Source organism: Mustela nivalis, assembly GCF_964662115.1.
Source record: "Mustela nivalis genome assembly, chromosome: 2".
Classification (NCBI taxonomy): domain Eukaryota; kingdom Metazoa; phylum Chordata; class Mammalia; order Carnivora; family Mustelidae; genus Mustela; species Mustela nivalis.
In genome coordinates, this window is record NC_139021.1 from 133,476,210 (window position 1) to 133,685,545 (window position 209,336).

A 209,336-nucleotide genomic window follows, 5' to 3' on the forward strand; every position below is an offset into this window, starting at 1 on the left:
AGGCAACAACCAAGCATCCTTCCGGACTTCTTCCCTGACACTCAAGCTGACACCCATATTCATCCAGGACTTGACTTAGAAGGTGCAGGGCTCCCTGCAGAACTCAGTATCTCCCTGTGGGGTATCGCCAGGTGCACAGCCGTGGAATGTGGGGGCTGACCTTGGGAGTTCAGCCAGACCTGGGGTGACATCGTGGCTCTGGGTGTATGACTGCATGCACCAAGGTTGGCCCCCTGGGGCATAGCTATCTCCCGGGTAAAATGAGGCTGGGTTTGTAACATCTGCCTCAAAGAGTTGCGGGCAGGATTAGACACGACAGAAAGAGTACACTGATGGGAACAGAAACATTCCTGCTTTCCTCCTCTCCCTCATCTGTTTGGCTCAAAAAGAAAATTTTTTAAAATTGTTCTTTAAAGTTAATTGTTTTTTTTGTTTTATTTTGTTGTTTTTTTTTTTTAAAGATTTTATTTATTTATTTGACAGACAGAGATCACAAGTAGGCAGAGAGGCAGGCAGAGAGAGAGGAGGAAGCAGGCTCCCTGCTGAGCAGAGAGCCCGATGTGGGGCTCGATCCCAGGACCCTGGGATCATAACCTGAGCCGAAGGCAGAGGCTTTAACCCACTGAGCCACCCAGGTGCCCCTATTTTGTTTTGTTTTAATTGTCTGTGTTTGTTCGCTCATTTGTTCTTGGTCTCTGAGGCCCCACAGAGGAGTGAGACAAGCCACTGGCCCCAGGACCCAGGAGGCAGGTGGCAGGGGTGGGGGAGGGATGGGGGAAGTTGGTTCTGCCCCTTCGTGGCTATATGGGTTCATGTGCTGTTTGTCTTTCCCCTGTTAGATTTGTTCTCAGGCCCTGGTTATTCACCAGAAAGCAGTAAATACACAGTCCCTGCCCCCAGGAGGCTAAACGTGAAGGAAAAACAGGGGCCAGAATGAGGCGGTGCCCACAGTGGAGGGAGAGGGTGGGACAGACCCGTCCAGGAGGAGCGGGAGGCAGTGGAGGCTTCCCGAATGGCCATCGGCACTGGGGCCTGTCCCCGGCAGTACCATCTGAGCCACCTGCCCTAGGAAATCCAGGTTACTGGGTCACGGTGATGACGGATGTCAGGAGCTAGGGCCCGGCCTGGCCTCTGTGGCCCCATTGCCTGAACAGATGTGATCACGGAATGCAAACACCTGTGTTTCCCTGCAGGCTGAAGAGACTCACTGGGAGGGTTCCCACGGGATGGACGGGGCATCTTCAGCGGGTACCCCACTGAGCCGGCACCAAGCAGGTACCCCACTGAACGTGGCTTGGGGTTTCACAAGATGTCAAATAAAATCAGTAAAACAGGCAAGCCCTTCTGGCCTTGACCGGCCCACAGGCCTCACACTGCCCCCACTCAGAGACGGGGGCCCTGTCCTGGCTCCTCACAGGTTTTTTTTTCTGCCCTGGCCGCCTGTACATCCTGTCCTCACTAAGGGACCCACTTCTATCTGCTCAGCCATCTGGCTACACATTGGCGTCACCTGGGACCCTTCTAAAATATACTGATGTCCTTGCCCCAGCTCAGAACAATGAAACCAGAATCTTTGTAGGTGGGGCCTAGGAACCTAGACTTTCCCCCAGATGATTCTGAAGTGCAGCCAGGAGTAAGCGCCTGGACCATTTCTACCCACATAGGGGGCCAAGCTGAAGGCCCATTCCTCCAGGAAGTCTTCCCGAACTTGCCCTGTGCAGGTGACTCTTCTTTTCTGACCACCTTTGAGCCACATGAGGAGCAGTCACTGGACACTGGTGGCAGCCTGCTTTGTGTCAGATGGTAGGAAGCAAGAGGAACCCCAGCTCCGCCCCCACTAGCTGTACATCCTTGGTTGACCTGAAACTCTCTGAGATCTAGCTTCCTCATCTGTAAAATGGGCATTAACAACAGTACCTCCCTGACAGGCTGATAGAAGACATTCCCAAGGATCGATTCCAACCTCCAGCCTTCCCCCAGCCCATGAGTCCTCTATTTCTAAAACTACAGGTTCCCACAAGCCCAGCATGCGACCCAGTTCCCAGAGATCTCTGTCCCTGTCTCCATCCACATTCTCATTCTGAATGTCAGGAGCGGCCAGCCCCTTGACGAGACATGGGCTTCCTCACATGGCCTTCCAGGACTCCTGAGCCTCCAAGTCGGCCCCTGGACGTGGCTGGAGAAACATGGAGCAGAAAACCACCCCCAGAAGGTAGGGATCCCTTTTCTGAGGATCTGTTCTAGCCAGACAGGCAGAGCCTGCCCTTGCTGTGAGCCGGGAAAGGCAGAGGGGAGTGAACTTGACATCACTCAGGGCTTTCACTGTTCAGAAATCACTTCCACAGGTTATAAAAGGGGATCTTTGTGAGGTGAGTTCTTCTCTCCATCCGCCAGATGACTTGCGGAAGGTCATGGTTAGCTAGTTCTAGGGCTAGAGTTGAGAGTGCCAAGAAATTGAGAACAGTCTAAATGTCCAAAAATTGGAAAATTATTAAATTCACTAAATACATCCATATCATGGAATGCTATGCAGCTATTAAAGTCATCTCTTCCAATGATTTTAATAATGTGGGGAAAGGTACATAGTAAGTTAAATGGAAAAAGCAGGAAATAGAGTTTGATCTCTGCTCTGTGGTGTAGACGTGTTTACTGGCACATGTACAAATACAGATTGCACGTAGATTTGCAAAGACACCAAAAATACTGAGTTGCTCCAGGTTCTCCCTTCAGATCAGGCCCCCCTCCCAGTCCCACCCTGTCTGGGGTCTCACATGTGAAGGTGCATAAGGGGAGCCTGCCGACCACGTCTCTCTAGCTGGGAGCACATCTGGGAATGTCAGTTTTGTGAAAAATGACACTGAGGGGGAGTGTAATCAGAACATCGCCAGAGGGTGGTGTTTATAAAGTTTTTATTTTCTGTTTTCTTAAAAATAACATTTGATTTCCTTTATGCATGTGTGGAGTGTACTTGTTTCCTTAGGCTGAGTAATAGGCAGATAAAGACAACACGAGGCGGGGTCCCCAAGGGGAAGGGGGGGCTGGGGGTGAGGGGCTTGGGGGCACAGGGGAAAGGGACAGGGTGGGGTGACTCACGGGACGCTTGAGTGCCCATCAATGCACATACACGGTCTAACACTTTGTTTTTCGATTTTTTAAAGACATCTACAATTACTGAAAGATACGATTTCAGCACTGAAATATACAGACGGAAATCCAAGCACTTGAACACAATTCTTAACTCTAAGCTCAGTTATTGCACATCACACAATTTAAGTAGGCTTCAGGCTGTAGAGCAGTTTGCTCTGCTTGTGACTTCCCCAGGATATCTCGAGTCTCCTTTTGTACCCCCGGTGTCTCTTCCCTTTGACCCCCGCCTGCCCACAGCCTCACGATGACGGCGCCGGGTGTCATCGTGACACGCCAGACTAAGCCATTCGTCCTCCCCAAGGGCTGAGGTGAGGCTTTGGTGAAATGGAGGGTTCCCATGGGGGTCCCAAGGGACCCCACGCACTCAGAGGTGAAGTTGGAAGCAGACAAGAGCTCATGAAAGGCGCAGGGGTGGCCATTAACGCCAGGTGGGCTGGCGTGGGGAAGGAAGCGTGACCACTGAGCACCTGCGGTCACAGCACCTAGGGGACAATAAGGGACCGTCATGATGTCCCACGGTGCCCTCATCAACTTCGCCTTCCTCTTCCTCCTTCCTGAGCTCCAATGCCCTGCCTCCTTCCCCATCACCCTGAACCTCTGAGTGGTCTCTCAAGGCACATTTGTTGTCTCCAACTCCAGCTTCCCTGTCCTAGACACACCCATCTCCCCCAGCCCCCGTGGGTGAGGAGGCCTCCGGCAGCCAAGGACAGCTCCGGGGCCCGGCAAGAAACCGCTCTTCAAGTTTGGCTGAGCTCTTTTCAACAGAGCCCTAATTCCACTGCCTGCCTAAACCAGGGGAGACAGGAGATCCACACAGAAGGACATGGAAGGAGATGGGTGGCAGGCAGCTTGGTCAAGGGCGTGAATCCGCGGAGCTGAGGAAGGCCCACCTTGCGACTTGCTCTCGAGAAAGCCTGCAGCTTGTCTGACAAGCAGTCACTCGGAGGCTGTCAGCCCCCTGGGAACAAGTTGCTTTGTCTAGCTCTGGGGGTGGGGGGCTCAGACTCAGAGAGTGGGGTGAAAAGCAGGGTGGGGGCTTCAGAGACAGGACAAGGCTGGACCCCTGAGTCCCACCAGGGTCTAGTTCAGCGCCTTTTGCTTTCTTTCTACACCATATTTACAAGGTCATAAGAAACGTGCACAACCAGAAGACCCAGAGACACAGAGAGAGCTTGTGCCCCCAGTAGGGGAGGGCAACAGTGAGAGAGGGGTGTCCCTTCCTCTAGCTCTCTCCCCACCCTGGAACGCCCCAGCCTCCTCAACAGCCGCTCCCAGCGACAGGTCCAGAAGCCTGGCTGGGGCAGAGGGAAGAGACAGACAGACTCCATTCCTAGTGAGAGCGGGAAGCGTCGCGGCTGCTCAGAGAGCAAAGGGCAGTTCCCTGAACTGAGCCGGGGCCAGAGGGAGGAGGTGGGAGGGCAGAGAAGGGTGGGGGGCCGGGAGACGGGATGTTGGGGGGTCTGGGACAGCGCGACACCCTACCCTGTGCTGTTGTGCTGCGGGATGAGAAGCGGCTCATGGGGCTAGCTGCGGTTTCAATATTTTCCCCAGAATAGGACTGGGAAGATGTTGACTCCGGGGTGCAGTCAAAGAGGCAGTCGGGGTGAGCTTCTTCCATAAGGTCCAGCAAACTCAGCAGATGCTTCCGAAGCCAGGAAGGGACGACGGCTGAGCCCTGTCTGGGGAGACTTGCCCTGGGGGCCCCCACACACGCATCCCTCCTCACACCCCAGGCTCTCACACACATTCAAACACATACAGCCGCTCAGACTCACATACAAACACACACGGCACTCATCACGCACAGAAGGACAGCAGAGGCCCAGATCCAGGTTAGAAATTCTTTGCCCAAAGTGTTAAGGAATTTGCTTCAACAGGGAGAATGAGACAGATTAGGAAAGAAAACAAAAAAGAAACTCAAATCAGGGAGCTTGGGTCTCATCCACCCTGGCTCCCGCCTGGTAAGGAGATTTGGGAGAACAGGATGTTTGGACCCAGTCCTGTCCTGTCCCCTCTGACCTCACAATTCCTGGGCCCCTCCACTAGAGCAGCCTCAGGGGACCCTCCACTGGGTCAGAGAGAAGGTCCCGGTGCTGGCAAGGGAGGGGACGGAAATGGGCGTGGTGCTGCCCCCTGGAGGAGAGATGGAGAAAGGTCATGGGAAGTGGAGCTTTTCCCCAGCTGCTGCTTCCCCACATCTTAAGGAAGGTCTAGATGGGAGAGGAGGTGGTTGCAAATACACTGCCCCCCACCCCACCCCGGCTGACACCCAGCCTCTTCACCTGCAGCCCGATCCTCAGGCTTCCAAAGTGGACCTGGGGGCAAGGGCAGTGTAGCAACCCCACAAGGCCCGGTGGAACCCACCTGCATAACCATCACCCATCCAAGGCCTCCAAGAGAATAGTCCAGACCAGGCCCCCACTGGAGGCCTACAGGAGGGGGCCAGGCTGTTCAAGGGTCTGGCACTCAGGGCTACCCAGTCTCCGCTCCTGAGAGCTCCTGCCAGATCGGCAAAGGCAGACCCTTCCTTCCTCCTCCCTCTGCTCCGGCCCCTCCCCCAGCCCCTCAGCTTCGGCCACCCTCGCTCACACAGCCTTGGGTTAGGAGAGCAGAGTTTAGGGCTGGGAGTCTAGTGCTGGGGAGTCCGGCGCAGGGAAAGGGCTCACTGCTGTGGGTGTCCCAGCCCACGTCATCAGAAGCCGGTGGGGGTGTCCCAGCCACACTGGCCTGGCCCCAGGAGGACCCAAGCCAGCAGGCAGCTCCCTGCCTTTCCAACCCTCTGCAACGGAGACACCCAAGGGTGGGAGAGGGCAGGCAGGTGCAGGAGGAAGCAGTGCTGGTTGAGCCAAGGATAGCAATCAAGACAAGAAGCCCTGGTCAGGGCAACCCAAGGGTGTCAGGACAGGCCCAGAGGGGGCTTGGGGGACATGGCAGGAGGCATTCATGTCATCAGTTTTGACCTTGTGGTGGATGGATATGTGTGAATATGTGTACTTTGAAACCAGCACTAAATGGAAAGCAAACAAGGAGGTCTCTGGAGCAATGCAGACCAAGGACACATTTGTCAGCGCATGCCACACTCACACACACTCACACACACTCACACGTCCCAGCCATACAGGTCTCACACGGGCCATGCACAGTCACACACCCAGTCGTCCCTGCTGGAGCCAGCGTCCTTCCAACTGTATCTTCCGGATCCATGCGTAAGCTGCCTGCTTCTGTCCAGGTCTCTGCTGGCCCGTCTCCCCCGGCCATCGGCACCCTGGCCTGCCATGGCTCCCCGAGGGCCATCTACCAGATGTAGCCTCCGTCGTCCGCCTCGCCCGCCTCGCCCTCCTCCTCCTCAGCCTCCTCGCCTGCTTCCTCTGTCTCCTTCTCCTCCTCGTCCTCCCAGCCGACGCCACTCCCAAAGTCCCCTGAGAAGCCCACGATGTCGTCTGCGAGGGGAACAAGCCGAGGGGCCGGTTAGGACCCCACTGGCCTCCTCAAATCGCTGCCAGCAGGATCCACCACAAGCCAGGCCTCCCCAGAAGCCCTCCCAGGGCAGGTCATGGGGTCCCGGGGGTGGTGCCCGTGCTGCCGCCTGGCCCTTACCGCAGTCGGGGCTGCCGTGTGTGCGAGTGCCCGTCAGCTCCAGGCCCAGCTGGTCCACACACCAGCAGTCGCCGCTGCTCTGCTCACACTGTGTCTTCCGGTAGTAGCCATCCTCGTCACAGCTTGGGATGAAGATTCCTGAACACGGCAGGACCCACAGGGTCAGAGCAGGCGCTGGGGTGTGAGTCCTTCAGAGATGTGGCCTCGGAGCCTGGGCCATGAGCAAGGGTCCAGACCCCATGGGAGGACAGGCAGCCCAGATGCCCAGGGCGGCATGGTAGCCTGAGCTGGAAAAACCTGCCTCCCTGACTGCACCGTGCTCAAAGCCCTGGCTCCTGCCACCACTCCTCGGGCCTGGCTGTCCTCGGTCAGCAATGCCCAGGCTTCTCCTCTCGGCCTCAGGGCCCACCTGCGCTCCCTCAGACCCAGGAACTATGACCCCTGTGTCCACCTGATAGACTTCTGAGCGTGCCGACCCAGACAGAGGCTCTGCCCCTTCGGGGAGGTGGGTGACACACATTGAAACAACTATTCCAGGCACTACTGAACGGGCACCCTGAGGCCCAGGGAGTGTGCCCAGGGAACACAGACCCGAGAGGACGGCTTCCAGGGTGGAAAAGCATTGCTTCCTGAGGAGCGCTGCCACCCATACCCAAAGGCCCCTGGGCTCTGGTCAACAAGGCTTTGTAGGGTGATTCCAGCATTGGGTCCCACGCACATGGTTTCATGAGCCCAGCAAGAGGCTGCTCTCTGCCTTGTCGCCCTCTGTCCCCTCAGCCACCATGATCCAGCCACATGGGCCCTTTCTTTCTGTTTGCCAAGAGCCTCCAGCTTTCTCCTGCCCTGAGTGGGCTCATCCTCATCTCTCAGGTCTCCCTTGGAACACCAGCTCCCCCAAGAGGCCTTTGCAGACACGCAGGCTACCTTCTACCCACGGTGCTCTCCCTCAGCACTATACCTACACAAGCCATCATGCGTAGTTCTGGCTTTTTGGTGTGTCAAACCATGTGTTGTGTTTCCCCAAGTAGCCTGTGTGCCTTCTGAGACCAGGGACCAAGTCTGTCTTGCCCTGACCTGGGCCGCATCTACTGTTCCCTCTGGGGTTGGCACCGGGTATTTGCTTGCAGATGTGAGCATCTGCTATGGAGGGGGCTCGCCTGAGTTTTGCACGTACCCCCCCCCACCCCGCCGCCCCTGTCGGAGTGAGTTGAATGAAGGGTTCCAGGAACCTTCTGTTTTCCCATCCTCCAGTCCCAGAATGGAGGGGCTACGTGGGAGACCCTGTCCCACCACGAGGATAAGAACAGGAGGGGAGTTCTCCTTCCTGTTTTCCTAGGACAGGGATTTCTCTGGGCTCGGCTCTCCTGTAAGGCCCAGGGGCTGGAGCCGCTGAGCCTATGGGGACCCTGGGGCACCCCTCCCCTGCCTCCTCCAAGCCCAGCCCAGCCCAGCCCAGCCCCCTCACCTGGCTTCTTCTTGGAAGCCTCTTGGATCTGGATGCGCTCCAGCTCCGCCAGGCAGGGAGGCTCTGTGTGGAGAGAAGCAGCCTCTGACGGGGGCCATCCCGTGGTGCTGGTAAGACTCACAGAGGGGCCCCCAAGGCTTGGCAACCTAGCAGTAGGCTTTGCAAGACACAAATACTCAGGCTTTGACTTGGGGAAGCCCCATCGTGGTAGTGGGGTGCATGGGTCCCTCCAAGTTCCCAAAAACTTACATAGGGGCTCTGCAAGATTCGAGGAGAGGAAAAAAAAATTAAAAAAGCTCCAACTGGGGGAGGCCATTCCATGGCTGTGGCAGGGGCTGAGGTGCCCTGAGAAGCCCAGGGCCCCTGAGAATGTTGGGAACTCTTGGGATAAGGATGCAGGATCCAGAAGAAGAGGCGGAGTGGATTCCCCAGGGGAGAGGCCCAAGGGGAAACATGAGACCAGAGAGAAGGTTAGACAGAAGCTCAAAACTAGGGGCGCCTGTGTGGCTCAGTCGGTTAAGCATCCAACTCTTGGTCTCAGCTCAGGGCTTGATCTCAGGGTCATGAGTTCAAGGCCCATGTTGGGCTCCATGCTGGGCACGTAGCCTACTTTAAAAAAAATAAGAAAAAAAAAAAAGCCGCCGCCCAGATGTAGTTGCAGCCAAATCTAATTGCCTGTCACCTTGAGAAGTCCCTAGCCCTTCCCAGCAAGAGGCCTGGCTGATGGTAAAATGAGGTCAGCCCCCAGTCTCCTGCCCAAGGAGGCTGCTGTACAGAATGGACAGAATGAGCTTCAGAGGCCTGGATGGTGAGAGTGCCAGAAGGCGGGGCAGGTGGGGTCCCTAAAACTGACCGAGACACCACATGCTGGCAGATGGATTTGTGACTGACCCATGCTCTGCGCCCAGATTTTCTCTGGTCACCCTCACAGCAGGATGAAGAAACCGAACTTGAAGAGTCAGTGCCTTGCCCAGGGTCCCAAACCGGCCTGATACGATGGAGCCGTAGTGGAAGGCTGGGCCTCGGCCGCAAACACCATAGTGCCTCCAACACACGCTGGTGGTGGGAACCAGGCAGGACGCTGGATACAGAGCACCAGGGTCTCCCCAACCTTTGGGCGGACCTGTCAGCTGCCCCCCAGGGACCTCACTTCCCCACTGATGACAGTGGCCACCTAGCTGAGGTGATTTCTGAGCACATGCCCAGCTCTGGTTCAGGATATAGAAAGCTAGCAAATGATGTCCTATCTCTAAAGTTGATGAGCACAGATTTGGGGTAAATAATGTGAGACATGCCCAGAAGAGGAATCATCGAGAAGCCAGTATAGCTTCAGCCGTAGAGCCCAGGAGCCCTCTCCAAGGCCCCAAGGGGCCCTAGAAATTTTACATTTGTAGTTTTTACTTTCCTAACATGCATATGCTTTAGGACCCACAAATCTGGATCACTGAGGTGCTTGCCAAGGAATGGATTTAAAGTGCTGGCTTCCCTGGGCTCCAACAGATGAGGTGCGGGAGCGGGCAGGAAGCAGGTGGGCTGGGGGCGGGGGTGAGGGGGTGCCAGGGAGGGGCGGGGCTAGTGAGGCGGGGTGCAGTGAGGGGTAGGGGACCAGCCAGGGGCTACACTCACTCTCCCTCCAGAAGCAGAAGCACCACTCAGCAGTGGAGACCCGGCCGTCCTTGTAGGTGTCGCAGGAATTGAAGAAGGGGCGGATGCAGACCTCGTACTTGTCCAGGTTGATGGCGGCCAGCTCTGTCTGGTCCAGGAAGAGGTCAGCACTGGTGTCCAGCTTGGAGAACATCCAGCCAATGGAGTCCTTGCAGCTGGCCCCCAGGCTCTTGTCCAGCCCTGGGGAGAAGGCCAGGTTCAGGCGTGCTCAAGGTAAACCACTCCATCCATCTGTCCACCCATCTCTCCACCTCTCCATCTGTTCAGGGTCAGGGTCAGGGCAGCTCAGAACATAGCCATGGGAGTGAGAAACTCAAGAACGGCTGAAGGGCGGTCCATCTGCTTCCACACAGGACTGCACTTAAGCTATTCAAAACCCTGTTTGGAAAGCCCTTCGGGGAAGATAATTTCTTGCCTTGTCTTGGCTACCCATTTTAGGCTTTAAGCATCTTCCACCCACTTCTAGAAGTTCTTCCAATAGCTAACCCAAACCCCTCCTGTCTAGTTGAAGCCTCCTTCTCCTTGTTCTGGGTTTAGGTCCTTTTCAAGGCTCAGAGTCCAGCAGGCGGGAACACCAGGCAGGCTGGCCCCGTGCACTCCTGTTTCCCCACTGCCCTCCCCTGTCCCAGGCAGAGCAAATAGCTTCTGTACCACCGGCCAGGTTGGCCCCACTGCCAGCCGAGCCATTTTGCTTGGCGTTCTCATGAAGGAGCTGGAACCAGTCCCGCAGCCGGTCCCCCAGGTCAGCCAGGTCTTGACCTGTGCAGGTCTCTACAGTTGGAAGAATGGGGAGAAAGGGGCACAGGTGAAGGTAGGTCGAAGCACAGCATGGCCTCAGCTTGGGATGCCGTCCCACAGGCCAGACGCCAGGCAGTGGTCAAGAGGCAAGGGGAGTGAGAAATCAAAGGTCCCCGCCCACTGTCTCCCCTCTTCCTGCCCCCTCAGTTCCTCGCCCTCAGACCACACATGGCGTGCCCCCTATACCTGAGACGCATCCCCTCCAGCCCCACGGGCCCTCAGGCTTGTCCCTGTTTTTGCCATCTCCCTTCTGGCTCTGTGAACCTCTCTCAGCACCCCAGAGCCCTGAAGGAGGTGCCCCAGGAGATGCTGGCAGGGAGGCCTCCCCCGACCCGGCTGGAGCCCAGGGCTCTGCGTTACCTGGCTTGCCGTCGGTGGTAGAGGGGGAGGCCTGCTCTGTGGGGCAGGGGCAGGGGCCCTCGCATCGCACAGTCAGCTGCTTGCTGCTCAGGCAGGCCTGCTGCTCCAGCTTGCACTGCATGAGAAGAAAGGTTGGGTTGTGTGATGGGGGGGGGGTGCTCACAAATGGGTCCTTGGAGCTGGGGTACTTCGAGCCCACCAGGCAGCCACATCTGACAGGAGCAACAGCAGCCACCAACAGCCTGGGGGGCTAGCCCTCCTGGTCTCCCTGGGGGGGGGGCCAAAGGTACATAGCACTGGGGGGCAGAGCAGGGATGGAAAGGGGTTCTCAGGGATTCAGGAGCTCCCACGAACCCTGGTCTGCCCTAGCTTAATGTCTCTGCACATGTGCTTTCCCAGGACACGAGTCTCCCCACGCCCTCACCCCAACCCACCCACTTCCCCTATTTAGCTGCCCATTGGCCCCCACCCCAGTCCTGGCCCTCTGGCCCAACCTCCTTCTTACCACAGTCCCTTGGCCCCCGGGGAACTGGCGGCCAGCCCCTCCCTCAGTGGTCTTTCCACAGTAAACTCTGATGGGCCTCACCCGGCTCTCTGGATAACAGCCGCCGGCTCTCTGCTCACATCTGCTCATTCCCCTGCCTTTACTGAAAACCCTCGGCCACAGCTGTTTGCTGAAGGCAGCCTGGGAGAGGGTCTCACCCACTCCCCGCCCTTTGAGTGTTTTTCCGGGTCCCGTATGGTTCATCCCCATGGGATGACAGTAAATGAGAAGGGGTCGTACTGTTTCATAGTATCTCCTTGGCTCCTAGCTGCTCGGCAGAGAACACGGAAACTCAGAGAGGCCCGGTGACTTGCCCAAGGCCACAGGGCTGGGATAGAAACCAGATCTATCTGGACGTAGGAGCCCTGCCTCCCGGCAGAACAGCTCCGTGACCCCCAGAGCACAGCTTCCTGCCCAGATCTCACTCCGCCCTGGGCTGTGTGACAGCACTCTTCTCCCCCTCCCTTTCCCTCCTGCCTCCCCAGTACAGCTTCTGCCCTCAGCCTCTGGCACAGTCTCTCTCCTCTTCCAGTGACCTCACCCCTTCCCCAAGCCTGTGACTCTGTGACTCATCAATCTGCATGTCACCCCGAAAGTGTCCCTAAGCCCTAGAACCCAACCCCAGTGGACAGTGTCCTCCAAAAACCAAGCAACTCCCAACTCCTGCTCGCTAGCAGAAGTCTTCACAATTAGCACCTGCATTTCTGTGGTCCTTTGGAGTTTATAAAATGCTTTCACAAATGTCTCATTTAACCTTCTTAAGAATCCTATTCGGTAGGGCTTCACTCCCCACAGCCACCATTCCCTCCCACATGGCTGTCTCCTGGAGGGTTATTTTCTCCTGCCCCCAAATGCCTGGTGCTGGCTGGTGTACACTGTCCCCTCGGGGTGGAAATCTCCCTGCGGAAAGCTCCATCCGTCACCCCCCACCCCTGACAACTAGGTGACATGGCTCCCCTTCCAGAGCCCTGGGTACTTTCTTGAGGATCTTACCTCACTTACTCTGACTCACAGTTCCCTACATACCTGCACCCACGTGAGACAGAAGCTGGGTCTGGCTCCTACTCTTATGGAGCCCAAGCCCGGGGCTCAGGTGTCCCTTCTGGCGGTCCACACCACATGCACTGACTGAGGACACCAGACCCTGTGTCAGCATTGGGGGCCCTGGCTGCATTGTCCTCTCTGCTCCCCGTGGCTTCGGGTGTCAAGCCAGCCCCCTGCCAGCCTTTCCTGCCCCCCACCTGGGGCCAGAGCTCCTCACCACTGAGCTGTAAGTGTGGCCATCGGAGCCGCAGACTGAGGCCAGCGGGGCCATGTGACAGGGCTTGCAGACGGTGTCTTTGTTTCCAGAGAGCTTCAGGGCAGGCTGCTTGATCCTACAGGACAGGGATGGGGAGGGCATGGAGTGGAGGCGAAAATGAGAGAGGGACACCCAAAGGGAAGAAGGTTCAACAGACTGGTTCCAAAAGGAAGCTGGCCCCAGTGATCACAGCACCTGCAGCCTCCTCCCTACCCCTGCCCACCCTCCCCATCAGCCCCAGCCAGACCCTCCTCTGGCCCCTAAGGGCGGACGGCCCAACTAGGCAGGGTGAGGACCGGTAGCTCGCCCTTTCCTTTGGTTACTGAGCCCAGCAGGGCCTTCAGGCAGCAACTCCAGGTCTGACTGCCAGATTTAAAAAGGAGTTACACCTCGCATAAAGGGTTACACCAAATCAGAGGTTGCAAACTGACAGCCATGGGCCACATCTGGCCCGGAGACTCATTTTGTTTGGCTGCCAAAGATGTTTGTCTTTGAGTCATTCACCAACATTTACAAAATGGAAGAGTTCGCATAGAAACATGGATTCCTGGAGAGAGGTGAGGGAAATGGGACCTTGGCCCAGAGATCTTGGATGCTGGCAGGTCTTGTCCTTGGGATGCAGCTAATACCTTTCCCTCCTCTGCAAGCCTCAGAAGCTAGAACCTTAAATATTTTATTAAGTTGTGCCATGTAGGAGCCGGAAACAATCTCAGACTATCTGGGCCAACCTATTTGTCTTACAGATATGGACACCGAGTCCCAGAGAGGAGAGATGCCTTTCCCTGAGTCCCACACTGCTTGGTGACGGATCTCCTAGCGTGTGGGGGTCTTAGAACATGTCTACAGATTCTTTGACACTCCTCCCTTCGAAAGATGGAGTGTAATTTCCTTCCCCAAGAGACTCACTCCTAACAAAGAGAAGTGGCAGAAGTAACAACGTATGATTTCTGAGACTAGATCGTAAGTGACACTGTGGCTTCCTCCTTGTTCTCTCTCTCCTTCGGCTGCCTCACCAAGGGGAGGTCAGCTCCCATGTTGTAAGGTCACTCAAGCGTGCCTATGGAGAGACATCTCTGTGACCAGGACCAACAGCTGCGTGAGTGAGCTTGGAAGTGTAACCTCGTGGCAAACCCTAGCCAGAATCATCCAACAGAACCACTTCTAGATTCCTGACCCTCGGAAACTGTGGGAGATAATACATTTTTTGCCTTAAGCACAAGGTTTGGGGGCAGGTTGTTTTGCAATAGATAGCTGCCACAGAGGAGACGATCAGGCAAGCCCTCACTGTTTAATCAACATCCCCAGAATCTCCCCCCAACTCCCCAGGCCCCTCACCTATGCTCCAGCTTCTTGCGGCTGATGCACATGGCCCGCTGGTAGCCCTGGGCGATGCACACCTTGTGACGGCTGCACTTCACCTTCTGGCAGGGGTCCTTGGTGGTGTCCAGGGCTGCCAGGACACAGGTTACCCAGAAATCAGTGCCAACAAGCCCAGGAACCCCCAGCCCCACCTGTGAGCTCCTCTCTGTAGTGGGCCTGAGGGCCAGAGCTCCTCAGCAACAAAGTCCCACTCCCATCAGGGTCTGGCTCCCACAAAGCCCCCAAGGCCATGGCTGGCATGTGCCCTTGGCAGATCTCAAGTGCTCACGGGTGTCAGTCCTATTGTCTCCCCTGGGAGGGACACATTACCTTCATCTCCTTGCTGATTGTCCTCCCAGCTCTTGATGTAGTCATCCTAAGGAAGGACAGAGGGGCAAGGAGGAAGGGAAGGGCTAAGATTCACATCCTAGAGCCAAGGCTCAACTCCAGGGCTAACATGCTAACCGCCATCACCCCAATGGCTGCTCAGATGACCCCTGGTCCCCTGGGCTTTGCCAGCTGCCTCCCCCAGAGCTCTATCCCCCTAAGCTCTTATCCAGAATCCCTCCCATATGTTCCTTACTCCTCCATCCCATGCTGGGTGCTGCAGAGAAGAAGTCAGGGAGAGGGCACAGAGGGAGAGGAGAGGAGGGTGGGGTGTGGGGTTGCACAGAGACCATACACAAAGGAACTCCCCCCACCCCCGCCCTGCCCCAGGAAGTACTCACCTCCACCTCCTGGGGATCAGGAAGCAGTGGCAACAGGCCATGGGAAATGGAGCAGGAGGAGAGAAGGAGAGATGGGGATTTTAGTGAGACGCCCTGCCTCAGCCCATGTGGTTCCAGCACTCTGCAGGCCTCATCATGTGACCAGAGGCACTGGGCAATTCTCTTTGATTGCTCAGGTTCTCTAAGCTTGATGGCCTGCCGCTGGAGGACAGGATTCCTGTACCTCCACTACAGGGATCTCAAGGCCTGAGCCCACTCAGGGCTGGCTTTAGGAGCACTGGAGGTGAGGCCCCATTTCTCCATTGCCCTGGCCTGACCATTAGGACCGATGTCTAAAGGACCCATATTGCCTGGGGAACAGTGATTGTCACACCTTTGCCTTAAGGGTCCCAGAAATGCCACCCTCTCCCTCTGCCAGGGTCCTTCCCTTGGCAGTCTCCTCCCCTGCCACCTGCCACCCTGTAAGTGGGGCGAGGGGCAGGGGCTCTCTTCCATTGCACAGGAACGGTTTTTCACTCGAGGTCTGACTTTCCTGTAGGGATCCAATGGTGCCCTGAGAGAAAGGGGGACCACTGTCCCTTCTAGTGTCGATGGTTTCCTCAGTTACCACGGCCCAGCTGCAAATCCTCACATTCAGAGGATCCTGAGAAAGCCCTCTGAGATCATCTGGCCCAGCCCCCTGTTGGTGCCCAGCGTCTCAGAACCCGCGTTTCCCGACGCCTAGTACAGACCTCTCTCCTGGCTCCAGCACACGGTCTCCAAGACCTGAGGTGTCTGGAGACAGCTCCTCGCTCTGCTCTGGCCACAGGGACCTCCCCAGGGCCCACCACCATACTGTGGCCGGAGGCGGAGCAGCTCACACCCAGCCTTGCTCCCTCTGGTTTCCCTACTAGCCTTCATGGGGCAGAGGCGGCTGTCAACAACCAGCATAGAGCTCCCAGGGCTCTCCAGGTGGAAGATCCATCAGGCGGGCCGGGAGACGGCTTCTTGGGACTGCAACCTGGCAACCTGGAGGCGCCAAGGACCCAGCTACCGGCCTCCCCTGCATGGGACTCTGGGAGCCGGGGGTCAAGGGCCACAAGGAGCCACATGCAGCCGTGCCCTTCATCCTGAGTCGCACCCATCCAACGAGCATGGGATGGGAGGCAGAGGCCACAGTGTGGGATGGGGGTGGCAAGGGGCCAGCACCTGTCTGGCTTGGAAAAGGGGGCCTACGGCTCCTGCAGCAGAGGGCTCCCACATGGGCACAGCCACGAGCATAAGGGAGGATGTCCACCAGAGCTCTGAAAGCCCAGGGCTCCCCTGGAAGTTGACAAGCATCAGAAGAACAGGCAGGGACAAGGGCCTTTGTCAACACGGCCTTCTGGCCAAAGGCCAAGAAAGGGCCAAGGCCAAGCAGGCCATGGGCATTGTACCGGGCAGATCATGCCGTGGCCAAGGCTGTACCTGCATGTGCTTTCGTGAGAGCCCTGGGTGCACACACGCCCGCCCACAGGCACACATCCTAGAGCATGCATACGTGCAGCGGTACAAGTCCCATCTGTGAGCACGTGTACGCAGGCCCACATGGTGAGGAACCGTGCACACTGGGTGTGCGTAGGAAACAAGGACACTTCAAGGCAGCTCGCCCAATGCCAGATGGGTTTTATCCAGAAATGAGGTTAACTAGGCCCACTTCTGTGAGCAGCCCCCAGTTTTCACACTTGGGCGCCAAGGCCCTCCCTCAGGCTCTGCCTTCTTGTCTCTTCCACACACAGAGAGAGGGCAAGACGCAGGGCTGGGGAGGCAGAGGAGGGCAGACAGAGCAGCAGACCTCTCCCCATGAAGGGCTCGAGGCACCAGCTCTGTTCTGTCTTGCTTTCATCTGTGTTTCTGTGCATCTCCTTGTCCACCTCCTTTCTCTCTCCCCTAACCCTACACTCTGCCCATGCCTGCCCCCAACCCCCAGCCCTGACATGTCCAAGCAGCTCACTCTCAGGGGAGTGGGAACAGCCAGCCAGAGAGGGAGATGAGGGAAAGAGAGGGCCCGGGGCCACACAGTGCCCACACTCCCCTTACCAACCGACCTTGACCTTCGGGCACTCAGCACCTATCTCTTGAAGCTTCTTGGAGCTTAAAGGTGTCCTCAGGTGCCCTCAGATCCAGAAAACACTCCCCTAAGAAAAGCTATTATAGCAGAAGACGAGACCAAGGACTCTGGGTGGAGGAGCAGGAAACGGTCAGGGAGAGGCCTTATGAGGAGCCCCTGCCTGTGGAAAAGGGAGAGCTCCCCGCTCCCCGCCCTGGGGAGAGCAGAGACCAGTGGGGTAAGAAGGGAACCGCCCTGAGGTGCCCCTCGGAGAAGGGTGACGAGGTTCTGCAGGCAGCGTGGGGGCAGAGCCCAGGGCCACATTTAGGGGCCCCTGGGGTGAGGTATGGGCAGGCACCATCTGTAAGTTGAAAAGGAGGAGTTCGTTGGCAAGTGTGAGTCATGCCCTCCAATGAGGTGGTGTCCACTTAGGCACCCAAGCAAGCTTATCAGCAGTTGTGACAAATGGTCCCATAAAGGCACAAGGGTCTTGTCAGGAACCAGGAGGCCTGGTTCTGTCCTGGCTCTGCTACCCAGCGATCACGTCCTCCCCTGAGAAAGAAGGATTCGGAAGAGCCCAGGTCCAGTGCTCTGGAGGGAGGGCCAGGCCAGATGGAAGGTCGGTCCTAGGCTGAGATCAGCATTTCTGGGCAAAGAGAGAGCACATCTGGTTTACCGGGTGGGGAGGGCTCTGCACCCAGAGATGGCTCTCAGCCTGGCTCCCTCCGCATCCTCGGGCTTGCGAGCCCTCCTCTGTGCCATATGGGTCTCAGCAATGGCTGCCCATTAGAACCACCCGCCCAGCATCTCAGCTGCCTGTTGCCCAGAGTCACCGGAGCCCAGGGGAACCGGGCAAGGGGCAGAGCTGGCAGGGCTCCCACGGGGACAGAGCCGCGCTCAGGGGCAGCGTCCAGCCAGCTCCACATCTTCCGTCTAAAATGCTCTCCTCATCCCCTCTGGCACCATCCCCTCTACCATAGGGCCTCGGGGAGGAAAAAGAGCAGCTACTCCCTCCCTCTCACACAAAGCAGATGCTCAGCGTGCGAGGCACAGGCTGACTCATTGGAACCCGGGCTCTGGGCCTTCTCCCCTGGAATGCTCATCACAGCACCGTCTCCAAGTTGACAAGAGCAAGGGGAAGGCTGTCCTTATCATCCCCACATCCTGTCCACCCCACCCGCCACTCCCCAACCTGCCCTCCCCCAACAAGCCACACCCCCCCACATCCCCCCGACCCCCGCCTTGTCAGCGCAGGCAGCAGTTGCTGTGGTGTCCCTGGAGGTCTCCCAGATTGGTCAGTTTTCCTCCTCTACACCAGTGGCAGCTGCAAGGACCCTTCCAGACACAGTCCTGACCACAGCTCTCCCTCCTTAAAACTCCTCGCTAAATATGCTCCGCTCTCGTTTTGAAAAAGATCTTAAAGGTTAGGAGGTAGAAAGGATTCATACCAAGATGTTACTTGTGATTTCCTCTGGGGAATAGGAATACAGAGAATTTTGACATCTTTCTGCCTTTTTCCAGGTCTCCAAACTTTCTACAGTGTGAACATGTTTTATTTTCTCTTTTTTTTTTTAAGATTTTATTTATTTGTCAGACAGAGAGCATAAGTAGGCAGAGAGGCGGTGGGTGCGGGGGGGGGGGGTTGTGGAGGGAAGCAAGCTCCCCGCTGAGCAGAGAGCCCTGATGCAGGGCTCAATCCCAAGACCCTGAGATCATCACCTGAGCCGAAGGCAGAGGCTTAACCCAACTGAGCCACCCAGGAGCCCCTATTTTCTATCCTCTTCATTTTAAAAATTTTAAAAAGATTTTAAGTAAGCTCTAGGCCTAACATGGGGTTTGAACTCACAACCCCAAGACTGAGAGTCACATGCTTTAGTGACCAAGCTGGCCAGGCTTCCCAGTGAAGAGGTTTTACTTTCTGAGGAAGGGGGAAAACTACAACAAATATTATATTTAAATACCATCCCTGGGGCATCTGGGTGGCTCTGTCTGTTAAGCATCTGCCTTCGGCTCAGGTCATGATCCCGGGGTCCTGGGATCCAGTCTGCATGGGGCTCCCTGCTCCGTGGGGAGCCTGCTTTGCCCTCTGTCTACTGCTCCCTCTGCTTGTGCTCCCTCTCTGTCAAATAAATACAATTTTGGGGGGGAAAAAATAAACCCTCACTGGTTCCCTGTCACCTGCAGAAGTAAGTCTGTCTTCTCTCAATCTGTTCCTGGCTATGCCAGCCCTATGACCTTGCAGCGGAGGCTTCAGCGTGGCCAGACCTCGGCACAGCCTTCTTCTCATGCAGGATACGTGTCTGTTCCCCGCTCCAGGGCTTCTGTTCATCATTCGAACCCCCCGCTCAGGCATCATCTCCCCTAGCTCAGCCCCAAGCCCAGCTTCCCTTCAGGCCGAGTGTCCCGGTGATACCATGCAATGCTGTTGCTTCTGCCCTATTTGAGATGGCCACTTCCTGGAGGGCAGACACCCTATAAAATTCATCCTTCTATGCCCAGCACCTAACCCATAGTAAAAACACTGCTAATAACAGCTAACATCTTTTCAGCAATTACCACGTGGCCCGCATTGTGCAGAGCACTTTATATTCATGGGCTTGGGTACTCTTTACAACAACTCTACGAGAAAATTACTGCTGTTATCCCCATTTCTCAGATGATAACACGAAGGCTTGGAGACGTGAGGCGACATACGCAGGATCACATGGCAGATGCACAGCAGAAGAGTACTGGTATCGCCAGAACTGTGGTTGCAGAATCTGGGTCCCTAACCTGCACTCTGTGTTGCTCCATAAACCCATAAACTTCAGCAGATTTGGAAAGTCCCAGGCTGGGGGCTGGACCCGAAGGTCCGATCCCAGCTCAGTGGTGGTTCTGCCCACTCCACAAGCTCTGCTGCAAACCCTGGGCAGGGAGTCCTGGAGCCCTCGGAGGGGCTGAGACACCTGGACACCGCCTTCTGCAGGCGCTTCCCAGAAACCCCTTCCTAAGCCCCTGGTTGGGCTGGTTTGGAGCTCACCCATCTCCTGCTTTGATCTCTGCAGCTCAGCACGGTCGCCATGGAGACGGGACCCACTGTGCCAAGCCGGGGGAGAGATGGTGGTAAGTGCGCAGGCCTAGCTGGGCTGAGGGGGCACATGCTGGGTGTTTCCAAGCGCTGTTTACTTCCTGTCATTTTAATTAGCACCCAAATCACCCGCTCACTTCACAGCTTGAATTAACCCCATCTCTCCCAGGCTCTCCATCTGCTGAGGAGGACAGACGCTGTGGTGACTGGCCAAAGAAGAGCTCCCCACAAGGCCCCAACTGCTTGGACTAAGAGCCCCTGGGCATATCTCCACCTGCCTCTCTGCATCACAGTGTGATGGGGAGACTGAGCCCCTGACATGGAATCAGGGCACAGGGTCCCCTTTTGGCTTTGCCTCTGACTGCCAGCGAGACGGTAGGCTCCAATAGTGCCCTCGCCGGACCCCACTTTCTCGTCTGTGAAACGGGCTGACTCCCTTGCCTTCCTCCCTGAGCTGTGGAGCGACCTAGGGCAATGCCTCAGAGGACTTGATGAGCTGTGAAGCTCTAGACTTTCAAAAGCCATGAAAGGGGACCACCGAAGCCTGGGTTCTTGGGCACACAGGGTGGGAGCCCAGGGGACGAGGTGGGCCAGAGCTGCTTTGGGAGCTCATGGTAACATCAAGGGCCTCCAAGATAGACTTCTGACGTTGTCACCAAATGAAACAGAAGCACACCAACAGGACCAGACGTTCGGCGTGAAACTTTAAATTAAGCACAACTTTTGTAACCCTGTTATGGCATTGCTTCATTTTTTACTAGATCAAGAACCTCTAAAAATGGAAGTGGGCCAGGCCTCTCTCAACCTCTGAAAGGTTGGCATTATTTTCACCTCATCTCAGGCGAGGGAGCCTCCGTTGGAGCCCAGGCCCCTGAAGAAGGCCCAGGAGTGGGGGCCCTTGTGACTGGGGCCTCTCCGTCCCTCCCTGCAAACAGCCAGAGGAGCACCGAGTGGGGTGCCAAGAAAGGAATGAGGAGAGGCCGAGCGGAGGTCATCTAGGCTCCTTCTCAGCGGAGGACTGACACCTCTGTCACACGCCCAGGCAGAAGGCATCTTGAGAAGGCAGTGGCTGCGGTGTGGAGGGTGTGAAAACAGGGGCAGTCGTTAAATATTTGTCCCCCTCCCAAAGGGAGTGGCAGAGGCTGTGTGTTAGGCCTGCACAAACAGAAGGAGACAGGCATCTGGAAGACTCTTGGGCTCCACCCCCACCCCTTGGAGGAATTTCCTTGGAGGGTGAAAATGTGCTTACCCCTCCCAGCATGCCACGGGCTCCACCTGGCCTCAGGTATGCAAGCAGCAATGCCCCCGCTCCTTGGGCTTGACCTCTCCACCACTGGGGCGTCTCAGCCATTCCCTCCCCCTCCACACACTCTCCTTGGGTTTCTGGTTCTAGGCAGCAGCCCCAGGAGGCCATAAAGGGCAGAGAACAGGGGAGGGATAAAAAGGAGAGGAGACCTAAAATTCTATTCTGAGTTGCCTTGGGACCTTGTTTTCCCTTCTGGAACATAAGTGGAGGCAGGATTTAAAGGCCAGAGATCTCTGTGGAAACACAGGCGTGGCATGGGGAAAGAACCCTGGGCTGAGAAGGAAGAAGGGTTCTTGGTGCCTGCACCTCTCCAGGTCTGCGTCTCAGTCTGGAAAACGTAGGGGCTTGGTGCTGCCGGGGCTCCACGGCTCTGCTCTGGTCCCAGCTCTTCCAAACTGAGAACTGTGAGGATGGAGGCGGGCGGGGAAGAGCCCGAATAAGTCCAGACTCTTCCATGTGCTCCAGACTGTGCAGAGGAACAAGAGATCAGGGGAAGACGGCATCTAGGCAGGGGTAAGACACCCGCCAGGCCTGGCTTGTCCTTTCAACTGAGTGAAGCCTTGACCTCTTTTCTGATGTCAGGGAAGGATGCTGGAGGGACAGGATGCCCTGCCTGGGGGAATCCATTCTCCACCTGTGGGAGTCCTGGGCTTACCTGTCCTCAGCCCTTATAGGTAGGTGACTGTACTGCTCTATAGGCATATTGAGAATGGGTGGGAGGCAGACGCAGGGGCAGAAGGACAGCAAGGGGACAACCTTCCTACAAAAGATGTCACTCACTCCCTTATCCTACAATGAATCACTGGAGAATCAGGGTGCCAGGGTTCTAGTTTGACTGTCTCCACCTCTGGAGTCCAGAAAGAGGAAAAGATCTCCCCAGATCCCAGGACGAGTTAGTTGAGATCCTTTCTGGCACATTCCATAATGCATATGTGTATACTGAGCCCTTGCAGTGTGCACACACAGCGCAAGCAACACTCGGAGGACGGGGTGGTACAGTGCACAGGTAGTTTAACCCCAGGTCCTGCCCTCAGGGGCTTAACCACGGGAGGGACGGGATAAGCACATGTTAAAAAACCAGTTGGAGCCCTCTTCAGATACGAGTGCAAGTGTAAGCGAGGCCACAAGGCAGCACCAACATGCACCAAATGACTCTCTGACCAGTAAATACTGTGGGAACCCCTGGAGGGGGCTCTACCTGCCAATGACTGTTGGCTGAGCCCTTAGGAGCTGAGAGGCTATCCTGTTTCCAGAACCACATCACCCTCCCGCCCGCAGCTGGGTCTGGGTCCGCCCACCAACTGGAGCTGCCCTGATGGATCCACACCCCGGGTGGGGGCGGGGGGGGGGGGGCTGCTATACCTGCAGGTACGCCCATGAAGGCTAGGAGAACTCTGTCCCAGTGCTTGCCCCAAGATGCTACTGGGCCCCAGTCCTCAGCGTCCCCTGTCTCTGGCTGATGCATGCCCTACCCTAGTTTGGTCACAGATACTTCCTTAGGAGCAAAGAGAAACCCTTTCCCTGCACCCAAAGACGGGGCTGCCAGCTGGTAGAAGGGTTGGGGGTGAAGGGCTGTTGTCTGCCTCTAGGGCCATCTTCCTGGAGTCAAGGAATGCCAAGGGCTTTGCAGAGGTTTCTGTGTCGGCAGCCCATGAAGCCCAGGGGAAAATCAAGGGCCAGAAACGTGAAGTGGCTCTCACAAGGTCACACTGCGAGGTCTGTCCTCTCACGAGGAGGACAAGCTGAGTGTTCTCCCAGGGCCCCTGGGGCATGGGGTAGGATAGAGCTCTGGCCGTCTTCCAGACAGCCTCTGACCTTCTGGAGAAGGAGAGGGGGTGGCGTTGACCGTCCACCCTCTTCAGCCTGCCTGGAAGGTGAGAGGACCATACGACAGCCTCTCCAGGTAAAGAGTGCTCTTCTCTCCCTCTCTTCCCAAGGCCTGGAGTCCTGCCAGGTGTTCAAGGGTCCCTCGCCAGGCTGACACGGCTCTGGGAGATGCCAGCCCCCCCCACCCCCAGCTGGGAGAGGATTCAAAATCAGAATGGAAGAGGAGGCCAAGCAAGGACTCACCCTCCCATCCCCAAACCCTAGTTATGGAATCCATTCTGACCCAGTTTGGGGTTCTTCTCATGCACCCACACTTGTTCACAAACATCTGTGCCACTTGTTCCCACACTTGCATTGGTTTAGGTGTGCGGAATGGGGAGAGGGAAGGGGGGGTGAGAAGGGAGCCCCTTTGTGGCTAAAACTTGTTACTGGCTTGCCTGGTGATCCTAAAAATCTGAGACTCATGAGTAGCCAGCGGGCATTACTTCCCCGGGCCAGCTCCCAGGGTCAAGGTGAAGCCCCTTGCACTGCGGAGGTGCTCCTATCTGCAAGGAAGGGGCTAACACACATCAACATCTTTCCTGTGGAGACTGAGGCGTGGTGTGGGCTAGCCCCAGAGATGACAGTCCCTCTGGGAGCTTTCTGGGGGGCTTGAGGCTGGGGAGTCCCACCTGAAATGGATACCCTCCAGCTCTGTGACAAAACGCCTCCATGCTGACGCACGGGTTTTGGTCTCCTTGCCCGCCGGAGACGTAGTGTGACGTACCTGGCATCATATGGCCAGCCAGTGGCAGAGCCCAAACCTGCACCCAGGCCTTCTAGCTCCCAGGCCAGAGCTCTCCCAGCACTGCCTCTCCTGGGTAGAGAGCTGCCTCTGGGGTGTCGCTAGGTCCAGGGAGGAGGGGAGGAGGAGGTGGCCGGCTGCTGAAGACCCTGAGGGCTTCGGCCCCCCTTTCTAGGAGGTGCCGCTCCAGTCCCGGGGCAACCTGGAGGCACATAGGGCACAAGCTGAGGCCGACTTTTGTTCTTCAAGATAGACTCCTCCTTCCCATGTGTCCCTAGGGGTTAGGCCTTGAGCTCCCTGAAAAGCGCAGTTTAACCAGAAGACCTGGGTTCAAATCCCAGCTCGGCCACTTTCTAGCTATTTGACCCTGCTGCACGTTACTTCACTTCTCTGAGCCTTTGCTTCTTCAACCGTAGAATGCATGGGTCATGAAATGACAAAGAGGGTGGCAGAGGGGCACGAGAGACGATGCAAGGGCCGGCAGCTGGAAGCCAGGGCTCACTACAATCGGTGGTCTGACAGACAGTAACTGTGTGCCTGCTGGGGGCCAGGCACCGTGCTAGACGCCCGTCAGTCTCATGAGAGCTTAAGGGACGTGGAGCACAAAGTAGGGAAGAACTAAGAAGAAAAAGAACATTCCTTCCGTGCTTCTTCGCCTGGCTCTCAGGTCCTGCCCAGAAGCATGCTGTGTAACGCGGGCCTGGCTCCTCTCACGGGTGCGTCTCTATCTCCAAGGCCCGGATGCTCCGTTCTGAAGACTACAGGGCAGTTCCACCTGGTTCTGCTGGGAGGAAAGCTGGAGATAACAGTGCTGGGAAGCAGGCCTCCCAAAGGCCCAGGCCTGCCCAGGGGAGGGCACAGCTAGATCACAACCTCCCCCTCTCCTCTGGCATGAAGCTCTCTTCCCTGGCAGGGAGGCACTGGGTATTAGAGGAAATCTACCCCGGCCCTGGAAGGGCGGATTACTCCGCTGGTAAACCCTGCCTCGCTATAATCCTAGTGCTCAGAGAAAGAACGGTAAACTCAACTCCCCCCTACCCAGCTCAGACCAGTTCCGTGTTGGAGCACCTGCCCATGCTTTCTTCCTCTTCTTCGTCCTCCTGACCTCTTCCACATCATGCCCTCAATCTCTCCCTGCCCCTCGATTCAGTCAGCACCATTTAATGAGACACGCCCCTCACCTACAATACTGACTCCTCCATCCTATGCCCTAAGAACATTCCACCCCTCTCACTTGCCTCTCTTCTGTTCAGGCAAACTGGGGACTTGCATCATTTTGTGGTTATGAACAACGTGCTGGTATGACCTGGTAATGCCTTAGACGTCCAAAAGAATATCCATCTTGCCTTTGAGGCTTCAGGAAGCATATTTTCCAGAAAGCTAGCCTGATGAGATGTATATGAAGCCCTACGCTACTGGGCCCAACTAGAGGGCCTTCGGGTTTTAGAGTAGGAAGGGGGCATCTATTGACAGAGGAGGGCTGAGAAATGTCTGGGGTATTGGCAGAGTCCCTATGGACAGCATGAATGCTGCACAACTCCAGGGGGCACCCTCACATTGTGGGCCCTCTAGGATTGTGCAATGCAGGGGCTCTGAGCCCGCAGCCTCCTGCCCTCCTGCAGAAGCTGCCAATGGGTCCCCAGAGCCAGAACCCCCTGCCCAGCCTTCCGTGGCCTCCTCCTCTCCCTGATCCTGTCTTCCCCCAGCCAACGCTACCTCAAATGGGGTTTTAGAGGACATTTTCCCTAAAAAAGCCTGAGGCCGCCCATCTTAATAACGTGCTCTAAAGCTTTCCATGAATCCTAGGGTGTCTGGCCCTGCAGAATTTATAATCCGGTGCTTTTCTTCTGATAAGCATGAGAGGAAGGAGGAAATGATTGGCACCAATACAGGGAGACAGGTGGGCCGCCCTGGGCCGAGGGTCAAGCAGTCAAGTCATTTAGCCTCACCTACAGAGTTGCCTATTGGAAGCAGGTGGAGGAAAGGAGATGGGGAGGCATCTTTATTTTTAAACCTTTACATTCTGATAAGCATTTCTTTTCCCCCTGACCTTCACCAGTCTCGCTTTGGAAGATCAAACAGCCAGCGAGTCAGAGGGAGGCCTGGACCAGTGACACATGGATTTGGGATGGACCAGCCTGCAGCTGCCCCCTCGCTGCTATGGCCAGGCTGCTTCCCAGGCAGCGGCAGGAGACTGCAGCTAATCTGTGCTGGGCCTGCAGGGGCCTCGGAAAAGGCCTTGCTGGGACTCCTGCCTCCCTTGGTTGGACCAGCTGTGCCTCCTCTGGGACGCAGGCCACTCTGCCCCAGCTGACCTGGCTGCATGCAATGCTCTATGATGACTTACAACCTACTGGTTAGACTTTGAAGAGAAACTGTCACTTGTCTCACGGTAACAAAAATATCCATTATCTCTGCCTTTTCACATCATTTGGCTGGATAGCGTATGAAGTATGTGTGTTTTAAACACATTTCTAAGGAACTTCTGGATGCCCACAATTTAAGAGAAGATGAGAGAGGTCACAGTGTGGCCAGTGTTGTGCCTGGTGGGTCTGATGAGGGACCTTGGCAAGTGAAAAGTGAGGCCTGGGGTCCTATTGGAGGCTTTCTGGGAGCTGGCAGGCATCTGAGAGCACTAGGTGGCCAGGACCAGCATTCTTCTCCCCTGGTGCATCCGCATCCGGGCCCATCCTCCACCTTACACCCGGCCCCCTTCTCTGGGTTCCAGCCACGCCCTCTGCCACCGGCACCCACACCACCCGCCCCTCCCCCGTTCAGCTCCTACTTCCCTCTTCTGGGAACGCAGTCTCCGGTTTCCCCTCTGATCTACAGGTGCTCGTAAACAAAGTGCTGCAGCAATGCCGGCTAGTCCGCAGCCGCCTCCCCAACCCCCACCAGGCTAAGTTCGGCCCAAGGTTAAACCACGGTGCGGGCAGGCGTCCCCGAAGGGACCCCAGACCCAGCTCCTCCGCTCTCGCCTCTGCTCTTCAAGACCATCGGGCTGCAGAGTCCTTCCTCCGCATGGGAGTCTCTCCCATCTCTGGGCCCGGCTTCCCCACAATAGGTTGGTCCTGGAAAACCAGCCTCCGTGAGCTCACGCCACTCTGCATGGGGACCCCAGACCTGGCTCTGGAGGCCACCCGGAGGTGGCCTCGGCTATTTTCACTGCCGTTGTCCGCCCCCAATCATGGACACGCCTTTTACCATGTCGCCTAATGAAGATTGCTAGGACACCTACCCCCAACCCCAATTCAAAGTCCCAGCCCAGGGTTCTGTCCCCTTCTGTCCTCCCTCCCCCAAAGCCCAAGGTGGGAATAGAGGGCACTCGCGCAAGACGATGCTACCTACCAGCCGCCGGCCGCACCCAGACCTGCCCCTCTGCAGTGCCCCGTATGTGGCGCCTGCAGCATCCACCCGGCTGGGGGCAGGCCTGGGGGCCTCTTTTTTTACCACCAAAAAAGGAGGGGAGCCGGTCGGGGGTCCAGCCGCAGCCAGGGCTCCCACCTCTCCCGCCATGTACCCCCCTTGCATCCCGCGCCCGTCTCCGCGCCCGACCTGCAGTGGAGACCGTGTCTGGTGCACGCGCCCCGGGAGCAACTCCTTGCCCGGGACTCGCCCGGGGCTGCTGTGGGGCTTGGGGTCCGGGGCCGGGGGCAGGTGATGGGGGAATGATGGGTCTCGGGGAGGGGGCGCCGAGCTGGGCCGGCGACGGCTGGCGGGAGGGTGGGTGCGCGTTGTTTACTCTCGGTGCGGTCAGCCGACTGGGCTGCGGAGCCGGTGGCTGCGACGTGCCGCCGCCGCTCCCGGCGCTTGGGGCTCCGCTCCGAGCCTTCCTCCCCAAACCCGCGCCCCCGGCCCTCGCGGCCCTGCAGACTCACGTCTCGAAAGCGGTTCCAGTGCTTGATCTTGCCGCTATACTGCGAGATGGACGACAGCCATTGCTCGTCCTCCATGAAATTGCCGGGGGTCTCGCCCTCCTTGAGCCCTTTGGCGTCGCCTTCGGCCAGGGCGGCCGCGGCGAGGAGCAGCAGCGGCAGCACCAGCCGCCCGCAGCCCGGGGTGCGCATCGTGGTCAGGGTCCGACCTGGGGGAAAGGGGGTCTTGACTTCTGCAGTATTTTAGTGTCCTTCTTCCCACCCCGCGGCTGGCGAAGCAAACGCCGTAGTCTTCCTCCGCCCTCCTCCTGCGGTCTGACTCCGGTGACAGACTGATAGTGGGTCGCGGCTGAAATGTGACCTGGTTAGGAGATGCACTTGTCTGAAAAAGCCCAGCGCTGGACGCGGAGAGGGAGAGAGAATCAGAGAGGCTGCGCCAGCAGGGGCCGTGTCTGTAACTGTAGCATCAGCATCACGTTTGACATCATCATACCTGGTTTAAAAAAAAAAAAAAAAAACGAAAACGGGGGGAAAGAAAAAAAAAAAAAAGAGGGGGTAGATTTCAAAGGGAAGCGCTAGATGAGAGCGCCAAACGCCAACCAACCGCAACAGAACCCAGCCCAGCCCAGCACTTAGGGAGTTGCAAACCAAGGAATCCAAATCCTGAGATGTCCCTGCTCTCTCTCCATGGGCGGAGGGCAAGAAAAAGGGCCCAGGGTCTCCCCAGGGAAGATGGGAGTGGGGAGGACACAAATCTCTTCAGTTACAAAGCCAGTAGGCGCAGGTGTCTAAAAGGGAATTTGGCCACAGATGCTCTTTCTGTCTCCCCTTGCTGGCCACCCGGAGGGGCCTGTGCCACAGCCCTGACAGCTGGCTTCCTGGGAGTTATGGTTCTGACAGTAATGGGTGGCTTCGTTAAGACAAAAGCCATTGAACAACTGGCTGCCTCCGAACTATTGCTCCCCAGCCCCACATGCTTTTTTCCAGGCAAGGCCAAAGCCCTGAATGGCTGGTAAGAGAGGCAGATGTCCTCCTCCCCAAGCAGCTGTTTCAGGGCTTCACCCCTTTTGTTAGTCCTTTCTAGGGCAACCCTAAAAGGCAAACGTCTGACCAGCTCATCTGCCTTGGGGCTGCAGGTTTGGAAAAGGCGCATTTGTTCTGCTTTTGACTTCAACTTGTTTGTAATAAGCCACTGGGAAAGGGGGTGGGAGGGGAGGCTGGTTTTGTCTGAGGTGTTGAGGTTTTTGTTAAAACTGTGACCCTTATCATTGCCTGTGAAAATCCTCATCGTTGACATCCCAGCTGGGAAGGCTGGAAGCTGGGCAGTCCCAGGATCAGAGCAGAAATGGGGTGAGGTTTACATTACAAATAAATGGAAGAGGAAACATGGAGAATCTGACAGGACAAAACATAATGAACTCTTGGGACCCAAGCCCTAGATTGTGTTTTTATAAAAAGACTTGGTTGCTGTAGTCTTAAAAATAAAAATAAATAAATAAATAAATAAAAATCAAAGGCAATGAAAAACATGATCTTAATCGCGAGGGAAAAACACAGGTTAGAAGGTTCATAGTCACTCTGAATCTGGCTTGCCTGGGAATTCTGACTGCATCAATGGCTTGGCCTGGGGTCCCCTTAGGAAAACAGAATACAATAGCTCCTTTTCCGTGTTTTCTTTTTCCTTTGCCGTTGGATTTAGAGGTGGTGCTGCAGGGCGGCTCTGGCTGTTGATGTCCTGGTCTCCCAGTAAGTAACAGCAGCCTTGCCAGGTTGTGTAGCAACACTATAATGGGAGAGCAGTTTCTTGTCAGATAGAGGGGGGTGGAAGCCCACTTACCTGCTGTGTTATTCGGCAGGTTCCCTAATCTATTTTCTATCTGTAACAACAATATCATCTATCTTAGAAGAATTCCGTGAAACTCATGCAAAACTATATACTAAGTAGGACAGTGGGCATTTGAAAAATGTTAGTTATTTTCTCATGTCAAGAAGAGAAGGCTCTGATGCCCCGTGGTTCTCAAGATGTCCTGAAATTTGCCATCTTTTCCCACCATCTCAATCCTAGTCTTAGCAGAGCTCACTGTGTATGTCCAAGGCACTGAGGAAGTAGATTCTAGACATAGCTCTCCCATTCCAGTGCTATCTTATAAAGTCCCTGTCTTCTAGAATTACCAAAGTTGCCCAATAGTTTGGACAGGCACTGACAAGATGCCCATCAATAAAACAATAGATGTTTCCAGACTTTTTAAAAAAAGATTTTATTTATTCATTTGACAGAGAGAGCTCACAAGTAGGCAGAGAGGCAGACAGAGAGATGGGGGGGGGGGGGAAGCAGGCTACCTGCTGAGCAGAGAGCCCAATGCAGGGCTTGATCCCAGGACCCTGGGATCATGACCTGAGCCGAAAGCAGAGGCTTTAACCCACTGAGCCACCCAGGCGCCCCGATGCTTCCAGACTTTTGAAGGTCAAAATGTTTCCCACACTCCCAGGCAGCTCCTCCACTGGGACTGGTCTTCTACAACACCTTCAAGGTGGGTCAGCTGATTTACGCCAGCAGCAAATCAACAAGAGTCCAGGACTGTTAGTTAAGTCCCAACAGCAAAGCCAATTTAGGGGAGAGATCCAATTTTCCAGAGGACAGGTAAAAGAGTTGTAGAAAATGGACAGTAACCACATATAAAGAAGAAAAGGTTTTCCTAACCTTTGAGAGAATTCCTAGGTTGACCTTTACAAGTGAATGGGCCCAAAAGCTGCTGGGTGTATTTGTTAAATGGTATATATGTTTTATGCATTTTTTTCTATTTGTATTTAGTACCTAGCAATACAAAATGGAGGGACCTTAGTTTCTAAATAAGAGACTTAAATTTAACATCTTTAAAACCACAAAATCTCGTTTCTGGATGACCTCACAAGCATTAAAAAAAAATGCACAGAGATGCTCAATCCAGAATTGTTTATAATAGCCAAACCTGGAAACCAACTCATTGTCTGTTAGTCAGAGACCAGCTAGTTAACGTAACATACATACACACAATGAACTATTGCAAAGATATTAAAACTCATGGAGATCTGCATCTGTTCACAACTAAGGTAACCCACTACATATTCCTGCATGAAAAATGCTTGTTATACAAGATCATGTGTAATACGATCCCAGTTGGAAGAAGTACAGTAGGGCACAGTAGTTGTCAAGCTTTCTCATCTCGGGGGTCCTTTACACTAAAATTATTGAGGACTCCTACCAACTTTTATTTCTATGAGACATATAGACATAGATATCATCTATTATACTTGAAAATAAAACTCAGCCTGCCCCTAAATTTTGCTGTGAACTAAAACTGTTCTTAAATCTTTAGAGTCTCTTAAATTTTAAAATAGCAATAAGGAAACCATTACATATTAACAAAATAATGTGTTTTATGGAACACAGCTATATTACCCCTCCCAAAAAATTAGCAAGCAAGGGGACATTGATTTACATTTAATGTCTGGTTCAAAAGAAGACAGGCAGATTAGCTTCTGCATTAAGACAAGGATATTAGGGGGTGCCTGGGTGGCTCAGTGGTTAAGCCGCTGCCTTCAGCTCAGGTCATGATCTCAGGGTCCTGGGATCGAGTCCCGCATCGGGCTCTCTGCTCAGCAGGGAGCCTGCTTCCTCCTCTCTCTCTCTCTCTGCCTGCCTCTCTGCCTACTTGTGATTTCTCTCTGTCAAATAAATAAATAAAATCTTTAAAAAGAAAAAAGAAAAAAAAAAAAAAGACAAGGATATTAGGGGCACCTGGGTGGCTTAGTCGTTAAGCGTCAGCCTTCTGCTCAGGTCATAATGCCAGGGTCCTGGGATCAAGTCCCACATTGGGCTTCCCACTCAGCCGGAAGTCTGCTTCTCCCTCTCTCACTCCCCTTACTTGTGTTCCCCTCTCGCTGTATCTCTATCAAATAAATAAATTAAATATTTTTTAAAAATAACTAGTATATTAGTTTGTTAGGACTGTCATAACAAAATACCACAAACTGGGGGTGGCTTCAACAACAGAAGTTTATTTTCTCCAAGTCCTGGAGATGAGAAGTCCAAGATTAAGGTGTTGCTAGGTTTGCTTTCTCCTGAGATCTTTCTTCCTGGCTTGCAGGTGGCTGCCTTCTTGCTGGGCCATATATGGTCATTCCCCTATTCACGCACATGTCTGAAGCCTTTTTTCTTTTGATTGTCAAACACTCCTTTATTGAAGTATTTTCCTTTCTAGTCCTTAACCAGACATTTCACCACACCACTGTTGATGTCACGAAGGCAGCATTCATCCACACTGCAGCCCACGGATCAGGGCAGAGGCAGAAGGAACTACCTCAGTCAGACCCATCCGGTCTGCCCTGGATGGTCAGTTTCACCAAAATCCTCAGACCCTTCCAATCACCAGGTGCCTTGGTGATGTCATCACCAACCTTCTTAGAAGAAAGACAGGGTGGGGCGGGGGAGGGGGAGAATCTCAGAGGCCAGGGGTCTGAAGTATCCCTAAAAGCCTCAGCCTCATTTTTACTTGATCACCTCTTTAAAGGCCCTATCTCCAAACACAGTCACATTCTGAGCTACTGGGGGCGGGGTGGGGAGGTTTAGGGCTTCAGCATATGAATTCTTAGGGATATAATTCAGCTTGTAACAGCAGATAAAACTGAAAATAGCTAGTAAGAGCATAACAGAAATACTGAGAGCAAACTGAGTTAATGTCTAAAAACATATTACTTATAAACCTGCCAACTTATAAAATTCTAGAAAACACAAAAACATACGAGCACATATTCCATTAACCATCACAGTGATGATGTCACCATGTCACATAGCCACTGGAAAACTCCACTGTATACTCACGAGAGAATAAGAGTGAAAAAAAACATAGATCTTAGTTTCGTGGTTTTTTTTTTAAGATTTTATTTATTTGAGAGAGAGAATGAGAGAGAGAGAGAGAATAAGAGAGGAGAGGTCAGAGGGAGAAGCAGACACTCTGCAGAGCAGGGAGCCCAATGGGGACTTAATCCCAGGACTCCAGGATCATGACTTGAGCCGAAGGCTGTTGCTTAACCAACTGAGCCACCCAGGCACCAAATCTCAGTATTAAAAAAAAAACAACAACAGTGTAGACCTCACACATAGCCCTAAAACGTTGCCAGGGATTCCCAGGAGTCCAGAGGCCACATTTGAAGAACTGGTGGTATAAACTGTTATGACCTCAGGCAAATCTCTTAACCTCCTTATGCCCCAGTCTATAAAATGAGGGTAATGATAATACTAACTTAAGTAGGCTGTTGTAAAGATTAATAAGTTAATACTCAGGGTGCCTGGGTGGCTCAGTCGGTTAAGTGGCTGACTTCAGCTCAGGTTATGACCTCAGGGTCCTGGGATCGAGCCCCGCATCCGGCTCCTTGCTCAGCGAAGGGTGGGGGGCGGTGGATCCGCTTGAGATTCTCTCTCTCTACCCTCCTTCCCCCCACTGCTTGCATGTGATCTCTCAAATAAATGAAATCTTAAAAAAAAATAAGTTAATACACAAATTACAAATGTGAGCACTCTGCAAATATTAGCTGTTATTTGTGAGACATTATGTAACAATTTGATATGATATGTGCTCAAAGCACAGGGAGTAGTAACCTCTGGATGATGAAATCTGTTTTTTCTTTTTTTAAAGAATTTATTTATTTATTTGACAGAGAGAAATTACAAGTAGGCAGAGGCAGGCAGAGAGAGAGAGGAGGAAGCAGGCTCCCCACTGAGCAGAGAGCCCAATGTATGACTTGATCCCAGGACCCTGAGATCATGACCTGAGCCGAAGACAAAGGCTTAAGCCACTGAGCTACCCAGGAGCCCCTGAAATCTGTTTTTAAACCACCATCTAAACTGAAGTATAAAATACACACTGAAAAGAGCACAAAGCCTAAAGGGTACGGCTGATGTCCTGCCACAAGGTGAGCGTATGTGATCTTCTGTTTAAAACAACACTTTAGGGCGCCTGAGTGGCTCAGTGGGTTAGGCCTCTGCCTTCAGCTCGGGTCATGATCTCAGGGTCCTAGAATCGAGTCCCGCATTGGGCTCTCTGCTCAGCGGAGAGCCTGCTTCCCCCTCTCTCTCTACCTGCCTTTCTGCCTACTTGTGATTTCTCTGTGTGTCAAATAAATAAATAAAATTTTTAAAAAATTAAATAAATAAAAGAACACTTTAGGCGCCTGGGTGGCTCAGTGGGTTAAGCCTCTGCCTTTGGCTCAGGTCATGGTCTCAGGGTCCTGGGATAGAGGCCTACATCTACGCTCTCTGCTCAGCAGGGAGCCTGCTTCCCAGCCACCCTCCCCCCGCCGCCCCCCCCTGCTTTTCTGCCTACATGTGATCTCTGTCAAATACATTTTTTAAATCTTAAAAAAAAAAAAAGGAACATTTTATTAACAACAAGAAAGCCATCAATAAAAACAGCCCCGACGGCAGCCCATCCTCTCGTCTGTGGTGTCCTGGAGTATCCAGGTTCCCTGGAGGCATCAAGGGAGCATCTGAGAGGTGTTCCTCCCTCAGCACCCTGGTGCTGTGGGGTTCCCTTCCACTCCAGGGAGAGTGCACGGCGCAGGAGTGAATCAGAGCAAGCTTTGGGTTTTTACGAAGCTGAATTCTCAGCAGTGTCCACTCTAGTAAATTCTGGAGCTCACTTAAACATAACCACCACAAAAAGTGACATGTTTCCACCATGGCGATGGAGTTTGTCCGGGACTAACTCCTTGTGTCCCCTCCCCAAAAATCAAGATTATTCTCCCGTGATGAAGTCTCTTCTGTAACAACACAGACCTTGTGTGATAACTGCAATGAGAGACCGTTTTCCCTCCTGCTCTTCAAGGATCTGATGGTGAAGTCAGTGTCTCAAAAAACTGCCTGAGAATGATGGGAGCTGTGATTTAATTTTATTCTAGTGCAGAATGAATTGCTACGTGATATTATTAAAGAAGATTTGTTTATAAACACAAGTAGCAAATCTTCCAACATGTACCCCACTACAAGTTGGCAGGAGGGGATCCCGAATCTTGGAAAATTACAACTTACAAGGTTCTAGGAAACAGAAAAATACCGAAGTACATGCTTTATTAACCATTAGAGTGAAGATGTCGCTAAGTCATGTAGCCTCTGGAAAAATCCACTGCAGAGTCGTGAGAGAAGGAGAGTGAAAAAGGTAAATTACTTGTGAAAAATTACTTAGTAATACAATAGGTCCTTAAATGCAGAATTTAGGATTTTGGGGATGCCTGGTTAGCTCAGTGGGTTAAGCCTCTGCCTTCGGTTCAGGTCATGATCTCAGGGTCCTGGGATCGAACCACACGTCGGGCTCCCTGCTTGCTGGAGAGCCCACTTCTCCTCTCCCTCTGCCTGCCTCTCTGCCTATTTGTGATCTCTCTATCAAATAAATAAATAAAATCTTAAAAAAAAAAGAATTTAGGATATACAAGGTTACATCTTCCAAAAATAAAACTTAAAAGATTTACTGGAAACACAGGTCATACATCTCTGACATTGAAAATAAGACATTTTTACTTCCTGGGGGCCAAGGCTGCCGGGCGGCAGGTGTCGGAAAGAAACCAATAGGAGAGAAGTGCTGGGATGAGATGAGGACACCAAGCTCCACTTTTCAGTATGATCCCTTGGAGCCCTCCTTCTCACGTGCCATCTAACCTCTGGCAGTAAACGAGGTACAACCTCAAAAATAAAAAACGAACGTTTCTAGAAGAAAGCATCTGGGGGAGAAACCACCTGCAGGCACTCCTATGTAAGCTCCAGATGAATGATACAGCGATGCTAGGGCGTCCATGAGGGCAGCATGGTGTCCCAACACGCCCCGACAAAGGGGGTCAAGCTAAAACTGTGCGATAATACTAGAGAAAAACACAGTAGCTTTGGTATATGTGCTGCCGAAGCGAGCACAAACACAGCGGCTTTGGAAATTCATTTATTCACCAATGATCTGTGCAGTCACACTGAGGAACAAATCCAAGGCGGCCTTAATGCACAGGGTTCAGAAGGAGACTTCTCAAACGGAGAGAATCAAAGTGAGAGTAAGGAATGAAGGGAAGACAAAGAGGGGACATGGAGGAAGAGGGATGTGAAAAGGAGGAGATGAGGGTGAGCCTGAGGCCGGAGCTCCCCAGAAGAGCGCTGCAAGCCCCCTCCACCCAACAGTCCCCAGCAAAGAAGAAGGAGCTTCTGCAGCTGCCTTTGTCCCAGGGAACCCCATATCCTCCTGCCCTATCCTCACTGTTTCTACTGCTGCTGCCTTGAAGGAAATATAAAAGAGCCATGATGCCATAATGCCATCTGGGGCGTGGGAAGCCTGGAGGGTAGGGGAAGGTAAGGAATGGGAACCTAACACACATAAAAGGGTGCCAAGTTCAGAAGAGGACAGACCAAAGTAAAAGATAAAAACTTCCAGTTATTTTGCTAAAGATAAAATTCTGAGCAGTAAAGGAACTAACAGCAGAATCGAAAAGAGATCCCTCTACACCCATGTTCACTACATCCACAACAGCCAAGGGGTCAAGGAACCCAAGAGCCCAGTCGTGGCTGAAGAGATAAACCAAATGCGGTGTGCATGTACAGAGGAATATCATTCGGCCTTTTTAAAAGGGAGGGAATTCTGACAAGTGCTACAATATGGATAAACCTTGAGGATGTTTTGCTAAAGTGCAGTAAGCCAGTCACAAAAAGACAAATACTGTATGATCCTACTTCCATGGGGTATCCAAAGTAATCAAATTCATAGAGAAAATAGAAGGGTGGTTGCCAGGGACCTGGGGGAGAAGGAAATGGAGAGTTGTTAAATGGGTATAGTTTCAGATCTGCAAGATAGGAAAGTTCTGGAGATGTTTCAGAACAATGAGAATAATGAGGGAGCACGAGGCTGGCTGAAAACAAAGCAAAAGCTGGCGCCTTGCACCCGCCTTGCACCCCCCTTCCATCCGCTCCCCCTCAGTCATGTGTGTAGCATCCCTCAGGCAGCCCTGACCTCCGTGAACAATAAGCAAATAATTAACTTGCAGAGCTCACAATCCTGCTAGACAGTAGTCTCCCTTGGCTTGCAATGTCCTAAATCTCACTAACAAAGACGATTGATAGCAGGATTGCGACATCCCACCAAAAAGTCTCCCAACTATCTTAATGTTAATGGCTGGTCTAAAGACAACATTGCAAGGGCAAGGCCTCAGATAGGTCCTCTTTAGCATATGAAAACTCCATTGAAACCTTCCTTCCCCTCCCCTTCCCCCAACCGCAGGGTACTTAACCTGCCATCCCTCAGAACCAGGGGCAGCAGCTCTTCCTGCCCACGGGTCCTGTCCCCATGCTTTAATAAACCACCATTTTGCAGCAAAGATGCCTCAAGAATTCTTTCTTGGTCATCAGCTCCGGACCTCAGCCCACCGAGTCTCACCTAGGTTCTAGAACTTCATCAAGAAGACACGTAACAGCGCAGAACTGGACAGTAACAAATGGTTAAAATGGTAAACCATATGTTGTGTGGTTTTTACCATATTAAAAAAGAACTTCTGGGTCGTGATTAAAAGTTAAGGTACAGGGGAACCTGGGTGGCCCAACTAGTTGAGCATCTGCCTTCGGCTCAGGTCGTGATCCTGGGATCCTGGGATTGAGCCCCCGCGTCAGACTCGCTGCTCAGCAGCGAGTCTGCTTCTCCCTCTCCCACTCCCCTTGCCTGTGTTCCCTTTCTCGCTGTCTCTCTTTCTGTCCAATAAATAAATAAAATCTTAAAAAAAAAAAAAAAAAAAGGTACAGGGACGCCAGGGTAGCTCAGTGGATTAAGTGTCCGACTTCTGATTGCACCTCAGGTCATGATCTCAGGGTCGTTGAGACTGGACTTCATGCTCAGTGCAGAGTCTACTTGGGTTTTCTCTCTCCCTATCCCTCTGTCCCTGCTCTGCTCGCTTTCTCTCTAAAAAAATAAATTCTTCAGGGCACCTGGGCGGCTCAGTGGGTTAATAAGCCCCTGGTCATGATCCCAGGGTCCTGGGATCGAGCCCCGCATCGGGCTCTCTGTTCCGTGGGGAGCCTGCTTCCCCTTTCTCTATCTCTCTGCGTACCTCTCTGCCTACTTGTGATCTCTCTTGGTCAAGTAAACAAATAAAATCTTTTTAAAAAATAAATAAATAAAATCTTAAAAAAAAAAAAAGTTTAGGTCTAAAGGGAAGTAAAAATCAAACCTTCTAAGAACTGCAGACATTTGATTTAGGTGGAGAGAATAACAAAACCAGTCATTAATTCCCTTTTTAAAGTAAATTACTACTATGAAAGACTTTAATGGCTGTAGCAAAATCCATAGGTGTTTAAGAAATAATGTGAATCTCAGCTCCAATGGGCTTGAGATGTACATTTCCAGAGGAGAGCTTCAGAAAGAAAGGCAGACCCTGTGAAAGATGAACAAACCACGGGTTACACTACCTTGTGCCCACAGCCACCTTAACTGACAGACAGTTTGAAGACTGGGGACAACCATGAGAGACCATGGTTTGTGCGGGGAGCCACCCACGAAAGTCACCATCCAAATTTCTCCCTCCCTCTTCAGTAATTCAAACAGAGGTATTTTCCCTCAGTACCCGGTGAGGATGTTCAACCTCTAGCACTTCCCAAGATCCACCTCAGGAGAAGTCAATTTGCCCACAGGAAGCGTAGTTTCCAAAGCTGTCTACCGTGAACCTCTGAGAGATGTGAATTGAATTGAGCTTCAGGGTTCCAAAGTAGAAGTTCTCAAAGAGCTGAAAAGAAAGAATACAAACCCACAATGAATATCCAAAGGAAACTACAGATGAAAATAGCAGCCATCAGATTCTCTCGTAAAAACACTACAACAATCCCAACAAACCTCTCGTGCTTTTTTTCAGTGTTTGTTCTGAAAAACGATCCTGGAGAGAAGGGACAGGAGTGGCAGAGGGAAGAGAAGAGAAGCTCTTCTCTCTGGTGCATTTTAAAACCTCCACTGATGAAAGACACTAAAGAAAGAGGGCTGAAAGGTCAATTCCAAAATTTCTCTACTAAGCACCCATGACCAAGAACTTGTAACAAACATCCTGGGGCTACATTCTGAGTCACAGCACCTAACAAAGCTGCTTGACAGACTTTCAGTTCCTGACTCTACAGCGTCAGTATTTTGTTACAGACAGGACAAAATCTGATTGCATTCCTCTACCTAGTCAACAACATGTAGTAGAAGCACCCATTAAAATAAATAGAAGATAAGGTTCCTAACCCACCAGTGATTCTGCCAACCCCGAGAGGAATCCAGAACATTCAGGCATACCAAACAGCCTTCTACTGGACGATATCACACATGCAAATGATAATATTTATAAAAAAAACTTTTACTCAACTCGGACTGAAGCCAGCATCCTAAAGTAAACGCTCTTTACTACAATTCTTTACTTTAAAAACTTTAAAGTGTGTCAGACGGAGGAATGAGCTGCACTCTGACAGGGACCTGCCCTCGTGATTAGCACATTTATAAGGCAGAATCCAAAATGACATCAGGGCGCATCTCAGATGGGTGCCTGGGTGACTCAGTTGGTCAGGCATCTGCCTTCAGTTCAGGTCATGATCCCAGGGTCCTGGGATCGAGTCCTGATTCGGACTCCTTGCTCAGAAGGAAGTCTGCTTTTCCCTCTCCCTCTGCCTGCCCCTCTCCCTGCTTGTGCTCTCTGTCAAATAAATAAATAAAATCTTTTAAAAAAAACCAAACTCATCTCAGAAAGTTAACTGCTTAGATAACGGTGTTGAAGTGTAAAGTCGAAGTGTTAGGATGCAAGAACTGCTGTTTCTTAAAATGTCAGTAAAATCCCAAGAAAGCCAGCCTTTCCATACACATACCCAAGAAAAGCTTGGGTGGAATTTAGGGTGGGCCCTTTGCACAAAAGCAAGTGACTGTCTCTACACTTATTTTTGCATAAGCTCCATAGCCATGGACTTCAGCCACTGTTGCCTTCCTTCTTCCTGCAATTAGCGGCCTAGCAAAATGCCTGGGGTTCATTAAGGCTAACTTTATAAAGCCCAGTAAATATTGATTCTTCCACATGACATCAACTTGACCCAAAAGATCTATTTAGAGGTTGTATGCTGCATGGTCTTGTCTTTCATAAAGGTGATCAGCTCTTGGCTGCATTGATTTACGCAATTAACTTCTCTTCCTGGCTTTGGCAGCCTGTTCAAACCATATCCACCCTTTTGTGTAAAGAAACACAGCCTGGAATGGTTATCTGCTAATCCCTTTGTTGAACCTTAATTCGAAGTGAAAGCCACGTCAACAAGACTGGCAGATTGATAGCTTTGCAAACTGAAGCCATGTAGGTTCAAAAAAGATATAACCAAAGGGGCAATAAAAGACAAGACAAAACAGAACAAAAAGGGAACTCATAATACTTTCAACAAGTTACTGTTTCAGGCTTAGCAGCCTAGGGGTCCTCTACCGTCCATCCCCCATTTCCAAAAACGGTGATAAGAGCAGCCTGGGGAAGAGTTCGACAGTCGGTCTACACTCACGGCCGGCCCACAGGAGCTGCATGACAGTGCGAACGTGAGCAGTGGCCAAGATCCAGGGGGATGAACGAGTCAAAGTCCCTGCCTTATAAACTGTAAGGCTCTGCTGAAAATAAAGTATTTTCTATGATGTTTTTGAAATCTCTCTGCTCTCCTTACCTCTGGACTTATTTTACCTTTCTGAGTTGCTGCCGTCTTTCGTACCTTTGGTAATGTCCCAAACAAACGGATTTCTTACCAGATGTCCCTAGAGCGGGGCTGATCGTCCTAGGGCCCCTCCTATCTCCATGCTCTTATTCCCTCTGTATGTTGATGAGGATTTCGTAACCATTTTTCACCATTCTCCTATTTAGGACTTGTTGTGTACCTTCAGTCTTAAAGCCTTTCTTTCAGTTCTATCAATTATTTCTAGTGACTCATTAAAATACGAGCTCTATATAGAGGAACAATCTTGGGTGTTATTCACAGCTGAATACTAACATACGCTGGAACCATACCTAGTAGACTGTGTACGGTCAATAAATACTTGCCAGAGAGAATGACAATGAAAACTAACGTTGTACATGTCTGCGTACCTTATCTGAAAAGTGAAAGCTATGACACAGGCTTGTTCAGATTGGATTTGAAGGTCTTACTTACAGGTTACCACCTAGAAACCCTTGAACAGACTCACCAAATTATATTCTCTCTAATCATATCTCAATTGTAACTAGTTGTCAAGAAAGAATTTGCTGTAATGGAAATTTCACATAGTCCTTTAAATTTCTGTTTCTTTTAAAAAAATTTTTTTTTTAGTTTGTCAGAGAGAGAGAGACAGCATAAGCAGAGGGAACAGCACGCAGAGGGAGAGGCAGGCTCCCCACTGAGCAAGAAGCCCATGTGGGACTCGATCCCAGGACCCTGGATCATGACCTGAGCAGAAGGCAGACGCTAGACCGACTGAGCCACTCAGGCACCCCTTCTATGTGTTTCTTATCTGTTAAAGCCTAGATTCCTTTTTTTTAAAAAAAAATTTTTTGAAGACTTTATTGACTTAATTTACAGAGAGAGAGACAAGCAGGGGGAGTGGGAAAGGGAGAAGCAGGCTCCCTGATGCGAGGCCTGATCCCAGGACCCTGAGATCATGACCTGAGCCGAAGGCAGAGGGCCAAGACACTGAGCCACCCAGGCACCCCCCTAGATCCCTTTCTTAGCTCAAATTCCTGATGTGGAATGTCACTGAGCACCCGATTCCATGCGTTTTTCACACAAAGGCACACGATGTAGTTCTGTTTCTCAAGGGCTTACCATCTAGTTAGGGAGGCAGGGTATGAATCAGAAGAGAGGAATGTGGATGACATGGGTGTGTTCACCTTGTGAAAAGTTACTGATCTACTCTGTGATCTGGGCACCTCTGGATTATGTTCTACTTCAATGAAAAGGTATACCTTAAAAAAAAAAAGAAAAGGTTTACCTAAAACAACATAGGGGCCAGAAGTTAAACGTGAGAGGGGAGGTCCAGACAACTAATACATAAAGCGAGGCAAGAAAACAATGAGCGCGGAAGGCACAGAGGACAGCCAGCGGGCTGGAGGAGACGGGAGCCGAGCTGGGCAGCATAAAGGCAGAAATGGGCACAGTGCGCCAGTCCATGTCGACCAGGTTAAGTGTTTAGAGGGTCCCTAAAGAGTCATAGTGAAAAAGATTCAGTAAGGCTAGAGACAGAAGAACAGTGAATCACAAGAAAGGACCCTGAGGGTCAGGTTCAGAAGGCAGACTCCATTCTAGATGGTAGGGAACCACCGAAGGATTCTGAGCAGGTTGGTGGGCTGATACAAAAACCGTCTTACGGAAACTGACCTGGGTGTGGTATACTGTGGTGCCTGAAGGAGGGACGAGGGAAAGTAAGGGAAACCAGCAGTCTAGTAAGGTACTGAATAACTTTTTGACTAAGATAGTAGTTGCATGCCTGAAAAGATTGAAGCGGTTGTGAACTACTCTGAATGAAACCCAGAAAAGACTCTGTGACTTTCTGGGTGCAGGGGAGCCAGGAAAAGGAGATGAGAAAATCATGGATGACAGGATACACAGGAGGGTACTGTAGACAGCAACAGAACATTTCTGAGAGCGAGCTACTTTATGGGAAAACACAAACAAAAATTTCAGGTCTGTTTACACACTCACGGACATTTCTTTGGATATATGTGTCCCGAGCCCCCCTCCAACCTAGGGTTTTCCTGTTTTGCTCTGAGTGTATGTATTCATGACACGAAATCTGTAGCACCGTTAAATGGAAAAATATCACCATAAAAAGCCTTACAACTGTTCATTTTTTAAATTGAACAGTTCTTTATATATTAGGAAATGAGCCCTTTGTCTACATTATGCATTGCAAATACAGCCCTTCACCCATTTGTCATTTGACTTTGTTTATGGTGGTTTTTACCAGGTCGATTTAAATTTTTGCAAGTTCAAATATATAGTAAAGGAGAGTTTTAACACAGCTAATGCCAGCACTACTAAATGTATATTAAAAGAGCAGAGTGGGGTGCCTGGGTGGCTCAGTGGGTTAAACCTCTGCCTTTGGCTCAGGTCATGATCTTGGGGTCCCGTGCCCCACATTGGGCTCTCTGCTCAGTGGGGAGGTTGCTTCCCCCTCTCTCCTCTCTCTCCGCCTGCCTCTCTGCCTACTTGTGATCTCTGTCAAATAAATAAATAAAATCTTAAAAAAAAAAAAAAAAAGAGCAGAGTGAGTCATACATACATAAGTACTGATAACGCTAATAAAATAAAGATTGTTACTGGCCACCAAATAAAGATTGTGACTAGGCAAGCCTGTGTGCCTGGCGTCCTGCTGTGGGCTCCATGTGACCTTCTGACTGCACCCTCAAAACCCCAAGCAGCAGATACTAATTCTTAATTCCCATTGTACAGCTGAACCTGAAGTTTAAAAGGCTTAGGTGACTTGCCCATGGGTACATAGCAAATAAAGGGTGTGAAACTGAGATTCATAAAGCTGGAAAAGGAAAACAAAGCAGAGATTTAAACCCGGGAAGCCTACCTGGAGTCTGGGCTCTTGAACCCCAGCACCCCCAACCCCTTTCCTCATCCCTGCTTAAGCCACAGGGAGGGCTCTCCCCCCAGCACCACCTTGAGACGGAGATGAACACATTCTTCCACTGCTTACTCCTACTTTCCCTGCCACCTCTTATCTGGGACCTGGTATAAGAATCAGATGGCTGGTAGAGTTTATTTGAATCCCTGATGAAAATGAACTCGAGGGGCTCTATTTAATTAGGTACCTGAAAGGAAGACAAAAAAAAAAAAAAAGCTTAAACTACAAAAGAAAAAAGAAACTTGGTTGTGTTCTCTAGCCTAAAGTAGTTCTCGAAGAGCAGAGCAGTCTATTGTTTGGGAAATAAAAGACCTAGCAGGAAAAATTTAAATTAAAAAAGAATCACGTCAAGGTATTTAAATCATGCGAGTTTTTTCTCCTCACTGTTGTTTTATAACAACTCCCTTGGGATTTTTGAAACCTAAACCATTTTCTTTCTGAAAACATCTCTCTCTCTCTCTCTCTCACACACACACACACACACACACACACACACACACACACACACACACAGAGTCCTGTTGTGCTTGAAGCCAGCATTTTTTAAAAAGCCTGCTGTAAAGGAACATAACAATGAATAGTTACACAAAACTACAAATATTTGATAAGGAAATAAAATTAGGATTTAAAACTTCAAATATTTGGGATACTACGTGCAAGCAATAAGTACCAATTTGGACAATTTAAAAGGAAAATTTTAGGGGCACCTGGGTGGCTCAGTCAGTTAGTGTCTGCCTTTGGGCAGGGTCCTGTGATCAAGCCTGGCATCAGGCTCCCTGCTTGCAGGAAACCTGTTTCTTCCTCTCCTCCCTGCTTGTGCTCTCTCTCTCTCTCAAATAAATTAATAAAATATTTTTTTTAAGTATAAATATGACGTTTGAAAACTGTTGTGCACACAGCTGCTGTCCTTTACTGAATACTCACAGTATCTTTAGAAATGGAATAAACTTTCCCTTTCACCAAGTAAAGAGAGAAATGTGGACCACCAAGATGAAGGTTTTGGTCTGTTAAAAATAAAATAAAAACAGGCCCCAAATGGAGTCCCCTGTGCTAAGCCCCACATCAGCAAACCAAGACTTAATATCTAACCTAATTGGAGTCTCAGCCTCTTCCCGGAATGTGACCTTTCACCAGTCAATCTAGAATTCCATGGTCAGCACCAGAGAGCTCATCTGCCTGACAGACCCCTGCCCTCCCCTAAAGGAAGGTGACCTTGCCTGAAATAAACCACTTTTGGCTGGAAACTTCCTTTTTCTGCCCTGTTCTTCCTATAAAAAGCCTTTCATTTGGTACAGCTCCTTCCAGCTCCCTTCTATCTGCTAAGATGGGATGCTGCTGGATTCACGAATCATTAAATAAAATCAATCAGATCTTCAAATTTACTCAGTTGAATTTTGGGTTGTTTTTTTTTTTTTTTAAGATTTTATTTATTTATTTGACAGACAGAGATCACAAGTAGGCAGAGAGGCAGGCAGAGAGAGAGAGAGGAGGAAGCAGGTTCCCTACTGAGCAGAGAGCCCGATGTGGGGCTCGATCCCAGGACCTTGGGATCAGGACCTGAGCCGAAAGCAGAGGCTTTAACCCACTGAGCCCCCCAGGCGCCCCTGAATTTTGGTTTTTTAACAGATCAAAACCAAGGCTTCCCTGACAGAGAAGTACGAGAGAAAATCCAACCATCCTGCTGTCCCTTGTTCACATGATCTGTGAAGCCTATCATTTCTTAGTTTGTTCATGGTTGTTTCCTAGGGAGAACACAGAGGGAATTATTGATTTCTAGTAATGTCGTGGTATACACTGAAAGTAAACAAATAGTGAGACTTAAAGGCTAACTGTGGTCATTTTTCCTTGCATTCATTTCAGACCTTCTACTTCTTCCTTCTAGGCCCTATGGCATGACCATCGAAGACCAGAAGTAACTCCATGTGTAATTAATCTCAGACATAGGTGGAAAGAGGGTGGAGAGGAGCCTTCTCCTATTTGTGACCTCAAGCCACGAAACCAAATGAATGGTCAGTCCTCAAGAGCATAATGACAAACCTGTTGGGGATCTCCGCCCATGTGGCTTCCCAAATGAGGTTTGTTCTCTTTCTTCTTAGACAAGGTAGTGGCTCCTCTCTCCAAAGATCTCTCCTTTACAAAAACCTAATTCTTATACTGGGAGGCCACAGCAAACTATCTGCTGCCCAACATGACTTCACCAGGAGGAAATTCATTTCAAACTCCAAAATAAAAATCCCAAGTATCGAAGTCCTGTGAAATATACAATGATTCCTGGTCTATCTGAGTTAAACTGACCCTCAGAACGTAAAGTAGTACAACTGAAAATAAGTACTGGTGTTCAGTTAATGCAAGTATTATGTACTTGTACATAATACTATAATGTATATACTATAATGTACTGGGTCCCAGTTCTCCAGAGGTAGGGATGCTTTCTATCGTTTTCATGTGTGGCACTCAGACTTTAGACTCAAGTAGAAGAAACAAAAGTATCAAGTGCATAATACTTTGAGATTTTCCCAGTGTTTTTCTTCTATTATCTGTTTTACAAGTTCTATTTCTTACAATTACCTCCCAGGCTACAGATGAAAGTAACAGTAAATAACACTATTTTGTACTTAATAACAATGCTTACCCACCTACCTCTCTACCAGGGATGAGGATGAATGGAAGGGAGTCTGACAGGCACTCAGAGCTCTGTAGGAAGGCATTCCCAGCATGAAGCCTTGCTGTGGTTAAATAACACCTTTCCTCTAAGGATCTAAAAGTATCTCACAAAGCTCATTAACCCTTCAAACAAACTGCTGTGACATAATAAAGAGCTGAGCTTTATTATTTAAAAGAAAAGAACCAGACAGGCTAAGACCACTAACATCCTGATACAAATTTAGGAGATCCCAGGATCAGGCCCAGAACACAGGCCGGTAGAAGACCATATCCACAAGGCACTGTGCTATGCGTGCCACAATTTGAGTAACACATCTGTGCCAGAGAATGTCAAGAGGGGCAGTTCCATTCTTGTGCCATGTGTATGCAATCACTCTGCAAAGAATCTGTTCATGGGGTTCTATGGCCAAGAATGAAAAATAAATAATGGGAAAAGCAACCCTCACAGACCTTGGGAGATCCTGAGAAGCAACAAAACAAATAATGTCATATTTCAGATGTGTTCTTCATGAAATTGGCCTCCACGCACAAGATGAAGACTTTGGGGCGTAGACAGAAAGTAATGGACATCAGACTAAAACTACAATAGGTTTGAACAATATCAGAGCTCCATATATATCACAGTACTAATCTCACTTAGAATTAGGATCACAAATCAGGTGTTTGTTTGTTTTTTTTTCCCCACAACTAAGTTCTGTTTCAAAGTTTTGTTAAAATTCCCCTAACCTAAAAAAATGATTATGAATTTCTGCCAAGGTGCCATGCAATTCAAATTCTCAAGACTTTCTGTACTTTGCATGTTTCCTCTGGCTACATGTGCCATCACTTCTGAAGAGAGTAAATGTGGGAGATATGAAGACAAGAAGGAAAATGGAGATCCAACACATCCAGGGGTCAAAAAAAAGGCCTCCCATCTGCTTTTAAGATATTAACAAAGACTGTACTCATATGGATTCTTTCTAAAGATCGCAAAAGAACACAATTGAGCCTATTCATACTAAGCCATGTCCCTCTACACAAAGACAAAACACACACAACTTCGTCTGAAAACCAGAGAAAGGAACTTCTTTTCTTTTGAGAGAGAGGTCTAGATGGTTCTTAGGGCAAACTAGACGTTAATGCTTTCCTGTCAATAACCACAGAGCCACTCCTTCCCCCAAGTTCTCTATCTTTAAACAAGGACAATGCTTTACAAGCCTGTGCTGTGCTGGAACAAGATAAATTGTAAGATGGAATTCTGAGCTCTGGGTATGATTGTCACTTATGGCCTATAACCATTAATTCCTCATGAGAGGAAGCAAAAAGCAAAGTTTCCTTTAAAGATAAAAAGGCAAAGGTTTTGTAGAACTCTGACAGCTTCGAGTCTCTGCGGTCATCATCTGGTCTCACAGGGCTGTAGTATTTTTAAAGACTGGCATAGGAACACTGCCTTCAGAATAAAGAAAGACTGGAACAGGAATACCTACTTCAGAATAAAAGCCAATGAAGCTGGCAGGTACTTCCTATCCTAGAATTGTCTCCAAATACAGCTCTAACTCTGCCCAAGATGCCACTTTTAATCTGAAACCTCAAGTTGCAGTGATCAAGTGGTGAGAGTACCGATAATAATAGCTAATAATAGCCAATAAAAAAAGGACAAAATGTACTTCCAGAAAGGTCTGGGGCACTGTGCCTCCAAGGAGCAAGGTAAAGGCCAGACTGGGGGAGGAGTAGCCCCTGACATCATCAGTTGACTGCATCAGGGAAGCAGCAGGAAGATGCTCCGTGCATCTCCATGAAAGGTGGACCAAAAGCTTGCCTGTCCCCGGAGCACAAGCCCCATCTCCAGTGACTGCCACAGCACACAAACACTCTGAGGCTCCTTACACAAAATGGGAACGCGAACCTGGAAGTCCTTCATTCATTCTGCTCTCCCAAAACCCCTGCCTGTCTTAGCTGCAGTGAACAGGAGGCATGCTAACAGCATGACCCAAGGAGGCGCCAGGCACAAGCCAGATGAACAGAGCCAGGGGAATAAAGGCTTCAAAACTTCCCTCAGATAATCACTCAGGGCTGCACTTTTGGATGCTTGGCCTGAGCCTCACTGCTGACGTAAGGATTATCAAGTATAGTTTAAGACTCTGCTGGTAAGGCCAAATGACCTATTAGAGAGTGAATTAAAACAGCTCCATACAAACAGGACGCCAGGCAGTTCTGCTGAGTACCTCAATACTCAAAATGCCAAGGGACTTCCCCTCCCTGCAGGGCTGCTTAATTTTAAAAAGCAGCAAGAAAAAAATGAGGGGCAGAGGCAGGAGGAAGGAAGAGGCCGTGCTGACAGGGCTGCTGAGCCTAGACCAAAGCTCGCAAACCACAGCACGCTCTGCCCCGCTCCCCGGCAGCAGGGAGAACTCGCTGCAGAGATGGGCGCCTGGTTCTGGCAGCAGCCTCGCCTCCAGGCATGGATATTACTGCTTCGGCAGGGCAAAACTGCCCCTGGTGGCTCTGGGCTAGCCGACACCTTTCAGTGCCCCCCAGTAGAGGCCTTTTCAGGACGAATGCAGAGACTGTTTCTGCAGAGAAATCCTTTCCCTCAGAAGGCCCCTTCATGCTCAAATAGGTCAGCACTCTTGTATTTTCAGTCTGGTCGTCTTCCCTCAGGTATCATTCAGAACTGTCCCTCACACACAGGCAACAGAAGGTGTTGGATCTCGTATTATGTATCCGACAGGAAGTGCAAGTCAGCAGAAAGAAACCCCAGAAACGGAGAACTGGGGACAGGAGCAGAGACAATTTCTTCTGGGCCTGGCGGTCTCTAGGCACACAGCTTGAGGGAGGCTGGGTATAAAGGGGCTGACTACAGTGCCAAGCAACAAATTCAGAGAGAGAACAAAGTAAGAGGGGAGAGAACAAGGCCATTAGGCTCGGCCCAGCTCCATTCCAACTTTTCCTACGTGAGAACAGCTTCCAGAAGTTAAAGAGCAAATCAGATGCCTGTTGGCAACATTTGACAGCAGCAAGAGTATCCACACATAGAGATAACAATCGTCCAAATAATGGCTAAGGTGGTGACAGCTCCCGGGAGGATGGGAGAGACAGGGATACCTGGATTCTGGATTCTCAACAAAGTCACCTGATTACAGACAAGAGATACTGTGTCCTCTGTTAGAACCCCAGGGAACCGGCCCCAGTAACACCACGGCAGCATTGCATATGAAGACACACACCTGGTTGTCTATAAGCCAGTCCACATGGCCTCCTTCCCCTCTGCAAAGGGCTACAGGTCAAATAAGCAAAAGGCCTTGGAAGTGGGATGCGATTATCATCCCCCGCCACACCTCGGGGATTACAAGAACAAGACGCCTACGATTTAAGAAAGTGGTTTCAATGTTTTAACCTACAACTGAAAGAGTAAACTTTGAATTGGTGTTCTGGTTGATTTATATCCTGTGTTTTCACTTTTAATTTGTAATAACAATGCTCGCATTTGAGCACAAACTATAAAATTGTTTCATCACTGGGATAGAGGAAAGAGAACATTATTTCTTAATTAGTCATCAGCTTAATAAGTTTCCTGGCATAAAGGACTTCACTCTTGTTTCTTTGATCTCACCACACCAATGTCCTCTAATAACACTTAGATATTGTTGGCACCAAGCCACCCAATCGAACCTGGTTCCACTTGGTCTGGTCTCTAGACAACAGGCTGCTTTAAAGAAGACAGTGCCCTGTTCCCGTCGCTGGGTACAGATTTATATTCGGCTCCTGGTTTGTCTACACTGTAGCCAAAAACACACAAATGGAATATACATACACAATGAGCTATTATTCAGTCTTAAAAAGAAACAAAATTCTGATACATGCTACAACACTGATGAATCTTGAAATAAGCCAGAAAAAAAGGATGAAATACTGTATGATTCCACTTATAGGAGATATCTACAGTAGTCAAATTCATTGAGCCAGAAATCAGATCAGTGGGTGCTAGGAGCTGAGGGGAGGAGAGAATGAGCAGTCACTACTTAATGGGTGCAGAGTTTCAATCTGGGATGATAAAAAGTTCTGCAGATGGCTGGCAATGGTTGGACAACGGTGTGAACTTCACTTTAATGCCACTGAATTATACACTTAAAATCGGTTAAAATGGGAAATCTTATATTTTATCACAATTAAAAAAAAAAACATAATGGACCCCAAATGAACCATAATCCGACTCACTTCATTTGTGAACTATACCCCAAATGATATAACTGGATCCCCAGAAATGACTACACAAGAGAGATGAGTATTTCCCACAACTGTAACAGGCATTCTGTTCCAAGTTCATGGAAATGTAATCAGACAGACCAAAGACAACGGAGTATTTATTCTCCCTTCCCCAAATATGCCAAGACTCTAGTTTAGTGTTTTATGTGCAGCAGACAGTCAAGGAAATATGTATTTCCTGTTGTCACCGTCTTTGCCAAACCATGGGCTCTATCTCGTTGCTCTGCAGGTTAGACCCTTCCAAAGCCGTCATCCCCTGCCTCAGCCAAGACAACACATACACGTATTCCAGAACCACCACAAAGATGAGTAACCAATAAACATAAATTCAAAAGAGAGTAAAGGGAGGGGAAAAAAAAACCCCAAAACAAAAACATCGTGTATGAACAGACAGCAACAGGCCAGAGAAGGAGCATCATTCTGGAATGGATATTGGCTCTGTCAAAAGATCAGCCGAGTGCTCGTTTTCCAGTTTCAATTTAACGATGGTTTCACTTCGCTAACATTCATGTCTTAGGTTGCCCTCATTAGTGTTTTAAGACTTCACTTTCCAGGCAAAGTGACACATAGAGCAAAAGTAGAGGAAAAGTTTTGGTAAAATACTCAAATAAATATGAATCTTCCTCCTGGCTCCCACCCCGACCCAAGAGCCTAAAATAAGACCCTATAAAACCAAACTGAAGCATTTTAAACTGTACTTTTATCTCTGATGCTTGAAAAAACTGCCCAATCACCTGACAGAAGTATTTTATTTCTTTTCTTATATGGTATATTTATTACTAACAAAATATGAAAAAGCCCCTAATGATTTCCTGAAATCTCCCACTATCATGAGTTTTGTTTTTCAACCATCAAGAATGGAGGAGGAGCCATATTTTATTACTAACAGCAAAATAATAGTGGCCGCATTTTGACAAAAGGTCTTGTCCCAGGTTTGTTCTTAAACTCCACGTTTTTCTGATCTTCACGCTAATTATAAAATTTGCACAATTTATTTACAAGAGCAGTGTTATTTCTCATTCAATAATTTTTTAAAAAGATTTTTATTGGGGCACCTGGGTGGCTCAGTGGGTTAGGCCTCTGCCTTCAGCTCGGGTCATGATCTCGGGGTTCTGGGATTGAGCCCCGCATCAGGCTCTGCTCGGCAGGGAGCCTGCTTCCTCCTCTCTCCCTCTTTGCCTGCCTCTCTGCCTATTTGTGATCTCTCTCTGTCAAATAAATAAATAAAATCTTTAAAAAAATAAAAAGATTTTTATTTATTTATTTGACAGAGATCACAAATAGGCAGAGAGGCAGGCAGAGAGGGGGAAGCGGGCTCCCTGCTGAGCAGAGAGCCCAATGTGGGGCTTGATCCCAGGACCCTGAGATCACAACCTGAGCCGAAGGCAGAGGCTTAACCCACTGAGCCACCCAGGTGCCCCTCATTCAATAATTTTTATTAATATATTCTGTAATAAGGCATAAATGATATGGCAAAAGAAATCACTGTTCATCTTTCAAGTTAATGAATGTGTACCACAGAGAAACATAAAATTAGTCTTGGCTATATTCTGAAATAAAAAGAGGTTAAGTGTAAATTCAAGTTCATTATGATCCATATCAGCTGAATCTTGCTATGTGGAGTATTGAAGTTGCAATCAAATTTAATTGAAAAATGAACTTCACTTATTAACAGAGGATTGTGAGTTATGAGCTATAGATATATTTAATGTGGGGCTCTCTTTTTCTTGAATTTAGTAAACTCATTTAAAGAAAGAAATAAAAAGGGGCACCTGGGTGGCTCAGTGGGTTAAAGCCTCTGCCTTCAGCTCAGGTCATGATCCCAGGGTCCTGGAATCGAGCCCCACATCGGGCTCTCTGCTAGGCAGGGAGCCTGCTTCCCTTCCTCTCTCTGCCTCTCTCTGCCTACTTGTGATCTCTCTCTCTGTCAAATAAATAAATAAAATCTTTAAAAAAAAAAAAAGAAAAGAAAGAAAAAGAAATAAACAGAGGCACTTGGGTGGCTCAGTTGATTAAGTGTCTGCCTTTGGCTCAGGTCATGGGTCCGGGAGTGCAGCCCTGCCTAGGGTTCCCTGCTCAGTGGGGAGTCTGCTTCTCCCTCTGCCCCTCCCCCCGACCCATGCCCTCTCTCAAATAAATAAATAAGATCTTTAAAAATGAAAATAAATAAAAATTTGCTAGAAAAGATTCAAGTAAATAACAATTCAATAAGATTGACTGTTGGGGCGCCTGGGTGGCTCAGGGGGTTAAGCCTCTGCCTTTGGCCCAGGTCATGATCTCAGGGTCCTGGGATCAAGTCCCACATCGGGCTCTCTGCTCAGCAGGGAGCCTGCTTCCTCCTCTCTCTCTGGCTGCCTCTCTGCCTGCTTGTGATCTCTGTCAAATAAATAAATAAAATCTCAATAAGATTGGCTGTTAACTAAATATGATATGCCTAGTATATCTTGAAAGTCTATTAAATATGAGCATCATAGCTAATCATAAAGTTCTGTTGGGGGATGCCTAGGTTGCTTAGTCGGTTGGGTGGCTGCTTTTGGCACAGGTCATGATCCTGGGGTCTTGGGATCAAGTCCCACTTTGGGCTCCTTGCTCAGTGGGGAGCCTGCTTCTCTCTCTGCCTCTGACTGCCACTCTGCCTATTTGTATTCTCTCCTTCTCTCTCTGACAAATGAATAAATAAAATCTTAAAAAAAAAATAAAGTTGTGTTGGGTGAAATAAAAGAAAACTAAACTAAACTCTAACCATTTAGGTGTCAGCAGACTTTTCCCATAAAGGGCGAGGTGTCCATGTGGTGTCTGTCACAACTTCTCAACCCTGGCACTGTAGCACCAAAGCAGGCAGATGTGCATAGCCAAATGAGGGTGGCCGTGTTCCAATAAAACTTTATGGACTGTGGCATTTGAATTTTACGTGATTTTTACATGTCCTAAAGTACAACTCTTCTTTTGATTATTTTTTTCCAACCATTAAAAACCTTCACAGTTTGTGGGGCCATATGCCAGGCAGGGGGCAGGCAGGACACAGCCGGCCCTCAGACTACAGCTTGCGGGCCCCTGCTCTAAGAGTTTACAATCTCAAGTACGGGGTTACAAACCAACCCCTTTGGCAAAGAGAAAATCTTTTTCTTCTCCTCCTCCAAAATCTGATTTCTGTAAAAGGCAGTTTTAGTCAGTCAATCCAGAAAAGCTAGCTGAGTGTCTGTTGGGTGCAAAAACATTGCTAAACACTGGAGAGCACAAGACAGGTCTCTGCATGATCAAGGTGAGGCGAGAAGGGAAGAGTGCCATTGCCTGGGATGGGCCTTACCAATACAGACAGAAGTACTATCTGTATTTGAAGATAAGTAGAATTTGCACATAACAAAACTGCAGTAAAAGAGAAACAGAGAGATATGGACAAAACCTTAAAAAGTAGCCCTACATGGCAGTGAATTTTTTAAAAATAAATAAATAAGTAGATTTAGTGGCAAGGAAAAAACCAGGAGAGCCAACAGCCACTGAAGCCAAGAGAAGAGAACATTTGAAGGAGAAAAGGGCTTACTACTCTCAGTGTGGTTACTGGGGAAAAAGTAAAAGTAGGTCAAGGCACTAAACAAACAGGGGCCACTGGTGACCTTTTACAGTACTGTTTCAGTTCAACAATAGAGGTGAGAGCTAGGTTGCAGGGAATTAAATAGGGAATAGTTTGAAAAGGATGACAGCAAGAAGAATGGCTTTTTAGAGAAATGAACTCTCATTTCTTCAAACAACAAACATTCTAATGAAAGATGCTGGCTAACTTCCTAGTAGCTTACTCTAATATGAAACTTTCTAATTAGAAAATTGTTCCTTACATTAAACTTTTATACCCTTTGAAATCAAATGGCCCAATTTTTACGGTAAGATCAACAATTAATAAAAGCTGCATCTATTTTAAACACTGAAACAAAACATAGCCAAGACTTCAATAAACTCTTCTGGAAGGATATCAAAAAATACTTGTATACACAACAAATGGCTAGTGTCCTATCCCCCTCCTAAGTGCACGTCTGTTTTTCCTTCTTCTAGAAAATTTTATTTTGACAGTTTCAGACTTACAGAGAAGTTATAAGAATAGTAAAAAGAATTCCTGGATAACTTTTATCCTTCTTTTTTGTTTAAAAGTAGGTTTACCATCTACTTTAAGAAACATTATTTAGCTGAATTATCTGTTTTGTTTTTTGTTCTTTGTAATGAATTGGAAAACAAATTTCAGCCATTCAGTTTATTTTTTCCTTAAGATTTTTATTTATTTAGGTGTGCCAGGGTGGCTCAGTTAAGCATCTGGTTTCAGCTCAGGTCATGATCCCAGGGTCCTGGGATCGAGCCCCACATAGGGCTCCCTGCTCAGTGGAGAGTGTCGACTGTCCTTCTCCCACTGCCCCAGCCCCAATCCTGTCCTCTCTTAGCCTCATGCACGCACACTCTAATAAATCTTTTTTTTTTTTTTTAAGATTTTTATTTATTTATTTGTGAGTGAGAGCAAGAGAGATCACAGCGGGAGAGGGAGCCTGATGTGGGGGCTTGATGCCAGGACCCTGAGATCATGACCTGAGGCAGATGCTAGCCGACTGAGCCATCCAGGTGCCCCAACTCAGTTTAAAAAGTGCTGGGGGCCAAGTAGTTTCATTAAGTTGTCTGTGATGCAGTCACGAGCTGTAGGGAAGAAAAATCTAATATAAGCTCACTTCCTAAAACGCCTGTGCTCCTTTATCAGTGAGCTGAGGTCTTTCCATCAGCTCTGCCCTGTTCTTTCTCCTCTCCTTCGGGGACTGACTAAACGCAGGTCAGTTAAGATATTCTCACTCTGTCCTTTAGGTCTCTTACTCTCTCAGCTCCAATTTTTGCCTTTTCCTCTGTCCATGCAACATTCTGGATGATTTCGTCTGACCCAACTTCCAGCCCACTCCGTCTCTTTAGCTATGTCTACTTTGCTGCTAAACCATCCACTGAGCTCCTCATTTCAGTTACTGCATTTTACAGTTCAAGCATTTCGATCTGGTTTTTAAAACTGCAATGTAACTGCAATGTCACAATGCTTTTTAACAGTTCCCAATTACTTGGTAACAATTTGAAGCTTGGCTTTTAATTTCTCTGAACACACTAAACATAGCTGTTTTCAGCCGGAGTCTCATGACTCCAGTATCTCGTGTCTTTGAGTCTGGGATGTTTGCTTATGGGGAGCGGTCTCCTTACAGGCCCAGCTGTCTCTGTGTACTGGCCATGTTGGGGAGAAAGTTCCTTGGAGGAATATTATTAGGCAGAGGGTGATGAAACTATCTCCTGGAAAGGATTTTTCTTTGCAACTGCTGGGTGCCTCGGGGCACTCCCAATCCAGAGCCTCCTTCATCCAACTTCAAGAACTCATTCTCTCTCTACTTTCTCCTTTGAGACTCTGTTTTTTCACCTGTAATTCTCCTTTGAGAATCTTTTTCTTCTCCACTTAGAATCTTAACGGTTAATTTTCATACTGCTTACGGATCCTCTTTTTCATATTTTCCACTTATATTTTCCATGTCTTCACCTTTGCCAGAGATCTTAACTTTATCTTCTAATCCTTAATTGAATATATGTACATTTGTGTATATATATATATATATGTATATATATATATATATATATATCCCATGCTCTACTGACTGAAACAGCCAGGTGCTCTTAATATCTTTTTTTTTTTTAACTACTATATAGCTCTCAATATATATATATATATATATATATAAAATGTAATTTCCATGGAGTCTCTTATTCTCCAATTGACCTTTTCCACAACATCTTAACTTAATAAATGAAAATCTTCAGAAAGTTGTATGTTCACTCCTCTAACACATTTCCTACTTCATATGATTATCAAGAATAATGTGACTGCTTTTGTTATGGAGAAAAGCTATTACAAAATACTAGTATATGGGGCACCTGGGTGGCTCAGTGGTTAAAGCCTCTGCCTTCGGCTGGGGTCATGATCCCAGGGTCCTGGGATCCAGCCCCCCATCAGGCTCTCTGCTCAGCAGGGAGCCTGCTTCCCTTTCTCTCTCTCTGCCTGCCTCTCTGTCTACTTGTGATCTGTCTGTCAAATAAATAAATAAATAAATAAATCTTTAAATGTTCAGTAGAATTCAGTGAAATAATCTGACCCTGGGATTTCTTTAAAAACAAAAAACAAAGGGCGCCTGGGTGGCTCAGTGGGTTAAGCCGCTGCCTTCGGCTCAGGTCATGATCTCGGGGTCCTGGGATCGAGGCCCGCATCGGGCTCTCTGCTCAGCAGGGAGCCTGCTTCCCTCTCTCTCTCTGCCTGCCTCTCTGTCTACTTTTGATCTCTCTCTGTCAAATAAATAAATAAAATCTTTAAAAAAAAAAACAAAAACCAAAATACTAGTATGTCTGAGGAAACTGAATTTGTTTAAGTGTCAATAGTGTCAATATGTCTTATTGCTTATAGCTTAGAGAGGAAGTGACATCTGTTTACTGATTTTACATCAAGATTAGAGTTTCACATCACAGGAAAAAAAATTTCAAGTCACAGAAATATCAGGCAGTAAAAACGACACCATAGCTATGGCTGTCAGGAGAGACAAGAATTTTATTCTACATTTGATTTGCTGTTGTTTATTCTGATATAACAGTGCAATGGAACACTTAGTGATAGACTTTCAAAGAAAGCCTTTCTGAAAGAGTTGAGTTTTTTGGGGGGTGGGGAAAGAATTCTAAAGAGCCATGTATCCAAGAAGTAATTTTCAATAACAATATATAATACAGCTGAAAATTGAATTGGATAATGGATAACAAAAGACACAATGTTTTCTTCCTTAGTGATAATATAGTTTCTGGGGTGACTGGGTGGATCAGATGGTTGAGTATCCAACTCTTGATTTCGGCTCAGGTCACTATCTCAAGGTGGTGAGACTGAGACATCCACAGGGAATCTGCGGGAGATTCTCTTTCTCCCTCTCCTCTGCTCTTCCCCCACTCTTGCGTGAGCATGCTGGAGCACTCTCTAAGATCAATAAAATTTTTTTTAAAGAAGAAATAATATAGTTTCTAAATGCCAGTCTCCCTTTATAGTAATTAATGTCTGGGGGTTTTTTTAGGTAGGCTCCACACCCAATATGGGGGTGGGGTTCGAACTCATGACCGCAAAATCAAGAGTCCCATGCTCTACTGACTGAAACAGCCAGGTGTTCTTAATATCTTTTTTTTTTTTTTTTTAAACTACTATATAGCTCTCAATCTCACTTATCTTCCCTAGAAAACAACAAAAATGAATTCAGCTGTTCAATACTCTTCTAATACTGTGAAACAAAAGTAATCATTCAAAACAAGCATCTTTACTGGTGTTTGAAGAATTTAATTGTGACTTTGTTACCTTAGGACAAACTGGAATTGGCCAGGGAGGGACATGGGAGGTATGTTCTCCTTTTTGACCTTGGTAGTAGTTACACTGTTCACTTCATGATTATTTGTTACACTGTGTGTGTGTGTGTGTGTGTGTGTGTGTGTGTGTGTGTGTATTTCATGTACTTTTCTATGTATATGTTTCATCAAAAAAGATAAAATAGTACATATTTTTAAATAGCTTCCTTAAGCAAATTAAATAAAGATCTCATTTAAATGCACTTATTCGACCTGTCCTTTTGTAAAGATGTTAAGGGGCAGAAATAGAACAAAAGCAAAAATGAGTGAAATTTTTGAGTTACTGTCATTTACATCTTTCAAGAAAAGTCTCAATGTGGCTAGATAGATTAAAACCTATTTCCAAAAAACAAAAAAAAACCTATTTACAGGGGCACCTGGGTGGCTCAGTGGGTTAAAGCCTTTGCCTTTGGCTCGAGTCATGATCCCAGGGTCCTGGGATCGAGTGCTCTCTACTCAGCGGGGAGCTGTTTCCCCCTCTGTCTCTGCCTGCCTCTCTGCCTATTTGTGATCTCTGTCAAATAAATAAAATCTTAAAAAAAATAAAACCTATTTCCAAGTAAAGTATTTTTTTTTTTTAAAAAAGATTTTATTTATTTATTTGAGGGAGAATGAGTGAGAGAGAGCATGAGAGAGGAGAAGGTCAGAGGAAGAAGCAGACTCCCCAAGGAGCTGGGAGCCCAATGCGGGACTCGATCTTGGAAGTCTGGGATCATGACCTGAGCCGAAGGCAGTTGCTCAACCAACTGAGCCACCCAGGCACCCCTCCAAGTAAATTATTAAAAATTAATACAGTTTAGGAAGCCTGGGTGGCTCAGTCAGTTAAGAATTGGACTCTTGGGGGGCACCTGGGTGGCTCAGTGGGTTAAGCCTCTGCCTTTGTTTCTGGTCGTGATCCCAGGGTCCTGGGATTGAGCACAACATCAGGCTCCTGCGCAGCGGGGAACCTGCTTCCTCCTCTTTCTCTGCCTGTCTCTCTGCCTACTTGTGATCTCTCTCTGTCAAATAAGTAAATAAAATCTTTAAAAATTTTTTTTATTTTTAAAAAGAACTGGACTCTTGGTTTCAGCTTAGGGCATGATTTTAGGGTGCTAGAATCAGCCTACACTGGGGATCCATACTTAGCAGGGAGTTGGCTTCTGCTGTCCCTCTCCCTCTGCCCCTCCATCCCAAATGAATAAATAAATCTTAAAAAAAAAAAACAAAAAACTTAATACGGTTCCCTCTTTCTCTAAATTTAAAGATTCCTGTATATAAAGTGGAAAAGGCACAAATCCATCTCCTTTTTACTTAGTTTATATTTTCCAGAATTTTTAAGTGTCTAAAGAAATGGCACTTTCTTTCTTTCTTTCTAAGACTGTATTTATTTATTTGACAGAGAGAGAGATCACAAGTAGGCAGAGAGACAGGCAGAGAGAAAGGGAGAAGCAGGCTCCCTACTGAGCAGAGAGCAGGCCTTGATCCCAGAACCCTGAGATCATGACCTGAGCCAAAGAAAGTGGCTTAACCCCCTGAGCCACCCAGGTGCTCAAGAAATTGCACTTTCATGGTGGCCTTTGATTCTGGACTGAGAGCACTTTCTTTCTATTCCTTCCCAAATACATCACCTGTGCCTTTGTTTGCATGACACCACCTCCTCTGGTGAGCACCAGCTCGGGCTCGGATATCTCCTCTTCACTCTGCAGTTAGATGCCATGCTTTCGAACAGGTAATACCGTACCCCTGTTCCATGTGCTGCAGCACAGTTCTGGCAAAGTGATTCTACGGCTTAAGGCCAGCTCAGAGGCCCCCCAAACAGACCGCCACTAAGACCACTTTTCTCTGCAAAGCTGGCAGTCACTGGCGGCCTGCTTGCAATGGGGCAGTTATCTCTGGCAGTATGTCTCTAGGTCAGCGTGGTTTCTCCAATCACAAGTTTATAACTGCCTCAGGGATGAACAAACAACATCTTTGTTTTTATCTCTTAGATCAGAAACAGAAACTCTCTGAGCAGTGACAACCCTCTGTGTTTGGCCTAGGTCTTCTTCCCTTGCACATTCTCCTTTCAGAGCTGTCAGGCTTCCCTCACAACCCACCGTAACTAAATAGGTTCCTTTTCTGTTTCAAAAAAACACAGTACAGTGGTTCTTTAGTTGTCAGTTCTTACAAAGTCCTTCTTAAGGTAAGAACATTTTTATTTTAGCTAGGAATAACCCAATGCTGGTCTATTACTGCGGTAACAACTCTCGAAAGGGCCATACAAAAGAAAAATGTGGCTTCTACCTCCCAAAGTCATTAAAGACTTTTTCTCTTTCTTATTAAGGCACCCAGAACACACAATATTACACCAAGCCAAAAGGACCAATTCTCTTCATGGAGTAGAATAGCAATTGGCCGTTACTTATTAAATTCTTACGGCAATGAGCAATGACTTGCTTTCTCGTTTTGTTTCTCTTTGAATAGTAGATGAAGTTGATTTTTTTCCAAGGCTGCTTCTCATCACCAGCATTCCTGATCCTTGACCTATGCAGCTGTTAATATGCTACACACATATGCTCGGGCCCCTGAACAGCCAGTGCAGTTAACCTTTCGGTTTTCTCCAAGTCAGTCCCTATCTTGTTAGTGAAATTGATGTTTTTTCCTTCTAAACATAATAATCTTATCTGGCATAAAACCATATATAATTCATTGGTATTTATGAATCTTTTTCTCCCCAAGGGTTTCTGGGCCTGTGGGTTCTCATGTTCTGAGAGAAGCATGTTCATTCATGGTAATGCCAAAAAGTGGGCTACTATAGCTACTTCACAAACACAATTATTACCTCTTGTGCATTTGGGCATAGGTAATTGTGGGAGGCCACGTTTTACCTTTATTCTCAAAGTGAATTCCCTTGACTGAATGAATATAGGTGAAAGATTACATTTTCTGCAGCTAATGACTAAAAAGTAAAATATTGGACACTGAATCAAAGGACACTTTATTCTAACTATCTGTGTTCAAAGGTACTTCTCCATGTTCTTAATTCACCCCCATCGTTCTGTACTATAATTGCCTATTAACCATCTGTATGCCTCAAAGACAGGAAGCCCCTAGAAGGCAGGGACTGCATCATAATGGCTGCTTTTATCTGCAGGGCACACGGTCTGGCAGATGGTACACCCTCGTAAGTATTTCTGTTGATGTGTTAGTACTGCATTCAATTCAAAGTCTAATTCTTAATTAGCCACAATTTTAGACTAATTGGCACACACCATTGCCCCAACATTTATGGAATGACTTCTAATCAGAGTTCATCACAGTTCAAACAGGTATGCCCAACTTCAAATACCTAATGATCTCTACCTAAACACTGAGCATTTTTATGGGAGGCAGCAGAAACAATGCTAACCCCGTGATTTGAATCTTTCTGTTAATTCAGACTTGGCTACTAACTACCTGTGACCTTTGGCAAGTTGCTTTAACCACACTGGTTTACAGTGTGGTTACAGCTCTTAAAACTCCTAGGAGGCATGAACCAGTAAGGGTACTACCAACATAGCAAGCCCTTGTTAACACTAGAGGGAGCTACATCCATGTCACCACTGGGGTGGTGAGGAAGACTTAAGAGGCAAAGCATCTTGAAACTGGAAGACTGGCTCTCCAGCCACGGCACATTCTCTCTGCCATCACCCCCCTCTTCCAGAGGGTGCAGCACCCCCAACTTGACTTTCATCCACACACCTCTGGAGCTGTAATCCTAATTCCAAAAGAATCAAGTTGGCTTGAGTCATTCCTACAGATTTCTTTCCCTGTTCAGTCTACTTTCTTTCTTAATCAAACTAACAACAACAACAAAAAAGCAAAGTGATTAATGCTATTATTGGAAAAGCCCCAGGAAATGAGATGGCGGAGGAAAAAGAATCATATCACACTGAAGCTGGGGACTGGGAAAATAAGTAAACTACAGCTGAATTAATTAGCAGCTTGCCACTCAAACCAAAGCTACCACAGTTACTCTGACAACAAGAATACCACTCAAAAAAGAGGAAAGGTATCAAGGAAAATAAGAAATTGACATAGCTCTGCAGGGTAGGAGCCTGAATGCCTGCCTAAGAGGGAATCTGGTCACTGCCATGTCAGGCTCTGCAGTAAGAACTTTGCAGCTGCTGAAATGATGTCATCAATTAAAGGTAATGGGGTCACACTAGGCATTTGGCAAGAAAAGTGCCCAGTACCCAGATAAGGCAACAGAGGATGAGGGGGGAAGGAAAAAGAAAAAGCATTTTTTTAAAGCTAAAGATTATTTTGAAGTTATATACACACACTCTCCTCCCAGCTCCCAAAAATGTATGGCCTTGAAAATGTATGACCTAATCATTACAGAACAAGTGAAATGAAGAATCCAAAACCTCTCCGTTGGGGGCGCCTGGGTGGCTCAGTGGGTTAAGCCTCTGCCTTTGGTTCGGGTCATGATCCCAGGGGCCTGGGATTGAGTCCCGCATGGGGCTCTCTGCTCAGCAGGGAGCCTACTTCTCCTCATCTCTCTCTCTGTCTGTCTCTCTGCCTATTTGTGATCTCTCTCTCTGTCAAATAAATAAATAAAATCTTAAAAAAAAAAAAACCTCTCCGTTGTATCAACTTCTGTTTCCATTTGCCCAGAGGCACAATGACATGCTAACCTGACAGAGACGCATAAATTGTGGTTGTTACAGAATGTGGTCTGTAGGAGAAAGATAAATGCCACCCTGAAGAACCCTTTTTATGGAAATTTCATAGGTTAATTTAACACTCAAGAAGCAAAGCCTCAACAGTCAGAGACCACCTACTTTTCAGAATATGGGCTATTCCTGAATAAAAACAGATTACAAAACAACTTTAGAGAGGGACTATAGGTGAAAAGTCTACTAGAACAAAATAAATAATTCTTTTTGACTTAAAAAAAATGCAGACCCAGTCCTACAGAGGTAAAATAAAAAGTAAAACTCCCTAGGTTAAAATCAACGTATTCCTATGAGTTCAAGTAGTCAGGGTTCTAAGAGACATCACAACCTCAGCAGATTCAAAAAGATTTCTTTTCCTTTAGGACATTAACACACACACACACACACACACACGTATGTGTGTGTGTGTGTGTGTGTGTGTGTGTGTGTTTTGCCAGACCTTTGAATCAATGATCCTCATGAGAAGAATGAGAAAAATATATTTTACTGTTAAAAGGAGAACAACTTGTTTTCTACTCTTATCTTAGGACACATGCCAAAGGCTTTCCAATTCACCCTGTTATGTACTGACCTTTAAAATGTTTCGCCCATCAAATGATTCTCTTTCCTTGAAGATGTATTTGCCATCAGCTGTATAGAGATTGTACCTGCCTTCAGCTGTAAATATTTCAAAGATAATGTTAGAAGAGATGCTTGGGTTATTCACATTTGTTTTCTTTTGGGTTTCTATAGGTACAACAAGCAAAATCCTCATGTACTACTGGGATTGTGGCATAATAGGAGGGGAAAACATCAGTCTGAGTCAAGAGGCCTGGCGTCCAGTCTCAGTGCGGTCATTAATTCAGTACACATTTATTCATTCAACACTGTCCAAGTACTCAAGGTATGTTACCTATGTAATTAACCATATTCTTTTTTTTAAAGTATAGTGGACATACAATGTTATATTAATTTCAGGTGTACAACATAGTGATTTGACAATTCTATACATTACTCACTGTAGCCACCATCTGCCACTCACCATCTGTCATGCAATGTTATTACAATATTACTGGCTGTATCCCCTATGCTGTACTTTACAGCTCTGTAACTTATTTATTTTATAACTGGAAATTTGTACCTCTTAATCCCCTTTACCTATTTTGCCAACCCCATCCCCACGTCCTCTCTGGCAACCACCAGTTTGTTCTCTATATTTACAAATGTGCTTCTGTTTGTTTGTTTTTTTAGATTCTACATGAAAGCAAAGGGGTGCCTGGGTGGCTCAGTCAGTTAAGCCTTTGGTTCAGGTCATAACCTCAGGGTCCTGGGATCAAGCCCCAGGTCAGGCTCTCTGCCCAGCAGGGAGTCTGCTTCTCCTTCTCCTTTCCCTCTATGCATTCTCTCTCTAATAATAAACAAATACACTTTAAAAAAAATGTATAGATTCTACATATACATACAACCATTTGGTATTTGTCTTTCTCTGTCTGATTTATTTCACTCTGCATAATATGCTCTTAGTCTATCCATGTTGTCACAGTGGCAAAGTTCATTCTTTTCTATGGCTGAGTTGTAGTCCGTTGTGTATGTATACACATGTACACACACACCCACACACATCTTCTTCACCCACTCATCAGAAATACAAGAAATAACAAGTGTCGGCAAGGACACAGAGAAAAAGGAACCCTCATGCCCTGTTGGTGGGAACACAAACTGGAGCAACAGTATGGAGGTTCCTTAAAGAAAAGTGAAATAGAAATACCACATAATCCTGTAATTCCACTTCTGTTTTAAAAGAAAATGGAAACACTAATTCCAAAAGATATATGTACCCCTATATTTATTGCAACAGTATTTACAATAGCCAAGATATGGAAGCAACCTAAGTGTCCATTGATAGATGAATGGATAAAGAAGATGTGGGGGGTGTGTTTGTGCCTGTAAAATGAGCCATATTATTAGGTAAATTATGTCTCCTCTATGGACTTCAGTTCACTTACGCAGTTCCAGGTTAAGACTAGGTGATCTCCAAAGGTTCCCTATGGTCTAAAAACCCAAGATTTTGTATAATCTACATGCATTTTTAAATATGTAAAAATATTTAAAAATTCACACATTTGTAGTAAAAAATGCTGGCAACATTAATTTGGGTTGCAACCAACATTAAGTGGGCTGGTTTAAGGACTTCCCCAAAATGAGAGAGCCCCTTTCAGTTGCAATCAAAGGTGTCTTTACAGACATTCTACACAGATATGCAGCAAATCTATGACCTTGTGTTAATTTAGCTTGCTAATCCCAAAAGACATCCGTAAAGTATAACAGGAAAAAGGATTTCAAAGGAGAGGGATGGCAGGTCAAAAAGAGTGAAACACCATATTCTATGTCCTTTTCAAGTAAAAATTCAACCAGAGAAGAACCCAAGGTATAGAAAATTCAAAGCATCGAGTGCCTGGGTGGCTCAGTGGGTTACGCTGCTGTCTTCGGCTCAGGTCATGATCTCAGGGTCCTGGGATCAAGTCCAGTATCGGGCTCTCTACTTGGTGGGGAGCCTGCTTCCCTCTCTCTCTCTCTCTTTGCCTGCCTCTCCATCTACTTGTGATCTCTCTCTGTCAAATAAATAAATAAATAAAATCTAAAAAAAAAAAAAAAAGAATTATTTAACCCTCAGAATAGTTTCCAAAACATCAACCCCTTTCCTGCCCACCAAAAGACCCTCAAAAATATCTGTACTTCCAATTCTGGAATATGCTCTTTTATTATATATAGATATGGAGACTACCAAGTCAAAATTGGTAAAATATGTCCAGGTCGGTAACTCCGTGAGCATAACATATGTTAACTAGTCCACCGGAATTACACTTTGGTAACTTCTAATGAAAAAGTACTCTCTTAATCAAAGATCCCAAAACCATGTATATTTCCCAAATTAAAAACCGGTCCCCTGTTAAGAGGAGATGTGAAACTTTAAAGATATATTTATTTAATTTAGAGAGACAGAGAGAACATGCACATGCATGTGCCCCTGGGGTGGTGGGGCAGAGGGAGAGGGAGAGAGAATTCTAAGTAGACTCCACACTGAGCACAGAGTCTGAAGTGGGGCTCAATCTCATGACCCTGAGATCAGGAGCTGAACAGAAACCAAGAGTTGGACACTCAACTGACTGCACCACCCACATGCTGGTGCCCCAAGAAGTGATGGGAAACTTTAAATTCATACTAAGCAAATATCAATTACAAAGCAGTAATGAGGAGTGACTGGGTGGCTTGGTCAGTTAAGTGTCCAACCCTTGATCTCGGCTCAGGTCTTGATCTTGTGGTCCTGAGTTCAAGCTCCGTGTTGGAGCCTACTTAAAAAAGAAAAAGAAAAAGAAATAAAAAACAGTAATGATATCTGAAGATTGAAATGGGTTTTGAGGGGTAGGGGCATAGAGGGAGAGAGAATCTCAGGTAGCCTCCATGCCCAGTGCAGGGCCCCATGGCAGGGCTCAATCTCACAACTCTTAGATCATGACCTGAGCCAAAATCAAGAGCTGGATGCTTAACCAACTGAGCCACCCAGGCGCCCCTGAATTATGTATTTTAAATGAGTGAATCATACAGTATGTGAATTATATCTCAATAAAGGTGTTATATTCAAACTATCTCTAGAAGGAAAGGATAACTAGACTGTGAACTAGAAGGTTTTCTTACATGGAGCTCTAGTGCTAACTGAATATAAATCTGGAACCACACAATTTAGTAGATACAGATTCCTTTATAATTCAACTCTTCTATGTCAAAATGTGGTTAATAATGGAGTATGGTAAGAGTTCTCAAGCAAGATTTAAGGACTAGGGCATTTTCAGAATGTATTGCTGATAGCATTAAATGTCTAATAAAATATTGTCTATACCTGCACTGTCCAAATTAGTAGCCTCTAGCACATGTGATTATTTAAATTTAAATAATTTAAATTAATTAAAATGAAAAGTTTACTTTCTCAGCCTTGTAGCAACCTCTAAGTGCTCAATAACTACATGTGGATAGTGGCTACCATACTGGACATCAGGTAGAGAATATTTCTATCATCACAGGGAGTTCTACTGGATGATACTGGATATGATATGTATTCTGAACCAAAGAATTTAGTGTATATTCTAGAGTTCTAGAACTATGTCTTTACATAGAGATGTTAAAAAGTACCTCATCTCAGAGGATCTGACTATGCTTCCAAACTTAAAACTGACCACCCAGAACAAAATAAATACTACAGACTCCTTTAAATGTTCCCAGTGGACAAGATACCTATAAATGTATATACAAGCATACATAAATATACATACATATATATATATATATATGCACATATAAATGTGAAATATTCCGGAAAATGTATTTTCTGAAATTCCAAATATTCTTCTGCAATACTACTACCCAAATGCAAAAAAAAAAAAAAAAAAAAATTTTAAAAAGTATTGCATCAGAACAAGTATAGAGTTTTGGATCTATTAAGTACCCAAACAACAGTCTATATGCTTTGACTGAGTCATTTGAACCAATTTTGATCTCAGTGCTCCTGAAGGTAAAATAGTGATTTATTTAGAAGAATCTTAAATAAAATATAATCTAACATCACAAAACATTAACACTATAACTAAAATGTGGACAACTACATATCTCTTAGTCCTACAATGGCAAGTGACTTCCAGCTGGGATCTTTGGTACATGTCTGAGAGAAATAAAAAGATGTACAGCTGACCCTTGAACAATGGGGATTAGGGGCACCAACCCCCATGCAGTTGAAGTTCGTGTATAACTTCTGACTCCCCTAAAACCAAACTACTGTTGGCCATAACCCTTATTGATGATACAACCAGCCAAATAATACATATTTTGTAAATTATATGTATCATATACTGCATCCTTACAATAATGTAAGCAAGAAAAAAGAAAATATTTTTTGCCTGACTTTATTTGTTTGAGAGAGTGACAGTGAGAGAGAGCACAAGAAGGGGGAGGTCAGACTCCCCACTGAGTAGGGAGCTCAATGTGGGGCTCAATCCTGGGACTCAGGAATCATGACCTGAGCCAAAGGCAGATGTTTAACTGACAGCCATCCAGGTGTCCCCCAAAAAAAGAAAATTGGAAGGAACAGAGGTGCCTGGGTGGCTCTGTGGGTTAAAGCCTCTGCCTTTGGCTCAGGTCCTGGGATCGAGCCCCGCATCCATCGGGCTCTCTGCACAGTAAGGGGTCTGCTTCCCTTCCTCTCTCTCTGTCTGCCTCTTGTGATCTGTGTCTGTCAAATAAATAAATCAATTCTTTAAAAAAAAAAATTGTAAGGAACAGAAAATACGTTTATAGTATTATGCTGTAGTTACTGAAAGAATTCCTGGTATAAGTGGACCGGCACAGTGCAAACTGTTGTTTCAGGGTCAACTGTACTTTGACAAGAGGGACACACAGGGGCGCCTGGGTGGCTCAGTGGGTTAAGCCGCTGCCTTCGGCTCAGGTCATGATCTCAGGGTCCTGGGATCGAGTCCTGCATCGGGCTCTCTGCTCAGCAGGGAGCCTGCTTCCCTCTCTCTCTCTCTGCCTGCCTCTCCATCTACTTGTGATTTCTCTCCGTCAAATAAATGAATAAAATCTTTAAAAAAAAAAAAAAAAAAAAAAAAAGAGGGACACACAACCTGTCCTAAAGTATAAATCTACAAAGAGTTTATGGGTTAAAGTCCTGATGGAGTCCTCTTCCAACCTAAACTTCCTAAAACCAATGTCAGGTCCTAAACAAAGGAAATAAAACCCGAACATGAGATTTTTGGTGCTGGTATATTTCAAGCAAGTTTTAGAAGAAGCTGCATGTAATTTGAATATGTGGCTCCTGATCAGATGATGCTGACTGTGCTGGAAAAGCTTTCACTTGGGGGTAGGGTGGGAAAGGCAATGGGAAAAAAAAGAAGAATCCTTTTTGAAATGTAGGTAACCATCCCAAATGAAGGGTTAAAGCAAGGCATTCTTACATAAGGCTCAGAGTCCATGAGAGGAAACATTATTACTCTTAACACCAGGTTTCTCAACCTTGGTGATATTGACATTTCTAGATACTTCTTTGTTAGGGTAGGCTGGCCTGTGCATTGTAGAGAGTTAATAAGCAGCCTCTTCCCACTAGATGCCAGGAGTAGCAACATACCCTCAAGCCCATAAGTGTGACAACCAAATGTCCTGGGGTGGGGGGAAGAGGGCACAGGGCAGAGTTGTCTGTAGTTGAGAACCACTGGACTAACCTAATCTTCTCTCCTTCTTTATCTTTTTTTTTTTTTTTTTAAGATTATTTATTTATTTATTTATTTATTTGACAAAGATCCCAAGTAGGCAGAGAGGCGGGCAGAGAGAGAGAGAGGAGGAAGCAGGCTCCTGGCTGAGCAGAGAGCCGGATGTGATGCTCAATCCCAGGACCCTGGGATCATGACCTGAGCTGAAGGCAGAGGCTTTAACCCACTGAGCCACCCAGGCGCCCTCCTTATTTCTTTTTTCCAAGAAGACACCAAGTATTGCAGGGGACACACTTATACTAAAATAATTTTTCACTGTTTACCTAAAATTTACCTGGGCCTCTTGTATTTCTTTTCGCTAAATCTGCCAACCCTATGTGCAACAAAAATCAAGGATCTGGAATGTCACAGTCCCACACAAGATACGTGTCCTGTCCACTTCCACTGTGCTCATCAAAACAAGTTAGAGATTCAAAGGAAGAAGAGTCTTGGGTAGCCAGTCTTGTTTGAACCCCAGGAATATCACAAGGCCTTGCTGATCATAAACTATGCTACAGTTCTATGCAGGACTTACCATTGGGGTCCTTCCTAAATAGAGTGTTCATCACCGTTGCGTGGAGTTTCACACTATTCCACTCTTTCACTATTAGTCCAGATGTCTGAAAGCGTTCCAGCACTCGATCGACTAATTCTTGCAGCCTGAAGAAATTGAAGGAAGAAGTATAAAAATCTCAGTACACTCTGAACCCCTGATTATTGATTCAATGTTTATGGAGTATCTATTCTGGGCCACTCACTGTAAAGACCCTGCACGAGGGGAGGGAGAGGAAAGGCCACCACCTCCCCGGGGTTCACAGCCTTGTGGAGCAGACGGTCATGGAAACCAGTCACTGAAATCCATCATGGGTAGTGGGAAGGGCGGGATCAACTATACATGACGAGGGCCAGGTTTTCACAGGAGGTTAAAACATGATCTTTAAGGAACACAGAAGCTTAGAACATCTCACGACAGGGCTCGAGAAGCCAGGCTCAACAGAGTTGCCTCAAAGGAAGTGCCTTATTGCTTCATCCAGTCAGAGAACCTAGAGCTACCATGTGGTCGATATGTTTCTGCCAGGCTCAAAGGAGGTCTGGTATGATTTTAAGACATTTGCTCCCTGGGAAGGAACCTGGGAAGATCCTTGGACACTACCCCAGTGTTTCACAGAGGCTGAAGTGGAGTACCGATGAAGAAAACAATAGGCCATTCCACAGGCTGCGTGATTCCTTCCCATGTGGACTCCATGTAGCTCTAAGCAGTAAGAGTTCTGCAGTGGCTGAGTTCTGGCTTGACGACAGTCTTTCACTCTAGAACTTCTCCCAGAAGCAGTTCTTGCACAGAAGTTTTCATCCTGTTCAGGTGTTTTGCTCAAGGGCCTGAAGAACTCCCTTTACCATTTCTTTAAGGCTGTTGTGGTGGTGATGAACTCTACCAGCTTTTGACTGTCTGGGATACTCTTCGATTTCTCCTTCAGTTCTGAAGAACAACTTTGCTGGCTGTGCCAACAAGAGGGGTCAGCAACCCCGCAGGGGTGAGTCGAGCAGATCATGGTCTGGGGCCTCAGGAAGGAGCCATCTTCTCTGTCCACCCACTCCCCTGATGGTAAAATGCAGCCTGTAGCTTCTCCATATCATGCCAAAATGTCTACCGTGAGACTGAAGCAGCTCATGCTGGATATGTGGACGGTCCCCATCAAATGACAGGGCAGTGTGCCTGGTGGCACTTTTGGGGGCAGCTTGCCCCTTTCCACCTTCCCCTCAACCTTCTCTGAGATTTGTGCCAATGCTCATTGACTTCCTGGTGCCGAGTCATCTTCCATGAGTCACGAGTGTGCTAATGAACAAAAGACTTCATGTTTTTAGATGTACTAGTAATACTCTTTGTGTGAAACATCACCTCTTTCCTGGACACAAGTAGCCCTGAGAAGTTTAGAGAGTTCATGAATCTTCCACTGCTTCTTGGGCCATGGCCCCTGTGTGATGGCCCACAGTGTAAGCACAGTGACCAGAGAGCAGCTGCTCCTTGAGCAGGGCTAGACAGGTTTGCTTTATGTGAGATGTGGGCCAAGCCTAGCCCTTGTGGCCCATTTGTGGGAGCTTGCCCTGGGCAGAACATTCTGGCTACAGCAACTCAGTTGCTTAATGTCTGTCTCCAAGTGGACAACAGCCTCTAATATCCCGACCCTCCAGTGATCCTTCCCCCATTTAGATGTGAGCAAAACAACTCCTTTTGCTTGCACTGCATGCACTGCAGCAAGAAGAAGTTATTGTCCTCCAGAAATTGACTTGGAAGCACAAATGATTATTTTCCCTTTCATGGTTTTCAGGCTCCAAAGTTCCAAATTAATCTTCTTAAAATTCTAATTTACCTTAATTGCTTTTTACGAAATACTGTCTACTAATCAAAGAACATGTACAAAATGAATAAACCATAATTAATAATAGTAACAATAAAGTAAATACCCATGTCCCCTCCACCAAACTTCAGAACCAGAACACAGGGCAGGGACTAGGGCTGAATGAAGTAAGTGAGGAAATGACCTCGGGCACAAAATTTAAGGGAGTGCCAAAAAATGCAGTAACCAAAATAAATCATGTTTTAATGCAATATTTTAAAAAGTCAAAATTAATGCCAAAAAAATCCCATGATGAACAAAATATCAAAATTTTGAATGAAGATGAGATCGGTGTTGCTGAGCTCTCCCTTTGCATCAGGCTCCAGTATGGCCTGGCAAGGGTAGAACTCGAGAACACACTCATCCCTCAAGATGCTCTGGGCTCTGGAGACCCCTGTGACTCTGCGTGGCTTATGACCTTGGCCCTCAACACACGTCTTCTCATCAGGCTTCTTCCACTCAGCTTGGCAACTGCTACCTCTGTGCCTTCTGTTCCCTGAGCCACAGGATCTACCCCCTCCCTCCACCTGTGCAGATCTTACCATCCTCAAACCGCAACTCTTCCATGAAGCCTTTCTAACCACCCTAACACCCTGCACTCCCCTGTATCTGTGAGCGGTGATTCTGTCCTTCTCTGGAATGCCGATCCCCTTAGCATTCTCAGGGACAGTCCCTTGCTGCTGCACATCTCTCTGTCCTGTTCCCTTACTAGACTGCATGCCCCTGAAAAACACGTTATATTTTCTTCTATCTTCCAGAACACCATTATACTTGGGTTTCAGTAACTGCTGGCTATGACTGCTTAATTGATGGATGTGACTAGTTAAAAAGTGACAAGTGAGGAGTGCATGGGTGATTTAGTCAGCTGGGCATCCGACTCGTGGTTTCAGCTCAGGTCATGATCTCATGGGTTGTGAGTTCGAGGCCTGAGTCATGCTACGTGCTCGGTGGGGGAGTCTGCCTGAGTTCTCGCCCTCTGCCATTCCTCCAACTCGCACACACACTCTCTCTCTCAAATAAATACTTTTTTTTAAAAAAAGTGGGAAGTGAATATAAAAAATAAACACGGTCTTGAAGGATTGCTGAAGATTCACAGATAAAACTAGTAAGGAAGGACACTTCGAGCAGAAGAAACAGCATGTACAAAGATGTCAAGGCATGCACGATCACATCTTCTTTGGAAAACTGCTGATTAGTGAATATAGCTGTAGCAGTGAGTGAGGGGAAAGGGACAACGGAGACGAGCTGGAAAGAAGTGGTGGTCAGACCATCAGAAGCCACAGAGATCTTAACAAGAGAATGATGTGGTCAGATGTCCATTTCTGAAAGCTGACGTTGTAGCAGAGTCAAAAACACTTTAGTATATATGCTGCCAAAGCGAGCACAAGTCAGAACACTTTAGAAGAACAGACCAGCGATACAGAGGTCAGCCAGAACAGTGTTGGCCATTATTTTCAACACTCGATATTTCATCCTCATCCTGACTTGTTATCCCTATTTTACCAATGAGGGAACTGAGGCATGGACCAAAGTCACATAAGTGATCCGTGGCACATCCAAAATCAGAACCCATGCTGTCTGGCTTCAGAGTACATGCTTTAAGGACGGTGCTATAAAGGGGGAGAGGAGGGACATCTAAACTGTGGCAGGGGCAATGAGAACTGAGACCAGATTACAGCTTCATGGGAGCCATGTGAGAGAGAAGCTGGTGCCCTCAGACATGGCGGCATTCAAACAGAGAGCCGCTGACGTGACTCACAAGAGTGCCTTTCATGACCAGGTGGGCCACTGACCAAGGTGGGCGGCTGTGGAGAAGCAATTGCTACTGTTAGGCTATGTCGTTCCAAGTATACTGTGTATGCTTTTGAATATGGGACATGGGAAATCAAGTAGGACAGGTCCAAGTGAAGGATGAAAATACAAGCCTGAAATACAAGAGAAAAATCTGGACAAAAGATAGATTTGGGTGAGCATCCTCTTTTTTTTTTTTTCCACAGAAAGCAGAAAAATAATTCATTCCAGTAGATGACAGAAATAAGAAAGTCATCCTGAAAATATACTTTGGTGTAATTCTGTTAGAACAGATATTGCCTCTGAACAAGCTTTCTGCTCTCCTACTGACTGCCCCACTGGATTCTGTCTTGTGACAGTTAAACACTTTGCTGAGTCCCTTGCTGTGACCATGCAGGAGTCATCTTCGAATTCACAGGTTCCCAGGAGAGAGCAATATATTTCCCAGAAGAACAGCACCTTCTAGCTCAGAAGAGTGCATGAACGCTGTATAGAGTCAGCACAGTTTAGGTTTAAGTAAGCACATAATTTGTCGAAATGTAAAAAAGGTGACAGGAAAAAATACTGCATTATAGAGTAAGATATTCAAATGTGGTGTGAGTATTTAAGGCAGCTGATGGCCAAAACAGGTGAGTCAAAGAAGGTGGTCTGGGTTTGGGGTTGACTTTGCATCTAGAGAAATTCTCTTTGTGACCTCAATGATGGAGCACTGGCGAGCAGGTCTTCCTCCGTAAGGCCAATGATACTTGAGGTACCAGATGGTTTCATTTTTCAACTGTGGTCCAAAGAGAGGGTTGAGTTGGGCCAGAATTGCAATCAGCCAAAAGAGAGAGCAGCAAACTGAACACGTTACCAGCATGGTGGTGATAACTCCCCGGTTGGGACCCTTAGGGATAAACCAGGGCACGCAGAAGCCGACGAAGCCCCAGAACACGCTCATCACGATAAGAGGCACAGTGAGGCCATTATACACCATGGTTGCCGCCGGAGCTACCAGCCCTTACCCAGCCGCCTCACTTTGGTCTCACCCCGCATCCTCTTGATTTCAGTTCAGGTCATGAGACTGAGCCCCGTGTCAGGCTATGCTCAGCACTGAGTCTGCTTGAGATTCTCTCTCTCCTTCTGCCCCTCCCTCCATACAATCTCTGCCCTCTGCCATCCAAATTAATAAAATCTTTTTTAAAAAAGAGATTTGGGAGTCAGGAGTGCAGTAGTTAAAAGCACGGGATAGGGGCATCTAGGTGGCTCAGTCATTAAGCATCTGCCTTCAGCTCAGGTCATGATCCCAGGATCCAGGGATTGAACCCCACATTGGGCTCCCTGCTCAACGGGCACAATGCCTGCTTCTCCCTTTCCCACTCCCCCTGCTTGTGTTCCTCTCTTGCTGTGTCTCTCTGTGTCAAATACATAAATAAAATCTTAAAAAAAAAAAAAAAAAAGCATGGGACAGATGCAGTCATGCTGGGAAGGATTCATAGTAAGCCATAGAGAGAGCTAAAGACAGAGCCTTAAGGGACACTCCTAAGGCAGGGGCAGAGAAGGAACAAGCAAAAATCATCAGTAAAGAGGAATAAGAAAAGACTTCAGAAGAGGACCTCAAAAAGGCTGAAAGGAGAATTACAGGAGGAAAAAAAAAATCAGCACAGTACAATACCACAGAAAAGTAAGGTAAGAAAAGGAACAAAACAAGGCCTATTTACTTCTCACAGTCATCCTGGAAACCTCCCCAGAAGCAGTCATGCCAGCACAACAAGATGGAAACCTTGGTACAGAGGACCAAGGCAGAAACCAGAGAGGGAGGGGAAGGGGAGAAGCACACATCAACTCTTTCCAGAAACTTGAAAGGAAGCCCAGAAACCAATGTCTTGATAATCAGAACGTACAGAACTGAGGACAGGTTGTTTGTGTTTGTTTTCCATGAGGAGAAAGAACTGAAAATGCTACTGACGACAAAAAATTATCCAATAGAGAAGGAAGACGAAACTTAGTAGAGGGAACTACAGAATAAGATCTCGAAGGAGACAGGAAGGGCTGATGTGCTCCAGGTGATGGGAATACAGAGGTGAACAAGCCCCTGCCCTCAGCAGCTTATGTGCTACTGGAAGGAGACAGACGGACAGCAGACACACACACACATACTACGTCAGGTGATGTTACATGCCATAAAGAAAATGGAGCAGGAAAGAGGGATAGAGAACACCACTGGGCATACATGTGTCATTTTATACAGGGTGGTTGGGGAAGGCCTCCCTGACACACTGATATGTGAGCAGAGACTCAAGCAGGGATCAGCACTGCACAGAAAAGGAACAGCAAAGGCAGACCTACGAGGCAGCAAGTGTGAGGTATGACTGAGGAAGAGTTAAAAGCCAGTGTATGGAGTGCAGCTGAGGGGAGAGGAGCTGAACACAGAGAGGTGGGGAGGTCACGTCCCATGGGGCTTACATAGGGCTTGTAGACCCCTGTAAAGACTGGTTTTCACAGAGTAAGGTGGAAGCTTTGGGAGTGTTTTCAGCAGAAGAATGACATGACCTGGCTGACATTTTAAAAAGAAACCTCTGGCTGCCATTCAGAGGACAGCAGTGGAGGCAAGGATGAAGGAGGAAGGCCTCCAGGAGGCCTTCACAACAACCAGTTGGCTGGGATGGCAGGGGGAGGTGGTGAGAAGTGGATGCTTTTCTGATATACTGGTGACATGAGTGAAAGGTGATTCTAGAAGAATTTTTGTCCTCAACATCTGAAAGACTGAATATCAAAGAGAACAACGCATCCAAGGATTCGTGAGACATCTGTAGAAAGGGAAGGGCAGAGATGAAATGGAAAGGCAGGCTGAACAAAGCCAGGCTGTGGGGGCTCCTGGGGCCAGAGCAGGTTGGAATCTTACTGGGTAGGCTGCAAGAAACCAAGGACGGCCAGTAAGAAGCAAGAGACACAGACAAAACCAAAGGTGTGGAAAGTCACTGAAGAGAGGTGTGCTTTCTGACATCGGGGTCTCAATTTTTTCTCTGATTACAAAATAATACATGTTCATTATAGGGGTACCTGGGTGGCTCAGTAGTTAAGCATCTGCCTTCAGTTCAGGTTATGATCCCAGGGTCTTGGGATCAAGCCCTGCATTGGGCTCCCTGCTCTGTGGGAAGCTTCCTTCTCCCTCTCCCACTCCCCCTGCTTGTGTTCCCTCTCTCACTGTGTCTCTCTGTCGAATAAAGAAAATCTTTAAAAAAAAAAAATGTTCATTATAGAAAAACTGGAAAATGAAGAGAAGCATAAAAAGGAGATCATAACCTGTCCAAGCACACAGAAACACTGAAGCTTTTGTTACATAATTTTTAATTCTTTTTCTACAGATATACATCAATTTTAAAAAGACAAAAACATTTTTCTAAACTTATTTCCCTTAATGTACCCCGAATATTTTTCTATATCATAGAGTATTTCTTTTCAATATCATCTTAGATACCTTTTAGAGGAGCAATGAGAAAGGCTAGCCAATAAAATATCAGTAAGGACGGAAAAAGGGATGACTCATGGAAACAGCTTTGTCCTTACTTTCCTATGGGGAAAATGAAATATATTCATGTAGCACATCATTCTGATTTTATAGTTAATGGATTTAATTAATTGTGCACATGGACCTCCAAGCAAAGATCTATATTATATTGGTGCTGAAGTTTCTGATTAACACCACGACAGAACCACAAAATTTTGAAACACTTCTAAGCATTACAACCTAAGTCTGAACATAAGCACTGCAAAATCCACCTCAATTACAAATTACAGCAGAGGGGCACCTGAAAGGCTCAGTCAGTCGAGCACCCAACTTTTGATTTTGGCTTAGGAAGTGAACTTGGCTTTGTGGGATCAAGCCCTGCAACAGGCTTAGGGCAGAGTCTACTTCTCCCTCCCCATCTGCTCCTCCCCACGACTCATGAGCGTGATCTCTCTCTCTCAGATAAATTTTAAAAATCTTAAAAAAAAAAACCACATAAATCACAGCAGAATGAAGCCTTTTTCTCTCTCCCCCATTAAAGAAAAGGAAGTGAGCAGGGAGTTCAACTATATTGAAACAGGAACAAGAAATATTAGATGAAGGAAATTAAATAAACTAAATAAAGAAACCAATTTCCAGCTCTTTCAGGAAAATTAAGACTTCTGTTCAATTCGCAGACTTATGACTTTGAAGAAACTAAGTCCTTTAGAAAGTTCTAGACTAACCTCAAATGAAATACAGACAGGATGAGCTGCTCAAAGTCAGGGCAAAGAGACCAGAATCTGAGACAGTTTTGTGTTAATGATTCTCCATGCATTCCTCAAAGGTTGGCTCTTATCTTATTCACTGCTTTATCTTGGCACCTCAATTAATACCTGACACATGATCAGTTCTCAATAAACAGTTATTGCATGCACGCATGATTCATAGATAACAAATATTGTGGGGTTCTATTAAAAGAACTTAAGGGTACTGGGGTACAGTCCCTAAATAGCAGGTTGATGTCACAGATACTACATTTAACAATATGTCCGTATATTTCGAACAGTACCATCCTTCAACTCTTACTTCATTGATCCTTTCCTGTTTGACTATTTATGAGTCACAAAACTCCTCTACGCCTTTGTTTCCTTACAAGTGATTTAAAAATAAGGTAGGGTTGCTATGAGAAAAATTATAAATTATTCTAAAGCAGCTTTATTATTTAGATAGTGCTTAGAGTTTAGAAACAGAAGCCAGTTATTCATGCCTTAAATCAAAGCTCTTAAAAGGTCTGTAAGTGTTCCAAAGCTCAAGCAACCCAGAGCCATCTTTCCAGATATGGATTTGTGCTGCAGAAAGATCACTGACTCCCTAGAAAGTGCAAATTTCAGGCTTTTGTTTAGGATTTTTTTTTCCATCTTAATTCAGTTCCATACTAGTAATATTTCCTGACTGCTTACCATATACAGGCATTGTGCTAGTCACTACGAAAATAAAGAACTAAGCAAACATAGTCCCTGTTACTATGGAGATTGCAATCTATTAAGGTAACTATAAAGGAAGACTTTGGGAATGATACAACGATACAAGGTGCTTCTGGTAATATAAACATGGAAGAGAGCATAGCTGGGTTGGGACCAGAACAGGCTATTAGGAGGATGGGCTTAGGACAAAAAACTAACCGCACCCAAGTCATTTTGTGTATATACAGAATGAGTGAATTAAGTACATAGCAAGCATTCATTAAACATCTATGAGCCTGAATTATAAAAGGCGCTGGATATAGAATGCTGAATAAGATCATACCATAAGATTCTTCTATGAAGAATCTTATAGTCTACTTAAGAAAAGGAAAAAGAGGGGTATCTGGGTGGCTCAGTGGGTTAAGCCTCTGTCTTCGGCTAAGGTCAAGATCTCAGGCTCCTGGGATTGAGCCCCACATCCAGCTCTCTGCTCAGCAGGGGGCCAAAAAAAAAAAAAAAGAAAGGAAAGACAGCAGGTGAACACAAAAAGATGAGAAGTAACAGAAGAGAAGTTTTAGTCACAAGAAACAATATTAACAAAGACACAAAGAATCATCAATAAGTGGTAAAGTTGGCCTGGGCTTGGGCCAAGTGCAAGGTAGTGGAAGATCAAATTGAAATATTAAGCTGGATATCACCTCACACCAGTCAGAATGGCTAAAATCAACAAGTCAGGAAATGACAGATGCTGGCGAGGATGCGGAAAAAGGGGAGCCCTCCTACACTGTTGGTGGGAATGCAAGCTGGTGCAACCACTCTGGAAAACAGCATGGAGGTTCCTCAAAATGTTGAAAATAGAACTGCCCTATGACCCAGCAATTGCACTACTGGGTATTTACCCTAAGGATACAAACGTGGTGATCCAAAGAAGCAAGTGCACCCAAATGTTTATAGCAGCAATGTCCACAATAGCCAAACTATGGAAAGAACCTAGATGTCCATCAACAGATGAATGGATCAAGAAGATGTGGTATATATACACAATGGAATACTATGCAGCCATCAAAAGAAATGAAATCTTGCCATTTGCGACAACATGGATGGAACTAGAGCGTATCATGCTTAGCGAAATAAGTCAAGCAGAGAAAGACAACTATCATATGATCTCCTTGATATGAAGAAGTGGTGATGCAACATGGGGGCTTAAGTGGGTAGAAGAAGAATCAATGAAACAAGATGGAATTGGGAGGGAAACAAACCATAAGTGACTCTTAATCTCACAAAACAAACTGAGGGTTGCTGGGGGGAAGGGGGTTGGGAGAGGGGGTGGGATTATGGACATTGGGGAGGGTATATGCTTTGGTGAGTGCTGTGAAGTGTGTAAACCTGGTGATTCACAGACCTGTACCCCTGGGGATAAAAATATATGTTTATAAACCATTAAAAAAATATATTAAGTTGGTCTTACTGGAAGATTATCTCATACTGGAAGACCTTGAATGCCGACTAGGGACTATGAATTAATTCATAAGATGATATGAAAAGATGGGAGATTTTTTTCTCACTCCTTTTTTAAGTTTTTATTTAAATTCCAGTCACTTTACAGTGTAATATTAGTGTAAATACAGTGATTCAATATTTCCATATGACACCTGGTGCTCATCACAAGTGCACTCATTAATCCCCTCACCCACTTTCCCCACACAAACAACTTTTTTATCCATTCATCATTAATCAGCGGATACCTGGCTGTTTCCAGAATTTGGCTGTTGTTGGTAATGCTGCTACAAACAACAGGGTGCATGTACCCCTTTGAATTAGTATTTTTGCATTCTTTAGGAAAAATACCTTTGTATTCTTTGGGGAAATAGTGCAATTACTAGATCGTAGGGTAGTTCTATTTTTACCTTTTTGAGGAACCTCCATACTGTTTTCCAGAGTGGCTGCACCAGTTTGCATTCCCACCAACAGTGCAAGAAGATTCCCCTTTCTCCACATGCTTGCCAACACCTGCCGTTTCTTGTGTTGTTGATTTTAGCCATTCTGACAAGTGTAAGGTGATATCTCACTGCAGTTTTGATTTGTATTTCTGGTGGGAGATTTTTAAGCAAGTAAGTCCTACAGCATACAGGCTACGGCTTAGAAGGACAAATGTAGCTGTACTTGATAAGATCTACACACAAAGACATAAAAGTAACTTCTAGGTTACATGTCATAAGATGAATGGACTGTTAACCCATATGGGTCCTATTTGTATAAAATCATATGCATAGCACACAATGACTCTCAGTAGCGTCTGTTCTGCTTACCATCTACTAGGGAGGAACACAGAGAGGGGCAGTGCAGGGGAAAGGGAGCCAGCTGACTTTCACTTAACCCACGGAAGCCTAAAATTTTAAAAAGAAAACAAAGCAAAAAGCAGCAGCTTCGGGGGGCACCTAGCGGGCTCACTCAGTACAGCGTGCAACTCTTGATCTCGGGAGTTGTGAGTTCGAGCCCTATATCGGGTGTTGAGATTATTTAAAAATAAAATCTTAAAAAAAAAAAAGGAAGCAGCAGCAGCTTGGGTATGAAAGGAAGATGGCAAACTCAAAGATGGTACAGAGATATGTCAGGCTGCACTGCTATGGAATTTATCTTTAAGTGCACACATACACGTACACTTCTCTCATCTTTTCAGCAAACTTCTCAAGAGTGGTCTGTCTCCAGTTGTCCTTAATCCCCTCTTAGCCTCAGCATGAGCAAAGGCTTCACAGTCAGAGCAAGGTCAACTGTAATGCTACCACTTCCCACACATGCTAATTACTACTGACACTGACCTGACCAAGTACACCAGAGCAAGAGTAACACTTGGCTATTATACCAATATTATTGAAACAAAAACAAAAAACAGATAAGCTTAAAAAAAAAAATCACTTGCTATCTGGAAAGAACCACTGATAAGAGTTTTATGTACTGACATTAAATGATTTATTTCTCTTTTGCTCTGTTTTCCCACATTTGAGAGAAAAGTAAATGTATATCTACAAATTGTTTTGTAAACTGTTTTCATCAGATAATACTCTACAGTGAATATTTCCCATTTTTCCAGCCATCATTCCCAGCTGATCCCCAGTATTCTCTATTCTATAGATCATAGTTTATTTCCCACTCCTCTCATTGTGATTTTTTTAAAGATTTTATTTATTTATTTGACAGACAGAGATCACAAGTAGGCAGAGAGGCAGGCAGAGAGAGAGAGGAGGAAGCAGCCTCCCTGCTGAGCAGAGAGCCTAATATGAGACTCGATCCCAGGACCCTGAGATCATGACCCGAGCCAAAGGCAGAGGCTGAACCCACTGAATCACCCAGGTGCCCCATCGTGACGTTTCTCTAGAATGTTTCCTGCATATACTGTTACATGCAATACTGGAATGGATATCTCCCACATAGAGAGATCTGTCCATAGATCTGATTAGATTCCACTACAAAAATTCCTATAGGGAAAATAAGCAAGTGCAAGAAGTATAAAATAAAAGTGCCAGTTTGCTTTCTGGAAATTTTGTCCTAATTTATAGCTTTATTAGCAAGGAACTCCTCATGTCACTAATCAAACATCTACTTAGTTTTCTCCTATTTTTAAAATTTGTGTGTTTTCTCTTAATAGTTTAGTGCTTAGGGAGATTTAAGGTCCTTCAGGCAAGGGTCATTTTACCCATTTGTGTATCTCTTATGGTGTTTACTTTGTCAGTATTAAATTATTTATTTTGGGGTATTTATTTTTGCCCAACCACTTATTAGCACTTTAACTGATGTCTTATCAATTGTAGAGCTTTTCAGTAGACTGTAATGTTATCCTCAACGGCAATTTTTGTCTTCAACTGCTCTCTGTTTTATGGTTTAGGATTTAATGTGAGCTTTCTGAACAATGTGTTTAAGAGTAATGGTTATTACAGGCAATCATGCTTTATTTCTGATTATAATGGCAATGATAAACCCAACAAATAACCATTCAATAGGATTGCTAGCTTCTGCCTTAAGATAGATATTTATTATTTTAGGCAATATGTTTCTATTTTCTGAAAGTTTTTAATGAAAAACAGTAGGCTGAATTTCATCAAAACCTCTTAGACATGTATTTAGATATCATTTTTAAATATGATCTATTGAGTTGGATGTTATTAGATTTCCTGGTCTGAATTCATCTTTGTATTCCTGAGATTAACAGCTCAGTCGCAATGGATCATATTCATAACTCCTACATTCCACCTTCAGAAAACTGCCCAATAAAGCAGTTTACTATTTTTTTTTTTTAAAGAATTTATTTATTTGAAGAGAGAGAGATCCCAAGTAGGCAGAGAGGCAGGCAGAGGGGGAGGGAGAAGCAGGCTCCGAGATCATGACCTGAGCCGAAGGCAGAGACTTAACCCACCACCCAGGTGCCCAAGTTCACTCTTTTTTAATCTACATATCAGTTCTTGTCACTACTATTCTAGTTCAGGTCTTATTTCTCACCTGGATTCCTATAATGACTTTTAAATACTTCCCCCTCCCATTCCTGCCTCTTCATTTCAATTATATATGTAGTCTCATAGTTGCATTAAATTTATATAGAACCATTTGAGGAAAACTACTATCTTTATGAAACTAAGTCTATCAATGAACTTGAACAATGTCTCAATTTATTTATAATTTATAATTTTGTGCAAAAAGGTCTTACACACACTTTGTTAGAGTTATTTCCTAAGTACCTTATGGGTTTTGGTGCTACTGTAATGGATGGTGTCTTTTTATTTTTTTTCATCATTGTCATCACTCTAACTTGGCTACTTACTTTCAACTCTAGCCTGGATTGCAGTATGACCTGATTTTTCCACTTGCATTCTATCCCCCTCTAATCCATTCTACCACACATTACCTTTTTAAAATGAAAGATCATGTGCTCACTTCGGCAGCACATATACTAAAATGAAAGATCATGTCACTAGATTGCTTAAAACCCTTCGATGCACCTAGGAAAACAATACAAATTCTTTACCAACTGTCTAGACTTTGTGTAATCAAGTCTCTGTCTACCTCTCTGGCCTCATCTCCCTTGTTTATCTCCCCTGGTCTTTAAGTGCTGAAACACACCATGCTCTTTCTCGAGGTCTTTGCACTTGCTCTTCCCTCTGCCCAAAATACTCTTACTACCATTCCTTTGTTTAAGTCTAAACTCCAATGTCAACTCCTTAGAGATGCCTCCCCTGGCCACTGCATCTGAAGTAGGTAATAGAAATCTGTAATTTCTCCCCAATAAAAAATTAATTACACAAATTTGGTTAAATCAACTTTGAGGTGGCTCTAATGTATTCATATAAGTTAAAAATTATACCATCTTCGTAAATTGTTTATTATTATATAACAGTCCTCTCTACTGCTAAGCCTAACGTGCTTGATATTAATTCTGCTATGCAAACTTCCTTTTGGTATTTACCTACTGTATCTTTTACCTTTCTCTACTGCAACTTCATGAATGGGTGTATCTCTGGTAAAGAGCATATAACTGAATTTTGTTTAATATATCTTTCTTAACCAGTGAGTTTATTCATTAACATGTATCATTAAAATATTATATATATATGTATACATATATCTGGACTTCTTATCATCTTATGTTTAAATATTCATCCCACTTTTTCCTATGCTTCTTGCTCCTTTTTATAAATTAATATTTGCTCCTTTGTTCTTTTAGGTTTACTTTTAAATTTTTACTGTATGCAGTTAGCTTAACAAAGTTAAGAAATATCTTAATACCATCCCCCCAAATAATTAAAAAAAAACTAGAATATGTTAACTCCAGAATTCTCCTCAATCTTGACTTGCAGTGCTCTTAGCTGACACTTATGTTAACTGACTAATGTTCTCTTTTTTAAATTTTTATTTATTTTTAGCTCTATCTTTTTAAAAAACTCTCCCCACTATAAAATAATTATTTTGTATAGACGATGTCTGCATTTTATGTATTTACAATTCTTTTCTACATCTCAAACTAACCTTCCTGCACCTCAAACACTCTGGATTCATTTTCCTTTTCTTGAAATATATCCTTTATACATTATTTAACTGTAGACATCTCACAGTGATAAATTCTCGGAGTTTTTGTTCATCTGTAACAGTCTTCATTTCACCTTTGTTCATTTTTTAAAAGATTTGAGAGAGAGAGAGCATGAACAGGCCGGGGAGAGGGGGAGAAAATCTCCAACAGATTCCACAATGAGAACAGAGCCGGATGCGGTGCTCAATCTCAGGACTGACCTGAGCCAAAACCAAGAGTTGGATGCTTAACTGACTGTACTACCCAGGTGCCCACATTTCACCTTTGTTCTTTTTTTTTTTTTTTTTAAGATTTTATTTATTTATTTGACAGACAGAGATCACAAGCAGGCAGAGAGGCAGACAGAGAGAGAGGAGGAAGCAGGCCCCCCGCTGAGACGAGAGCCGGATGCGGGGCTCGATCCCACAACCCTGGGATCATGACCCGAGCCGAAAGCAAAGGCTTTAACCCACTGAGCCACCCAGGTGCCCCTCACCTTTGTTCTTAACCCACTGAGCCACCCAGGCGCCCCTCTCACCTTTGTTCTTAAAGACTGTTTTTTTCTGAGTACACAATTCCAGGTTCACCAATATTTTCTGTAGAAAATGTTCTGCTATCTTTTGACTTCCACTATTGCTACTGAGAGTTCCTTATAACTGTAACCCCTTTGTGGGTGACTTCTTTTTAAGATCTGTCTTTGGTGCTCTGTATTTCCATTTCAGATTTATCTTGATATGGATCTCTTCTTGTTTAATCTTCATTCTTTTATCTAGTGCCACTATCAGTCCAAGCCCCTCTAATTCCTTCATGTGGCCCTCTCCGGTTACCCTACCTCTTCCTCGTTAAACCTCACCCATAGCTGTGATCTGCTAGACTTTTTCTTGCCTCAGGGCTTTTGCTCTGTATTTTCTTTTGCCTAGAACAACAAACAGGTGGGTTCCCACCTCTCCTTTGCTGGCAAACTCTCACTTCTTTGATCTCAATTCAATATTGATTCCTGAGAAAGGCTTTTCTTGACCCTGCTCTTCCCCCAGTCAACACTGCTATGATAGTTCTTGTAACAGAGCATCATTTTCCCTCTGCTTCATATTTATCACAGTTTGCAATTATAGTTGACCTTTGAACAATGCAAGGGTTAAAGGCACCGACCCCTGTGCAGTTGAAAATCCATGGCTAACTTTTGAGTCCCCTAAAACTTAACTATTGACAGACTACAGTTGATGGGAAGCCTTACTGAGAACATAAAGAGTTCATTAACACGTATTTTGTATGTTATATGTATTATATACTGTATTCCTACAATAAACTAAGCTAGAGAAAAGAAAATATTAAGAAAATCCTAAGGAAAATAGATTGTTAGTACTATACTGTATTTACTGAAAAAATGGGGGCGCCTGGGTGGTTCAGTGGGTTAAAGCCTCTGCCTTTGACTCAGGTCATGATCTCAGGGTCCTGGGATGGAGCCCTGCATCGGGCTCAGAGGGGAGCTTGCTTCCTCCTCTCTCTCCGCCCACTTCTCTGCCTACTTGTGATCTCTGTCTGTCAAATAAATAAATAAAATCTTTGGGCGCCTGGGTGGCTCAGTGGGTTAGGCCACTGCCTTCGGCTCAGGTCATGATCTCAGGGTCCTGGGATCGAGTCCCGCATCGGGCTCTCTGCTCCACAGGGAGCCTGCTTCCTCCTCTCTCTCTCTGCCTGCCTCTCTGCCTACTTGTGATCTCTCTCTGTCAAATAAAAAAATAAAAATCTTTAAAAATAAATAAATAAATAAATAAAATCTTTAAAGAAAAAAGAAAGAAAAACGTGCATATAAGTAGACTAGTGGAGTTCAAACCCATGTTGTTCAAGGGTTTACTATACATTTGTGTGTTATTTGTTAGCAAATGTTCCTCCATCAGTCTGCATACAACATAGGGATAATGACCACGCCTGGCTTTATTCACCATTCTGTATTCACAGCCTTACCACAGTGCCTGGCAAACAACAGGCACTCAATAAATTCATGCTGAATAAACAAATAACCAATGAAAATCCAGCTTCCTTTACATGGCATATAATAGTGCTTCTAGATCTGCACTTGCTACTTACTCCCTTTTCCTAAAATGCTACTCTCTTGGCCTGCCAACTCCTTGTTCAGCAGAGAAACTTCCTCTGTGAAGCCTTCCTTTACAGAACTTGCCCACACATGAGCAGAGTTTTGCTGCCTGTCTACGCGCCCCTAGAATCTCAACCACAGCCCTCACCCCAGTGTACTCTGAGATCTGCCCTCCTCAAGATGGAAGCCCTAGGAGTCTACTATGCCTCATAGGCAGGGCATCTGAAAAATGCCTGAGGGAAAAGAAGACTAGCAATGCACTGCAAGGGGGAATAGCTGGTGGAGGCAGGTCTTTGAGGAGGTAAGAAGGAATGAGAGCAGAACAAGAGATTATAGCCTCATCAGAGATAATGTATGCCATTCTTCAGAAAGAGAATGAAATTGAGTGGGGCATGGTGATGAGAGCAGGTAGACTGTGAGGGGAAAAAGGAAGGAAGCCACCGAGTTGCTTTTGTGTTCTCAGCAAAATGTGAGGAAGCCATTCTTCTTCGAGGGGCAAGGATGGAAGCTCATGTGACGGTACCAGACAGAACAGAAGAGCCACTTTCTTCAATACTTAAATCTTAGCAACAGCTGACTACTAAGTAATGAGTACAACATTGCCGCAAATTCCTCACCCAGTCATGCTTTACCAAACCCAAGAATGCATTACTAAGTGAACCTACAGTGCCCCAGCTCAAAGTCTCCAGAAGAAAAATCTGATCTAAGTGGTTCCATCCTTTTAAATGTCAGGCTTCACATTCAGTCAGTTTAAGGGAAGGAATCTCTGATTAAACTACATGAAATCATACAAAGAAAGTTGAATGTATCTTTAATACATGGCCTCTCTCCCATGCCTCCTGCACTGAGTAGTATCTCTTCATATAAACAAGCAAAAAGATTTAATGTTCCTTTCTGTACCAATTTGCACAGCCTCCCCAAACACCTTGCACAAAGGAGGCATTCAAATTGTTTTAAAACTGAATTAAATAAGAGGTGTTTAAGTCTCTTAGTAATTCCCACAAATTTGAGGATGGAAATTCACAAATCTTTTTTAAATAACATAAACATGTCTCTCCTTGTGAAAGAGGAATGTATAATAGGGGAAAAAAAGGCAGTAAGAGAGATGGGAATTACTAAAAAAATGTTCTTTGTGGATTACACCATTGGATTCAGTGGCTATGTCTTCAGACCTTTCAATTTACAAAGCCCTGACAACAGTAAGTGTGCAAAATTTGTAAGGGCTGGATCTACGGGAAAATAATGGGTGTATTTACCTTTGAAGTACCCACTGTTCCATTGATGTGGATACCAATTATGTCTGAGCACTGTCTTCAAAAGCCATCTAGCTTCTACAGCTCTTATTTTCTTCCAATCTCAAAACCCTGTATTCTTTACACTTGAAGACCTCCTATAGAATGAAGGGTCTAACCATTAAAGCAAAAGGTAAAGATATCCAATGGAAAAACTCAAAGTAATGATTTTATTATCTCTTTCCAGTGACCTCTCTTTTTCCTTCTAGGGCCACCAAGAATAGAGTAAATTAAAACTGTGGAGCCTATGACATCTGTATGTTAAAACAGACTTGAAGCTATAGATTAGGAAAAACTCACTGTATTATTTAATGAAATGCTACAATCCCATCTAAATTTTCCATATAGCACCATGTTAACTGTATGTCTATAGGCTAGCACAGATTTCAGTTCCACAACAGTAAGGTTTAAACTACTATGAACAAAAAGAGAGAGACAGTCAGTGGATTAGTGGATTTAGTGCCAGGAGCTGGGGAGAGGAGAATAGGGGGGTATGGAACAGTGGGGAATGACTATTTGAAAGGTATAGGATTTCCTTTTGGGGTGATTAAAATGCTCTGGAACTAAAAGTGGTGATGGCTGCACAATGTTATTGATGTCCTTAATGCCACGGAATCATATACTTTAAATAAAATGGCTGAAATGGTGATTTTTATGTTATGCAAATTTTACCACTTTCAAAAAAAAAAGTGGGTCACAACTTTCCATTTTACTCTAGAAGTAAGAATTGGAAAAGAGTCTATCCTACTTAACCTAGCATACACACACTGAAAACCTTTATTCTGGCCTAGGGATTGAGAGTATGGTTTTGATGTCTAGGCTTTCCTTGGCCAAACTACTTAAACTCTGTGAACCTCCCTATCTATAAAATGGGCACACTAATAGCATCTATCTTACACAGACGTTGCAAAGATAAAACAGAGATAATACACAGGGCGCCTGAGTGGCTCAGTGGGTTAAAGCCTCTGCCTTAGGCTGGGGTCGTGATTCCAGGGTCCTGGTTGGTATACAGCTCCGACATGGGGCTCATGGGGCTCAACAGGGAACCTGCTTTTCCCTCTTCCTCCGCCTGCCACTCTGCCTACTTGTGCTATCTTTCTCTCAAATAAATAAGTAAAATCTTTTAAAAAACAGAAACAAAAACAAAAACCCTTACCTAGATCAAAGATTGTTGCACTATCATTTGTGGACCTTTGGAGGTCCCCAAGACTATTTGAGGGGAGTCTATGAGGCTAAAACTATATTTATAATAATTGTAGGACATTATTTGCCTTTTTCATTGCAATGGCATTTACAGGGATGGTGCAAAAATGCTGGGTAAACTGTCAGCACCTCAGCATGAAGGAAGACAGCAGCACCAAACTGTACTAGCAGGAATACATTTTCATTATACGTCCAAAAAAAATCTAGTTTCATTTATCCTTGATGAAACAGTAAAAATGATCAATTTTATTAAAGCTCAGGCCTTGAGTACCTGGTTTTTTTTTTTTTTTAAGATTCTATTTATTTGTTTGAGAGAGAGTGAGAACATGAGCAGGGGAGGGGCAGAGGGAGAAGCAGGCTCCGCAGTGACCAAGGTGCCCAACAGGACCTGAGACGAAGGCAGACGCTTAACCGACTGAGCCACCCAGGGGCCTCAAATACATGCCTTTTTAATATCCCTGTGGGATAAACTGGCAGTACGTATAAAGCAGTTGGGCTATATACCGAAGTAGATGGCTGTCGGGAGGAAAAGCACTTGTGTGAGGCTGTCAGAGCTAGAGCTGAGCTAGTTTCTTTGTCCATGAACACCATTTGTATTTGAAAGAACAAATGACAGACAAATTATGGTTATTCAGACTTGGTTATTTGACAGACATTTTCTCAAAAAAGAACTTCAAGGAAAACAGTATTTTTGGCCAATAATAAAATTCAAGCTCTCAAGTGAAAATTAGAATTTTAGGAAATGTGTATCAGCTACCATGAGCTTGACGGCAGCTTCCTAATACTTAAAGACTGTGATGAAATTAGTAGCGTTATTAATTCATTTTTAATATTGCATAATGAAATGTCTCAACATTTGGAACAGCTGTATAACTCAGTGAACCAATGTTTTCTAAATGACCAATACAAGCATAGGTTAAAGATCCAGTCAAAATGCAAAAGACAGAGGGGCACCTGGGTGGCTCAGTGAGTTAAAGCCTCTGCCTTTGACTCAGGTCATGATCTCAGGGTCCTGGGATCGAGCCCCACATCGGGCCCTCTGGTCAGCAGGGAGCCTGATTCTCCCTCTCTCTCTCTGCCTGCCTCTCTGCCTACTTGCGATCTCTATGAAATAAATAAATAAAATATTTTTTTAAAAATCCAAGAGACCAATGGATTTTAATGCAAGAGTATGGTATGTTCACCATTGCAAATGACCTTTTCAAAACTATAACTTGTCAAGTTTTAGTGTAGTACTAAATATCCAGAATTATCCGAAAATACCATTAAAGTACTTTTCATGTTCCCAAATACATTTCTATGTGAGTCCAGATTTTCTCGGGCCCTCTGGTCAGCAGGGAGCCTGATTCTCCCTCTCTCTCTCTGCCTGACTCTCTGCCTACTTGCGATCTCTATGAAATAAATAAATAAAATATTTTTTTAAAAATCCAAGAGACCAATGGATTTTAATGCAAGAGTATGGTATGTTCACCATTGCAAATGACCTTTTCAAAACTATAACTTGTCAAGTTTTAGTGTAGTACTAAATATCCAGAATTATCCGAAAATACCATTAAAGTACTTTTCATGTTCCCAAATACATTTCTATATGAGTCCAGATTTTCTTATATACTTCAATCAAAACAACATACTGCAACAGACTGAAGAGAGAAGCAGATCTGAGAACACAGCGGTCTATTCTATTACGGAAACTTAAAAAAATGTAAAACAATGCCAACCTTCTCACTAAATATTTTTTGTTTGGGAAACAGAATTCTCATGAAAAATTTTATTTACATAAACAATAAATATCTTGTTTCTATTTTTAATGAACTATCAAATGTTAAATTTTGCAGTTTTAACTTCCAATAAGGTAAACATTGATAACTATAACCCATATAAAGAAAGGCTCTTTGGTACCTTCAGTAATTTTTAAGAAATTAAAGTGATTATATGCCCCAAAAGCTTGAGACCTACTACCTTATCATTCACTGTTTTTTGTTCATAAAACTGAAAAGTAATCTACCCCATATACAGCAGCCCTACAACACAGTGAAAATGTTTGGATAGTTATAGCTTATAACACAAAGTGAATGATCCATACCAGATATCAAACTCCAACCTGGCAGAAATGTTTTGGGATGTCCTAAAGGAACAACTTTGTGCCCCTAACTTTTTAAGGTAAGGTCATTAGTATGTTTATTTAGGCATATGTTAAGTATCTGAAAGACAAATCTGGTCCAAACACATACAACACCTGATTCTATTGTCTTTTCCTGCCTTCCTCCATTCACTTCCAATTGAATTGAGATAGGAGATAATTGAGATTATCAATTTGAATTGAGATAACTGAAACCTTACAAGGGATCCTCTACAAAAGCAAATCAATTTGGGGGCTCGCCTAGAGATTTCGATCTTCTCTAGAGGGTTTTTGGTTCAGTATGAGTTCTGTTCTATCCTGCCTTAATGAAGAGACGACAAAAACAAACTTCCAATTCAAGTTTGGTTCCTCTGCTCACTGAAGACCTTGACTAGACTAATAAATGGTGTTAACATTGGAAATGGCTCTAGATGCCTAGGCTAGCCTCAGAAATAACCTGGGTTGCAGACCGAGAATCCCTAGCATGATCTAAGTGTGATAGTAACACTAGTAAAAAACAGTAAACATTTGTTGACGTGTGTTTTGATGATGTCCACATGTGCTAAGCACTGTTCTAAGACTCATATAAATTACCTTAATCCTAATAATCCTACAGAGTTTGTATAGTTATCCCCATTTTGTCCTGGTATCCACTAGACCTGCATTGTGTCACTTTTACAACCACCATCCTAAAATGCCATCCTTCCTACCTCCTATAACCCGAAAAACATGAAGAAAGCACTGAGCTCCTAAAAACTAGATTGCTATAATCAATATATATCATCCAAGTAACTCAATAATTATCAGATTAATTATCTGATACTTTTTCCTGCAACAAATTCCTCTTTTAAAATATTAGCTACCTATTTTTTAAAAAAAAAAGAAAGAACTGACACATTCTACAATAATAAGATCTCAAAGAAAAGGAATCAAAACTTGTTGAACTTCTAGGAATGCTTTTAGGAACTTCTTGGTAGAAGCAAAGAAGCATTACAGAAACATACCTGTTGGAGCCATCTTTCATATGGACTTTGGCATAAAGAACGTCCACCATGCCAGGATCATCGTTCATGTATTCTATCCCTGCCATCTCTACTTCTAAGGGTTTGCCCCCAGAAATGTCACTGCAAAGGAAAAAACATTAGATTTTTCTGTTTAATCTGAAAAGGCCATTTTAAACATGGTTATTATACAGAGTCAAATATTACAAAAATGAAATTGTTAAGATTTCTTTACTAACAGTATTATCTAACCATCCTTCTAATTTCAAAATTAACACATTCTATGCACACCAACTAGAAACACAAGTATTTCCAAAGTCACACTACAGTTATGTCAATACCAGTTTATTATACTGAGAGGAAAAAATCCAAGGAATGGCAGCTCTGATTGACAAAGACATTGTTGCTCATCTCTTGGGTTTTATTTCATTATTTCTACAAGCTGCAAACACCATTTTACTCATCTAACAATGGTGGAAGCATAAAGTAGTACTAATCTTTAACAGCAATTTGGCAATATTTATAAAAAGCCTTCAAGAATAGAAACCCTTTTTTGTCCAAGCAATTCAATTTCTAGGAGCAAAACCGAAGGAAATAATTATGAATTTCAGCTACATATCCAACCATAGCTGATAAAGGAAAGCTCTTTACAGAATTCCAACTGACAAATACAGAAGAATTCCAAGTGATAGATGCAGAAGTAATGATGAAATTATATAATATCACCATTTTGCAACCCCTGACAAAATAATGGATGGGAGACAATGATTAGCAATGGCTTCTAGAACCTAACAGCAGAAGGTTGGAGAAAAGATAAAGAGATCCTTACGGAGGGCTAACCACACCTGAACCCACTGATCAGGCTTATCACACATACAAAAAAGAACCAGACAATACATACTTCCTGATATGATGTAATAGGTCATACTCATACTCATGAAAAATAATTTATGCATAGGGTTTGACTGAGGCATTGTTTGGAGCAGCCAAAGACTGGAAACAGATTAAACACTCATTAGGGTTTTAATAAAATGTGCACGACAATGTGCATGATGTATGTTACTATTTGTGCAAAAGACAGGGTAAGAAAAATCTATGTACACACACATATACATTTCCTTGTACATACATAAAATCTCTGGAAGGATACAAAGAAGCTGCTAAAATCTCTTAAAATCTCCTGCCTTTAGACAGGAGAGCAGGGTACTTGGTGGGAATAGCAGTGGAAAAGAAACTCTTCACCGCATATCCTTTGAATCTTTAAAATTTTGAACCATATAAATGTATTACCCATTAAAAAGTTAATATAAAAATACAGATGCAAAAGAAGTCAAACACAAGTTTATCTATTACACATATATGCAAAAGAAGTCAAACACAAAAATGTTTATACTGAATGATTTGTTATGTGACATTCAAGAACAAGCTAAATTAATCTATGGAAATAGAAATCAGAACAACAGTTATTTCTGGAAGAAGTGAATTTACTGGAAAAGGTCATGAAGGAACTTCACAGAGTGATGACAATGTACAACATTTTGATTTGGCTGAAATTACATAAGTCTATGCATTTGTTAAAATTCATCAACTACACTTAAGGTCTGTGCATTTTGCTGTAAGTCAATTACACCTTGAAAAAATACACACATGCATATAAAAAAGTGTGAGAGCATTAATAGTAATTATATTTAGGTAATAAGATTAAAAGTGGTATTTTTTTTTATCTGCAACTTTGACTTTTCCAAAACTAGTATGTATTACTTTATTTTAATTCAAGAATAACTGATATACAATATTATATTAGTTTTACATGTGCATGTATTACTTTTGTGTTAAGTAAAACCTCACCATCCTGCTTCTTCCCAGACCCCTTACACAGACTTGTACTTCAACCAGAAATGGCCTTGCAGTGCCAAGCTGAAACCCAGCTAAAAATCAATTCACCAGCACAGTCTTCTGCAAGCCCCCCAAGGCCAGGAAGTCGATCCATCTTTTCTACTAGATCCCCGGCACCTGGTACTCCATAAATCTCTGGTAAACACTGAGCAGATATTCTACTCTAAAAAGAGAGGCTTTTCTGGTCAATTTTGAGAAGAATGTGGACACATCCCTATAATGTCACTGAAAACCATGTGGCACTAATCAAAGGCAAAAGGATGTTGGGATCCACCAAAAGGCAATTCTCAAAAAAGCTATCAAAGAAAGTTCTCTTGATACTGAACTAAGGCCATAGGGAAACCCTCTGGAGCCAGGAATCTTCATGGTAAAGATTCTCTTAGGGGAACCTGAGTGGCTGAGTCGGTTAAGTGTCTGCCTTCAACGCAGGCCATGACCCCAGGGTCCTGGGATTGAGCCCCAAATTGGGCTCCCCGCTCAGTGGAGAGTCAGCTTCTCCCTCCCTCTCTGCCTCCCCACTACCCCGCTTGTGCTCTCTCCTCCTCAAATAAAATCTTAAAAAAAAAAAAAAAAAAAGGTTCCCTTAAAACTTGAAGACCATATTACTGCACAAGACCAGGATCTCTTTCAGTAAGAAACAAATTACTATTTTGGCCAGATATTCGAGAAAAATTATTGCCTTCATGCTCTAGTAAGTGGGGTATTCCAAAACACAAGTCAAGCTCTGAACTATTACCTAAGGCCTGTAGCTTCAATGAACAACACAATGTATCTCCATTCCAAGTAATAGCCAAAGAATTCAATATGAAAGATTGCCATTCAATCCTTTCAAAATGTAGTCAACCAAACTTACAGGAGAAAAACAGTTTAATACTAACTATACATTCCTCTGCTGATTTCAGCTCTAACCCTGCATGAAACCATTAGATCACCCAAAAGCACCAAACCATTGGTTTAGTTTCCCACTAAAATGTTTTTACTGGATTATGTCTAATGTTACACTCTCAAATTCTAGGGATCAATACAAGAGAGAACCATGTGACCAATGTTGTTGTATCTTCTGCAAAATTCCTGTTGAAGACACTGCTCATCATCATTTTGGGTTAATATTTACATGACAAGTTTTTCTCAGATTGAGAACAAGCAAAGGATTTTCTTCTAAAAAACTGTTATGCTCCTTTTCATCAGTTAAGAATGATGATAATCGATGTGTTTCCTTCTGGAATGTAGTTCAAGTATACCAGTGCTTAAAAACTATTGAATTCTATTGCTCAAGTACAATTATAAGCTTTCCTTGGTTTTCTGGTAAACATTTTCTCCCGTTCCGACTTTAACATTTGTTTTGTATGTATGTCCTCACTCACGAACCACCTCAAATCTTTAGAATGAGCTGGGGTACCAGGAACAACAAAAAATGAAACAATGAAACAGGACCTAAAGCCTGCCCTTTAGGATCAGAAACTCTTCTGACCTTCCCTAGGATTTACCAAGACAGAAATTCGGTGGTTTGCCTGATAAATGGCTCTTTGTCTTGGTGACAAAACTATCCCACCCTCAACACCAGGGAGCATACTTTTCAACTGAGTGACATCTGAGGCAATGATTAGGAAGCAACATTTGTCTGTGGGTGTTTTTCCTCTTCTCTCCTTGCTCTTGTCCCTTTTTACCTTATTATTTGGTGTTACCTAAGGCCTATGGGGAACACTTAGGTACAGGAAGAGTGATACTGGAATTTGAAAGTACTGCAGATTTGTCAGACTATACACTCTGAGCCACTATGCTGTTTGTGCTCTACATCTCACAAAGAAAAGTCACAAGGGAGACATTTAAAGCTTCGGCGTTTACTGAACACTGAATAATTCATCTGGAATCGATAAAGCTACATGAGCCGTTAGTTTAAGAAGTGAAATCAAAGTTATGTTTCTGGTCAGGTAACAACCCTTAAACTCAAAAAACCCCCAAAATTTAAAACAAATATTCAACTACCCATTTCTTTAAAATATCTATATATAGCAGCACAGTTTTAATTCTGAGTCGAGCCATATTTATTTAATATCTTTTTTAAAAATTTGTATTTATTTATTTGAGAGAGAGAGAGGGAAAGAGAGCACAAGCAGGAGAAGAGACAAAGGAAGACAGAAGCAGACTCCCCACTGAGCAGGGAGCCTGATGTGGGACTCAATTCCAGGACCTCAGAATCATTACCTGAGCTGAAGGCAGACAGTTAACCAACAGAGCCACCCGGGCACCCCTATTTAATGTCTCCACTTAAAAAGCCATCAAAGTACTACAGCATGTTATATATTAGTCTGTTCAATTGCAGTGTTTTCCTTTCTTATATTTTAAGTTGGCATCTTCACATCATAAAAAGGTTCAGATTAGAAATGCCGTTATTTACTGTCAGTGTAAGTATACCAAGTACAAAGGCTGAGATCAAACAGTAAGAATAAGAAAGGGAAAAAAGTTAAATGATAAATTTTACTCACCAAGGCTATTGTATAAGTGTGTGTGTGTGTGTGTGTGTGTACACATGTACTTTGTTTTAGCAAACATTTTTTCCTTTTAGGGAAACTAGGCACTTCTAGCCAATCTAAACAGCCAATCTGATTCTCACTCTCCTCAGAAATAAATTAATTTTGCACTATGTACTTTTTAAACAAGTATATGCGGCAGAGGAAAAGGTGGGAGAAGAGGGCTGGGGAGGCTTACTTTACTTGCTGGTTTTAAATCTTTCCAGCTTTTTGAAAAAACATCTTCAAAAAAATTTCTGCCTGCACTGCAGATTTTTGGCAATGTAACTTTGTCCTATTTCAAAAGCTTTGCTGAATTTGAAAAACTACAATTACTGTTTTCATCCTGTCATGTCAAAAATTCTTAGGAACTATTAAGGCTGCTCTTCATTTCCTATGCACACCAACCCTGACATGCTTAAAGTGCTCAGATTTGGCGTTTAGTCACAAAAGGCACCAAGAGACATAAAAGGGAGGAACTCAGCTAAATCCTCCCATAGCTCAGGATAAAGATTCAGTGATTAAAAACCTGTGACCTTATTTTTGTAGGTAAAAAACAAACACCTTCCTAAACAAATATCTACCTTTAAATTTCTTCTTAGCAAAATTATCCTAATGGCACCCAAGAAAATGCAGTTTCATTTCATTTTCATTTAACAAAAAAGTGACCTGGAAATAAGTTAAGGTATCAGGACTAATGCTTAAATCAGGTAACACTGCTCCACTTTGTGAGGTAAAGCATAAAGCTTTATCTTAGGCAGGGAAGTTGTAAATACTTAATTACAAATACCCAATTATTTTGAATTTTAGGTTAAGACAGGTTAGGAGAGAAATGGTTATGTCCATCAGTGAGCAAAGATCAAGACAAAGAAGTATTCTTTGCAGACTGCAAACCCAATCAGCTTATGATTTTGCTCAAGAAAAATATCTTGCCTTCAAAACAAAGAAAATATCTTGCCTTCAAAACAAAGGAAAAGGAGAACTGGCCCACATATAAGTCACTATACTACACAGTTTCATATAAATGAAAAAAAATTTAATGCTTTTACCTTGTCTTATCCAATGAACTAGACGACCCATTTCTACAAGGCCACATGAAAATAGTATGGGACCTGAATATTATAACTGAATTTAAAAAAACAACACCTCTTCAAGTGAGTCAGTTTTCAAATTTCTCTTATTCTTCATCAATCTTAAGAAAAAGGGCAAAGGGTAGGGAAGAGATGATTCTTTAAAATAAAACTGTTAGGTCAGATGTACATGTAAATTAAAATTTTATAATGAAAAGAATAACAAGTCTGCCCCCAGAATAGCAATGTTTTCCCTGAACCAAAACAGACTGCTTAGACAGTTTTTGGTATTCTTACACAACTACCTGTATTTTAAAAAGAAAATTAAAGTCTTGAAATACAATGAAGACCTTTGTAAGGAATCCTATTATATAATGTTTGAGTTACTGTGGTAATAGAATAATGGCCCTCCAGGGAGGCTCACATCTTCTTTTCTGGAATTTGTAAATATGCTGCCTTACATGGCAGACAGACTTTTGCAGATGTAATTAAGGTTAAGGAGTCTGAGATAGCATGATTATCCTGGATTACCTGGGTGGGCTCAATCAAATCACCAGTCCTTAAAAGCAGTGAACCTCCCCCGACTATGGCCAGAGACAGAGATGAGGTAACAGAAGGGTCAGAGAGAAGGAAAGCTGCTATTGCTGAAGATGGAAGAAGGGGGTCACTAGCCAAAGAATGTGGGTGTGGCCTCTAGAAGATGGGCTTTAAAAGCAAGGAAATGAACTCTTCCTTTGAGCCCCCAGAAAGGAACACAGCCCTGCTGATTCTTTGATTTTAGCCCACTGAAACCCGTATCAGACTACCCCACAGAACTATAAGATAATGAATTTTCACTGTTCTAAGCCACCAAGCTTGTGGTAATGTGTTCACCTGCTTAAGAAACTAGTACAGTACTCTATACTGTTCAGTAGGTAATGAAAAGAATTTCCTTTTGGAGAGAATGATGGGATGTCCTGTTAAGAACAAAATTTGCCTACTGAATTAGTATAATTTAAGGTAGAGTCTTTCCATAAAAATTTATAAATATATGCTTTAAACCCATGTTAACCCTTTCAGACAATGGTCCAATATTAAGTGTTACAAGTGGGTGAGTCAACAGACCTTGCTGCCATGTGACAACAAGTTCGCCCAAGTGCAAAAACAAGTCTGTGATACCAAAGAGAAGCCAGTACAAGAGGACCACCCTTCCCCATTCCTGCAGATCACTCACTCAATGAAGTCCTCTTTACACTGCTGTAGCATCTCACATGTCTGCTGGATCTCTTGCTCACTCAAAAGCACCAACATCCCAATGGTTAGGTGAAGCTTTTTGGGATTCTGGAAAATGGTGCTATCAACCCCATGATCCTGTGGTCAAAGACAGAAAAACAAAAACACTCAGTCCACATTAAAGAAAATGGCAGAAATAGAATTTAGAGCTCAGAGATAAGCCCAGATATCTATGACTTACTGATTTTCAACCAGATGCCAAGACAATTTAATGGAGAAAAAGTCTCCTCAACAAATGGTGCTGGAACAACTGAATGACCACTCGCAAAAGAATGAAGTTGGACCCACACCTCATACCATATACAAAAATTACATCAAAATGGATCGGTGACCTAAATATTAAAACTAAAATCATAAAACTCATAGAAGAAAGAGATTCCTTTTTTTTTTTAATATTTTATTTATTTATTTGACAGAGATCACAAGTAGGCAGAGAGGCAGGCAGAGAGAGAGGGGGAAGCAGGCTCCTTACGGAGCAAGAGAGCCTGATGCGGGGCTCAATCACAGGACCCTGGGAATCATGACCTGAGCCGAAGGCAGAGGCTTTAACCCACTGAGCCACCCAGGCGCCCCTAAAGAACCCAATTTTTAAAATAGAAAATGAACTTGAGGGATTTCTGGATGGCTCAGTCAGTTAAGTATCTGACTCTTGATTTCGGCTCAGGTCATAATCTCAGGGTCATGAGATCAAGTCCCACCTTGGGCTTCATCCTGAGCATGGAGCCTGCGTAAGAGTCTCTCTCTCCCTCTGCCCCTCTCTACACTCAGAAGAAAAAAGAAAAAGAAAATGAACTTGAATAGACATTTTTCCAACGAAAAAATACAAATGGCCAAGAAGCATATGAAGATGGTTCAACTTTATTATTCATTAGAAGAATGCAAATCAAAACCACAATAAGGTATCATTTCATATCCATTAGGCTGGCTATAATAAAAATAAAGGCAGAAAATAACAAATTCTGACAAGGATATGCTTAATGGGTACAGAATTTCCTTTTGGGGTGATGAAAATGTTTTAGAATAATACAGCACTGATAGTTGTACAACTTGGAATGCATAAATGCCACTGAATCATTCACTTTAAAATGGTTAATTTGGGGGCGCCTGGATGGCTCAGTGGATTAAAGCCTCTGCCTTCAGTTCAGGTCATGATCCCAGGGTCCTGGGATCAAGCCTCGAGTCAGGCCCTCTGCTCAGCAGGGAGCCTGCTTCCCCCACCTCTCTCTGCCTGCCTCTCTGCCTACTTGTGATCTCTGTCTGTCAAATAAATAAATAAAATCTTAAAAAAAAAAACAACTTAAAATGGTTAATTTTGTGTTATGGGAAATTCACCTCAATAAAAGAAATTTTTTAAGAAGGAACTGGTAGCGGGGCGCCTGGGTGGCTCAGTGGGTTAAAGCCTCTGCCTTCAGCTCAGGTCATGATCCCAGGGTCCTGGGATCGAGCCCTGCACTAGGCTCCCTGTTCTGTGGGGAGCCTGCTTTTCCTCTTCCTCTCCCTGTTGCTCTGCCTACTTGTACTCCTTCTTTCTCTGTCAAATAAGTACATCTTTTTAAAAAATATAAATATACTCATAAATCTCCCTTTTTAAAAAAACTGAAGTGAAATTCACTTAATACACAATTAACCATTCTAAAGTGTACAATTCAGTGATGTGTACTGTATTTACAATATTGTGCAACCATCAGCCCTTCTTAGTTCTCAAACTTTTTTTCATCCCATAAAAACACTTCATAATCATTAAATAATCACTCTTCATTCCCAATCACTCACCCCCTGGTAACCTCTAATTTGCTTTTCGCCTCTTTGGATTTGCCTATTCTGGATATAGTATATAAAAGGAATCATACAATATATGACTGCTGTGTCTGGCTTTTTTCACTTAGCATGTATTCAAAGTTCATCCAAATTTTACCATGTACTGGTACTTCATTCCTTTTTATGGCTGAATTATATTCCATTGTATGTATATAACATAACTTGTTTATTCATTCATCCCTTAATGGCCATTTGAACTGTTCCCATCTTATGGCTATTATGAATAATGCTGCTATAAACATTCATGTACAAGTTTCTGTGTTACCATGTTTTCAGTTCTTTTGGGTATAAACCTAAGAGTGGAACTGCTGGGTTATATAGTAATTCTAATGCTTAATCTTTTGAGGAACCACCAAACTGTATGCCACAACAGCGGAATCGTTTTACGTTCTTAGCAGCACTGTAGAAGGGTTCCTATTTCTCTCCACCTTTGCCAACATTTACCACTTTTCTTTTAAAATTTTATTATAGGCACCCTAACGGGTATGAAATAGTATTTCATTGTATTTTTATTTGCATTTCCCTGTTGACCTATGATGTTGAATATCTTCTCATGTCCTTGGTGGACACCCCCTCTGGAGAAACTGCTATACAATTTCTTTGCCCATTTCCTATTTTTTATTGTTGAGTTATATGAATTCTTTAAATATCCTGATACTAGTCCCATGTCAGATCATGAATCCATGTCAGATCATGAAGGTAAACAGGTCTCAGGTTTCTATATATTCACCCTGCAAATGAAGACAAGAAAAAGAGTCAAGAATCTTCTCCCCTCAACAAGAGCAAAGCAGGAATTCTATCTCTGAATTGTAAGTTCTGATCCCATAATCTGATTCTTGGGCTAATAAACCACCCCAAAGGCAGAGAAATAGGACTATCAAACACAGATAGCTTACATTCTGTTCTTGGCTTGCCTAAGACTGCCTAATTTTTGCCTCGGCAGCGGGAGTTAATAGATTATTCATTTTCTAAGTGTTAATGGAGCTCAAGCTATTTTTATATCTGATGAAGAGTTTTGTGATTCTACACATCAACCCAAATTGCCTCATTTAATGAAAGTGATTTTAAGAAACAATCAGCTTTTAAATGTGTCAAGGAAGGCTAAGCGTGATGTTTATCACCCCAGCTGCTCTAACCCATGGCAGAACCTGTCACTTTAGAAAGGCATGCAAAGTGTTAAAAAGTCCCCAAATGATTCCAATATGCACAACTCCATCCCAAACTACAGTTGAGAATTACTCCCCTAGTAATAAGAGCTAATATTTTTTTAACCCTTATTCTGTTCCAGACATCTCCTATGCACTTTACATGGAAAACAGCCTATGAAGAGAGATCTTATCCCCATTTTACAGATGAGGAAACTGAGGCACAGAGAAATAAAATCACTTTCCCCAAGTAACACTGCTAGTAAAGGGATGAAGCCAAAATTCAAACCCAAGCAGTCAGGCCACAGAGCCTACACTTTTGATCAATATATATCGTCTCACTTGTAACAGCCACCTAGAGGAGGATGGAACAAATGTGATCATCACCCAGAGGCAAGTCCTTACACATTTCAACAAAGCTCACACAATAAATGAATCTGATCACCAGAGAATAAAGCAAATCTCATAATTCTCTGAAAGTGATTTTTGCCTTTCCTCGATGTGACACCATAAAAGCATGATCTATAAAAGAAATAAAAGGATGAATTAAATTTTATCAAAATTTAAAACTTTCACTTCAAAAGACCCCATTAAGAAAATGAAAAGACAAGCCACAGAGAAAAATACCTGGGAGAAAAACATTTGCAAATCACCTATTTGGGGGCGCCTGGGTGGCTCAGTGGGTTAAAGCTTCTGCCTTCGGCTCGGGTCATGATCTCAAGGTCCTGGGATCGAGCCCCGCATTGGGCTCTCTGCTCAGCAGGAAGCCTGCTTCCCTTCTTCTCTCTCTGCCTGCCTCTCTGCCTACTTGAGATCTCTGTATGTCAAACGAATAAATAAAATCTTTTAAAAATAATAATAAATAAAATAGAATTAAAATTAAAGCAAAACAAAAACAACAAATCATTTATCTGATAAATATAAATATATAAAAATTCTTAAAATTCAACAATAAAAAGATATGTAATTCCATTTAAAAATGACCAAAGAGGGGCACCTGGGTGGCTCAGTGGGTTAAAGCCTCTGCTTTCGGCTCAGGTCATGATCTCAGGGTCCTGGGATCGAGCCCCGAGTCAGGCTCTTTCCTCCACGGGGAGCCTGTTTCCTCCTCTCTCTCTTTCTGCCTGCCTCTCTGCCTACTTGTGATCTCTGTCTGTCAAATAAACAAATAAAATCTTAAAAAAAAAAAAAATGACCAAAGAAACTGAATAGATATTTCACCAAAGAGTATATAATGACTAAGAAACATGTGAAAAGATGCTAATATCATTAGTCATCAAGAAAATGCACATCAGGGGCGCCTGGGTGGCTCAGTGGGTTAAGCTGCTGCCTTCGGCTCAGGTCATGATCTCAGGGTCCTGGGATCGAGTCCCGCGTCGGGCTCTCTGCTCAGTGGGGAGCCTGCTTCCCTCTCTCTCTCTCTTTCTCTCTCTGCCTGCCTGTCTATTTGTGATCTCTCTCTGTCAAATAAATAAATAAAATCTTTAAAAAAAAAAAAAAAGAAAAAAGAAAATGCACATCAAAACCAAAATGAGATATTGCTTCACGCCCCATCAGAATGACTATAATCAAAAAGACAGACAATAAGGACCTGGGGAAACTGAACTGCTCACACACTGGTGGGGTAAAAGGCCATGATATAAACAATGCATTCTAAACTGGTTCAGAAAGAAAGAAAAAAGAGGAAGAATGATAAAACAGTAAAATTCTAACAATAGGTAAATATGAGTAAAGGATGCTATCCTTAGTCTTACAACTTTTCCATGAGTTTAAAATTATTAGCATCCAGTTGCTGCTGTTACAAATTACCACAAATTTCATGGTTTAAAACAACACAAATTTACTGTCTTACTACCTAGCAAAATAAAGCTCTTTTCCTTCCTAACCTTATTCTTTGAGAGCCTACCCCTTCAGTCAACCTAAGGTCACTTGCCAAGAAAACACTGAATACTGGGAAACAAAACACAGAGAACACAAAGGAGAAGGAAAAAGAACAGATGGGATAACTTAAGGCCACACAAACTGAATTCTTTTGGAGAACCTTGAGTCATAAGCCTTCAGTCTTTATCTGTGCTGGAAGTTATATAACTTACATGTGATCCTACTGGACAGTCCTTTAATAAATGGAGAAACACCCTCAATTTTAGCAATGCCATCTATGAAGAAAACCTTTTCTCTTACTGAATTATCTAAAGTTACTGTGGAACCAAACAATCTTCAAGACAATGGCATAAATCTCTAGAGCCACTACTGTTCTTTGCTTAGAATATATCATATTCCCACCTACAAGCCTCTTGGCTGAAATAAAGAAAGACCAACAGCAATTTCTTTACTCCAGGGGTTTTAATTACACTGGGCCTGGCTCTAAGTTCACCATTACTCGGAGCTAGAACTATTACTCCATTAGGTTGGACAACCAGACTGGCGCCTGAAAATTCTGATGGTGGTGACTTTCCACCCAACAAGCAGCAGCAAAAGGTAAAGTAACAGAATTCCCTATAGGTCAGTTTTGTCTAGATGAAAAAAAAGAAAGTGTTTCTTTATGGCTAAGTCACATCTAAGGTGTTTCTGTATTTGTTAAATAAGGTCTCCTCCAAGGAGAAAATGATGAACCAGCTACCTCTCCAGAAAGCTTGTGAGAGGGCCTAAACTGTGTTCAGAGTTCCAAGTTGCATCCTAACTCAGCAGTCCTAGGTGCAAAACTTTACCCCTGTCATTCAAACGGCAGCTCTGTGATCTACTACTAGCAATCATCACGGTCTCACAGGCCCTTCATTGATTGTACTTTTAATCCACCATTTGGGCTCCACTAGGGCAGAACTGCTAGCTATCAGCATGAACAATTAACAAGGAATAGCGAAATCTAAAAATGTCAAGCTTGGGGGGAAAGCCAGGAGAGGGAAGTATGGATTAGCCCACCATGGCGCATTCATTCATTCTCTCTGCTTCCTTAAAGCCCCAGGTAGAACTCAATCATTCTCTCCACACAGATGGGACAGAACGCAGGTGCACCCGCCAGAGCTGTCAGCTAGCAGAAGGGTAGTTTCTGTGCCATTACATAAAAGTTATAAGAACACCTAGGAATCTAACCCAGACCTGTACCACTCAGAAGCACTCTAACTTGACAGTACATGCTGAGAGCCAGAGACAACAAAACAAACCAAAACTTCCTCAGATTATATTCACAGTTATCACCTTCTAGGAGCTCCAGGTATAACAAAGGTTTGTGATTTAGCTATAAAAAGCCTTTAAATCTGGAATACAGAGTCTAGGGTTTTAATTTCAACTCTGTTACAAACCAGCTGTGATTAGGCAAGCCATTTCGCTTCTCCGGACCTTGGTTTCCTCCTCTGTGACATAAGGGAGATGGTCTAGTTTACCTCTAAGTCGAAGGTCCTGTAAATTTTTTTACATGCTCCCACAAATCCCGTAATTTAGTATGAAACAGATGTTTGTGAGGGATCTACCAATTCACTTCCTGATCTTCCAAGCAAAGAAAGAGAGGAAATAAACTTGAGAGCCTTCCCTATGCTCATTATATTTTCTTTCCTTTTTTATGGCCAAATCCCATGAAATCACTTCTGGGGCAAGTGACATAAATCTCATTCACACAGGAAAGCTATTCAAACAAGGCAGACTGGTGAAAAGAGCATTTGGCTCTGCAACCAGACAGGCCTATGTTCAAATTCTAATTCTGCCACCTATCAGAAGGTGAACTGAAATGAGTTACTCAATTGTCCAGAAACTCCAATTTCATTATCTATAAAAAGGACAACATTTCCCTCTTGGAGTTGTTCTGAGGATTAAAAGAGACATATGTGACGCCTCTGGTATATACCAGTGTGGAATAAATACAGGCTTCCCCGGCTTCCTGCTTCTTATGTGACCATGTACCACTCTAAGCAAATACCATCCTTGCATGCCTTTGTAAAGCTCCATCAAGAGCTAAATTAGGCTCTGCTGAGTCATTTCTATTATTCCTTAAGAATGTTCACAAAAGCGGAGTTTGAATCTCTATATGTTATTAATAAAATACCTTAAGTTGAATAAGCTTCAGAAAACAGAGTTTGGATGCTTCTGGCTTACAAATTCTATACAGACATAATTATAGCAGAGTGCAAGTTCTTAAAACAAAGGACGAACATTTAAACATAAGATTTTACCGGGACTAGAAAAATAGAATGCACTGTCTAAATAGCCTTACCCATGAAAAAGGAGCAAAGAGTATCTCCCCTTCACAAAAGAATATATCCCTCTTATCTTTGATGAGAACAGGGAAGAGTTAAACCTACTTTTCTAAAAGCTTCAGTATTCCTCTGTAAGTAAGTTGTAAGGACTAATTAATAATCCATCTACCAACCGACACTTATTCCCAAAGATAGACACTGATCACTCAAACATCAGTAATGGGTTAACAGTACTGAAGCCACCTCCTCAAGCCAGACCCTTAGCTTCTTCTGGATACCCTGCTTTCCCTCATCTCCCTACTGTCACCTTTGTTGTTACTACAGAAACAGCTAACACGTATACAGTACTACCTATGTGCCATGTTCTGCACATAGCTTAAATATCTTAATTTATTAACTCACTTACTCTTCATTTCAACAGTAAAGATGAGTACTATTATTATCCCCATCTTAGAGAAGACCTCTGAAATATTTCTGCAGTACATCCCCTTCTGAATAATACACCACAGATTTCGCCTTTTTTTCCTTGAGATTTTATTTATTTATTTGAGAGAGAGAGAGCATAAGAGCAGGGGGAGGGAGAACAGATTCCCTGATAAGCAGGGAGCCTGATATAGGGCTCAATCCCAGGATGCTGGGATCGTGACCTGAGCTAAAGGCAGCCGGTTAACCCACTGAGTCACCCAGGTATTCCTAGTCTTTCTTTTCTTTTCTTTTCTTTTCTTTTTTAAGATTTTATTTATTTATTTGACAAACATCACAAGTAGGCAGATAGGCAGGCAGAGAGAGAGAGAGGAGGAAGCAGGCTCCCTCAGGGCAGAGAGCCCGATCTGGGGCTCGATCCAAGGACTCTAGGATCATGACCTGAGCCGAAAGTAGAGGCTTTAACCCACTGAGCTACCCAGGCGCCCCATCCTAGTCTTTATTTTCAACAGACTCTATCTATCTCTAACTGCTATCTGCCTCTGGTAACCGACTCCTTAACTCTCAATCCATTCTCCACGCTGCCTTCAGAATTATTTTTCCACAATGTGAGTTAACCACATGAGTCCCTAATTAAATTCTTTAGTAATTCTTGACTCTAAGATAGACTCAAAATTCTTAACCTATACAAGACCTTTTACCACCTGGATTCCACTCACCTTGCCTCTCTCTTCCCTATGCTACCCACTTTCTAGATTCTAGTCTTAACCTCCGCACTCTCCCCTGAACACAGCGGACTAGAACACTGCCATACCTTGCAAGCGCCATTTCCCCCATGTAGAATGCTCATCCCCAATTTGCAAACTTGCCACAAGCTTTTGTTCTTCCATTAAGACTCTGCTCAAGTGTCACCTCCCTTATATAAGCCTTTTCCAGCCACTGGAGAACCTCTTCTGTGAGTATCCACTGCAGTCCCCTCTAATGGCACCTATCTCACATTACCATAACTGTATCCATAAGAACACTATTCCCCGACACCCCCCCCCCACATGCGTAAGAGTAGAGCCCACTGTTAGTACATAATACAGACTGGCAAATGGCAGACATTTAATAAATAGTGAATGAATGAATAAAACATAAATATTTGTTAATAAGAGTTTCAATCCAAATGGTGCAATATAAGAATCTTGTAAACACTTCTTACTTTCCTAACCAACAGCAGGACTCAGGAATTTACAACTTTTCTTACAACCAAAGACAACTATTCCATCTCCATCCTAAATTAGTTCATAAGATAATTAGAAATCCCACAACTCCCTTTATATACGAAGAATCCTAAATTATACATGAAAGCTTTTACATGTAATTTTCTTCTTCAGTGAATACTACTAAATGGAAAAATAATCCCAGTCGAGGGAGAAAACCCAGATCCATTAGTCATTTTTGCCCAGTGTCAGCCTACAATGTGAGCAGAATTATGTAGTTTCTGGAGCTATAACCTATTCAGATTCTCCAGGCAGCCTGAGAAATCCCCTGTTGCCACAAGCCCGCAGAATGCTCCACCAAACACAGTTTTGAATTACTGTTTTTCATTACTGATGTGCTTTCTACTGGACCCTGCTGTGAGATAAAATGGAATTATAGCAGCATTTCCAGCTATAGAATGACTGAGAGATATACAGGGTTTTAATATACTTCTTGAACTCACAGGCACTAAGACATCTTTGAATCTTAATGTAAAAGAGGAAAGAGTAAAAAAGTAAGGCGCAGTTTATCTGCAAATCACACAGATGAAAAATACCTTGCCAATGTCTGTGGGCAGCTAAATCCTACATTAAATACTCAGGCTTAGAGAGCTGAAGCACAGGGATGATAGTGATAATGTCTGGAGTGAAATAACATTTCTTATAAACTGATCAACACAAAGGAAGGTGATTTCAGAAAATGCTCTTCTAAAAGGTAAATTCACAGTTTCCTTGGAGAGTCAAGGGTGAGGTCAAGGACAAGCATGCTACCAAATAGAGAGAGAAAAGAAGCCAACTATTTTAAAATAATAAAAGAAAAGTTCAAGGAAGGGTGAGAGAAAGGCCATGACCTGGAAGTAGAAAGGTCATCTGCTGTATCAAAAATCTGACCTTCAAGGGGGCACCCTGGGTGGCTCAGTGGGTTAAGCCGCTGCCTTCGGCTCAGGTCATGATCTCAGGGTCCTCGGATCAAGTCCCGCATCAGGCTCTCTGCTCAGCAGGGAGCCTGCTTCCCTCTCTCTCTCTCTGCCTGCCTCTCTGCCTACTCTGTCTGTCAAATAAATAAATAAAATCTTACCCAAAAAAAAAATCTGACCTTCACAACAATGCTTAAAAATGAAAATTCACTCCAAAGTGAAAGGAGAAAGAGATGAGTTGATAATCATGTTGGAGATCTCAACAGTCCCCCTCTCTGAAATTAACAGGATAGAAAATGAAAAAGGTTATAGAAGACATAAAGATCACTAACAACTAGATGATATACATAATGTTTATAGAACAATCAACCCCAAAACATCAGAATACACATCTTTCTCAAATGTACACATAACATTTACCAACCAGACTATATTCTAGAACAGAAAACAGACATAAATGCATTCAAAAGAATAGAATCAGATTATGTTATCTCATCAAGAGAATTAAATTAGAAATCAGTAACAAAAAGGTATCTGGAAAATCCGCAAATGTAGAAAAGTAAGCAACACACTTGTAAGTAACAGAAGGTCAAGTCATGCTTACAATTGTATGTTAATTTATAATTATCTCAAAGTAAAACTTTAACTAAAATACTAAGAAAACCCCACATTTACTTCAAACTAAATGAAAATGGAAGAACACATATCAAATTTGAGGAAATACAGCTAGAGTAATATGTAAAGGGAAATTAACATCTTTAAGTGCTTAAACTAGAAAAGAAAAAAGTCTTCTATTAATGATTTTTAAGTTTCTAAATTAAGAAATGAAAAAATAGCAAATTAAACCAAAAGCTATGCATAAGTTCAATAAAAAGGATAAAATTAGAAACTGATGAAATAGGAAATGGATAATCAACAGATGAATGGATAAAGATGTGGTATATATATATATATGTGTGTTTGTGTGTGTGCACGCGCACGCGCGCACACACACTAGAATACTATGCAGCCATCAAAAGAAATGAAATCCTATCATTTGCGATGACATGAATGGAACTAGAGGGTATTATGCTTAGCAAAATAAGTCAACCAGAGAAAGACAACTGTCATATGATCTCCCTGATATGAGGAAGTGGAGATGCAATGTGGGGCGGTTTGGGGGGTAGGAAAAGAATAAATGAAACAAGATGGGATCGGGAGGGAGACACACCAAAAGAGACTCCTAATCTCACAAAACAAACTGAGGGTTGCCGGGGGGAGGGGGGCAGGGAGAGGGTGGTGGGGTTACGCACATTGGAGAGGGTATGTGCTATGGTGAGTGCTGTGAAGTGTGTAAACCTGGCGATTCACAGACCTGTACCCCTGGGGCTAATAATACATTATATGTTAATAAAAATTTTTTAAAAAATCAAAAAACGAAAATGGATAAATGGGGCGCCTGGGTGGCTCAGTGGGTTAAGCCTCTGCCTGTGTCTAAGGTCATGATCTCAAGGTCCTGGGATCGAGCCCCTGGGATCAGGCTCTCTAGTCAATAGGGAGCCTGCTCCCCCCCCACCCACCTGCCTCTCTGCCTACATGTGATCTCTGTCGGTCAAATAAATAAATAAAATCTTAAAAAAAAAAAGAAGAAAGAAAATGGATAAACAACAGAGAAAAATCAGTAGAACCAAAAGATGTTTTGTTTTTTCAAGGACCAATACAGGTGACAGACCTCTAGCCAGATAAATCAGAAACAAAAGAGAAATGACATAAATTCCTAATAACAGCTTTAAAGAGGGACTATTACTACAGAGATTATAGACCTTAAAAGGATAATAAAACATTATGAGCATCTTTATTCCAATAAAATTAAAAAACAAGATGAAATTGACAAATCCCTCGAAAGACACAAACTGACAAAGCACACTCAAGAAGAAGTACAGAACATAATTAGTCCTAATCAGACGAAAGAAACTGAATTCATAATTTAAAACCATCTCAGAGGAGTGTCTGGGTGGCTCAGTCAGTTAAGTGACTGCCTTCGGCTCATGGCATGATCCTAGGGTCCTGGGATGGAGCCCGACATGGGGCTCTCTGCTCAGCTGGGAGCCTCCTTCTCCCTCTGCCTCTCCCCTCTGCTCATGCTCTCTCTCTCTCTCAAATAAATAAAATCTTTAAATAAATAAATAAAACCATCTCTCAGAAAACTCCAGATTTAAGTAGCATCATTGGGAAATTCTATTAAACATTTAAGGAGGAAATAATACCTGCATAAAACTATACAAACTCAGAAAATAAAGAAGGGAATGCTCCCTGCTCATTTTAGTCATCTGGCTTTGAATCACAGTTTACACTGACATCAAATCCAGATGAAGACATCACAAAAGAATAAATAGAACACTCTTCATGAACACAGATATAAAACTCCTTAACAAAGTTCTAGTAAATCAAATCTAGCAATACATAAAAGTGGTAATACATCAAAACCAGTTACAGTGGAGTACCTGGTGGACCATGTGACTCTTGATCTCAGGGTTTTAAGTCTGAGCTCCACACTGGGTGTAGAGATTATTTGAAAATAAAATATTAAAAAAAATAAAATAAAAGATCTGTTAAGGAGCAAGACTGATTTAACATTAAAAAGCCAATTAATGTAAGCATATTTATACTATGAAAAAATATAAATCTCAAAAAAAAAAGATCTCATCATATTGAAAAAGCAATTGACAAAGTTTAATATCCAAGCATGATTTTTTTTTTTTTAATTCTCAGCAAACTAGGAACAGAATGGAATTTCCTCAACCACATAAAAGACATCCATGAAAAACCACAGCTTACACTAAACTTAATAATAAAAGACTGACTACTTTCCCCCATGATCAAGAACAAGGAAAGAGGGCACCTGAGAGGCTCAGTGAATTAAGCCTCTGCCTTTGGCTCAGGTCATTATCTCAGGGTCCTGGGATTGACCCCTGAGCCCCCCGCAACGGGCTCTCTGCTCAGCAAGGAGCCTGTATCCCCCTCCTCTCCACCTGCCTACCTACTTGTGATCGCTCTCTGCCAAATAAATAAATAAAATCTAAAAAAAAAAAAAAAAGAACAAAGGAAAAACGTCCCCTCTCACCTTTTCTATTCAGCACAATACTAGAGGTCCTATCCAATGTAGTAAGTCAAGAAAAAGAAATACTAGGCACATAGAAGAAGTAAAACTATCTTTATTCATAGATGATATGATTAGATACATAGAAAATTCTAAGGAGGGGTGCCTGGGTGGCTCAGTAGATAAAGTGTCTGCCTTTGGCTAAGATCATGATCTCAGGATCCTGGGATCAAGCCCCACTTTGGGCTCTCTGCTCAGCAAGGAGCATGCTTCTCCCCCACTTCTCTCTCTCTCTCTCTCACTCTCTCTCTCTATCTCAAATATAAATAAATAAATAAATCTAAAAAAAGGAAAAAAGAAAATTCTAAGGATACAATAAGACAATTTGTTATGGGCTGAACTGTGTCCCCTTAAAATTCATAGAAAGTCCTGACTCCCAATAACTCAGAATGTGACTATAATTATACACAGGGCCTTGAAAGAACTTAAGTAATGTAAAGTGAGGTCATACAGTTGGGCCCTAATCCAGTATGATGACTGTCCTTATGAAAAGAGGAAGGGCACTTGATAAAAAGAGGAGGGGCACTTAGGTTGCTCAGTCATTAAGCATCTGCCTTTGGCTCAGGTCATGATCCCAGAGCCCTGGGATCGAGTTCCGAATCAGGCTCCCTTCTCCGCAGGGAATATGCTTCTCCCTCTGACCTGCCCCCACTCATGCTCTCTCTCTCAAATAAATAAATAAAATCTTTAAAAATAATAATAATAACATAAATAAAAGATACATTTATTAAAAAAAAAAAGAAACCATTTACAAAAGCATCACAAAACATGAAAAACTTAGGGGACACTTGGGTGGCTGAGTTAGTTAAGTGGCTGTCTTCAGCTCAGGTCATCATCCCAGTGTCCTGGGATGAGTCCCGCATCGTGCTCCTTGCTCAGCGAGGAGCCTGCTTCTCCCTCTGCCTCTGCCTGCCACTCTGTCCACCTGTGCTCTGCCTGTGCTCACTCTGAGAAATAAATAAAATCTTAAAAAAAGAAAAGAAAAACTTAGGACAATTTTAATACAATAGCATAAAATTAGAAAATGAAATTAAGGGGCACCTGGGTGGCTCCGTAGGCTAAGCCTCTGCCTTCAGCTCACATCATGATCTCAGGGTCCTGGGATTGAGCCCCACGCCCCACATCAGACTCTCTGCTCGGCGGGGAGCCTGCTTCCCCCTCTCCCTCTGCCTGCTGCTCTACCTACTTGTGCCTCTCTCTGCCTACTTGTGATCTCTCTGTCAAATATAATAAAATCTTAAAAAAAAAAAAAGAAAATGAAATTAAGAAGCAGTTTCTTATTTATAATAGCATCAAAAAACAAAAATTAGAAATAAAATTTAACAAGATATATGTGAAACTATCCAAAGAAAACCATAAAATATTACTAAGTGAAATTAACAATGACTTAAACAATAAATATATACCATGCTTATGGGCTAGAAGACTCAATACTGTTAAAATATTAATTGTCCCCAAATTGATCTATATATTCAACACAATTCCAACAGGCATTTTGTAGCATTAACAGATAATTCTAAAATTTATATGGAGGGGCACCTGAGTAGCACAGTCAGTTCAGAATCTAATTCTTTGTTTCAGCTCAGGTCATGATCTCAGGGTCTTAAGATCCAGCCCAGTGTTAGCCTCTGGGCTCAGTGTGGAGTCTGCTTAAGAATCTCTCTCCTAGGGGTGCCTGGGTGGCTCAGTGGATTAAAGCCTCTGCCTTTGGCTCAGGTCATGATCCCTGGGATCCTGGGTCCTGGGATCGAGCCCCGAATCGGGCTCTCTGCTCAGCAGGGTGACTGCTTCCCCTTCTCTCTGCCTACTTGTGATCTCTACCTGTCAAATAAATAGATAAAAATCTTTAAAAAAAAAAAAGAATCTCTCTCCTTCTCCCTCTGCCCCTCCCCCTACATGTGTAAACATGCTCTCTAATAAATAAATCTTTTAAAAGATAAATAAAATAAAATTTATATGGAAATTGAGGGTGCCTGGCTGAGTCAGTTGGTAGAGCATGAGACTACTGATCTCAGGCTTTTGAGTTTGAGCCCCATGTTGGGGGTGCAAATAACTAAAAAAATTTAAAAATAAATAAATGGATAAAAAACTTATATGGAAATCCAAAGATTATAACTAGAGAAAACAATCTTGAAAAAGAACAAAATTGGACAAGGTACATGATCTAATTAGAAGACTTGTTATAAAGCTATAGTAATGACGACTGTATAGTATTGGTGGAAACATACACGTGTAGATAAATACCCAGAATAGAAGCCAGCAACTGACTCAAAGACAGAAGGTCATTTGATTTTCAACAAAGGTATCAAGGCCACCCCACAGAAAAGGACAGTCTTTTCAACAAATGGTACTTGAACTAGACATCTACATGGGAAAAATGAACCTCAACCTTTACCTCTCACTACACACAATTTAACTTAAAATGAACTATTGACCTAAACATAAAAGCCAGAACATAAAACATAGTTTTACACTTTGTTGCTTAAAGAAGAAAACTCTGACATCATAGCAAAGACAAGGATGTTGTTGTTGTTGTTGTTGTTGTTGTTGTTGTTTTTAAGATTTTATTTATTTGAGAATGAGAGAGACAGTGACAGAACACACAGGGGGAAAGAGAGGGAAAAGCAGGCTCCCCACTGAGCAGAGAGCCTGACATGGGGCTCGAATGCAGGACCCCAGGATCATGACCTAAGCCGAAGGCTGAGGTTTAACCGACTGAGTTACTAGGTGCCCTGGCAGGGATTTTTTTTTTTTTTTTTTTAGATTTTATTTATTTATTTGTCAGAGGGAGAAAGAGAGAGAGCACAAGCAGGCAGAGAGGGAAAAGCAGGCTCCCGCTGAGCAAGAAGCCTGATACAGAATTTGACACCAGGATCCTGGGAAGGCAGACTTTTAACCAACTAGCCACACAGGTGTCCCCGAAAAGGCAGAGATTTTTCAGAGGCAACATAAAAAGTATAGACCATAAAAGAAATTGGACTCCATCAAATTAAAAATTTCTGCTCCTCAAAAAACACCAATAAAATGAAAATATAAACCACAGATCAAGAAAAAAATAGACGTAAAACATGTATCTGATAAAGGACAAGCACTTACCCTATATAAGCACTCTTATAATTCAATAGTAAGAAAACAAAAAACACTTGAAAATAGACCAAAGCATACACTCAAAGAGTTAAAATGGTAAATTTTATGTTATGTACACTTTACCACAATAAAATAAAAAGAGAGAAAAGCTAAAGCACCACCAACAACAAAAAAAAGGCAGGTCACAAAGGCAGATATAAAAATGGCTAATAAACATAAAAATATATTCAGCAACATCAAGCATCAGGAAAATGTATATTAAAATCACAGCAAGACAACCTATAGAATGAGAGAAGGTATTTGCAAAAGACGTCTCTGATAAAGGGTTAGTATCCAAAATTATATAAAGAGGTGCACCTGGATGGCTCCATCTGTTAAGTGCTCCAACTCCTGATTTCTGCTCAGGTCATGATCTCGGGGTCATGGGATGAAACCCCATGTCAGGCTCCACAGTCAGTGGGGAGTCTGCTTGAGATTCTCTGTTTTCCCCTCCCTCTTCTCCTCCTCCCTACCCCACAAATAAATCTTTTTTTTAATTTTTTTTTAAATTTTTTTTTTATTTTTAAAGATTTTATTTATTTATTTGACAGAGAGAAATCACAAGTAGGCAGAGAGGCAGGCAGAGAGAGAGGAGGAAGCAGGCTCCCTGCTGAGCAGAGAGCCCGATGCGGGACTCGATCCCAGGACCCTGAGATCATGACCTGAGCCGAAGGCAGCGGCTTAACCACTGAGCCACCCAGGCGCCCTAAATCTTTTTTTTTTAAATTGTATAAAGAATTTATACAACTCAACACCAAAAACCAAATAATTCCATTAAGAATGGGCAGAAAACATGAACAGACATTTCTCCAAAGTAGACATACAATTAGCCAACAGATACATGAAAAGATGCTCATCACTCATCATCAAGGAAATGCAAATCAACACCAGAATGACCAAAACCCCGTCACACCGGTCAGACTGGCTAAAATCAGAAACAAAAGAAACAAGTGTTAGCAAGGATGTGGAGAAAAATGAGCCCTCCTGCATGGCAGTTGGGAATGCAAACTGGTTAAGCCACTGTGGAAAACAGAATGAAGGTTCATCAAATAATAAAACAGAACTACCATATGATCTAGTAATTCCAATACTGGGTATTTACCTAAAGAATACAAAAACACTAATTTGAAAAGATACATGTAACCCCTATGTTTACCACAGTATTATTTATGAAAGCTGAAATATGAAAGCAGCCCCACTGTCCATCAGTAGACAAATGGATGAAGAAGATGTGGTATGTATCTACAATGGAATATTACTCAGCCCTAAAAAATGAAATTATGGCATTTGCAATAACATGGGTGGATCTACAGAATACAATGCTAACTCAAATAAGCCAGTCAGAGAAATACAAATACCATATGATTTCACTCATATGTGGAATTTAAGGAACAAAACAAAGGAAAAAAAGAGACAAATCAAAAAACAGACTCTTACCAATAGAGAACAAATTAATGGTTATCAGAGGGGAGGTAGGTGGGAGGATGGATAAAATGGATGAAGGGGATTAAGAGTACACTTACTGTGATGAGCACTAAGCAACATAAAGAATTGTTGAATTACTGTACTGTACATCTGAAATTAATGTAACACTGTATGTTAACTATACTTGATTAAAACAAAAAACAAAAAAACAAACAAAAAAAAAACCCACAGGTCCAAAACATGCCCACCAGAATGGCCAAAATCTAAAGACAGACACCACCAAATGCTGACAAGACTGGGTAGCAACCTGAAGGTCCACACATTATTTGTGGTGGAAGAGGCACAATTTCTCATACTTTGAATTATACCCCTAAGTATTTTCCCAAGAGGAATAAAAATACTTAACACAAAGGCTTCTACACAAATGATCATAATAGCTTTGCTTATTACAGCCAAAGACTAGAAACCACCCAAATGATCACCACTTGAATAGATGAAGCAATTTTGGTATACACATGCAGAGGACTACTACTCCAGAATAAAAAGAAATGAACTACTGTAAACATGCCAATGTGAATGACTCTCAAAACTATTATGGGACCGCAGAGAAGTACAGGGAACATTTTTGGGTGACAGAAATGTTCCACATCTTGTTTTTAATGGCTGTTACAATGCTACTATATATGTTTGTCAAAACTCATCATAACTGGGGCATTATATTATATGTAAGTTATAACTCAAAAAAAGTTGATTTTTAAAATAGAATAAAAAATTTAAAGTTTATATTCCTTTAATCCTCATAGTCTACTTCTAAGAATTTACCCCAAAATGTATACCAAAGAAATGATAATCCAAGGACATAAAGATGCACATACAAAAATTTTCATTACAGCATTATTTTTTTTTAAGATTTTATTTATTTATTTGACAGAGAGAGAAATCAAAAATTGGCAGAAAGGCAGGCAGAGAGAGAGGGGGAAGCAGGCTCCCTGCTGAGCAGAAAGCCCAATGAGGGGTTCGATCTCAGGACCCTGAGACCATGATCTGAGCCAAAGGCAGAGGCTTGACCCACTGAGCCACCCAAGTGCCCCTTATTACAGCATTATTAATAGAAGTAATTTCCTTTAATGGTCCATTAATAGAGGACTAATTAAATAAGCTAGGGTACTGAGACACCTGGTGCAGTTGGTTGAGCACCCAACTCTTGGATTTGGCTCAGGTGGTGATCTCAGGGTTATGAGACTGAGCTCTACGTCAGACTCACGCTCAGTGTGGATCTGCCTGAAATTTTCTCACCCTCTTCCTCTGTCCCTCCCACTCATCCATGTATATCTCTCCCTAAAAATTAATAAATAATTTTTTAAATGTTAGGGTACATTCATAGAATACTTTACAGCAATTTAAAATAGTAATTAGGGCACCTGGGTGGCTCAGTCGGTTGTCGGATCAATTCTTGGTTTCAGCTGGGGTTGCAATCTAAGGGTTGTGGGATAGAGCCCTGAGTTGGGATCGGCACTCAGTGCAGAATCTGCTTTAGATTCTTTCCCCCTCCCTCTCCCTCCTCTCTGCTCCTTCCTGCTTCTCCTCCCCCAGCTTGCACTTGCTCACTTTCAAATAAATAAATAAATAAAATCTTTAAAATAGCTATTATATGTATTTATGTGCAACATGTTAAATCAAAAAGTTGTTACAAAACACCATGTATGACAAACTTTATTTTAATAAATGTATATAACAAATACATATGTAAACTCTAAAAATCTGTAAGCCAAATTTATAGCAACCGGTGTCATCCTTTTCCTATAAACAGGAGAATGTTGAGCCCATTCTTATTTTAGACATGAAGAAATGATCAGAGATAACAAATGAGGATCAGAGAAATCAAAACAAGACTGAATGCCACAGTCTATCATGAAACAACTCTTATCTCAATGAACAGGTATATGCCCTTCAAAGCTACTAGAAGTGGGTGAGGGGTGCGGGCACCTGGCTGGCTCAGCTGGTAAAACATGCAACTCCTGACCATGAGGTTGTAAATTTGAGCCCCATGTTGGTTGCAGAGATTACCTAAAAATACAGTCTTAAAAAAAAAAAAAAAAAAGGGTACTAGAAGGGAACTCACCTACGTAGGGGTAATAAAGGCAGAGTACTAGTGGAAAGTACTTTTATAGCCACCTCTACCTGTTGTTCTAACATAAAAATGAAATTCACTCAAAATTTCTTCCAGAGAATAGGCAGATAATGGTCTCTTAATACTTAATTACTCTTTTATGCTATGCTTATTCCCCTGCTGTTATGAGAATGTGATTTAAAAGCAGGAAGGAAGCAATGTCACTATGAAGTCTCTGAAAATAGGAAGGAAGTACTCTGGACTGATAAAGGTCAGCATGACATTCATAGTTAATGAGCCAATCTCATTCCAGCTGAGTTAAAGTAATCTTTCTCCAATATTTGTTCCCTGTCAACCCAAGTCAGGAGCAAAAGAAAGGTGAGAAAGTGTACACACACATACATACACACAGAAAAAAAGCTAACTTAGTACGAGCTGCTTGTCACATGCCAAATATTTGTAACATTTCTAAAAATATATAACTACAGAGCTTCAATAAGTTGGTATTTACAAGGTAAAATAATTTCAAAACTTACCAGCACCCCAGCCCCAAATTTACCAGCCCATATTGAAACGTCAGTGCTCCTGATCTACTCCTACCCCACCCTTCACTGAGAATGAAATCATCTTGCTATGAAGTGCTAAGAGAAAAAAAAAATACTCTGATGGCTTACTATCTATCTATCTATCTATATATATATGGCATTTGACTTACAGATGTACCTTAGTTCAAGCACAGAAATGCAAGTTAGTCACTTAAAAATGGGTTATATAATTCTATGCTGTCTACCATACTTTCCAGTCTGAATCTACTCACCTTTGTAACCTCCTTTGAAAAAAAAAAATATTTTTTTAATTTGAGTAGAGCTGACACACAACGTTAGATCAGTCTCGGGTGTACAACACAATGATTCAACTTCTTTATACCTTATGCCATGCTGTAGTCTCCTACTTAAATAATCATTTTTATCAATTCTCATTCTGGGCCCCACAAGAGGACTTGGATTCTAATACTTCTATATAAGTGTATCTATATTTCACTATATTAAGACCCAGCCTGAGGGGTACTTGGGTGGGTCCGCTGGTTAAGTATCTGACTCTTGATCTCTGCTCAGGTCTTGATCTCAGGATTCTGAGTTCAAGCCTCGTGTTGGGCTCCATGCTGGGAGTGGAGCATACTAAAAATAAATAAATAAATAAAATCTGGAGAGGTTCACTTGCCCAAATCTACACAGACTGAGGAACCCACAATCATACCCAGGTTCATCTGTTTTTGAGAACCAAAGATATTAACCACTATTCTATTTCATTCCGCATGTTTTTATCCCTCTCTTTATTACATGATTGAAAAAACACAGCATGGATGGACTTCCATATGCATGTAAAAATGAAGAGCTGCAGGCAGAGGAGGAGGGAGAAGCAGGCTCCCCACAGAGCAAGAAGCCCAATGCAGGGCCCATTCCCAGGACCCTGGGATCATGACCTGAGCTGAAGGTAGCCGCTTAACGGACTGAGCCACCCAGGTGCCCCCTGAGTATTTACTTTAAAGAAGGGGAAATTATGGGGCACCTGGGTGGCTCAGTCTAAGTGGCTGCCTTATGCTCGGGTCCTGATTCCAGGGTCCTGGGATCAAGTCCCACATTGGGCTCCCTGCTCAGCAGGAAGCCTGTTTCTCCCTCTGCCACTCCCCCTGCTTGTGTTCCCTCTCTTGCTGTGTTTCTCTCTGTCAAATGAATAAATAAAATCTTAAAAAAAAAAAAAAGAGGAAAACTATGTTCACATAAAAATATATACATAAATGTTTACACCAATTCTATTCATAACTGGCCCAAACTGGAAACAACCCAAATGTCCTCCATTGGGTGGATGCCCAAACGAACTGATGTGCGTCAAAACAGTGCTACTACTCAGCAACAAAAAGGAATACACTACTGATAGACACAACAACTTGGCTGAATCTCAAAGGCATGATGCTGAATGAAAGAAGCCAGTTTCAAAAGGTTACCTACTACACGATTCCATTCATAGGACATTCTCAGAAAGACAAAACTGTAGTCTCCACGAAGAGATCAGTGATTGCCACAGTCTGGGGTGGGGTAGATTGCCACAGACGGACAGCAAGAGGCAATCTTGTGGGGTGGTCAAACTATTCTCTATCCTACTGTAGTAGTTGCTTACAAAAATCTATACACATCCCACGGCACACCAGGCTGGCTCAGTTGGTACAGCATGCAACTCTTGATCTCAGGGTTATGAGTTCAAGCCCCACACTTTATTTTTAAGATCACTTAAAAATAAAACATTAAAAAAAAACTAAACTCATTCCCAAAAAGTCCATTTTACTGCGCGATAATTTTTAAGGTAAAATAAAAGACTCTTTAATTCTTCGGCAGATAACTGATTAACTAAATAGGGGCTAAAAAAAGTTACAACCTTACCTCTTGTTATATATCAAAATACATTTCAAATAATCTAAAAAGTTAAATATAAATTATGAAGAAATACTGATCCTCTTAATATACATGAAGCTCTTACAAATAAATAAAAAAAATAGACACTTTCGCAGAAAAATGGGCCAAGACATGACGAAACAAGAACTGAACATATGAAAAAGTCTTATCTCACTAATAAATAAATGGACAATCAAGCAACGAGCTAATATTTTTTGGCAACTGCATTATAAAAACAAAACAAAATGAAAATAAAAAACCTTAAAAGATTAATAACACCAATACTGGCAAGGGTGGGAAAAAGAACCCCCCAAAAAACTATAGTCTGATATGTTAAGTATTGTAACATTTCCTGAAGGTAATTTGGAATATATATCAAAACCCTCAATTCACACACACATACTCTTTTTCCATTTCAAGAATTTACTAAGAAACTAACCAGACTAGTGCAGAAAAATGTTCGCAGAAGAGTCATAACATCATTACTTATAATAATGAAAAACAAATACTTTAAAAAGATAAAATAAATTATTATCATATAATATGGGAAGCAAAGGCAAAAGAAAAATTAAATTTCCTTACTACTTACAGCCCATTGAAAAATCCTTCAAACAGGCAGAGTGACATTCCCTTAGGAACTTGGCTGCCTAGATTTGATACTTTGTTAAGGGCAAAAGGCAATCTTAGCTTAACATTATCCCAACCCCCCAGGATCTTATAAATCTACTTTAACACATAAAAATTCCTTTAGAGGGACACCTGGGTGGCTCATTCGGTTAAGCGGCTGCCTTCGGCTCAGGTCACGATCCCAGTGTCCTGGGATCAAGTCCCACATCAGGCTCCTTGCTCCGTGGGGAGCTTGCTTCTCCCTCTGCCTCTGCCTGCCTGTACTCTCTGTCTCTCTGACAAATAAATAAAATCTTAAAAAAAAAATTGCTTTAGAAACTTCCTTTATCTCTATCCCCCAAGATATATGTTAGTAATCATCCCACAAGCTTATAACCCACTGATATAATTCTAAAGGGTCTCATGAGTAGGCTTTTTACTAGACAGTAATAAATGACCTTTTTCTAACAGCTACCCCTTGAGGTCCTAGAAACCTTGCTCCCAAAATTCCTTAGAAACTTATGCTATCCCTAACCCCCTCCCAACTTGAAAATATATAATCAGCCTTTCCTCATGACCCCACTGCAGCTCTTTCTGCCCAGGGGTCCTGTCCCCGTGCTTTCATAAAACCACCTTTTTGCACCCACAATGTCTCAAGAATACTTTCTTGGCTGTTGACTCCAAACCCTACCACTTCAAACCACACCATTATACATCCATATACTAGAATACTAAGCAGCCATTAAAAATCAAGTTATCTGAACTGTTACCGAAATAAGATTATTTTATTTTAGTCATCATTGCTGTAACTCCCTTCTTGTCTCCAAAGCAAAAGGAAAGATTTTTGTTCAATGACAAAACAATGATCATGGTATAATGCAAAATTTCAAAGAAAGCCGGATATAAAAGCATATATATGCCAAACTCTATTTTTTTTAAACATCTATGCATGTGCCACAATATTATTTCCTAGTGGTGAGATTAGGGGTGACTTTTTACTCATCTTTTCTTTATTTTATAAACTTTCTATGAAAAACATTTATTAAAAGAGAAAAACAACAAAAAATATATGTTATGTTCATAAATGTTTTTAAATCAATGTCTCTTTAAATCTCCCAAAATTATCCCCAAGAGTAGTTTTCAAACTTGTTTTCTAGGGGGCGCCTAGGTTGCTCAGCCGGTTAAGCATCTGACTTCAGCTCAGGATATGATCTCACCCTCCTGGGATCAAGCACCACATCGGGCTCCCCACTCATCAGAGAATCTGATTCTCCCTCGCCCTCTCCCCCTGCTTGTGTACTCTCCCCCAAATAAATAAATCTTTAACAAAACAAAACACCTTGTTTTCTAATCTAGATTATCTTCTGTTATCCTGGTCACAAACAAATGACAGTTCTATGCGCAAATTTCTTCTACTTCCTAACCCCAAATAAGCCATTACTGCCCAAGGCAGAAGATCTACAGATAAAGGCATCCCATGAACACTGCCATTTGCAAGGTGCAGAATAATATGTATATTGAGATACTACTTGTATGTCTTGACATTTTTTTTTTTAAGATTTATTTATTTGTCAGAGAGAGAGCGAGCGAGAGCGAGCACAGGCAGACACAGTGGAAGGCAGAGTCAGAGGGAGAAGCAGGCTCCCCGCGGAGCAAGGAGCCCGATGTGGGACTCGATCCCAGGACGCTGGGATCATGACCTGAGCCGAAGGCAGCTGCTCAACCAACTGAGCCACCCAGGCATCCCTGTCTTGACATTTTTAAAGAACATCTCCATAATATATAGAGGCTTATGTGCCAATATGTCAATACTTTTTTTTTCAGTTCAGAATCAGAAGAAAGCTACAGAAATGGTTACTCTTTTCAGTGGGAGAAGAAATGTGTATCTTTCTACTGTTTGAATTATGAACCACCAGTTTTTGTACTTTTTCTTTACGTTTTAACTTCTTGTTTTGTTTGCTGCTTACCATGGAGCACTTCTCCAGTACTTCCTCCTGGAACTTTAGGAATCGCTCCTGAACCTCAACTTCATTGAGGAAAAAGGCAAGGAAGTGAGTAAAGGGTTGCTTTCTTCTAAAAGTGAGCAAAAGAACATCAATCCGAGTTCGAGCTGAAATTACACCACCTCGATGCTGTCCAGTGATTACTGCAAGCAAAAAAAAGAAAAAAAAGGAAGGGATGTTTAACATGACAATCCAATGCCTGTAAGGTGAGTGACCTTAATTCTGTCATCTCTGCAAAGCTCAAACAGTCCTGAATGTGTACATAATTTCTGAACACGGAACAGTACCAAGGGTAAGAAAATTACTAAAGAATTCAATCTAAGCAGAATAAAGTTTAAAAACAAAATATCCTTAGGGTGTCTGGGTGGCCTAGTCAATTGTCCAACTCTTAGGGTGCCTGGGTGGCTCAGTCTGTTAAGCCTTTGGCTCAGGTCATGATCCCAGAGTCCTGGGATCGTGCCCTACATTGGGCTCTCTGCTTAGCAGGAGGTCTGCTTCTCCCTTTCCCACTCCCCCTGCTTGTGTTCCCTCTCTTGCTGTGTCTCTCTGTCAAATAAATAAAATCTTAAAAAAAAATTGTCCAACTCTTGATTTCAGTTCACATCATGATCTCAGGATTGTGAGATCGAGCCCCACATGTCAATGGGTTCTTGTTGGAGGTGGAACCTGCTTAAGATTCTCTCTCTCCCTCTCCCTCTGCTCCTCCCCCCAACCTCTAAAAAACAAAACAAGCAAGAAAACCAGAATACCCTTAAGAACACCTCATGAAGTAGAAAAATGAGTTAAGGGGTGCCTAGGTGGCTCAGGCATTAAGCGTCTGCCTTTGGCTCAGGTAATGATCCCAGGGTCCTGGGATCAAGCCCCACATCGGGTTCCCTGCTCGGCGGGAAGCCTGCTTCTCCCTCTCTCACTCCCCCTGCTTATGTTCCCTCTCTCACTTTGTCTCTCTCTGTCGAATAAATAAATAAAAACCTTTAAATAAAAAAATGAGTTAAAAACGCTATGTAGCTTCCTAGCAAACCCTCATACCTTATGGGTGGGAATATAAAATGGTGCAGCAGCTATGGAAAAGTATGGCAGTTCCTTAAAAAGTTAAAAAGAGAACTACCTTATGACCAGGAATTCCACTCCTAGATAGAAATCCAAAAGAAGTAAAAGCAGGATTCAGGGCTGCCTGGTGGCTCAGTTAGTAGAGCATGTGACTCTTGATCTCAGGGTCATGAGTCTGAACCCCACATTAGGAGCAGAGTTTACTTAAAGAAAAAAAAAAAAAGAATAGATTTTTAAAAACAACATGAGGGGCACCTGGGTGGCAGAGTGGGTTAAAGCCTCTGCCTTCAGCTCAGGTCATGATTCCAGGCTCCTGGGATTGAGGACCCTATAGCAGGCTCTCTGCATCAGGCTCTCTGCTCAGCGGGGAGCCTGCTTCCCTTCCTCTCTCTCTGCCTGTCTCTCTGCCTACTTGTGATCTCTGTCTGTCAAATAAGTAAATAAAATCTTTAAAAAAAAAACAAATAAACATGAAATACAAAAAAAAAAAATCCTGAAAAACTATTCAAAAAATAAAAAATAAAATAAAATAAAATAAAATGCCACGTGTTCAAAAAACTTGCACACGATGTTCAGAGCAGCTCTTGTCAAAATACCAAAAGGTAGAAACAATGCAGGTGTCCCGTTGATAAATGGATAAACATAACGTCCTATCTCCATACAATGGAATACTACTTAGCACCACCCAGAAAAAGAGAATGAAGTACAGACACGTGCAAAAATATTAATGAAACTTGAACACATTACACTAAGTGGAAGACACTAGATACAAAATACCAATATACGTTTCCATTTACAGAAAGTAGTCACAACAGGCAAATGGAGAGGGACAGAAAGAAGATTAGTGGTAGCCAAGGACTGGAGGTAGGGAGTGGGGAGTGACAGTTCAATGGGTATGAGGTATCCTCCCTTTTTGGAGGATAAAAATGTTCTGAAACCAGATAATGGTGATGGTTACACAACACTGTAAATGTACCAAATGCCACTCAATTCAACATTTTAAAAAAATATTTATTTTTTATTTATTTGACACAGAGAGAGATCACAAGTAGGCAGAGAGGCAGGCAGAAAGAGAGAGAGGCAGAAGCAGGCTCCCTGCCAAGCAGAAAGCCCGATGTGGGGCTCGATCCTAGGACCCATGATCTCAGATCATGACCTGAGCTGAAGGCAGAGGCTTAAGCCACTGAGCCACTCAGGCACCCCATCAATTCAACATTTTAAAATGGTCCAAATGGGAGATCCCAGGCTGGCTCAGTTCGTACAGCATGTGACTCTTGACCTGGAGGTCATGAGTTTGAGCCCCACTGTTAGATATAGAGTTCGTATAGAGTAAAAATTGTCAAAAGAATAAACTTTATGTTGTGTATATTCTGACCACACATCAAAAGAGTATGAACAGTACATCAGGGGCGCCTGGGTGGCTCAGTCGTTAAGCATCTGCCTTCAGCTCAGGTCAGGATCCCAGGGTCCTGGAATCAAGCCCCACATCGTGCTCCCTGCTTGGTGGGAAGCCTGCTTCTCCCTCTCCCCCTGCTTGTGTTCCCTCTCTCACTGTGTCTCTCTCTGTCAGATAAATAAATCAAATCTTTAAAAAAGAAAAAAAAGAAGAAATTCAAGTAACAATAAACAAGTTAAGAGCAGAAAATGGAACTTTGTCATGTCAATTCTACCTCAATTTAAAAAAATACTATAGCAGCAATTATTAGAGACTCACTACAGTGAGAAACCAAGGAGATCTATTATAATATATATAATCCTCTCATATATATATGAAAACAGAAAATTAAAATAAAATCCTTATCTATACATTATATGGATGGATACCAAATGTCCCTGTTTTGGTATTATTTTGGCCTTCTCTAATCTGGGCTATGTTTTTGTGTATAAATGAAAAGGGGAGGCAGCACAAAGCATAGCCCACTGTCTGCAAAGAAATAAAAGCATTTGGAGACTATACAATCTCAGTGTAAGCAGAGATTAAATCTCTGGCTGTAGAATAGGGCTTGGTTCAAAAGAACAACTAAGGAAAGGTGCAAAAGATATGAGCAATGAACAAAACTGGCATTTCAATACACTATTTATTAAAACTGTTAAAGACAGACTTATAAATATGATATAAAATATTGAAATGTTAACTCTAATAGTAGCAAAATGGGTTCTGTGCTTTAAAGACCACAAAGTTTGTCCTTCCATGCAACTACAGAAGTTAAAGAAATAATTCCATTTACTTATCCTAATACTCTCCATTAAAGGATGTGAAATTTTCTATAAAAACAACCTTTCTATTGCTCAATAAGAATGAAAATATCATGGACATTGGGGAGGGTATGTGCTATGGTGAGTGCTATGAAGTGTTTAAACATGGCAATTCACAAACCTGTACCCTTGGGGCTAATAATACATTATATGTTTATAAAAAAATTAAAAAATTTTTTAAAAAGAATGAAAATATCATACCTATTTTGCTACAAGGAAACAAGATAGACATTCCTAGGAAAAGTAGATTCTGAATGAACGAATTCATAAATGAATGAACAAAAGCCTGAGAACCATTTGCCTAAGTCAAAAATCTATAGGAGTAATAGCCAAAAAATGTAAGTAGACATATGGGGTTTTTTTCATTATTATTACATTTTTATAATTTTTAATTTTTTATTAACATATAATGTATTATTGGCCCCAGAGGTACAGGTCTGTGACATATGGTGTTTTCTTTTTTTTTTTTTTTTAAAGATTTTATTTATTTATTTGACACAGAGAGATCACAAGTAGGCAGAGAGGCAGGCAGAGAGAGGGGAGGAAGCAGGCTCCCTGCTGAGCAGAGAGCCCGATGCGGGACTCAATCCCAGGACCCTGAGATCATGACCTGAGCCGAATGCAGCGGCTTAACCCACTGAGCCACCCAGGCGCCCTGACATATGGTGTTTTCTAATGGCATCATTTATATTATCCGACAGAATACTTGGAGAATCCAAGACTCAATGCTCAGTGAAGGGAAATATCCATAACAGGTACTCAAATACTGTGCTAAAGAAATACTGATAAAGGAGGGTTCGAAGGCAATCTGGGACAAAATTAAAGGAAAGTAAAAATTATCTCTGCTGGGGCGCCTGGGTGGCTCAGTGGGTTGAAGCCTCTGCCTTCAGCTTGGGTCATGATCCCAGGGTCCTGGAATCGAGCTCCGCATCGGGCTCTCTGCTCAGCGGGGAGCCTGCTTCCTCCTCTCTCTCTGCCTACTTGTGATCTCTGTCTGTCAAATAAATGAATAAAATCTTTAAAAAAAAAATTATCTCTGCCAAAGATGAAAAATTTGCTCAGAAACTAAAACGAAAAGGAGCAGAAGAGAAGGAAGCTTAAAACTTATGTTTATGTTTTATTTCTGTAAAAGTCTGGTACAAAATGCTAAATCTATTCTTTTTCATTAAGAGGCTGGTTTCGTCTCTGTAACACAGTAAACTGAAAAGGGCACTCACTGAAAGGTGCTCAGACTGATTTCCAGAAAAGATTCAAAGTTGATCAGTTAATGACTAAAGAGCAAATAAAATGAGGTTAGAAATATTCTACAAGGGGCGCCTGGGTGGCTCAGTGGGTTAAAGTCTCTGCCTTCAGCTTGGTGTTTAAACATGGCAATTCCCACGGTCCTGGGATCAAGCCCCACATCGGGCTCTCTGCTCAGCAGGGAGCTGCTATCCCCTCTCTCTCTCTGCCTGCTTCTCTGCCTACTTGTGATCTCGGTCTGTCAAATAAATAAATAAAATCTTAAAAAATAAAAAAATTTTAAAAAAGGAAAAAGAAATATTCTACAAACACTAATGCCTGAGAAGACCAGAATTTGTGAGGCAAGGGTCTAGGGACTATGACAAGAGATAGACAGGAAAAAGAGAATTAAAGGCATTAACATTAAACTTCTAAAAACCAATTCTCTAACTACAATAACAGTATTATTTTGTTAGACTTCAAAACAGACTAGATAAGCAGATCCTTGTTGAGAGGACAAATTAAAACCTACTACATCATTTCCACCCTTATTGGCTTTAATTTGGGAGAGGCACAAGAAAATGAATAAATGGCAACAAATGCCATAACCTGTCTTAGTCCCACATTACAACTCAATTCACTCTAAACAACAAATTTGATTTTTCTATATATTACCTCCCTAAAAGACCATTAGGCCCATTTATCCTCTTGTTTTTCAATTAAATTAGTTCTACTAATTCTTACTTGTAATGATTAGACACCCTGGGTTTCACACTGAAATATTTGTACTTTCTAAGTCAAAATGGAATCTTTACAGCCTGCCTACCTTTTTTTGGAAAGGTTTTGGAATGACTCTGGCATCTTAAAATGGCTAAAATCTCCACATTTATAGCATGTTACAATTTTTACTGCAATAAAAATTATTATAGTTACTCTATGGATACAAAAAAGGAAGACTCTATTTAACTATTAATAGTGATTATGTCTGAGGTTTGTATTACAAGACTCCCCTTTATATCTTACATATAATTTCTGTAAAAACTTTGGGGTTTTTTTGAAAGCATGTATCAATTTACAATCAGAAAAAAAAAACTAATGATGAAATAAGCTTTACTACAATTATAATTACTTCAATACTTGTAGCTTTTTTAAGATTTTATTTATTCATTTGAGAGAAAAACATACAAGCAGCAGGGAGAGGCAGAGGGAGAAGGAGTGGGAGAAGCAGACTCTCTGCTGATCAGGGAGCCTGATATGGAGCATGATCCCAGGACCCTGAGATATGACCTGAGCCAAAGGCAGACATTTAACCATCTGAGCCACCCAGGCACCATGGTAGCTTGAACTTTAAAACTTAAGGAAAGACCTGAGTTTTTCTATCTGTAAGTCTAAAGAGCTAAATATTTTAATGTCCTTCAAAAATGTCATTGAAGTTCTTACGTTAGTGTCTGCTAATATTACTAAAGGGCTGGGGAAAACTCTAGCATTTGCTGGCCAACACAAGAGTCCACATGCAACCACTTAAAGGAAAAGTTACATGAATTAGAAAGAAATGGAATTAAAAGTTCAATTCCCCAGTCATACTAGCCATATTTCCAGTACTCATAATCACACGTGCTAGTGACGTCCGTACTGGACAGTGGAGGTAGAGAACATTCCCGTCATCACAGAAAGTCCTTTTGGACAGCACTGGTCTACACTCAACTGCATCGTATCTGTTATGATTCTTAAACAGCACAAAATGAGAACACTTGTAATTTTTCTTACCCTAAAACTTAATAAAACCTATGGGTATTTATAATAAATGTATTATTGGAGGCTGTTGTACTTACTTGACTTTGAAAAAGTCCTATCATTTTAGAATGAGTTTCCTCAAATTTTGTCCCTACATTGCCCTTCACTCACAGCCCTTTTACAACACAAGCCTGTGCCCTTGGTCCACAGTGGTGCTTGGTACACACACTTTCTAACTTGATTTATATTGAACTATTTTTCCTCACTTGAGCAATTACTTAATTCAGGTTGATTTGTTTGTTTTTAGTATTTTTTTTTAAATTTTAACATATAATGTATTATTTGCCCCAGGGGGACAGGTCTGTGAATCACCAGGCTAACACAATTCACAGCATTCATCGGGTTGTTATTTTAATCGTTACTTTTATAATATCCTTCCCAGTCTACAAAGCAGGTAAAAACAAGAGAACCCTTCTGGAAAGGGCTGTATTTTATCGCAAATTTGTTGACCTTACTGGTTTTCTCTAATTCTAACTTGAAACAATTCACAAACTCCATTTCAAGCTAGTAAAGCATAAAATTATTCTCCAAATACACAACAAAATCTGGAAGCTTTATAACATCAGTACACAGTAAAGTACACAGTGAAGGCCCAGATACTCAATTTCAAGATAAGGTTGTATAACTACATCTTTTTTCATTTAGGAGATTGATGCTGATATAAAAAGGCCAATTGCTACAGAACCCCAAAAAGAATATAGTCACTACTCAATCCTACCCAGGAATGCCTGAAAGAAAGAAAGAAAGAATACAACCACTAAATACCTCCATTGGGTCACACTATTCCATACTCATGCAAAAGTGATTGCAAATATAACTAAATATCATATATACCGAGTCTCACCAATTTCTCCATCTTGTCCAGGCTTAGGAATGCTAATAGAAGTTTTGGTTTCCACTTCCAGTTTCTTCCTAGTATCACCTCTTTTTCCGACTATATGCCTATAATATAAAGAAAAATTAACGGAAGAATATTAAGTCAAATGTATGAGAATAAAGAATTCCATGTTTAAATCATTTCATGGTTAAAATGAAATGATTAAAATGGATAAATGAAATTATTTAAATTTCATGTTTAAATCATATGTGGCCACTCCCTTAAAGAAAAGTGCTTCAGTAAAGGCTCAATATTTGTAGAGGAAATTACAAGTCATATAGCTTTATAGAATGTGCTGCATTGCACTCACTGGCAAAATGATGCCCTACAGTCAATTTAATGAATAAACAGAAATAACCAGGCCATGCCCAACACCTGCTTGGTCTTCAATATTAGATTCAAAATCTGGGTCTGCCATTCATTGAAAAGAAAGCTGGCATCGTCTCAAAAGGCACTTCCAGCAACCAGTGGGTCTACAGTTTGGGGAAAACATTGTCCTTTGGGGAGCAAATTAACTATAGTAGGATTTCATCCTAAAAGAATTATCCCTGGGCGCCTGGGTGGCTCAGTGGGTTAAGCCGCTGCCTTCGGCCCAGGTCATGATCTCAGGGTCCTGGGATCGAGTCCCGCATCGGGCTCTCTGCTCAGCAGGGAGCCTGCTTCCCTCTCTCTCTCTGCCTGCCTCTCCGACTACTTGTGATTTCTCTCTGTCAAATAAATAAATAAAATCTAAAAAAAAAAAAAAAAAAAAAAAAAAAAAAGAATTATCCCTGATTAATAAACTAAGGGTAAAAAGCTTAGCAAAGAGAAAGGTCCACCATTTAGGACGGACTATTCAGAATAGCTTTGAAAGCAACAACAGTAAACAGGTAACCCTAAAGCTGCATTCAGCATGTACACATTTTGTTCAGGAGATTTCCCCAAAACATTGGGAAATTTCACCCCAAAATGTAGATTTCCAGGTTCTTTAGAAAAATCAGAAGATCTGACAACTCATGGCAATAATTGGCTGGAGTAAGCTCTTGTCCCTAAAAATTGAATATGAGCTCATCGCAATCCCCATCACTCCCTACTGCCTTTCATCTACTCCGCTTCAACCATCTAGTGACTCATTTACATTAATTGCCTGGCCCTCCTAGAATAAATAATTCTGACAATCCAAGGTTATCTTCTGGAACCCACAGTAATAAGATGTGCTACAGTAAATGAGACTACTGGATCCCAGGAGAAAAGTTTGAATCCATAAAGCACTAAAGACTCAAAAGACAGGACTATAAAGAGAATAAAACTCTCCCACTATCAACCGTATTTCGGCTTCTCTGATTTCAATTACAGTGCCCAACTACATGGGTGACTAGGTCTAAAACTGTGCATTTGTTTTACCTGGAATAACCAGTCCAATTCTTTCCATTAAGATCTACTGTAGTAAGCCAGTTTGAAAAAACAAAAACAAAAATAGAATGTTTAGAAGAGGATTGAAACACAATTTTAAAAAATAATAATAATTTAAAAAAAAACACAACAATTTCCCTCTAATTTTTCTCTGTGTTGGACTTGGACTAGAGATTCTATGGCATCCACTTTGTCAGGCTCTTGTCTTTCCAGGGGTACTTTCACCTAGGCTACTGTTGGTTAGCATGTGGCTAGTAGAGAAGCCCCTTACAAAAAGCAGCGGGCTTGGGACACCCGGCTGCCTCAGTCCACAGAGCCTGTGACTCTTGATCTGGGGGTTGTGAACTCAAGCCCCAAGCTGGTGTGTGGAGATTGCTTAAAAATAAGATCTTTAGGGCGCCTGGGTGGCTCAGTGAGTTAAGCTGCTGCCTTTGGCTCAGGTCATGATCTCAGGGTCCTGGGATCGAGTCCCACATCGGGCTCTCTGCTCAGCAGGGAGCCTGCTTCCTCCTCTCTCTCTCTGCCTGCCTCTGCCTACTTGTGATCTCTCTCTGTCGAATAAATAAATAAAATTAAAAAAAAATAAGATCTTTATTTTTTTTTAATATTTTATTTATTTATTTATTTGATAGACAGAGATCACAAGTAGGCAGAGAGGAAGGCAGAGAGTCGGGGGTGGGGGGGAGGAGCAGGCTCCCTGCTGAGCAGAGAGCCTGATGCGGGGCTTGATCCCAGGATGCTGGGATCATGACCTGAGCCTGAGGCAGAGGTTTAAACCCACTGAGCCACCCAGGTACCCCTAAAAATAAGATCTTTATAAACACACACATACACACAAGTAGCTGGCTTAAGGTGTTATTAATAGTCTAGGCATCTTAGAAAGGAAGTGGTTGAGGTTACAGAAGTTTAGACTCAAGTCTTGGGCAAGTTATCTAACCACTCTAAGTCTATTTCTTCACTTACAAAAATGGAGTGAATAACACCAAATGTTGTTGTAAGGATTAAACGTGATCATGTATAAAAGGGCTTCCCGGTGACTGGCACGTAGCTCAGTACAGTCCATACTATCCTCATTAAGCCCATAATGGCATCCTTCCAATTAAGAGTATAGCCACAGTCGAAAATATTTACTACAGTAATAGGAGATACACATGAAAAGGTGATTCTTTTATTAAAGATTTAAGTAGAAATTCCTACCTGATCAAGTAGTTCTCAATCTTAGCTACACTGGAATCACCATGGGGTGATTCAAAAAATAATGATGCCTGGGCTCCTGGGTGTCTCAGTATGTTAAGCCTCTGCCTCCGGCTCAGGTCATGATCTCAGGGTCCTGGGATCAAGCCCCGCATCTTGCTCTCTGCTCGGCAAGGAGCCTGCTTCCTTCTGCCTGCCTCTCTGCCTACTTGTGATCTCTCTCTCTCTCTCTGTCAAATAAATAAATAAAATCTTTAAAAAAAATAATGATGATGATGATGCCTGAGTCCAGCTCCCAGAGATTCTGATTTAATTGGCCTAGGGTGCACGTAAGTATAGGGAATTTTAAAAGTTACCCAGGTACTTCTAATGTGTACCTGACATCGAGAACTAATGAGTTACATCTAGTCCATGGATAAGAGTTACAACAATTAGGATTTTTTTTTAATTTTATTTTTATTTTTATTTTTTATAAACATATATTTTTATCCCCAGGGGTACAGATCGGTGAATCACCAGGAACAATTAGGATTTGATTATAAATTAGTTTGGTCAAGTAATTTCTTCCTAGATCCAAATGAACTTACAAAAATGATTAATAAGAAAGAAACTGTCCTAGTAAATTCAGTGTATTAATTATAATTAAGCAGAATCATACTAATCTAACAAGCAAGTCATCCAGAATACAATGACTACTTAGAATATATAGAACTCAGAAGATCGTCAAATTGGAATCAGACATCTAAGGAATTTTTATACACCTCAGTGGTGGCAAATATACGCAGTGAGGAAAACGGTTACACCGATTTCATCAAGAAACTAAAAAGTGACTTTCTAAAATCTTGTTTCTTAGAAGAAAATGTCACTGGAACCTTAAAGGAAAATGAGCTATCAGAGTTAGCATCTGGTTTCCCATTTGGCCACATTCCCACAGAAGAATTTCATCCTCAATAGGTGTTGCAGAATATTTTCAAGATTGGTGAAAATAAAATTATTTGCTTCGTGGAGCTTAAAGGTATATGACTCCATATTTGTAGATCTCCTTTAACAGAAGAGCTTGAACAGACCTGAGTCACCTGATACAACACAGAAAAAAAATTTACACGCTTCCTAGACCAGTCTGTCTCCAGAGATGTAAACCCGAAAGAAGCCAGTTAGCCACATAAGCTATGTTTATCTGTTTTTTTAAAGATTCTATTTATTGGGGCGCCTGGGTGGCTCAGTGGGTGAAGCCTCTGCCTTCGGCTCAGGTCATGATCTCAGGGTCCTGGAATTGAGCCCCGAGTCAGGCTCTCTGCTCAGCCCCTCTCTCTGCCTGCCTCTCTGCCTACTTGTGATCTCTGTCAAATAAATAAATAAACAAAATATCTTTTAAAAGAATAAAATATTTTTAAAAAAAAAGATTTTACGTATTCATTTGAGACAGAGAGATACAGAGATAGAGCATGATCACAGGGAGAAGGAGAGAATGACTTGGGGCTTGACCCCAGGGCCTGGAGGTCAAGACCTGAGCTGAAGGCAGAGGATAAGCTAAACCATGAGACAGAATGTGGGCAATCACACAAGCAACCCCCGACTAAAGAGATCAAAAAGTTTCTGAGCAAATTCATACCGACAACCTTGGAGAAAGCATACCAGTCTTTGACAGAGGTTAATGGAACAGACACATTACAGCCCTCTAGAAGTCTCCCATCTTGTGGAGAAGACATCCAATAGTAAGCACATAAGTGTAAACCACATGGCTGAAAAACTGTACAAAGGAAAGGTAGAGGGTGTTATGAAAACATATAGTAGTCAGTGTAGTTGGTAGGGATAATGGTGGTGAGCAAGGTTCCCTAAGAAAGAAGAATAAAAACCAGGTAAAGAAGAGAGAATATAAGGCAAAGGGAACAGCATATGACAAAGCTCTATGGCAGGAAGGAACAAAGCACATTTCACAAACTGAAAACTAGCCAGGCTTAAGGGCAAAACCAGAAAGAGAGTGATATGAGTTGTGACTGAAAAATGCAGGGCTGGCTAAGTCACATTCAAGATTCCATCACTCCAATGGAACAATTCCATCTTCAATGGAGGAATGCTGACAGATTTAAGCAGAGGAAGTGATCACATTTGCCTTCTAGAAAGATCACTGCACCCTCAATGTGAAGAACTGTTTGGGAGGAGAATAATAATCAATGTGGACAGCCTAGTAAGGTGGCTATTTGAAGTAATCCACAAAGATGAAGTAGGGTTCTGGTCTTTGAGTAAAGAATGAATGAGCGGTAGGTTCAAAAAATATTTAAGAGGCAAAATCAACAGGACCTGGTGATACATTTGGAATGATGACATTGATCCATAATCAGTCCTTAAAAATTTGAGGACATAAAACACTAAACTGTTTGATCATTAGTAATTAAGCACTGGAAAAGAGTCAGTTCCTGCTGAGTTTCCTGGAAGTGTGTCCCATGAAGCTGGTGGGGGGGTGGGGGCAGAGACACTCACTCACTTGTAGAGCAAGCTGGGGGCCTTCACGGTACACCGGAAACCTTGCTGGGTCTGCACCACCTCATAAGCATCACAGGGCTCCTCTGCACACTCCACGAAGCCTGCAGAGAAACCAGAACATCTCGCTCACAATTGTTGCTCTGTGGACAACAGTCTTCTCCCCACTGGCCAACCACGCTCAAGGTTTAAAAAAATACACACACACGAAGAACAGCCCAACATTTTATATTGCACAACACTGCTCTGACAGTCCTCTCACTTGCTCTCAGAAGAAAAAGAAAAAAGCCAAATGACTATTTTAAATCTTCCAGTCTTGGGCGCCTGGGTGGCTCAGTGGTTAAGCCGCTGCCTTCGGCTCAGGTCATGATCTCGGGGTCCTGGGATCGAGTCCCGCATCGGGCTCTCTGCTCAGCGGGGAGCCTGCTTCCTCCTCTCTCTCTCTCTGCCTGCCTCTCTGCCTACTTGTGATTTCTCTCTGTCGAATAAATAAATAAAATCTTTAAAAAAAAAAAAAAAAAAAAATCTTCCAGTCTTAGAACTTTGGAAAAATAGTATATACATACCACTATTTAACTGTTTTCTCCCAAAAAGCTAAGACACAATAAAGATCTTTTTCTATTTTTTTATAGAGATATAATTCACATATAACAAATGTATCCTCTTACAGTGTGCAAGTAAGCAGTTTTTAGTATTAAGACACAAAATTACTTCAGTGAATGAGACAGGAATGGTAGCAGAAGAACTTACTCCATCTCACCAGGCAAAGAGCCAGGAGGGTCAAGTGAAGAAGATCAAGTTCCTAAGGCCAAAGGGAAACCATGGGGAAAACCAGAAGGAAGACAAACCCCCAAAGTTTAGGGCCTGAAGGAAGAACGTATAAACCAAAAGGAAAAGGAAGCAGAGAACCTGAAAGGCCCTATTTACGCATTAAACCCAAGCCCGAGTTAATTGGCTTGAAAATAATCATCATCCATCTCCACTGTCAAGCTCACTTCTTAAAATTATCCCCCTGTAATAATAAAGCTATGTTAGTTGTATATTTGGAACTGCCTGTATGAGTTCAAAGAAGAGACAAATAACAGCATAACAGTATTAACAGTTAACATTTTGAGGCACTGGACAAAATACATATTTCACTTATTTCAGTAATTTACATATACATTTCACAACTTTACAGATGAAAGAACTTAATTTTGTCACAGAATATTCACGGTTAACACTAATAGTCTACTAAAATTACCCCTTATTACATTTAAGCCCCTGCACAAAGATGAAACATGATTTGGAAGTGCAAATGAGAATGCCTCATCAAATTGAAAACCACCAGTCCCCTTAGTCATCAACACAATGGAGCTAGGCAGAGGCCAAACATCTCAAATTTCAGTGCTCACATAGAAACACTTTGAAACAAAACAAAGCACTGCTTCCACAATGGGAGAGAACATTGTACTAATCTGCACAAAGAGCAACCAGGATTACCTTGATAGAAGTCTTCATCTTCTTCTTCATGTTGATAGGTCTGTTCTTGGATGGGATTCTTTCTATAAATCCGTCCGCCAATTCTTACAAGCTGTGGGCGCAGAACTTCCATGATACTTTCACCAAATAATACCCTAACGAAATCCTGAAAAATAAATGATCACCTTACCTTTTTTAATCAGAAATAAAAACTCTATCTCTGTTTTATGGATCATTATGTATTTGCGACATCAGTTCACAGCACATCCTAAAAGCAGCACTGTTTCCACTGGATTTCCCCTATCTGCAAGTTGTTTCAAATCAATTGCTTTATTTTCCACAACAGCATTCCATTCCTGGCTCACTCGAGGGAGTAATTTTTGTTTTCAAAGGTTTTCTTTTTAAGTAATCTCTACAACCAACACCAGACTCAAACTCACAATCTCCAGATCAAGAGTTGCCGCGTCCACCAACTGAGCCAGCTGGGCACCCCTGGACAATAATTTGTAAACTGTTTCAGCACTCTTAAGAAAAGGTGATTAAAATTTAGACAGTCAGTCTATCCATGTCTCTATACAGTCTGTCCATGACTGGAGAGAATAGATGTCTCTATTATTTTAACCTCAAAGAAGTAAGATACAACCTTCTGTGTTTATCTAACCATTTGCTAAAGGGCTCACTCCTTTTATCCAGCAATAATTTAGAGCATTAGGAATGCTTAGCACACTCATCCTGGGGCTGGAGGGTAAGCCCTAAGTACCTTCAGAGGTGCTAGAAATATATACCTCAAAATGAGATCCAGTTGAAATGTGACTTAACCAACGTGGTTCTTCAAAACACATTGCTGAGCAGAGGACTCCATTTCTATAGGCCACTACTCAAAAATGTGCAACATTCACTGAGAAGCTTCTAATCACCACTTAATGAATCAAGAATTAAGGAAACAGGAGTTCCTTATGGACTAGCTATGGTTAAGTTCAACCAATGCTCGTACTACACAGGTTACATAGACTCGGAAGTCCAAAATTAAGAGCTCCCCCCCAAAAACCTGACCAATCCTTACTAAATACACTAAGGCCCAATCCAACCCTGAGCAAGTCTGAGTCCCTTTAATTGGCAATTTGCTTACAGAACCAAGAGGAGATCCTGCGTTGTGAGAAATAACAACATAGAACGTAAACAGACTTGAACGATGTCGGCATAATTAGCAACAGTGTAATGACACTACACCGTCGTGGCCTATTCCCCCAGGACCTCACAAAATTAAAAAGGGAAAAGGGAGACTTCAATGTTTAGGTCGGGCCCTCAGACCATGAGCTCTGGAATAAGAGCAAACTTCACCTGCCTTTCCCACCCGGCACTGGGGTACGAGACTGTATGAAGGAAGAGGGAATAACCAGTTTAACCCTGCTTCGTGGGAGTCTGGGGAGAGAGAGGGAGGAAAGCGGAACGCCTGCAATGTCTAGGGGGAGAGGTGAAGCCCTGAATCATAAAAGCAAGCAAAAAACCGAGGCCACCAAGTCGAGCTACTAAAGAGGAACTCCGGGGCTGCAGGCAAACTGCGGCAAGACCAGGTGGGTGCAGGACCCGGAAGTCCTCTCTCAGAGCGCGTCCTCCGACCTTCTCCGCCCTGGCCACGCCCACCAGCGCGCGGGCGCCCTCACGCAGCCGCCGGCACGGGTTCCCTCCGCCCGGGCGCGCGCACGCCGCCGTCCTCGTCGTTGTAAAGGCGGCCGCTCTGACTGGCCCTGGGGGCGGGGCTGTAGGGGAAAGTGCCAAATCCGCTGAGGTAAGTGGCCGAGGACTCAGGGACCCCCGGGAGCTTAGTGGAAGGGAGTAGATCCCTGGGATCCTACCTGCAGGGACTAGTAAAATGGAGAAGATAGGAGGAGAAACTGGAGCCTGCTGCAGAGGGAGTATGAGGAAATTTTCCTCAGGCCGCGCCGGACCGGGTGCGCATGCGGGCGGAGGTTTGGCGCCTGCGCAGTGAGGCAGTGCCGGTGGCGTCGCCCCCTGGAGACCAACGCGGGGGACGGGGGAGGAAGCGTGCTTTGGAGTTAGTTTGGAAGCCGCTGGCATTTTGCCCCTCCCCTTTCCAGCCCCTTTCTGACCCCCCCCCCACCTGGTTTTAGCTGTCGCTTTCGTTTGGGTGGTGGTCCAGCCGCTCAAGTGCAATGATTTGTTGATGATGGAATTTAACGATTGCTTGTAATAATTTGCCGTTGCGCCAGAGTACTTCCTTCTGCGTCTTTTTCATATGGAGATGACTTCTTTTTTTTTTTTTTTTAAGATTTTGTTTATTTGACAGAAAGAGATCACAAGTAGCTAGAGAGGCAGGCAGAGAGAGAGGAGGAAGCATGCTCCCCGCTGAGCAACGAGCCTGATGCGAGGCTTGTTCCCAAGATCCTGGGATCATGGCCTGAGCGGAACTCAGAGGGTTAACCCGCTGAGCCACCCAGGCGCCCACATAAGGCGACTTCTAAAGTGAAGAATCTTTTTAAGAAAATAGGCATAGGGCGCCTGGGTGGCTCAGTGGGTTAAGCCCTCCGCCTTCATCCTGGGTCATGATCTCGGGGTCCTGGGATGGGGCCCGCTCGGCGGGGAGCCTGCTTCTGCTTCCTCACCCCCCACCCCCCGCCTGCCTCTCTGCGTACTTGAGATCTCTCTCTCAGTCAAATAAGTAGATAAAATCTTAAAAAAGAAAAGAAAATAGGCATATATCCTATAAAAAGCAATGTTTATGAATACGAGGTCATCCTTGTCGTAGGCGAAGTAAATGTTTGATCAACCTGTCACTGTGGAAACAGCCATGCTCTGGACCCCCAAAGTAGCATTGCTCTTCTATGGGGATCTCAGCTGCCCGTAGACTCCTTTACCTTAGAGGCCCCAACCCCAGACTATTCCATCATGACTATGTACTCATAAAGCAGAATTTTACTGAGCCCGGCAACCTGGTGTGTGAGAGACTTGTGTTAATACTTTAGATCTGCAGAATGTGGAAGGAAAAAAAGCCAATAGTGGACCAGCCCTCAGGACACCCCACTTCTCTGTCCCATACATGTAACCTTCGCTGAGCCACTAGTTCTTTCATTTGGGTATTCGCTCATGAAACATTCTCATCCAGGTTCTGTGCTAGGCCGCCAGGGTAGAAAGACAACCTGTTCCCCCTTTCCTAGATCAAAGAATCCTTCCTAAACGCAGGAACCTTAAAATGAAAGTGTGAAGTGCATTAATGGGAGGCATTTCCCCTCTTCCTGAACAGATCTTTCCCCTCTAGGAGCATGCCGATTCTGTCAAATGGAGAGAACTGAAATTTTTCCCATCAGTGTGTTGGGACATAAACTGTGGATGAAAAACTGGAATCTGCAGAGGGTGAAAAAAAAGATTGAGGAGTAAATAACCATTACTAATTTTGGATAGCTGATATCTTTGTTTACTAGGCCTGTAACTATTTTCAATGCTTTAGTTATATTAACCTTTGTGACACCATTATGAGGGAAATACTATTATCCCTATTTTGGAGATGAGGCAACTGAGGAGCGGGAAGGTTAAGTGATTTGTCCAGAGTCATACAGCAAGCTAAATAGCCAAACCACAACATGAACCCAGACCAAGAAGCTTCAGAGTCTGAACTCTAACCTCTATGCTGTTTTACCTCTCTCCCATGGCACATGATACATGCCCACAAAGCCATAGCTTGAAGAATATCACAGCATGTATGCTAATGTTTCTATAGCTCGGTTCTGTTTGGTCATCTATAAAATGAGAGAATTTGATTTGATGACCTTTAAGGAATGTTGTGGTTCCTGTGAAATGTTTTTAATTCATTTAGCAAACATTTATTTAAATCAGCAACTACTTAGAATAGGCCAAGCATTACGTTTGGTTCTCATGATCAGTATGCCTGCCTTCATAAAGCAGTTGCAAAGCAGGGTTTATTGTTAATTTCACTTTATCTCCTTTTCCCATCTACTGATAGCATGCAAAATTCAACTTAAATCTTTAACGCTAGAAATTACTGAAGTGTATTATTCTACCTCAGCAGTAAACTGCTAATTTATGTAACTGTAGCTTTGTGCTAATTACCCACTCCAGTTTTCAGCCCTGGCTGTTTTGTGTATTGAATGATAGTAGTTCTGAGTTTGAAAGAAAATGGGATGAAAGGGAATTCCTTTGATTTATACCCAGTTTAGAAGTCACACTGTGTCCAGCCTTTGAAGCTGTCCTCACTCTGGCAGTCCCTAGGGAGCTCTGCTGAGCAACTGATTTCAAAATATAATGTATCCCTTGCATTTGCAACTGAATAGAGCATTTATCAAGGTGTAGGAAAAAGATTAGAGTTTTAAGTCTTAGGTGAGATATATAAACAATTCATAGTAGGTTCTGCTCTGAACTGATGGGAAATAAGACTGAGTACCTCAGTGCCTGGCTAAATCACCTGTATACTTTAAATCCCAGCAAGAATCCACTTAGAAATTTAGTTTGTTTGTTTGTTTTTAATTTTAGAAACTTAAACTTAGAAATTTAGACCAGGTCCATTACTGCTTGAGTTCTGTTTTAAAAAGCATTTAAGAGGGACGCCTGGGTGGCTCAGTGGGTTAAGCCACTGTCTTCGGCCCAGGTCATGATCCCAGGACCCTGGGATCGAGCCCCAAATCAGGCTCTCTGCTCAGCAGGGAGTCTGCTTCCTCCTCTCTCTCTGCCTGCTTGTCATCTCTCTCTGTCAAATAAATAAATAAAATCTTTAAAAAAAAAAAAAAAGCATTTAAGAACCTGTCAAAGTATATTTTAAGCTAGTGTTGCCCAAAGGATTGGATATAAATCCAACTTGAAGAGTTGTCTCTATGCATATTAGTTGAAAGTTAAAGAACTCAGAGAAAAAAGAAAAGGTAATCTAATAGCAAGATCGACAATGTCCTTAATCAGTTTGTATTTTAATAGGCTGACATTCTACTTAAAACAGTTGCTTTACTGTTCCCATATCTCACTTCAGTTTTAATCATATTACTTATGGACATATAATGAAATCGGAAATCAAACTCTGCTTCCCTGACAGCCTTAAATCCTCATCACAAAACTAAGGAAACAGAACAGCCGGCATTTCAGAAATGTGCAGTATAGGATTTTTCTTGCTAGGAAACTGGATTATGTATATATAGGATTTATATCTGCATAGCATTCCTTCATTTTTTCTATTTTTTCATAAGTCCCAACTTTTGTAACAAATGTCTTTATTTTGCAACTAGCAAAAGAAGAAAAAATCAGCTAAAATTCTTGGTGGCCAATAAAGAGGGAAATTCATTTTTTAAATCCTTTTAAAGTCATTTTTTCTTTTTCTTTTTTCTTTTTTAAGATTTATTTATTTATTTAATTGACACAGAGAGAGAGAGAGACAGCAAGAGAGGGAACACAAGGAGGGGGAATGGGAGAGGGAGAAGCAGGCTTCCCGCCCAAGCAAGGAGCCGGAGGCAAGGCTCTATCCCAGGACCCAGGGATTATAACCTGAGCGAAAGGGGGACACCTGATGACTGAGCCACCCAGGCACCCCTCTTTCTTTTTTTAATTGAGCTAAAATTTACATAACATAAAATTAACTAGTAGCCATCTCAAAGTATACTATTCAGTATAAAGTCATTTCTTTAGTCTAAATACTAGTTATATTATCCAGTACAGTAACCACTAGCCATATGTGGGTATTTCAGTTTCAGTTAATATTAAAATTTAAGGGGTGCATGGGTGGCTCAGTGGGTTAAAGCCTCTGCCTTCAGCTCAGGTCATGATCCCGGGGTCCTGGGATCGAGCCCTGCATGGGGTTCTCTGCTCAGCAGGGAGCCTGCTTCCTCCCCTCTCTCTCTGCCTGCCTCTCTGCCTACTTGTGATCTCTGTCTGTCTAATAAATAAATAAAATCTTTAAATATATATATATATATTAAATAAAATTTAAAATACAGTTCTTCAAGGGCACCTGGCTGGTTCAGTTGGTAGAGCATGCAACTATTGATCTCGGAGTAGTGAGTTCAAGCCCCATATCGGTGTAGAGATTACTTAAAAAAAATTTTTTTTTTATTAAAACACAGTTCTTCAGTCACACTAATAGCCACATGAGGTTAATGGTTTTTTATTAAAACACAGTTCTTTCAGTCACACTAATAGCCACATGAGGTTAATGGTTACCATACTGTACAGCACAGAAATAGAATGTTAGAACATTTCCATCATGGCAGAAAGTTCTGTTAGCACAGTTCTAGACCATTCTTTTTAGAAAACAAACGTCTTAGAATCTTATGTAAGTGTGTAATATAATATTTTTGTTATGAACTTGTGTAAGGAATCATGTATTCAGTACAGATCTTCTCATTTGTGTTTGGGCTTTTTGATTTTTTGATATGACATAGGGTTAAACTCAGCTGCTGTATTCTTAATAAACCTTGAATTCGAAGATCATTTCATGAGCCGTTTTCTTCCAGTTTGGGAATGCCACCAAGTGATCAATTTGGGTATTACATTTGGATGGAAAAAACATTTTTCATGAAAGGACAAATATGTATTTCCTAACCAATTCCCTTTCCTTGGGAACAGAACACAGTGTTATTCTGGAATTTTATTTGGAAAATTTTATAAGTGAATTTTTTGGTATGGCTTTGTCAGGATATAGCCAAGACAAACTGTCCTATGAGGCATGTTGTTTTATCATAATTTATTTCCTCAGTCCACTGTTACCTTGGCACTGCTCTATCACCCCTTCATAACCCATAAATCACCCACAGTTGATCCCAAGTGATACAAGCAGTTTGCTAATGATAGGAAGTAGTGTTTTAAGTAGAAAAACAGAATAAACATATTTCACTTAAAATCCTGAGAAACATTTTTGTCTGAGGCATCAGTAAAAGATTGTGGGAACAGAGAGGGTAGAAAAGGGGGGGCCTAATTATTTACTAAACTGTATGCTGATTTTTATGGCAGCTAGAATGAAATGTTGTCACTCTCACTTCCATAAACTTGCCAATTGCTGTTTTTCTTTCTCTGTAGTGAAGTGAGAATTCTGCTAGAGAGGAAATGGCTGCCTCTTCATCATCCTCCTCAGCTGGTGGGGTCAGTGGAAGTTCTGTCACTGGATCTGGTTTCAGTGTCTCAGACCTTGCCCCACCACGGAAAGCCCTTTTCACCTACCCCAAAGGAGCTGGAGAGATGTTAGAAGGTGATCTCATGCTGCTTTTTGCTGAATAATTGGATTCTGACCTGCAGTGAATATTAATTGTAAAGAAGCTATTAAGTGGATTAGAGACGAGTTTGCCCTGATTTCAGCTCCACATTTCATCTCTTGTCCCCATTTCAAAATATTATTTGAAACACAAATCTTTCTCCAGACTCATAATTTTGGAGCTGAAAAAGGCTTTGGAAATCAAGGAAGTCATCTAGACTTACTGAGACCCAGGAAAGTTAAAGTGCTTTGACTACATTAAAGACAAAGTCAGCACTGGAACCAGGAATTATCTTGACCTCCTGTTCCAGTTTGCTTTATCCTGGCACCAGTCTGCCTCCCTATGATGAGTAGGTTTGATGTATTTTTTTCTAATGTAATTAATCTACTGATAGATCAACCACATCAAATAGGCTCTAAGTGGAAATAAAAACTATTTACACCACTCTTGTATGAGAAGATGGCTCCCCTGGCTCACTACAGGACAGTGCTGTGTGGTTTTCCTAGCACTGGAGCTGAATTTGCATCAGATCATCCACCATCTTACTCAGCACCCATTTGCAAACTGGCTGGCCAAGATCAGAGTACAAGCACAACACTGCATTGATACCCGAAATTCATTGGATACATGTCACTTTAGGAGCTAGACCAGTAAACTCTTAATAGGGAGCATAAAAATCACCTAAAGAGCTTATTTAAAAATGCACATTTCTGGCCCATCTGAGAGATGCCGAATTGGTCTAGGGTGCAGCACAGAGTGTTTTGACTAACATTCAGGGAATGCTCATGAAGAATTGGTCCATAAGGATTAAACTGTCATGCTTTGAAAAAAGTCAGCAAAGAACCTATTAAGGATTCAAAGTCTACCTGATTCTAGCACTTTTGTGCTTAGGTGTATATTGATCTTTTTTACTTTAAATTGCAAGTTTTGGTAAGTACATTTAAAAATTAATCCAGAAATCTCTGAGAAAGGTACAAACTATAGTTAGGAGTCAGCTTTTTAGGGTGAACTTTATTCATTTTTATCAGGTGGAAAGAGTTTTGGGTTAAGCCAGGACAAACAGAAGAATCATTCGTGACAGAGAAACATGGGAAGACTGGGACCACGGGCCTCTCTAGAATTGGTTCAAATCACAATTGAAGAGACAATCAGGTAGTATAGTCAGTGATAAAAATGAGATGTACATACTTCTGTCTTTGCCTTTTCATTTTCTTCAGTTGTGTTAACTGAATACTTGAGTTTGTATCATTGACTCTGGACATAGTGAACAATTGGGGCCTTTACCATATGTGGCACTAAAAATACAACTTCAGTTTATGCAGCAGAGACCTGGTGTTAAGGAACTTGCCCACAAAAATCAAAAGTTGGAGGCACTTAAATTGCTTCATGAGTCTGATAGCAGCAGAAGAGGAATCAGTATTTAACAATGGACTCTAAGATTGAAGTCATTTAAATTCTAGCTACAGGAGAAATTTAATAAAGGAGGTACTCCTTAGTCTCAAAGCTATAAGCATTCTATATCCATATACACCAGATTACTTAGAAACATTAAAGAAGAAAGGCTACTAAGGTTAGTCTGAATGTTGATGTTATAACAAGTTCTGTCCCTTTTTATTCCATCCCAGTGTGTTTCATGGCGGAATGTGTTGGCTTTCTGTTGTAGGATGAATTTATATAAGGTTTAAATTAAAAATGCACAGTTTTCATTCCCTTTCTTAGGTTTAAAGTTTTAGCTATATTTTAAAGCTACTTAAGGACAGACTATGAAAAATTAGAGATGGTAATCCCTGAACTATCCTAGTCAATCAAGAATGTTAAATTGGGGGCACCTGGGTGGCTCAGTGGGTTAAGCCGCTGCCTTCGGCTCAGGTCATGATCTCAGGGTCCTGGGATCGAGTCCCGTATCAGGCTCTCTGCTCAGCGGGGAGCCTTCCCTCTCTCTCTCTCTCTCTGCCTGCCTCTCCATCTACTTGTGATTTCTCTCTGTCAAATAAATAAATAAATAATCTTTAAAAAAAAAAAAAAAGAATGTTAAATTGAAAAGGAGTACTCCTAAATGAAATTTAATAAGGATGTTAGATTTGGAAGCATCTTCTATCATGTTTATAGGTGATGCTGTTATACAGTTAATCTAATGCACATGTACCTGACCATTTTTCTTAGAGTACTTTAACCAGCTATGAAAACAAAGTAAGAAAAGTTGCCTTTTCAGAGTAAGGAAGAAAAGCAATCAGGATCCAAGGTTGGATACTGTTTTTTTTTTATTTTTTTATTTTTTTATTTTTTTAAGATTTTATTTATTTGACAGACAGAGATCACAAGCAGGCAGAGAGGCAGGCAGAGAAAGAGGAACAAGCAGGCTCCCTGCTGAGCAGAGAGCCCGATGCGGGGCTCCATCCCAGGCCCCGAGACCATGACCTGAGCCGAAGGCAGAGGCTTTAACCCACTGAGCCACCCAGGTGCCCCCAAGGTTGCATACTGTTTTTAATCGTACAGATTCAACTTGATCTTGCATCCTTCTAGGTCTAAGGATAAGAAACCCAGATAATGTACTTAACTTTATTATTTATGACTTAACTTTATCATGCATCCAGTCTCTCACAGACACCCTCACTTAAGCAATGTGTACACAGCCCCCAGGTTACCAGTGCTTCTACTTGGGATTTTTTTTTACCTTACCATAATGCACAAGCCATATGCATTTAGTAGAGAGCATACTGAGTTTTGAATTTTGATCTTTTCCTGAGCTAGCGACATTTGGTACAGTACTCCCTTGGGATGCTGGGCAGGGACAGGGAGCCACAGTTCTCAGCCACATGATCACCAGGGTAAACAACCGATACACTTAAAACCATTCGGTACTCATACAACTATTCCTGGTTTTCGCTTTCAGTACAGTATTCAATAATTTACATGAGATATTTGATACTTTATTATTTTTTTAAAGATTTTATTTATTTATTTGACAGAGAGAGATCACAAATAGGCAGAGAGGCAGGCAGAGAGAGAGAGAGAGGAGGAAGCAGGCTCTCTGCCAAGCAGAGCCCGATGCGGGGCTCTATCTCAGGACCCTGGGATCATGACCTGAGCCGAAGGCAGAGGCTTTAACCCACTGAGCCACCTAGGTGCCCAAGATATTCAACACTTTATTATAAAATAGGCTTTGTGTTAGATGATTTTTTCCCAACTGTAGGCTAATGTAAGTGTTCCAAGCATGTTGAAGGTAGGCTAGGCTAAGCTATGATGTTTGGTAGGTTAGGTATATTAAATGCATTTTCAACTTGGTATTTTTAGCTTAGGGTGGGTTTATCAGGATATAACTCCATCATAAACCAAAGATCTGTACAGCAGTTTTTAGCCCGTGGCGAAGATTGTCCTCCCCCAGTTTAGTGAGCAAATTAGAGACTGCCTTCCAGCCCAGAAGTAGCTGAACTTTAGTGGTATCGTAGGCTACTAAAACATAAATTACCCGGTATTGTCTAATTTCCAGCTGTGAGGTAATTTTTTTTTGAGGTAGTATTCTTTTAAATGAACTTAATAGCATCCTATTTATTGGAGTTGGCATGATGTTAGGTGTGGGCAACTTACTGAACTTTTCACTATTTAATAATCTTTGCTTGTCTCGGAAGAGGAAAGCGATGCATTGTTGCTTGGTGTCTTACAAAGGGTTTGATTACAATTTCTAAATAGAAGATAGATTGCCCCCACTGACTCCTCTCTAGAGAAATTCCAGGCTTTAGATTGGTGCAGATACCACATCTAATAGGATGTAACTTTGTGGTTAGTACAGAGCTGCAAATCAGTGGAAGTGTGTTCCATACCATACAGTGGTAAAGTGATATGCAGGTACCTTTTTGAAAGATTAGCTTACATCTTTTTGCTTTGAAGTTCATTGCCAAGGGAAATATGCAAATGTTATAACTTAAGCATTTTATCCTAATATAGCACCTGTGATTAAATGTAAGTGGGAGGTAGCACTTCTAGAAGCTTCCAAATACATACTGGCCTGATCCTTATAGCCCATAATCCCCACTGCCTTGCATGAGATCCCAAAGTTCAGGATCAAACTACCTGAGAAGTGGGCTCTAATTCTTTATGCTTTGCTCTTTCTAAAATAAAACTTGAATTAAATAATTTGACTCTTGAAGCAAGGGTATGAATAGGGTAATGAACAGTGGCATATTTACATAGTAAACTGGACAGTCAGTATAAAACTGAATTAATTGAAAATCAAAGTTTTTGCTCAGTTTAGATGATCTGCTTACAAATGGCTTCCATTCAGCCAGAAGAATGGGGGAGGGAAGAGGGGATAGGATCATATACCATATAGTACAATATATAGAAAAGAGGTTGAATTTAAAGAATGTAACACTCTTTCTAAGGTGTATAGCAATTTGTGAAATAGTATTTTGAAATAATACATAATGTAGTGTGCATACATTAATACATAATATATATGAAAATAAGTACATTTTCATTTCTTTTTTAAATTAATTTTGAATATAATGTTGGACAGAAACAGAATGCCTGGGTGGCTTAGTCGATTAAATGTCTGCCTTTGGCTTGGGTCCAGGGTCCTGGGATCGAGTCCCATGTTGGGCTCCTTGCTCAGCAGGGAGCCTGATTCTCCCTCTGCCTGCCACTCCCCCTGCTTGTGTTCGTGCTCTCTCTCTCTCTCTCTAAAATAAAAAAATAAGTTGTTTAAAAAAATATATTGGACAGGGGCGCCTGGGTGGCTCAGTGGGTGAAAGCCTCTGCCTTCGGCTCAGGTCATGATCTCAGGGTCCTGGGATAGAGCCCTGCATCGGGCCTCTTCACTCAGCAGGGGAGCCTGCTTCCTCCTCTCTCTACCTGCCTCTCTGCCTACTTGTGATCTCTCTCTGTCAAATAAATAAGTAAAATTTTAAAAATATATATTGGACAGAAGCTCTCCTGGTTGTATATTCAAGCCATTTGGATACAACATCTATGCTTTTATTGTTTACCAAGTTAATCTTTTTTTTTTTTTTTTTTTTTTTTTAGATTTTGTTTATTTTTTTGTTAGAGAAAGAGACAGGGGCATGAACTCAAAACCTTCAGATCAAGACCTGAGCTGAGATCAAGAGTCAGACACTTAACCAACTAGGCTGCTCAGGCACACTACCATTTTTTTTTTTTTAAGATTTTATTTATTTGAGAGAGAGCAAGCAAGAGCACACAAGCAGTGGAGAGGGACAGAAGGAGAGGGAGAAGCAGGCTCCCTGCCAGATCAGGGAGATCAGGGAACCCACTTTGGGGCTTCACATGGGTCTTGATCCCAGGACTCTAAGACCATGACCCAAGCCGAAGACAGACACCCAACCTACTGAGCCACCCAGGTGCCCCGCCCTTTTTTTTTTTTTTTTTTTTAAAGTACTCTCTAGGCCCAACATTGATTTGAACTCAGGACCCCAAGATCAAGAGTCACATGCTCTGCCAACTAATCCAGCCAGGCACCCCTCATCATCCTAAAAATAACTTATGTTATTTTACCAGCAAAAATGGGTTTATTCAGCAGTAGCAAGGAATTGTAGCTGAGGCCAGGCAAGCAATGGCAAAACCATAGTCATGTCCAGAGAACAAAGGATTGGGAAAGGACTATATATTGGGGGTTGGGAGATACTATATATTATAAACAAAAAGGCCTTTGGCACAAACTAGGCATTTGTGAAGTGTAGTGGCTTTTCATTGGCTGAGTAGTGACAGTTTCTCATTGGCTGGGTTGTTGCCGGCAAGGAGAAAACCCTTTCTTCATGCTGCTGGGGTAGCAAAATAACAAGACTTCTTCCTGCTGGGAAAGCAAAATTTGCCTCCGCACCTTAGAAGTCTGAGATTGACCAGGAGTGTTAGGACATAAGAGCTCCCCCTTCTGGCCTCCTGACTCTATTTCAAATGAGGTTTCCTTTACTTCTACAACCAGGACTTCTGAAATAAGGTCAACCTTGTGTGAAACACAGCAGGAAGCCAGAAAGTGTTACTTCTATCTCCTTGTCACTTAATAGCTGGCTGACACGCCAGCCCATGATTGATGGGTGAGTGCTTGACACCTAGTAGTGCTGGCATGAACTACCACCTAAAAAAAGACAGCTGTGTCCTCTTGCTCCATTTGTTTTAGGATTTTTGCAATAAGACACCTTCCCCAAATGGTTTCTACTACGTTTCTATTTTTTTTTTTTAAGATTTTATTTATTTATTTGACAGAGAGAAATCACAAGTAGAGGGAGAGGCAGGCAGAGAGAGAGAGGGAAGCAGGCTCTCCGCTGAGCAGAGAGCCCGATGCGGGACTCGATCCCAGGACCCCGAGACCATGACCTGAGCCGAAGGCAGCGGCTAAACCCACTGAGCCACCCAGGCGCCCTCTACTACGTTTCTAAAAGTCACATTTTCCTATATGAGCTCTGTATCTTATGGGGTATATTTTGCCATATCAGCCCTTGTCTGACAAGAACATGAACTAGCTGATGTTTCACAATCATCTTCCCAGTGCTGTTGTGACTGAATTAGCTACCTTCTTGTTGCCAGTTCTTGGAACCAGTACAATGCTACGTTCTGAAATTGCACCATACTCTTATCGCCATGCAAATTGCAGTGTTTTGGTTCAGTTGGAAAATCAAGGTTACAATTTGCGTTTACAGAATAAAATTTCCCAGCAGTGCTTTGTGATGGTCATAGTGATGTAATTTGATATATTAAAAATCAACAACAGCTCTTTCCCCCTCAGCTTTACTTTTCAGAATGAAAGTGATTCAGAGTTTTGACGTGCCTTTGTATTTTGATAGCACAAGAGCCACGTGGCCAAATGTGTCTGATGTCAGTGTTTGCCTGACATGCAGAATAAGAGAACATTAAGAAACTGTCAGGTTAGGAGGGGAGAACTGTTGACCAGGACATCACACTGAGGTTTCTTATTTTTGTTTTTTTAAACATTATTTTTAAACTCTGAAACAAGTAGAGGGACTGTTGTAATATTCTAGGTATAGAAGAAGTAGCTTTTATAGCAGAGCACTGTTCGTTCTCAATGAAACAGAAGCCCTCTTTGTAAACACTGAAAACTGGACCCTGAATGTAAAAGCAGGGAAAAGAATAGGCATGCTCACCTGGTTTATCAGAAGCCATAAAATCCTTCAAGCACAGTAAAACTTTTCCTCTTCTGTTTGTAGATGGCTCGGAGAGATTCCTCTGTGAATCCGTTTTCAGTTATCAAGTGGCATCTACACTTAAACAGGTGAAACATGGTAAGCACATGAGTGTTTGTATATTAACCATGAGAATAAGTTGGGGTGGTGTGGGGAGAGGATGATTCAGAAAGATCAGTGTGCTTTGTGACAAAAACTCCTGGAACTCAACAAGGCTATTTAAGTGAACTTTCTAAAGTGAACTTTTCTAAAGTGAACTTTCTAAATTACCTGTAGACAAAAACATTCTATGATCTTAAGCCAGACAAAAGGTCCACCTTGAGGCTCAAGGCTGAAGTCAGAAGGTTTAGTTTTCTAATGGAGGCAGTGCTTCCTGCTCCTCTTGTGTTGCTTTTTCCTCCCCTTTCTGAAACCTTTTGATGAAGACCCCTACTGGTTACCATCATCTTCATTCCTCAGGTATATAGGTAATACTTTATGGTCTGTCTGCCTCTGAGATCCTGGTAGCCACTATGTTCTCCCACCAGACCATTTCTCCGTTGAAGGCATAATGTGGGAGGGAAAGCTGCAATTGCCTGGATCTCTAGGACTTTAGTACACAAATCATTATGGCATGGAGGATACTTTTTTTTTTTTTTTTTTTTAAGATTTAATCTGACTAGCATAGAATAAGACTCTAACACTTGTATATTAAGGGGGAAAAAATCTTCCTAGAAGTTACTTTTTTTTTTTTTTAAAGATTTTATTTATTTATTTGACAGAGAGAGGGAGATCAAGTAGGCAGAGAGTCAGGCAGAGAGAGGGAGAAGCAGGCTCCCTGCTGAGCAGAGAGCCTGATGTGGGGCTCAATCCTAGGACCCTGGGATCATGACCTGAGCCGAAGGCAGAGGTTTAACCCACTGAGCCACCCAAGCACACCTAGAAGTTACTTTTTTTAAATGTTTATCTTTTTTTTTTTTTTTTTTTAGATTTTATTTATTAATTTTAGAGAGCACAAGCCAGGGGATGGGCATAGGGAGAGGGAAAGAATCTCAAGCAGACTCTGTGCTGAGCACAGAGCCCAACATGGGGCTCAATCTCATGACCCTGAGATCATGACCTCAGCCAAAACCAAGAGTTGGACACTCAACCAACTGAGCCAACCAGGCGCCCCCTTTTAGAAATTATTTTTAAACCAATGATCACGTTGGTGGTTGGTGACTGTCTCATGGGAAATATGTTGTATTATATATTACCTCCTTGACTCTTTACAGATCAGCAAGTTGCTCGGATGGAAAAATTAGCTGGTTTGGTAGAAGAGCTGGAGGCAGATGAGTGGCGGTTTAAACCCATCGAGCAGCTGCTGGGGTTCACACCCTCTTCGGGTTGACCTTGCCGGGATGATCAGCTCTGGTGCACAGCAAGTGCAGGGCCAGCGAGGGACTTTGCTTGCAGCATATGCAGCCATCCAGAGATTCACAGCTCCACTGCTGAATTGTTAATTCACATCCATACTTGGTTTCTCTGTTTCTGTCCACAAGCAACAAATACTTAAATGTATGATCTTGCAGGGAAATTTTTTGTCTATTTGTTTAAAAAAGTATTGAGAATCAGATTAAGACAATCGGCATCAGAGCACCGGAGGTTTAAGTTTAAGAAATATATATAAAATTTTACAGGCCAAGTAGGACACATACCGGAATTGGCGCACTGAATGACAGGAGAGACGTCTCTCCTGTCATACGTCTCTCCTGTCATTTCATGCAGTGCCTGGAATCCTCACCAGTCAAATCTAAGATCAAGATCGGGAGTACAAAACACAGTGTTTCTGACCTAAAACAGTTCTTCATGCAGATGAATGTGATTTCAACTCAGGACCTGTCCAAATGAGGAATTTTAAAATGTTCGGGTTTTTTTTCTATTTTTAGACATCTAATTCTATAGATTCTAACTTTTTCTAACCTCTTCTAGACATGCCAAATACTGGCGAAAAGAATTACTTTTTGAATGTTGAAGCACTTGTAAAAATAAATCCGTGAGCAAAATCCTTTTAAACACAGAAATCCTGAGTTCATCATGTGGGTGGGCTCAAGCAATTCTGTAGCAAATAAATCCTTTGAAAGAGCTCCAAATTGGTTTCTTTATCCTTTGAAAGTCTCAGGGATTTGGGATAGGGGGAAGAGGCCAAATTACTTTTTATAAGAAGGGAATCTAAAAACATTTCTCCTGAGCAAATGATAGATTTCCTTTATCTTAGGAATAGTTGTCTTTACAGAACTGTATCAATTTAGTAGGTTTTCACACCATGATACAGAAAAACCTGGAAAGCTAAGGGATGGCCTTTGTTCTCCCTCCCAGGATACTTGGGAAAATCATTTATTTAAGATTCTATGCTAATTTTGCCTTGATAACATTGGCCTTTCTCCTCGGTGATAACCTGTACCTGACCTGCTTACAGTTGCTTAATTATGAATACATACAGTCCCAATGGCAAGTGGCCCTAATCTCGGGAGTTCAAAATGTTGAACACATACTACCTGATAAGGAGGTGATGACCATTGAGTCAATAATCTGACTCACAGAATCTGAGCACAGGGATGTTGAAGACCTATTCATGGTCACATAGCCCAGGCAGAAAGAAATCTTGGAACTTGGAATAGATTTCACTTGATTGATAATTCAGCCCACCTCTCTTATCTCTAAAGCACTGTCAGAGCACAGATGACCAGCCTGCAAACTCACCCATTTCCACAATAATAATACTCAACCCAATCAGATTCCATATTTGGAAGCCATTGAGTTTCCTAATGTACTTTTTAGCACCCACCATCTCGACAATTACCAAAGGGAAATAAGACAGACCCAGACTGCAGTAAGCCTGGAGGTGACATTTCCAGTGACAGTTGAGAAGCGAGCTGAAGCTGACTTGCGCTCATTTGTTTCATTTGCATAACTGAAGCCCAGGCGCTTCCTTACCTCATCTTAGCCTTTGGTATTGGGACTTAGAGAATTTTTTTCTCTTTAGTTGGCCATTTCTTTTTTATGACTTTAGGATGAAGAGATCCTACAGTTGAACAGAAATGCTTTCTGAAGCCCCTTTAACAGTGATCCTTCAGCGGCTCCTTGAGTGCTACCAGAACACAACCCTCACCATCTTTTGAAGATTGCACCCACCCCACCCCCCACCCGGCACCTTTTCTGCTGCTCCTCCTTCTTAGCATCCACACAACTCTTGCTAGCATGCTTTGAGCTTGAAGCCTCCTTGCCCCTGCACTCACTGTGTGCCCCTCACAGGCATTCATTATAATGTTTTCAATGTCACTACAAGATACGTAATGCCCCCAATACAGAAGAGGAACTTAAAGCTCGGAGTGAGCATTACCTGCCAAGTCTGCACAGCTAAATAAATGGCCAAGCCTGGATTTGAACTCAAAGTCTGTTAGCTTCCAAAGCCGAGATTATTTTAGATGCACCAAGCTGCATCCCGCTGACCCTGACCGAGTGCTTTGAACAAAGAAAAATCCTAAGACCTTTTTTTTTAATCATAAAATGAATTAACTACCAGGAGGAAATAAGCTTTGTCACTAGTCTCCCTTCTTCCCAATGCTTAGTGGTAAGGGGTCTCAAGCAAAATGAAGAAACAGCCTCTTCCTTTAGGAGCTGGGACAATTAGCTATATGTTCATGTCTACATAACGTTCTACGCTTTAGTATGGCACAAAGGTAGTTGGATGCTCAAGAGACACCTCCGTGAGCAAGGAGGGCAGATGGCAGCTAATGACCAGGACGGCACAGCCAGCCATCCTAAGAAAGCTGACGGTAAGGGTGTCTCCTCAATTAAATGTTTTGCTGATCCCAAAGCATTTTTCCATATGTTGATTCTCACATCATCCTTGTGAGATAAATGAGGCAAGTATTATTTTACCATTGAGGAAAGAGGCACTGAGAAGGTGAGGTACCAAGATTATTAACTAAGATTATAGTTAATAAACAAGGGAGCTAGTCTTTTGAATCTCTGTCTCTGTGGGTTCTAGTTCATAAGATACGAGCAAATCTGAAGACAGAATTTGCTGTTAATAAAGTGATTCAAGTCAGTCTGATACATAATTCCATACCAGTGTCCTATCTCATGAGATAGAAATCGGAAACTTAAATAAACCTGGTTTTACTCTTACATCGTTGAACAAAAATTTTACCTTTTAACTTCGCATTTAATTACCCAGGATCGGCATTAAAGTCCTGACTTTATACTGATCTGCTTAAATGTCTTATCTACTAGTGCCATCCCATACCTGATATGAACGACCGTGGTGTAGAATTCTAAATTGAGTTCCTCGATGAAGGACTTCTCCACTCTGTCCAACTATTTGCAGACTATGGCTTCCCTTCCCCCACACGGTTGGAAGTCCTTGAGTCCCTTGCTTCCAGCCACAACACCAGGTACTAAGGTGGTAGAAACTTTGGACCTTAAGGCCAAGTCGGAAATAGAAGAAAGGAGATAGGACCAGGAGAGGTCTGTCATCCAGAAGGAAGAGGAGGAAACTGCCAAGGATGTGGTACCCTTTCAGACAAACCTAAGAGATATCACACTGATGGAGGGGGCCATGCTGCCTCTCCCTGTCCTTTTGCCAAAGCACCTAACTCTGCCTAAAATATCTGGCCGGGTCTCCTTGTAATTGCCAGAAGTTCCAACCACAACAATCCTTGCCACAGCAGAGAGTTTTAAATAACATACTTGGGAAAGTCAAATCTTGGGTTGTAGGCAGAGTACCAATAATACCAGATCTTTTCCTGTTTCCCAGAGCTGACTGGGATGGAGATGGCACCACGGGTGAAGAATGGGGGAAAGAGACTGGAACATGATAGTTTACCGCTAGCCTTTCTTGTTTGTTTGCATCTGGTGGGAGAGGGAGTCTCGGAATTGTAGAGCTGAAAGAGACCTTGAAGACCATCTAGTTCACCCCCCGGGTTTACAGCTAGGATGCTGAGATCTTGTCTGGCTCATTCACTGCTGTATATTCAGTACCTAGAATACTACTTGGCATGTAGTAGGTGCGTTATAGATATTGAATGAATGAATGAATGAATGATGAGTTTGCTGTGTGTTTGCCCCGATGTAGAAGCTATGGTAGCTGTTGAGAGTGCAACATCCATCATGGAGTAATGCCTAAGGTTATTGAGATAAGGTAGTGGGCAGAGCCCAGATGACAGCCCGCAGGTCTCAGTAATGCTACACAGACAGGTGGAAGCTATGGGAAAATGGAAACTGTATACCAAAGCAGCCATGTCTCCCATGATCCCATCCTTGTGAGGAGCCAAGGTAAAGGAAGCTAGTACCTCCCTGTCCTCATGGGCTCCTGTCCTGCACATGGGCCCAGTGGTAGTAGCATCATGAGCTAACCTCCACCTCTCCAGATACTTAGTAGAGGGCTTATTTTTCAGAATCAGCTTGTTTCATTTTTATAATATAAGCTCTTTAGGACAAATAATAAAACAACACAATTTATTACCAGGAGTAGCAGAGGGGCTGTTCCTTTCCAAATGTCTTATTATTCAACACACATTTATTGAGCACTTACTATAGGTCTAGCATCTGCTAGATGCTGAGGATATGCTGTCAAACAAGACACAGTTACTAACCTTGAAGTTATAAATACATTAAGAGAGATAAAAGACCCGATTTAAAGTGTAAAACTTGTCTGATGGGGGAAAGCATGAAATGTTGTAAAATCAGAGAGAGCTAATCCAGCTGAGCAAGGGGTCAGAGATTTCCCAGGATGATGTTTTTAGACTGAGACCTGAAGAACAAGTCTTCAGTGGGGTGGGAAGGAAGTACGTCTGGGTGGAGGGAATAAAATATGCAAAGGCCCAAGGAGCAGAAAAGGCATCATGCTTTTAAGAAGCTGTAGGGTCTGTTATGGTTGGTTCATAGCGTATCAGACTGGAAGGATTTTGCTAAGGAGTTTGAACTTCAAGCAGAGAACACTGGGGAATCCTTAAAGGGTTTGAATGACAAGATCTGGTTTCACTTCGGAAGTTTAGTTGGAGTTGGAGGGAATGGTGGCGAATCAGTGGCTGTAAGATCAGATCCTTTAGGAAGCTGTTGTAGAAATCCAGATGAGATGACTGCAGCCTGTTGGGGATGGGAGATGGAAGGATAGATTTGGTTTGAGAGTTACTCAAGAAGTATCCTATACAGGGCTTGGTGACTGGTCAAACTTGGAAAGCTCAGGGAGGACACAGGTTTCTTTAATCAGTGGCTGAGGGACCAGGGATACTATTTACTGAGATAAGGGTATAGAAAGAAGAACAGATTCAAAATGTCCAATAGGCAGTTGACGATGGATTGACAGTGTGGGAGAGTGTGCTGGGCTGAAGTTAGACTTGAGACTCACCAGCCTAGAGATATTTATGAAACCAAAAGGCTGGCAGGGGTGGTGGATGGAACTGCCCAGGGAGAGAACCCATGGAGCAAGAAGCGAATCAGACCAAAGAGAGATCCCCGAGGAACATCTACACATAAGGGACAGACAGAGGACTAGAAACCGAGGAAAGTAACAGGCAGGAAGTCACCAGAAAAAGAGAAAGTGAAGAGTGCGGCATCATGGAAACTGAGGAGAGAGGACATTCTGAGGAGACTGCAAATAGCAATATTGGTGTAGTTAAGTAATGAAGTGATAGATGGATTTTACCAAGGAGATCTTTGCTGACTTTCTCTCAAGAGCAGTGTGGTACAATGGAGGCCGAACCAGACAACTGTGGGTGGGAAAGTGAACAGAAGGGGAAAACATGGGGGCACATCTTCTTTTAAGAAGTTCAACAGGGGGCACCTGGGTGGCTCAGTTGGTTAAGCCTCCGACTCTTGCTTTCGGCCCAGGTAGTGATCTCAGGGTCATGAGATTGAGCCTCATGTACTAGCCCCATATTGAGCCCCATGTGGGGCTCCGCACTCAATGGGGAGTCTGCTTGAGATTCTCTCCCTCTTTCGCTTCCCCCTTCAAATAAATCAACAGTGAGAAAAAGAAGAAGTTCAAGGGGAAGGGGAGATAAAAATGAAGGACAGAGAGGGTGACAGTCAAAGGAAGATGCATAGTCAAGACATTTGTTTTTTTCTTCTCCAATGGGAGAGGTGGAAGAGAAAGAGGGGATAATTGAGGATATAAGGTCCCTGGGGAAGTGGGAGGGGATGGGATCCAGAGCCCAGGGTAAGTGATGACTCTCGGAGGGAGGGCAGGCGAAAAGGATAGTGCTGATGTGGGTAAATGTGTAGGTGAGGTGGCAGGAAGCTGAGGGAGTTCCCATCAGATGGCTTCTATTTTCTCTATGAAGGAGGAGACAAGTTGGGCTACTGACTGTGGTAAGGGGCAGGAAGAAGTGGCAACAGGGGGGTTGGGAAGAGTCCCTGTAAAGAACAGGAGAGAGCTAACCAGGGTCAGAGGATTGCCAAGCACACTCAGGGGTCAGTGGCAGTTAGAGTCCCTGAATTTGCAATGGCACTAATCTTTGGGGAAGTGTACCAGCAGCCCTGTAGCAGCCCAGCAGTAGATAGGGAAAAAATGAAGAATTAGTGGTTATAGTTTTGCATGGTAAGGACAAGAGGGTAAGCAAATTGTCAGTCTAGGGCTAGCAAGGAAAGGAAGTAAAAACAAAAAGAGGTCACCAGAGAGAAACTAGAAGGGCCAAACATTTACTTAGGGCCTACTGTGTCTTTGGTAATATGTATGGGAAAAAAGAAATACAAGGATAGAGCAACAGTCCCAAACTTGGCTGTGCCCCAGAATCGAGCCTAATAAAAATGCAGGCTCCCTGGCCTCATTCCTGGGGTCTGAAAGGTCTAAGGTCAGGGGTTTCATGTGACCCTTCCACTGTCAGGTTTGGGAACCACTTGGACCAATGGGAAAAGCAGACAAGTAAATAGACTTATGGAATACATACAATGCCATAACTCTGTGACTCTGGTCTTTTGGGGTACTGTGGAAGCCAAGAGGGCTTGGAGAGGGAATGACAAGGAAATTTTCCTAGAGAAGGTGAGCCTTCTGGTGAGCTAGAGTTAGCTGAGCAAAGTAGGGAAGACGCCAAATTAAAGCATTCCAAGGACAGGGAACAGCCTGTGCAAAGGCAGGGCAGCGTAAAGTCACCCACCCCATTGGTGGAGCTCCTAGTCATTTGGTGTGGCTGGAGCAAAGGTTGTAAACAGGGGAGTGGTGAGATCTCTCAAGAGAAGGAAGCAAGGACCAGATTGTTGGGAGCCTCGTTCAGTGTGCTCCGTTGTCCATCAAAAGAGCATTTCTCTAACACAGCCAGCATGCACTTAAGAAAGAGGCCAACAAATACTATGCAGTCATCAAAAGAAATGAAATCTTGCCATTTGCAATGGCATGAACTAGGATGGATGGATGGAACTAGAGGGTATTATGCTGAGCGAAATAAGTCAATCAGAGAAAGACAATTATCATATGATCTTTCTGATATGAGGAATTTGAGAGGCAGGGAGGAGGGTTGTTGGGGATAGGGAAGGAAAAAATGAAACAAGATGGGATCAGGAGGGAGACAAACCATAAGAGGTTCTTAATCTCACAAAACAAACTGAGGGTTGCTGGGGGCGGGGGTAGGAATGGGGTGGTTGGGTTATGGACACTGGGGAGGGTATGTGCTGTGGTGAGTGCTGTGAAGTGTGTAAGCCTGATGATCCACAGACCTGTACCCCTGGGCCAAACAATACATTATATGTTAATAAAAAAAGGAGAAGAAGAAGAAGAAGAAGAAAGAGACCCAGAATCCTGGCTTTCACAATAAATAACTTAGAAAGCAGGCTCCTCGAGCCTGGAAGGGTTCGATGAGCTGGTATAATGCATCCGATGTGATCTTTGCAGGCCACTAGGTGGGGAACGGTATTTTTGCTCTGACTAGAAACTGAGCATTTTCAGATTTGTGTTTACTTAACTTGTAGGGAAAGGCAGATGTCCTAAGCTCAGGGAGAATTATTCAAGGAGCCTCCCTTCTGGGCTCTGAGCCAAAAGCCAGAATAAGCAGCAGCCTGAAGTGATCAAATTTAAAGTATATGGACATTGTGTAGAGATGTTCCCCTCCAAATGGTTTCTCCTCCTTTCCTTGACCCAGAAAGCCTGAAGTAAGCTCACATGCCTCTTCCCATCCCCACCCCCGCCCCACTCCTTATTCTCAGAAATCTCCAGGCATATATTTGAAGATAAAGCACTCAAGCACAGGCATTTCATTCGTTTAGCAAACCCAAAGGTTATGTTTAGGGGCTGTTGAAGTCCGACTCTACCCACTTAACTTTCTGCAGAGTGAAATATAGTGAATCTGGAATATTCTATGAAGTCAGGACAACGTGGCTCTCAGCACATACTCCCTGAAAGACAGCCTAAGACTTTGCTGGACCAGTGTCTGCTCACAGAAGACTCAAGGCTCATTCCATGATCCTATGTCAACATTCAAGCTTACAAAGCTTTTTGAAAGCACTCCTGATAATGAGAAGGGAAATCAGACTCTCCCAGCCAGCCTGCGTTTGCAGCTAGAATGCCAAGTGCTAAGGCCTCCAGAGACCAAAGGACTCAAAAGCCAGGAAGAAAGCAGGACATCATTCCCAGGCCATCTCTCGGTACCGACAGTATTCATTCCTAGAGCTAGAAAAGAAGCAAGAAAGGCATCTGGGTGGCTCAGTCAGTGAAGCGTCTGCCTTCAGCTCAGGTCATGATACCCGGGGTCCTGGGATGGAGGCCCACGTCAGGGTCCCTCCTTAGCAGGGACCCTGCTTTTCTCCCTCTTCCCTCCCCCACCCTGCTCATGCTCTCTCTTGCTACCTCTCTCGCTCTCTCTCAAATAAATAAAATCTTAAAAAAAAAAAAGAGGGTCTGGAAGTTGCCAGTTTAATACTCTTAGATTTAAAAGCTGCTGAGGGGGGCGCCTGGGTGGCTCAGTGGGTTAGGCCTCTGCCTTCGGCTCGGGTCATGATCTCAGGGTCCTGGGATCGAGTGTATCGGGCTCTCTGCTCAGCAGTGAACCTGCTTCCCCCTCTCTCTGCCTGCCTCTCTGCCTACTTGTGAGCTCTCTCTCGCTCTCTCTCTGTCAAATAAATGGATAAAATCTTAAAAAAAAAAAAAAATAAAATAAATCTGCTGAGAGGGGTAGGAAAGGCTTCCATACTGAAAGCATGTGTGACCGTGAGGCCCCAGGCTTAGAAGGAGGAAGACCTCAGCGTAGGAGCAGGGTGGTGTGCGCGCACTGGGAACCCTGACCGTGGTCATCGTGGCTGGTATGCAGTGAGCTTTCTTGGATGTAGGCATTGTGCTAAGCACTCTCACACATGACATCTTGTACTCATGGGGAGAGGCTAAGAGAAAGGCCATGTGGAGCAAAGGAATCCACCAAGGGGTGGCAGAAAAGAATACCATCACCCAAGAGCTGATGGATGGGCCTTAGCAGCTGTATTCATTCGGGCTACCACAGCCCAATGGAGCTGCCAGAACAGAATAGCCTAGGCTGAAAGGTTTAAACAACAGAGACTGAGTCATATCCCATTCTGGAAGCTAGAAGTCCAAGATCGAGATGTCAGCTTGCTTTGTTCCTTCTGGAGGCTGTGAGGGAAGGGATCTGTTCTAGGCCTCTCTTCTTGGCTTGCAGATGACTGTCTTCTCCCTGCATCTTTACTCATCTTCCCTCTCTGCTGGTCTGTGTCCAAATTTCCCCTTTTTATAAGAATACCAGTCATTTTGGTTTAGGGCCCACCCTTCTGACCACATTTTAACTCAATTACCTCTATCAAGATCTCCTCCAGATAAGATCACATTTTAAGGTACTGGGGTTGGAACTTAAAACGTGAATTTGGGGGAGGGACGTAATTCCACCTGTACCAGTGAGGCTAATGAAGCCTCGAATGGGAAAGCAATGTGCACAGGGTCACACAACAAACTGAAAAAGGTAAGACTAGGGGCACCTGGCTGGCTCAGTAGTACGGTGGAGCGTGAGACTCCTGACCTTGGGTTTGCGAGTTTGAGCCCCACGTTGGGTACTGAGATCACTTAAAAACTTTAAAAATCTTAAATGGGAAGGGAAGAAAAAGAATAAACTAAGACTGGAACCCAGATGTTTTGGGGGGTCTGAGCCTTAAGCAGCCTTCCCCAGGAAAAGCAGAATTACCTGCTTTTGGAAGCCCCTTCTCCAAGAACACAGTCCCTGAGCCTAGACAGGTCTGGGAGGCACCCAGTGGAATCTCTTCATAGGCCTGGGGGGAGAGACCCTCTAAAACTCTCTTATGAACCAATACTTGGAAAAAGACTGAAAAGCCAGGGTGGAGGAAGTCCTATGAACAGAGCTCAGGACAAGCACTTGGGGTTTATTTTTAATGGCCAGGCCCCTTGTTAAGGAGGCGGACACGGAGCGTGTCACCCAGAACTCCCTTCTTGCAGCCCCCACAGCCTCGTTAGCCAGAATGTGCTGGGTGATACTGGCTTCTCACGCGCTCTCTCTCCAGGTCCGCCTCTGCCTAGAGGCTGGCATCTGGCCTCCATACCTGCCAGGAGGCTGGTAGGCTTCCATTTTGCAATCTGTTGTGGGAACTCACGGAGACTTTTGTGAAAGTCTCATGCAACATACAGGAGGTGCATGGGTTTAGGAGGCTTGCTCTTGTGGCTTCCAAAACAAGGAGGCAAACATTGAGATTGAATATAGCACAGCAGTGTGGGCGACACCAAACCACAGATGAACCGATAGGCTGCGGGGAAGGAAGTGAAAAGTTCACCTTGTCCTTCCATGTAACAGAGGGCTGCTGGTTTTGCAGAGGTTTGCTTTTTTAAACAATTTTCATTCAATAGGAACAGCCCGGTGGGACAGCATATTCTAGCATTCGTGGAAATAAAAACGGGGAACCACATCACAGACTGTTCTGCTCCAAACTTGGCTGTGCTCCCCTGGGCAGCTCCCAGCTCCTCCTAATGTAGGCAGCAGCAGCCCTGGTGGCCCTCACCCTGCCCCAGGTGGGGTCCGGCCTTTGGGGAGGAAGGAAGGAGGTGGTTCAGAGGCATCAGCTGTTTCCCTGCATCTGGGCCAAGAGCCTGGCCTGGGCTAGAAACTCAGCTTTGTCCCCTGTGTCTGTCTTCCGCACTGTGAAAAGTTTCCATCACAGAGGGTCGATTCAGGAAACCAAGGTTAGAAGCAAACGGTCTTATTTGAAAATGGTGAAGACCAGCAAGGCCTTGGGCTTCCTGCATTGCTTGCTCTCCTGGGGCCTGGGACCAGCCCAGCAGGGTGGGGCGGCTGCTCAGCCGGTTGCAGGATGTGAAAGTGGGGGCTGAGGTTAGGAAAAAGAATCAAAGGCTGGGACCAGAACACACCCAGCAGAGGGCCATGTGCAGCTCTCCTCTTCAGGGTTTCCTGCGGGTACACTGAGAACATTGTGTTCTGGCTGTCAGTTCACCCGGCTGAGCTGGCTCCACACTCAGCCCCTGGGTCCTAGTGCTACCCCGCAGACACGCTTGGCGTTCGTGAGCTCCCGAGCACCTGCGTGGGGGCCGACGGAGGGCCCCTGGGAGACCATTTCCACTGTGTCCCCCACTGTGAGCACTGCATTTCCCATTCAGCCTGCATTTCCAAAGCCTTTCCAATTAGCCTCTCCTGTCCCTTGTGACAAAGCGTGAGGGACATTCAGATGACAGACCTGAGGCTCCAGGAAACTGGTAGGAACAGCTGTGGTCAGCTTTCAAGGTTTTTGGACCCAGGTCTGCTGACACTTTAGGGATATCTGATTTGGAGACATCCTTCAAACGTCTAAATGAATGTGAGCCTCTGCCTTCAATGTTTCTCTCCAGATGAATTTAGGAATAAGGTACTTCCTTGATAAACTCTCCAAAACAACTAAAAGCTCATGCATGAGGTGCACAGCTCTCCAGAGAAGCCACAGCCCGACTTCTGCGCTGCCTGGATCCTGGGGAGCACCAGTGATCTTCTCTGCGCTGTGCATGAGCTCCTGGGACCTGCTGCCATGAGCCTCCGGGCAGCAGAGCACGAGGCCCCAGACCTCAGATCAGTCTGTGTCACTGTGCCTTTTCCAACTCAGAGGCACACGCTGGGGCCCCAGGCAAGTAGCCAAGTACCAACAGACCAGCAGAGAGGGAGAGTTGGGGGCCCTCTGGCAGTTTTTAAAAGGGGTTCCGGATTATAAATTCTTCTACTAGATTGTAAGCCTACCCCTGCCTCGGGTGGGAGTCCAGAAAAATCCTCAAGGAAGGGATCTTTCAGCTGAGACCCAAAGGGAAGTAGGAGCTAGCCCAATGAAGAGGTTGGGAAAGAGTGTTTTCACACAGAGGCGATAGTGCCTGCAAAGATCTGGAGTTTCAAGAGAAGGTGGTTCAGTAAAGAACTGAGGAAAGTCCTCCAGACTTCTGAGCTCCTCAGGAGAGAGCCCAGGCATTGTTCTTGTCCAAGAGGAAGGAATCCCACTACTTCTCCATGGCCTTCCCCCAGGCTCCAGACCCCACTGCTGGAGAAACCAGAGTAATTCCTCCAAGATGGCTGGGGCTGTCTTGAGTGGGGAAGGCCATGGGTGGGGCCTCAAGCGGCAGGTCCTGGTCCAGGCACAGGAGCCCCAGACTGGGATATTGGGCAATTCACTTCCCATCTCTCTCCCTGGACCTCCATTTTCAGGTTTTGAGTCTTCCCAGTGTTTAGTCTGACACTCAGATCTTCCTGAAGTAAGGAAGGACAGCAGTCTCCATCTGTAGAAACGAATTCCTTTGAATGCTAAGATTCTAGGTCTGAGACCCACAGGCAGCCCCGCCCAGGATGCTTTGGGCCACAGAAGTACGGTGAAGGGAAGGAGCCCAGCACCCAGCACACCCACAACGATTGTCTGCTGAATGAACTAGCAAACAATTGAATGAATGAATGAGCAGATGATCTCCTTAAAGTCACTCTCAGAGAGCTCTGGTGGGCTCTCGCTTCTCTCACCACCAGCAGCTTTGATCTCCTTCACTCCTGACCCTGTGCACGCACCTGCCCGCTGCACAGGCAGGCACCAGACTGAATGGGGAAAATGAACCCTAGATCTTTCTTCCAGGGCCCCATCAGTCTAGAGGAAGCTGCAAGAAGATGACCACACGGAGGGGAGAGGCAGTGTGAGGAAGAAAGAGAAAGGACTCAGGTGTGCAGAGACTGAAAATAGAATGCGCATTCTTCTGTAGCACTCCCTGTCTTCTAAACCCCAAACCCCACAAAGGCTCTGCCCCACTCCTGTGAGCAGCTATAGAACTCACCAGGGATTACTGGCAGGGCTCTAGAAAGGGGCAAGTGCTCTCTGGGCTGCCCTATTCCCTGCCTGCCCTGAGTCAGACACTATAGTAAGGGCAAGGGTTCCCAGCTGGGCACACCCTCAGATGCATTTTCCCTCTCCAGTGGGTTTCCAGGCTAGCCCGCAGAAGCCTGATTCATCCACAACCACACAGAAACATAGAATTAATTCCGGCTATACCCTGGGTGAGCGAGGCCATTATGGCAACCAAACCACCACTTACAGCATTATTTTGATGGGAAAATGTGTTCTAAGCTCCAAGCAACCAAATTATAAGTGGGACACAGGCACACCCAGGTTCAAATCCCAGTTTTAACACTTCCTACCCATGTGGTCAGGGACACAGCACCATGCTCTCAGCCCGGTTCCTGGTTTGTCAAATACCTCCTTCAGAAGGTTGTGGGGCAAAGTAAATGTGTGACAGTCCTCACGGCACATGGTGGACATCCCCCTCCTTCCTTTCAGGGGGACTTTTGTGGAGGAGACCTAGAAACAAGCCTTCTAACGCAGGCCCTCCCAGGAGGGATCTTACCCAGTTTGCATGGGGCCAGTATTACTGGACTCAGGCTTAGAGCAAGTGTTTATGAGATAAATGAACTGCTGTCTTAGAAATCACAGAACATTCCTCATCTTTGACCTTCTCCAGGCTTTTACTGGCTTATCTGAGCCAAGAAACTTCTCCTGCCCCTACTTAGCTCCCTCTCCCCAAATCTCCATGAACAGCATTGTTCTGGCTTCCTTTGCTCCTGGTCCTGGGAAGGGGCTTTGTCTCCGGAAGGGGCCAGAAGTCCTGGCCTTTCACCCGTGGCCTGGACGTCAGCCCACAAGAGCAAGCAGGAGGAGGGCGGGGACCCAGGCGGCACACCACACAGCAGTCGGTGGAAGGCAGACCTCCGCCAGCCGGCTAGGGCTGGGCCCCTCCTCGCTCTGTTTGTTTCCATGCGGCAGCCAGAACGGTTTGTACCCTAAGGATGGTGAAACGGCCAAGGAATCCGTAGGGTCCTAAAGGTCGACCTTCTCCCTTTTCTTGCCCTTGTTCCCAAAAGTCAAGGTTTCCAGGCCTTGGGCTCCTTGTCCCCGGCCCAAGGCCACCAGCACTGTGGGGCAGGTCAGTCCCCTCAAATGAAACCCTGGTGCCCTGCAGTGTGCTTCTCACATCCCATCTCCACCTGGGGCCCCCATCTCCACAGTCATCCTCACTTTTTCCCCATTTGGACCTTCTCAGCCCCTGCCTCCACCTCCCTAGGTCCTGTCAGCGGCCCCTCACTCTGCAGGACATCTCACCAACATTCACCCCCAACCACCCCCCACCCCAGTCCTGCAACAGCGAAACGCAAAAACAAAACACTCTTGTGAAAGTACTATGAGCGCATGGTCAAAATCCAACAGTGCATAAGGTGTAAAGTGAAAAAGTAAAACCTCGCCCTCCCCATCATCCCTCAGAGATAACATCTGTGAACAGTTTTCCCAGTATCCTTCTAGATGTTTTCTCCACACAGTTGAACGTGTGTCTGCAGGGGAGTGTCTTGTTTTCGCTTCAGAATGAGAAGCTAGTGCACAAATTGTTCTGCCTCATGTTCTCTTTATTGAACAATATATCTTGGACCTCTTTCTAAAATCTACCTCACTCTTTTGCACACCCACATAATATTCCGTGGCGTGGCCGTACTCCAGTTGATTTAACCATTCTCCTGCCGTGAACACTTGGGTGGTTTTCAGGTTTTGCAATGGCTCTCTGACTGGTTCCCTGCCCTGGGGCTCAGGCCTCCAGTCTGCCCTCTGCACCTTGGCTTGACTCCAGCACCCAGTCTGATGGTTACTTCCAACTCTAGTGACGTCATTCATTAGGAGCCTCAGCTCCCCTTCCTAGACCTTAAGCTCCTCAAGACAGGGTGTTTGCCCCCAGAGCTCCTGGCAAGGGGCACCCTAGGCCTGTCAACTCTCCAGTTTTTATCCCATCTCAGTGCTGCCCTAGGAGATATGAGGAGGTTCTCAGGCCACATGGATGCCTATTTTTTTCTACTCATATATAGTTGTTAGAAACTCGGTGGGCCTGGCTTTTTGCAGGGGACTAGGGCTCCAGGATGAAACAGATATAGCCCTCGGCCTCCCAGAGCTTGGAGTTTCTTTGGAAAGACAGGCACTGGATGCCCACATAGATACACATATAATTCCATACAGAACAAGTGCCTTGAAAGGAAACCACAGAGGAGAAGAAGGACTGGGCCACCAGGGAAGACCTCTCCTTAGAGGAGACAAGGTGAAGGGAAAGAGGGCCAGCGCGAGCCAGTAGACCGTGGGATCTGGCTCCCACTCTGGGCTGCTTTGGATACTTCCCCTTTAGTCTTCTCATCTGACAAGAAGGGAAATCCCCCTTTCAGTTTGAACTTTCTGTGACAATAATAAATGCTATCAGAGTTCACAGGAAGCAAGCTCCCCACTGCCTGCGAGGGGGGCAGGGGAGACTTCTCACTGATTCCACATTGACCTGAGTCCATGTGGGCTCTAGTTCCATTCAGTTCTGGGCCAAATACTTTCTGAGCATATACTGTATGTAGCTAACATACAGAGGTGTGTGTGTGTGTGTGTGTGTGTGTGTGATGGCATCTGTGTTGGTGGGTGTTTAAAGATTTAAAATAAATGAAGGATGGGGTGCCTGGGGGGCTCAGTTGGTTGGGAAACTGCTTTCAGCTCAGGTCATGATCCTGGAGTCCCAGGATCAAATCCCACATCGGGTTGCAAGTTCCATGGGGAGTCTGCTTCTCCCACTGACCTTGTCCCCTCTCGTGCTCTCTCTCATTCTCTCTCTCAAATACATAAATAAAATCTTAAAAAAAAAAATGCGTGAAGGAGTTTCAATGGGACGTGGTATCAGACCAAAGATAGGATGATTTCAACATACAATGTCAAGTGAGAAGTAAGCAACTTACCCCCACCCCAGGCAGCTTTGGCCTGGACCCCCACCCCACCCCGCTCTTACACCCTAACAGGGGAACATGGAGCTTCCCACAGGTGTTCAAGGTAGGCTCCTCAACGGCCCTGAACTTGAGACCAGCTCTTAGAGCTAGAAGGTGCTAAAAAGGCATCTGGGAAGAGTAATCAGTGTGAAGACACTTAACACCACAGAAGAAAGACTTCTTACAGAGCACAGGGCATCTGGGCAAAGTCAATGACAGTAGCATTAAAGGAAAAACCCCAGCAAAGAAGAGTTTAAGGAGTGCAAGTGTCCCCCATTCTCCTCCCAGGCCAAAGATTTCATACTCAAGAGGCACCAGATAGGAGAAGACAGAAATCTGCTGTTACCTCAGCCAGTCTCACTTCCAGATCTATGTCTCTGCTTCTCTTTAGTGTGATTAAAAATACTGTAAATTATATGCTTATACTTTGATGTCCTCCTTTATAATCTACTGTACATGGCTGTATATATTTTGCACATCTACATACATATTACTGTGCAAAGTTGTATACACAAAGCCATGCATACTGTACTTTATGGAAAATTTAAGAGCGTTTCAGAGGTAATTAGAACCAGATGTGATTTTTTTCCCCTCCTGGGCTGTGGGAGGAAGATGAATCTAGAGATAGCAAGGGGCTGCCCTAGAGGCTTCCTAGGCCTAGGTAAGGAACCAGACTTGCTCTCAAGGCAGTGGGGAGGTATTAAAAGATTTGAGAGGGAGGCCTTAGTGAGGCTGAGCAAAGGTAAAATCAAGTGAAAGTGGCAGGCTGTCCTTGTTTCTACTTAAGAATTTTCTCCAGAATTGCAGCAATAAATCCCAGACCAGTTCTGTCACAACTCAGCTCTGTGCCTCATTTGCTCTACCTGTGAAGGAAACCTCACCTGCCATAGTGTGGGCCTATGGGACCACAAGATCAGCTTTGGCAGGAGCAGAAGCCCAGCTGGGGGCCTGGGGTGTGTGTGTGGGGGGGGGGGGCTTTAGGGCAGCCTCAGCAAACACAGTGACATCACTGTCAAGTCTGGAGGTCATTTCTTGCCTCCAGGGCTGATCAGCTCTGAAGCTGGTGTTACAGGATTAGGATCCTGTTTTCTGGGGAAAGAGCTTGGTGAAGCTTCTACAGGCCTGCTGATGTCCTTAAAACTTCCTGGGAGAGGGAGGCCACATGCCTCATTGAGCAGCCCTCAGCAAATGTGGCAGCTGCACCAAGTGCTAAAGAAAAGCTCCCCTAATAACCATGTGTGATAATAAAAAGATAAAGAGGCAAATAGGTATGTAGGTCACCTCAAAAATAGCCACCCACCCATTTGGTCTGGGTAACCATTTATGCCGGGTGGGTACAAAGGGTTTTCTTCCTTCTCCTCCCCAGGCTGTTCATTCCCTGCTCTTTTCAAGGTTGCCCTAAATGAAACTCCCTTCCCCGGCAAGCTGCAGGTGGCCTGTGGTTCTGGCCTGCAACCCTGCACTTCCTCCACCAGACAAATCCTGGGGTCAGAGGGCACAAGGACTTGGCCTCTCTGACGCGGTTCTTGGGGCTAAGTCAGGGTTTGGGGTGATGACTCACAGACACTCCCCCGCCCGCCCCCCTAAGGTTGTGCGTGCACCCAAGAGGCCTCCCTCCCCTTCCCCAACAGAGAAAGCTTTGTTAGCGACCCGGTCGGAGGAGAGTCAGAGCCTCAGGGTTGTGAGGGCCTCCTCAGCCTTTCCCTCCCTCCCCTCCTCCTCTACTTCCCCCTCTTTTGCCCTCAACAGAACGGCGACGGCCCCTCCGCCCTGCCCCCACCCAGCAGCCAGGCGACCCGAGCGGAGCGCTGAGCTCAGCATCTGCGGCGGGGCAGCTTTTCTCCCGGGCGGTGGGAGGAGTCTCGTTCCTCCAGGGGGCCACCCCCGCCCTTCTCCCCAGTCCAACACTGATCCGCCACGGGTACCCCAGATGCACGTTCTTCAAGTCACGTCCCCCGCTTCCCCCCCACACACACACCGGTAGGGGGTCCACTGTGACAAGTCCCACCCCCCCATTCAGCTGCTCTGCATCTGTCACCTCCGTGGCCGGGCTCCCCTGAGGGCGTACCTCTGCGGGAGGTGGGGGGACGGAAGGAGGGGACAGCGGGGTGGGGGGGCGGGGCTTCCCATCCCCCATCCCGGGTGGACTCACTGCAGACTGCCACTGTATATCTCTGGCAAGTGGATTCAGCTTTTGTGTGCACCTCTTCCCAGAGCAGAGCCTAAAAGTCTAGAATTTTTTTGTGTGTTTCCCTGCGTTTGTTTTTTAAGTACAAAAAGATGCAGCACTAGCTGCTGGATTCCTGTGCTACCGTCTGTCCTTTGTGAGTGACGAAAGGGACACTGGGAAGGGAGAGGCCCCACTTTGGGCGCACCACTTCCCAGACTGGCCTTTCTAGGGGAGACCAGAGCTCTGTGGAAGGATACCTGAAGTGGGGGCTGCGGTGACAATTACTGTCATGTCTGGGTCTGAGGGTATCTAGCTAAAGGGACACCCCTTGGGTGGCACTCTGCTTTGCTACTAAATCTGCACTGCTGGAACCTGCTGAATTCTGCGGGGGGAGGAAGAACCTGATCAGATCAAACAAGGACCAACCCAGGAGAGAAAGTTTTTTGGTTTACAACTCCACAGCAACTCCGTGCGTTCAGTTCTGCGTGTTCCTGCCATCACTCCCCAACACGTACTGTCCCACATTGCCAGCCGTCCCCTCTGGCTCACAACTAAGCCTGTCGTAGCATGGAATCGGGGAATTGAGCCTAGATCCAGAGTCATGGCTCCAGCCTACCAATGACTGTAGGACCTTAGTCAAGTCACGGCACCTATCTGAACCTCAGTTTTCTCATCTGTAAAATGACACTGGTGAGCCCTGTCTTCCCTACAGTCTGCAAATATTAGTTATTTTTATTGACAGTGTTATGGAAATACTAAAGAACGTGGAAGTGTTTTTCATATCATAAAGAGCTCCAGGAAGGTCACAGATCTTTGTAAGCAGGTGGCAAAGTTGCCAGGTCACATTTCTGTCAGCCCAGGAATTCCAGAAAAAGGCCTTAGTAGACCCTGGGAAGCTGCCTTCTGCACGGACCTGAATTTCCCAAGCCTTTGGCTACTAAGGCCATAGGAGGTCATAACACTTCTGAGTGACATTATAGGCTTGGCAGAGGGATGACAAAGTGGAGCAAGCCTGAGAAAAGAAAGTTCCCGAAGACTAAGTGGGAGATGGAGGGCACCACGTAAGTCTCCTCACCCTCCAGCTGAGTTCCTTGTCCAGAAAGTGGGCAGGTGGGAAGGCTGGAAGAGGTGCTCTTCTGGGGCCTGCTGGCCCTAACATTGAAGGACTTTTTAAAAAGATTTTATTTATTTATTTGAGAGAGAGAGTATGCAGGAGTGGAGGGAGAGAGGGAAGTAGACTCCCCGCTGAGCCGGGTGCCTGATGTGGGGCTTAATCCCCAGGACCCCGAGATCATGACCTGAGCGGAAGACAGACGCTTAACCAACTGAGCCACCCAGGTCCCCCAACATTCAAGGATTTTAAGGTACATTCCACCAAAAGAAGAACTCTGACAGTGAGAGGGCCAACTCCCCATCTCTACTGAGCACTCTAATCCAGGCCCAGTCACCCCTGCCCCTTGGAATGCCCAGAAGCCTGACATCCCTCCCAGTCTCTTCTCTCTGGAAAGTCAAAATAAGTGAGCTCATTTTGCTGCCTGGGCAGGTTGTGAGCCCGGATTCAGGCTGTCTTCTATGTGTGGCAGCTCCTGTCTATTCTTGTCACCTCCACCCCAGCCCCAGCTGGATGAACAAATCCACTCTGACCCCTCTCTCCCTTTTGATAGATGGCAATTGAAAACCCTCAAAAGGCAAGAACACGGAAAGGGCTGGACCTGGAACGGCTGTTTCTACCTTCCCGGGTAGGGTCCATCCTCCTACAGGCCAGGCCTGGGATTTTCAGAAAAGCAGCTCCATGGAACTTACAGGATTTTTCCTTCATTATAATCATTGTGGAGGTTGAAGAGGCCTTTGAGATTCTCTAGTTCTGGGTTTTCAAAGCTGGGGTATGGAAATCCCAACACTACATGAAGCCACAGGATAATCACAGTGTGTCTTTTTTTTTTTATTAAAAGGTTTTTTGGGGGGTTTTCTTGTTTGCTTGTTTGTTTTGAGGTGGGGAAGGGAGGAATTAAGTCATTTAACTAGTGATTGAAAACTTTGCTACTAGGAGTGCCTGGCTGGCTCAGTTGATAGTACATATGACTCTCGAGCTTGGGGGTCACGAGGTTGAGTCCCACATTGGAGGTAGAGGTTACTTAAAAAATAAATAAATAGGGGCCCCTAGGTGGCTCAGTTGATTAAGGATCTGACTTTTGATGTTGGCTCAGGTCAGGATCTCAGGGGTGTGGGGTGCCCCCTGCCTTTGCCCTGTTCCCTGAGGAAATGACTTGTGAAATGTAGGATTCCCAGAAGTGGCTGGCTGTGGGCTCACCTCCATCAGGTATGGGCCTAGTCTCTGCAGTTGCAGGCCACCTGACCCGCCCTTAACCCACCCCCACTTCACAGGCAAGCCATTTGATAGGCTGGGGAGCTAACCCAGCATTCCTTAAAGGACCTACCTTTGTTTCTGAGAGGTCAGCAGACCTCTCTAAAACAGAGCAGGAGCAGGCACCTGGCTGGGTCAGTTCAGTCAGTAGAGCACGTGGCTCTTGATCTCACAATTGTGGGGTTGAGCCCCACGTTGTGTGTGGAAATTGCTTAAAAAATAAAACCTTTAAAAAAAAAAAAAAGGATCACTTAGACAGTTTTACAAAAGGGCCCCAATGCAGACCTACCAAATCAAAACAGGGGTTGTGGATGAGAATCTATGGTTACAAACTCCCTCAGATGATTCTAATTGTCATTTGGGCTTGAAAGCCTTTGGTTGAAATGGCTGGACTCTCACTCTGGGCCTCAGTTTCTTCCTCTGTAGAATGGTACTATATTCCTTCCTCAGTTCCTCAGGGTATAAGTAGAGATAATACCTTGCAAAAACTTTTTCTTTGATAGCCTACACAACACAATGTATTGTTAGTATTTCCATTTGCAAAAAGACTCCCCACAGAGTTTTTTATTTTTTATTATTTTTTTATTTGACAGACAGATTACAAGTAGAGAAGCAGGCAGAGAGAGAGGAAGGGAAGCAGGCTCCCTGCTGAGCAGAGAGCCCGATGTGGGGATCGATCCCGGACCCTAGGATCATGACCTGAGCTGAAGGCAGAGGCTTTAACCCACTGAGCCACACAGGTGCCCCTCCCCACAGAGTTTTTAGGGTCTTCATCCTAGAGCACAGTCAAAATCCTGTCTGCAGCCTGGGGCTGCCAACAGCTTTGCACAGCCCTCCTAGTAAACCAGGTGCACTTAACGATCTTGCTATTTTGATAAAGTTGTTTGTTGTTTTTCAAATAAAAAAGCCACAGAAATCCTGGGAACACTTTTGCTGGCTTCATTGTCCGCACCTCCTATCACACCACTCCACCCTCTCCCCACTGCCCTGACCAACAGGCTCCGCCTGCCACCTCCACTATACTCCGTGAGATGTTTCTAAAAGACCTGCAAAGGCGCCCAAGCAGAGCCTTGCAGGCAAGCTGGCTGGCCATTGGGGGTTCCCATTGTGAATTCTAGGGTTCCCACCCCAAGATCTGGTTTAACTTCCCAAACTCGACTGGGGCAGTTTGCCAGACTGAGGCCCTGGGAACCAGTGTGGTGGACAAAACCCGCCAGGGAGAGGCAGGAGGCCAGGAGTGAGTACTCATTGACTTTCAGTGGCAGATTGTGGCCGGTCCCACGGGAATACAACAGAGCCCAGGAAGAGGCAGTGTCTGCGTGGTGAGGGCCCTGGCCACAGAGACTGGGACATGGGGCCGGGTTACTAGCTCCAGAGGCCTGAGTCAGCCAGGATGTGACCCTAGGCCACTCCTGCTCAGAATTCAGCCACTCTTGATGCCAATTCCATGTGGCGCATTGTGTCTATGGGACCAGAACTCCCTAGAGCAGAATTCCCAGAAGACCCATGGAAACGCATAGACTTGAATGCGAATGGTGCCCTCTGGAGTTGTGCAAAGGAGCAGCCCTGCTCCTCTCCTCAAAAGTATTTTGAGGATAGTGACCACATGCTTGGGTCTGGGGTCTCCTTTGGGATGATAAAGGTGTTTTGGAAGTCAAGGTGTTGGGGTGGCACAACATTAGGACTCTATTTAATGCTACTGAATTGTTCACCTTAATGTTACCTTTATATGTGAATTTTATCTCAAAAAAGTGTTGTTGTTTTTTTTTTTTCAAGTGTTTTGAAGCACTTGAGGGTCAGGTATTAAGTGCTTTAAAAGCTTCCCCACATCAGCCCTTTATACAATGTCAACCTCTTTCCCCAGCTTCCTGGGCTCACACACTATATTCCAACTGGAGAACTAAATTGCCTTAGAAGTCCCACTCCCAGACCTGTGCTGAGGAGGAGGGGAAGGGTTCAGATACATCTAAGGCTCTGGGCAGCCCTTGTCAGAAGGTGGAGAGAAAGATAGCATCCAGATATTCCAAAGCCCACCACCCCCACCCCACTGCCCACCCCCCTACCCTACCCCTGCCTGAGGCCCACCTAGGTTCCTGGGAATCCAGATGTAGGTCTGTAATTGTGGGAAAATTCACCTTCGTATTCTGTCCAGCTATCCATTTGTTCATTCACCTCTTCATCCAAGGAATATTCGCTGAGCCTTTACTATGTGCTATCCACTGGAAATTAAGAAACTTGCAGTCCAACGGGAAGACTGAAGTGGAAACAGTTATTCACAGAGATCTGCACAGGGTATAAGGATGACATGAGGCGGGGGGGGAGGGGGGGCAGCCTGAGGGTTGGGAGGGTTGGAGTGGATGTGCTGGGAAGGCTTCTTGGAGGCAGAGGTGACAGAGCTGGGTCTCCTAGGCTGTGGGCGGGGGCATGATCAGGCATGTCTGACGGGCAGGCAGCTTAGGCTCAAGGAGAAGAGTAGGGAAAGAGAAGAACACCAAAAGCAGGGTTTATAGTATCTTTGAGGTTTCTAAAGAGGCCTGGCTGGGAGGCGGAGGCGAGGAGACAGAGCTGCCTGCTCCCCAGGAGTTTCCTACCTCCCCCATCTGCTTCAGTGTGGAAGGAGAGTGGGAGGTGGTAATGAAGTCTTTCCAGCCCCAGCCAGGTGGAAGGGATCCCATCCTTAATCTCACACAATGAACCACTGCCCTTCACCCTGATTCCACAGAGGGGCTAACAGTTAAGAAATCCCTGGTCTCGGTCCAAAGGTTCTCCTGGCAGACAATGGTATGGGGCTTTGCCCTCTCCTTCACAGACATGGAAAGTTTAAGTGCAGAAAGCCATTTGGAGCCTCCCCAGCCAGACAGGCCTCCTAGCAGGTGATTGTCTATCCTTAACCTGTAGCCCACTCCCTCCTACTCAGGGAAAAACCTCCAGGGTTAAGACTGCGGGTCCTTTTTTCATCACTTTTTTTTTTTTTTTAAAGATTTTATTTATTTATTTGACAGAGAGAGAGAGAAGAGAGATCCATCACAGGTAGGTAGAGAGACAGGCAGAGAGAGAGGAAGGGAAGCAGGCTCCCTGCTGAGCAGACAGCCTGCAGGGCTCCATCCCAAGACCCTGAGATCATGACCTGAGCCAAAGGCAGAGGCTTTAACCCACTGAGCCACCCAGGTGCCCCTTTTCATCACCTTTTAGAAAACACAATGAGACAACATGAATGGATTTCTCTTGAAAAGAAACAAAATTACACAGTGCCCATTAACACAGCCCTTCCCATTTGGAAAAACTGTTTTATTAACAGAATGAGACAGTGAATAAGAAAAGGTGTTTAGAACATTACTTCATGATGGTGTTTATTGAATATGAATGATTCCTAATGAACCAACCTTTCCAAACTGGCTCCGGATTCTTTTGCTTATGAATATCCACTTTTAAAAAAAATTCTATTTTTCTTAGTGTTCCACATGTTTTTCTGAAATATTTCCTTTTTAAATTTCTGCCAGAGAGAGAGAGAGAGAAAGAAAACATACAAAATCTATCTCCTTCTATCTCAAGTGTCCCCAGCCCAGTCTGCCTGGTGGGAAGTGCAAGTGGTCCTCTGACCCATTTATTCTCTGATCTTCTGTCTGGGAGACAAAAAGAACATCCATAGGGGGACTGCCCCACCTCAGTAGAGGGTAGTTTCAAAAGAATGTCATCTACCACCAGCCCTCCAAGCACTTCCCCTAACCACCTTGACCCTGGGGGTCTTTGAGGCTCCCCGCGGAGTGATCGGAGTTTGGAGGACAGAAAGAAGGGACCAGTGTTCAGGTCCTCAGCGCCCCAGAGGCTGAGAGACTATTATTCTATTGTGCAGCAGTCTTAACACTATCTTCTAATCTGATTCCCCTAATTTATTTTTTATCCATAAATTTGTCTTCAGAGGCGGTTCTTCCCTCTGGAAAATGGGGATGCGGTGCAGGGCTTGAATTTTGGTCCTTTCCAGCTCAAGTGTTGGTTTGCGTGAAAGTCCCACTGGTCAGCCTTTCTTTTCTTTCTTTCTTTCTTTCTTTTTTTTTTTTTTTTTTCCAATTAGGTCGGGGTGAGGATGGCAGGGGCCGACCTCCGGCAAGTGTCATCTGTCACGCGCAAGCCCGCCCCCGAGGCGAGGCCTGCCGGTCAGATCTGGTTAGGCTTTTGGAGTGCGAGAGCCTGATGTAAATTTGATTTCCTCTTCGTTCGGGATCCCGGTGTCCCATATTGGTAAGCCTTTAAAAAGGTAAAGGTCGGGGCGCCTGGGTGGCTCAGTGGGTTAAGTCGCTGCCTTCGGCTCGGGTCGTGATCTCGGAGTCCTGGGATCGAGTCCCGCATCGGGCTCTCTGCTCAGCAGGGAGCCTGCTTCCCTCTCTCTCTCTCTGCCTGCCTCTCCATCTACATCTACTTGTGATTTCTCTCTGTCAAATAAATAAATAAAATCTTTAAAAATAAAATCTTAAAAAAAAAAAAAACGTAAAGGTCGAGTCCATCTGAATCTCCTCCTCAGCAATCGTTATTTGTGTCCGACCACCGCCGTCAGGCCAGATTTCCTGTAGCGCCGTCTGAATGACGAAACAGGGGATGGCCATTGCACTCCTGGACTTTTCCCGAGATCTTGGTCCTTGGTCCTGATGCAACTCTCCGGGTCTTTTACACAAAGCGCACTGGAGGGAGGGGCGCTAGGACCCGGCAGACACCCGGGGGACTTTCGGGCACAGCGGGTGGGGAAAGCAGAACCGCCCCGCGGTCGGTTTTGTGGGACCCGCTAAGGGTCCGTGTGTCCTGATACGGATCCCCGTTCTCAGCCCCAAGTCCAGGCGCTAGGAACGCGAGCTCAACACTTTTCTTGCCACCCTCCCCAAACCCTCTCCTTGGAAGCAGTTGGGGGTGGGAGCGGACATGATTTGGGGACGGGGATCCTGCGGGGCATGGACCTCCCCATTAACCCACCCCTGGGGCAGTAGAGTTAGCAGGCGGGCGGGGCTGCAAGGAAGACAGAGCTCCGGGCCCAGAGCTGCCCAGTCTGGACGCCACCTCCGTATTTCGACCCTTTGCAAGGCTGGGTCAGCGTGGGGGACGTGCGCGAGGGCCTGCCGGGTAACGTTTGCTGCCCGCGCCGCCGTCCCACAGGCATCCGCCCGAGCGCCTACTTGTGCCTATAGTCAGTCGCAGGCTCCCAGACGCTGGGGGCAACCGTTTTCCCGACCCACCGCCCCCTCAAGTTCCCCCGGCTTTTCCCCCGCGCTGTCACGGCTACCCCCTCCCCCAGCAACAGGACCCTATAATAAACAAGTCTTTCCTTGATCCTCCCCTGCCGCGAGCGCCCTCGGGGACCTTGGCAGCTGCAGCCGCCGCGGATCCCTTCCAGAAAGGGGGCGTGGTCGCGGCTCGGGGTTCGGCTGGGAGCGTTCTGGGATCCAACGGGGGCGGGGCCAGACCTCTGTCACCAGGCAGGAGAGAACGTTGCGAACGTGCGCCCCGAGCCCATTGGCTGAGGGCAGCCACACTCCCGGATCTGGATTGGGCCGCGGAGCAGAGGGGGTGTGGCCTCTCCGCACTAGTCCTTATAGGCCTCTCGGTGCTGGTGCTAGGGACCGCGGCAGGCCAAGGGGGAGGTGCGGGTGGGTAGAAGGGACAGGTCTGGGCAGCGCTCGGGGGTTGGTCCCAGTTCGCTCATCCATTCAAGCGGCAGTACGCACTTGTCCTAGCAGTTCTCGCCAGCGGAGCTAACTGGTAAGTGTCCCTTCTGTGTGCGCTGATCCTTGCGTGGGAAGGCCTCAGTCCTGCGGATCCCCAGCGCTCAGTCTGGTTCAGCCCCCAGTCTGACGCCGGGTCCGTGTCCCTCGTGTCTTAATAGGGTTTTCTGCGGTTCCGCATCCAAAGCTCATCTGCAAGCGTCCTGGCGTCCGTCTTCATCATGCCTAGCCTTTGGGATCGCTTCTCATCGTCGTCCTCTTCATCGTCGTCCTTGTCCAGAACTCCCACCTCGGATCAGCCGCCGCGCTCAGCCTGGGGGTCGGCGGCCCGAGAAGAGGGTCTTGGCCGGTGCGCGAGCCTGGAGAGCTCGGACTGCGAGTCCCTGGACAGCAGCAACAGTGGCTTTGGGCCTGAGGAAGGTAAGCCGTGGGCGGAGACCGGGTTCGACTCGAGGGGCCGGGGAGGTGAGAGAGCGCCGCTCGGGAAGGAGTCAGCGCCGCCTTGGCTTCCTAAGCCATCGGAACCCCGATTGCGGAAGGGGCGGCGGGATGGAGAAACGGGGATTGGAGTATGGGATACGCGTGTGGGGCAGACACTGAGGCACGGAGTGCGAAGGAGTGTATTGGTTTCTTTAACGAAACAGCACCTCCCCCTTTCGGAGCTGCTTTTACACCCGTCTCCTGTGTTTTCTCTCTGCCAGACTCGACATACCTAGATGGGGTGTCCTTGCCCGACTTCGAGCTGCTCAGCGACCCTGAGGATGAGCACTTGTGTGCCAGCCTGATGCAGTTGCTGCAGGAGAGCCTGTCCCAGGCGCGGCTGGGCTCGCGGCGCCCCGCGCGCCTGCTGATGCCAGGCCAGCTGGTGAGCCAGGTGGGCAAGGAACTGCTGCGCCTGGCCTACAGCGAGCCGTGCGGCCTGCGGGGGGCGCTGCTGGACGTCTGCGTCGAGCAAGGCAAGAGCTGCCACAGCGTCGGGCAACTGGCCCTCGACCCCAGCCTGGTGCCTACCTTCCAGCTGACCCTCGTGCTGCGCCTGGACTCACGCCTCTGGCCTAAGATCCAGGGGCTGTTCAGCTCCGCCAACTCTCCCTTCGTGCCGGGCTTCAGCCAGTCCCTGACGCTGAGCACGGGCTTCCGAGTCATCAAGAAAAAGCTGTACAGCTCGGAGCAGCTGCTCATTGAGGAGTGTTGAACTCGGGCCTTTGGGGGGGGGGGGGAGCGACCCTGCCCCCATGACAGAAAGACAGCTGAACTTTTTGAGGTGGACCCTGGCAGGCAGGAGCTGAGGGACTGAAACCTGTCCTTGGAAAACTGACAGCAGCCACCTGAAGGGGAGGAAGGTTGAGGTGTGGTGGGGAACATTGCGTTTCCATGGAGGCTGGCTGAGGCGAGCAGGTGGCTCCCGGCCCCTCAGTACTGTAGCATGAAACAAAGGCTCAGGGGCCAACCGGGCCCCTGGCTGGATGTGTATGTAGCATGTACTTTACCATTTTTATTGTTACTGACAGTTAAGACAACAGTGGTGTGACAGAGCCAGGAGAGCGGCTGGGCTGCACTGGCCTCTGCAGGGTTGGGGGGAGGGGAGTGTGCTCCTGGTAACGGCCCTGGTGGGAGGGGGGGAGATCAAGGTGGTTTGTGTACTCACGGTCTGAAGGGGCCAAATGTGTTTTTGGTTTTTGTAGCTTTTGGTTGTTTTGTTGTTGTTTGGTTGTTTTTTGTTTTGTTTTTTGGGGTTTGTTTTTTTTTTTTGATCAGAGCTTCACTACTGACCTGTCCTAGGCAGCTATCTTACAGACGCATGAATGTAAGGAGGAAGGGGTGGTGTGGGGATCACTTGGGGATCTTGGACACCTGAAGAAAAACTACAACTGGGAGCTGCGTTTGCCCATCCCCTGCTGTGTACTGAGGAGAGGAGCTGTGAGGGGATGGGGTGGGATTGGGGTTGGGGGCTGGAACCCCTCCCCCTAAGGAGTGCCATCTGGGTCTTCCATCTAGAACTGTTTACATGAAGATACTCGCTGTTCATGAATACACTTGATGTTCAAGTATTAAGACCTATGCAATATTTTTTACTTTTCTAATAAAAAAATGTTTGTTAAAATGGTTGAGTCTCCTTGTTGCTGTGAAATAAGAGGAGGAGGAGGGGAGCTGGGAAGAGGCAAGTTTAAGCACACTCAGGTCCAGGTCCACCTGTGTGTTTCTCTGTCCTTTTCCGGGGCTGCCTGCCAGCCTGGTAATGAAGGTATGTGGATTGTGTGCGGTCTGTGCCAAGAACCCTGGCTGCCTTGGCTCTGGGCGGGCTGATGCTACCAGGGGAAGGCGCTGGAAAGCCCTGGAAGGCCAGGAGTGAGTCAGACCTCCCACTGAGCCAGAGTCTGGGGAGGGAGAGCTCACCTGGTTGCCCTGAGTTTGATACAGGGCTTCCTGAGCCCAAGGCACTTAGAGGAACTACAAGGACTCTTAAGAGACATTTTTTTTAATGTGAAAAAGTTATAGTTCATTGTTAACACAGTCACGAAAATTAAAAAGCTGATCTCTATAAAAGGCTAGGGAGCTGCGGTATCAAGAAACAGAGTTGATCCCAGGCTCTTATAAACCAGGACCATAGGCCTCTGAGAGGCCTGAAGTGCTACCGGGAGGTGTGGCCTTGGCAGGTGCAGAATAAAACACACACACACACACACACACACACACACACTCTCTCTCTCTCTCTCTCTCCCTCCCTCCCTCCCGGGAAGCAGGGAAGGAGTAGAGCTGAGGGATTCCAAGCATGGGGATAACAGGCCTGTCTGCATAAATTCTTTGGGTAACTTGAACTCATTGTGCTCTCTGGGCCCCAGTTTCCTTATCAGTGAAGTTGGGATTGAGCCAGATGAAGGCCAAGGCCCTTCCACTTCTCCCTCCCTGTGCCAGTGGAGGGTGGGGAGAACAGACCTCCCACTCTGGCCTTTGGAGAGTTGTTATCTCCCTTGTTTCTCTTCCTGGTCCCAGGCCGGCCTTGTTTGCCCAATGTTAAAACAGTAGTTCTCCCACTTGAGCGTGTGGGGTCCAGGTTACAAACACAGATCCCTGGGCTCTGGTGGAGATTCTGGCTGAGTGCCTTGTGGGGCCCTCCTTGCATTTTCATCAGTGATTCCGACGCAGGGTCCTAAACTTGGATGGCTTAGAAGACTCACATCTCTTTGGTAGAACCGAATGACTTGTTCCCCAAAATGAATGCAGTTGGGTTAGAGCTAGATCTGAAAATGCCGAAAGCAAATGAGAAGGTGCCCAGTGTAGTTTTAGCGGAGCCCTCACCCTCATTTTTCTTTGCACATCCTTCTAATAGCCACCCTGTGAGGTCTGGGTGGGACGTGGGTTACTAATGTTCCATGGACTAGTAAACACAGGTCCCAGCCCTTCAATGACCATCTTTTGGCCGTGCCTGACCTTGTCCACTTTCAGCCCCTCAGGGTGGGAGCTGGGAATGAAGGGCACTCAGCCTCTGGGCAGTGTCTGGGTATACTACCCTGAGAATTACGATCAGCTCCAATGTTCACAGCTGTATGTCCCTGCCCCAAAAGAAGAGGGAAAACAACAGTGTCTAGCTCCAAGACGGTCTTGTTGGTATTCAGAGGCAAGAACTGGATACAATGGTGAGCAGGAACTCCTCTCCAAGACCAGGAGGCACTGAGCACACTCAACTCAGCTCCTTTTCTTAGATGGTCAGACTGAGGCCAGAGGAAAGCCTGAGCTCCCAAGAAAGCACCGTTGAGTCACCACCTCCTGAAACCAGACTGGCTTTCCTCATCACAACGCTTGAAAATGCCCCTCAGCTGGACCAAAGGGCCCCCAGGTGGGAGCTGGCTGGCCTCTTAAGATGCAGCAGGGAGCTTCGTCTCAGGTTTTGGGCTCTTGAAGAAAAGATAGGAAAGGCTCCTTTGTTGCTAAGAGTGAAAGCTAATAAAGCTTTTAGACTCACAAATAAAATCCAACTTTGGAAAATGCTTCCCAAAATTGTTCTGTTTGGCTTACAAAATTTGTACTGACTACTTCTTTTATTTCTATTTCCCAACTCACCAGAATACTACTCTAGAACCTATACTAGGTCCCTATTGTCAGATTCCACTGTCTGCCTTTCAAGACCTTGGGTGGTAGGCCCTACTTTTTTTTTTTTTTAAATATTTCAACACATATTTATTAAGCAGCTGTATCTGCTGGGTCTTGGGATCGATGCAGTCCCTGCCCTCATGGGTTCAGGTCCTAGCAGAGGCCCCCTGGAAAGCCTTGGGGTGGTGGGATGGACAGTGGGAGGTGCAAAGGGCGACAGATGCTTCCTAGTTTTGGGAAAAGAGGCGCAGGAATGGGAGGAGCGGTGACCCAAATCTCAGTTGTGCCCTTTCCGGGGAAGAGGCTCATGGCCCACCGGGCTCATGGCCCACCACACCCCCTACAACTTCCCTTCTTTAGGTACAGGTCAATATGTACTGCCCCCTTCTCTTATCCCAGATTTTGCTCTTTTCAGTGCCCTTCACTGGGGATGTCATCCCTCTGTCCTATCAGCAAGCCCTCCCCTTCTTTTAAGACCCAGAGTGAGATCCAGCCCTTTTATGACTCCCCGCCACCCGCCTCCTCCTTCATAATCACAGTTGAAAACTTAGCAGTATTCTGATCTCAGTGTATGTACTTGTTCCATATCCCCCAGTTCTGTGGGATACCCCCACGTTCCCCTGGCTCTGTGATTGCTTGATCATCCCCCTCTCCCTTAGCTCAAACCACACAAGATGTCCCCAACCAGCCTCAGACTCTCAGGCTGAGGAGAGAGGAGGGCAGGGCAGAAACATTTCATTGTTTTATTATCCCTGCCACCCAGTTGAGAGCAATATCAAAGGCTAAGGTCCTGGGAGGGAAGTTGTGTTCTTAGCAGTGGTTAAGGCCACCATGATGTGGTGAAATCTGGGTTTGAATCCTGACTCAGACCTTGGTTAGCCAATGACCTTGAGCAAGTCACTCTGAGTTACCTCATCTGTAAAATGGGGATAACAGTGAAGAAACATGGATATAAAGTCATAACTGAGGCCACCATTGGTAGAGGAAGCCAGGGGTTGGGCAAGAGATAGGGGCCTGACCTGTGGCAGAGCCGGTCGCAGAGCAGACACCCTGCAGGAGGGAGAAGCTCTGACCTCCTTCCTCACTGGTCCTGCTTTCTTCTAACATCTTTTCAAAAGTCGCCATCTTAAGAGTCATGTCAACATACAACGTACTATAAAAAACATCATTGCGGGGGGTATCTGGCTGGCTCAGTAGAGCACGTGACTCTTCATCTCCAGGTTCTGAGTTCAAGCCCCACATTGGGTGTAGAGATTACCTAAAAATAAAATCTTAGAGCACCTGGTGGCTCAGTCAGTTAAGTGTCTGACTCCTGATTTCCGTTCTGGTGATGATCTCAGGGTCACGAGATTGAGCCCCACACCAGGCTTCACACTGGCCATGGAGCCTGCTTAAGATTCTCTCTCTACCTCCCTCTGTCCCTCCCCCCTCCTCATGGGTACTCGAGCCCTCTCTCTCTTTTTTTAAGATTTATTTATTTATTTATTTGGCAGAGAGATAGTAGGGGGGCACAAGCAGAGGGAGCAGCAGAGGGAGAGGAAGAAGCAGCCTCCCTTTTGAGCAGGGAGCTCGACTTGGGGCTCAATCCCAGGACCCTGGGATCATGACCTGAGCCCAAGGCAGTTGCTTAACCCACTGAGCCACCCACGCAACCCCCCTCCCCCCCCCCCCCCCCCGCCGCAAAAAGAAAAAAAATTTAATCTTCGAACAAACAAAACCATCATTTGGGGGTAATGTGCTTAGACAGCTGCACTTCTAAGTTGTCTTCTTCCAATCCAGGCACATACCCCACACCCTGTATTAGGGCTAAGAGGGGAAGTGTGGCCTCCTACCTGCAGGGCTTTCCACTCATCCTCTGAGCTGTCCCTGGCTCCCTGCTGGAGGGGGTCTGGTTCAGCCACATCTGCTTTGGCTGCTGAAGGGGGCCAAGCACCACTGAGACAGCCCAACAGAAGGCTGACGAAACAGAAGGCCCAGAAACCAGGCCCAATTAGTAGATGGTTACAGGACTCTGTAATTATCCTGAAAGGGGGGCTCTTTATGAACGAATCACAAATTAGAAAGCCATCTATTAAACTCAGACACGTCCATGCAAGGAGTCTCCATCTTGATCTCACGCATGGGCAGTGCACAGAAACACCTGTCGCCAGGTGGTCCTGATGGCTCTGAAGGCAGACACTGAGGGGTCATCGTTTGATGGCTGCATTCATTCATTCCGCCTGTATATAATTAGGTGACTCTGTGGGGCTGCGAGAGAAAGCCACAGTAAGCAGGAACCCCCAAGAAGCAGACATCTCTCTCTCTCTCTCACACACACACACATGCGCGTGCACACACAGACACACACACACTCTCTCACATAATCACACACACATTTACAGGGAAAACTACTGTGGGTCATAAAGAGAAGAGAAAATAGGCCCACACTCAATTTTGCCTACCCCCTGACTTCCCAGGAAAAAATATCTGCAATATAGAATCATTAAAGTATATAAGATGAAACTATTTAAACTGTATACTTAAAATTGGTAAATTTTATTGAATTTAAATTATACCTTAATGCCTGCATTTTTTTAAAAAGTGTATAAACACAAGAATTAACTCAAAGTGGATCACAGACCTAAATGGAAGAACTAAACTATAAGGCTTTGAGAAGAAAATGTAGGAGAAAATCTTCATGATCTTGGATTAGGCAATGATTTCTTAGGGAACCAAACTACAAGTGATAGAAAAGAAGGTCAGCAAGTTGGACTTTCTAAATATTCGAAACATTTGTGCTTCAAAGGACACAATCAAGAAAGTAAAAAAAGACAACACTGTAAGGGGGCACCTGGGAGGCTCAGTCAGTTAAGTGTTTGCCTTTGGCTCAGGTCATGATCCCTGGAATCCTGGGATTGAGTCCTGAGTTGGGCTCCTTGCTCAGTGGGGAGTCCGCTTCTCCCTCTGCTGCTCCCCCTGCTTATTCTCTCCCTATCAAATAAATTAAAAAATCTTATCAAAAAAAGGTAACACTGTGAGAAAATACTTTGCAAATCATATATATGATAAATGATTTGCATCTAGAATCTGTAAGGAACTCTTTAAGAAGGGGAAAGGGCAGAGGAAGAGAGAGAGGGAGAATCTTAAGCAGGCTCCACGCCCAACACGGAGACCCATGCAGGCCTTGATCTCACAACTCTGAAATCATGACCTGACCCGAAATCAAGAGTCACCACTCACCCAGGTGAGCCACCCAGGCGCCCCTATAAAGCACTCTTGCGACTCAGTTAAAAAACAAGCAAGGAACCTGAATGGTATTTCTCCAAAGAACGTGTCCAAGTGACCTATAAGCTATTTACAGAAAGATGTCGAACATTCTTGGTCATTCGGGAAATGTAAATCAGCACTCCAGTGAGCTGCAATTTCATACTGCCAGCATGGTTATCACCAAAGAGATGGAAAATCACAGGGAGTGGCAAGGATGTGGAGAAAAAGGACCCCTGGTCCACTGCCGCAGGGTTTGTAAAATGGTGCAGCCGCTTTGGAAAACAGCTTGGCAGCAACTTGTAGTGTGAACTATGCAGCTATTGTATGACCCAGCGATCCCACTTCTGGGCATACACTCCAGAGAGATGAAGACATGTCCACACAAAAACTTACATGTGAATGTTCATGACAGCATTATTCATAAATCAAAGTGGAAACAATACAGATGTCCATCCACAGATGAATGGATAAACAAAATGTGGCCTCTCCATGTAATGGAATATTGTTGATTAGTACAAAGAAATGGAAGGACTGATATTTGCTACAACTTGGATGAGCCTCAGAAACATGATGCCAAGTGAGAGAAGTCACAACCAACCGCATATTACACAATTCCATTTATCCAAAATGTCAGGAATAGGCAAATCATTGAGATAAAAGTAGATTAGTGGTTGATTAGTAGGGGTGAGTGCTCATAGGTAGTTTCTTTTAGGGGGTGATGAAAATATTATTATAAAATTGATTGTGGTTGCATTACTCTGTGAATGTATGAAAAACCATTGCACTGTACACTTTTAACAGGTGAAATTTAGTGTATATAAATCATATCAGCTGAGTTGTCTTTTTAGTATACATTTTTCAAAATACATACAACTGAACACCTAAAAAAGGGTGTATAGTTCACTGCTTGTCATTACACCCCCACTTAAAAAATTTTCTAACACATACAAAAAAGTATATAAGATGAGCTCTAGAAGTTTTAAAACACAAATTATGGCTCCATAATTTGATTCCACTTAGTGTAAATATGGTACATTTTTCATTAAGAAAAGAAAAGTGCAGAGGAGCCATGAGCATTTTGGTTCAAATTTTATTTTATTTTTATTTTTATTTTTTTAAAGATTTTATTTATTTATTTGACAGAGAGAGAGATCACAGTAGACAGGCAGGCAGAGAGAGAGAGAGAGAGAGAGAGAGAGGGAAGCAGGCTCCTTACTGAGCAGAGAGCCTGATGCGGGACTCGATCCCAGGACCCTGAGATCATGACCCGAGCTGAAGGCAGCAGCTTAACCCACTGAGCCACCCAGGTGCCCCTCAAATTTTATTTATTGTCTGTCTCTGCCAGTAGAATATTAACCCACAGTTTTTTGTGTGCCTAAAACAGTGCCTGACTCATGAAAGTGCTCTATGAACATGTGTGGAAGAGAAGAAAGGTGAAAAGTACCATGACTTTTCAAATCTGCCATCTCCTGAGAGGCCCACTAGGGCCAATCCCCAATACTTCTCTTTTAAATTGTGGTAAAATACATATAACATAAAACTTGGCATTTGAACCATTTTTAAAAATTTTAAGTACAATCTACCCACCCCCCTCAAATGTGGGGCTCAAACTCATGATCCCAAGATCAAGAGTTGCACGCTCTACTGACTGGGCCAGCCAGGCATCCTGCATTTGAACCATTTTTAAATGTACAGTTTGAAAGTGTTAAAAATATATTCACGTTGTCAGGCAACTGCACTCCAGAAGTCTTTAACTTGCATAACGGAAATTTTATACCCACTAAATAACAATACTGGGGTGCCTGGTTGGCTCAGTGGGTTAAGCCTCTGCCTTGAGTTCAGGTCATGGTCTCAGGGTCCTGGGGTTGAGCCCTGCATTGGGCTCTCTGCTCAGCAGGGAGCCTGCTTCCCCCTCTCTCTCTGCCTCTCTGCCTAATTGTAATCTCTCTCACTACCAAATAAATAAACAAAATCTTTAAAAAAATAAAATAACAATACCATGTGTCCTCCTCCTAGCCCCTGGGAGTCCCCGGCCCCCCCGCATTCTACCTCGTGTCTTGATGAATTTGACTTCTCTTGGTATGTCATGTAAGTGGAATCACAGTATTTATCTAATTGAGCCTGGCTTCCTTCACTTAACACAGTGTCTTCAAGATTCACTCATGTTGTAGCAAACTACCTATAGCCCAGATTTTCTTCCTTTTTAAGGCTGAATACTATTACATTATTATATACATACTACACTTGCTTATCCTTTCATCCACTGATGGACCGTGGAGTGGCTGCCATCTTTTTGCTACTGTGAATCATGCTGCTAGGAACATGGGTGTGCATATATCTCTTGGAGACCCTACTTTCACTTCTTTGGGGTATATACCTAGAAGTGGATTGCCAAACCAGATAGTAACTCTATTTTTAATTGTTGAGGAATGGCCACATTGTTTTCAGCTTTGGTTGTACTGTGTTATATTCCCACCAACTACCAGCACTTGTATGCCTCTCCACATCCCAGTCCGAACCCCAGTGACCACAAAAGTCAAGTCCCACTGCACTCAGGCCTCCAAGGTGGTAAGTGGCAAAGGGTCAGAGGAGGGCTAGGAATCTGCAGTATTCTGTACATTCTAACAAGTGGGAGGAGAGATGGAGAACACTTTCTGAGGACGTGAGGGTGGCCTTCTTCATTCTTCAGCATGGGCTTTTCTGCCACAAACTCAGATTCCTGTCAGAGCCCCTCTGGGGATTGCCTGGGGACCAGGGCCAAAGTAGGGGAGCTGACTTGGGTTGGCACATTCTTAGGGGGCAGGAGAGGAACACAGGCCCCTCAGGGGAAAAGGGCAGAGGTTGGGGCACCTATCCCAATGGCCCCCAACCACTTTAGTGGACTTTTGCTATCACATATATGACAAACCTGTGACTTCACTAACACTGTTAAGTGAATGTGTACCTTATTCACCAAAAACGGCATCTACCTACATTTAAAAAGCAGCAGGACAAATATAGGCAAGACATGCTGTGGACACAGTCTAGCAATAATACGGGGCCAGGCCTCCCTGGAACCTGCTCACCCCTGGTGATAACTTCAAGGCCTCATTCAAAGCCTGGAGGTCGGGCACTGGCACAATAAGGACGCCCTCCACCGTCTGGGCTACATCCAAGAAGGAGCAGGCTCGGCGTTAGAGGGGGTGCACAGTGTATATTCATAGCATGCACTTGACATATCACCAATCCTATCAAGTAGGGATTATGACTATTATGCCCATTTTATAGATAAGGAAACAGGAACATAGTGCACCAGCAGAGCTTGAAATGGGAGTGAAGACATCCATAGCCTTGTATCATTTTGCCACTGACCCTTGCTTCTCCAAATTTGAACTAAGGAGGTGGGACTGGAGGACATCACCTGCCACTCTCTGAGGCTGAACTCAGCTGCCCACTGTGGCTTCTCTCAGGCCCATCACTGCTTCCAGGGTTCAAGCCCAGGGTGGGGGTGGAGGTGAGAGGAAGAGCAGAGCCGCCTTGCAGGTCAATGGGCAAATGCTTGACTGCTTTCTGGGGCAAGTCCAAGTCTGGAAAGAGAACGTTAAGAAGAAATTTCCATAGCCTTTCCCCCTGCCAGGGATTTTCCACTGTGCCTGGGCGACTTGCCTCTCTTTTTCCCCAGTGAGGGACTCTGGCAATCCACAGGTCTTACTGAAAGGCTCAGTCCAGTGCTAAGAGGTGGGTAGGAGCTGGTTCTGGTTCCTGCCCTAAGAAAGGGACAAGTTTGTTGCAGGGCGGGGGTGGGGGGGTGGGGTGGGGGGGGGTGGTCAGGACTGCCCCAGAGAGTGGGTGGGAACCAGGATGGCGTAGAATGAGGTAGTCAGTTTAGAAGAATCGGGGTAGTGGGTGGGGCGGGGTGTGGACACAGGAACTACCCCCCGCCCCGCGGGAAACTCGGGAACCCGAGCTGGAGCGGCAAAGGAGGGAGGAAGTTCCCACAGGCAGACGCGAGAGCACCCACGAGACGAGAAGGACAGTGATGTGGGACAGCCTTAAGAAGGTGGCAGTGAACACGGGGACGGTGCCGGAGCTAGGAGGGAGCTGGATGCAAGAAATGGAAAATTTGGTGAAGCAGATTGCGCAGTCCGGGAGCGGACAGCCGCTGTGGTCGCTGGCGCTGTAGCTGCTCCCTCGGCCGGGGACGCCCTCTCCTCAGTGGCACCTGATGGGCTCCTCGGTCGTCAGGTTTAGCTCCGAGGCCCCCACTCCTCAGGGAAGCCTTCCCCGGCCACTCCCGCAGAAGCAGCTGGAGTCCCCGTACCGCAAGCTAGGCGTTGCATTTGCTCCTGCACGTACTGGCAACTGCACTTATTCAATGTTTATTCCAGGAGCAGCCTCCTTTCTAGACCCTCGGGAGTCCAGAAGAGCTGAGGGCTTGCTCTCCGTGGGAGCCCCAGAGCCTGGCACCTAGCGGGCCCTCCATATGAGGAGGGATGACTGGCCATGGTTCTCACCGGGCAGCACAGACCTGACCCACTCCTAAGGGGTGGCACCTCTTATAGGGCTGGGCTTCTCCCCATCTAGGAACTAATGGACCTCAGGTCCCTGGGTTGAGCAAATGGTGGCTCCTCTCAGAGTTTCCATCCCCCTAGCACCATCACAAAAGGATCCTGGGGGTGCATGAGGTTGGATCTGAGCAGGCTCAAGTCTGACAGGTGGAATGAGTCCTATCTTCCCTCCCCCAGCTGTGGGCAGCTGGAGTGAGGGTCAGGTGTGTGTGCCCCTGGTGAAACAACTCAAAAGTCTAGTATACCTGGGTTCCAGTGCCATTTCAACCAAGTCCTTGCTGTGTGACCTGAGACAAGACGAGTCCTGTCTCAGAGCTTCAGTTTTCTCATCTGGAAAATAAGCACCAAGAATGGAATGTTGGCTCTAATATTGGCTCTAATGATGTCTACAGAGTAAATCTAGTAAACAATCAATGTTAGCTCTTCTTCCTAGATAATGTTCTTTTCCTGTTAAGAACAGGAAGAACTTTGGTGATTGCTGGAAAGGAGATGTCTGAAGACTGTAGAGGGAGGAAGTTAATCTTGGGTGGATGAGGGTTCCCTCCTCAGGGCTTCTCCACTTCCCCTGCGAGACACCAACCAGTTTAACCTTCGGGAGTGGGGAAGAGGCGGTTCCCTGGGTGGCTCAAATGGTTAAGCGTCTGCCTTTTGCTTGGGTCATGATCCCAGGGTCGTGGGATGGCGTCCTGCATCTGGCTCCCTGCTCAGCTTGGCATCCTGCATCTGGCTTCCTGCTCAGCTGCTGCTTCTCTCTCTGCCCTTGCCTCTCTCTCTGCCTCTCATGAATAAATAAAATCTTAAAAAAAAAAAAAATAAAAGAGTGGGGAAGAGGACCTGCTGCTCTCACCGGCCCCAGGTGCCCAAGCATGAGGTAAGAACAGCTAAGAGTCACCTTCCAGAACTGGGGAGGGTGAGTCAAACTGAATCAGGAGTGGGTGAGGGCACCTGGGTTTCTGGAATTACTCAGAGTGACACTAGGCACCAAGTACATGCCTGGCAGGAGAGAGAGAGACGGCACTGGACTCCAGGAAAGCAGGTATGGCTGGAAAGCACCCCAGACAAGGAAACTGTTGGGCTGGAAACTCCAGGCAGGCAGCGCATGGCCTGAGAGGTGTCTGGGTATTTTGCTGGGGCGGGGTGGGGGGGTGGGGAAGGATGACTGGGCAGCTCCAACTCCTTCTCCCAGTTAACATCCCAGTTAACACCTCAGTTGAGCCAAGACTACTGATCCCAGACCCCAGCCTTTCCCACTCCAGCTCCCCAGTCCCCCTTTTCTCTACTGGGTCCTCCCAAATGTGGGAGCTGAGAGAGCCCCAAGAGGACCTCTGTCCTTTGCCCTGCCAAAAGTCTTTTAGCTCTTGTCACCGTCCTGCCAACAGTTCCAGTATTTCCTCTGGTCTGTTAGCCCTACTGAAATTGACTCTCCTAGAGGTAGGACAAGCCTCCCTCGCCCACTACTGTATCTCCTGGACATAGCTTAGACCCTGGCATTCAGTTAGGTGCTTAGTAGACACTTCTTGGGGCAACAGATTCAAAACTTGGGAGCATGGGTTTTCACTGCATTTCTAACTCTCATTAGGTGGCTGTGGGTCAGCCTCTCGGAGCCTCGTTTCCGTATTTGTAAAATGGGAACACCAATCCCTATGAAGAACCTGGAAGGACCCAGTCAGAATGCACGGAGCTTCCCCATCCAGCTGGAGCTAGGAAGTTGCTGGTGGGTAACACTTCAGACACAGCCTGTGAGCAGATCAACTTAAGGGAGAGGAAACCTTGCAAGGCACAAGGAAGTCATGCTCAAAGGCTGCCCCGGGATAGCAGGTGAGGTCTCCTTCCAGAACCCCTGGTTAGATCACTCCCATTCAATTTCCCTGGGGTTTTCCATTCAGAGGTCTTGGTGTACCAGCCTATCCTTTCCTTGGGAGATGGCCTTTACCCACTCAGCTCCTGTTTGGGGTGGGGTCTGGCTTCTGGTGGGAAGGAAGGTGCTGGAGACAGCAGGAACGGCTGCCTCGGGCCTGGCTGTTGGAGTCACAGAGCCAGGTGTGTGTGTGTGTGTGTGTGTGTGTGTTTTGTGTGTGTGCACTCCTCACTCTAAGTATCCACTGGATCCTCACTATACCCCAAGAGGGGGGCAGTCCAGTCCAGTGGTAAGATGCTGGGACTCTGGAGTCAGTCTGGAATCATAAAAAGAGATAATGCCTGTAGGTCTTTCTAAGTATCAGTCTCCTACCTGAGAAAGTGGGCTCTGGGAATGATGCAGGTTTTCAGCAACTAGCTCAGGGCCCTGTTCACCATACACCCTCAACAAATAGCAAGACCTTTTTGTTTTTTATTTTATTTTATTGATTGTCATTTCTACACCCAATGTGGGGCTTGAACTCATGACCCCAAGATGGAGAGTCATGTGCTCCACCCCCTGAGCCAGCCGGGCACCCCTGTTGGTTTTTTAGACTGTCGACCCTGTGAGAGCACTAGGGACACTTGTTTGGGTCCCTGCTTACCCATACTTCTCACCCCTAGTATGTGTGCGGGTGGCTTCATGAATGAGCCGGAGGAAGGAGGGAAGAAAGAGAAGGGAAAGAAGGACAGAGGAGGGAGAAGAGGAGGAAGGGAAGAAGGAGGAGCAGGTTTGTTCTGGCAGCTCCCAGCTTCCATGCCGCCCACACTCCCCCTCTGTTCCCAGGACACCAGGGAGCTGACCCCAGGCTCCTCTCACTGGGTGCCATGTGGGGTCCAGGGAGAAGAACTCCTCTCAGAACACGGAAGAGTGTTAGGGATTATTTCAGTGGAGGAATGGAGAGGCTAGGTTTTGGAATCAGACTTCCTGTGTTCAAATCCCTGTTCCACTGTCTGCAGACCTTGGGCATGATCGGTAACCTCTCTGGGCCTCAGTTTCCTCATCTGTAAAACGGGGTCACTAACAGTATCTACTTCACAGAGTTGTCAGGATTAAATGAGATAATCCATGAGATGCGCTTCAATCTGTGGAAAGCATGTAGGAGGCCCTCAATCCATGGTGGCCAGGATGACAAAGTTTGCCCTCAGGGAAGATTCTGTGAGGGCTTCTCACCAGTGTGAATGAGCGGGTTGGACCTACTACGCTGCCTTTCTCAGGGGAATCTGAATCTAAAGGGGAATTAAAGAAGTGAAATCCCATCTAATCATGGAATTTTTGTACAGCAAAGGAGGCACACAGGGGGTAGAAAAGAACCTTCTTAGGGCCTCTCAAAATCACCTTTGCTGTCTACTGCACACATTCTGCTGGTCCCAGAGAGGGACCACATCCAGAAGGGAGAACACCGTTCTAGTCCCCAAAGAATCTCTCCTCTGCTTGGAGAAACGGCAAGCAGCTAGACCCCAGAACAGTGCATAACTCCAGCTAATGCAAGGCCTTCTGCAGCATGGCAGGCAGCAGCCCAGGCCCAGCTACCAGAGAGGCTCCCGGAACCTGCCAGAAGAGCAGCCAGGGTGGGAGGTGGGGAGGAGTGACTTGGGACTCTCTCCCAAGGCAAGGGTTTTACCTTCCGTGTGACCGTTTTCTCTACTAGGTGCTTAGTATCAGGCTGGTACCTGTAGTGAAAGGTGTAGATGACTTAGGGTCGTGGGTTCTGGAGTCCCGACTCCCAGGGTTCAAGCCCCGCCCCAACTCTTCTCAACCTTCTCACCTGAAGACCTCAGTGCAGAAGACACAGGTCGAGTTAGCTGCTAGCATCCATTGCCCATCTTTTCTGTTCCTCCTTAGGAGAAATATTCCTTCCTCCTTCCCTTTCAGCCCCTTGCTACAGGCCAGACCAGGCCTCCAATCCATGCTGACTCTTCCCCAGCTGTGCCTTCTCTAAGTGTGGTCACATGAACCCCCCAACCAGCGCCTGCACGTGTAATTAGAGTAAATCCTGAGAATTGTGCTACAATCACCAAGACCGTCTTTCATACAGAGCTAGGACTCGGGATGATAAGAACCTCCACTCATGAGGCCCAAACATGGCGCCAAGATGGCAGAGGCAGAGGGGAGAGATTCAGTCTTTACAACAGACATTTTCGAGTCTCCAGATCCAGTCATGCCTGGATTTTTTCAGTTGCCTGAGCCAGCAAATTCCCTTTTTAGCATAAACCAGATTGAGTCAGGTTTTCTGTCATTTGCATCAGAAAGAGTCTGAAATTCACATGGTGAGCTTTTTTTTTTTTTTTTTAAGATTTTACTTATTGGGGCACCTGGGTGGCTCAGTCGTTAAGTGTCTGCCTTAGACAGTTAACGGGATCCCCACATAGAGTTCCCTGCTCAGCAGGAGGCCTGCTTCTCCCTCTTCCACTCTCCTTGCTTGTGTTCCCTCTCTTGCTGTGTCTCTCTCTGTCAAATAAATAAATAAAATCTTTTAAAAATTTTATTTATTTATTTGAGAGAGAGAGAGGAGCAGGGTGACGGGGCAGAGGAAGAAACAGATTCCCTGCTGAGCAGGATGCTGAACATGGGGCTTGATCCCAGGACCCCAGGATCACTACCTAAGCCAAAGTCAGACACTTTACTGACTGAGCCACCCAGACACCCCACCCCCCACCCCGCCCCCATGGTGAACTTTCTTAACTTATGGGTAACTCTCCACAGTATTTTTTTAGGAGAGAAGGGTGGTTCTGGGATGATTAAAAGGGCTCACCAGGGTTCAGAGCTTCTTATAGAGCCTGGCTATTGTTAGGCACTCAAAAACCATCAATTTTTAGGTGCCCCGTAAGTGTTACTGATTCTGACTCTCACCCCTGGAAGTGAGCCGCAAGGGCATCTTCACAGAAGCCTCTCTCTGAGCGTGCGGTCTTTGGAAACTGGTGTTTTTGTGTTGGGGTGTGTGTGTAGCCGCGGCAGGGGTGGGGGTGGTGGTGGTGGTGCGTGTGGTGGGGGAGACACTCTGGAGGGAGGGCTACCTCACCCATCCAGAGCACAGGTAACACCAGGAAAGGTTCTCGTGGGTGTCATGATTATTTTTCCTAATCCTCACACTCCAATCAAACCCATTTTACAGATGAGGAATGTCTGGCTCAGAGACTGCGTCCAGCCTCATGCTACATCCAGTGCCCATTCTGCTGGCTCACTCCTCCAGTTGGAGCACATTAGTGTTGTCCAGGAAGGTCGCTCTTTGCGGGGGGTCTCAACCCCAGTCAGACTAAGTTGAATAGGTCTGTTACTGCTAAGTGGAGGCTTCCAGAGGTAATTTTAGGCGGTTTTGAGAGAGCAAAAGTAGTTCCACTCTCTCCCTCCTTCTCCTGAAGGCAGTCTCTATCCTCTTTAATCTGTTGTCTCCTGGAAAGGGAACTTTCCGGAGAGGGCGGAGAAGGCTCGGTTTCCCCTTTCTGATCTGTTGTAATCAAGGCGCTGTCACCAGTTAGTGGCGGTTTACCCCAGACAGAGTCTGACGCAGTTTTGCTAAAGGAAACCACGCAAGTCTCCTAGCTTGGCACGACCCTTCCTTCCGGACAGGCCAGGATGCCTGGGGGTGGGGATGGGAACGCACCTCCTACTTGCCCCCTGGCAACCACCAACCAACTGAGCTCACCCGAGGCTTTCCCCAGGTAGCCAGTTTCCTTATCTGTAAAATGCAGATAAAGACAGCCCCACCTATTTCAGGGTCTTTTTGAAGGCCTTTGGGAGAGAAAACTCCTACGGTGTTCAGCACAGGGATCGGCAGCAAGTAAAAGGCAATCCGACCGCTCCCCGAACCAGAGAGAGGAAGTCACGTGAGTGCAAGGTCACACTGCGGAAGAGGGTAGAGGGGGGATTCGAACCAGGATTCCCAGTGCAAGCCCAGACTCCGGCCACTTGCAGGAGCCCCAGCCTACTTTTGATAATGCGATCCTCCCCACCCCCTTCCATAATACTTTTCACCGCAGCCTCCCCCCATCCCCGCCGCGCAGCGCCTGCGCCTGTGCCTTCGCCTGGCGGCCTTCAGGGACCTCGCGGCTGCAGTCCCAATGAGTCGCCCCCCGCCCTCTCTGGCGACCTGAATTGCTGGGAAGAAAAACTGCTTCCTCCCCAGTCCAACAACCCAGCTCTGCGTCTACCCAGAACCGCCCGAGGAAATATCCTCGGCTCCCCACCTCCCTCTATCCTCCGCCCCCGACTCTCGGACACAGCTCCATCGACGCCACGAAGGCCGCGAGAAGTGGGATCAAGTGCCGCTGGCTTTCCCCGCGGGCAGAACAGAAAGAGAGACGTGTCACACCCGCTAATCCCCCAACAGGGTCCACTCAGCCGGCCTCTAGTTGGTCTCTTCTGGTGGCGGAGGCGGAACCTCGAGCTCAGTGGCCAATGAAGAAGCTCGCGGTGGGGGGTGGGAAATGCTTTTTGGTTGCCATGGCAACGGGGCGCTGCTTCCATCTTCCCACTGGGTGGAGCCCGCTTTTCCAAGAACCGCTTTCTCTGGTCCCAGTTCTACTTCAGGGTAGAGTGGGGGTCGGAAGTTGGGGGAAAGCTAGGACACGAACCCTTCACAAATGCCCAGAGTGTAGATGAGCCCACCGTGCCCAAGGATAACAAGAGAAATAATAAGAAAGATAATAAAAGAAAGCTGCTTAGAGGAGGGACGGTATGAATAGGGTTCTGCGAGAAGGGACAAAGAAACCCAATGTATTGCAGTGGACTGGACACAGCCCTGCAGGGGCAAGCCACAGGGCTGGACAAATTTAGGTTGGAATAAGTGGAGCAGGTGCTTAGCAAGCAGATTAGGGCTTCCAAGCGAAGACCCACCCAAGGAAGGGTGGGGGACCAAGATGAGCAGCTACAGCAGAATTGTTGGTCCTGCACTGTCCTTCAGTCCCCGGCGGGAGGAGAGAACCTAGGGTCAGCTAGGCCATTCTCTTGCCTCTAGGCAGCTTGCACTGTGTCTTGGGTATAGTCACATCCGGTCTTGGGCATTCATTAACTCCACACTCTTCCCAGGAAAGAGGAAGGTGACCAGGTTCATTGTTCCCATTTCACAGATGAGGAAACTGATGCCTGTCTGGTAAAGTATCTCACCCTTGGGCCCTAGGGCTTGGCATTGGCCCAAGCAGGGCTCTCCAGGCCTTTAATTCCCTGGTGTGGTGGGTTGGCCAAGGACTCCCATGCCATAGATCTGATGTTGTCCATCCTTGCTAATGACCCAGGGATGTGGGAGCCAACCGAACCCCATGTTTAATGAGGTGAGCCAGGACAGAGAACTTTGCTCCTGCCTCTGATAGCCCTGGGTGGTTGGGGTGCAGTGCAGCAGGACTCCCAGATCAGTCACTCTGGGAGGGAGTCCAGTGTCACCCCACACGACTGGTCTCAAAGCCCACAGTCCAGTGGGGAGAGAGACCTGCAGTGATATGATAAATTCTGGATAAATGTGGATAAAGCTCAAGGACAGGGGTGCCTGAGTCTGCCTAGGGGAACCAGTGGAGACCTCACAGGGCAGACAGTCTTTCAGGTGACACAAAACACAGAAGCCTTTGCTAGGAAGACAAACAAGGGGAGGGCATCCCAGGCAGAGGGAGGAGCATTTGCAAAGACCTGGAGGCTGAGCAGGGTGTGCTGGGGAAGCTACAGTCTGGGAGTCCAGAGTGGGACTAAGGCCCAGGGCAAGACTGTGTTCCCTGCAGTGGGGTGCTTTCAACCCCTTTCTGAACCATGAGGCACCACATTTGCTTTTCTGTAGCTGATACATTAATGGAACCCTAAGAACGACTTGTGAGGATCCTACTTTGAGAAGCACTGGGCAGAACCTAACATGGATGACCCTCAGGGGCGTTATGTTGGGAGAAAGAAGCCCGGGACCAAAGAGTCACTCTATATGGCTCAGTTGTATCAAGTTCAAAAATGGGCAAAACCGATCTATGCTATGAAGGGTAATGGTTATCACTGAGAGTGGAGTTCTTGAAGAGGGTCTTGGGGGAGATGGTAATAATCTTAGTTTCCTGTTGGTTTTACAGATGTGTTCTCTTTGTGAAAATTCATCCAGCTCTTTACTTAAGGTTTGCGTATTTTTCCATATGTAGCATCTCCTTAAATTAAAAATAAAAAACAAAACTCAAGTTGACTGCTTTCCATAAACATTAGTGCAAATGGAGACGCTAAAATTTTGTGATCACATAATTGGCTGTAAGCCAAGCATCCAGATGATGTAGAATCTGTTTATACTGACTTTTTTTTTTTTTTGAGATTATTCCAAAATGAGAACATAGGCATCTTAAAGTCTTGTAGAGACATCTCAAACACCAGAGAACTCTTGTATAGACACCAGGGTTTGAGAAACTCCAGCTCAAGCAATGCTCACTGCCGGGGATGCCTGGATGGCTCAGTCAGGTAAGCCTGATCAGATGCCTTCAGATCTGATCTTGGCATTGGCTCCTTGCTCAGCAGGGAGCCTGCTTCTCACCCTGCCTGCTGCTCCCCCTACTTGTGTACTCTCTCTCACTCTGACAAGTAAATAAATAAAATCTTAAAAAAAAAAAAAAAAAAAAAAACAACCAAAAAACAACGCTCATTGCTGGGTGTGGCTATAAAACCTCATGTTGCTGGTAAATGAGGGACTTGGAGCACAAAGGGGTAACATCCTTTTCCAATAAGATGCTTGGTCCCAGGAGGCCAAGGACCCTCAGACAGAGGGGACCAATTCTCCCACCGCCCGAGTGGCAGACACAGCTCTGTCATAGCTGGGATGGGCATGAGAGGGGGGTTTCCCTGGTGCTGCTGTGAGCTCCTGAATAGCTTTCTATGTCCTGGTGCCCAGCAAGGGGCCTGGCACACAGAGGGTCTCAGATGACCTTTCCTGCCAGGCCTTGTAGCCCGAACCGCATTGAAAATGGAGGAGGGGGGCCTGTCTGCAAAGTTGTGAGTCCCGCAGCACAAGCTTACAAACCAAAGCGGGGGCGATTTTGCTGGAGGGATTCAAGGTTCAGGTCAGGTTGTCTGATTTTCCTTGGCAGGGGAGACCTGGATGAAAGGGGTTCTCTGAGTCCTGGGGACCACAAGATGGACATGAAATGCCAGTCCTGCCTTCCCACCAGGCTTGCTGAAGCTGGTAACAGCCCAGCTTTGGGGGGAGACTGTTCCAGAACCCAGAGAAGCTGCATCTGGGGGCAGGACACTCAACAGTTGTCTCCCCACCCACCCCTATCCTCTGGGACTTCACTTCTCATCCTTCCCCTGGCTGAGCCTCTCTTGCCCACTCTGTAGAAGCAACCTGCTTGGTTCCCCTTGGCCAGCTCTGCTCCGCTGCCATGCCTAGAAGAAACCTTCACAATTTCAGCCCTAGCCCCATGCTACCTGGAGTTTCATTTATTCAACATTTTTTCTGTAAAACAATGGTAAGTTTTGTTGCTGTTGTTGTCTTAACATGCCCTTGTTCTAAGCAATAGTGCTTATAAAATCCTGGATTTGATGTGGTAGTTTTATTTTCTAACACATGTGAAATTTTATTTTCTTTTAATTTTTTGAAAAGATTTTGTTTATTTATTTGACAGAGGGAGACACAGTGAGAGAGGGAACACAAGCAGGGGGAGTGGGAGAGGGAGAAGCAGGCTTCCCGCTGAGCAGGGAGTCCAATGTGGGGTGTGATCCCAGGTCCCTGGGATCATGACCTGAGCCAAAGGCAGATGCCTAACGAGTAAGCCACCCAGGTGCCCCACACATGAAATTTTAATTTAAAATACTTGCTCTCAGGGCGCCTGGGTTCAGGTGGTTCAGCAAGGGTGGGTGGTTGTTATTTATTAATGATAATTACAGCCTCATGTTGCTGGCGAGTTTTATGCCTTGTCCACACACTCATATCTCATTTGACCCTCTCAATTCCTGCACCATGGATGTCATCGGCCTCATTTGACAGATGAGGAAACTGAAGTTCAAAGACTAGTAGCGACCTGTCTGGGGTTCACCGTGACTTTGGGGTTCACCGTGACTTAGGACTTTGGTCCTGATCCAAGGCTCTAGTGGCTTCTGACTTAGGATGATGGCAGGGAAACAAGGGCCATTTCCCTGTCTCCAACCTCAAGGGCCACAGGATGGAAACTCTTAGCATAGAAAGTTCGGATTAGACATGAGGAAGGACTTCCTGGCTAGAAATGTTTAGACATGAGAATGGCTGACCAAGGAAGGGTGTGGAGTGCCCAGCTTCCGAAGTCCTCAAAACAAGATAAAGGCTTGCCCAGCTGGGAAAATTCCAGTGCTGCCTGGAGACGGAGGACTGGACTGAATGACCTCTCCAGGCCTTGTCCAGCCTCATCTTGGGCGCACCCTGCCATCAAAGTGGCCCTCCTGCCATTTCCCCAAAAGATCTGTTAAACAAGGAAAGGGTCGCAGAGGCCCCCATGGAAGAGAACCAGGAAAACCCACATCTTGGTCCTGCTCCTGGGAGGGAGAGGTCAGCAACAGAAGGCCAGGGTGGGTGGAGCCCTCTTTTCCTTCCCAGACTGTGTGTGTGTGTGTGTGGGGTGTGTGTGTGTGTGTGTGTGTGTGTGTGTGTGTGTGTGTGCTCCACCCAGGGGGTCTCCAAGGCTGGGATTAGAAGACCAGACTGTGTGTGTGTGTGGGGTGTGTGTGTGTGTGTGTGTGTGCTCCGCCCAGGGGGTCTCCAAGGCTGGGATTAGAAGACCAGACTGTGTGTGTGTGTGGGGTGTGTGTGTGTGTGTGTGTGTGTGCTCCGCCCAGGGGGTCTCCAAGGCTGGGATTAGAAGAGCAGGCTGCCCTCAGAATCACTGGGGCTGCTCCCCAACCTGGGCCCGGGAACCTCCCTAGGGGATTCTTCTCAAAATTCCCTGATTTAGGAAGTGAGCCATATACTGCTTCTCTAGGAGCAAATTATATATCCTTTTGAAAGTCAAAGTGTTTATTTCTCAAAGCAGAAAGGACGTTATCTTGCCAATACATGCCCAACTGCTTAATAGAATTCCAATGGTGATATATGCCCAATTGCTCAAGAAAAATCAAATACAGAAAAGTATACAAATGAAAATGAAGTTACCCAAATTTCTGTCATCTAGAAAGATAATGCTGTTGACATCTTGACATAAAACAATGCACGTCCTTTCAAAATTTTTGCTTTCATGGTAAAATACACGTAACATCAAATTGATCATTTTCACCATTTTTAAGTGTGCATGAATCTCCCATTTTCATTCCAGTGTAGTTAACATACAGCGTTATGTTAGTTTCAGGTGTACCATATAGTGTGATTTAACCATGAATCAGATTTTTAAAAAAGATTTTATTTATTTGACAGAGAGAGATCACAAGTAAGCAGAGAGGCAGGCGGGGGTGGGGGGATACAGGCTTCCTGTTGAGCAGAGAGCCCGATGCAGGAGTCGATCCCAGGACCCTGAGATCATGACTTGAGCTGAAGGCAGAGGCTTAACCCACTGAATCACCCAGGTGCCCCATGAATCAGATTTTTATAAGGCCCCCTGAGGATAGGGCTAATAGTGCAACTCCACATGCCGGGGAAAGGTGTTTTGGGGTGAGGGTCCTTCGGACATCGCTCACATGGAAACACAGAGGCAGCCAGCCACTGTGTGGGATGTTCAGATTAGTCCTGTTAAAATGTGGTAGCTGGGAAGAACTCTATTTGAGCGTCTGGAGGAGAGCGGTCTGTCTCCTGGCAGGGCCTCATGAGGAGAAGCAAGGACCATGGTTTTGCTGAACTTCTGCAAGAGATCAGTCTGAGCCAAGGAAGGGGAGAAGCCAGCACTCCCCGGGGGATGTGTCTGTGCTTATGCATAGGTCCAAGGTGTTTTCCCCTGGCCCTGGCCTTTGGGGTGAGCAGAAGCTGTGAACCCTGGCTCTGGCCTTTGGGGTGAGCAGAAGCTGTGAACCCTGGATAGTCGGTTGCCCCCCCCACCCCGCCAATGGCAGGCGGTGGGCAGGAAGGCAGCTGTCTGCAGAGCAGGGAGCAGCAGCGCTAAGTTCCCCCACCCGCACCAAGGCTTCCTGCCGCCAACCCCGTGGAAAACAGAGGGCACACGGCAGGAGGGCAGGGGAGCCTCCGGTTCCCAGACAAGGATTTCAGAAGGTGCCTGGGAGACTTTCAACCTAGAAACCACAAACTTTGATTTAGCAGATACCGTGTGCTGGCTTCAAAAGATCCCTGAACTTGTGGAGTGGAAACTAACTAGGTAGGCTCACACCCTAACTGTCCCTTCGTCTGCAAACAGGAGGGATGCCTCTCCAAGTCTATCTCCCACCACATTTCTTTTTTTTTTTTTTTTAAGATTTAATTTATTTGAGAGAAAGAGCACGTGAGAGAGAGAGAGAGAATGGGCATGAGCAGGAGAGGGGGAGAAACAGGTTCCCTACTGAGGAAGGAACCTGATTTGGGGCTCAATCCCAGGATTCTGGGATCATGACCCAAGCTGAAAGCAGAAGCTTTAACCCACTGAGCCACCCAGGCGCCCCCCACCACATTTCTTATGTGCCCTCACTCAGCCTCTGTTGCAGCCCCATTTGTGTATTTGCCCTCTGTGCACCCCAACTAAGCCGTAAGATCACGAGGGTAGTTGCTACTGAGTCTTCCAAATTCCAGTTCAGTGCCCTGAATAGAGAACCTGTTCAGGCAACATACACGTGGGGAGGCCAGTGGGAGGGGCCCTGGCAACAAGAACAGTTGGGGCTTGGGAGGAAACAGTTCTAAGCTTGGAACCGGCTTGGAAGGCTTCCAGGAGGAGGTGAGGAATAATGCACCGGGTCTTGGGGGTAGCATAGAGCTCAGCTAGTGGAGAGGGAGCCAGTGAAGGGACATTCTGAGGGGAGGGCCTGTGGGGAAGAGACGGGGTGGGGCCCGTGCCCCAGGAAGTCACTCATGGGTGGACTTCTAGGTTGAGATGCCCTTGCAGGCTTGCACCTGTGTCTGCCAGGAGGCGACACAGATTCAAGGGCTCCGATTACAGTCATGAGTCGGGATGGTCTCAGAGGTGCCACCTCTTCCAAGAAGCCGACTTTTGAGGAATCCGCTCCATCACGGGAGTCACAACGTGCTTGCACTGGCTTCAGCTGTTGATTAAACCTCCCTCCGTGCGCAGAGCAGCTCAGGAAGAACACCGTCTTCCTCACAGCGTGTCCCTGCTCCTGTTTTCGTGTTTATGGGCATCAGGTGGTTTGCAGAGCGATCCACACCCAGACATTCGCACCCAGTGAGGTCAGCTGGGAAAACAGCAGCTGCCAGCCAGCTGCCCCTCGTTCTGGGAGCTGCAGGCTTGGGCCACCAGCCCCCTAGGCTCGCCCCTCCCTCCCGCCTCCACCTGCCCCCAGCGCTCCACTCCTGTCCCGGCTCCAGCCTCGCGATGCCCAAACAATTGTTTATCAACACAGACCAGAACATTCCGCTGCCAGCAGAAACACACATGGTGATGGCACTGCCATCCCACGCCCTGCTGTCAACACACACCCACGTACTGTTTGCCGCTGTCAAAGCTGTGCTCACTCACCCATTCTCACCCCTCCTGCCAACACAGCTGTTCCCTGCTGCTGGAAAGATGGAGAACCCATCTCCCACGATACACGTGTTCCCTGGGGATGGGAAGGTTCTCGTGTGGGCTCACAGTGGAGGCTCACACGCGTGCACAGGTCCTCACACACTCTGTGCCCTGACCTGGGTCATCCATCTCTTCACTTGCTATTGTGCGGCTTTGGGCCATTGACTTAGCCTCTCTGTGTAATGGAAGCCTCAGCTGAAGAATGGGAATAATTACCATATAGGGCTCTTTCCAGAGGCGTGGGGTCAGGCAAGGGAGCAAGTGTCCAGAAAGGACAACATCAGTGGGAGCTCTGGCAGTGGTGATGACAACGTTGGATCCTTTCTGGAATCCGGCCGTTGGCTTTCCTTTCCCACGCCCGGCTGTCGGCTTCACCTAATGTTCACGCCTTCCTGGCTGTGACCTTGAGTGAGGCTCGCCACCTGTCCACTTCTCCTGCCCTTGCTGGTGACATGCATGTCAGGATGACCTGGCCATGCCCACAGGCCTTTTGGGATGGGATGGCAGGGGAGCTATGGGAGGGAGAAGCTGCCATTAGTCCTGATCTCAGCTGCAGGGCATCGTGGAAGAAAGGGATCTGAATGAGGCAGCAACCAAACTTGGATATTTTAAGTTGTTTTTCACCATTCTGCATCTCGGTCAATCTTCAAGCCAGAGTCAAGAGTCCCAGTTGGGCTCTGTGCGGGTGCCCTCTGCCCCAGAGGCTGTGCTGGCCCATCTCTGCCTCAGCTGGGGGCCTCACCTGAGCCTCCACTGACCCTCCCCACCAGGGCCTCCCTCGGGCACAGCTGCTCTTCCTAGCACCCACCGCTCTGTGGGCTGAGCCCCCCGGCTTGCCCATCTCCCGCTCCCTACTTCCCCTTGGAGCCTAAGGGACCTCCATGCTCCCTGCCCTGTGCTCCCCTCCACCCCGTCACTTTCACTGGGACATTTTCAGTCTTGTCCCCTCAATCCTGTTTCTCCTTCTCCTTGGTCAGTACAGCCCCTCCAGCCTTTTCTATCCCGGAAAACAGAGGTGTATGCAGAAGGGAGGAAAACGGATGTGATTTGTGGACCGAGGGTGATCTGTGTTGAGCCAGTGTAAGCACATTACAGAGATGAGGATTCTGCGGTGGGGCAAGCATCGCATGGGGCCACGTAGGTGATCTGGGTTTCTCCCCACACTGTAGCAACTCACTTCCTGACCCTTGATGAAATTAGGTGAAATTGCAAGAGGGCAGTGTCTGGCCTGGTCCCTGCTCAGAGCTTGTGGCTTCTCTTGGACACTCGGAGGGACTTCCCCACCCTGACCACCACTGGGAGGGTGGTGGGAAAACCACGGCAAGTGGGGCACAGGGGAAGAGAGCAAATGGAAGCCTATATACCACGTGTCTAAATATTCAACATTTATAAGTCAAGCTAATAAGCTGTCAAGTGAAATATATTTTCTACCTCCGTGAATGCACTGTCAGAATGACCTGGAGAGTCAAGTTTGAATTTAGAATTCTTGGACTCTTCAGAGTTCCTCCCCTGAACGTGGGGACATATGGGAGATCCAGGCTGGAGGGTAACCCCATGTGCACTGGGGGCTCTAGGTCAGCTGGCTGATATGGCACAAACACATGCTATGCTTTAAACTCATCAATCACCTTTTTTTTTTTTTTTTAAGATTTTATTTATTTATTTGACAGAGAGAGATCACAAGTAGGCAGAGAGGCAGGCAGAGAGGTGGAGGGAAGCAGGCTCCCCACTGAGCAGAGAGCCCGATGCAGGGCTGGATCCCAGGATCCTGAGATCATGACCTGAGCCGAAGGCAGAGGCTTTAACCCACTGTGCCACCCAGGCGCCCCCTCATCAATCACCTTTTTTTTCCTTTTATTTTCTCCCAGGACACTGGAGAATATAAAAAGTATGCACAGTGGTTAAGACCTGCATCCAAATCCCAGGGCTGCCAAAATTGTGCACATAATCCCTTTGAGGCTCAATTTCCCTATCTATAAAATGGGACTAATGATACCTCCGTGATAAAGTTATTATGATTAATAAAAGATGTAATCCTTGTAAAGCCCTTAGCAGGGTCCTGTAACATAATAATTGCTAAGTACTTGTTTCAGGCCTTTGTTCATAGCAGGTCTTCAAAATGTATTTCTTAACTGGTGTTAAATTTGATGTCAAACAGCTAAAAGGGCTGGAATCTCCCAGTTTTCAAGACAAGTCCTCTCCTCGCCCTGAACTAAAAGGATCTTTATAAAGATTTATTTATTTATTTATTTATTTATTTGACAGAGAGAGAGAGAGAGATCACAAGTAGGCAGAGAGGCAGGCAGAGAGAGAAGGGGAAGCAGGCTCCCCGCCGAGCAGAGAGCCTGAGGCAGGGCTTAATCCCCAGGACCCTGAGACCACGACCTGAGCCGAAGGCAGAGGCTTAACCCGCTGAGCTACCCAGGTACCCCTAAAAGAATCTTTAATGATCAGTACTGTTTTCAAACAAGTACTCACTAAACTCTTTAAAAAATAATTGGTTCTCAGGACATCTGGATGGCTTAAATGGTGGAGCATCTGCCTTCAGCTCAGATCATGATCTGAGGTCCTGGGATCAAGTCCTGCTTCTCCCCCTGCCTGCTGTTCCCCCTGCTTGTGTCCCCTCTCTTTGACAAATAAATAAATATAGTTTGTTCTCTTTGGTTGGTGTCTTGGACGCCATCTTGTTTCTCTTATCAGAAGAAGTGAAATTCCTCTAGTGCAAGATGAATTCTGTATTGTCTTGTTTTGGATGTTAATAAGCTTATTTTATTTGTGTTTCCCCATAAAGTTTTACTAAAAATTGCAAGAATGATACAATAAACATAGAAATACCCTCTGGCTAGATTCAATATTGCTAACTTTTTGACATATTTGCTTTATCTGTACCATTTTTTTTGCGAATCATTTGAAAAGAGTTGCTGGCATCATGATGGTTCACATTCAGAGACTTCAATAGGAATTTCTTAGGGATAGGCTCTTCTAAATGATCACATTTTTTTTTTAAAGATTTTATTTATTTATTTGACAGAGAGAGATCACAAGTAGGCAGAGACGCAGGCAGAGAGAGAGAGAGAGGAGGAAGCAGGCTCCCTGCTGAGCAGAGAGCCTGATGCGGGACTCGATCCCAGGACCCTGAGATCATGACCTGAGCCGAAGGCAGCGGCTTAACCCACTGAGCCACCCAGGCGCCCCAATGATCACATTTTTTAAAAGTAATTTTATTTCATGTAAGAAATGCCACTATAATTAACATATTAACATATAACATGCTATATTATTTCAGGTGTACAATAGAGTGATTCAATAATTCCATCCATTTTTCAGTGCTCATCATGATAAATGTATTCTAAATCCCCCTCACCTGTTTCACCCATACTCCCCACCTACCACCCCTCTGGGAACCACCAGTTCTCTATACTTGAGAGTCTGTTTTTGTTTTTGTTTTTTTGTCTCTTTTTTGTTTTGTTTCTTAAATTCCACATGTGAAACAAAAATTCCACACGTGAGTGAAATCATATGGCACTTGTCTTTCTTTGACTTATTTGTTTCACCTAGCATCATACCCTCTAGATCTAGCCATGTTGTTGAAAATGGCAAGATTTCATTCTTTTTCATGGTTGAGTAATATTCCATTGTATAGAGATACCACTCTTTTTGTTGTTGTTGTTAAGATTTATTTATTTGAAGGCACCTGGGTGGCTCAGTCGGTTAAGCGTCTGCCTTCAGCTCAGGTCATGATCTCAGGGTCCTGGGATCGAGTCCCGCCTTGGGCTCCCTGCTCAGTGGGGAGTCTGCTTCTCCCTCTCCCTCTCCCTCTGCCATTTTCTCTCCTCCTGCTTTCTCACTCTTTAAAATAAAATAAAATCTTTTTAAAAATAAGATTTATTTATTTGAGAGAAAGAGAGAGAGAATACCAGTAGGGAGGCCAGAGGGAGAGGGAGAGAGAAGATTCTTTTTTTTTTTTTTTAAGATTGTGTTTATTTATTTGACAGACAGAGATCACCAGCAGGCAGTGAGGCAGGCAGAGAGACAGAGAGAGAGAAGAGGAAGCAGGCTTCCCCACTAAGCAGAGAGCCCAATGTAGGGCTCGATCCCAGGACCCTGGGATCATGACCTGAGCTGAAGGCAGAGGCCTCAACCCACTGAGCCACCCAGGCGCCCCAAGGGAGAAAGAAGATTCTTTTTTTTTTTTTTTTTTTAAAGATTTTATTTATTTATTTGACAGAGAGAAATTACAAGTACACTGAGAGGCAGGCAGAGAGAGAGAGAGAAGGAAGCAGGCTCCCTGCTGAGCAGAGAGCCCGATGTGGGACTCGATCCCAGGACCCTGAGATCATGACCTGAGCCGAAGGCAGCGGCTTAACCCACTGAGCCACCCAGGCGCCCCGAGAAAGAAGATTCTTAAGCATACTCTCCACTGAGCACAGAGCAGGATGCAAGACTTGATCCTAGGACCCAAAATCATGACCCGAGCCAAAATCAAGAGTCAGACCCTTAACCTACTAAGTCCCCCAGGCGCCCCTATACCACATCTTCTTTATTCATTTATCTATGGATGGACACTGAGGCTGCTTCCATATCTTGGCTATTGTAAATAATTGTTCAATAAATAAACATAGGGGTGCGTATAACTTTTTGGATTAGTCTGTTCCCATTCCATGGGTAAATATGCAATAGTGGAATTACTGGATCATATATATGGTTGTTCTTTTTTTAATTTCTTTAGGAATCTCCATATTGTTTTCCATAGTGGCTGTACCAGTTGGCATTCCCATCCACGGTGCGTGAAGTTTCCTTTTCCTCCACATCCTCGCCAACACTTGTTGTTTCTCGTGTTTTTGATTTTAGCCATTCTGACAGGGGTGAGGTGGTACCTCATTGTGGTTTCGACTAAATGATCACCTTTTGATTCTCTCATCTGACAAAACTAGCAACAGTTCCATAATGCGATCACATATTCAGTCCACACTCAGATTGATCAGGCTGATTTTCCAAAAACCCTGAATCTAATAAATTCCACATCTGTGAGGCTTAGTTAGGATCTGGACAATATTACCTGTGTAATGAGAGATTTTGGAGCTCTTGAATTTTAACTGAACGTCTAAACCTTTATCTGGGCAACACATTGAACAATTTTTTTCCCTTTCACTGGCAAACTAGCTCTCTCTCTCTCTTTTTAAGATTTTATTTATTTGACAGAGAGAGATCACAAGCAGGCAGAGAGAGATCACAAGCAGGCAGAGAGACGGGGGGGGGGGGGGGGGGGGGGGGGGGGGAGGGGAAGCAGGCTCCCTGCTGAGCAGAGAGCCCAATGTGGGGCTCAATCCCAGGACCTGAGATCATGACCTGAGCCAAAGGCAGTGGCTTAA

General features: G+C 45.2%; 4 protein-coding genes and 1 pseudogene across 12 annotated transcripts; 2 read left to right on the plus strand and 3 right to left on the minus strand.

Moving 5' to 3' along the window:
* Nucleotides 1-2,892: 2,892 nt before the first annotated feature.
* On the minus strand, nucleotides 2,893-28,430 carry SPOCK2 (SPARC (osteonectin), cwcv and kazal like domains proteoglycan 2). Its single transcript, XM_082715936.1, has 10 exons — nucleotides 27,894-28,430; nucleotides 14,566-14,611; nucleotides 14,212-14,326; nucleotides 12,838-12,952; nucleotides 11,033-11,147; nucleotides 10,526-10,645; nucleotides 9,836-10,054; nucleotides 8,210-8,272; nucleotides 6,745-6,882; nucleotides 2,893-6,587 (listed from the first exon to the last, which is right to left on the minus strand). Exons 1-10 carry the CDS (start codon nucleotides 28,080-28,082, stop codon nucleotides 6,442-6,444), a joined length of 1,266 nt encoding a protein of 421 aa, XP_082572062.1. The 5' UTR covers nucleotides 28,083-28,430; the 3' UTR covers nucleotides 2,893-6,441.
* Nucleotides 28,431-38,177: 9,747 nt separating this feature from the next.
* On the minus strand, nucleotides 38,178-139,327 carry ASCC1 (activating signal cointegrator 1 complex subunit 1). Of its 8 annotated transcripts, none has more exons than XM_082715952.1 (11): nucleotides 138,896-139,327; nucleotides 136,795-136,939; nucleotides 135,317-135,416; nucleotides 130,213-130,310; nucleotides 123,012-123,190; nucleotides 98,396-98,532; nucleotides 91,710-91,829; nucleotides 69,355-69,479; nucleotides 63,119-63,204; nucleotides 38,508-38,666; nucleotides 38,178-38,318 (listed from the first exon to the last, which is right to left on the minus strand). In XM_082715952.1, exons 2-10 carry the CDS (start codon nucleotides 136,904-136,906, stop codon nucleotides 38,550-38,552), a joined length of 1,074 nt encoding a protein of 357 aa, XP_082572078.1. In that variant the 5' UTR covers nucleotides 136,907-136,939; nucleotides 138,896-139,327; the 3' UTR covers nucleotides 38,178-38,318; nucleotides 38,508-38,549. The 8 variants fall into 8 exon arrangements, 6 of the variants coding, with proteins under 6 accessions (XP_082572078.1, XP_082572079.1, XP_082572077.1 ...); XM_082715953.1 differs by lacking the exon at nucleotides 138,896-139,327 and adding an exon at nucleotides 138,630-138,767 and having other exon boundaries at nucleotides 38,549-38,666; XM_082715951.1 differs by lacking the exon at nucleotides 138,896-139,327 and adding an exon at nucleotides 138,630-138,767.
* Nucleotides 73,290-75,079, minus strand: LOC309855669 (V-type proton ATPase subunit e 1 pseudogene; annotated as a pseudogene). The gene has a single exon. The product of its transcript is annotated as a V-type proton ATPase subunit e 1 pseudogene (transcript).
* Nucleotides 138,416-153,240, plus strand: ANAPC16 (anaphase promoting complex subunit 16). Its single transcript, XM_082716242.1, has 4 exons — nucleotides 138,416-138,562; nucleotides 143,803-143,971; nucleotides 151,154-151,228; nucleotides 152,383-153,240. The coding sequence occupies exons 2-4, from the start codon at nucleotides 143,830-143,832 to the stop codon at nucleotides 152,496-152,498; spliced, it is 333 nt and encodes a 110-aa protein (XP_082572368.1). The 5' UTR covers nucleotides 138,416-138,562; nucleotides 143,803-143,829; the 3' UTR covers nucleotides 152,499-153,240.
* Nucleotides 153,241-178,475: 25,235 nt separating this feature from the next.
* On the plus strand, nucleotides 178,476-180,716 carry DDIT4 (DNA damage inducible transcript 4). The gene is made up of 3 exons (XM_082716162.1): nucleotides 178,476-178,649; nucleotides 178,774-179,032; nucleotides 179,314-180,716. Exons 2-3 carry the CDS (start codon nucleotides 178,834-178,836, stop codon nucleotides 179,805-179,807), a joined length of 693 nt encoding a protein of 230 aa, XP_082572288.1. The 5' UTR covers nucleotides 178,476-178,649; nucleotides 178,774-178,833; the 3' UTR covers nucleotides 179,808-180,716.
* The last annotated feature ends 28,620 nt before the right edge of the window (nucleotides 180,717-209,336 follow it).

Excerpts from the sequence above, each read along its gene's own strand:
- SPOCK2 (XM_082715936.1), bottom strand. The coding sequence starts at position 28,082 with ATGCGCACCCCGGGCTGCGGGCGGCTGGTGCTGCCGCTGCTGCTCCTC. Across the intron at positions 10,646-11,032 it reads TACCACCGACGGCAAGCCAG|AGACCTGCACAGGTCAAGAC; the intron begins GTAACGCAGAGC and ends TTCCAACTGTAG. Across the intron at positions 6,883-8,209 it reads GGCTTCCAAGAAGAAGCCAG|GAATCTTCATCCCAAGCTGT; the intron begins GTGAGGGGGCTG and ends TGCCGTGTTCAG.
- ASCC1 (XM_082715949.1), bottom strand. The coding sequence starts at position 137,615 with ATGTGTTTTGAAGAACCACGTTGGTTAAGTCACATTTCAACTGGATCT. Across the intron at positions 91,830-98,395 it reads TGTAAAGAGGACTTCATTGA|TGACATTTCTGGGGGCAAAC; the intron begins GTGAGTGATCTG and ends TTTCCTTTGCAG. Across the intron at positions 38,667-63,118 it reads ATGGGCGAAACATTTTAAAG|CTCTTTGAGAACTTCTACTT; the intron begins GTCAGTACATAA and ends CTTTCTTTTCAG.
- ANAPC16 (XM_082716242.1), top strand. The coding sequence starts at position 143,830 with ATGGCTGCCTCTTCATCATCCTCCTCAGCTGGTGGGGTCAGTGGAAGT. Across the intron at positions 143,972-151,153 it reads AGCTGGAGAGATGTTAGAAG|ATGGCTCGGAGAGATTCCTC; the intron begins GTGATCTCATGC and ends TTCTGTTTGTAG. Across the intron at positions 151,229-152,382 it reads ACTTAAACAGGTGAAACATG|ATCAGCAAGTTGCTCGGATG; the intron begins GTAAGCACATGA and ends GACTCTTTACAG.
- DDIT4 (XM_082716162.1), top strand. The coding sequence starts at position 178,834 with ATGCCTAGCCTTTGGGATCGCTTCTCATCGTCGTCCTCTTCATCGTCG. Across the intron at positions 179,033-179,313 it reads TGGCTTTGGGCCTGAGGAAG|ACTCGACATACCTAGATGGG; the intron begins GTAAGCCGTGGG and ends TCTCTCTGCCAG.